Source organism: Eumetopias jubatus, unplaced genomic scaffold (genome assembly GCF_037043125.1).
Source record: "Eumetopias jubatus isolate StellerSeaLion01/CBP00866 unplaced genomic scaffold, mEumJub1_p1.0 scaffold_3, whole genome shotgun sequence".
NCBI lineage: Eukaryota > Metazoa > Chordata > Mammalia > Carnivora > Otariidae > Eumetopias > Eumetopias jubatus.
In genome coordinates, this window is record NW_028274809.1 from 61,170,905 (window position 1) to 61,436,626 (window position 265,722).

General features: G+C 38.1%; 2 protein-coding genes, 1 non-coding gene and 1 pseudogene across 4 annotated transcripts; 2 read left to right on the forward strand and 2 right to left on the reverse strand.

The window, feature by feature from the left end:
• Positions 1-8,693: 8,693 nt before the first annotated feature.
• On the forward strand, positions 8,694-160,987 carry TLK1 (tousled like kinase 1). 2 transcript variants are annotated; one of them, XM_028122433.2, is made up of 22 exons: positions 9,184-9,199; positions 48,810-48,858; positions 55,827-55,945; positions 80,398-80,469; positions 97,882-97,957; positions 101,111-101,157; positions 103,278-103,373; positions 105,062-105,151; positions 105,969-106,061; positions 110,865-110,975; positions 111,082-111,218; positions 114,435-114,623; positions 129,221-129,287; positions 140,783-140,880; positions 143,196-143,277; positions 148,202-148,293; positions 148,378-148,467; positions 148,618-148,787; positions 149,071-149,206; positions 152,178-152,289; positions 153,189-153,296; positions 159,222-160,987. In XM_028122433.2, the coding sequence occupies exons 3-22, from the start codon at positions 55,832-55,834 to the stop codon at positions 159,396-159,398; spliced, it is 2,157 nt and encodes a 718-aa protein (XP_027978234.1). In that variant the 5' UTR covers positions 9,184-9,199; positions 48,810-48,858; positions 55,827-55,831; the 3' UTR covers positions 159,399-160,987. The 2 variants fall into 2 exon arrangements, with proteins under 2 accessions (XP_027978223.1, XP_027978234.1); XM_028122422.2 differs by lacking the exon at positions 48,810-48,858 and having other exon boundaries at positions 8,694-9,199.
• LOC114223483 (small ribosomal subunit protein eS6 pseudogene) lies at positions 44,095-44,859 on the forward strand (annotated as a pseudogene).
• A 24,362-nt stretch (positions 160,988-185,349) lies between the features above and the next one.
• GORASP2 (golgi reassembly stacking protein 2) lies at positions 185,350-222,015 on the reverse strand. Its single transcript, XM_028124429.2, has 10 exons — positions 221,827-222,015; positions 201,319-201,399; positions 200,035-200,238; positions 199,249-199,335; positions 197,949-198,079; positions 194,842-194,974; positions 192,789-192,912; positions 189,252-189,338; positions 188,064-188,174; positions 185,350-186,492 (listed from the first exon to the last, which is right to left on the reverse strand). Exons 1-10 carry the CDS (start codon positions 221,887-221,889, stop codon positions 186,152-186,154), a joined length of 1,362 nt encoding a protein of 453 aa, XP_027980230.1. The 5' UTR covers positions 221,890-222,015; the 3' UTR covers positions 185,350-186,151.
• Positions 222,016-245,846: 23,831 nt separating this feature from the next.
• On the reverse strand, positions 245,847-245,953 carry LOC114226128 (U6 spliceosomal RNA). Its single transcript, XR_003612683.2, has one exon. It is a non-coding gene; the product is annotated as a U6 spliceosomal RNA (small nuclear RNA).
• Between the last annotated feature and the right edge of the window lie 19,769 nt (positions 245,954-265,722).

Below are 265,722 nucleotides of genomic sequence, written 5' to 3' on the forward strand. Positions count from 1 at the left end.
GAGCCATAAGTTTTTTTTTTAAAGATTTTATTTATTTATTTGAGAGAGAGAATGAGAGATAGAGAGCACGAGAGGGAAGAGGGTCAGAGGGAGAAGCAGACTCCCTGCTGAGCAGGGACACCCCCCGCCCCCATGCAGGACTCGACCCCGGGACTCCAGGATCATGACCTGAGCTGAAGGCAGTCGCTTAACCAACTGAGCCACAAGTTATTACATACCCTTATTATTGTACATCAGTTATTTTCAATTTTTTATTATTATAAATAATGTTGAAAAATTATCTTGTGCAGGAAGAGAAAACTCACTTTTTTTTTTTTTCTAATTTAAGATTATCTTCTTAGAGGGGCACCTGGGTGGTGCAATTGGTTAAGGGCCGGACTTTTGTTTTCAGCTCAGGTCCTGATCTCAGGGTTGTGAGATCCGGCTGCTGGTAGGGCTCCATACTCAGCACGGAGTCTACTTAAGACTCTTTTTCTACCCCTCCCCACCCTCCTCTCCCCCTGAAAATAAATGAGTAAATCTTTAAAAAAAAAAGAGATTATTTTCTTAGAATAGATTCCCAGAATGAAATTAGTGCAGGGAGCCCTAGGAGGGGCTCAATCTCACGACCGTGATATGCAGACCTGAGCCGAAATCAAGAGTCTGATGGTTGACCGATAGAGCCACCCAGGTGCCCCAGGAATAATGTTTTTAAAAAATTCTTGATCCATATTGCTGAATTGCCTCCCAAAAGAAAATTCCATCATTATAAATAAAATGTCAATATAATTATATTTTACTATAGTTCAGTTAGCATTTTAGACTTAGTACCAATTCATCTCTCATTATTAGTGTTTATATTAATTTATGTCTGTAGCTAAAGTCTGTTTTAGATATCTTCGCCAATTCTTTCCAACCCCTATCTTCCAAATCATGAGTTCTTTTTATGAATCAGTGATTCATGATTTTATGATTCATCAAATTGTGTCAATTTATGGGAGAATGTTCCTGTATGCTTTTTTGTTGATTACCAATGTAAGTAATGCTTTTGACTTAATTAGAAAGCTTCTCTTCTGCATGTTGAGTAATAGATGACTTAGTTTCACTGGGGTAAATTACTTTTGTTACTAGTGTCCCTGTTCTCTCTCAACCCATCCCAACCCATAGAGCAAAGAGAATGCTAAATTAAAAGATGCAGTTCTACAAGGGATTGGAAAGTAGGTAGAGGCCTCTAAACAAGACAACAAAAGGGAAAAAAGTGAAGATTGAACTAAAAGTTTAAGACTGTATGAAACTGATGATATAATAAAAAAAAATAGAAGAGAGCCTTAAGTTTGTCTATGGAATGGATCCAGATTCTGGGTTAAGTTTTGAATCTTGGAAAGGAAATAACAATTTAGATCACCTTTTGGTGCACTTCAAGGCCCAGCTAAAATTGCTACTCTTGGAGCTCCTGGGTGGCTCAGTCATTAGGTGTCTGCCTTCGGCTCAGGTCATGATCCCGGGGTCCTGGGATCAAGCCCCACATCAGGCTCCCTGCTCAGCGGGAAGCCTGCTTCTCCCTCTCCCACTCCCCCTGCTTGTGTTCCTTCTCTTGCTGTGTCTCTGTCAAATAAATGAATGAAGTCTTTAAAAACAAAAACAAAAACAAAACTGTTACTCTTTTAGGAAGCCTCAAATGTGATCTCTTCTGCCTCTACATTCTCCCATTTACCTATACTTTGGTAAAATGATCTGGCATGGATCATTTTTACTTTGGATGGTAGTCATTTGCCTGATTGTTCTTTGCTATCACCTCTAAGCACCATGTCTGACTCACCTCTGTACTCCCACAGCACCTGGCAAATTGCTTTATGCAGTGTAGGTGCTCAACAAGTATTTCCTGAAATGAATGTTTATCAGTCCATAACTGTTTTTACTGATGGGTATACAGGTCATCAGCCGTTGCCAAACAACTTTCTTTACCAAGTACAAGAAATGAACAATAGTGAAGTAAATATTTACTTGAGGATTTTCTCATGGTGGCGGTTCTAGAAATTTCATTGTATGTATATTGATTTTAAGATATCGTTTTCTTAACTTCTTCCCATAAGAAACCACCATTCATTTCCCCTCATATTAATAACATTTTCCTTTAAAAAAAAAAACAAACCCTCCTTTTCATTGTCTCATTAAACAAATTTATTTTCCCTTAAATGTGTGTCTATGTGTGTATGTATTTCCTTATAACTACAAATGCCAGGTTTTTTTTTTTTTTTACATTTTGTCTAACTTTTTATTGTAAGTGTACAGCTTGATGAATTTTCACAAACTGTTCAACATACATTTCTAACCAGCACCTGGTTTAAGGAACAGAATATTACTTGCATCTCAAAAAGCCTCCACTTGCTTTATGGTAGTATTTTTACTCCTTTTTTGGAGGGGGAAGAAATTCTCATCAATACTTGACATTTCTATATTGTTTCAAAGTTTCTAAATATGTATGAGGTTATAGACATCTCTACTTATTTTTGTCATGTATCTAATTAAGGAAGATTTAGCACTTTATATTTCCTGGAAAAGCATTAAGTGATTTTGAAAGTCTTTAAACTGTGTCGTTGGAAAGATACTGTGAAAAATCAAAAATGATATTAATTTTTTTAAAAAGTCACATCAATTTCTATGCCTACAAAAAATTTCATGTTGCAGAAACAGAGTTTAGTGTAAGGCTTTGGGAATCTTTCATCTTCCTTCTAATGTGATGAATTTATATTTCAATTTAATCCGTAAAACTTAGAATGAGTGAAGTGGAACACTAGACTTCTTGGTTTCATATGTTTTCTTAATCACTTTTCTAAGTAGACTGCTTTGTTAAGAGATATATTGTTGATTTTAAATCAGCTGTATGAGCACTTCGTTTGTTGTACTTTGTTTTTGTAAACATGTTGTAATACTCATGTCCTTGGAGGACAGCATCTAGTACACTCTGGGGAGGTAATATTGCACTGAAGTTGATTACAATTTTTTAACCGCAGGCAAAATGAATCAGATTTGAGAACCTGGTAATTCCAGTTTTGTTGCGTATAGATCAACCGCTCTCCCCCATTAGTTGATAAACCTGAAGGAAACCATTTCCAATGCTAGAGACAGCAGAGAAAAGTATAACCTAGCATATTATGTACAAAGCCTTGGAACTCTCTCTACGGGAATATGGACACCAAAATTTCCAAGTAGGCTTTGTGAATTGTGCAGCACAGTTAGAACAAACTCAGTGAAATGAGAATTCTTCAACATCCAATGTGATGGAGGCATTTGTCTAAGCATCTACCAAAAAGACTATTGAGGCGGGGTGTTGTGATGGTAGAACAGGCATCTTTAGAGCTCCCATCTGTGTGCATACATTTGGACAAAGAAGGAAATCAAATCTGGCGATAAGTCCAAGCAGAGGAGGACAAGGAGGTCTTCTAAGTTCAGTCTGATAAAGAAGGCACAGGTTTCTTCATGTCTTAAACATTTGTAAGATAATATTTTGTACGTTGAGTAAATCACACACACGAGTAGCTTAAAGAAAAAAGAATAAGACAAACATATCTCCATCCTCCCATCCAACTTAACAAGTAGAGCATTTACTGATGCTTTTGAAGCCCCTGTCAGTTCTCCATATCACATTCTCCCTTCTCCCTGACAGAAGTAATCACTCTGCTTTTGGCTTCTCATCCCCTTTCTTTTTCTCTCCCTAGTTTTGCCATCTCTCCATTCCTGAACAACGTATTATTTAGTTTGAATGTTTTTGAATATTTACACATGGAGTCAAACAGACAACATCCTTCTTTAATTTGTCCTTTTAAATCAGCATTATGCTTGTTAGCATTTTAATTGTTGAGTAGTATCCCATTGTGTGAATAGACAAAACTGTTTACTTATCCATTCTCTTGTCTATGCACATCTGGGTGGTTTCCAGTTTTTGGCTGCTATGAACATTCTTGTTCTTATGTCCTATAGCACATGAGCAAGAATTCCTGTAGGATATATTCTTTGGAATGGAATTTCCAGGTCATAGTATTCCACTTTACTAGGTAATAACTCATTAACTATTTTCTGCTTAGTTCAAAAGGGCCAGGGTTGGGCGCCTGGGTGGCTCAGTTGGTTAAGCGACTGCCTTCGGCTCAGGTCATGATCCTGGAGTCCTGGGATCAAGTCCTGCATCAGGCTCCCTGCTCAGCAGGGAGTCTGCTTCTCCCTCTGACCCTCCCCCCTCTTATGCTCTCTCTCTATCTCATTCTCTCTCTCAAATAAATAAATAAATAAATAAATCTTTAAAAAAACAAAAAACAAAAGGGCCAGGGTTGCCAGATTTAATAAGTAAAAATACAGGATGCTCAGCTAACTTTGAATTTCACATAAACAACCAATACTCTTTTAGTGTTAGTATGGTCCATGCAAAAATTATATTTCATCTGGCAACCCTAACAAGGTCAGTAAACTTTACCAAATCACAAACATTGGCCAACGAAGTGTGAGGGGGTGGTAGAGTATTTGGTCCTTTTTTTCTCTGCCAGAGCAGCCAACTCAGTTCTTAGCTCAGAGGGCTCAAATGCTTGCTAACCAGTATGCGGGTAATTAACTGGCTGAACCAATATGTATACGGCATCAACTTGATGCCAGGCAGGTGCTAGACGTTGGGAATACAACTATAAACATGACAGACAAGGTCCTTCTCCTCCCTAGGCAGGGAAATGGACAGCGAGGAAATGATGTATGCACTAGGCGAGCAGTGGTATGCTGGTGAGGGAGCCCTGATTTGTAGCTTTGATGACTTTGGAGTTGTAAATACTGATTTCAAGCTACCAGTGTGACATCACTGAACTGAGTTGGGGAGAGATGCACACAATCTGCTCTCTGCGCAGTAGGAACTGGCTCTAGCACCCGCTGTATGGGAGAATACTTAGAAAGGACACTTCATCCATTCTCTGGGCTAATTTCTGATTGGTTTGGGGGAAAGGAACTTAGATATTAATTATTTCCTCAAATTTAGAAGGAATCAAATGGTAAGAGGTATAAAATGCATTTATTATATCTATAGTATTGTCTGCTTTGCAAATATTTTTACTATGATGTATAAATGGAGTCTAATAAACATAGTTGTAAATTATGATCAGTGTATAGATTAGGACTCAGATATTCCCTTTTGTATATGACCTATCAGCAGACCCTTGAAGACCTTTTTTCCTGCATTGCTCCCTCACCTGTATCCCAGTTCACTGATCATCATTCATTCATTCATTTCACAAACACTGACAGAGCCCTTGGTCTGTGCCAAGCACAGTACTGAGGGCTTGAGTCTGTCCTCATGGAGCACTCAGTTCTCAGGAAGAACATTTTCCCCAGCTCATCCTGATTCTTTCTGGGCAGGTTTACTGCATTCTCCTTTTACTTGCTCAGTTCACTTCTGTGTTCTCATGCTGGCTTTCCCTCTGGGAATATTTCCCAAAGAACCTTGCCAAAACCCCCCTTTCAATGCTTTCCTTGCTTTTCTTTCAATTTCTCCTTCCCCAGAGTGGCAGGTGTTCTTGCTGTCTGAATCTGGACTCTCCTGACTATTCTGTACCTTGTGCTATTGTGCAAGTTATCACTCTAGCCATCCCATCTCTATCAAACAATTTTTGAATGTCTATGTACTAGCTGATGTGCAAGATATGGGAGCCTCTACTCACCCTTGAAGTTTTCATTTATCATAATCATTTCATAAAATTAAATGTTTGTATAATTTTAGTTTTAATTACTTAAAAATGATCCATTGTACCAAGTTTGGAAAATCATAAAGGAGGAAAGAAAAATTAATCTCAGACCCAAGGCTAGCCTATTATTAACTGTTTGGGGTACATCCTTGTAGTCATTTTTTATGTATGCTTATACAGAAATTGGGATCATACTCACCTTTTCACGTACTACAGTGTGAAAATTTTATCTATTTCAGTATTCTTTGAAAACCTGATTTTAAATGATGGCATGGTATTCCATTTTCAGGCTAAGCCATGGTGTATTTAATTAGCTCCCTACTGCCGGCAGTAGCCTCTTTACAAGTAAGTTAGTGTTGGTGATCTTTAACATAAACCACAAGAAAGCAGGAACCAATCATTCAGTTGTCCTTCCTAGGCAGCATTCATAACAACAATATATCTGAATTGAATTATGTTTATGCTGTGATCCTCTACATACCATTTAAAATAAAAGGAGCAAGCTCGCCTAAAATGTAACCTGGGTTGGTATAAAGATAACCTGAAGCTGTGGGGAAGGTCGGGAGGAAGATAACCTACCATCAGATCTCTTTGGTTGGGTTTTGTTTACTACTGGAGAGGAGCTAAGCTCTGTATGAAGTCTAGGCATTGGTAGGCACTTTAGAGATCACCTAGTGATGCTAACCTCTTTTTCACAGATGAGGAAATTGAATCAAGAGGGATTGTTACCTGCTGAGACTAATACCCAGGTGTCTTGACTTCCTCTGTCCTATGCTCATTTCACCACAGTCAGCTAAGCTTAGTCTTAAAATACAGAAAGATCATACATTTACCTATATGTCCTTTAGAGAAACTCTGCTTCCCCTTAGAGTGCATGTACTTTGGTATAAAAATCCAATAGTAAGGTCCTAGGTATGTATCCAAGAGAAAAGAACGCCTATGTCCACACAAACACTTGTTCTTCTTTTTTTTAAAGACTTTATTTATTTGACAGAGAGAGACACAGCGAGAGAGGGAACACAAGCAGGGGGAGTGGGAAAGGGAGAAGCAGGCTTCCTGTGGAGCAGGGATCCCAATGTGGGGCTCGATCCCAGGACCCTGGGATCATGACCTGAGCCAAAGGCAGACGCTTAACAACTGTGCCACCCAGGTACCCCACACACAAAACACTTTTACAGGAGGGAAAGTTCACAGTAGCACTATTTGTAATAGCCTGAATGTGGAAACAATGCAAATGTTCATCAACAGGTGAACAATACAAAGAGGGGTATATTCATACATCGGAATACTCAGCAATAAGAAATATAAACTATGAAGTGCAACAATGTAGATGAAACTCAATTATGTTGAGAAAAAGAAGCTAAACAAGTACAGACTATGATTCCATATATCTAAAATTCTGGAAAATGCAACTAAGTGACAGAAAGCAGATGTGTGGTTACTTGGGGGTGGGGTTGGAGTGCAAGAGGAACATCAACAGGGTAGAGGAAACTTTGTGGAGACTGATGGATATATTATCTTGCTTGTAGAATTGGTTTCAGGGTTGTATACACATCAAAACTTATATTGTACACTTTAAATGTGTTTATTGTATGTCAGTTATACTTCACAAAAGTTGTTTAATTTGTGAGATCTGCCTTATAAGTTTGAAAAGCACAACATGACTAAAAACTCACTGAATAATCTGAAGCATAAGAAATCTAAAATTACTTCTGGAGAAAACTGACAACCAAGGTTCTATTCTAGTATGATAGTTTATCTGAACACAACATTACTGTGAGAAATGCAAAGTCATAAAAATAAAAAATAGAAATGACATTTTTGTCCTCCTGGTAATCATACCATTTCCTCCTGTCTATATGCAGTTGCTCTATATCATAATCTGTTTAGTGTTCTATTCAATTTGGTTTTTGAGAGAGCAATAACCTTGTTGTATTTTTCCTGAACTATTAGACTGCTCTTATGAACAAGATGCCCAATCCCTGGTGTGTCTTACGTGTGTGGGTGTGTAGAAAGCTACACTGTATCTATAAATTTTAGCAAATGCTGTAATTTGCTTTGGGATTTTCTAGTCGGGACTCAGCAGTAGAATGGCAACAAATTGGAACTTTCTAGAAACCATGCCCTCTTCCACAAGATGAACATTGGATAGTTTCCCTAAATATATGAATTAATCAAAATTTTCTATTTCGATGTCCATTTACTGTTTTTAAAAAAAGAACTGCTATATCACACACACAGTGCACAACACCGGTAAAGATTCTTTCTCTTTTTAGAAAACATTCATAAAGTTTTATTTTCACCCACCCTCGCCCCCAGCTTAGTTTCTTAGCTCTTTTATTCGGTAATCACTCCCATTCTGCAGACGCGGAGACGCACGCAGGTTTTTCTGCACAGTACAGAGGGGCAAGAAAGAAGCAACTCTTAACTTTTCAGTTCCATTTTGAGAAATGATCACATAGAACTCCTGCGAACGACAGCCCAGCGAGAGCAGAAGCATTTCTCCCCAGGCTGGGTGTGGGTCGGGAGCCAGGCGCGCTTCCGCGGGAGGGAGGGGGGTGGCGGAGTCAGGTGGCATCGGAGCGGGAGCCGGAGCCCGAGCGACGCGGCGGGGGCGCGTGCGGGGTGCGCCTCCCTCCGGCCGGCGCGGGGAGATCGCCCCCGCGCACGCGAGTCCGCCGGCCCGGGGCTCCCGCGCCGCGCTGCGATCCGCGGGTGCGCCAGGGGCGCCCGGCGCCCGCGTCTCCTCCCTCCCTCGCGCGCTGGCTCCCTCTCCATCCCCCCCCGCCCCCAACCCCTGGCAGGTCCCTCCCCCATGCCCGCTCCCGCGGCCGCCGCCGCTACCGGAGGCGCAGGAGCCTCGCGATAGTGTTTGCACAGGCGGCGCGTGACGCCGCCGCCGCCTGTAACTGATGCAGAGGTTACCCCGCCGCCTCAGCCGCCACCCACCGCCCGCCGCCGCCGCCGCCACCCAAGTGACGCCGGGGGCCGACGCACTGCAGAGGTGCCGGCAGGTTCCGCTCGCGGAAGTGTCCTCGGCCGGCGCAGCCCGCGCTCCGCCTGCACTCCAGCGGGCGCCCCCTCGACGCCTCCGCCGCCGCGCTTCTTCCCTCCGCCTCTTCCCCGGCGCGCCCGCCTGCTCCCTCGCTTCTCCCCCTTTTCCTCCTCCCCGTCCCCTCTCCTCCCCTCACCTCTTCCCTCCCCACCTCCCCCCCTTCTTGGTTTCCTCCCCCATCCCCTTGACTCTCCCCTCCCTGCCCTCGCTCGCCCTCAGCGCGGCCCCCGCCATGACGGAGGCGGGTGCCGGTGCCGTTGCCGCCGCTGCCGTCGCAGGGGGGGAGTCGGGTTCCCAGAAAGTAGCTTGATGAGTGTCCAAAGTAGCAGTGGAAGTTTGGAGGGGCCGCCATCTTGGTCCCAGCTCTCCACGTCTCCAACCCCGGGCTCGGCGGCGGCGGCCAGGTCCCTGCTGAATCACACGCCGCCATCCGGGAGGCCCAGGGAAGGTAAGCGCCGTCGCACCCGCGCCCGCTCGCGGGCCTCCTCTCCCGCGCCGCAGCCCCCGCGCCCCCCGGGTCTCTTCCCCCGACCCCAGGGTGGGGGATGGTGGCGAGGTGGACGCGAGGCCGCCCGGCTCCGGGGAGGTAGTGCGCTGGCTGTGGGTGGTGGTTCGCGGGTGGCGGCGGAGACGGACGAGGGGGTGCGCGCTGGAGGGGACGGGGCGAGGCGCGCAGACTCGTATGGGGTTCCTAAGAGCCAGTACTGCTAGGGTGAGAAGCCTCCCCCCGGACGCCAACCCCTTTCTGCTCCATTTGCTAGTACACTCAGTACTCTTAACCTCCTGGCCTCCGGTCTCTGGTGGGTTTTCCCTCCCTTTCAAGCATTCATCCTTGAGCCCCCTCCCCTTCCCTCGCGCACTCCTCCCATAGAGGCGGTCCCGGCTCTGCGAGCTTTGCAGCCCGGGACCTGAAGGATGCCCTCGCTAGCAGGGTCCCTGCCCTTTGGGGAGAGTCGCTTAAATTATCAAAGCCGACTTTGATCCCCTGCCTGGCCCCTTAGAGCAATTTAAACGACAGACTGACTCGTGGGCAGGCTTTTAAAACCACCCCCTCCAGATGGCTGCAACTTTCTCTCCTTCGCCATCACCTCCTGCGTGTTTGTGCGTTATCGCTCTTCTGCAAGTAGGCTACTGTTCTCTGACAGGGTCGTGGGTTTTGTGGGAAATATCGGCGTAAAGGTTAATGGAAACACGCACCAGATCGGTTACAATTGTTTTCTAAGTTTTCTGGTTTCTTGCATGCAAGTGTGCTGCCACCAGATGTAGCAGTTACACAGCTAGTAAGATACAGGAGTGCTTTTTGACTAAAATTTCAACTTGCTGTATTTAACTTTAAGTATACGACATAAAATGAAATTTGGGAGAACGCTCATTTATGAAGGAAGAATAAATGTGCATGGAATCGCATTTAATGCTCTTTTGTCTGGGGAAACGTTTAGCGGTATTCATCAGCAATTGGTAAATGGGTTGTTCACTCCCAGTTGTGTCACACAAGGAGACTGTAGCCACATTTTCAGAAAATGTCTGGAAGTCCAAGAGTCTGGTGAATCCTTCAAAGACACCAGGAGCTATGATTTATGTAGGAAATGGTGGGGTTAATTTATTTTGAAAATATCTGTCAATATTTACTACCCAGCCTTGACAATTGTTAATCAAGTGTTTTGTGCCCTGAATCTAGTGGTTCAGGCATAGCATTCTTTGTCATTTTGTTCCTGTGAGCATGTGTGAAAGTGACAATAGGCTCAAAGATTGGCATGAATTTGCTCCAGAAAATTCATGGAAAGGTTTGATTTATGGCATCCATTAAACATGCTGAACACACTGACAGACATTTTCCCTCTTTTCCATCTCACCCCCAACACTGAGTTCTGATTATTAGAAGACAAAAGTTTATTTATTGACTAATTCAAATTTAGTGCATCTGGAGATTTTTCTTTTTGCACTTGAAAATTTGTAAATGAATGTTTCAAAATGTGTTTTGTACATAGAGCAGTTGATGCTTTTAGCATGCTTCTATTTTTGTAGTTTCATTAAGATGCTTAATGATTAATGCTAAATGCTTAATGTTATCAGTGATAGTGTAATGAGTGATGGTAAGTGATGGTCTTGGGAAAGCCTGTCTTTTTTAAAGGCTTTACCCTTTTTCCATTCTTTCATTTCTCAGATATTTATTGAGCCATTTCTGTGAGCCAGGGACTGTACTAGATACTGGGGACATAGTGTTGAATTGTTCATCTGTAACATCAGTTATCAGTGTTAGTAATTTGGGGGCTGCAAAATCTAGATTGTGAGTTTCTGAGGTTACTTTAACTGTAGTTAAAAAAAACTTCTGTACTATTCTGCACTTTTCCTGATGTTTGAAAATTTTGAGGGGTTGGAATAATTTAGCTTGAATTTCCAAATAAACAATTCTTTCTAGAAGTTTGGATTACAGTAGGCTTTTATGTAAAGTAAATTGGTGAATCTTTTGTTAATGAAATAAGACATGCTTTTGTGATCGTTATATTTCACCAAGTACCTCTATGGCCACAGTGGTATATTTCTTTTTCACCGACCAGTATGTAAGTTAAAACTGTGTTAATCTTCTCTAGGGATATATATATTTATCTTGAAGATATAGTCTCAGATATCATTAATGCTAACAGGAATTACATATATGAAACCCTAGACATAATGATGGGGACATTTTCTATTGAGTGAGATCCTAGTTTTCATTTTAACTTGCAGGTATCCACATTAGTATATTATATAAATTGATGTAAGTTGAGAGAGCTTTGGACTTACGGTGATTGTTAGTAAGAATAGTTAATATTAGTGGAACTTGAATATATGTATCAAGGTGAGAACAAACTTTCTGAAAAATTGAAGCAATTTAATGTAATATATGATAGAAAAATTTAAACTTAAAAGATACATATGTGTGTACATGTGTTTTAAAGTTATGTGATAAACTGCTTTTAAGCAAACAACTTTGAAAATGGGCTGTTTTTGAAGATGTATCATAAATATCTGTAAAAATTGGTTATTTTGAAGTTTTGATATATTTGAAACCAAAAATCTAATATTATAATCTATTTTCAGTACTGTGTATTTTGACTTTCTTCCTTTCTCACTCTGATCTCATTCTCATCTTAATATTGATTACAAATTGATTACAAATAAAATACACTTTTAAATATTAAAAGATCTAGGAATTTGTTGGAATTTAGGAATTTGTATGATATAGTATAGACAGCTTCTTTTCCTGAATCCCAAAGCTTTTCTTTTATCAATCTTGAAGTTCCCTGAGAGGTGCTCAGCAGTGTAGCTCTAGATTTCATGTTGGATCTCTTAAACGTGTGATTTCTGTCCCATTTTATCTTCTAATAATCCTGTGATTAAGGAAATGGGAAGTTAAGAAATTAAGTAAATTTTCAAATAGAAGTCAGTGTTGTTCTGAGACCTAGGAACCCAGTGTCATATTGGCTAGATGAGCAGATGGGGTTTTTTTGTCCTGGCAGTACATGGTTACTTTTAAATTAGTTATTGCTAAGAATCATATGATTATACAGAAGGCTTGCATTTTTTTTCTGTTCTATTTTACCAGATATGAATAATTTAATAATTTTATGTAAATAGTGAAAGTAGTTTGGTTAAAAAGATAATGTCACTGTAATTAAACTGTTGCTCTGTTTTCATGTTTACAGACTGCATCCTTTAGAAGAATTAAAGTATTTGACTCTGGATGATTGAGTAATACCTACCTGTAGGGAGTTGTTAAAAGTAAAGGTATAGCAAATGGCCTTTTAGTTTTTTGAAGTCACTAGCTGGAGGAGGACAGGGTTTTATGTTTAAGGATTTTAGCTTATGAATAGATCCATGGTAGATGCTTCCTTTATAGAGGCACATTTATGTGTTAGCGGAGAGAGAAAAGGAAAGAATCCCAGAATTTAGTGAGCTGTCTGGGAATCTGTCTTTGGGAAACAGGTTTTTTGGTCTCAGGAACACTTTACTCTCTTAAAAGTTACTGAGGACTCGATAGAGATTTTGTTTATGTGGGTTATGTCTATTGATACTATTTTAGAAATAATTTCAAAGATACTAACTTATCTAAAAATAATAAACTGATTACTTGTTAACAAATTTTTAAATGAATAATAATTCTAAAACAAAAACTTTAGTGAGACTAGTAGCATTGTTTTACATTTTTGCATCACTTTAATTTCTGGCCTATTAGAGATGGCTAGAGTTTGCTTCTGCTTTCCGTCTGTTGTGATTTATTTTGATTGAGATACTGTGAAGAGAATCCAGCTTCACATAGGTATGTAGTTAGAAAACTTGATGTATTTTAATCGTCCTTTTAGAAATTGTATGTATTCTTTGATATTACACCAAAATTTGACAAGTGGCAGATCTTTTTTTAAAATGTTACTTGCAATATATGAGTATATTGTATTTCAGAATTGTCTCCAAGACCCACAAGAAATCTGTGAACCATATAATTATAGCCTAAGATGAGACCACTGAAAGGGTGGAAAGTGTGATAGCTGTCTTCAGGTGTTTCAGAAACATAAATAGCTGAGAGAGTAGATCCATTCTGCTGTTTTAGAATGTAGACCAGCAGGTGAAAGTTAGAAAGGCATAGTGGAATTCAGTATAATTTGTTGACCAGGATGTAAGAAGTGTAGAGCAGCTAGTGGAAAAAAACTGCTCTTAAAGTATTTAGTGATTCCAGAAACCAGTATTGCAATATATGTTACCTAACAAAATTTAATTTAAATTAAAAAAAGTATATAGCGATAATTTTTTTTTAAGATTTTATTTATTCATTTGAGACACAGATACAGAGAGAGAGAGAGCATGAGCAGGGAGAGAGGCAGAGGGAGAAGCAGACTCCCCGCTGAGCCAGGAGCCTGATGTGGGGCTTGATCCCAGGATGCTGGGATCATGACCTGAGCCGAAGGCAGACACTCAACCTTCCGAGCCACCCAGGCTCCCCTATAGTGATAAGAATTTAAAGCAGTCTACAGGGACTTTTTTTTTTTAAGATTTTATTTATTTGACAGAGAGAGACAACAGCGAGAGAGGGAACACAAGCAGGGGGAGTGGGAGAGGGAAAAGCAGGCTTCCCGCTGAGCAGGGAGCCCCATGTGGGGCTTGATCCCAGGACCCTGGGATCATGACCTGAGCCGAAGGCAGACGCTTAACCGACTGAGCCACCCAAGCGCCCTACAGGGACATTTTTGGGTGGGGCAGAGATTGATACTTATTTTGGATGTTATTGGATTAAGTGACTTCAGGTCCCATCCAATTTAAAATGTAAACATTCTTTGGGTTTTTTGAAAATAGCTAAATACTGTAGTTAAATTATATATATATGTATGAATGATTTTGAATATTCTCTTTAGTCACTAGTATGAAACTACTGTTGACTTTATTTTGTGTTTTTATTGTGCTTTTCCTCTTAGTATTTTCTGGAATCAACACTATCAGTCTTCCTGAAATCTTGCTAAATTCCCTGTGAAATATAATAAGCTTTGAAGGCATTTTAGGGAATCAGATGCTGCTTGTGATACAGTTTAGTAGAGTTTGTAATATATTTGGGCACAGAATTTTAGAATACTGTGGGGGCTGATTTTCAGTTTTGAAAGAGTTTCACCATGTATAATTTTTATTTGTGATTGTTTATGCGATTTCAGAAGGACTATGCTTAATTTGGTCTAATGGTTTTAAAGCTAGAGAGTCTGAAAAAGGATACATGAAGGGAAAGTGTCTAAGTTGATTACTTTTGAATTAAAAAAATGCATATTAGGTATAACTAGTACATAAACTAATATGAAGAATTTTAATTCTCATCTTATTCAGAGAATTATGTGTGTAATATTTATCTTTACCTAGAACAATTCATATTTTAATTTTATAAGGAACATAATCTCTTCTGTGAGTTGGGATTGAAAGGTTAGATTTTAGGGAAGTTAAGCATAAATTCCCATAACTTTGTTGAGGTCAACTTAAGTATAGTGACACACAGCTCGAGACTTCATGTACTTGTTGCATTTGGATTTAGAGCTCATTTTCTATAGAAGAGCCATAGGAATAAGTCATTTGTTACATAAAATTCTTCATGCTTGTTAATAATTTCCAAAAATCTTAGAATAATTTAGAATAGTATTATGAAGTAGGAGAAGCAGTATGGTACAGATGAGAAAGTGCGTTGATCATAGTTGGAATCCAAGTGTAGTCCCTGCTTTGCCATTAACTAGCTGTGTAACCTTGGGCAAGTTGCTTATCTCTCTGCTTCAGTTTCATAAAATGAGAATTGTAAGTGCTGAAAGGGACTGTGGAAGCAATTGAGTCCAAACCTCTCATTTTACAGTTGAGGAAACTTAGGTATGATTGCCCAGGCTTTTACTCTGAGAGACTTGGGACCAAAATTCAGTTTTCTGACTCTCTACTTAGTGCTTTTTTCCTTATATACTTTGTGGCTTCTTTTATCTATAAAATGAGGGGTTTTGAATTCAGGGCTCTCAAAGGTCTTTACCAGCTCCAAAATATTATTTTTTTGACATTAGATCTAGTATAACTTACTGGAGGAAAATCTGGGAGCTTTTATTTACTGGTGAAAGAAATGTTTCCTGAAGAAGCAATATGACCTTTTCAAGGTTATGTTTGGGTTTATTAAGAGAAGATAGGCTTCATTATTATGAAAAAAATTTTCAAATTTATGTGCGTGGTAAGTAGTGTGCTGAGTGATCTTGGTTTTTTTTTTTAATGATCTACATTCTAAAACATTGTTATGAAGATATTAAAAACTATGTTAATTACAGAAATGACAGTGTGGTACTCTGAAATGAAGTAACTAGGTTTCTGGAGTGTTTGCCCCCTCTGAGTTAGGTGCTCTGTTTCTTAGTGTTTTACAGGATTGTCATGATTTCATAGCATGTCCATCATGCTACCTTTTATTATAGTTTTATTTATGTTGCCTACTAATGGAAAAGTCTTGAATTCAGAGACTGTGTTTTCATTTCTGTATTCTCGGTGCATACTAGGATGTCCTCTGTAGAGTTGGCACCCAACACAAAGTTTTATTGAAGGACTGTTAAGTTTGCTTAAAAACAGTGATTATATAGATTAACGTGCACATAATTTCAGACCCCAGAAAATTCTTATATTAGTAATTCTTAGGCACGTTATATTTTAGAGAGTGATATGGATAGCAGCAACAATAATAGCTATAATTTATTGTTTGCATATATATATTCATTTAATTCTTATAACTGTGAGGTCTATACAATTTTTATTCTCATTTTACAGTTGAGGAAACTGAAGCACAGAGAAGTGAAGAAACTTGCCCATGATGCAGTAGTCAGCGTTAGGGCTGAGATTTGAATAAAGTCTGCATTTTAACCACAAGGATATATTGCCTGAGATAGAGAAATTTGGTCTTGGTTAATTTCTAAGTTATTTTTCCTTCATAAATTTTAATTTACCAATCAGTTTTTTAGGCTCGTTCAGTTTATCTGTAAACTTTTGTTAATTTTTTTTGCATGAGTTTTATACATATATGAAGATAAGATTAAAAAACAATACACATAGTAAGCCCAAAATCAAACAACCCAATTTAGAAAGCTGTACCAGCTGTGCAAATCTTACATTTCATTTTTTCAGATTGTTTAATTCTTTCATGGGAAATGTTAGAGGTACACTAATGAAAAACCTTATTTTTATCTTTAATCTAAATTGGAATGCCATTTATCTTCCTCTTTTGGCCTCCTAAGCCCACCATGGCCATAACAAATAAACATTAGAATTTGAACAAAGAATTTTCCACTGTCAGTACAGGAGTTACTACTTACTGTGGAGGCTTTAAACCTTGTGCATAAGGCTCTGAACAAAATTGAGGTGCTTTAGTGGCAGATCTTTGTTATTAGTATTCAACATGGGCAGGGAAAAGAGGCTTGAAGCTCAATATGGCACATCTATAAGAAGAATTTTTTAAAGCACTTAGTTTTAATTACTTTATTGCATACAAAACAAATCTCTTGGTAACATGTATTATTTAGTAAATCTAATGAGAGACAGAATTTGAATAGGTTAATAGGAATTCAAAGCATGGTGTGGAAAGATACAAAGAGCTGATTCAGGGAGTAGTTTATGAAACTTAAATCTTCTCATGTGGCTTCATTATTAGGTCTGAAATGTTGGGAATATCAAGAAGACAAGTTATGCCAATATTTAAGCAAAAATGCTTATATTCTACAAAGATGTATTACAAAGCCAAATATGAGTGACTTTTGGGGATGACTTGTAATATTTGTTCTTCATTATGAGTACATATGTACTCATAAATGTGTGCCTTCCTTGGAAACTAATTTAGCTGGAGATAATGACAAACTTTTGTTAGATTTAAATTTTTAAGTGTTATTGTTAATAGTATCTGCTAATATTGTTAAGTGTGATACATTGTGTGATTTCATGATTCCACACTTGACACTAGGTATGTGTTTCCTATCTGATGATAAATATAGTGCCATTGGGGAAGGTCAGAGGGATTTGTTTGAAGCCAGTCAGATTCTTCCTGTCTCTAATGAGATCTGAGGCATGTTCCAATTTTTTTTTTTCTTTTTGGTAAATAGCGTGTTTGCTTCTTTAAAAATACAGTTTTTCCTTTCTCTGGGCACAAGTCTTTAAAAAATATTGTTGTAATTATATGGTTTAGTCAACTTTGTTACTTTTTTTTACTTATGTGTCTCATTTATTTATACATATACTTATTAATGGTAGGCCCTGTTCTAGGTACTTTGTAAATAGTAACTCGTTTACGTCTAACAATCATATTAAATAAGTACCGTTATATCCCTATTTTACAGATGAGGAAATTGAGGCCCAGAGAGGTTAAGTAACTTACTGAAGAACACATAGAGAACATGTAGCAGAGCCAGGATTCAGACAGCTCCTAAGTACATGCTCTTAACAGTTACACTGTTTTGTCAATGGTATTCCATCGAATAGATGTACTGTAATTTACTCAGTTAAACATTCTTTAGGTAGGTTATTAGTCATGGTTCTCTTGCTTACTGGTGATAAAAAGGAATTTATTGATTTACATAACTGGGAATTGTATGTGTGAAGGAGGATGGAATGGCTTTGAAAATAGTTTTGATCCAAGATCTCAAATAATGTCATTGAGCCTCTGTTTCCATTTCTGGGTTCTTCTAGCCCCTTCTTCTTGGAGCTTCCAGACACGCTCAGCTTTTAGCATAGCAACCACAAAGGAAAGACAACCTCTCTTTCCTGATGTCCACATGTCAGTTAGTTCTGGGTTGATGCTGATGTATTCTAATTGTCAGTTTCTTAACTAATCCCTGGGACCTGGGAGATGAAGTACTGAAAAGTCATTAGCCACTATGGTTGTGGTTAGGGTGAGTTGGGGAACCCACAGAAAGTCATGATTGACAATCCTCTTAAGATCACACAGATTAGTTGAGTGGCAGTTTTCCAGAGAAAGGGATTATGGTGAACAAATACAACTATTATAAGTAGTTATTTAGGTTATTTCTTTTTAATTTAAGTTTTATTTTTTGGCTATTATAGATAACAGTGTTCTCTTTTAGGATTTTGATGGACTCCTGTCTCACATTTAGGTCTTTCAACCATTTTGAGTCTGTTTTTGTGTGTGGTGTAAGGAAGTGGTCCAGTTTCATTCTTCTGCATGTGGCTGTCCAATTTTCCCAACACCCTTTGTTGAAGAGACTGTCTTTTTTCCGTTGGACACTCTTTCCTCCTTTGTCAAAGATTAGTTGACCATAGAGTTGAGGGTCCATTTCTGGGCTCTCTGTTGTTCCATTGATCTATGTGTCTGTTTTTGTGCCAGTACCATACTGTCTTGATGATGACAGCTTTGTAATAGAGCTTGAAGTTTGGAATTGTGATGCCACCAGCTTTTCTTTTCTTTTTCAACATTCCTCTGGCTATTTGGGGTCTTTTCTGGTTCTGTACAAATTTTAGGATTATTTGTTCCATTTCTTTGAAAAAAGTGGATGGTATTTTGATAGGAATTGCATTAAATATGTAGATTGCTCTAGGTAGCATTGACATCTTCACAATATTCTTCCAAACCATGTGCATGGAACGTTTTTCTATTTCTTTGTGTCTTCCTCAGTTTCTTTCATGAGTATTTTATAGTTTTCTGAGTATAGATCCTTTGCCTCATTTATTCCTAGGTATCTTACGGTTTTGGGTGCAATTATAAATGGGATCAACTCCTTAATTTCTCTTTTTTCTGTCTTGTGGTTTGTGTATAGGAATGCCACTGATTTCTGTGCATTGATTTTCTATCGTGCCACTTTACTGAATTCCTGCATGAGTTCTAGCAGTTTTGGGGTGGAGTCTTTAGGGTTTTCCACATAAAGTATCATATCATCTGCAAAGAGTGAGAGTTTGACGACTTCTTGCCGATTTGGATGCCTTTTATTTCTTTCTGTTGTCTGATTGCTGTGGCTAGGACTTCTAGTACTATGTTGAATAGCAGTGATGATAGTGGACATCCCTGCCGTGTTCCTGACCTTAGGGGGAAAGCTCTCAGTTTTTCCCCATTGAGAATGATATTCACTGTGGGTTTTTCATAGATGGCTTTTATGATATTGAGGTATGTAACCCTCTATCCCTATACTCTGAAGAGTTTTGATCAAGAAAGAATACTATATCCAGGTAGGCTGTCATTGAAAATAGAAGGAGAGATAAAAATCTTCCAGGACAAATAAAAACTGAAGGAATTTGCAAACACGAAACCAGCCCTACACAAAATATTGAAAAGGGTCCTCTAAGCAAAGAGAGAGCCTAAAAGTAACATAGACCAAAAAGGAACACAGACAATATACAGTAACAGTCACCTTACAGGCAGTACAATGGCACTAAATTCATATCTTTCAATAGTTACCCTGAATGTAAATGGGCTAAATGCCCCAATCAAAAGACATAGGGTATCAGATTGGATTAAAAAAACAAGACTCATCGATAACGCTGTCTGCAAGAGACTCATTTTAGACCCAAAGACACCTCCAGATTGAAAGTGAGGGGGTGGAAAACCATTTACCATGCTAATGGACACCAAAAGAATGCTGGGGTGGCAATCCTTATATCAGACAAATTAGATTTTAAACCAAAGACTATAATAAGAGATGAGGAAGGACACTATATCCTACTTAAAGAGTCTATCCAACAAGAAGATATAACAATTATAAATATCTATGCCCCTAACATGGGAGCAGCCAATTATATAAGGCAATTAATAACCAAAGGAAAGAAACACATTGACAACAATACAATAATAGTAGGGGACTTTAACACCCCCCTCACTGAAATGGACAGATCATCTAAGCAAAAGGACAACAAGGAAATAAAGACTTTAAATGACACACTGGACCAAATGGACTTCACAGATATATTCAGAACATTCCATCCCAAAGCAACGGAATACACATTCTTCTCTAGTGCCCATGGAACATTCTGCAGAATAGATCACATCCTAGGTCACAAACCAGGTCTCAACCGGTACCAAAAGACTGAGATTATTCCCTGCATATTTTCAGACCACAGTGCTTTGAAACTAGAACTCAATCACAAGAGGAAAGTCGGAAAGAACTCAAATACATGGAGGCTAAAGAGCATCCTACTAAAGAATGAATGGGTCAACCAGGAAATTAAAGAAGAATTAAAAAAATTCATGGAAACCAATGAAAATGAAAACACAACTGTTCAAAATCTTGGGATGCAGCAAAGGCAGTCCTAAGAGGAACGTATATAGTAATACAAGCCTTTCTCAAGAAACAAGAAAGGTCTCAAATACACAGCCTAACCCTACACTTAAAGGCGCTGGAGAAAGAACAGCAAATAAAGCCTAAACCCAGCAGGAGAAGAGAAATAATAAAGATCAGAGCAGAAATCAATGAAATAGAAACCAGAAGAACTGTAGAGCAGATCAACGAAACTAGGAGCTTGTTCTTTGAAAGATTAGTAATATTGATAAACCTCCTAGCCAGACTTACCAAAAAGAAAAGAGAAAGGACCCAAATAAATAAAATCATGAATGAAAGAGGAGAGAAAACAACCAGCACCAAAGAAAAACAATTATAAGAACATATTATGAGCAACCATGTGCCAGCAAATTAGATAATCTGGAAGAAATGGATGCATTCCTAGAGATGTACCAAAACTGAGCCAGGAAGAAATAGAAAACCTGAACAGACCCATAACCAGTAAGGAAATTGAAGCAGTCATTGAAAATCTCCCAACAAACAAGAGCCCAGGGCCAGATGGCTTCCCAGGGGATTTCTACCAAACATTTAAAGAACAATTAATACCTATCTTTCTGAAACTGTTCCAAAAAATAGAAATGGAAGGAAAACTTCCAAACTCGTTTTATGAGGCCACCATTACCTTGATCCCAAAACCAGACAAAGACCCCATCAAAAAGAATTATAGACCAATATCCCTGATGAACATGGATGCAAAAATTCTCACCAAAATACTAGCCAATAGGATCCAACAGTACATTAAAAGGATTATTCACCACGACCAAGTGGGATTTATCCTTGGGCTGCAAGTTTGGTTCAACATCCGCAAATCAATCAATGTGATACAGTACCTTAATAAAAGAAAGAATAAGAACCATATGATCCTCTCAATAGATGCAGAAAAAGGATTTGACGAAGTATGGGCATATATTTTTGAACGAGGTAGGGTTCAACTCATGCTAGGAAATATTGGACTTCAATATTATTAACACAGTGTCTTGCACTTAATTGAAAGGTTATAAACCTGACACTGAACATGTATCTAATGGAGTTTATTAAATGCATCCTGCAAGCTCTTGGCCCTTTTACTTCTCTTTCTTCCTAGTGTGCTACTTCTTTGACCTAGTTGACAACATTTAGTTTTTGGACTAAATGTTTTGACAACATTTAGTTTTACAACATTAAATGTTGACAACATTTAGTTTTTGGACTAGTTTTTTAAACATTTATGTTAAAAGCATTATGATTTAGAAAGTTAGTGTAGTGTAAGTAATGGTTACAAGCATGCATTTGTTAGGCCTGGGTTCCATTTGGATTTTGTCACTTAACTACATTTACTAACCTCTCATTGCCTCACCTGTAGATTTTCTTTTGTTTTCTTTTTAAATATAGTGGTTCTATTATTTTTAAAAATTTATTAATTTACTTGTTGGGGGGGTGAGGGATAGGGAGGGAGAGAGAGAACCTTAGGCAGGCTCCACGCGCAACATGAAGTGGGACTCGGGGCTCGATCTCATGACCCTGAGATCATGACCTGAGCTGAAACTTGAGAGTCAGAGGCTTAACCGAGTGAGCCACCCAGGCGCCCCTCACCTGTAGATTTTCTTGTTTGTAGGATGGGATAGTTGTAGTAGTAGTAACTACTTAAACAAAGTTGTGAGAGTTAAATGAGAAATTCGTGGCATATTAACCAGTCAGTATATGTTAAATATTACTGTTTAATGTAGATAAAATGATGCTTTCAAATTTAAATTTTTTTCTTTGTTTAAATGGTAAGAATAGAAAAGTATTATCTGGATAAAGGTCTCTTATGGCTGGAGTACTCTTGATTCTCATGGATTGTCTCCCTGGGCTTTTGAATACTAGCAGAGTTGTGTCTGACAGAGGCAGATTTCAGAGGATGTTTAAAATTGCTACTTTCATTATTTTACTTCTTGTAATTCTTTGTGGCTTGAGAATTGATCAGATTTATGAGACATGCTTACAACATTTAAGCAAGCATCAAGCACTAAATTTGGATTAGCAGTGTGTATGCTTTATCTTCTTTTCATATTGCTCTTGATATGCGGAAATATACTTCAAAGCACTGCATTAAAAATTGTAAAAGCGGCATGTATTGTGTTTTTGTATTTCTTATTTGTACCAAGGAGATTGCTTTATGTGCACTAGGTATTTAATAATGTGTGTTTATTAGTGGTATATGTGTAGGCAGTGTGGTATAAGGGTTAGGATTGTGGGCTTACTGTAGACAGACCTGGATTTATATCCTTTCTCTGTCACTTCCTGAGCTGTGTGACCTTGGTTAGGTTACTTGCTGCTGCTGTTATTATTGTTTATGTATGTGTGTTCATGCATTGGTGAATTTTTTCTTTTGAGAAAAAAGGCAGGGATAAAAAAAACTCATATTAGAGAGTCATTGAAAAGTAATGTTTAGGTTGCATTCCCTCATATGTATATGTTCTCATCTTATAGTTTTCATAATTATATCTTAAATGAATGTATACTAACTTCTTTAGTTGATATGTATACCAAAACTTAGTCATAATTGTTATATTTCTTTTTACTGTATAATGTTGTGGCATTTGTTATGCATATAATAGTTTTTCTTCCTTTAAATTGCTTCTTTTGGTATACGTTTCAAGGATCTGGCTTATTGGGCAAAAGGAGACAGATATTTTTATGTGTTCTGTATTTTATATTTCATTTTATATTGTCATTATCGTTTTCCCAATGGGATAACTAGGATTTTAGAATCTGTTATTGCTTCTCAGATATGAATCAATTGTCAGAGCTTCACTTTTATAGAAACCTTTTGCCATAGTTTATTCATTCAGCAAGTATTTTTGGATCTAGAGCCTAGCACTGGGAAAACAAAGATACATAAGATATAGTCCCTACCTCCTAGGAGCTTGGTCACAGTCTGGTGAGGAAGACTATAATTCATAATATGTAATTCGTACTTTTGAAAAACACCTTGTGGGTCAGGTAAAATAATCTGTGAGTTACCAGTTCTCAATTTCTGAAATAAACAGAAGAACTGTAATATAGTTGTAGCATATAGTATATCAAGGTGTTATATCCATTGGTCATTTCGTTGCTAGAAAAAAAAACTTAAGCAAAACAGATTTATTATTAGAAGGATATAGGGCTGGGTATATCTTAGAACCCAGTTAGGCTGCAAGGGGACTGAATGAAATAGAAACGAAATTCAGGAACCACAGTAGTACTGTTCTCTTGTGGATCCTAAAGCAACCCTTTCCAGCTGTGAAGGAAAGTTCTCTAAAAAGCAAAATAGGAAGGGAGGAAATTGTATTTCTATCATAGAGGTATGAAACAGATGCTCCCTAGAGAAAGGAATTACACAATTTTTCTTCAGTTTATCTATTAAATGGCATCTTCTTGTTTCAATTGCTATGTCTTGATTGCTAGTGAGATTGAACTTAAATATTTGTACAAAAGCCCTTTGCTAATTTTTCTTGAAATCTGTGTCAGGCATTAGAATATATATGGTAGTGATGTCAGTCCTTGTGACATTTGATGAAACCATTTTTTCCATTTTTTTCTTTTTATGTATTTGTAAATTTTTCATTGTATAAAGTTTTGTACTTTCATTAAATTCAACACAGGTTTTTCCTTGTGATATTTTTAAGTACACGTGTTTAAAAATTATTAGCCTCTAAAGTTCAAGTACTGTAGTTTTACTGTGATGCAGTTTATTTCTTTTTAAAGATTTATTTATTTATTTGAGAGAATGGGAGCGAGTGTGCTGGGGTGGGGAGGTGGAGAGGGAGAATCTCAAGCAGACTCCCTGCTGAGCTCGGAACTCCACTCAGGGCTCAATCTTAGGACCCTGAGATCATTACCTGAGCCAAAACCAAGAGTCAGATGCTTAACTGACTGAGCCATCCAGGTGCCCCATGCAGTTGATTTTAATTTTTAATTTTATATGTTGCTTTATCTGTCATTATTGAAGTGTAAAACATAGAAAATGCACACAAATAAAGTTTTGCTCAGTGAATTATAATCTGTGTAATCGTAATCTGTGTAACTACCACTCAGTCAAGAAACAGAACATTGACAGCACTTCAGAAGCCCTCTCCCTTCTCCCATCAGTCACTACCTTCTCTCTTCTCCCCAAAGAAATCAGTATTCTGACTTAGTAATGTCTATTTTTGAATGTTATATAAATTGACTCACATAGTAAAATTGTATTTCTAGCTACTTTTGCTCCACATAATGTTTCTGATACTCATCAATGTTAATTTCTGTAACTGTAGTTGGTTTTCATTGCTCTGTGTTACTTTGTATGTATATGCCACAGTTAATATAATCCGTTGATAGATGTTTAGGTTGTTTCCACTTTGTTACTAATAATAATGCTGTATGAATGCATTTATATCAATCTCTGCATGTACTATTAATATTTGTTGAGTATATACCCAAGAGTAAATTTACTGGCTTATGTGTATGAATTTGCCTTTAGTATATACTGCTGGTTTTCCAGAGTGGTTGTAACAATTTATATTCCCATGAGCACTTTATGAGAGTTCCCATTGCTCCACATCGTCACCAGTAATTGGAATTGTTAGTATATTTATTTTTGCAATCTGATGGCTGTGAGGTGGTATTTATGGTTGTAATTTTCATTTCCCTGATGAGAAAGTTGTTAACCATTTTTTTCATAAGTTTATTGGCTTTTGAATATGTGTTCACATCTTTTGGTCAGTTTTCCTTTGTGGTGTTTGTTTTATAAAAAACAGTAATGTATTTGAAGGAATTACTTTTGTATTTTGGAGAAGTACTCTTTATTTTTTTAATATCCCCCCCTTTCTGTGGCCTGTTTTTCCCTTCTCTTTATGGTATTTAAGAAGTATGTCAAGTTCATAAAAATGTTTTCCTATATTTTCTCTTTTAATGTGGGCATTTGCAGCTGTAAATTTCCCTCTAAGCACTCAGTTAGCAGTCAGTTCATCAAGTTTTGATGTGTTTTTGTTTTTATTAACCTCTGGTGTTTTCTAATTTTCCTTTTGATTTCTTCTTTTGATCTATTGCTGATTTAGGAGTGTGTTAATTTCCACATATTTGTGGATTTCCCAAATTTCTTTCTGTAATTGATTTCTAATTTAATTCATTTGTGATTGGAGAACATACTTTGTCTATTTTCAGTCCTTGTCTATTTTCCCAATTGCTCCATAGTCTGATTGCTGCATTGTTTTATGGCCTAGCATATGGGCTGTCCTTGAGAATGTTCCATGTATGCTTTCAGAGAATGTGTGTTCTCTTGTTGGATGGAGTATCCCCTACATGTCTGTTAGGTCTTGTTGGATTATAGTGTTTAAGCTTTCTGTTGCCTTGTTAATTTCTGTCTAGTTCTATTTGTTATTGAAAATGGAGTATTGAAGTCTTCCAGTTGCATGGTTGTCCGTTTCTCTTTGATTCTGTCAATTTTGCTTCATGTATCTTGAGGCTCTTTTATGGTGCCTGTGTGTTTATAATTTTTACATCTTATGGATGGATTGACCCTTTAATAGTTATAGAATGTTCCTCTTCACCTCTAAAAACATTTTAGAGGCTGTCTGATATTAGTATATCCAGTACAGTTCTGTTATGGTTGCTATTTGCGTGGTGTCTCTTCCCGTTCCTTTACTTTTATCTTGTTTGTGTCTTTGACTATAAAGTGTGACAGCATTAGTCAGATCTTGTTGTTTTTAAATCCAGTCTTACAGTCTTTGCGTCTTGATTTTACTGTTTAATCCACTCACATTTAATGATACTGATGTGGTTGGATTTATGTCTGCCATTTTGCTTTTTGTTTTCTGTATGTCTCTTTTGGTCTTCTGTGCCTCCTTTATTGCATTCTTTTGCTTTGAGTATTTTCTAGTGTAACATTTTAGTTTCCTTAATGATTCTGAAAGTATTTTTTGTTACTTTCTTAGTGATTGTTTGAGGGTGTACATTACACAATTTATAGAATCTACTTCAGATTAATAACTTTAGTGATATATAGAAACTGTATTTAGCTCTGCTCCATCCTTCCGTTTTCTTTAAATCATATTGTTTTGTTACAAATAAAAGAATACATTATTATAATTATTACTTGATATAATTGTGTCTTTTAAAGAAACTGAAAGGAAAACATAAACATAGTTTTCTTACTAACTTATTTATCATTTTGGTTCTTTTCATTTCTTTCTGTAGATTTGATTTACTATCTGATACCATTTCCTTACTAAATAAAGTTTGTTTCTACCTGCCTCCTTTGTGCTATTATTGTCAAATGTTACATTTCCAAACGTTTTAGGCCCAATGGTACAGTTACATGCATGTCGTATGTGCAATTATTTTTTCAACTAATTAAGAGAATTAAGAAGAAGAAATACGCAATTATGCTGTCTTTGCTGGCACTCATGTTCTCTCATGTAGATTCAAATTACTTTATGGTGTAGCCAGAAGAACTGATTTTGATTCTTCTGCCAGCTCCAATCTCCTGTTCAGCCCCTCTACTGGGCTTTTCATTTTAGTTATTGTACATTTGAACTCCAGAATTTTCACTTAATTATTTTATAAAATTTCTTTTTATTGGCTTCTCTATTTGATGAGACATTGTCATAATAACCTCCCTTTAAGTATTTAAACATGGTTTCTTTTAGTTCTTTGAACGTATGTATAATAGCTGCTTTGAACTCTGCTGAATCCAACATCTGGGCCCTCTCAAAGACATGTACATAGTCTCCTTGACCACCAGAGATGACTGGTTTAGGCTCTGTTCGTTTTGTCTCTTTCCCTGATTTTCCCTGTAAGCTTTTGGCTGGTCTCTTTCTATTGCTGTCACACTTAGCAGTCAGCCTCCACTAATTGCTAGCTGATTGCTTTCTTGTTTTCGTCAACATCCTGGGGCATGAATTGCTCCATAGTCTGATTGCTGCATTAAGTCAGGTTTCTGCAGAAGCTAAGGGTTACCAGTTTTTGAGACCTGTGCTTGCTCTGAGAGGTTAACTGCCTTTCTGTTTGCCTCATTCTTAGTAGTTAAACTTCTACATAGTCTGTAGGTTTGCTTGTTGCTACTTCTACCATGGAACTACAATTCTTTTATTCACCTCCCAGATCTCCATAGTTTTGGAAAATGCCCTTAGGAATGAACTTCCCCACAGTTGGCCAGATAAAGTCCATTCCCTTAGGTGGAGAATAGAGCTTTCAGTTCTTATGGCCTCTTTTCCCTCTGGGAAGAACCTCTGCTTTGCTTCAGTGAAGTTAGGGACTGAGAAAGGAGATAACTTCTTTCTTTTTTCTTTTTCTTTCTTTCTTTCTTTCTTTCTTTCTTTCTTTCTTTCTTTCTTTCTTTCTTTCTTTTCTTTCTTTCTCTCTCTCTCTTTCTCTCTCTCTCTTTCTCTTTCTCTTTCTTTCCGTCTTTCTCTCTCTCTTTCTGTCTTTCTCTGTCTTTCTCTCTCTCTCTCTTTCTTTCTTTCTGCCTGCCTGCCTGCCTTCCTTCCTTCCTTCCTTCCTCCCCTCCCTTCCTCCCCTTCCTTCCTTGTTTTGAGAGAGGGAGGGAGGGGGCCAGGGCAGTAGTAGGGTGAGGGAGAGAGAGAGAAAAACTTAAGTAGGCTACATGCCCAGCATGGAGCCTATACTCTCACAGCCCTGAGGTCATGACCTGAGCCAAAATCAGGAGTTGGGAAATCAAGAGTGGGATGCTTAACTGACTGAGCCACCCAGGAGCCCCAAAAGGAGATAACTTCTGTTGAAGTGACACCCAGCTGTAGGAGTAGGGTAGTCCTTTTTCTCAGTTTGCTCCTCCTGGTAAAGAAGTTTTGCTTATAAGTGAGCAATCATGACCCAGTATTTTTGGCCTACTGTACCTGGAATAGAGTTTCTGCCTTACAAGTGGGAGTTAGTTGGGAGGAGGGACTCCATAGTTTTCTCATCCATGCCTGCCTGACGTAGAGTTTCTGCAACATGGAGCTGGGGGAGGGTGGTGGTGGTGAGAGATGCCAGCATCCTTCTCCTCTGGGTTGAAATTACCCTCCTGGACTGGGCTAGGGGAGCTCCTGGGGTACCCATCTGGTGTAGAACTTTTGTCACATGGAGTTGTAGGGTGTGAATGGGAGTGATTTGTGTCTCAGACGTCACAGATGCTTGCTCTTCTCACCTCAGTGTAGTGTATTTTCTTGAATAAATGTTTCTCCATTTGCTGTATGCCCTTAGGACGATTTCCAAAAACATTAAATGGTTGGTGGTTCTTTAAAAAAAAAAGTTGGGGCGCCTGGGTGGCTCAGTCAGTTAAGCGGCTGCCTTCAGCTCAGGTCACGATTCCAGGGTCCTGGGATCGAGCCCCATGTTGGGGTCCCTTCTCCCTCTGCCCCTTCCCCCCCCCCCCCCGCTAGAGCACGGGCTCTCTCTCAAATAAAAAAAATAAATAAATAAAAAGTTTCACCAGTTAAATGGTTGTTTCAGATGGTCCACTGAGCTTCTCATGCCACTATTCCTGAAGTCATCCTATTCTACTATATTTTATTGTCTTTCAGAAACTTTATTATTATGCTTTTCATACTTAATCTATAGTCCTCCTGAAGTTGGTTTTTTTCCTGTGTGGTGTGAGGTAGTAGTGTCGTTTCCATATGGCTATCCTGATAACTCAGCACCATTTACCAAAAAGAAACGTTCTTTCCCACTGTTTTGCAGTGCTACCTTTTTTTGTTAATCAAGTGTCTGTACCCAGAAACAGGTTTGTTTCTAGGCTGTACATTCTCTATCATTTGTCTATTCTTGTGCCAGTACCATACTGTCTTAATTATAAGCTTGATACCTAATAAATGTAATTAGCTTGATATCCAGTAAAATAAACTTTCCTGCCTTTTGATAGGTCGAATTCTCCCAAGATTTCTTTCTTCTGAGTATTCAGTTGAATACTTAATCTTTGTAGTGCTTTGAAGGGATTTTGCAGATGTAGTTAAAGTTACAAGCAACAAACCTTAAAATGGTGAGATTGCCTTGGATTATTTGAGTGGGCCCAGTTCAGCTGCACAAGCCCCTTAAATACAAAAAAGGCAGAAAAGAGGAAGGCAGAAGAGAGGTGGGGCAGAAAAGAGGTCAGAGGGACTTGACTCAGAAACATGAAAAGGACTTGGCCTGCTGTTGGTGCCTTTAAAAGGGGGACCATGAGCCAGGGAATGTAAGTGACCCTTAGAAGCTGAGACCAAGTCTCACTTGACAGACAGGAAAGAGATGGGGGACCTTTGTCCTATAATTGCTTGGAGTTGAATTTTGCCAGCATCCTAAATGAACCTGGAAACAGATTCTCTCCTAGTGTCTAGACAGAAACACAGCCTATCTAATACCTTGATTTCATCCTCGTGAGATCCTAAGCAGAGAGAACCACTTGAGCCATGCTGTGCTGAGATTTCTGATCCACAGAAACTGGAGGTAATACATGTGTGTTTTTAAGCTGCTATGTTTGTGGTAACTTGTTAGAACAAGTAATAGAAAATTAATACACATTTCATTGATTTTCTTCAAAATTGCCTTGGCTATTTTTGGGTACATTCTACAAATGGAACAAAACTAAAACAGATCTTTTGAGGGTTTGAAATTGCATTGAATCTGTTGATCATATCTTTACAATAATGAGTGTTCCAATCCATGTAGCTTGGGTATATTCATCATTTCAGTAATGCTTTATAGTTTTCTCTGTAATGATCTTGCATAATTGTTACACTTGGTGTTTTATTTTTATTTTTTTATATTACTGTAAATAGTATTTCTTTGACTTTTATATTCTACTTACTGCTGATATGTAGAAATTCAGTTAATTTTTGCATATTGCCTTGGTAACCAGCAATTTTGCTTATAATCCTGATAATATATCTCAACTAGATTGACTTTCTATAAACATATGGCATATGAGTGATAAATTCATTTCGTCTTTACCAATCCTTATACTACTTGTTTTTCTAGCCTTATTGCAGTGATTATAACTGCCAGTACAGTGTTGAATAGATTGGTTATAGTGGGAATCCTTGTGTTGCTCCTATTTTAAAAGTAGGGGAAGAATCAATGCTTTACAATTTAGCATATAGGCATTTTGGATCTATCTTTTCTCAGGTCAAGGAAGTTCCTTTCTATTACTGGTTACTAGTTTGTTTAAATCATTAATGGATGTTGAATTTTATCAAATGCCTTTTTCTGCATTTATTCAGATAATTTTAACTTCTCAGCATTTTTTTTTTTAACGTGGTGAATTATTTTATTGCTCCTTAATTATTACACCAACCTTGTATTCCTGGACTAACCTAATTGTGAACTATTAGTTTTTTTTAATGTGAATTACTTTCCTGATTTTTCATTTAGTATTTTTACACCTACATACATGAATGAGATAGGTGTGTAACTTTCTCATAATGTCCTTGTCAGGTTTTATAGCAAGGTAACACTGGCTATAAAACTCATAAAAATGAGTTGGGAAGTGCTTTTTCTTTTACCACTATCTTAAGAATTTATGTAAGAAGGGTGTTATAGCTTCTTTAAGTGTTTGGTAGAAGTCACTGAGGAAGCTTTCTAGGCCTGGAATTTTCTCTGTGGAGAAATTTTAGATAATGATTTCAATTTCTATAATGTCACAGTACTCTTTAGAGTTTCGGTTTTCGTATCAGTTTTGGTAAGTTGTATTTCCTAGTAATTCCTACATTTTATCTAAAACTTCCAATGTGTGTGTATAAAATTGTAAATAATATTCCCTGTGATCTTTCTGTGTCTAGGATCTATAGTGATATCCTCTTTTCATTCCAGATGGTCACTATCTGTGTTTTGTCTCTTTTTTTCTTGATCCCTCTTACCAGTTTATTAGTTTTTTCATGGAACCAGCTTTTAGTGTTCATTCTTTGTTTTGTATGTTTGTTTTCTATTTGATCGATTTTTGTTCTGATTTTTATTGTTTCCTTCTTTGACTTTCTTTGGGTTTAATATGCTGTTCTTTTTCTAGACTTGTGTGACAAATGCTTATTAGTTCTTGGATTTTTAACCTTCCTCCCTATTCTTCCCCTCCCCCAATGCGTTTGAGGTTATAAAGTTACCTAAGCATGGGTTTGGCTTTCTTTCTCTGATTTTTTTTTTCCTTCCCCCACAAAATTGAGGTGAAATTCACATAAAATACAATTAACTATTTTAAAGTGTTTACTCCCTCAAGTTTTGATATATGTGTGTATGTATGTATGTGTATTTCATTCAGCTCAAAACATTCTACACTTTCCATGATTTCTCTTGATCTATGGGTTATTCAGAAGTACAGTTGACCCTTGAACTATGTGGGGGTTAGGGGTGCCAGCCCCCACACAGTTGAAAATCTGCATGTAACTTTTGGCTCCCCCAAAATTTAATTACTAATAGCCTACTGTTGGCTGGAAGCCTTACCAATAACATAAAGTTGATTAGTACATATTTTGTATAAGTATTATATACTTTAAAAGGCTTTTACTGATTTTTGACCTAGCTCCACTGTAGTAAGAACTAAATTTGTAAGATTTCAGTTCTTTAAAATATGAGACCCAACATATTGTCTTTCTTAGTAAAATATTCCTTGTATAGGCCCCCCAAAATTTTGACTATGGTGGTTAGATGTGATTCAGTATATATATTAGTTATATCAGGTTTGTTTCTTAAAATTATCATTACTTGTTTTGCTTGTTTGCTCTTACTCAGAGCAGGTTTAAAGGTTTAAAATGTCCCAGGGGTGCCTGGGTGGCTCAGTTGGTTGGACATCTGGTTTCAACTCAGGTCATAATCCTCCGGGTCCTGGGATGGAGCCCTGTGTCCAGCTCCCTGCTCAACAGGGAGTCTGCTGGTCACCACCCCCCCCACCGCTCACTAGCGCGCATGCACACTCTCCCTCTCTCTAAATCTTAAAAAAAAAAAAAGGTCCCAAAGTGGTTGTAGATTTATCTACATATATAGTATAGTTTGTCATTTTTTATATTATGTATTTATGTATTTTTTGTTGTAGGTGCTTATAAATTAAGAATTTTTGTATCTTCCTGGTAAATCAAAGCTTTTATCATCATGAAATGTTGTTCTTTATATTTTGTTATGTATCTTGCCTTACAGTGAGTGTACTTTATCTAGTGTTAAGACAGATAACGCTAGCTTTCAGTTGCTAAATGTTTTCATGGTATATCTTTTTCCAGGCTTCTACTTAAAACTTTTATTTATATTTTAGCTGTCTCTTATAAATAGCATATGTTCTTTAAAAAATAACTAGTTTGACTGTGTTTGTTTTAATTGGAACATTGAGTAAATTTATATTTAATATACTTACTGATATATTTGGGTTTAAATTAATGTTTCTCGTTTTATTTACCCTGTTTGTTTGAACTTTCTTTTACTCTCTTTTTATGCCTTGTTTTGGATTGTTACTATTTTTTATTTCAAATAATTCCCCACAGGTGGCTTAATGGTTGTATCCTGTTTGAGATTATATCCTAATTTTTTTAGTGGTTATCCCAGAAATGAAAATATACCTCTTTGACTTATTAAGCATAGTGTAAGTCAGTATTTTTTCCTCTTCCTGGTCAATGCAACAACTTTAGAAACTGTTAACTGTACAATTCCCTCTCCTGAATTATATACTACTATTACTGCATAGTTCGGTTCTTTTTTTTTTTTTTCCCCCAAGATTTTATTTATTTGAGAGAGAGAGAGTGCACAAGTAGGGGGAGGGGCAGAGGGAGAGAGAGAAGCAGAAGCAGACTCCCTGCTGAGTAGGGAGCCCGACGACGCAGGGTTCCCAGGACCCTGGGATCATGACCTGAGCTGAAGACAGATGCTTAACCAACTGAGCCACCCAGGTGCCCCTGCATAGTTTGGTTTTACATTATTTTAACCACCCATAAGATATTATTAGTATTTTATATAGTAATTCTGCATTTATATTTACTATATAGTTTTTTTTTTTTCTTTTTAAAGCTGTGTTGATTTTCTGTTTGCCTAAAGAATGCTCTTTAATGTTTTCTCTATTTGGGCCTATCTGGTGTGGAATTCTCTGTTAACTGCTTGTCTGGTAAGTCTTTCCTCCATCTTTATTCTTGAAAAGTTTTTGTTGTTTTTGTCTGGACATCAGAATCTAAGTAGGCAGTTATTTTCATTCATTCAGCTCATGTTGTGTTATTACAGTGAGACCCGATTTCCATTGTTTTGTTCTGAGTCCTCTGTCAGTCTTATTGTTGCTCCTTTGACGGTAATCTAGTTTGCTATTTCTGGTTACTTTGCAGGTTTTGGGGAGGTTATTTTTGGTTTTCAAGCAGTTTTACCCTGAGGTGTGTAAGTATGCTTTTGTTCTACTTGGTGTGTGTAGGACTTCTTAGATCTGTGACTTGTGGCTGCACTATCCAGTGCCACTAGATATATGTGACTTTATTTATTTATTTAAAAAAGATTTTTAAATTTTTATTTATTTGACAGAGGGAGAGACAGTAAGAGAGGGAACACAAGCAGGGGGAGTTGGAGAGGGAGAAGCAGGCTCCCCACTGAGCAGGTAGCCCAATGCGGGGCTTGATCCCAGGACCCTGGGATCATGACCTGAGCCACCCAGGCGCCCCTATATGTGACTATTTAAATGATCATTTAAGAAGTTAGAAATTAAGTTTCTCAAGTTCTCAATAGCCACATGTAATTATTGGCTGCCTTTATGGCAGATGGAGAGCATGTCACGTCCATCATTGCAGAAAATTTTGTTGGACAGAACTGTTGAAGGCTTTTTTAAGTTTTGGGAAATTTTCAGTCCATACCATTTCAGATAGTTCTCCTATCCTGTCATCTTCTCTGGGAATCCAGTTGTACATGTGTTAGATCTTCTTATTGTATGCTGTGTGTTTCTCATCCCCTTTTCTGTATTTTCATCCTTTTATTCCTAATGTGCCTTTTGAAAGGTATATTTTTCTGAGATAATCTTCTAGTTCATGAATTCTCTCTCTCTTTAATTAGAGGGTGGGAAGAAGGGGCAGAGGGAGAGGGAGACAGAATCTCAAGCAGCCTCCATACCCAGCACAGAGCCTAACTTGAGGCTTAATCCACAACCCTGAGATCATGACCTGAGCTGAAATCAAGAATCAAACGTTCCACCGATTGAACCATGCAGGTGCCCCTCATTAATTCTCTCTTAAGGTTTTAGTATGTGTCAAACTCATCTACTGAGTTCTTAACTTAAATCCTTTGATTTTTTTTTAGTTCTGGAAAGCAGTGTGGTAGTTTCAGGTTCTCTGTCAAAGTTCTCAGTCTTATTATTCAGCATAATTATTTGGAAGTATTTGATAACTTCATTATCTAGATCCCTTTGAGTCTTGTTCCATGTTTTATTTGCTTTTCAGTCATGTGTTACTTTCTTGGGTTTCTTTTTCATTGTTTTGTTTTTTAATTGGGTATGGCACATTTTTTATGAGAAACCATAGAGATCATTTGGGGCCTAGAATAATGGCAGTCTTCCATGATAGGATTTACATTTAATTTTGGCAGAAATATAGGGGCACTGTAAATCTCAGATTTTCTTGATCCACTTTTAAGGATTGAGATTAGAAGCTGGACCCTAATCCTATTTATTTTTGCTCTGAGATGGGAATCCCAGTGCAAAGTTTGGGGGAGGCTCTGGATTTCATTTTTTTTTTTTTTTTTCCCTGTACAGCCCAGTGATACCGCCAAAGTTTTGCTTAGCATCTCAGTTTCTAAATCACTAGTTCTGAAATCACATGCTTCTAGAGTCTGGGGAAGCCTCATTTACCACCCTCAACTCTGGAGTTTTTTTTCCTGAATTTTGGCCCCATGATTCTTCATTGACTTATAACTATAAGCAGACTTAAAAAAAAACAAAAGAATTTAGTCCAACTTTTCAAGTTTCCCAACCCAGAACATTGGTCTGATTTACCTAATCAGCATTACTAGGAGTTATTTGCTTTTTTGTTTTTTGTTTTTGTTTTATTTCAGGGGTACAGGTCTGTGATTCATCAGTCTTACACAATTCACAGCGCTCAGGATAGTACCTGCCCTCCCCAATGTTCATCACCCAGTGACGCCATCCCACCACCCCTCTCCACTCCAGCAACCCTGCTTTTGTTTTTAATACTTCCAATTCATTTGAACATTTTGGGTAAACTTGAATCTTTTTTCCCTCCTCTCAATAGTATTTTTTTTTTTTTTTTTAAGATTTTATTTATTTGTCAGAGTGCACGTGCACAAGCAGGGGAGCATCAGGCTTCCCGCTGAACAAGGGCCTGATGTGGGACTCCATCCCAGGACCCTGGGATCATGACCTAAGTCAAAGGCATTTGCTTAACCCACTGAGCCACACAGGCATCCCTCCTCCTTGCAATCATGATGAATGTATAGTTGAATAAATGTTATCTGGGACTTTTTTTTTTCTGTTATTATGAAAGGACAATGCATTGATAAAATTCTAAAATAACGTGGCACACAATCCTATCCAGTGATTTTTTTTTTTCTGATTCTGGGAGAAACTTTTCTGATGATTTACAGTCATAATGGAGTTGTGTCTTATTCAGGGATTAGGTTCTAAGAGGTCATAGTTAATATATGCACCTTTTTTTTTTTTTAACAATTTAATAGCTGGGACATATACACTTCCTTTCGGGTTGGATGTATGCTCAATTCTCTGTTCTCAGTTCTTTCCACTATAGGTAAGAATGTGATACATCTTTGTTACTTTGCTTCTTTTAAATTATTGCCCTTTGAGTAATAGTGTTTTAGCTTTAGAAACTGACTTTTAGGTTTGCTAAATATAGTATAATACTTTGTATGCATTTGAAAATTGTCATGCTTCAAATGTTGCAGTTATTGTTTCAGTTTAAGTTAGTCAAAAAGCATGAATTTCTTTCTGGATGTTGTTATATTGTAAGAGTTGTACCTATTTACAGTGCCATCAGCAACACACATGAACCAGTTTAATGGAAACATCACTGCTCTAGTGGTACTATATTTTAAAACTGGCTTGTGTGGTTGTATTCCAGGTTGTTTTACTTGTATATATTTGATTACCAAGAACATAAGCAGTTTTCCACGTTTATTACCTTTTTTGTTTGTGGTTTGTTTTAAAAATTACTCAAGTTTCTCAAAATTATTGAAAAGGATGCAGCTTTGAATTGCTTAATCATAAAATTATTTAGGTGGATTTTTTTGTGGGAGGGAGCAAAGTTAACTGAGGTCACAGTGTCGATACCATGGACCCATTACTACAGCTTATTACTACCAAAGCTTACTTTGACTACAGTATGTACTGATGACAAGGACTGTGACAGTTCTATTTGTTTGTTTGTTTGTTTGTTTGACAGAGAGAGAGATAGTGAGAGCAGGAACACAAGCAGGGGGAGTGGGAGAGGGAGAAACAGGCTTCCCGCCAAGCAGGGAGCCCGATGTGGGGCTCGATCCCAGGCCCCTGGGACCATGACCCGAGCCGAAGGCAGAGGCTCAATGATTGAGCCACTCAGGTGCCCGGACTGTGACAGTTCTTATGTTAAAACTACTTGCAGTTGTTTGTAATGTCTAATTTACTTCTCTAGATTACAGAGCAGCAGAAGAAAGAAAATGGGAATTTTAAGGGGGGTTAATGATTTCAGCTTGTTCCCCAAATACTGGCATCTGAAATTTGAAATCGAGATCAGTATACTTTCCTATGGCAGCCTCCTTGCCAGGATCAATTTATAGTAATTATTTATTCTTTACTTGCTAAAACATAGGTATATATGTTAAATGTTGTTTTAAGTATTTTGCGATTTAATAAATATTCTTCCTTAAATTTTCTATTAACAAGTTATTGACCAAAGCATAGATGCATAGTTAGTTGGAACACTGTCTAAAACTTGATGTTTAAAGCATTTTAGTTATCTTTAACAGCTAACATGATCAATTACAACCCTTACCTCTACCCCACAAAGCTTGCCTTTAATAAGAAAATGATAAAAGTGATGCAAATTTTTCAGTATCATGAGCTCTCAGCAATTTTATTTATTTATTTATTTTTTAAGATTTTATTTATTTATTTGACAGAGAGCAAGAGAAGGAACACAAGCAGGGGGAGTGGGAGAGGGAGAAACAGGCTTCCTGCTGAGCAGGAAGGGGCTCGACCCCAGGACCCTGGGATCATGACCTGAGCTGGGGGCAGACGCTCAGTGACTGAGCCACACAGGCACCCCTCAGCAACTTTATTTAGGACATCTTTTCTAAATTTGTATAAAATAAAAATGACTTTAACCCAGTTATTTGAGAAGGCAAAGCTGGGTAATTAAGTAGTTGTATAAATCCTGTATTTATTGAGTACCCAAAGAGCTTGACTACTAATGAAAGTTTATCCTAAGATTGAGGCTTAACTCCAGATACTGCAGGTATTAAAAATAACACATGTGCTCACATGCCTGTGTGCCTCTTTGTATATGCAGATGTCTTGATGGTAGAAATAAAAAGCCACATAAAAGAGTTTTCTGTTGTATTTTTAAAAGAATCATTAAATCAAAATTTAAAAAACTATTATTTACTTCATTTTATTTTTGCTTTGTACCTAATTCCTTATTTTGGAATTACGTATAGAGCATGAGTTGGCAGACTTTTTGCAAAGAGCATGTTAGTAAGTATTTTAGGCTTTTTAGGCCAAAAGGTCTCTGTTAGAATTACTCTCTGTCTGAATGGGTGTGGCTTTGTTCCAATAAAACTTTTTTTATGGACACTGAAATTTGAATTTCACGTGATTTCTACTTGTCATGAAATGCTCTTCTTTTTGATCTCCCCTTCGCAAACATTTAAAAATGTAAAAACCATTTTAGTTCATGAATAGTACAAAAACAGGTGGTGCTCCCTGTCCCTGGTATAGAGTAATTTTCTGTGAGGAAGTTGAATGCTTCAAATTAATCAGTTATTCAAGTAGATAACTCCAGATCTGTTTTATCTTGCAAAACTGAAGCTGTAATACCCATTATACAACAGCTTTCCACTCCCCTCTGCCCCCAACCCCTGAAAACCACCATTTTATACTATTAATTTGACTACTCTAAGGTATATCATATAAATGCAGTCATACATGTTTGTCTTTTTGTGACTGGCTTATTTCATTTAGCACACTGTCCTCAGTGTTCATCTGTATTGTAGCATGTGTCAGAATATCCTACCCTTTAACGGCTGAATAATATTCCATTTTATGTATATACCACATTTTGTTTATCCATTCATCCATTGATGGTTGCCTGGCTTGCTTCCATGCCTTGCCTGTTGTGAATAAGGCTGCTATAAACACGGGTGTGCACATATCTCTGAGACTCAGCTTTGAGTTCTTGTGGGTATATACCCAGAAGTGAGATTGCTTGGATCATATGGTAATTTTATTTTTTTGAGGAACTGCCATACTGTTTTGCACTGCAGCTGTACCATTTTAGTTTCATCCACAGTGCACAAGCCTTCCAATTTCTCTACATCCTTGCTAACACTTATATTCTATTTTTTAAATAGTAGCAGTCCTAAGAAGAGTGAAACAATATCTTGTGGGTTTTATATGCGTTTCCTTAATTATTAGTGGTATTGAGCATCTTTTTCTACACATGCTGACCATTTGTGCTATCTCTGGAGAAATGTTTTAAGTTCTTTGCCCATGTTAAAATCAGGTTATTTGTTAGCTGACTATATTTTTTAAGAATACATTTTTCTTCTCTTGCAGTGTGTTCTACAAGTACAGATAAGTAAATTAACATAATTTACTATTACTTATAAAGGTAATAACTTAGAAGAATGAGGAGCACAGTAGTGGAAGTTCTGATTTACCAAAAGCCAGTCTGATAGAGAAGCTAAACATGCTGTAATTGTTTTCAAAGTGCATCAACAGCAACCTGGGAAGATGAAGTGCATATAATATGACTAGGAAAGAAATAGGATTGATTTTTATGTGTCCTGTAGAATTATTCATTCACACCTTGCTGTATATTGTAATCAAATAGTATGTTAAGCAGTTTAGAGAGTTATTATGCTCTGTAGTATTTAGACATACATGGTAGGTAGTTCATAAAATTGATTCTGTTGTATCCAGCCACGATCATCTCAAGTTTTATTCTTTTTTCTTTTTAAGATTTTATTTATTTATTTGACAGAGACACAGTGAGAGAAGGAACACAAGCAAGGGGAGTGAGAGAGGGAGAAGCAGTCCTCTCGCGGAGCAGGGAGCCCAATGCAGGGCTCGATCCCAGGACCCTGGGATCATGACCTGAGTCAAAGGCAGATGCTTAACGACTGAGCCACCCAGGCGCCCCCCAAGGTTTATTCTTTTACATTATTTGTCTTTCTCCTCATTGATATTGTGAGTTCATAGTGTGAACACTATCTTGTCTTTTAGGCCCATTGACTTACAATAGAGTTGATTGTATAAGTGATCCACAGTATGTATTAATTTTTATTTTATTTTATTTTATTATTATTTTTAAAGATTTTATTTATTTATTTGACAGAGAGAGACAGTGAGAGAAGGAACACAAGCAGCAGGGGTGGGAGAGGGAGAAGCAGGCTTCCCGTTGAGCAGGGAGCCCGATGCGGGGCTCGATCCCAGGACCCTGGGATCATGACCTGAGCCGAAGGCAGATGCTTAACGACTGAGCCACCCAGGCGCCCCTGGATTAATTTTTAAATATCTAAGTGGTCAGTGAAAGCAGTTTTTCCTCATCCTTTGTACTTTTATTTTTTGTATATTGAGCTGGGCTTTCTTTGTACCTGTCCTTCCTTCCTGCTACCCTGTGCTCTTTGCTAATGATAATTGAACCATTACCCATAAAATAGGTAACTGTGAGCCTTAGTCTTCATTGTTAGATGAGTGGATAAGTGAGGTCTGCATGAAGAAACTCACTGTTGTCCATAAAACACACCAAGTTCAGTGTCTTCAAATAGGAACTCATGGTCTGTCTCCCCAAACCAGTTCCTTTTATAGTGACTGTTACTACCAGTTATCCATGTGTAAACCAGAAACATTTCCCTTTCCTTTCCTTTTCAAATTCAGTTTGCTACCAAGTCCTCTTGTTTTTTCATCTTCTAGATACCTTTCTGGTCTTATGTGGTACTAGTTCAAACTAGTGTCTTCTCTTACTGGATTGCTACAGTGGCCGCCTAACTGGTGTCCATGAATCCACCCTGGAATCTATAATCAGGCAGAAATGCAGATGCTGTAATACTTTCCAAGTAACAGTACTTAATATTCTACCTGATTGAACTAATTTTTTTTAAAGCTTTATTTATTTATTTATGCGAGAGCGAGAGAGAAAGCATGTGTGTGCCGTGGGGTAGTGGGAAGGGGCAGAGGAAGAGGGAGAGAGAAACCTAAGGAGACTGCCCGCTAAGCATGGAGCCCAGTGCAGGGCTTGATCTCACAACCCTGAGATCAGACCTGAGCTGAAACCAAGAGTCTGATGCTTTAACTGACTGCACCACCCAGGTGCCCTTAATTTTTTTATATTATGTTGATTTTCTTATTGAGCTTCCTTGGCTTTCTAAATAAGTTCTATTCATGTTATTACATGTCTGTTTTATGCCAGGAGGAGTTTACCCATATGTTGTATTCCTCTTCATGCCAGTAAATTAGGTGGCTATTTTCATTGTATGAATGAGGAAACTGAGGCTGAGAGTTACTAAAGCAGTGGAGCTGAAATACAGATTTGGTTGTCTTTTAGAACAGGTTTCTTTAGTTTGAAAATTTGGGGATGCCTGAGAATATCCATTTATTCATTCAAGAAATATTTATTGAGAGTCTTCTATGTGTGGAGCATTCTTTTAGGTGTCTTGATATTCAGTGAACAAATAGCCCCCCGCCCCCCAATTCCTGTTCTTTTGGAGTTTATAGTCTAGTGAGAAGAGATAGGCCATCTCACTGATAAAGCTGCAGACTCAGAATTACTGTGTCTGCTAGGGAGTTTTAGAATTAAAGCATTTGCCTGTCTTGGCAGGGAAATATGTGAAATTTATCTTTACTTGAGGTTCTCCATAACCTCAAATAGCAGGGTAATCTCTAGTTTTTACCTAGGGCTATGAATGTGGTGCCTCACTAGTGACCAGATGTTCTCTCAGCCTGTTTTAGAGTGGTCAGGTAGGCTGAATGAGCTTTACATACTGTGTAATGTGTCTCCAGGGCTACCCCTATGTTCAGAGATTAACTAGAAAGGCTAGTGGGCTCAGCATATAGTTGTACTCATGTTTGTTGTATATTGCAGCAACATAGTGAAGATACACAGCTGAATCTTAAGGGGAAAACATAGGCAGAGTCTGGAGGAATCCATACACAGGCTTTCTTATGCTATTTCCCTCACAAGAGGGGTACACAGAGTACATAATCTTCCCCCAATGAAAATGCAGCAACATGTGTGCAATGTGTCTGTCTGGGGAAGTTCACTAGAGATTCTACATACAAGGTTTTAATTGGGGGTACCTTATTCCTAGCATATACCAACCACATTGTTTCCACGAACAGTGTAGGCACTGTGAGCCACCCTTATCAGTTAGGGAAGGGTGGGAATTACTCTTCAGCAGGCCTTTCTAAAGATAGCATCCTCACACTTGCTATGTAAACTCATTTCTGCACAGTTACCTTTTGACTCTGGATGGAGATTGGTGAGGTGGATCTGGGAGAGATAAATAAATATGGAAAAATAACATTTTTCCTACTAGGCTTTGGGAGTCATTGTTCTAAGGAAATAATTCTAATTTCAAACAGCATTTTAGGTAGAATGATGTTTGTTGCAGCACTCTTTTTAATAGCAGGAAATTAGAAACTACTTGAATCGCCAATGGTAGGGGAATGATTAAATATATTACTGTATATCCATTTAATGGAATGTTAGGTAGTCATGAAATGTTCATGAAAACATGTCATAATGTGGAAAATTGCTTTTGTAAGAACATAAGATACAAAATAGTAATTAGTGTAGAATCTTAACAGTGATGGCTATCAGACAGCTTTCTTAGTTCTGAAATTTGCAAATGCCCTTAAGACAAATTCCCTCATGGGCGCCTGGGTGGCTCAGTCGGTTAAGCGACTGCTTTCGGCTCAGGTCATGATCCTGGAGTCCCGGGATCGAGTCCCGCATCGGGCTCCCTGCTCAGCGGGGAGTCTGCTTCTCCCTCTGACCTTCTTCCCTCTCATGCTCTCTCCCATTCTCTCTCTCTCTCTCCCTCTCAATAAATAAATAAAAATCTTTAAAAAAAAATAAAAAAGACAAATTCCCTCACAAAAATGTAGGAAAATATAAAAAGTTGTTAGCTTTTTGTTATGGGAACATTTTTTAATTTATTGAAGTAGAGTGAATATTGCAGTGAACCTTAACATACCCCTCACACAGTTTGATAGTCATCAGTTTTAATACAAAAGTTTAAGTTACTTGTAGGAAACTTAAATCAATTTTATTAAAATGTGGATACTGTGTAGAGTAGTAGCATTAATATGCAGTAAACTTACATAAATTACATTTATAATTTATCTGAAGTTTCTTTTTATGGCAAAGAACTGCCACTGGCACTTCCATCGTTAACATTGTTAATCAGGTTTATTTGGGGGAAAGATTTTTCAAAAACAAAATAGTTTTTTGGTGTGGGGTTGGGATAACTATATGACTTTCAGGCTATATGACTACCTATAAGGAAAATCAAACCCAGACTGAGAATTGAATGGGTGGAGGTTATATAAGTTTCTCGTTTTAGCAGCACTTCAGCGAATAATTAATTTTATTATGTCATCACTTTTAGGGTCTTTTGCAAATCTTTGAAATTATGAATGTGGAAACATCTTTGAATGCCAGGGGCTACTATAAAAAGTGTAAAGTTAATCAAGGGATAAAAAGTATGCAGAAAAATGGGCCGCCTGGGTGACTCAGTCAGTTAAGCGTCCGACTCTTGTTTTCTGCTCCGGTCATGATCTCAGGGTGGTGAGAACGATCTGGGAGTCAGACTCTGTGCTCAGCAGGGAGTCTGCTTGAGATTTTCTCCCTATGCCCCACCTCCCCCGATAAATAAATAGGTCTTTAAAAAAGAGTAAACAGAAAAAAGACTGGAAGAAAACTTGAGTGTGGTTGAGATTAGGTTATCTTTGTGTAGTAGGACTATGAGTGGGATTTTTAGGCTCTGATTTTTTGCATTTTTGCATTTTTCTTTATTGTTGCCAATTTGGGGTTTATGACCAGTAGTAAAAATGGGAAGAAGTGAAATTGCTTATTTCTTGTCACTATAAAGGTACATGTCCTTTTCTTCATAAGACAAATAACTTGACATTGGGAAATAAATGTTAAGTTAGAAAATTAACTATAATTGAAAGAAAACTTGGTATAAGTCAGACTTTTTAAATGTACAGATTTGCTGGAAGACTATGAGGGCCAACCTTATAAGATATAAACTTAATAAGGCTTTGCATTTATCACTCCATTTTGGCAACTTTGAAATAATACACAAATTAAAAATGTATGAGAATGATGTGACCCACAATTTCTTTGAGTTCTGTATTCTGTATTGAATTTCTGTAAAATGGCAGTCATAATCATTTGTAAAGATACTAGAGGCTCTTTTTCATGGCGCCTCGGAGGCGGTAGGCTGCTTCAGGATGAAGCTGAACATCTCTTTCCCAGCTATTGGCTGCCAGAAACTCATTGAAGTGGACGATGAACGCAAACTTCGTACCTTTATGAGAAGTGTATGGCCACAGAAGTTGCTGCTGATGCTCTGGGTGAAGAATGGAAGGGTTATGTGGTCCGAATCAGTGGTGGCAATGACAAACAAGGCTTCCCCATGAAGCAGGGTGTCTTGACCCATGGTCGTGTCCTCCTGCTGCTGAGTAAGGGGCATTCCTGCTATAGACCAAGGCGGACTGGAGAGAGAAAGCGCAAATCTCTTTGGGGTTGCATTGTGGATGCCAATCTCAGTGTTCTCAACTTGGTCATTGTAAAAAAAAAGGGGAGAAGGATATTCCTGGACTCCCTGATACTACTGTGCCTCGTCGCCTGGGGTCCAAAAGAGCCAGCAGAATCCGCAGACTCTCTCTAAAGAAGATGATCTCTGCCAGTATGTTGTGAGAAAGCCCCTAAACAAAGAAGGGAAGAAACCTAGAACCAAAGCGTCTAAGATTCAGCGTCTTGTTACTCCACGAGTCCTCCAGCTCAAACGGCGGCGTATTGCTTTGAAGAAGCAGCACACTAAGAAAAACAAGGAGGCTGCAGAATATGCTAAACTTTTGGCCAAGAGAATGAAGGAGGCCAAAGAAAAACGCCAGGAACAGGTTGCCAAGAGACAGAGGCTGTCCTCTCTGAGAGCTTCTACCTTTAAGTCTGAGTCCAGTCAAAAATGAGAGTTTCTATGAGTGACAAGTAAATACGATCAGACATCAAAAAAAAAAAAGATACTAGAGGACTGCTTATACTCTAGACCATTCTGGTCATCAAGTAAATTGTTTGAACCCTACAAACCTATTTTATATATTTAAAATGTTTGAATATAACTTCATGTGGTTCACCCTGTTAAAAATCACAATTTCTCATCCTTTGTTAAAGTTGATTTACTTACATATTTTTCTAAAGTTACAAGTCGGTTGGGCGCCTGGGTGGCTCAGTTGGTTGAGTATCTGACTCTTGATTTCAGCTCAAGTCATGATCTCAGGGTTGTGAGATCAAGCCCTGTATTGGGCTCTGCGCTGGGCCTGGAGCCTGCTTAAGATTCTCTCTCTCTGTCTCTCTTTCCCCCTCCTCTTTGTTTTTGGATCTCCCTGCCCCCCTCTAAATACATACATATTAATATTATGTATATATAAATATAAAACCATATATAAATATTTTAAAAACTAAAGTTACATGTTGGCATTTCTGTTAAGGTTGACGGTAATAGAAAATATTACTAGAATTTAAAAATTTTGTATCTTGGGTGATTTGGTCTTTGGAAATGTATCTTTCTAGAGGAATGTTATGATCTTAATGGGTTTATGCACTCATTTATGTATCTGGCGCCAAAACTTTTGGCATTCTCTGGAGTTGTACAGTAATTTAGAGTTGGTAATGATGGTTAAAGATTGTTTTTATTTTCATTGAGCAGCATAATTTATGTTGAACATGTCTGTGTGGACATTTAGAGCAGGTAGGGTTCCTAAGCAGAGTGGTTTTTTTGTTGGAAATCTTTTGGGCTTATTAATTTAAAAATTTTATTTTTTTCTTCTTTGAAGATTTAGGCTAGTGAAATTGAAAATGAGTAAACTGGAATGCTCTACTGTTTGTTAATATCCTTTTGTTGCTTTCTGTTCTCACATCACTTACTTGGCATGCAATTTTGGGGAAGTTGCTTATTTTTCTAGGACTCAGTAATAGTAAGTAAAAATTATGGAGGCTATATATTCCAGGAACCTGCTAAGGGCTTGCCAGTATCATCTCATTGAATTTGCATAAGAATCCTGTTGAGTAGTCTCTGTTATTACCAGGATTTTATGGATGAGGACAGAGCTGGGATTCTGGCAGCAGAGCCTATGCTCTTAACCCTAAAGCTATTTTGCTACAATAAGTGTCCACAGAAATCCATTTTAAGAGTCTTTTGAAGATATGATAGAGATGACGTTGGTGAAATAATGCCTGTGTTGAAATCACTGTATAAACATCTAGAATATTTTATCCTTGTTTATTATAATACATTGTTTCAGATAGTGTTTTGAAAGGTGGATAGTGCTCAACTTGGACTTCTTATGTAGAGTGCATGCAACTTCCTTGTCAGAGGTTTACTTCCCTGCTGCAGATGGACTGTACGAGGTAACTGTTCTGGAGTCCTTCTTTCACCCTGCCCTATTAGGATAGAACAGACCAAAAAGGAGTACTGCGGGGCAGTCAGTCATCACTGTCCTTTTGAAGGTATATCAAAATGGTTACCTCTGAGGAGTGGGATTTTGGGAAACAGGGGAGTATTGGGGCTTTCGTTTTTATATTTCTGTATGATTTATTTCAGCCAGCATTTATTACATTAATAATGGGGAAAAAGCATGGAACTAAAAAAGATTCTTGAGTAATTAGTACTTAGGTTAGGGATAGGATACCAGTTGACGTTGTAGTAATAAGAAGAAAGTAATAACTAGTCCAGGTTTTACCAAATTCCTATTTTGGACCTTTCTTAGAAAACATTGCTTTTTACATATATAAGCACATGCGTGTTCATTTTCTTCCTCTCTCTCTCTCTCTCTCTCTCTCTCACACACACACACAAACACACACACACACTCTTACACTCTTCTTTTGGACTGCTCTTTTGGAATAAGGGGTGCTTAGTTGAGTGGCTATCAGTTCTAACAATAGGTAATATGATTTAATCTCTCAGTATCTCAATTTCCTTAAGATGAGAACAGGATGTTAAAATAGAGAAGTAGCCTACTATAAAAATACATATATATATGTATGTATGTATACACATATGTACATGTACATGCATATATGTGTATATGTATACATGTGTGTATATGAGAAAATTGATTCTAAAAATAGCAAATTATTATAAGCTTAAAGAAGGTAGAGGTATAGGAGTTAGTTACGTTACTTTGACATTAACAAAAAAATTAGGCATTGAAGTATATGCCATTTTACCTACCAGGAAATTCTAACCACAGGGAGAAAGCTAGAAGGGAGCTTATATTATGTACATAATAAATGCCAGTCTTTATTGAGCACTTATATTGTAGCATACATATATGCTCACATTTATTGAATACTGAGTGACAGGTTTAGTTTAAAACTCTTCATATACACTTATCTTACTCTAACAACTATAAGGTACATACTTTTATTATCTGTTTTATATATAAAGAAGCTGAAACATGGCTAAGGAACTTGGCCATGCTTACACAACTTGTCTATTTGTGTATTTATTTCTGATGAAAGAAAAATTAGCTGTCAGATGTTTTTTATTTATAAGAATAAAATATGAAATTAAATTATTATTAATTCTCTAAGGTCATGACAGGGCAGAGAAGCAAAAACCAAAACTCTGTGCTTTACTCTGATGCAAGCTATTTTTTATATGAATAATTTAGTCTGAGTATGTCTGAATTCTTTGCTGTAAGGATTATAAAAAAAAGTGTTTAAAATGACTAAGTATCTTAAAGATAAGGTGAGGTATTAATCTGACATAGAGTGGTTCTAGATCAGACCTGTCTTTTCTTTACCACAGCCTTATATAACTGAATGTATATACTAGATTCAGGAATCTGGCTTTCTATGCTTACTCTTTTCAGTCATTCTCGATGAAATATTTGGGGTGTGTGTCTGAAAGAGAGTGTACTTATGTGTGTGTATATATATGTATATATACAATACATATATGTGTAGGTAGATGGATAAGATGTGTATAGCTCAAATAGTTTAGTGAAACAGAATAAAGTACAGAAACAGACCCATATTTATGTGGGAATATGATAGATGGCTAGAGAAGTATTTCAGATCAGTGGGAAAGGTTGCATTTGTGAGAAATTGTATGACATTTTCCTTTGGAAAAAAATATAGCTATATACAATTAAATTCTAAATGGATTAAATTTCCAAATGCTAATATTTAAAATCACGAGGGAAAAAATGTGGGAGATCTTTTTTTAGATTCATGGGGGGAAAAGGTTATGAAAGAAATTGGGCCACTTTTGTGATAGCTCATTTAACATGTTCATTTAAGTACCAAAAAATTAGGGTATTTGGTTTTAAATTGGCAATCAAGCTGTGGAATAAATGTTAGAATGTAATGTAGTCAACAAAAGTAATAGCTATGTTTGCTAAATATATGATACAAAATACTGTATTTGAAAATAGATATATTCTATTAACCATGTTGAAATGGATGTTTAAAGACAAGAGTCAGAAATAATTCTGGAGTGTTGAACAGTGTAGACTTCTTAAATTCTTTTTGTTTCCTATACTTTGAAATGCATTAAAAAATAAAAGGAGTGATTTCAATGGAATATTTTATCTTGTTGAAATAATTTCTAACTTTATCATGGTATTTGTGTTTTAATCAGAGTTCTTTGCCTTATCAAGTATAATGTGAAAAGTATTAATAGAAGAAAGACCTTAACTGTTCTGTATAAATAAGCTTATCAGATGAAATATAAAAAGTAACAATTAAAATCTGGAATGAGTTAAAATATTTTCAGACTTCAGGAAGTTTTAAATTTAAAAATGTAAGGCAATGGCTTAGTAGCAGTTGAATTTATTAGAAAGGTCTAAGTGAGCAAACTCATTTACTTTTTGGTAACTGGTATTAACCTTTCTGGTATTAACATGCTTTCTAGATATCGTGATTTTGTTTTGACTATCTGCCAAGGAAGATGAAGTCTTAAGGTAATTAAAAAATGATATAATGAAAGATAGATTCCTTGTCATAAAAAGGTGATAAAACTATAAAGTAATGCTGACTAACCAGAACTAATACTATGTCTAAATACATGCATCTGTTTTAGCCTGGTCACCTTGGGAGGCTAGTTTTATAATAACTAACATCTATTGAGTGAGTGAAAGAGTGTGTGTGTGTGTGTGTGTGTAAGTGTGTGTAAGAGAGGGAGAGAGAAAATGTTTATTAGAAGGGGCCATGACATACTTCTCTAATGGGTAAAACTGTGGCCTTCATTTACGTTTCCCTAAATTTTTTCTTTATAAAATAGGATGTGGGCTCAGTTGGTTAAGCATCTGCACCCTGGTCGTGGACCCAGGGTCCTGGGATCGCGCCTTGTGTTGGGCTCCTTGTTCGGCGGGAAGCCTGCTTCTCCCTCTCCCACTCCCCCTGCTTGTGTTCCCTCTCTCGCTGTCTGTCTCTGTCAAATAAATAAATAAAATCTTTATAAAAAAAAAGAATAGGATGTGATCTCTAATTTGGGTAGTGACATCTCATTATATTTTTTATGTGAAATTTTGGGTTTATTACACATTTTATGGAGCAGTTTAGTAAGAATAGTAGCATAATTAGGAGACACGGGTGGTTGTATTTAGAGATGGGTATTCTTTAAGGATGATATGGTCTTTATAGTGGCTTTTATAATTTCTTTTTCAAAAGTATATTATTGTATAATAAAGAATTTAGTGGATTATAGTGAAATTACATATTCTTCAGAAAATCTCATCTCTTGTAATTAAGGACCAAATTTCTGTTAAGTGTCAGAAATAGTTTGATTCCATAAAAAATTAAAATCTTTGAAATGTGTTTGCTACAGCAGGAGTCAGAAAAGTACCTATTTTTGCATGGTTAAAAAATTGAAAGAACAATACTTTATGATATGTGAAATTCAAATTTTAGTGCCCATAAATAAAGTTTTATTGGAACACAGCTGTTTCTGCATTATAATGGCAGAGCAGAGTAGTTGTGACGTTCTTATCACTTCATACAGCTTTTGGTGCACTACAAATTTCAGTGCTGCTGTTCTAACTTGACAGTGTTTTGAGTGCCATGTGTATTGCCAGCCTGCAATATTTGTTTTATTTTTTTATACCAGTGCATATCTATCATGTCAAAACAAGAAAAGAAAAATGGACTCTGAGTGCCATGCTTTTAAGGCACAGTGGAGTGTGTATTATTTTGTTGAATTAGAGAGCAAAACATTTTTTTATTATGCAGTGACACTGTAGCTGTTAGAGAAGAATATATGTTGACATTATTAGACTAAGCATATACCACACTATTCTCAATTCTATTTTCTTAAAGTAACAGTCAATTTAAAATGGAGTATCTTATCACAGCATAATTTCTTCATAAAAATAAAAATTGAAAATGAGGCTGCCACCAAAATAAGTTTCCAAGTGGCTCATTTGTTAGCCAAGCAAGGAAAGCCATTTACTGATGGTGAGTTAATTAAATTGTATTTGATTGCAGCAAAAAAAAAAATGTGTCCAGAAAAATAAACTTGTTTTAGACTATAAATTTTTTGGCAAGAACAGTTGATTTAAGAGTTGAGGACATTTGAAGCAACATCAGTAAATTAAAAACAAGGCAAGTAATTTATAGTGGTTTTCCTTGGCCCTTGCTGAGTTGACAGATGTTATTGATACTATTCAGTTGTTGTTTATTCAAGGTGTCAATGCCAGATTTGAAGTGGCAGAACAATTAAACTCTGTGAATAGTCTGTAGAGAACAACTACACACAAGAATATCTTCAAAGTTGAGAAAACACTAAGTACAATCTGAAGTGGAATCTGATAAGATGTGTTAAAACTGATGGTGGTAAAAGTATGTGTGGAACAGAAAAAGGCTTAGTTGGATAACTTTACGAAGCTTATAAAAATGTGAGGTGTTCTGGGCTCCTGGGTGGCTCAGTTGGTTAAGCGACTGCCTTCGGCTCAGGTCATGATCCTGGAATCCCAGGATCGAGTCCCGCATCAGGCTCCCTGCTCAGCAGGGAGTCTGCTTCTCCCTCTGCCCCTCCCCCCTCTCATGTGTGCTCTCTCTCTCTCTCTCTCATTCTCTCTCTCAAATAAATAAAATCTTTAAAAAAATGTGAGGTGTTCAAAGCTATGGTTATTTGTTGTGTTATTCATAAAGTAGGTACTTTGCAGAAAATACTTGAATTTATCATGTGTTACTGAATCAGTATTGTCGGTGGTGCTCTTCATTTGCTCTCATGGATTTAATTAGCATCAGCTGTGTGAGTTTTTGTTGGCCATAGAAGCTGGATATCTTGACTGGCTTTAGTATAGTAAAATTGTTTTACAATATTTTGAGCTTAGGACTGATATTGAAATTTTCTGAGTGAAGCAGGATGACCTTCAACCACTATTGTCAAATACTGATTGGCTTTGGAAATTAGCTTTTTCTGAAGATTTAGAAATATTTATGAATGAATCTAACATAAAATTATGAGGCAAAATAGTGCTTACATATGAACTTTAGCTGCAGTTAAGTCATTTCAGTGACAACTGATGTTTGAATCACAAGTAACATCAAGCTGCTTTATACATTTCTTCTGTCAAAGTGAGATCTTCATTCCCATATGAATTTGCGTGAATATATTTTCCACCATCAAACTACAGTTCCAGCAACATTTTTCAGACATTGATGCAAGCGCAAAGAAAGTTTCCATATCTCAAAATCCATTTTTAATTGTGCACTTGAGGAACTTCTACCTAACTTCCAATTGGAAGTGTTTATTCTGCAGTGTAGTGACATATTGAAAAGCAAATATCAAAAGAATCTAAGAGACTTCTATAGCTGCCTTCAAAGTAATGAATATACTCATTAAAATCATGTACTTGTGGGTCAATACCAGTATTTAGCAGTACCTATCTGTCAGAGAAGACATTTCAAAGATAAATACATGAAAGCTGATCAACATAATCAGTTGAATATTTGCAATAGATTTTGATGATAGGAAACTAAAATTGTTATCCCAATTCCATTTTTTCATCAGCAAACTTATATTTTATAATATAAAATATAGTTACTATATCTTGAATTTTGTCAATAGAACGTTTATAGGAAGTTTTTCTCTCTCATTATGTAAGTATCTACATGTTTTTGTCCTTGGCCTGCAAAGACTGAAATACAATTGGGCCCTTTTCAGGAAAAGTTTGAGGACCCAGATTCTATAGCAGTGCTTCTCAGACATGAATGCACATAATAATTACCTGAAGATCTTATTAAAATGCAGATTCTGATTTGCTAGGTCTAGGGGTGGGACCCAAGATTTTGCATTTCTTACAAGCATCTGAGGTGGTAACAGATGCTGCTGGTCAATGGACTGCATTTTGGGAGGCAAGGCTCTAGTATTCAAGGTTATATTTTTATTTAGACAAGTATCCTAGGACCGCCTGGGTGGCTCAGTCAGTTAAGTGTCTGCCTTCAGTTCAGTTCATGATCCCAGGGTCCTGGGATCGAGCCCCATGTTGAGTTCCCTGCTCAGTGGGGATCCTGCTTCCCTCTTCCTCTGCCTGCTGCTCCCCCGCCAGCTTGTGCTCTCTCTCTAATAGATAAATAAAATGTTTAATTAGACAAGTATGCTAATATTTGTTAAGCATCTTTTATTTGCCAAGAATTATACCAGGGGTTCTTGCATACATTGCTATTAAAAAGTTGTAAAAACTAGGTGCCTGGGTGGCTCAGTTGGTTAAGCGACTGCCTTCGGCTCAGGTCATGATCCTGGAGTCCCGGGATTGAGTCCCACATCGGGCTCCCTGCTCAGCAGGGAGTCTGCTTCTCCGTCTGACCCTCCCCCCTCTCATGCTCTATCTCATTCTCTCTCAAATAAATGAATAAAATATTTAAAAAAAAATAAGTTGTAAAAACTTGTTAGACGGTGTTAAGAACTATTAGTGAGGTTGGGACTCACTGTAGGAGTTTTGGTTAGAAACCAATTGTTTGTTTTTCCTCGAGCGTTTAGCTTCCTCTAGGACCTCATGGGGGAGGGTTGAGGTCCTAGAGGAAGCTGTATATCTAAGAAACAAAAACAGGGTTAAACAAAATACTACATTATTAGTTGGTTCAGGTCAAAGTGGGACTTAGGTCCTCATCTTCTCTGCTAAATTTCAGTGGACCATCCCATCAACCGGTTACCAAGCCAAAAAGTAGAAATAGTATATAGCACATAAATGTTTTATAAATATTTTCTCCATGTCTCTTGTTTTTCATTTTTACAACCATGTCTTTTGAACTAGCAAAGTTAAAATTTTGATGAAGTTCAATTTATTTATTTTTAAAAAATTATTTGTAAGCGTTGTGGTAAAGTGTACATAATACAGCATTTACCATTTTAACTATTTTTAGGTGTACAGTTCAGTGCCATTAAGTATATTCACATTATTGTACTATCATCACCACCATCCATCTCCAGAACTTTTGTATCTTCCCCATTGAAACTCTACCCATTAAACACTAACTTCTCATTCCGCCATGCCCCTCTGTCTCTGGCAGCCATCATCTACTTTCTGTCTCTGAATTTGACTGTTAGGAATCTCATGTAAGTGGAATTGTACAATTTTTGTCCTTTTGTGTTTGGCTTATTTCACACTTAGCGTAATGTCTTCAAAGTTCATCTGTATTGTGACCTGTGTCAAAATTTCCTTTGTTTTTAATGTTGAGTAATACTCCGTTTTATGCATAGACCACATTTTGTTAATCCATTCATTCATTGATGGACACTTAGGTTGCTTCTACCTTTTGGCTGTTGTGAATAATGCTGGTATGAACATGGTGTATAAAGATTTATTCTAGTTCTTGCTTTCATTTCTGTTGGGTATATACTCAGAAGTGGACTTTCTGGATCATATGTAATTCTGTGTTTAATTTTTTAAGGAACTGCCATGTGGTTTTCCACAATGGTTGCACCAGTTTACATTCCCACTAGCCGTGCACAAAGGTTCAAAATTTCTCCACATCCTTACTAACACTTACTATTTTCAGTTCTATTATAGTAGCCATCCTAATGGGTGTGAAGTGGTATGTCGTGGGTTTTCATTTGCATTTCCCTAATGATTGATATTGAACCTCTTTTCATGTAATTGTTGGCCAGTTACATATCTTTGGAGAAATGTCTATTCATGTCCTCTGCCCATCTTTTTTTTAAAGATTTTTTTAATTTAGTTTTATTTTAGAGAGACAGGTGGAGGGGGAGAGGGAGAGAGAGAATCTCAAGCAGACTCTGCGCTGAGTGCAGAGCCAAACATGGGGTGCAGAGCCCAATATGGGGTTCAATCCTATGACCCTGAGATCATGACTTGAGCCGAAATCAAGAGTCAGATGGACACTCAACTGACTGTGCCACCTCCTCCCATTTTTTTAAAGATATTTATTTATTTATTTATTTATTTATTTATTTATTTATTTGACAGAGCGAGAGAACACAAGTAGGGGGAGCAGCAGAGGGAGAGGGAGAAGCGGGCTCCCTGATGTGGGACTCGATCTCAGGACCCCAAAATCATGACCTGAACCAAAGGCAGACGCTTAACTGACTGAGCCACCCACGTCCCTCCCCCCTGCCCATGTTTTAAATTGGGTTGTTTGAGGTTTTTTTGTTGAATTGTAGGATTTATTTATGTATGCTGCAAGGGATCTTGCATTTTTTCTCAGTTTGATATCTAAGAAATCATTGCCAAATCCTCCAAGATCATGATGCTTTACCCTACGTTTTCTTCTAAGAGTTCTATAGTTTTAGGTCTATACATGCAAATGCAAGATCCCTTGGATGTCAAGAAGGAATGGGATCAAAAGCAAAAATTGAAGCCTTCAGTTTTTTAAAGGTAGTTACCTCTTTGAGATGGAAGAAGGAGGAGTGGGCAGAAAATATATGTTCAGGTACAGATACATGGAAGTAAACATGGCAGGATGGCCATTATCCATCCAGTCCTCTGTCCAGATAATGATGAAAGGTAATGAAAGCAATTTTAAAAGATAAAATCTATAGGAATAACTGTTAAACTTTAAGATAGAGGAATGTCAGAGTATGTGGAAGGGGTCTAGTTAGTTTAGTTTAAAAGTGTCCACATGTGATTGGGGATTGCTCCTTATTCCTTTCGAGAACCACTCATTTATGTCAGTTCTAAGGTTTTAGTTTTATCAGTAGAGAGTTGGCAGACATGAAAAAAAGAAATTTAAAATTGAACTTAGCTAGAATTTGTGGTGCTTTAGTCTGCATAGTAGCAATTACATGAGGATGCTAATTTTTCCCCTTTAATTCTCCAGTGGTTGGAGTGATTCTCCAGTGATAGCTGTTACCTCAATGATCTGTTTGATATATGTATATTTTTCATTCACCTGATAGAAACTGAAAACTGTCAAATCTTTGGGATGTGACAGTCATAAAACAATCTTTCCCAGTTTAAAATATAGTCAGATAAGGTATAAATAAACAAAATAACTACTAATGTTACTCAGTGTCAGAATTCTGCATAAGCTAAGATTATGAGAGTAGTGTTTTTCAAACTGTGGACCCATGGTCCATTTATGGCACATGAAATCAATTAAATAGCTCACAACCAGTGTTTTCCTTTTCTGATGGACAAAATAGACTAGAAAATATTGGCGTGCACTGCATGCAGTAAGAAGTATTTGTGGAATTTTTTAATACATGTGTGTATGTGTCTTTGTACTGAATTGGGTAGAAAATATATTTCTTACTGTGGATTACAGTCACAAGTGTTGGAAATTTACTGTTGGTTGTTTTTATAAATGACTGAAGGACATGACAAAAATTTTAACGTCTCAGTCTGTTTATAGAATGCAATCATTAGGTTTATATTGACATCTCAACTAGCCACATCTATATATTTTGTGTTTGTGTGTATATAAAGATATATATTTGTGTTTCATTTTCCTTTTCTGTTATTAATAGGTGCAATGGATGAGCTTCATAGTCTGGATCCAAGAAGGCAAGAATTATTGGAAGCTAGGTTTACAGGAGTTGCAAGCGGGAGCACTGGAAGCACTGGCAGTTGCAGTGTTGGAGCAAAAGTGAGTAAAATTATAATCTTTATTTGACATTCTTTCATTGTATTAAATGATCCAGAACATATTTTGTAAAAGAATCCTACATATGTGTTTAATAGCAAATTACCACTTACTGTAATTTTTGTAATATATAGGGAAAATTCAGTATTTATAAACCTGATTTTTAATATAGCATAACATACTTCAGGGGCATGATGTTCTAATACATCATAATTGGTTTCAGGAGTAAGAATTAATTGAGTGGATTGAACTGCTCTTCTCCCATTATATAATTTTTACTCTTCCTTGCCTCTGTCACCCTTGTTCCTATCTGTACAACTGCTGCATATCTTTTAGGCTTTCCAGTGATAGACCTCACGTTGTCTTCAGCTCACACTGTAGTGGATTTCATGTACTTTTTCTCTTATGGACCTCTGTGCGCATTTGTTTAGGTTACATTCTTAGGTGCAGAATTGCTGGGTTATAGGGTATATATAGAGTTAAATTGAATGAATAGTATAAGATTGCTATTCAGAACAGTTGTACAGGACTAACGCACACTTTTAACAGAATGCATGATCATTTATGTATCCCTACATCCCAGAAGCAGTTGGCATCATCTGGATTTCTCATTTTTGATAGTCTAATGTGTAAAATAGTATCTCTCTCTCTTTTTTTTTTTTCTTGTACCACCAATTATTTTGAGCATTTCTTTATGTGCTTGTTAGCTTTTTGGGAGTCTCTTCTAAATTGTTAAAATGCTTTTCCTATTTTTCTATCAGGGTTACTTTCTTTTTCAAACTGATTTTCCCATGTTCCATGTATACTTACATATCAATTCCATGTTGGTTGTATACAGTGCAAATAACTTCTCCCATTTTGTCATGTCTATCACCTTTGTTCATGATATCCATTATCATATAGGATTATTGTAGAGGACTCTTTAATTTTGTTGTAATCAAAGTCACAAATTTTTTTTAACTTATAGTCTATAACTCTGAAATTTTGAATAGCTCTTGGTGTACTTAGAAAAACAGTTGTCACTATGAACCATCTGGGTCAAATAGATCCTTTTCCTTTTTCTTTTAAAGACTTATGAGAGAGAGAGAGCACCACAGAGCAAGCAGCGGGTGGGGCAGAGGGAGAGAGAAACCCAAGCAGGCTCTGTGCTGAGCATGGAGCTTGATCTCACCACCCTGAGATCATGACCTGAGCCAAAACCAAGAGTTGGATGTTTAACCAACTGCACCACCCAGGTGCCCCATCCTTTTGCTATTTTTATATTTTAAGTTATTTTGCTACTAATTTATAGCCGTAGGAATAAAGGTATAATGAAAAACAACTTTATTAGACATTTTAATAATAATTTAAACATAAAATCCTCTTTGTATCAAGTAAATCTTGGTGCACAAGCATCTTAAAAGATAAAGGATATTGTTATGCATCCTTTGAGCATCAAGTGGTCCAGATTCATGTAGAAGAATATTATATGAAGTCCTTAAGTTGAATGACTAACTAATGAAAATACCATGTTTCCTTTTTTTCCTTAGAAATATGTTATCCAATTCATTGATTCTTGAATTTGAGAAAATTCATCTAGGATAATATTCAATGACTCTGAGATTTCACTTATATAGTCATTGCCATCAGTTTTAGAGAGTCTAGAGGTGTTGTTATCTCTTTGTATTTTCCGATTTTCTAATAATTACAAAATGTCTTCCACTGTCGTTTTCTTCTCTTGACCATCTTGGGTGGAAAATGAAAATTTCTTAATTCTCCACTGGAGTCAGTGCAATCTATTATCAATCTGCAAGGATGTCTCTAGTATTTTTTTTTTTAAGATTTATTTATTCATTTGAAAGTGACTGCACGCATGAGTGGGAGGAGGGGCAGAGGGAGAGAAACCCAGGCAGACTCCTTGCTGAGCGTGGAGCCCAACATGGGGTGCGATCTCACGGCCGTGAGATCATGACCTGATCCAAAGTCAAGAGTCCGTACTTAACTGACTGAGCCACCCCAGGCGCCCCTGCTCTAGTCTTTTATACATTCTTGAAGGATGATGCAGTACTTTGGGCAAGACAAGAAAATAACTTGAGAGAGAATCACTTATTTCACTATTGCATCACTCTTTAAGGTCATTAAATCTGCATTATTTTTCTCTTTACCATAAAAAACTACTGCAGAGTTGCTTAAAACAAGGCATTTATTTTCTTATAGTTTTGAGGGTCAGAAGTCTGACATTGGTCTCATTGGGCTAAAATCAATGTGTGTGCAGAACTTGATTTCTTTCTTGGAGGCTCCAGCGGTGGGAAGTGGGGGGCACCTTTTCCTTGCCTTTTTCCAGCTTCTAGAGGCTGACCGAATTTCTTGGCTGGTAGTCTCTTTCCTCCATCTTCAAAGCCAGCAATGATGCAACTCTCTTACTGTTCTTTGGAAGTCACATCTCCCTCTGACCACAGTCTAGAAAGATTCATCACTTTTAAGTACTTGCGATTAGATTGGCTCATGCCCATCTGGATAATTTGGTATAATTCCCCCAATTCAAAGTCCTTACCCTCTTACATGTGCAAAGTCCTGTAACATTCACAGGTTCTGGGGATTAGGATGTGAGTGTCATTGGGGGACATTATTCTGCCTATCATATCCTAATTCTTCTATTTTTTTTAGTGGTTTTTGTTTGTTTTAGCATAGTTGGGAATAATTGATGAACAATGAGTAATGATGAAGTAATTCCTAGGATGATGTAATAACAAAATATAGGAAAAATAAGATCAATAAGATCCCATAATGTAATTTAAATTTGTGAAAGGGTCTGTTGGATGTCTGGTGATTAATTATAAGAGAGAATGCATTTTAGTCCATTAAAAATAAATTTTATTTTTATTCTTTGGATGATCTCTAAGAAAGAATAAAAGTCCCCAAATACTAATCTTCTTTTAGAGAGGGAGCATGAACAGGGGGTGGGGGGTGGAGAGGGAGAATCTTAAGCTGGCTCCACGCCAAGCATGAGCCTGACTTGGGGCTTGATCTCACGACCCTGAGATCATGACTTGAGCTGAAATCAAGAGTCGGAACCTAACCGACGGAGCCACCCAGTTTCCACCCGCCCCCCTCTCTCCCCACCTCGTGACAAATACCAGTCTTACAAATAGGTAGAACTACTTGAAAAAGAAGCTCAAACATTAAAATTGGGTTCAGTGGACCCTGAGGTATTCTGAGAATTAAATACTTCTTCCTCACCCCTGGGCCACAAAGATATTCTGCAGATTCTTCTGTTAATTTTATAGTTTTACTATCATATTTGCCCTTTAGGCCCCACCTTTTATATAGTATTGATAGGGATCCAGTTTTACTTTTCTCCATCTGGTGAACCAGTTTTCTCCACAGTGCTTTTTTTTTAAAACATTTTTTAAAGGATTTATTTATTTATTTTAGAGAGAGGGGTGGGGGCAGAGGGAGAGAGAGAGAATCTCAAGCAGACTCCCTGAGTGTGGAGCCTGCCACAGGCTTGATCTCAAGACCCTGAGATCATGACCTAAGCTGAAATCAAGAGTTGGACACTTAACTGACTGAGCCACCCAGGAGCCCATCTCCACAATGCTTCTTAAATCATCCATATTTTTCCACTGATAGGTGATGCCACCTTTATCATATATTAATTTGCCAAGTATACATATGGATCTGTCTGAAATTTCTCTTACATTCCACTGGTCTGTATTCTTGTCCCAGTATCACATTTTAAAAAAATACTGTTGTATTTTTGGTATATCTTTTTTATATGGTAGAGCAAGTCTCTTCTTTAATCTTCTTTCATAAAGTTGACTCAGAAAACTGACTTAGTTTTTTTATGGTTCTTTATTCCCTCATTTAAAATTTGAGTTTCGCTTCATTTGCTTGTTACCATTTGGGGATTCTTCTGTAATAGCTTATTTGTGTCTTTTTCCTTAAAAGATTATCAAATAGAATTCCTATTTTGAATGCATTGCATTTATAGATTAATTGAGGAGTAGTTAAAACCTTTATAAGATTAGATTGTCCCATCCAAATACATGAAATGTGTCTCTATTCAGTTCTCTCTATAGAGATCTTAAGAATTTTTGGCTAGTTTTTATGAATTCTTTTGGCTAATTTCTGAATACTTTAGTTTTTGTGGCTAAATATTTTTTTTTATTTTCTAGTTGGTTATTGTGGACCTAGGAGGTATTTGATTTTTATGGTTTGGTCTTGTATGCAGCGGTCTTGCTGTTGGTCTTTTTTTTTTTTTTTTTTTTGGTTGTAACAGTTCATTGATTCTTTAGGCTTCTCTAACCAATAATTATCTTCCAAAAATAAGTTTTATTTTTTACACCTCATATGTATATTTTTTCTTTATATTGGTCATGATCTTCAGAAATGGAAATATTCTGTTTTGAGGGATAATTTACACCACATAAACAACTCAAATCTAAAAGGAAGGAAAAGCTTAATTTGTAATTTTCAGAATATTGGAAACAACTCAACTGTTCTCATCTAAGAGAAATGTATTAAAAAGAAGTGTGTACACAGTGAAATACTATTTAGCAGTAAAAAGTAAGAGACTATATTGATAACATGTAACAACATGGATGCATCTCAGATGAATGGATTACGCTAAAAGAAGTCAGACCCAAAAAACTACATGCTACAATACTTCACTTTTTTTTTTAATCTAAGCTCTACACCCAGTGTGGGGCTCAAACTCACAATTATGAAATCAACAGTTACTTGTTCCATTGACTGAGCCAGGAGGGAACCCCACCTTTATTTCCTTTTTAAGCAAGGGTTATTAATTGGGATATTTTGAGCTATTCTTTTGTTATGGATGTCTAATTTATTGCATTACATTTTGAAAATATAGTTTGTATGACATTAATTCCTGAAATGTGCCCTGTTTTATAAACATTTCATATCTAATAGCTCTTAATTTTATTTGTTCAGATCTTAAATATTTCCTTGTATTGTCAGCTTGACCTTTTTCTGAGTGGTGTATTAAAATCCTCAGCTATATAGGGAATATATATATATATATATATATATGAAATATCAGTGGTATTATAACAGCATTGTATGGTGACAGATGGCAGCTACAGTTATGACCATAGCATAACGTATAGAGTTGTCCAGTCACTATGTTGTACACCTGAAACTGATGTAACATTACATGTCAACTGTGCTTCAATTCATTTAAGAAATCATTAGCTGTGATTATTGATTTATGTATTTCAGCTTGTAGTTATCAATATTTGCTTGATAAACTTTGAGGCCATATTTTTATATACATACATCTTATCCTGTTCTTTTTAAAGCCATGTAATTATTTTTTCATTTAATACTTGTTTTTTTCAAATCTTAAGATTAGTATCATTGGCTTTCTTTTCATTCATATTTATCTTAGATATATGGGTGTATGTTTTTCTATTATTTTTACTCATTTTGTTTTAATTGTATTTCTTGTAGGCCACAATGTCTTTTTTGATAGAATATTAGTGTTTTTACCTCTTAAAAGGTGGGTCTAGTACATTACATTTTTTGTAATTATTGTTATTTTCTGACTTGCTGTGCTATCTATTGTCTAATGTCTTCTAGTTATAGTTCACTTTTATTCCCTTCTACCCCTTGCTTTCCATTGGACAAATGGAGTTTTTCCTGATGTTTTAAAGTCACATATTCTATTTTTACTACTGGATGATACTCTATACTCATTTATATATTTATATTAGTTGTATATATATATATATATATATACTCAAACTGATACTTACACATTTCTGCAGGATTTCCCACTCCTCCCCCCACTTTTTTAAAACAACTTTTTACTTTGAAAAAATATTATACCTATAGAAAATTGAAAATACTGTACAAAGAATACTTGCATACTCTTTATTTAGATTTAAGAGATGTAAACATTTTTGTGAATTTTTGTGCTCATGTATAGACACATCCCTGCCATCTCTCTTTAGTATCACTGTGGTCTCTGCAATGAATGTGAACAGATTTTTCTCCAAGGAGCCCTGCTTCATTTGAGTGGGGAATGATACTTAAGAACCAAGCTAGGTATGCTTGTTGTTATGTGGTAGTATCTTGGAAGAATGTCAGCTAATGTAGAAGGGATGTAAAATCAGGAAGTCAACATTCAGTATTGCCCAGCATAATTATTAATTAAGGCAGGGATCATCAGTGGTTGTTAAAATCACTTAATAAAATGTTTTAGAGACCAATATATTTTCAAGGTCTCAAAGTTTCACCCTGTAGATGAGTTATTTATTACAAAAGAGAAAATGGGTATTTAAAGTGGGGAGATTTGTTTTTCACTACCATAATAAGGAAGCTCAAATTTTTTATTGGCAGTGGCACAGACAGCATTGTATGGTGACAGCGCAGTGGCACAGACAGCATTGTATGGTGACATTAGGTGCATTCTGAGGTGATGCAACAAGAGGAACACAGATCACCTATGTTTTCATGGTGGAAATGTTGGTTGTTTTTTTCTCCCCCATGGTGGAAATGTTTGATTTGAATTTAGTCATGAGAAAATACTCCTGCAACATCCTACTGGACAATTGGCCTGGACTCTTTCTTCAAAGTGTTCAGTGCCATGAAGAACAAAGGGAGGCAGAGGGACTGTTCTAGATTGGTTGAGACAAAAGAGACATAGCCAAATTGAATCTGTGAATCCTGATTTGCTCCTGGATTGGGAGAAAAATGGTTATAAAGGATGTTTTTGAGATATTTCAGAAAATTTGAGTATAGACTATATGTTGGATGATGAATTAATTTTGGTTTACTGTTCTTTTTGGATAAGCTTGTATTTTTAAAATATTCATCTAAATTTAAAAATATAGATGAGCTGCAGGATGTAAGATAGTGTTGAGCAATGACTGTTATAATGATTTTATCTAATTGGTGGTGATAATGTGCCTGTGAAATGCAGTATTATTGTGTAAGCATATTTTAATAATGGTGAACCAGCAGTTTGTAATGTGGAACTTAAAGCACAAGGATTAAATTTCTGATAGTGAAGGTGCTCTGGGAGAGGAGGAATGAGAGAAAGGTAAGAAAATCATCTAGGAGTATAGAGTAAAAAGTTGATTACCTATAAGGAAGTATGTTATGTTTGCCTAAAAGTAAAGTAATAAGCACAGGCAACAGTGATACTGTAAATAGAACTTGTGAATTACTGTGACAGGGTGTAGAAGGAGGAAGAAAAGAAACTTAATCCAATAAAAGTGAGGTAGAGAGAAAGAAGAAACAATTCTAATTTTTAACTATTAATATGGAAGGAATAAAGCCAAGTATATATTATCACAACAAATGAGAATCCATCTATAGGCTGATGACAAGAAACATCTCCCCAAAATGACAAAGATTGGAAATAACTGGAAAGAAAATATTTCAGGTAATCATAGAGAAGAAGAAAGTAGAATTAAATATAAATTTGAGGTCAGTTTCTCCCTAACTCAGAACCTTCCAAAGACTTCCCATCACATTTAAAATACAATTCAATGTCTTCATTATGAAAACCTTCTTACCTAACTTTAGACTAACTACCCTGTTCAACTAACAACTGTCCCACCACACCCACATTGTTTTGTAACTTAACTTCAAACATACTTCAAATGTTTGCTCAAGTGTCACCTTTTCAAAGAGGCTTTCCCTGTCCACTCCATGTAAGAAGATAGCTATATCACTCTACTTTAACTCTTTAATTTCTTTAAAAGTACTTAATTGGTTTCTTACATAATACTAAATATTTGTTTTTTGTCTCTTTCCTTTCTTGTACAATGTAAGTTCCATGAGCCTGTGGAGTTGTCTTTTTTTTTCATTGCTATATTTCTAGCATCTGCAACGGTAGTAAGGCCCACAATAAATATTTTTGAATGCATGAATGAATATCAAATAAACCATTCTTCAGAAACAAAACCCAGAATTGTATAAAGAGATATTTTTTAAGGACTAATCAACCATAAGGAAGATATGACAATTATAAATTTTTGTAGATCAAGCAGGTCTAAAAATACATGGTGAATTTATTAAAGTGCAGTTATAATGAGGGCTTTTAGTATAATTCTTTTAAATTTTGTCTGTTTATATATAAAACAGCAGGCTATACAAGATTTACTATTTGTACAATATAATCTATAGGGTTGATTTGATAGATATACATAACACATACAATAGTCAGTCCTCTCTATTCAGGGATTCTGTAATTGCAAATTCACCTACATGCTCAAATTTATTTGTAACCTCAAAATCAATACTCAGATTGCTTTTGCAGGTCATTCAAGGGCCTGTGCATGTGCAATGCTGAAAAATTTGAGTCGTCGGAGGCTGAATAAAGCAATATTCTGCCTGTGTGTTTCAGCTCTCCTAGTTTAAACAAGTGTTCTTTTCAGTTTACTTAGTGCCATGTTCTTCACTTTTTTGTGATTTTTATTGGTGATTTTGCTCTTTAAAATGGCCCCCAAGGTTAGTAGTGCTGAGGTGCTGTCTAGTGTACTGAGCACAAGAAGGCTGTGAGGTGCCTTAGGGAGAAAATATGTGTGTTCTATAAGCTTTGTTCAGTCATGAGTTATAGTGCTTTTGGCTATGAATTCAGTGTGAATGAGTCAACAATGGATATTAAATAAGGCATCTTAAAACAAACACATTTTTATACAGAACAAGGTTATATATTAATTGGTTAACAAAAAATGTGATGCAAAGCTTGCAGGACCCTAACTGTGTATTTCCCTGAGGCGATGATTTAGCAGCATTCACTAATTCAGTGTGCACAGCTAATAACAAAACTTGGAGAGAGAGAAAACTTCTATCTATGCCACTTTTATCTTACCCCAAGCCTGCTTCACCTGTTTATTTTTTACTTGCCCCAGATCCTTGTGGCATGAGTTTGTGGCTCTGTTGTAAGATTACAGATAGAAGGTAAAGGTAAATATTATAAAAGGGTACTGATGTAAAAGTTACTGTGTAGCTGTCATGTTGGGAAAAGGAGCTAACTGTAAAGATTTATTTTCTTATTTTACATAGTGAGGAATCACACATGGTTTAAAGAATTTAAAAATTGTGTATTTTTGGTAAGGTAACTATTTGAAGAATTTAAAATAAAAAAGATAAACGTATCAGGAAGAAGGGGACACTGTGGTGCCAGTGAACTAAATTCTTCATCTTTCAGGGGGCATGGGTGTCTCCGTCAGTTAAGCATCTGCCTTTGGCTCAGGTCATGATCCCAGGGTCGTGGGATCGAGCCCCAAGTCGTGCTCCCTGCTCAGTGGGAATCCTGCTTCTCCCTCTCCTGCTCCCCCTGCTTGTGCTCTCTCTGTTTCTGTCAAATAAATAAAATCTTAATAAATAAATAAATTCTTCATCTTTCATGGCAAAGTCAATAAAGAATTTTTTGAAATATAGTACATAATAGAATACTCTGCACCTTTTTGAAAGAAAGGACTTAGCAAAGGAAAAAAGAAATGGAGAATCTATTATATGTTGATTTGGAATATTCCAGCCTGTATTAAGAGAAAAGAAAGCAATGCAGGACAGTCTGCATAATGTTATTTTTTTGAATAAGAAGGGAGGAGCCAAGTTCGTATACTTCATTTGTTAGTGTAGACAATAGCCTCTAGAAAGATAATAAACAAAGTGAGGTAGCCTATTTGTATTGCCTATTCAAAAATTTCATTAAAAACAGTTTTTTAAAAAGTGGTCGCCTCTGAATATTGGGATTGGTGTGGGAGGGAGAAATTTATATTTCTGTAATGAAATTTTTTTCCATGTGCCTGTGTTGCTTTTATATTTTAAGAAATGTCCCATGAGTGTTTGCCCCCCCCCCAAAATCTATTTTTGGAAGGCATGAGAAGTCTTGAGTGTGTGCTTGCATGTGTATATAACTGTGTATCTGAGATTATAAATGATTATGTACTAGGTTTTTAAAAAAATTTTTTATGTTTAATCACTGTACATTACATCATTAGTTTTTGATGTAGTGTTCCATGATTCATTGTTTGCGTATAACACCCAGTGCTACATGCAGTACGTGCCCTCCTTAATACCCATCACTGGGCTAACCCATCCCCCCAGCCCCTTCCCCTCTAAAACCCTCAGTTTGTTTCTCAGAGTCCATTGTCTCTCATGGTTCGTCTCCCCCTCTGATTTCCCCTCCTTCATCTTCCCCTCCTGCTATCTTCTTCTTCTTTTTTTTTTCCCTTAACATATATTGCATTATTTGTTTCAGAGGTACAGATCTGTGATTCAACAGTCTTGTACAATTCACAGCGCTCACTGTAGCACATACCCTCCCCAATGTCTGTCACCCAGCCATCCCATCCCTCCCACCCTCTACCACTCCAGCAACCCTCAGTTTGTTTGCTGAGATTAAGAATCCCTCATTATCAGTGAGGTCACATGATAATGTCTTTCTCTGATTGACTTATTTCACTCAGCATAACACCCTCCAGTTCCATCCACATTGTTGCAAATGGCAAGATCTCATTCCTTTTGATAGCTACATAATATTCGATTGTATATATATACCACATCTTCTTTATACATTCATCTGTCGATGGACATCTTGGTTCTTTCCACAGTTTAGCTATTGTGGACATTGCTGCTATAAACATCGGGGTGCACATACCCCTTCTGATCCCTACATTTGTATCTTCGGGGTAAATACCCGGTAGTGCAATTGCTGGATCATATGGTAGCTCTATTTTCAACTTTCTGAGGAACCTCCATCCTGTTTTCCAGAGCGGTTGCACCAGCTTGCATTCCCACCAACAGTGTAGGAGGGTTCCCCTTTCTCCGCATCCCCGCCAACATCTGTCGTTTCCTGACTTGTTAATTTTAGCCATTCTGACGGGTGTGAGGTGGTATCTCATTGAGGTTTTGATTTGGATTTCCCTGATGCCGAGCGACGTTGAGCACTTTTTCATGTGTCTGTTGGCCATTTGGATGTCTTCTTTGGAAAAATATCCGTTCATGTCTTCTGCCCATTTCTTCTTGATTGGATCATTTGTTCTTTGGGTGTTGAGTTTGATAAGTTCTTTATAGATTTTGGATAGTAGCCCTTTATCTGGTATGTCATTTGCAAATACCTTCTCCCATTCTGTCAGTTGTCTTTTGGTTTTGTTGACTGTTTCGTTTGCTGTGCAAAAGCTTTTTATCTTGATGAAGTCCCAATAGTTCATTTTTGCCCTTGCTTCCCTTGCCTTTGGCGATGTGTCTAGCAAGAAGTTGCTGCGGCTGAGGTCGAAGAGGTTGCTGCCTGTGTTCTCCCTTAGGATTTTGATGGACTCCTGTCTCACATTTAGGTCTTTCAACCATTTTGAGTCTATTTTTGTGTGTGGTGTAAGGAAGTGGTCCAGTTTCATTCTTCTGCATGTGGCTGTCCAATTTTCCCAACACCCTTTGTTGAAGAGACTTTTTTCCATTGGACACTCTTTCCTGCTTTGTCAAAGATTCATAGAGTTGAGGGTCCATTTCTGGGCTCTCTATTCTGTTCCATTGATCTATGTGTCTGTTTTTGTGCCAGTCCCATACTGTCTTGATGATGACACCTTGTAATAGAGCTGGAAGTCTGGAATTGTGATGCTGCCAGCTTTGCTTTTCTTTTTCAACATTCCTCTGGCTATTGTATTTTCTGGTTCTGTACAAATTTTAGGATTATTTGTTTCATTTCTTTGAAAAAAGTTGATGGTATTTTGATGGGGATTGCATTGAATGTGTAGATTGCTCTAGGTAGCATTGACATCTTCACAGTATTTGTTCTTCCAATCCATGAGCATGGAATGTTTTTCTATTTCTTTTTGTCTTCCTCAATTTCTTTCATGAGTATTTTATAGTTTTCTGAGTACAGATCCTTTGCCTCTTTGGTTAGATTTATTCCTAGGTATCTTATGGTTTTGGGTTAGTTGTAAATGGGATCGACTCCTTAATTTCTCTTTCTTCTGTCTTGTTGTTGCTGTATAGAAATGCCACTGATTTCTGTGCATTGATTTTCTATCCTGCCACTTTACCGAATTCCCATATGAGTTCTAGCAGTTTTGGGGTGGAGTCTTTTGGGTTTTCCACATACAGTATGATATCATCTGCAAAGAGTAAGAGTTTGACTTCTTCTTGCCGATTCGGATGCCTTTTATTTCTTTTTGTTGTCTGATTGCTGTGGCTAGGATTTCTAACACTATGTTGAATAGCAGTGGTGATAGTGGACATCTCTGCCGTGTTCCTGACCTCAGGGGGAGAGCTCTCAGTTTTTCCCCATTGAGAATGATATTCACTATGGGTTTTTCATAGATGGCTTTTATGATATTGAGGTATGTACCCTCTATCCCTATACTCTGAAGAGTTTTGATCAAGAAAGGATGCTGTACTTTGTCAAATGCTTTTTCTGCATCTGTTGAGAAGATCATATGGTTCTTGTTCTTTCTTTTATTAAGGTATTGTATCACATTGATTTGCGGATGTTGAACCAACCTTGCAGCCCAGGGATAAATCCCATTTGGCCATAGTGAATAATCCTTTTAATGTACTTTTGGATCCTATTGGCTAGTATTTTGGTGAGAATTTTTGCATTCATATTCATCAAGGATATTGGTCTGTAATTCTCCTTTTTGATGGGGTCTTTGTCTGGTTTTGGGGTCAAGGTAATGGTGGCCTCATAAAACGAGTTTGGAAGTTTTCCTTCCATTTCTATTTTTTGCAACAGTTTCAGAAGAATAGGTATTAATTCTTTAAATGTTTGGTAGAATTCCCCTGAGAAGCCATTTGGCCCTACGCTTTTGTTTGTTGGGAGCTTTTTGATGACTGCTTCAATTTTCTTAGTGGTTATGGGTCTGTTCAGGTTTTCTATTTCTTCCTGGTTCAGTTTTGGTAGTTCATACATCTCTAGGAATGCATCCGTTTCTTCCAGGTTATCTAATTTGCTGGCATATAGTTGCTCATAATATGTTCCTATAATTGTTTGTATTTCTTTGGTGTTGGTTGTAATCTCTCCTCTTTCATTCATGATTTTGTTGATTTGGGTCATTTCTCTTTTCTTGTTGATAAGTCTGGCCAGGGGTTTATCAGTCTTGTTAATTCTTTCAGAGAACCAGCTCCTAGTTCGGTTGATCTGTTCTACTGTTCTTTTGGTTTCTATTTCATTGATTTCTGCTCTGATCTTTATTATTTCTCTTCTCCTGCTGGGTTTGGGCTTTATTTGCTGTTCTTTCTCCAGCTCCTTTAAGTGTAGGGTTAGGCTGTGTATTTGAGACCTTTCTTGTTTCTTGAGAAAGGCTTGTATTGCTGTATACTTTCCTCTTAGGACTGCCTTTGCTGCATCCCAAAGATTTTGAAAAGTTGTGTTTTCATTTTCATTGGTTTCCATAAATTTTTTTAATTCTTCTTTAATTTCCTGGTTGACCCATTCATTCTTCAGTAGGATGCTCTTTAGCCTCCATGTATTTGAGTTCTTTCTGACTTTCCTCTTGTGATTGAGTTCTAGTTTCAAAGCATTGTAGTCTGAAAATATGCAGGGAATGATCCCAATCTTTTGGTACTGGTTGAGACCTAGGATGTGATCTATTCTGGAGAATGTTCCATGTGCACTAGAGAAGAATGTGTATTCCGTTGCTTTGGGATGGAATTTTCTGAATGTGTCTGTAAAGTCCATTTGGTCCAGTGTGTCATTTAAAGTGTTTATTTCCTTGTTGGTGTTTTGCTTTAGATGATCTGTCCATTTCAGTGAGGGGGGTGTTAAAGTCCCCCACTATTATTGTATTGTCAATGTGTTTCTTTGCTTTTGTTATTAATTGGCTTATATAATTGGCTGCTCCCATGTTAGGGGCATAGATATTTAGAATTGTTATATCTTCCTGTTGGATAGACCCTTTAAGTAGATTATAGTGTCCTTCTTCATCTCTTACACTTTTTGGTTTAAAATCTAATTTGTCTGATATAAGGACTGCCACCCCAGCTTTCTTCTGGTGTCCATTAGCATGGCAAATGGTTTTCCACCCCCTCACTTTCAATCTGGGGGTATCTTTGGGTCTAAAATGAGTCTCTTGCAGACAGCATATCAGTGGGTCTTGTTTTTTAATCCAGTCTGATAGCCTGCGTCTTTTGATTGGGGCATTTAGCTCATTTACATTCAGGGTAACTATTGAAAGATACGAATTTAATGCCTTTGTATTGCCTGTAAGGTGACTGTTACTGTATATTGTCTTATGTTCCTTTCTGGTCTGTGTTGCTTTTAGGCTCTCCCTTAGCTTAGAGGACCCTTTTCAATATTTCTTGTAGGACTGATGTAGTATTTGCAAATTCCTTTAGTTTTTGTTTGTCCTGGAAGCTTTTCATCTCTCCTATTTTCAGTGACAGCCTAGCTGGATATAGTATTCTTGGCTGCGTATTTTTCTCGTTTAGTGCTCTCAATATATCATGCCAGTCCTTTCTGGCCTGCCAGGTCTCTGTGGATAGGTCTGTTGCCAATCTAATGTTTCTACCATTGTAGGTTACATATGTCTTCTCCCGAGCTGCTTTCAGGATTTTCTCTTTGTCTCTGAGACTTGTAGGTTTTACTGTTAGATGTCGGGGTGTTGACCTCTTTTTACTGAATTTGAGAGGGGTTCTCTGTGCCTCTTGGATTTTGATGCCTGTTTCCTTCCCCAAATTAGGGAAGTTCTCTGCTATAATTTGCTCCATTATACCTTCTGCCCCCCTCTCTCTTTCTTCTTCTTCTTGGATCCCAATTATTCTAATGTTTTGTCATATGGTATTGCTTATTTCTCACATTCTGCCCTTGTGATCCAGTAGTTGTTTATCTCTCTTTTTCTCACCTTCTTTATTTTCCATCATTTGGTCTTCTATATCGCTGATTCTCTCTTCTGACTCATTTATCCTAGCAGTTAGCACCCCCATTTTTGATTGTACCTCATTAATAGCCTTTTTGATTTCGACTTGGTTAGATTTTAGTTCTTTTATTTCTCCAGAAAGGGTTTCTCTAATAACTTCCATGCTTTTTTCAAGTCCAGCTAGTATCTTTAAAATCATCATTCTGAACTCTAGGTCCTACATCGTATTAATGTCCATATTGAGTAGGTCCCTCGCAGTCGGTACCACCTCTTGTTCTTTTTGCTGAGGTGATTTTTTCCATCTTGTCATTTTGTCCAGCGGAGAATGGTGAATGAGAGAACAAAATGCTAACAGGGTAACAATGTCCCCAGAAAATATACTCTAAACCAATCAGAAAAGACCTGAAACCAGGGGAAAAGGAAAAAAGAAAAACTAAAAGATAAAAACAGAGAATATGATCAAATATGATCAGGCTGGTGCATAGATCAGTGCCACACGCTAGATTTGGGTGTATTTTGGTCTGTTAGAAGAAAGTGCCTCCCAGAATTTTAAAGAAAGAAAAACATACATGTACAAAAATAAGGGTTGATACGATGAAGGGATGGAGTATGACTGTAAAGATGAAAATTATAAAAAATTTTATAAAAAGAATTGATAAGTTGTTTGAAAAAAGAAGAGTATTTAAAAAAAAATAGGGAGAGAATGTGATCAGGCAGGAGACTAGAACAAAGCCATACACTAGAGATTTAGGGTATATTTTGATCTGTTAGAAGAAACTGTATTTCAAAATTTTAAAGAGAGAACATATGTATATATATAAATATATATATATATATGCCAAAAATAACGGTAACTACTATGAAGGGATAGAAAATGACTCTCAAAATGAAAAATAAAAATGTCTTTTAAAAAGGAATTGATAAGATGTTGGTTGAAAAAGGGAAAAAGAAAAATTAAAAAAAAAGTTAAAGAAAATTAACTTTGAAAGACTAAAGAATCATGGTAAAAAAAGCCATGAATTCTATGTGCAGTATTCCGCTAGCGCTGGAGTTTTGCCTTTCTCATTGATCGGTAAACTTGGTCTTGGCTGGCTGTTCTTGCTTATCTTCTTGGGGAGGGGCCTGTTGCTGTGGTTCCCAAATGTCTTTGCCGGAGGCGGAATTGCCCTGCCCTTGCCTAATCCGGGCTAAGTAATCTGCTCGGGTTTGCTCTCGGGAGCTTTTATTCCCTGCAAGCTTTCTGTACAGCTTTGGAGGAGGAGAGTGAAAATGGCAGCCTCCCAATCTCCCCCTACCAGGAGCCGAGAACTCGGGCCCCGCCCCGCTCCTCAGTGCGCCCCAAGGGAAAAGCAGTCACTCCCATCTCCCCGGTGTCCAGCCGCACTCCGTGCTCACTCGGCCTGTGGCCGAGCGTTTCTATCTCTTGCAGTCTACTCAGTGTGGAGTCTCCAAACCCAGCAGATCCCTGCGGTGCGCTCCTGTGCCACTCCTCCTGGGGGAGGAAGGGGAGGAAGGGGTGTCTCCCCAGATCTGCCGCTTGTTGGGTCCCTGCTGGAGGATCAGTGGCCCGACTGTGCCGCGGATCATAGTTTATGGCAACCCCAAGCTGAGATACCGTGCCTCGGCTCCATCTCTGCAGCCGGCTTCCCCGATCCGATACCTGGGACCTGTGCTGCACTCAGGCACCCCTGGTCTTTCTTTGACCCCAAGGGTCCTGAGACCACACTGTCCCGCGAGGGTGTCCCCCCCCCCCCCACCTTAGCCACTGGAGCGACGTCCCTCAGCGGAGCCGACTTCTGAAAGTTCGGATTTTGTGCCTCGAGGCTCTATCACTTGCCAGAAGTGTCCAACTACCCCGCTGTCTAGCCTCCCGAATATCAAATATCGCCTGGGATTTTCTCCGCACATCCTACTTTCCAGAAGGTTGTCGCTTTTCTGTTCAGAGTTGTTGCTATTCTTTTCTTGGATCTCCTGTTGAGTTCCTAGGTGCTCAGAATGGTTTGATCCCTATCCAGCTGAATTCTTGAGACAGAGGAAATCCAGGTCTCATACTCCTCCGCCATCTTGCTCTGCCCTATGTACTAGGTTTTATCAAGCTTTTTTACCCCCTCAGTGTTCCTTTCTCCTCAGTAATTTGAAACTTTTATAATCTTTTTGTATTGAGATATAGTTCATATGTGCCATAAAATGACCCATTTTAAAGTGTACATTTCAGGGGGTTTTAGTATATCACTAAGTTGTGCAGCTGTCACCACTAATTCCAGAATATTTTTATCACCCTGGAAAGAAACCCCTTACACATTAGCAGCAACTCCCCATTCTCCTGCTCTCCTACCCCATACTTTAGCCCTGGCAACCATTTGTCTGTTATCTGTCTCTATGGATTTGCCTCTTCTGAACACTTCATATAAATGGATTCGTATAAATATGACATTTTGTGTCTACTTTCTGTCTTTATGGACCTGCCTATTCTGAATATTTCTATAAATGGAATCATACAATACTTGCCATTTGGTATGTGGCTTTTTTCGCCTAGCATAATGATTTCACAATTCGTGAATGTTGTAGTATATATTGGTACTTTATTCCTTTTTGTGACTGAATATTCCATTGTGGTGTTGTATCATGTTTTGTTTAAATCCATTCATCAGTTGGTGGACATTTGGTTTTCTGTTTTTTTGATGTGAATAATCTTTGAATTCACACTGGTACAACTGTTTTGAACACTGGTACAGGTTTTTGTGTACACTTAGGTTTCCAGTTTTTTTAGGTATATACCAAGGAGTGGAATTAAGTCACTGTGATATTAGCACAGGAAAGGAAAAATGACCAATAGAACAGAATGGAGTCTAGCAACAGACCCATTTATGCATAGTAACTTGATACATGATAAATGTAATACTGCAGTGCAGTGGGGAAAGGGGTAGTCTTTTATAATAGATGATGGATCAGTTGAATATTTATATGGGGGAAAATGACAATTGACCCTCAACTCTTACCATAATACAAATATCAATAATAGATAACTTGCAGATCTAAATATGAAAGATAAAACAATAAAGATTTACCAAGAATAATGGCAGATTTCATAAATGGGCCACAAAAGGCAGTAAGCATAAAGCAAATGTTTAATAAATATAATTATATTCAATGACACCAGTAAATAATATGAGTGAAAAGGCAAGTCATAGAGGATTCATACCCAGAATTATGTAAAAAATTTCTACAGATCAAGAAGAAAAAGACAAAAAATCCATGGTCAGAGCTGCAAAAGCCAAATTGTTCTACTAGGCCTATAATGAAAATTAGTAGAACTATGTCTTATTCTTCCAACCTTACATTCATTCTTCACAGAAGTAATCTTTTACATCTTGTAGCTTTTTATTATATTTTATTTGTATTTCTAAGTATATACTGAAGACTCCATGGTTACATTTTCTCTTTGGTACAGCTTTCTGTTTTCTGTGGAGTTTATGGTTGAGGTATGTCTTTCGTTTTTAAGTATTCAGTGGAAGCATTCGATACTTTACAGCAGAGATGTAGAAATCTTTCATTATTTTCAGATAGAAGTTTTTCTTAATTTTTTTCTTGTTTTTTCTTTAGACATCTTCCCTGAAGTTTTGTTGTTCTGTTCTTATTTAGGATAGTTGTTCTGTCCTTCTATTGGATGCCTGTCATCTTGGAATCTGCCTTCTTGACTATCATGGGAATTCTTTTTGTGTCTGTCCTGTGTTTGAGCTCTGCTTCCTGTATGCCATCTCTTTCTCTTTTTTGGTTTATTCCGTTGCTTTGGTGGAACATATTGTCTAGTTATTTCCTGAGGAAAGGTAAATGAATAGTTACATTTTGGGGACCTTGCATATTTTCCTCTTCCCCTTGGTTGTCTGCATATAGAATTCTAGGTTGGAAATCGTTTTATTAGAATTTTGAAGGTATTGTTCCATTGCCTTCTAGCTTCCAAAGTTACTGCTGAACATTCCAATACCATTCTGATTCCTGATCCTTTGTGAGTAACCTGTTTATTCTTCCCTAAAAGCTTTTAGGATCTTCTTTTTAATCCCTGTCATTTAAAATACTTTATTGTAATGGGCCCTGGTGTGGGTCTTCTTGAACCAGTGTACTTGGTCAAAAGTATGCCCTTCACTCCTGAAACCAACATATAGTTAACTTGAATTAAAAAAAAAAAAAAAAGTATGTCCTTCAATGCAGAAACTCATGCTTTCCAGTTCTAGAAAAGTTTTCTTTAATTGTTTTTTTGATAATTTCACCTCCTGGATTTTCTTACTCTTTTTTTCTGGAACTCTCATTATTTGGAGCAGGACCTCTTGAACTGAGTCTCTAGTTTTCTTTTTTTTTTTTTTTTGGTCTCTTTCTGGCAAGGTTTCTTCACCTTTATCTTTAAATCCATACTTTTTTTTTCTTTTTCTTTTTCTTTTAGCTCTTACTTTTTTTTCCAGTTTTTTTTCCCCTTTTTTTGATCGTGGTTCTCTTAAATGTTTCATTTTTGTAGTTTGCTATTATTAGGATATTTAGTAATGGTTTTATTTTTGTTTGAAGTTTTTTTTGTGCTCCCTTGGTTGTCTTTATTTCTTATGGACTTCTTTTAATTTTTTGTTTGTATTTCTTCAGATATGTGGTGATGTTGGGCTTTGTTGATATACATGCATTAGGCACTGAACACTTATTGGAAGCTTTGTATGAGTAGGTAGGGCTTACTGACCAATAGGTTTTGCATAAGGTGACATGGCTGGGTCATTTTTCTGAGAGATTTTCTATTCCTGCTATCTGTAAGTCTTATATCTTGAGATGCTCTGTTTTCCTAGAGAGAAATTATATAGTTTTTTGTCTGTGGAGTATAAGTTTGGGTACTGTCTAGAATTAAGCATGGAAAGGGGGCTAAGGGTCTCTTCAGTTAGTGTGTAGACTTGTTTTTAATACCTTCTGTTTCCTCACTGTGCCTTACGTGCCTCAATCCATAGTTCTGTCTCACATTTCCAGAGATTAAATCTGGCTTGTAATAATTTTGATGACAAGATAGTAGTTAGTCATATCCTTTTTTGTCATTACATATACAATATGTTCTCTTTCTCTGATGGCTTTCAAGATTTTTTTATTTTTCTTTCTTTTTATGTATTTTTCTAAAAGATTTTATTTTTAAGTAATCTCTACAGCTAACATGGGGCTTGAACTCACAACCTTGAGATCAGGAATTGCACAGTCCACCAACTGAGCTGTTCGGGTGCCCCCAAATTTTTTTCTTTTTAAAAATTTTTAATGGATTAGTTTTTTATTGATGTATAATTGCCATGTAACATTATATTAATTTTGTGTGTACAACATAATTCCATATTTTTGTATATATTGCAAAATGATCACCACAGTAAGTCTAGTGAATATGTCACCACACAGTTAAAATTTTTTTCCTGTGATGAGAACTTTTAAGATTTAATCTCTTAGTTTTCATGTATGCAATATAGTATTATTAACTATAGTCACCATACTGTGACTTATTTATGTTATCCCAGCAGTTATTTATGTTATAACTGGAAGTTTGTATCTTTTGACTTCTTTTATCCATTTTACCCACCCCATCCCCCTGTTTCTGGCAACTACTAATCTATTCTCTGTAGCTGTGTGCTTGGGTTTTGTTTTTTTTGTTTGTTTTTAAGATTCCACATATAAGTGAGATCATAAACTTTTGTCTTTCTTTGACTTATTTCATCTAGTATAATGCCATCGGGGTCCATCCATGTTGTTGCAAATGGCAAGATTTCCTTCTTTTTTTATGGCTGATATTCCCTTGTATATATGTATACCACATTTTCTTTATCCAGTCCTCCACTGATGGACACTTACGTTGCTTCCGTGTCTTGGCTATTGTAAATAAATGCTGTAGTGAACATAGGCTGCAGATATCTTTTTGAATTAGTGTTTGATTTTCTTTGGATGAATACCTAGAAGTGGAATTGCTGGGTCATATGGTAATTGTGTTTTTGATATTTTTGAGGAACGTCCATACTGTTTTTTTTTTTAAGTTTATTTAAGTAATCTCTATACCCAGCATGGGGCTCCAGCTCATGCCCCCGAAATCTAGAGCCACATGCTCCACCAACTGAGCCAGCCAGGTACCCTACTCTGTGTTGTTTTCCATAGTGGCTGTACCAGTATACATTCTCGCCAACAGTGGCCAAGGGGTCCCTTTTCTCCACATCCTCGCCAACACCCTATTTTTTATCTTTTAAATAATAGCAATTCTATTAGGTGTGAGGTGTTATTGTATTATACTTAGATATGGTTTTCCTTGTACTTCTGCTTGGAGGAATCATTGAGGTGCTTCAATCTGTAAATTTATGTCTTTTACCAAATATTAGTATTTTCAGGCTATTATTTCTTCAAATATTTTTTCTGCCCATTTTTCTCTCCTGATCTCCAGCATTTTGATAACAGTTTATCTGTGCCTTCTATGTGTTCAAGAGCAATTTTACTGAATATAAAAAACTTCATTTATATTTTCTTGAGTATCTTAAATATATTACTCCATTTTCTTCTGGCATATAGTGTTGCCTTGGAAAAGTTTGATGTTGGCTTTCTGGGTTGGTATTAGGTGTATGTCATGCTTTTTCAGTCAGCAGTTTCAAAAATTTTTCAATTTTCAAGGGCATTTTCTTGTATTATAGTTTTTACTATTTTCTTATGGTAGTGCTCTTTAAAGACTTCTTTTACTCGAGTGTTGAATTTTTATTGCTTCGTTGGTTGTTTCCTTCCCTTTTATCCCTTCATTTGGACAAATGTTCAATGGATATATGTTGTATGTGTTTTTTCTCAAGTTCATTCAGGCTTAGTCTTCATTTCTGAAACTTTTTTTTCCTCCCTATTTCTGATGTTTTCCTGAGTTCTGTTAACCTAAACCTGAGTTTTTTGAAATTTGGTTTATGTTGTTCTTTCATGTCTTGAGTCATTTTTGTAATTTTTTTAGCTCATTTTAAAATGGTAGGTTACAGTTTTCTCCTATTTTGTGGGTATGTGTTCTTGGTGTGGTTTCATTATTAGGATGTTATTCCATATCTTCTTTTTCTTTTTCCTTATAATAACTTCATGGGATTGACCTAATCATATTCTGTTGTTTACATTTTTGTGGTTTTAGAATGTCTTTTCTTACAGAGCTCCTTCTGATACTGTTTTAGGGTACTCTTCAGAAGCGTGGCATTTGCTTTCTGAAATTTCTAGGCTTTGCTTCCTTTCTTCCTTTTGTCTGAATATTCTCTTTCCTTTATCTTCATTGTACCAGTTGTGCTCAATTTTGATCCCACACCGAGTAGTTTATCCTCATTGTGATACCCTTAGTCAGGGTTGTTTTACAAGTTCATCGAGGCTAGATTGCTCCAACTTCTTCAAGAGTTTACCATGGACCTCCTATACTAAATCATTATTTGAAAGGAGAAACCCTTTGAGTTAGAGCTTTTGTACTCAAATTGCTGTTTTCAGTGTCTCTATTCTCAGATCTGACACATACTCTGTTTCCTTTTGCTTCCTCTCATATGACACAGGCCCTGTGGTTATTGGTGATTTGTCTCCACCTGCTATTTGGGGGGAACTCATGGAGATTCCTTGTCAGCCAGTTTTGTTATAAATGTTGTCTGTTGGTTTGGGATTTGTATTCTTATCTCAGGATTTAGGGATGCTCAAAAACGTTGGCGTGGCCTCTGTTGTCCCTGAATCTAATTTACCACTTGTTAACTGCTGTTTATGGTTTGTTTTGTTTCAAGTTTGATAATCTTGCTCTAATTAGATTATACCTTCCTCTAGATAGTGCTTGAATCTTAATCAGTTCGAGTGCTGGTTTATGTTGAAAACAGCCTTTACAGTTGTCCAGCATAGTACTAGACATGTATTTAATGACTCAGAGTTATCAGTTTAGAAGTTAGCCTAAGGGTAATTGTAGGCCAGCTTCCAACCTTTTAATAGTAGGATTAGCACTTACTCTTACCTTTTTTCCCCCTATTCCAGAACTTTTATTTTTTTGTTTGTTTTTTAAATTTAAATTCAATTAATTAACACATAATGCATTATTAGTTTCAGAGGCAGAGATCAATGATTCATCAGTCTTATATAACACCCAGTGCTCATTATATCACGTGCCTGCCTTAATGTCCATCAGTCAGTTACCCCATCCCCCCACTCGCCTCCCCTCCAGCAACCCTTAATTTGTTTCCTAAGATTAAGAGTCTCTTATGGTTTGTTTCCCTCTCTGATTTCGTCTTGTTTTATTTTCCCTCCCTTCCCCTATGATCCTTTGTTTTGTTTCTTAAATTCCATATATGAGTGAGATTGTTTGATAATTGTCTTTCTCTGATGACTTATTTCACTTAGCATATAATATCCTCTAGTTCCATCCATGTCGTTCCAAGTGGCAAGATTTCATTTTTTTTGATGACTGAGTAGTATTCTGTTGTATATGTATATATGTATGTGTGTGTATATACACACACACACACACACATACCTTCTTTATCCGTTCATCTTTTGATGGACATCTGAGCTCTTTTCCATAGTTTGGCTATTGTGGACATTGCTACCCTAAACATTGGGGTGCAGATGCCCCTTTGGATCACTACATTTGTATCTTCGGGGTAAATACCTGATGGTAGCACCTACTCTTAGGTTGCAGGAAAACAGGGATATGAGGTGGCCTGCCTGTACACGAAGGTCATTCACGCATCGTCTTTGATGTGTATGTCATAGCCTGTCATCCTCTGATCTAAACATTACTGGGAGACATTGATTTAGTGTACTGATGGTCCAAAAAGTCTGCAAAATAATGAGCATCATAGAAACATATTGGAAACAGCTGATGTCATCCTACAAAATGATAGCTCATTTCTCTTTGTCACTGTCTAAAAATAATATAAAGGAAATGTAGAAACTCTTGGGTGAAACAATTAAAATGGTAGAGATGGCAAAAGATTTTCTTGAAAGACTAAACCAAAACAAACAAAAAACCAGGGATTGTCCAGTTTGTTAGTATAAAGAGAGGCAGAGGGGTGTGGATGGGATATGATGGAATTTGATAAGATTGTGAAGGGAATTAAGGAGCATAAATAATACTTTTGGTTAAAGAAAGCATCAATTTTTATATATTGGGTTGTAATTTTAGGGATCTTATTATCCTAGTAATAGCCCAGTTCCTTTGCTTCTCAATTTGGTATTCTAAAAAATCAGTTAAAACAACTCAGTTCCTGAAACACAGATCTTTATTGATTTGGTAAAACTTTCCAAGATATTTGAAGTGTTAAGAAGTTGATATTTCTTATTTTTAAAATTTATTTATTTATTTTAGAGCACACACAGAGGGGCAGATGGAAAGGCAGAGAGAATCTCAAGCAGACACTGGGCTGAGCACAGAGCCTGACACAGGGCTTGATCTTACGACCCTGAGATCAGGACCTGAGCCGAAACCAAGAGTTCGTCACTTAACTGACTCTGCCACCCATGCACTCTGATATTTCTTATTTTTACTTCATTTAACTTCCTTGCTTAAAGGAATCATACTTTATTTTCATTTATGAATATAGATTGTTTACCTTGTAGTATGTTTCATTTAAAATTACTCCTAATTTTTACCTTTTTAAAAATTTTTAACAGGCCTCAACAAATAATGAAAGTTCTAATCACAGTTTTGGAAGCTTGGGATCTTTAAGTGACAAAGAATCTGAGGTAAGTAACTTCATTTTTAATATGGTGCTATTAAAGTAAAAGCTGGAATCACCTTTTTGCTTTTAATAGTTTTTCCTCCTCTCCCAATCCCCCCAGCAATCTTTGTGGTAAAGGTTAATGCTAAAGTTTCTGGTAGGAACATTTTGTTCTGCCTTATGAAGCACAGTATTCAGACTGAGGACATGTGGCATTAGAAAGAAAATATAGTTTCTTTGGTGACGTAGTTGAACTTCTACATTAGTGATAATAGATTTTCTTAATGGAAGACAGTTACTAGCCATTCATAATTCTAGTAGGCGAAAGTGGTTTTTGAACTGTTTTTACAGTTTTCTATTGTTTTTTGTTATACTTCCCTCTTAGTTTGGTTCTGAGTAAGGGTTTGTTTACTTCCTGAGATATAGATGATACATTTTTTTCTTTTTGAAATTTGTTGAATTTCATGCTGTTCATTTTCATTTTTCATATTTAAGAATATCTGGAAAATCCTCTCTCCTCCCACCCACTTACCAACCCCACTAAGAACATACATGGAATTTTACAAGTAGGTATTTAGATCCATGGTGCAGTTAACCTTGAGCATGATACACTTGATGGCATCTGTTTGAAGTATGTATACAGGAAGTTCTTTGGGTTTTAGCATTCACTTGATGCTGTAACATCACTTTTTGTGGCTACAACCTTACAGTATTTCCTTTGCTCAGATTATAGACTTATGTTACTTTTCAATGCATGTGTGTGTGTGTGTGTGTGTGTGTGTGTGTGTGTGTGTGTGTGTGTGTGTGTGTTTTCCCTTCAATGTTAACTTATTTCTCTTTGATCCATTTTGGTCTTTTTTCTACTTGGGTTAGTATAGATATATCCCCTTGATAACACCAATAGGTCATTAGCATTCAGTAACTCTTAGCCATTTGGTTTTGGTGTTCAGTGGAAAGAGAATATCAAAGGTGGCATTTTTTTAAGTCCTCTGTTATTGAAAGCATCTAGGAATCTCTCTAGGTAGACAGTTTTGTGCAGTACTGTGCAGGCACCCTGACACTCCAAAGGAGTGTGGCATAGGGTTTTCACTCATCAGGCTTTCCCTTCCACAGAGACAACTGGCAGGCAGCTGAAAGGACTGTGCAAGTGACGGGACTTTATCCGCAGTAGGTTCCCTTGAGGTAAGCGTTAGTAGCCCCTGTAGTACCAGATTATCACAGTTTAGTTTTTTTTTCAAATTAGCATACTTATATTAAGTCCTTAAAAATTGTAGGTTTAGATTTAGTCAAAGTACAGCTTTTTAGAAACTATATCAAGAATGTTTTCACTTTATATCTCCTGGACTTTGGAACATTTCTTGATATTTCCAGATTTTGGTCTATTTAGTAATTTCACATGCCTTTCCTTTCATAGGCTGTTATGTTATGAAGGGCGACAAAATAATTTTAGATATTTCCCTTTTCTCTTCACCAAATCTGATATTTTTGACAGATTTTTTATAGCAAAACATAGTAAAAGATCTGTAACAGGTATTTCTGTGTTTTTTATAGTCTCCCAATATAAACTGTAGATGTAGTATTTAATTTTTTCAGAGGAATCAGTCTATAAGAAAGTACCACTTCCCTTTAAAGAATTCCAAGAATCACTTTTGACTGTATTTTTAGTTAAAAATTTTTTTTAAGACCATACTGTAATTTACAGTGAAGTACAATTCGGTTAAGCTTTGCATATACTTAGCTTAATTTGTATAGAAATTTTGACATTTGAGGCATTTATAGAAAATCTTAAAAATTTGGGGGCTTTTGCTGGTCTGTGTTCAGTATCAGGAATTTTTACAAATTGTTAAGTCAAGTGGCACAGTATTTTGAAAATGACTACAGCTTATACATTTTCTTTAAGATTTGAAGAAGCAATTTTTTTTGTCTTATCATTTAAGAAGCTACTTATCTGGAAAATGATTTTCAGGTTTTATTTCTATACTAGATACTTTAACAAATTTCCTTGGGGTGAAATTTTACACACCTCAAAATATAGGTATTTGTCAATCATTATGTGAAGTTGTTTGGCATAAAATAATTATAGGATGAAGTACTACTTTTTTTCCTGGTGCACCAGTAGTAAAGTTTATGTACTATTGTTCTCTGATGTCATTTTATTCTTTTGGTACTCCGTCCCCTGATCCATTACATTTTCTTAAATAATAGTTTTTGTTTATATGAAAAATAGTACTGAGGGTTGATTTAAAAAAAATAGCTTTTCTCTCCACCTCACTCTTGATTCTTTCAGCTCTTCTTCCTGGTATTTATTTCCACATTTTAATATAAAAATATGCATATCTTGAGCTTTTGTTTCTTCAGTTGGGCATTTTCCTCCCACCCAGTACTCTTTCAGACACCCAGAACTCCTCTGTTTTCTAGCTTTTTACTTTTAAAACTGAAAAGCATCTGATATTCACTGTTAAACTCATTTGAATCTACTTCAACTGAAATTTTTCATTTCAGTTTGTATATGAATTCTTACATGGATTTGCCTTTTATTTCTAAATGTAGAATTGTAGAACAGAAAGGTTTTTCCCTTTGTTAATGAAATTGCCTAGTTGGTAGGAAGGTGTCAGTCTTGTTTTTGCTTCATTTTACATCATTCTAGGTCTGTTCAGTATGTTCCAAAACTTTACTGTGTTTTCAGTAAGCATTTATTACATATGTGTTATTTTCTAGCCTCTGTGCCCAAGCAAAGAGAATTTAAAAAAGTGAATACAGTGCAGTCCCTACCTTCACATGAGATCATTGTCTAGTAGGACAGACAAACTGCTTCATAAACAGTGTAGACTATGGTATAATAGATGTAAGCACAAGGTACTATGGGAGCAAAGAGCAAGAAACCCCTAATTCCATCTTTGCTGGGGAGAAGCGGGGGGAGAAAAGTGAAGTCTTCCTTTAAAGGAGAGAGGATAGTTGAGTTGTTAGAAACGCTGTGAATTCATCCCAGAAGACAAGGGTAAAGTACGAGAAGAAGACAAGCAGAAAGGCTAGGATACGCTTTTGCTTTTGCATGGAAGCATGGCAGGTAGTTCTGTTCAAGACATGAGGCAGTGATTCTCAACCCTTAGTGCACTTTTAGATCACCTGAGAGGCTTAAAAAACATACCAAGCTGCCTGCTGGTTTGAAGACCTCTGGCATAGGTAGGCTATGCAAGAATGGTGAAAGATAGGTAGGAGTCAGGGTTTGAAAGCCCTTGTACTTCGTAATAAGGAATTTGGACTGTTGTCTAGATAATGGAGAGCCATTTAAACAGGAGGAACAGAAGGCAAAGTAGAGATGAATAGGCTCCCCCAGTTTGTAGTGTAGAGGATAAAATTGGAGGGAATGAAAGCTAAGTTGGGAAGATCATTTAGTTAAGGAATATTGTCTCCTTTACAAAACTCCCAACTTCCACAGTTTAATATTAGGAGGAAAAACTTGAAGTGGGCAGGGTTCTAATTAAAGTGTTCTCAAGTTTACCTTTTGGGCTCTGCCTTCTCCTTCAGATTCTCAAACTGGTTATTGGTATTACTCCCCAGGCCCATGCTTCTCAGACTTCAGTGTGCAAGTGATTTACCAACAGTTCCTTTTGTCTATAGATCTGGGATGGGAGTTTGCATTTCTAACAAGCTCTCGGATTCACCTAGATTATAAAAGTAGAATCAGTATGGTTTGATGACTGACTGAAGGTAAAGGAGGAAAGGGAAGAGCCTAGGATTATTTAAAGGTATCTAGCTTTAGGTGAATGTTAGTGCCTTTGACCAAAATAGACAACACAGAAGGAAGAAACATAGGTTTGGCATAGAAGATAATTAAATTCTGGACAACACTGAGTTTGAACATCTGTGAATTGACCAGATGAAGATGGTACTTCAGATAGGCAGTAGGAGTTAATCTGGAGCTCAGGAAAGAGGTCAGGTTAGAGATGAAGACTTAGAGGAGTTTTTGGCACGGGTGACCACTTTGAGTGGTCATAGGATTCCTGGGGATGGGTCTCTTGAGAGTCTTTCAGGGGCTTCCCAGGGTCAAAACAATCTTCATAGTAGTGCTAAGGCATTATTTGCCCCCCCTTTTTTTACAATAATGCTAAGACATATCTGGCTTTTTAACTTTCATTTTCTCTAGAGTTTACAGTGAAAATTTCCAGTCTGTAATGACACATGATGACATCATCACCCTGACTTACGAATTGTGTACTTGCATATTTTGTTTCAAAACTTCTTTAGTTTTAACATCTAGAATAGTAAATATTGATAGTTATAGCCTATGCATATAAAAGCTCTGAGGCATCCTTGACAGTTTTAAGGTTTGTAGAGGAGTCCTGGGACCTAAAAGTTTAAAAACTGCTTCTGTGGGTGAACTCATCTTGATAGTGTGTGTAATGCTGGGAAATGTTAGCAGGCGAGGTAAGTGTGCTAGAGTAAGAGTAGTAGTCTGGTAAGGAGGTAGACAGTAGAAGGAAAAAGAGGAGAAAGAGAGAATAAGGAGTAGAATTAAATGTCACAGAAGTCAATTAAGATAATGACTATAAAAAGTGACTTAAGAATTGTCACTTAGGCTTAGTTTTAGTAGACTGATGGGAGCAAGATACTAGATTGTAGCCCATTAAAGAGAGCTGGGATAGTGAGGAAATAGTGACAGCAAATATTGACTACTCTTGGCAGAATCTTGATGAGGGAGATGGTGTCTAGAGTCTAACAGGCTCAACAAACTATGTATAGGGAAGGGCTTGTAGCAGAGCTGTGACGACAGGACAAGGAATGCTGAAAAGAGAGGAGAAAATAGAACCAAGCTTAATACCTTTTTTTGGGAGGTGGTATGAAATGCCGAGATCCAGAACCTGGGTGGGCAGGGTTCATTGTGGACAGAATTAACTGGGAACATCTTTTCCCCTGATGCACAAACTTCCAGCCTAATAACCTTTCTCATACTCCACAGTGAAATAGAGTTTATCAGCTGAAGCAAAGAATCATGAGTTGGTTGTGGGTGTGAGAATGATAAAAATTTTATGGGAGGAACCAGAAAGGGAGTTTGCAGGGGATGGAGGGAGATGGCCATTCATCTTATTTTAAATGTTTTAGAATGCCTGAAGGAGTTGGAAACAGGATCTATGCGTATTGTCTGCTGGCCAAAAGTCCAGATTATTTTATGAGGATAGAGAAGGAGCCCATATTTCTTGGTTATCAGTGTTTTCCAAGTTTTAAAATCTGCCCGATTCACCTATTTGCAGTTCTTCTTCAAGGACCCATCTCTAACTAAGCAAAGACCTCTACTTTCTCTAAATTCTTTGCATTTGCCGTCTCCGCTTATCCTTACCTCAAGATGCTAAGATAAATTACTTTGTAGCTCATTTGGAATTTATAATGAACAGTTACACCATAACTCTTCTCTCTACCTCTCTTTTTGGATGTCCTAAGATGTATTTTATGTATTCTGTCTTATTTTATTTCTTACTAAGGTTGAAGTATTTGTGACTGAATATAAATGATTGAATTACATCATCTTTAATAGTGTTGGAGAAACACATTTAAGTCTATTTATACCTGTGTCCTTACATACAACATATTACATAATAATGTTGATAAAGCAAACACATGTCAAATTACTTTATTTTTGCCTCAATTTAATCTTCAGTATTCATCTTTTATAATTCTTCTGTGTAACCTGAATCACTGATGTTGAACTTTTTATTTATTTATTTTAAGATTTTATTTACTTGAGAGTGAGAGAGAGACCACAAGCAGGGCAAGCGGCAGAGGGAGAGGGAGAAGCAGACTCCCCGCTGAGCAGGGAGACCAATGTGGGGCTCAATCCCAGGAGCCTGGGATCATGACCTGAGCTGAAGGCAGACGCTTAATTCACTGAGCCACCCAGGCACCCCTGTGTTGAACATTTTAAAAAAGACTACTTCTCTTTCTAGAGCCAGTTTTTTCCCCCCCTTCCTCTTGAGTAATTAATTACCAGTTCTTTAACCCTCTGTCCACTAACATTGAATTACTGTTTATTTTTGGTCCAAGTACATTTGATTTCTGAGATATTTAGGATTAAGGATTTTAATTACAGATATATGGAAGCTAGGATAGTTGTTGGATCTAGACATTTAAACTTAGATCCATTTTCAGAATTGTAATGATTGTAATGAGAGAAAAATATGATATGGTCCCTTGATTGTCTTAATTTACCTCTAATGTTGATTAATGAAGGTCATTTTATGAAAGTTCTGATTAACTTTGTCATTTGAATTAAGTTTCTAGAAGTGGTCTTGAAACCTAAATGAGATTTTTTTTTTCCTCATTCGAGGTGAAGTGTTGGTATTAAAGATTGTTTGAATTATTAATTCTTCATTAATTCTTTTTCTTTTTTAAGAAAAATTTTCAAAGGACCACATTATGTATGGTTTCTTATTTTCATATTTTGGATGAAGTAGAAATTAAGAACACCAGGGAATTAGACCTAAAACTAGGTTGGACCTGACTTTAGGAGTGCATTATTTCCATTTCTAGGACTAGTGGTAATTGTTTAGAGTTCTTTAATAGGTTATTTTTAACCTAAAATCTCCTTTGTTGAAGTAGGTATTTAAAAATTACACATACACATGTATAAATTGATTTAAATGGGTTATCTTCTGATATTAGTAAATTGGCTGAATTAGAGTGGTAAGAGTACTTCCTGTTTTTATCTTGTTTCTACTCATACCCATCTGTACTTTTTATAATTTCTTTTTGCCCTCTTAATAGTGTTTGGCTTAAATGTTTGCTCAGTGAATACTTAGGTATCCTAGATTGATTGGAAATTATGATTCTATTTGAAAATAGAGGTAAAACTGACCTTAAATTTTAGGTTTTAGATAGATTTTTTAAAAAATTCGTTAAAGTTTTACTTGTCTATGTTATAATCCAGAGAAATCTTTTTTTTTTTTAATGTCTTAGTCTGAATACCCAGTAAGAAAGAAGAAAACTTGAAAAATGAGTTTAGTGATGTGTAGTTAAGTATCACTGAAAGTTACATTTTCATGCCTATTCCTTCCCTAGGTGAATTACCTTGTTTTTGACTTTATTATTATTAAATTATTAAACTTAATTCTGTTAATATTAAACTTTATTCTGTTTAAATCTGTTCAGCTCCTCAAGATTGTTAGAAAACTAGTTCATTGCCCTCATCAATTTTAAGAAATACTCTTTGTATCTTGCTGCCTACATTCTTCTCTAAAATGTTTTAGCCTGATAAATGATTTTTGTGGTATTCTACTTGATGGGTTCCTCCATCTTTTCTTATCTTTGTGCTGGTAGTATTTTCTCATTACTTCTTACTCTGTTAGGTAGGCCAAACCAAAAATCTTAGTAAGTATTACTATGTTAATTGTTTTACTAAGACATTGTATATAACAGTATTGCTGTATATAATATATAATGCGTAATAACGGTGTCCTCCTGAAGGAGAGTAATCTGTGTGCATCCAAAACAGTAATAAAGACATTTTCTCCTTAGAGGATTTAAGTTTGTTTTTTTCTCTCCCTTATGAGACTAATAATCATCCTTTTAAATTAAAAGATTTAAAAGTTCCTGTGAAATATCTGGAATTACTTTGTAAAATTTCCTTTTATTTAAAAAGAGAAAACTATATTTATTTAATTCTACCACTATACATTAAAGGACATGCTCTTATAGAAGCTATATTCAACTAAAAGTTAGAGTGTCTGACCCTAACATATGTTATAGGACAGAGTTCACAGCAAAGGAAGTGGGTCTGTCTTGGTTGAATATATATGTCCTTAGTGTCCTGGAAGGAAAAGTGAGCTGGAAACCAAATGTGGGTTTGATACTGGCTCTCTGCTTCTTTTTCTGTAAAGGTGGCGGACTATGTGTCAGAGTCAAATGGGAAGCTTTTTCAAAGGAGAAAGAACTTCCTGCTTGGAAATTCTGATACACTCCGAGTAGATAATCTTTCACTTTATTATAAATCATGAAATCTTGAAATAATGTTCTATAACCCATTTACTTAGCCGGGAAATAAATAGCTGTTAAATGTTTCCCTTTATACAAATGCATTTAGTGTCAGTGGTTGGTTGGTTTTTTAGAACAAGAACGTTCTAAGCTAATTGATGAAAATAAGATTGGAAGATTAAAATGCCAAGTCATTCTAAGATACTTTTAAAGTGGAACCTGGTATAGTGCTTGACCATAGTATATGCTCAGTAAATATTTGTTGGATGAATAAATCTAACATCATTTTAGTTGTAGCATACTATACAGGTAGTTTTTGTGTCAACAACTACAAATGATTCTTACATATTCATCAAAGCAAGGTTCCTTAACCTTAACCTTATTGACATTTGGGGTTAGATAATTCTTGAGGTGTGGTGGGTTGTCTTGTGAATGCAGCGTTTATCAGCATCTCTGCCAAACACATTAGAGATCTGTAGCTCACTCTCTCTCCACCCCAACCTCCCCTCCCCACTTGTGACTCCAGGTATCCAGAGTATCTCCAGGTATTGCCAAATATCCCCTGGTTGAGAACCACCCCATTAATGAAGGAGAGATAATAGTTTGAGCATGCTACCTATGGAGCTAGATTACAGCTCTTTTAAATTTCGCATCTCCTAAGTATGGAAACTGAAGCCTAGAGAGGTTAATTAATTTGCCTACAGATAGTAAGTTAACAGTCAAAATTCTAATTCCAAAGTATCTGTTTTGTTTCAAAGTGATGCTCTCAACTACTGTGTCTACGCTTTTCTCTCTCTGTATAACTGACTAAGGTAATGTGTAACTCATTAGTTAGATAAATGATCCTAGCTAGTCTTTTGAAAAAAAAAAAAAAAAAGTATTCTTTTTTGGAAATATTTAGATTTAAGATGATTTATAGTAACATCAAATTTGCCAATCCAAGATATCCCTGGACTAACAACATTTCACAAATATTTTATCTGATAAATACTGCTTTTAGTCTGGATTTTTAAGGGCAGTCAGCACAAGCTGATATTACTGAGAAATTTGGCTTCGGTATGTTATACTATAGTAGAGTTTTAAAAATATTAGATATATTTTTATGTCAGCAGAGCATAGTATGATTAATTCTCATTTTCTAAAATAACAGAGTAACCATGACAACCATTGGACTTCTTATATCCTAATGAGTTTTCTGCTGTATGCCACAATTTGGGTCTTTAATTTTTAATAGAAGATTATATTAAGAATAATTTTTTTTAAAGATTTACTTATTTGAGAGAGGGAGAGAGTGCCTGAGTGCCCCCATGTGGGTGGGGGGAGGGGCAGAGGGAGGGGGAGAATCTGAAGCAGATTCCCACTGATCTTGGAGCCCAACATGGGGCTCTTATCTCACGATCCATGAGATCATGGGTCTGAGCTGAAATCAGGAGTCAGATGCTTAAACAACTGAGCCACCTAGGTGCCCCAAGAATAATTTCTTAATTTTAGACAATTTCCATTGTGGAATAGACAGGACTTACTACAGTATATATAGATGGCCTATTGCTAATTCATTAACATCATTTTGGAGCTCTTTTTTTTTTTTTAAGATTTATTTATTTATTTGAGAGGGAAGAGAGAGTCTTAAGCAGACTCTGAGCTGAGCATGGAGCCCGGCATGGGGCTCCATGTAGACACTTAACTGACTGCACCACCCAGGTGCCCCAGAGCTCTTTAAAAAGTAAGGATTCCATTGGTCTTTCTCCAGAGATGGTTAATTTTGGAATGGGGACTTCAGCATGAGCTTTAAATAAAAGCTTTGTAAGTGATTATGATGTATAGTGACATTGAGAATCCATGCTAATATTTGAATGATAGGACGATTTCTTTTAAAAAAACAACTCCCTTTTGGGGTGCCTGGGTGGCTCAGTGGTTAAGCGTCTGCCTTCGGTTCACATCATGATCCCAGGGCCTGGGATCAAGCCCTGCATTGGGCTCCCTGCTTAGTGGGAGGACTGTTTCTCCCTCTCCCACTCCTCCTGCTTGTGTTCCCTCTCTCACTGTGTCTCTCTCTCTGTCAAATAAATAAATAAAATCTTTAAACAAACAAAACCTCACTTTTTTGGGGTTATATATGCATTGCTATAGAGAATAACAATGGGATACCACCTTTTTTTTTTTTAAACACATCAAGTAGACAGATATTTAAAGATTGGTGGGCATTCTCACAGTGAAAGTGTAGATTGGTACTGCCTTTGAAAATGCACTTTGGCAATATGTTTAAAATCTTTAGCATGCATATTCTGTGACACAACATTTACTCTTAAAAGTGTCTATCCCAAGGAAATAAATTGTTTAAGGATCTAGGGATTCATGTTCAGGGAAATGTCTATAGAGATATCATACAGGAGTATGTTTTACTCCATCATGAGTGTCACACCGGGAGAAAAGTTGTGAAATCACTGTTCTAAATTTTACTATTGTAAGTACTCTCAAAATGCCAACATTTCCAGAATAAGTTATCTTGAAAATTTGCTTTTTCCTCCCACAGCAGTTGCTCTATATGTCTGTTTTATTCTGATTGTATGATTTGAAAACTTAAAAGATCATATGAATAGGAGAGAAAGTCCAACTTTATTTTAATTTTTGGTTTATACTATTCAAAAATAAAGGCTTCAAGGGAAACAGAGAAGGGGGAAAATGCCAAGAAATAGTTACACTTTGTGAATTGTAAGAAAATGGCAAATAAAATTGCATTTCATCAATATTGAAGACTTGGTATGCTCCGTCAAACATACATGAATGCAAATTAAAATGGGTCCAGACCATAGGAGTTTGAGAAGTCAGACTGTGAGGATGGCAAGTTAAGGTAGCTTTTAAAAACTGAGAGTAAGATTGTGGTAGTATATAATTCTTTTAGGTGCTAATGTGCTTGTGGATATTGTCTATTTGTGAGGGGAGTAAAAAATCATTCGGGCTTTTAAAAATGATGTGAGCAGGCACAATTTAAGTAACCTGTAAGCACACATTTTCATTGGGTAGTTACCCAAGTTTATCTTATTGGCTCTCTACCATCTTTGATCATACATATTATTAAATAATAAAGGAAGTACAACAAAAAATATACTATACTCAAAATTGCTGATGTGTTGATTGGATTTACTTCAAACAGCAAGGAAATGCTCTTATTTAATAAGATCCCAAAATATTGCATACATAAACTTTTTATACTAAATACTGAAATCAGCAATGTAACAAAGATCTTTTAGGTGTCAAAGATTCAAGCAAACATTTCCAGATAATAATAGTTCTCCATATTAAAGTTTTGACTCTTGGGCAGAGACAGACTGTGAATTTCAGGTCCTGCCAGCTCAAAATCCTTGAATTAGGATGTACATATTTCATGATAGTTTTAGCTAAATGTAAATTGGATGCAAAGCAGCAAGGAAATTTTTACAATAGAATTTTAGTTTTCTTACAGTGCATTATTCTAACCAAATTTTTATAGCAAAAGGTTGGAAGAAACAGTATCTTGTACATTTGATATTCTTGAATAGAACATCTATTTTACATTGACTATTTTTATAAAGCTCCAGATTTTCCTTTCTAGTTCAGTGCGGTTTTGATATGTGCCATTAAAGTAACAGATTTCTCCAGCATTTTCCTGTCTTACATCTAGTTCAACAAATTTTGCTTAGAAATATGGAATAAAATTGAACATTGGCATTACCAGCTTCAGGCAAAAAAGTTTGTCATGCCATTTGTTCAGAGTACAGTGACCTTAAATTTGATACCTGAGTAACTATGAATCATTGGAATAGGGCAGTGAGTTGTATTTTTGAAACCAATCTGTACCTTAATGAATCAGTTGGAAAAAAATACATTCTGACAAGATGGAGGATTGAATATTTTGTTATGGATATTATTTAATAATAGAGTAACTTTATTTTTTTTTAAGATTTTATTTATCTGAGAGTGAGAGAGAGAGCATGAGGGGGGAGGGCCAGAGGAAGAGGGAGAAGCAGGTTCCCCCCTGAGCAAGGAGCCCGATGTGGGGCTCTATCCCAGGACCCTGGCATCATGAACTAGCCGAAGGCAGATGCTTAACCGACTGAGCCACCTAGGCGCCCCACTTTTCTTTCTCTTTTAAAGTATTTTCTCATTTAATGGGAAGAGATTAAATATATCTTTGTCTATTAACTGCAGTAATTTAATAGAGATGATGATCTCTGACTTTTCTTTTTGTTTTCCAGCCAGGGCTAATGAATTGTACTTAAGGTAGAGGTAAAGAATAAATTTTAGGGGTGCCTGGGTGGCTCAGTTGTTAAGCATCTGCCTTGGGGCTCAGGTCATGATCCCAGGGGCCAGGGATCGAGCCCCACATCGGGCTCCCTGCTTGGCTGGAAGCCTGCTTCTCCATCTCCCATGCCCCCCTGCTTGTGTTCCCTCTCTCGCTGTGTCTCTCTCTCTCAAGTAAATAAAATCTTTAAAAAAAAAAAAAAAAAGAAGAAATTTTAACATCCACTCCCTCCTCTTTTGTGATGGTATCTTTTCACATACTGTTAAAATTTCCTATACTGCATTTATGCCAATAATTTTAAGTATCTCTATTTGGAGGCTGATACCAAGGTAGTTATCTGTTAGCATGGCACAATCCATACTGATTTATCTCCCTCCTTCTGTGACAGTGTTAAGATGGTAGTTTTTTTTAATATTTTGTCTTATTTGCATTGAAGAAACACGTTTATTTTTATTTTAAAAATAGGTCAAGGAGCCAGATAAAACAAGATCCCATATTAGATTTGAAAACCTTGTTTAATAATCACTGACTTAAATTCCAAATAAAATAGAAGAATTAGTTTAATTATATCACTGTCACCTCTTGAGTCGTTTAGATTTTTCTTTTTTGAACATACTTTTCAACTGCTAGAAAATACCATGTAAATTCTTACTAATATCTTAGAACATTTAAATGCCAGAGTAGTCATTCGGATTTTGGTATGATTACAAATTAGCATTTATAAAGCTAAATTGATTTGAATAGTACCACTCTCTGCTTTCATCATTTTCTCCTAACCACTCTTCCATTGTATGGCAGAATTCTTTGACTTTTTATAATTCTGATAGTCTTTCCATCTTTACTTTAAAAGCCAAATCAGGGGCACCTGGGTGGTGCATTCAGTTGAGCATCTGACTCTTGGTCTCGGCCCAGGTCATGATCTCATAGTTGTGAGATGGAGCCCCACGTTGGGCTCCATGCTCAGCGTGGTGTCTGCTTGAGATTCTCTCTCTCTCCCTCTGGCCCTCCCCCAACTTGTGCTCACTCTCTATCTCAAATGAATAAGTCTTTAAAAATAAATAAAGCCATATCATATTATTTTGCTTTCCATATTTATTTTGCCTTCTATTTTCTGGTAAACTGTAATGCAATAGTTGATGAAAAAAAAAAGAAAGAAATGACTGCATCAGCAAGAGCAGTAATAAGCTTGAAAACATTCTGTAAAATATGCAACATGTGCAATTTTTACATCTTGTGCAAATGCCAAGCTGGCCTGGTTGATGTCCCTTGGATTTTCTAGGAAATCACTGGTCAAGATCAGTGGTTTTTCAAATCTTTTTTAAGCCATAGAACTCTCTTTCTTCATAGTAAGTCTAATATGGGACCTCAGTGTGTTAAAATGAGGGATGCTGTGTTTGCAAGCATGGAGGTAGAGGTAGGATAGGGTTGTGTCTTTGTTAGGCTAGAGCCTTAGCTCAGCCCCCTGCTCCTTCCTTCCCTTTTCCTCTTAACATCTTTTGAGGTACACCTCCTTTCCTAAGGTATCTTGGGAGTACAGTTTGAAAATCACAGATAGCATTCTGAATCTTTCTTCACTGATAAGCCATTTTGGAGATTAAATATTTGGTACATTTCTGCATATCCTAAATCCCCAAGGTTCTAAATTCCCAAATCCATGTAGAAATGAGTGACTCAGGGGAATTGTTAGCAGAACCTTCACTGAGAATTTTTGTTTTGTTTAATATAGGTATTGTTCAGATTTAAATTTAAAACAAACAAAAAACTAATGCACCTTTCCCTGAGGTTAGTGATATAATATTTAGGGCCTAGACTGCTGGTTCTGTGGCTTATAGTTGAGAAGACAGTTGAGTGGGACCTTAAACAGGAAACATCACTTATTTTGCAAGCCCTACAAGTTATTTATAAGCTGTTGGGAAGAAACTGCTAATCATTTAACATGTGATTGAAGTTTTGAAAAAGGAAAGTACACAGATATTTGGAATAATAGGATAGCCATTCAGATAAGAAAATTTACTTGGTTCTTACTGACATTTATAGAGTACACAACTGTTCCATATGGTGTACTAAGTATGTTTCTGGTGTGTTTCTTATATAATCCCCACAATCCTATACCTGTATTACCACATTTAAAATTGATGAGAATAGGGTGCCTGGCTGGCTCAGTCAGTAGAGCATGTGACTCAATCCTCGGGGTCGTGAATTCGAGCCCCATGTTGGGCGTAGAGATTACCATAAAAAAAAATGGTGAAAAATTGGAGTCTTGGGTTAAATAACATGCTGAGAGTTATGGTAAATAATGGACCCAGAGTTTGATTCTTAGTCTCAATCTGTGCTTCTTCAGAGACCCATGCTACTTGCTTTTTAGGAAATTATGGTTCTTTTGGGATGACAGAACAAGTCTAAAATAATCTGAGGTAAGAGTAAGGAATGAGGTGGTAATATTAGGACATGGGTGAAAAAAGATTAGAGTTTATAGGAAGGGACAGAATATGGTGTGTTCATAATGGAAACATTTACTTTATAGGTGAATTTATTTATATCTCAGTTTTCCTTTTTTGTTTTATATTTTGTTCAACTTTTCAGTTTTTTATTACCTATTTCCAACTTCTTTACCTGCATTAGTCATACATTATAGTCTTAAAATTAATTTTAATCTTGTCATCCTTTCTCCTTCCCCTCTCAAATTCTTCTCCGGTTTAAAGGAGGTAAACCTGTTGGCCTTTCTGTTTTTTTTTTTCAACTGTAATAATTACGCATTTGGGTTTTTCTCATTCATTGTTTTTAACAAAATGACATTTCCCTCAAAGGACTGTCCCACTTCCCCATTCCATTAAATTTAAAATTTAGGTAGGGAAATTTTGCCTCAAAGTTTTTCCTTAAGTAATCTATAGGTCTTAAAAAAAAAAAGACCTTAAATATCTTCAAATATATATTCAATAAAGTGTTTAATGAATGTTATTACAAATAAGTTTGAGAATTTCTTCATACACTGTAACTTTCCATCCCATTCCCCTTTTGGAGATAGCCAGTGAATGTTATCATTTAGAAGCTTTGTGGTAAATAAATCTAACTTTGCTCACCCCAGTTGAACCATCATGCTGTCCTCTGCATTTAAAATGTAGCCTCTCAACCAAAATGATCCACTGTTCCTTGGAATATGTTTTAGAAAATGATACAGAACCATTTAGAAAATGTTTCCAGTATAACTTTCAGAATTGTGTTATTTTGTGTGATTTTCTGTTGTTGTTTATTCAAAAGTAGCTAGTCAAGATTTAAGATGGAATTTAGATGGGATCCTGTCATGCTTAAAAATTAGTACAACATTAAACTGTTGTGAAAAACCGTATTTTCTTGATATTAAATTGCATTTTTTTTAAACAGATTAGGGAAGGATGTGAATAAATATTATTTGGGAATCCTCTTTTAAGATAGATTTTAAGGTTCTTTATAAAAATGTTAGCTTAGAATTTTTAATTTGGTGTTATTTTATTTTGAGGAAAATAAAAGATTATTTGTCTGAGTCTGATAACTAATGACCTATTTACCCTAAATTGCTGGTACATCAGTCTACCTCCTGAGTAGATCGCCAGTTAGGGTGGATTTCTTTAAGATCTCTGGTTTGTGTTGTGAAAACATGTAGGCAGTTTATTGGACATAATGAATTTTATTTACAAACTAGATAAAATTTTGAAATATTTTTGTATTGTTGATTCATTCAGTTCTTGATACAGGCCATGTAGTCTGTCATATAGAGAAAAAAAGAGCATTTAGGCCTTGGGAATGCAGAATTGAATTTGATTTAAATCTTGGTTACCTTGAATAAGTTACTTAACATTAATGTATTTATCAAGTGATAACTGTATGCTAGGCATGAGGAAATGGGAGGGTAAGATGGGGAGATGATAGAACTCCTGTTGTTAAAAGAATTCAGACACTAGAACATTCACTTCATCCTCTCTGAATCTGTTATCATGTTGACAAAATGGGGGTGAGAGAACTTAAAATCCCCATGATAGTACTAAAGAGGAATCATAGATGCTCAACACAAGTTAGGTTATGTGTTGTCATTCTTACTGTTTAATCATAGGTTACTCAGACACAACAAAATATGGATTATTTCCCTTGTTTGGGGACTGCATTGCCTTTAGAGATTTAAGTTGTATCATTCATTCAAACATTCTTTGTTCTGGCACCAGACATACTTGCCAAGCTTCTAGAATTTGAGGGCCTTGTGCCATTGCATTGTGCTTTTTGCTCTTAGTTTTAATTTTTAAGCACAACAGCTTGTCAGACTCCACAAAAATTACTTGTTAATTTTAGCCTGATGAAAACGCTAATTTGAGAATAAGCAATCACCTAGAGTTGGGAATCTGCAGACTTCTGTAAAGAGCCAGTTGTTTTAGGCTTTGTGGACCATATAGTCTCTCTGGGAACTAACTCTGCTGTCGTAGTGTGAAAGCAACCATAGTCAGTACGTTAAATGAGCGAGTGTGGCTGTGTTCCAATAAAACTTTATTTATGGACACTGAAATTTGAATTTCTTAAAATTTTCATATCACAATATTGTTTTAATTATTAAATTTTTCAGTTATTTAAAAATGTAGAAGTCATGCCTAGATAATGGGCCTTACAGAAACAGGTGGCTAGCCAGATTTGGCCATTGGGCTGTAGTTTGCTGCCCCCTGATTTAGAGCATAATCTATGAATTTGCTCTCATTGTTAGATAATAATTGTAGGGATTGTATATATATATTGGGGTTTGAGTTCTGCTCTTTTCATCCAAGTTTACTTTTATAAACTAAATATGTATGAATAATAGAAAACTAATAGGAAAAACACAGGTTTTTTTTTTTCTTTACTTGTTTTTATTGTGTTTTGCCCAATCCAGTGAAGGGTGGCTTTAAAAGGCTGCTTACTCTCAGATTTTTCATCCATCTCAAGTCATATTCTATAAATGTGAATTTCAAGTAATATTTACAAGGGATTCTATACTTTGACTATTTAAAATTTACATAGTAGGAAATTTCATCTTTTAAATAAATTGTATATAGGTAACTATACATTTACATCGCATGAGCACTAATGAACAAAATAGTCTTTGTTTTGAAATAAAAATAATTTTTATACTGACTGTAATAATGGTATATGTAAAAACTGTAACTTTAAATTCTGTTAACTTGCTTTCTGTAGACACCAGAGAAGAAACAATCGGAATCATCCAGAGGAAGAAAGAGAAAAGCAGAAAACCAGAATGAAAGTAGTCAGGGTAAGTGAAGCAGAATCCTTCAGAGCTAAATAAGTATTTACAATTAGTCTGATTGTTAATCAATTAACTAGCTTAACTATAAAAGTAATATTGTGTTTTTATCATTTCTATAGCTATTATAAATTTATGCATTAATAAGAGTTCATAAATGTACTTCCCGTAAGAAAGAATAATATGAAATTGAAATCTTTTGTACCACAGGTAGTGTATGATTACTGTTTTTAGGCTTTTTGACATTTCCCATATATTTTTTTTTTTTACTTGAGAATTAGAAAGGCAAGTGTCATGTCCAAACCTGGCAAACATTACCTTATCACCTTTCATTTTTCTTTCTTTATCTGAATTACAGTATTGAAATGGCTTCTTGTCTTTGAATAGGAACTTTAGATGTCACTTTAAAGTGCAGGTACCGAAAGCTTGCTTATTCCTTTTATTTAAAAAAGAAAAAGACTGTATAAAAATGATTGAGATGCTTATTAAAGCATCATCTTTTTCTATACCTGTTCTTCATTCTTTCTTACATACCTGCCCTTTGTGATATAGGCTAAGAAGATGATTTTCAAGTCATCTACAAAACTCTTATAATGGACAACAAAATAGTATTGTCATTTAATTTGGCCACTTAAAATTAAATACAATAAATTGGCTCTTAAGTCATATATAATGACTTTATACATATGATTACATGTTTTGGAGCCGCTCTTTAGCTTTAAGGACTGGAGCCAGGAACCCATGGCTTACTAGTACTTACATGTGGCACTGGCATCAAGGAATATATTCACAGCAACTGTCTGTGTGGAAGGAAATTTAAGTCACTCTACCATCTTTCTATAGATGTGTGGTACTTTGTATCTCCGTCTGCTCAGAGCTCAGTTTTGGTCTTAGTGCAGTTCCACGAGGTTGTGGTTAGTGGACTTGGAGCTTTATTTAGTGTAAAGTTATATTAGTTATGATAGTTTCAACTTTAGATTTAAAAACTCACTTAAAAGCAGTCCCATATTAGGACTTCTGGGCTGGTTGATTCAACCTATGTTTTTAAGAATCCATGTTTATTTCTTTGTGGTCTGCTCTCCACAAGAATTGTCTGATTTTCTTATGTATTTAGAATGGTTGTCAGTTTTGACTGGATTTACTTGAGCTTTCACACTTGTATTTGCTTTAGAGAGAGGTTGGCTTTCTGTGTTTTTTCCCCTCTTTCTTTGAAGGTAAGCTTCAAGTCCAGAGAAAACCTGTCCTGTAATCTTGTCGGCCAGAATTGGGTCAGGAGTCCATTCATTCCTTAACCAGTTATGTCTAACATACGTCCTGTTGCCCTTAGAAAAACCAGGTCCATCTCTGAAATTGAAAGTGGGTAAAGTTCCTTTTAGAAATGTGGGCATTGTGGAGAAGGGATGATCGATACCTGAACAAAATTGGATTTCTGATCAGGAGGGGAGGGGAACTAGGATGGAGGCCAGATAGGAGTTAGCTTCGCCTGATATTACATGTGGTATGTAGGGGGAGGGAATTAACAGAGCCAAGTTTGGGTCGAGTTAGGGAAAAAGAATTAGGGACATAGCTTCTGGATAGGCAACCCAAACCATCTCTGCATGTTTAAATAATAGCACCTTCTTCAGAATCTGCAGGAAAGTTGTTATAGGTGGAAGGAAAATTCCTTGGGTATACAGGCATACCTTAGAGATACTACAGGTTTGGTTCCAGACCATCACAATAAAGCAAGTATTACCATAAACGAGTCAAATGAATTTCTTGGTTTTCCAGTGTATATAAAAGTATGTTTATACTGTAGTCTGTTGTGTGCCAATAGCATTGTGTCTAAAAAACATTGTATATTAATTTTAAAAATATTACTGAAAAATGCTGTCACCTGAGCTTTTAGTGAGTTGTAATCACTGATAACAAATTGCCATAACAAATACATATAATAATGAAAAAGTTTGAAATATTGTGAGAATTACTAAAATGTGACACAGAGACATGAAGTGAACAAATGGTATCTATTGGAAAAATGATGCCTGTAGACTTGTTCAATGCAAGGTCCTTCAATTTGTGTTTAAAAAAACCCAAAAACCACAGTATCAGTGAAATTCAGTGAAACAAGGTATAGCTGTAAAACCTTTACAATCCTTTCTGACTTCTTAAGTAAACCTGTACAAAACTGTTGTTCAAAGTTTCTAGGTACCATTTATAGTCCTGGGTACTTACTTAATTTTTCTTGTTCCACAAAAGAATTTAAGGTTGTTGAACTTTTAATTGTAATCTTTGTTCATTTCAATAATGCCTGGCACATAGGTGTAATCACTCAAATATTCGTTGAATAAATAAATATGTCAGTATTGAATTGATAAATGTGTATGTTTGTATTATCCAAAGCTTTTGATTTCATGGTATTGTCAATTTTTCTTTGTAATGAAGAAATCATGTATTTTATATAGTTCCACTGAAGGGTGGGTGCCTCTCATCCAAAGAAGTATCTCTAACACTATTTCTTAGCACCGTCTTAATTCAAAATTTATAAAAGTGATGAAGAGTCCATTTTAGAGCAAAACTTTTAATTAAAGAACTGTGTGGACCCACTTTATCAATATGGTCATATAAGAGCAATATTTAAAATCTAGTCTTATTAAAAAAATCCTATTAATTTGGGAATACTTTTTAGAAAATCAAAATATTTTACAAAGTAACATTCATGTTAAAGCATGTTATTGTTAGTTTGTATGGTTTTGTGTTAAAGCTTTTTTATTATTTATGGGTATAAATTGGTTTGTCAGTTATGCAGTTGCCACTTTTCTTTTTTTATTCATTGATTTGCTTTTATGAAATTATAGCCATTAAGCAATATGAATAATGTAGTTGTAAAAACAAGATCCTTTAATGTCATTTATTTATTTGATTCTCCAGTAATTGGAACTTTAACAATTGACGTGTTACTATTGAAATGTCATTTGATTTTTGGATTTCTGAAATTGTCATCTTACCCTCTGAGGGTTCTTAATATAATTTTTTCAGTGTCCCTCATTCTTTTTATTAAACAGATGATTTTTATGTGTATTAGGGAAATTAAGTTTAACACATTCTTTTTCTGATATAGTATATGATAAGTAGTCATGACTAACTTTAAATCTGTAAAAAATTTTTACTTTTATATTTTAGGAAAAAGTATTGGGGGACGTGGCCACAAAATTAGTGACTATTTTGAAGTAAGTTTATTAACAAATATCTCCAGTTCTTAATATAATTTTACTATTTTTTATACTTATTTTTATAATTTTACTATGGGCTGAAATAATTTCTTTGAAGCACAAGGTCAACTTTTGACTATCTACTTGATTAGAGCAGTAATGTCCTGTCTTCCTAGGAACTTTAAAATTTACTTTTACATTGGAATGGCACATCATAATTTTCAGAGTACTTTTTCACATATTTGCTTATGACAGCCCAGGAGATAGGTACAGTAGGTATTAGTGTTTCTATATTACATATGAGGAAACTGAAGACCAGAGATGTAAAGTTGCCTATTTAAAGTCAAATTCTAAATGGAAGAGCAAAGAGGGACACCCGGGTGGCACAGTTGGATGAGCATCCGACTCTGAGTTCCTGCCCGACGTAGGGCTCCCCCAGTTAGCATGGAGTCGGCTTAAGATTCTCTCCTTCTCCCTCTGTCCCTCTCTTCTGCATGCACGTGTGCATGTGTGCTCCCTCATTCTCTCAAATAGATAAATCTTAAAAAAAAAAAGGAAGAGCAAAAAGAGAAGTTGAAGTCTAATAGCTTCTAGTTTTGAACTGTTTCTGCTGTCATTGCAGCCTTAATGATAGCACCACGGCAACATTTGAGCCCTATAGATGGAAATTAAATAATGATAGAAGTGTGAAATCTAAGAGCCCCTGAAAATAATAAATAGTGGTAAATTTAGATTCTTACCCTGTCTAGAATATTTTCTTACTTCTACACATAAATACTTTTGGCTATCAGTTTCACAGTATGGGACGTTAATATGATTGTTAAAACAACAAACATCATCTACTTAGTTGAAAAATATTTATATTTACTTGAGTATGAGAACAGAATTTGCCAGTCAGGGGAAGGGCTGCATTAAAAAAAATTTTTTTTTACCATCCATTGTTGTTCTTAATTGGGTTTACAGAATCTATGGTAAAACTGTTGCTGACCATGGTCTAGTGTTACTGACCTAGTGCTCTTTAGTTGAGGTCAGTCCCTCAGTGTTAGTTTCAGTTAACAATCTTAGCAAAGCTTGGATCAATTCAGATAAATAAATCTCAAGTCTCTTGAATGCTCTTCATGTGCCATGAGTTCTGCTTAGGCACTGTAGATTAAAAAAAATTAGACAAAGTCCCTAGGTTACAGGAAAATACACTAGGAGGTCCTCATCTCTTGTCTTCTCTTAATACCCTGAGAGGAAGCCAGTAGCAGTGAATTTTCTCCTCCTTTTGTTGGTAAAGAAACATGAGAAATTTGAGAGGTAGCTATAGAATACATTAGGTGGCTTCTCTTCATATGTACCTAGGTCATGCACTGTAATGCATGTTGTGCATAAAAGAAAGATTGATTTTTATAAGATTTTGTGCTGTTAAAGGGAAGGGACTTGAGCTGTGTAATTTTTTATATAGTACTTACAAACATTTGGATTTTTAACATTTTGAGAATGATGATTCTGTTTTAAGATGGTTTATTACATTCACTAATATCTACTTGTAAATATGTTAAATTAGGGGTATTAGGGATTATACTGCTTCAACATTTATTTATTTATTTAAAGATTTTATTTATTTATTTGACAGACGCAGTGAGAGAGGGAACATAAGCAGGGGAAGTGGGAGAGGGAGAAGCAGGCTTCCCGCTGAGCAGGGAGCCCAATGTGGGGCTTGATCCCAGAACCCTGGGATCATGACCTGAGCCGAAGGCAGACACTTAACGACTGAGCCACCCAGGTGCCCCTTCAACAAACATTTATAACAGAACTGTATTAAAATTTGAAGGAAAAATAATATATGTTCATTGTTTGGGGGAAATTAATTTATCTTGAGTCTGCCACAGTAACAAATTATAGTCAGAATGTTCAGGAAATAAGGGTCTTTACTAAACATAGTCTTTTCACATTCTTGTGATCAGTATTCTCTCCGAGTCTTTTAGGACTCGGCTGTAACTGACCTTAGTTTTCCTTTTTCTTGACCCGTTTAAATCACTGCCGAATTTAATTTAAAAGAAGATATATTTAAATCAATTCTTATTGTCATGTCAAAAATAACATCTAGCTAAACCTCTTCTAATAAAGAGTGATGTTTCCTTTTTTTTTCTCAGTACCAAGGTGGGAATGGCTCAAGTCCAGTAAGAGGCATACCTCCTGCGATCCGTTCTCCTCAAAATTCACATTCACATTCCACTCCTTCTTCATCTGTAAGTTTTCACATGTGTAGATAGTCTTCTGTCTGCTGAACCTATATGTATATGTATACAGATTAACTTTTCATTGAAAATTTCTACATATATTTATTTGTGTTTATCTTTTTAGAAAATCATTCTGTGAGTTAAATTCTTTTTATTTATTTATTTTTTAAAGATTTTATTTATTTATGAGAGAGGGAGAATGAGAGAGAGTGAGCACATGAGAGGGGGGAGGGTCAGAGGGAGAAGCGGACTCCCTGCCAAGCAGTCCCAAGCATCCGGGGACTCCAGGATCATGACCTGAGCCAAAGGCAGTCGCTTAACCAACTGAGCCACCCAGGTGCCCAGTTAAATTCTTTTTAATGATCTGATGCTCTTAGAACTTTATTTCTTCAAGTGAGATCCTTAAGTTAAAGATTTCCTGAATTAATTATATCCAAGAAATAAAGTTTCTATAAAAGAATGCTGTCGAGCCTATGGGACTAAAATGAATACTCTTGTATCAATCCATATTCAATTATTGATTTCTAATTTCTAACTCTCCTTAAGAGAAAGGTAGGCACCCTTTATTCCTGGATCATTTTATTTTATTTATTTATTTAAAAAAGATTTTATTTATTTGAGAGAGAGAGTGAGAGAGAGCACATGAGAGGAGGGAGGGTCAGAGGGAGAAGCAGACTCCCTGCTGAGCAGGGAGCCCGATGCGGGACTCGATCCTGGGACTCCAGGATCATGACCTGAGCCGAAGGCAGTCACTCAACCAACTGAGCCACTCAGGCGCCCTATTCCTGGATCATTTTAGTTCAACATAGGAGAAGGATCTTGGGCCTAAAAATTATCTTACAACTTTTTGGTTTGTTGCTAGTGTTTTAAGATCTAGTTCTATTTATATGCATTGTTTTGCTTATTGGATTTCCTTTTTTCTTTACTTTTATTTTATGAAAATTTAATGTCTAACCAGAAAAGCAGCATTGGCTTTCAGTAATTTAAAAATGAATTAAGGATTTTTTTAAAATCGGAGTAGCTCTTATTTTTTTCAAGTACCCTGTTTTTACTTCCAGTGTCCCCTTCTATGCCTTGCCTGTAGACACACACTTAGTTGTGTCTTACTCCTTTTGTACCTTGGCTACATCATATTGCCATATGCAAAATAAAGTGTCAGACTCAATAATTTTGAGTTATAGTGATGGCATTGATACAATGATATAGTCTGTTTTCGATGATGTGTTTTAAAACTAGTAACTAGATAAACCATGAAACTCATCAGTAAACTGATATTATATTCTATATGGATGTGCATTATTGTCCTTGGTGCTAAGAGTTCTATATTAGGGTCTTTTCAGTTTTACTTTTTGAACCATCATCATCTGTTTTTAATATTTTTGTTTTGAAATACTGTATTTCTCCTAATATACTGTATATATTTAACAGATTGAAAGCATTAAAAATTTTTTTTATGGTTCTAGAATGTAAGTTTGAGGGCAGGGAATATATGGTTGTTTTTTCCACTGTGCCTTATGTAAGGGAGGGTACTCTAAAAATGAGTGCTTCTTGAATAAAATGATTAAAAGTTGTGAAAAATCAATTATGTTTTAATTCAGTTGTTATCCTGATAAAAACTTAAGAAGTGTTAAGTAGTTATTGCTGAGCAAAAGCCTATCTTTTTCTTGCTAATGTAAAAATTTTAATCTTTTTCTAAGGTTCGACCGAATAGCCCTTCTCCTACTGCGTTAGCTTTTGGGGACCACCCTATTATACAACCAAAGCAGTTATCCTTTAAAATTACTCAGGTAAATAGTAAATAAAATTTTTTGTATAACTTGTAAGAAACAGAACAAGCATGACATGTCAGTTTTTGTTTACTGCTTCTTTTTGAACATACCATCCAAATACATATAATCAATGTTTTCCTGAAGCTATTATATTTGTCATAAGTGAACATTAAAGTAGGTCATTTGGGGTGTCTATGTATATTCATATATGCTATACACTTACAGATATCATTTGAAAATTAGACATCTTTTATGCTTATTTGATTTTATGAATTTTGAGTACTAAGTTTTTCATTTTAACTTTTTACATGTGACAGTTTTTGTATTTTACTATAGCAGACCACGGGGATTGGAAGAGTAGATCTTTTGCTTAGCCACCTTTATTACTCCAGTTTATTGCCATTAGACTTTTCTGTTAGGTCATGTCCAAGCTGTTGTACATGCATCAAAACTTCTTTCTTTGGATGATCTTTAGGCTGGGATTACAAGTACATTGCTTTCAGTCAATGAATAGCTCATGAAAGTTTTTGCCATGTTCAAAAATCAACTAGAGTTGATAGCACAAAGCAGTGGTTATATTGAATTTTAATGAAGAACATAACAATATCCTAAAACTTTTAGTAATCAGTTTTTTAAATGTTTCTTTGTAAGCTTATAGAACTTATACTTCTGAAGATGTTAAAACCTTAAAACTGTACTAAGACTTTTTTGGGATAACTTTTATATACACAGATTCAAATATTTTCTTTGTTTTTACAAGCACTAAAATCTAGTTTTATATTTGCATGCAATGATATGTATAATGGAGATAATAAAATAGCTTTCTTTCCTTTAGACTGATCTCACAATGCTGAAATTAGCAGCATTAGAAAGTAATAAAAACCAGGACCTGGAAAAGAAGGAAGGTCGTATAGATGACTTGCTCAGGGTAAGTAGTCTTGGAGAGTAATAAGGATAATAAGTCATGGAGGGGGAGAAAATTGAGTAAATTATTTGGAAATAATAAAACTTGAGGAAATACTTAGCATTGTAAAATATTCTTTAGCTGGGAAAAAATAAGCTTTTGCTGGTAGCTTTAAGTACGTGAAAATCACTATTTTAAAGCGAAAATTATTAGCTCTTTAAATGTAAATTGAGGGGGGCATCTGGGTGGCACAGTTGGTTAAGCGTCCAACTCTTGGTTTCAGCTCAGGTCTTGATCTCAGAGTCATGAGATTGAGCCCCAAGTTGGGCTCACAATGGAGTCTGCTTGAGCTTCTCTCTCTCCCTCCCTCTGCTCCTCCCACTCATGTTCTCTCTAAAATACATAAAAAAATCTTTAGTAAATAAATGTGAACTGAGAAACAGTTGGAGAAATACAGGGAAGTTTGTAAAATTTATTTTTATTTGATCAGCTATCATAAGACCAATGGCCATTTCATGTTAGTTTTAAAGGTAATTGATTTTGTTATAAACCTGACATTTGATATTATACAAGATGAAGTAACTACTGCAATCCTGTGAGATTTTTAATGGAAACTTTATAAAAGGACACATCAGAAAATACTTATAATGTGAGTAAGGTAAGAAGCAGTGGTTCTCACCCCTTGCTGCTCGGTAGAATCACCAAATGGGAAGGGTGGGAGGCACTTTATAAAGGTACCCATGCCTAAACTCCAAAAGTGAGGGGTTCTGATTAAATTGATGTGATGTGGGCTTGGGAATTGGTAGTTTTAAAGCTCCTCCAAAAAACAAAAACCAAAACAAAGCTCCTCCAGATGATTATAATTTAAGCCAGCATTGAGAACTATTGGTATAAAAACTCAATAAAACCAATGTCGTATCTGTGATCCTACCACAATTACCGATACCTTTGAAACATCCAGCTTGCCTTTTCTGATCCCATCCCAGTCACTCTCTCACATTCTTTTACCATTAACTGTTCTAAGTTCTGTATTTATTATGCCTTATTATTACGGTTTTATCACATGTATCTATACATTCTTAACATATTTGTTTGTTTATTTTTTTAAATTTTATTTATTTGAGAGAGACAGTGAGAGAGAGAGAGAGTGCACAAGCCCCAGGGGAGGGTCAGAGAAGCAGACTCCCCGCTGAGCAGGAAGCCCGACATGGCACTTGATCCCAGGACCCTGGGATCATGACCTGAGCTGAAGGCAGACGCTTAACCGACTGAGCCACCCAGGCACCCTTCAGTTTATTTTTGAACTTTACATAAAATTACGCTGTCTGTACCCTTTTGCTCTGCTTGTTTTCACTAAACGTTATATGTGGAATTGCCATGTCCTTTGTTCATTTCATGCTATATATATAGTAAGACATTATATGAATATACCATAATTTATTTTTTCTGCTCTTGGTGGACATTTTGTTTCTACTTTTTGCTAATACGAACAGTTCTGCTAAGAACATTATTGTACATGTCTTTTAGGGCAAATGTGGAAAAATTTGTCTTAACAGTATATGCTTTAAGAGATACGTGGCCAGAGTACATGGCATGTTCAGTTTTGCTTTATAATGCCAAATTTTCCCCAAAGCGGTTGGATTAATTTACACTCCTATCAGCAATGGGCAGTAAATAATGTTGTTGCTTATTATCTTTGCTAAGGCTTATTATAATCGGATATAATAAATTTCTTGGCCAATTTGGTGGATGTAACAGTGTCTTTTATCTTTCTTTTTTTTAAGATTTTATTTATTTGACAGAGAGAGACAGCGAGAGAGGGAACACAAGCAGGGGGAGTGGGAGAGGGAGAAGCAGGCTTCCAGCTGAGCAGGGAGCCTGATGGGCTCGATCCCAGGACCCTGGGATCATGACCTGAGCCGAAGGCAGACGCTTAACGACTGAGCCACCCAGGCGCCCCAGTGTCTTTTATCTTTTATTGTGTTCTCTATTTTCTAGCATCTTTTAAAATATTTATTAACTGCGTTTCTTCTGAGAAATAACCAATCATATTTTTTTACTCATTTTTCTTAATGGGTTACTGTTTGCCTGTGGGTTTTGTTTTTTTCTTTTACTTTTAAATCATTTTCTATTTAAATTCAGTTAATTAACATATAATGTATTAATTGCTTTCAAAGGTATAGGCCTGTGATTCCTCAGTCTTATATAATACCTACTGTTCATTACATCACATGCCCTCCTTAATGTCTATCATCCAGTTACCCCATCCCTCCACCCCCCTCCCCTCCAGCAACCCTCATTTGTTTCCTATGATTAAGAGTCTCTTATGGTTTGTCTCCCTCTCTGGTTTCGTCTTGTTTCATTTTTTCCTCTCTTCCCCTATGATCCTCTGCCTTGTTTCTTAAATTCCATATATCAGTGAGATCATATGATAATTCTCTTTCTCTGATTGACTTATTTCGCTTAGCATAATACCCTCTAGTTCCATCCACATCATTGCAAATGGCAAGATTTCAATTTTTTGATGGCTGCATAATATTCTATTGTATATATATAATACCACATCTTCTTTATCCATTCATCTGTTGATGGACATCTTGGCTCTTTCCAGTTTGGCTATTGTGGACATTGCTGCTATAAACATCGGGGTGCACGTACCCCTTCGGATCCCTACATTTGTACCCTTGGGGTAAATACCTAGTAGTGCAATTGCTGGGTCGTAAGGTAGCTCTATTTTCAACTTTTGGAGGAACCTCCATACTGTTTTCCAGAGTGGCTGCACCAGCTTGCATTCCCATCAACAGTGTAGGAGGGTTCCCCTTTCTCCGTATCCTTGCCAACATTTGTTATTTCCTGCCTTGTGAATGTTAGCCATTCTTTTTTTTTTTTTTTTAAAGATTTTATTCATTTATTTGAGAGAGAGAGAGAGAACGAGAGACAGAAAGCACGAGAGGGAAGAGGGTCAGAGGGAGAAGCAGACTCCCTGCTGAGCAGGGAGCCCGATGTGGGACTCGATCCCGGGACCCCAGGATCATGACCCGAGCCGAAGGCAGTCGCTCAACCAACTGAGCCACCCAGGCGCCCTGTTAGCCATTCTGACCAGTGTGAAGTAGTATTACATTGTGGTTTTGATTTGTATTTCCCTGATGCTGAGTGATGTTGAGCGTTTTTTCATGTGTCTCTTGGCCATTTGGATGTCTTCTTTGGAGAAATGTCTGTTCCTGTCTTCTGCCCATTTCTTGGTTGGATTATTCTCTGGGTTGAGTTTGATAAGTTCTTTATAGATTTTGGATACTAGCCCTTTATCTGATAAGACATTTGCACATATCTTCTCCCATTCTGTAAGTTGTCATTTGGTTTTGTTGACTGTTTCCTTTGCTGTGCAAAAGCTTTTTATCTTGATGAAGTCCCAGTAGTTCGTTTTTGCCTTTGCTTCTCTTGCCTTTGGAGATGTGTCTAGCAAGAAGTCGTTGTGGTCGAGGTGGAAGAGGTTGCTGCCTGTGTTCACCCCTAGGATTTTGATGGATTGCTGTCTCACATTTAGGTCTTTCATCCATTTTGAGTCTATTCTTGTGTATGGTGTAAGAAAATGGTCCAGTTTCATTCTTCTGCATGTGTCTGTCCAATTTTCCCAACACCATTTGTTGAGGAAGACTGTCTCACACACGGAGTTTGTTGGGATTTTGTTTGAATTGCACCTAATGAAATGGCTTCGTTCTTGCTAAATTCCATCTTTGTTCTTCTGAGAGTCTCTTTATTTTACCCTTTTCCTTGAAAAACATTTTGATTAGGTATATAATTTAAATTGGCAGATATTTTCTCCTAGCATTTGCAATATATTATGCCACTGTCTTTTGCCTTCCACCATGATTGGCCTAGACCTGTGGTTCTCAAAGTTGATTCCCAGACCAGAAGCATCCATTACTGGGGACCTACTTACAAAGAAACTCCTGGGAGTGTGTCCCAGCAATCTGTATTACAACAAGTCCTCCAGGTTATTCTTTTGTCACTGTACTAGACTAATCCAGCTCATCTCCTGAGCTTAGAGAAAGGCCCCTTCCCTGATCAATGTGGCTTCCTACAAAGTCAACAAAATTGGTATCTTGTTGCCAAGAAAGATGGTGGAAATAGTTAGCTATTAGGTAGGCATCTATAGTGCCATCCACAAGTTTAATGAAGAAAAACTATCAGTTAAAAAAGATGGAAGAGAACTCACATTTATTTTTAAGTGTTAGACACTTTATATACTATATTTTAGTTATTTTTAACTAAGTGAAGTAGCTGGTATTGCCTCTGTTCTAGAAATACAAAAAAAAAAATAAGGTAAAGTTCAGATAGCTGACTTAACTTAGCCAAGGTTACATACCTTATGGTGCTGATTTGAACCCATGGGGTATGGATACAAATTCCATGTACTTTACGCTGCACAATTATGCAGCATTTAACAGTATTACACATGGTTAGTAGATGTTTAAAAAAAATTATTTTAGGGGCACCTGGGTGGCTCAGTCATTAAGCAAGTGTCTGCTTTCGGCTCAGGTCACGATCCCAGGATCCTGGGATTGAGTTCCTCATCAGCCTCCCTGCTCCGCGGGAAGCCTGCTTCTCCCTCTCCAGCTCCCCCTGATTGTGTTCCCTCTCTCGCCTGTCTCTCTCTGTCAAATAAATAAATAAAAATTTTTAAGAAATAAAATTATTTAACATCATACTCAAATACTTAATTTATTAATCCTTTCTTTTTATGTAATTTATTCAGAATGTAAGAATATTCCAAAGTGTCCCATATACACAAATTCTACACCTTTTCTATTTTTACTTATGTTGTAGGCTAACTGTGATCTCAGACGGCAGATAGATGAACAACAAAAATTACTTGAAAAATACAAAGAACGATTAAATAAGTGCATATCAATGAGCAAGAAGCTGCTTATTGAAAAGGTAAGTTAAAAGTTCAGTGAATTTCCTTTTCATTCCACTGGCCCCTTTTCACCTTGTACAGTTTTAAATTTAAATGAATAAAATTGATGATTTTTCCTTTTTTCAGAGTACACAAGAAAAACTGTCAAGCAGAGAGAAGAGTATGCAAGACCGATTACGCCTTGGGCACTTCACAACAGTTAGACATGGTGCTTCATTTACTGAACAATGGACAGATGGTTTTGCGTTTCAGAATCTTGTGAAGTTAGTCATTCTTACATTTTAAAAAATGTAGTGTTCCTTTGAGTTTTTGTTACTTCCAAAGATTATAGATTTGGAATTATGTTCTATTTCTACTCCTTACTGCTCTTTGAAATCACAGAATTTAGTACATTTGAAAGGAACATAAAACAAAAGTATTACAATTTCAGCTTTAGCAGACTTCTTGATTAGTTAGCATTCATCCATATTATATGATGTATTATTCTAAGTATGACTTTCCAAAATATAAACTGATCTTCTAGCTATATAGATTACTTGGGAGAATATTTTAATTTTCATTGGAAGATTTATATGTGTGTGTGTGTGTGTGTGTGTGTGTGTGTATGTACATGTATATATGTATCTATGTATGTATCTTGGGATTTTTCTACTTAGTTTTTTCCACATTCCCCAGTCCTTACTTCAGTGTTAATATTCAGCCCTTGCCTGCTTTCTGTTCCTATGGAAAAGACAGGAACTTTTTCTCTTCTGCTTCAGATACAATAATGCATAAATCAGTTGAGGAATATGTAGCTCTAGTATTTCTGAGGCAAACTTTAAAACAGAAATTGAGTTCAGATGATGGTAGATAGGGATAGATTGACTATGTATTAAGGAGCCAGGACCTGTGCTGCTTTTTTGTTTTCACTGGAAAATTTTTTTAAACCTCAAAAACAGGAGTAGTACCAGCATCTATATCAGATTTCCTAGAGTTATATGGAAAATGGAGACAAAATGTATCTCCATATATAAACATGGCTGTTTCAAACACTAGTTCCCAGGACTTCGCACAGAATGGCCTTCTCTCTCTCACAGTTGATTATTCAGCTTTTGTTCAACACCAGCTGTGCTGGGTGATAGGTGTACCATAATGAAGAACATAGTTCTTGTGATGCTAGAGAGTTTGGCTTTTAATTCTATGGATAATATGGAGCTATTAAAGGTTTGTATGTAGTGTGTGTGGTCAGAACTGAGTTTTAGAAAGATAACTGGTGGTAATGTGGGCCTAATATTGGAAGGAAGATAAATTATTGACAGCTGAGGTATCCAGATGTTAAGGTGATTAGGCTTGAGCTAAAATGCTGACAGTGTAAGGTAGAGAATAGGAGATATATTTGGGATAGAAACCATGATTTTTGCATGTTAAATAAGTAAGAGCCTCTGCTACTAAACTCAGATCTACAGTTGTCCTGATAATGAATAAAATAGGCTACATAATATAACCTTAAATACAAACTAAAAATAACAAATCTAAAATATAAGCTGTGTTTGTAGTAAAAATTTCTTCATCAAGCTGTCAAGAGCAAAATTGGAGCCTCTGGGTTCGTGAAATACATGGAGGTTTGGGAGAATTGTACAATTAAAGAGAGCCTGGAAGCCCTACCCTTACCCCATACCTTGTTCTATGCATCTCTTCAATTTGGCCGTTCCTAAGTTACATCCTTTTATAATAAGTCATCTAGTTTTTAAAACGTTACTTGCATTTCTTGTATTGAGGGCCTACTATGTGTTGTTACATATGCAGATTTTAAATAAAGCTGCTTATCAGTGTAAACTAAGTAGTTTATCAGTGACATAACCCAAAGTAGTTGGTGGATGAGAAAAGAAATAAATATTAGTAATATTAAATTAATAATCTCTAAATTGTGTAGTCATTCCTAAATAAACAGATACTAGCTTTATATTTATTCCAGTAGCTCTTTACTTATTAGGATTTTAAACATTAGGATTATTGCCATTTGTTTTCATTTATAACATCTTGATTGTGCTCTAAACTAGCTTTATAAATTAACTATTTTAATAAAATGAAGTTATTTATTTCTCTTAACAAAAGAAAACTGGATTAAACTCCTGTTCTAGCTTTGCTATTCTTGAATTTTCTCCACCCTTTTACTCTTCTGCCTGGGTGGCTATTGATTCTTTCATTCTGGTCATACTCTACTACTGTCTAGCTAGAATCGTAGGAACAGGCAATGTATGTAAAGACAATTTTGGGTCAGCAGAGTAGAAGTTCCGTAGTTCTGCTTTGAGTGGGGTGGGAGCCAAGGAATTGAAACATTTGTCTTGTTTGAATCTAAGTATCATAACCATGTGAAATTTTAAAATTTTTTTCTTAGCATGTTGAGGTGACCGAAATGGGAACATGGTTACTGTGAGAACAAGTTGTGTGATGGGATAGTTTTTTTTTTTTTTTTTAAAGATTTTATTCATTTATTTGAGAGAGAGAGAAAGAGAGATAGAGAGTACGAGAGGGAAGAGGGTCAGAGGGAGAAGCAGACCCCCCGCTGAGCGGGGAGCCCGATGCGGGACTCGATCCCAGGACTCCAGGATCATGACCTGAACCGAAGGCAGTCGCTCAACCAACCGAGCCACCCAGGCGCCCAGGGATAGTTTTAAAAAGCTTCACTGTCACCTACTCTTGCTCTGGTCAAATTGCTGAAATCTCTAACCTATATTTTTATAATACACATGATATTTAGTATTTTTTAGAATTAGTAAGCTTCAGATTCCTGAATGGGAAGCAGTAATATTTTTACTTTTATTAATTGCTCATTTTTCATAGCCATGCTAATTTTTCTTGTTTCCCTTATTTTTTTTTCTTGTTTCCTTCAAATTGTCAAAATTCTTTCCTCATAAATTTCTTATATTTAGGTCAGTTTTTGTTTCATTTCAGGGTAGTGCTTGCACATTCCCAAAATCTTTCTGACAAAGACAAATTTAGAAAATAACACTTTATTAAATTAATTGTCCTTTTAAAGTTTTTCTACAAACACAAAGTGATGAGATGCACGTTTAAAATTCACTCCATGCTTATCTCTGTTCTTTAATAGCCTATTTGTTTCATTGAGCAAGTATTTAACTGAATTCCTAGTATGTGTTGATGATTATGCTGGGCACTAGGGATACGATAGGATATAAAATAGATGTGGTCTCTGTTCTCATTAGAATGATACTTACTAGGAAGAAGGAGCTGGAGATCTAGAAGGTACCATGACATTAAGTATAGCAATACATCTTTCCCTGGTTCAGGGGATTTAGGGAATTTAGAAATGAATGCTTCAGATGAGACCTGGACAGTGAGTACAAGTAGGTCCAAAAAAGTGGAACCATAATTTTTGTTTATGTTATATGCTTTTTCATGTTTATTAATATATTCACGTTTTAACTGTGAAGAGTAATGAAAAGTTAATATGGTTTTTTACATTTATTTTTATACAGGCAACAAGAATGGGTGAATCAGCAAAGGGAAGATATTGAAAGGCAAAGGAAACTTCTAGCCAAACGCAAACCTCCCACAGCTAATAATTCTCAGGCACCCTCTACCAATTCTGAACCAAAACAAAGGAAAAACAAAGCAGTCAATGGAGCAGAGAATGATCCCTTTGTTAGACCCAATTTACCACAACTGTAAGCCTCCATTTTAATTTGCCTTTTTTTTAATCCTTGCCAGTGAGCATGAATGTTAGATATTACTTATATTTACATGAATACTTAAATATTAAAAATACTTTGGGCCAGGAGGGAAGGCAGTATTAAAATTTACTTCTAAATAATCTCCAAATACCTGAATTCAGCCTTTGTAAGTGGTGACTTATTAATCCTCTTTTAAAATGAAGATTTAGCAGCTAAGAGGAAACTGGAATCCACTCTTTCTTCATGTCTGAATGATAGTCAGTTATTAGTTTTTATTATCTCAATTCTGTGTTTCCATTAATGTTCTTTTTTCTGAGAGAATATTAAATAATATAACTGAGATATATTTTCTTAACCTCTGAAAGCAGTACATTGGTAGGTTCTAGGTATTGTTTTTTCCCTTTCTGCTTTTATTTATTTTCTAAATTTTCTGCATTAATGATGAACTACTCTTTATAGTTCAATGGACAAAAAGATTTTTAAATAATTAAATGCTTATTATACCTAGAAAGTTGGGAAAGTGTGAAAGAACATAATAAAACAATATAGACCATGATCCCATCCATAGAGAAGACCATTGTTAAAATTTTGATTTACAGATGTGTCCAAACATATAATTTTTTTGTTCTGCAAGAACTTAAGTTTTTGTGAGTAGAAAATACATACAAACACGCACACACACGCACACTGTTTGATATTTTTATGTGGATATATTCTTTTTTTCCTTTGTTGAAAGGTAATGTTTCATCTGTGCTTTGATTCCCATACTGTGCTGCATGAGGGACTCTTCTATAAATACGTCCTTTATCTTCTGTCGTCAGCTTTTTGTTCTCTACTGGTTCTCCTTTTAGAAAACAAAATGAAACCAAAAACTCTGCTTCAATTATATATCCCTAATTCTGGCCTCCATTTCCTGTCATCTTTATAATCAGGTTTTCTTGAAAGACTTGTTTGTACCAGTCTCTTCTGTCTCACCTTCCATTTTCTTCTTTCTTAAATGAAATTGCCTTTTGAAGATTAACTGTCTTTTGATGTTCAGTGCCGTAGACATTTGAGTCTTTAACTTGGCAACATTGAATATTGACTTATTTTTTCCCAAAAGACTCTCTTGTCTTTAGTTTTTCAAATACCTTGATCTCCTAATTTTCATTTTAACTCCTCTGGCTCATCTTCTCAGTCTTTTCCATGGACATCATTTACACTACCAATTTGTAAAATGTAAGTATCCTTTAAAGATCTGTCTTGGTCATCTTACTTCCTACTCTACATATTCTCCATGAAAATTTGCTAGTCTCAGAGTTTGAGTTATCACATATATGCTTCTGACATCCAAGTTTCTGTCTCCAGTCCACTTTTCTCTCTTGAGTATTAAATATATCTCAATTTTGAATGTCATATCCTTTCTTGGTGGTTATCAGTACTTCTAATGTAGCCTTTTCAAAACTGTATTTACTAAAATTACAGAACAAAACAAAAATTATTTAATATTACCATTCCCATTCCAATCTGTCTCTCTGCACACACACACACACACACACACACACACTTATGCACACCCCTTGCCTTTTCCTGTGTTTTCTCTGTTAGTAAATGGTACTACCTACTCTCAGTTCCACATGCCAGATTTTTATTATCATCCTTAATGTTTTAGATCAAGATTTCATTTATATTCCTTAATCCATTTTTATTATTTTCCATTAATAAGTAGGTGGTTGTTTGCTTATTTTTCCAAATCCACCTCAAAATCTATTTCCATCTTCAAACCTTTTCTAATCTTGGTGGGCTTTTTAAATTGGAATTAATTCAGCTATTGAAATTTTAAGAAAAACTAGCAAATGGTTTACTTTTTGTAAATTAATAAATTTGTTGCTTAATAAAGGGTAGATGGATAGATGAGTGGTTATATAGAATACAGTGTGTATTAGCTTTAACTCCACTCCTACAAGACACCAATCCTTCTAGTTCTCAAGTGTATCCACTTACGTAAGACCCCAGTGACACCATTCTAACTCAAGTTACTGTCCTCTCTTAGTTGGGTTATTTTTTTTTCCTACCTCTCCTTTCAGCTTTGGTTTAGCAGTCTAGTTTATTTTCATTTTGCAATCAGAATCATTTTTGCAAAATATGATCCTTTTGTTCTCTTCCTTATCACCCTAACATAGCTGTTTTTTGAATCATAGAATCCAAAAATCCTAAGATGACTTCTTTTAAAGCACTTTTTATCTGGCATCTTGTGACCACTCTAGCCTCTTCTTTTGTCACTAACCAGTGCCTTCCCTTCACTGCCAACTTTCAAACTCCAACCCATGGTTTTTAATTCCTATTCATCTTTTAAATCCCATACTAGGTATTTCCTCCTAAAAGTTTTTCCTTGATCCCTGAAGGACAGGAGTTAATTATCACTTTAAGGTAATGTGATAATGCCCTTTGTCTCTTCAGTCACAGCATCACCATTTACTCTGTTAATGACACTATAAACATCCTAGATGTTTCGCTTTCCCTCGTTCTCTGTCTCTTTCTGTAGCATCTCGTATTTGTCCATCTTCATTGCTACTATGTTAGTATAGGACCTCATCTCTTTTTTTAACCTAGATTACTGTTTCTTATGTGTCTCTTCATGTCAGTTTCACATTTAACTTCAAGATAAAATTCACCCTCATGAAGGACTCTTTGTAGGCCTTATTCTTCTCTTTCATTTCACTCCCAGCATCTGTCCTGTATCTTATGTTAAACTCTTAGTTCTCTAAGTGGATTAGGCGTTCTTGTTTCTGTGCCTTTATACATCTTGTTCCTTGCCTTTCTTCACCTTCTCACTGCCTGTTCATCTTTTAAGACTTGGTTCAAATACCAGTTTCAGTAGGAAGCCCTCTCTAACTTTTTTTCTTCCCATTTCTCCCCCATTTCCCCTCAGGTTAGGTGCCCGTAGCCTTTTGTACGTGCCTGTTCTGTATGTAGCTTTTATCTCTATATTCCCAATATGTAGCACAGTTTTCTGACATGGAAAGTGGTCAGTAAATGCTAAATTCTGGTACATAAGCATTTGATTGAATTTTATTTTCTCCTTATTAGCTTCTCCTTCATTTTTCTAGTTTGTCACAGGTATTTTGCTTACTTATATTCCAGGATGCTTTAACAGCCCTAACTGTAGTTTAATAGTCATAGACTTGTCTTATTTCACCCCACTTTATTATATATGTTGACTGAGAACTATCCCTAAACTTAAACTGCTATACGTTCTTGGAGCGGCAAATGAAGTGATACTACATAAAAAAGTTTGACTGTATCTTTATACAAATGCAGATTTAAATAGGGAAAAAAGCCATAGAAGCACTTTTTAAAAAAAATTTATTTATTTATTAGAGGGAGCATGCATGAGAGCAGGGCAAAGGAGGGGCAGAGAGAGAGGAGAGAGAAAATCCACTGCGGGAGTCTCGATCGATGGGGGGATCGATCCCAGGACCCTGAGAACATGACCTGAGCTGAAATCAAGAGTTGGATGTTCAACCGACTGAGCCACCCAGGCACCCCAGAAGCACTTTGATTTATATGTTTTATATTTTAGTGGCTATTCTCTGCAACTGTCTTCTAAAAATTCCTTTTGAATCACTGTTTGGTGGTAACTAGAACATCTATTGTATGTGCAGAGCATCTAGTATAATTAGAATAGAAACCATAAATCTTTAATTTTTTTCTATCAAGAAATTAACATAGAAAATGAAGTTACTACTATGTAGTGGTTAGGACTTTAAGTGTTGTAGACAGACAGATGTGGAATCCATCCTTGACTGTTTCAGGTTGTTGTTTTACTTTTGAGCCTCCATTTCCTCACTTGTCAAAGTACATATATCATAGTGTTGAAAAGATGATACGAGGTAATGCATGTTAAAGTACTTGCGTGGTTCCTGGCTCTTAACTAATTTTTAACTACCAGCAAGATTCGGTCAGGTTTTTTAGGTAGTAGTTTCTAATTTTAGTCACATATACTTCTTTTATTCAGAGTAATTTGCATAGATAATATTACCTATGGATGTCTAAATGACCCTTGTGTTAATTGTAATTAATTTTAATCAAGATTTTGACCTCATGTTAAATATATTTTAGATCATGTTTTGATTTTATGTATTTCATGTTTCACAGAGGATGCTTGCAAAGTAAACAGTAATATTTTACCTTCTATTTTGTATTAAAGAAGTTTTAGAGGTCACTGTGTTTTTTCATTAAAGCTTTAATTTTAACTCAGGATTATATTTTACATACCGTAAAGTTATTTAGTGGATTACTTGTCTTGTAAATAATATAATAGACTTTTTTAATTAATAAAATTTATTTTTAGAGCCGTTTTAGTGTATAGCAAAATTGAGCAGAAAGTACAGAGAGTTCACGTACACTTCCTGTCCCCACACACAACCTCTACCACTATCAATATGCACCAGAGTGGTATATTTGTTACAATTGATGAATGTGCATTGGCACATCATTATCACCCAGAGTTTATAGTGCACATTAAAATTCACCTTTGATGTCATATACATTTTATGGATTTTGACGTTTAATTGATTTTTAAAAAAAATCATGTCTGAAAAATCTTTCATTGGAGCATTTAATCTATTTTCATTTCATGTATTTATTTATTGGGGCTTAAATCTGTTCTTTCTTTATGTTGTTGATTTATCCTGCCTCATCTCTGTCCCTTTTTCTTCTTTATTAGGTTGCTCAGTTTTTGTTTATTAGATTCTCTCTTTCTCTGTCAGACACACCCCTATGTAAAGACATCTTTATCTAGTATAGTCTGTGTTCATCTAAATGTTACTTAACGTATTTACTATTTTTTTGCTCTTCATTTATTCTTACAGCTTTGATTTTTTTTACATAGTAAGATCTTTCTGCCCAAGAAAACCCTTTAGAAATTTTTTTCTTTTTAGTGTCGGTCTATTGGTAGTGACACCTTTCAGTTTTTTCTTGGTATGAAACTAAGTTTATTTTGCCTTCATTCTCAAAATGGTTTTTACTGGTTTTAGAGTTTTAGGTTGGTGATTATTTGGAGGTATCTTACTGTCTTTTGACTTAAAATTATTACTAGACAAGTCACCTGACCATAGAAGAACCATCCTGAATGGAGCAGAAGCAATATTTGAAGATTAAATAACTGAGAATATTTTAAAGCAGATGAATAAGATCAATCTGTAGATTCACAGAGGCCAGAGAATTCCAAGTAGGATGAATAAAAAGAAATACCTAGACACATCATAATGAAATTTCAGAAAAATCAAGGCAAAGAGAAATTTTTAAAAGTAGCCAAAGGAGAAGAAAAAGGTATATTGGGAATATAAGTTAAGAAAAAAAATACTCCAGGTAAATGCCAACCAAAGAAAGCTGTATTATATGAGACACAGTAAAATTTAAGGCAAAAAAATTATAAGAAATAAAGTGTTATTTCATAACTATAAATGGCTCAAATCGCCAGGAACATATAGTAATTCTAAATTTTGTGCATGAATAATATGGCCTCAAGATAAATGAAAAATTGACAGTACTTTAAGGAGATATAGACAGATCCACAAGTCATAATAGATTTCAACACACACATTTCTTAGTAATTGAACATACAGATAAAAATAAAACATAAAAAAACAGGACACACAATATGGGTATAGAAGATTTCAGTGGGATGGACAAACTTGACACTTATAGAATACCCCTAACATCTATAGAATATGTGTTCTTTTTTAAGCATGGGCTTTTATAAAAATTTATCATGTTAGGTCATAAAGCAAGTCTCCACAAATTTCAAAAGCTTAAAAGAGTTTATATAGGACTGGCATTGTTTCTTAAATATTTGGTTGAGCTCATGGGTGAAACTTACAGGATTAGAATCATAGAATATGTTCTCTGTCCACAGTGGAATTAGACTAGAAATCACTAAAAATAAAGTAGTGAAAAAATCTCAATGGAAATGAGAAAAATATTTTTAGATGAGTAATAATGAAAGTGCCGTGTAGCAAAATTTGTGAGATAAATCTGACCAGTATCCGGGGGAAATGTATAACCTTATGTACATATATATGAAAAGAAGAAAAACTAAAACTTTATAAACTATTTCAGTATGTTAGAAGATGAGTAGAATTAACCAAGGAAGGAAGAGGGAGAAGAGCAGAAATTAATGATACAGGAAATAAACATATATAATACAGAGAATCAGCCAATCCAAAAAATGTGTTTTGTTCCAAAACAAAGCAAAACTAACTAATAAAATTGAAAAAGAGAGAAGACAACCATTATTAGGAATGAAAAAAGGTATATTACTACAAAGTCTATACATAATTTAAAGGAAAACAAAAGAACATAAATGGCTTAAACTTGAAAAAATTTTGTGAAATGGATAAATTTCTAGAAAAAAATCTAACTTAACAACTGACACTAGAAGAAACAAAAGCTTAAGGAGTTCTGTAACTATTAAATTGAATCTGTAATTAAAAAATTAAAAATCCAGGGGCCCCTGGATGGTGCAGTTGGTTGAGCATCTGACTCTTGGTTTTTTGATCTCAGGGTTGTGGGATCTAGCCCCACAGTAGGCTCCAAGCTCAGCGAGGAGTCTGCTGAAGTTTCTCTCTCCCTCTCACTCTCTCTCTAAAATAAATAAATCTTTAAAAAAATTAAAAATCTAGGTGTAGATGACCTCATTTATGAAATATAAATTTAAGGAAGAAATAGTGCCAATCTTTTTAAAAACTTTTTTTTTAAAGAATAGCTAAGTCAGAAATACTTCAGCTTATTTTATGAGACCAGCATAATCAAAGTGTCAGAATTTAACAAAGATGATACAAAGAAGGAAAGTTATAGACTAATCTCATTTTATAAACGCAAATGTAAAAATCTTAAAATATTAGCAACCAAACATATGATATATAAAAATAATTTATCAAGACCAAGTTCGGTTTATTTTAGGTATGCAGGGTTGGTTTAACATTAAAAAAATCTGTAATTTTCCATGTAAGGAGAAGGATCATATGATAATAGATGACCAAACAAAAAACATGAGGCAAAATTCAGCATTGATCTTTTTTTTTTTTTAAGATTTATTTATTTATTTTGGAGAGGGGGTGGGTGGGGACAGGGAGAGAGAGAATTTCAAGCAGCCTCCCTGCTGAGTGCAGAGCCTTATGCGGGGCTCAGTCCAACGGCCCTGATAAGATGACCTGAGCCGAAACCAGGAGTCAGACACTTAACCAGCCAAGCCACCCAGGTGCTTCTGGCATTGATCTTTGATTAAAACTCTTAGCATTAGTAAAACTTCCTTAATCTATACTGTACATTGATTTTTCTTTTTGCATTCATATCTACATGCTGTGCACTTGAGTCACCATGGCACCCTGTATGCCCTGGTTCTTCTTCCTAGCTTCCCTCTGCTGCTTCTCTTTAATCAGGCTCAGATGTTATCTCTTTTGTGTCTTTTCCTAGTTTACTTCAGATCAATTTTTTTCTTTGCTCTGTGTACTCATAGTTGTATTATCTAGGATAATCATCTTACGTTAAGGTCAGCTAGTTAGCAACCTTAATCCCACTTAATCTTTTGCTGTGTAAGGTAACATATTCATAAATTCCAAAGATTAGGATGTGGTATCTTTGGAAGCTGATATTCCGCCTACCCGTCTCTCCTCTGACCCAAGATTCACATCCTTCCCACATGTAGAATACATTCATCCTATCCCAACATCCTCAAAAGAATCAACTCAACATCCCAATTACAATTACATCCCAACCCAATTACAGCATCAACTCAACATCCAAAATCTCATCAAAATTTCATCAGCTCAAACTTTCTGCATCTCATCTAAATTAGGTATGGGTGAGAACTTGTATAATTCACCCCAAAATACAATTCCTCTTAGTCTGTGAACCTCAAGAAACAGCTTCTCTCTTCTCAAAATATGATGGTGGGGACAGGCATAGGATAACAACTAAAGACATTTTGTTGAAACAGAAAAACAAGAATGAAAGGAGTCACTGACCCAAGTAGTTTAAAAATCCATCCAGGCAAACTCCCATTTGGTTTCAAGGTCTGGTAATAATTTTCTATGGCTATGACTCTGCCTTCTAGACTCAAGGTTCTTTCCTCTGAATCTTCTTCACAAAGATTTCTTTTTCATTAAGGTTAACATGTATATGTAGCTGAGTAGCTTTGTCAGCCTGTTTCTTGTTTGTGGAATTTTGGGGGTCTGACAGCCTTTCATTTTGTACTCTCTCTGCCATTTTAAATCCCAATCTGGCAGTGTTTCTGTTTAACGTCAGAAGATCTCATGGATCTCCCGCCTCTCACACAGGCATTCACTCCATTAGATAAGAGGGTCCTCCGTGTTCTTTTCTAGGTAATCCCATTGCTGTTTCTGGCTTCTGCTAAGAAAGCTGAGGGAGGCTATGAGTTGCACACTTTATTAAAGACTATTTCGCATCTCTCTGGGGTATTAGCAAAAATGTTGTCCAGCAATGCGCTCCTTTTTTAAAAAAAACAGCAGCTTTTTGTGAATCTCAATCTTACTGTCCTTTACACTCTGGTTAGAATGAGACCTATGTTTTCTTTTTCTTTTCTTTTTTTTTTTAAATAACTTTTTATTGTTATGTTAATCACCATACATTACATCATTAGTTTTTGATGTAGTGTTCCATGATTCATTGTTTGTGCATAACACCCAGTGCTCCACGCAGAATGTGCCCTCTTTAATACCCATCACCAGGCTAACCCATCTCCCCACCCGCTCCCCTCTAGAACCCTGTTTGTTTTTCAGAGTCCATAGTCTCTCATGGTTCGTCTCCCCCTCTGATTTCGCCCCCTTCATCTTTCCCTTCCTGCTATCTTCTTTCTTTTTTTTTTTTGACATATCTTGCATTATTTGTTTCAGAGGTACAGGTCTGTGATTCATCAGTCTTGCACAATTCACAGCGCTCACCATAGCACATACCCTCCCCAGTGTCTATCACCAGCCACCCCATCCCTCCCATCTTTTTCTTTTTTTTTTTTGAGTATATACCTAGGAATAGAATTGCAAAGTTATATGGCAGTTCTGTGTTCAAATTCTTGCAGAACTGCTAAACTATTTTTCGTAGTTACAATATTTTACATCTCCGCCAGCAATAGACAGGAGTTCCTATTTCTTCACATCTTTGGCAACACTTTTTGTCTTCTGTTTTTTTTATTATAATCATCCTAGTAGCTGTAAAGTGTCATCTCGTTGTGGTTTTGATTTACACTTATGAATGGCTCATAATGTTGAATGTCTTAATGTGCTTGTTGGTCTTTGTATAGATATTGAAGTCTTTTGCTCAGTTTTTAATTGAGCTGCTTGTCTTTTTGTTGTTGAGTTATAAGAGTCCTTTATATATTCTAGATACTAAACCCTTGTCAGATATATGATATGTAGATATTTGCTCCCATTCTATAAATTGTGTTACTTTATTGATAATGTCCTTTGATTTGATTTGATTTTAATTTTTATGACATTAACTTTATTTTATTTTTTGTTCATACTTTTGGTGTCAAATCTAAGAATCCTTTACCAAATCCATGGTCAAGGACATTTACCCCTGTGCTGTGTTCTGAGAGTTTTCTAGTTTTAGTTCTTATATTTAGATTATTGATCCCTTTTTTGTTAATTTTTTATATAGAGTGAGGTAGGGGTCCAACTTCATTCTTTTGCATGTGGTTATCCATTTGTCCCAGCACTGTTTGTTGAAGAGACTATTCTTTTCCCCATTGTGAATGGTCTTGGCACCTTGTCAGAAATCAGCTGGCCATGGATATCTGTACTCCCTTCTGTTCCTTTGGCCTATATGTCTATCTTTATGGTAGTAACTGTTTTAATGACCATAAGTTTGTAGTAAGTCTTGAAATAAGTAGTGAGAGTCCTATAACTTTGTTTTTTCTTTTTCAATATTGTTTTGCAATTTTTCCCCCATTTTAGCAAAATGGGCCATTTGTATTTTGATCAGGATTATATTGACTATATGGATGACTTTGGAGAGGATTGCCCTCTTAACAACATTAAGTCTCCTAATCCATGAACTTAGAAGTCTTTTCATTTAATTAGTTTCGATTAACTTCCTTAGCACTGTTTTGTAGTTTTTAGTGTACAAGTCACTTCCTGGGTTAAATTTATTTGTAGGTATTTTATTCTTTTGGATTCTATTATAAATGGAATAGTATTCTTAATATCCTATTTAGGTTGTTCATTGCTGGTGTATAGAAACACAATTGATTTTTGTGGGTTGATTTTGTACCCTGCGCTTTGCTGATGTATTAGCTCTGGTGGTAGTTTTTTCTTCATTATTTGGGATTTTTACATCTAGGGTTATGTCATCTGCAAATAGAGATAGTTTTACTTCTTTTCTCATTCTGATGCATGATGTTATGTTTCTTTTTCTTACTTAACCCCTCTGGTAGGACTTCCAGCACAATATTGAATAGTAATGGTGAAAGCATCATTGTCTTATTAAGGGGAAAGCTTTCATTCCTTCACCTTTGAGTATGATGTCATTTGTGGGTTTTTAATAAATACCCTATATCATGTTGAGGAACTTCTATTCCTAGTTTTTTGGGGGCTTTTCAAAGGCAGACTAGTCTCATGTCCCATCCTCCCTCATGTAAAAAAATGTAATCCTCAATGCATAGCTCATAGCTTAATGTTCAGTAAAGGTCTGCTAAATTGTACAAATAAATGGGCTTGCCATTTTTTTTCTTAAGTGCCTGTAATAGTCTTATTTACCATAGATTGCATTCCTTAGCTTTGCAACTTCAGGTTAATTTCCTTCTTAAACAGAATGTCTTTAAAGGATTATCAGATTTGTTTGAAGTGAGTATTCCCTGTTTTCTGTTATTTGTACTAGTTCTGTTACAGTCATCTCACATTTCTGTCAAACTATTGTAAAACAGTTCTTTGGATTAAAAATAAAATTCTCATCCATTCAGACTCATTATGGAAGATTATCAAGAGTTAATAATAAGTCTTATGTTTGAGGTTTAAATTTCTTGGCTTTTAAAACAAAGTTTTATAGGGGTGCCTGGGTGGCTCAGTCGGTTAAGCTACTGCCTTCGGCTCAGGTCAGGATCCCAGGATTCCAGGGTCCTAGGATTGAGCCCCGCATTGGGCTCCCTGCTCAGCTGAGAGCCTGCTTCTCCCTCTCCCTCTGCTCCTCCACCTGCTTGTACTCTCTATTTCTCTCTGTCAAATAAATAAAATCTTTAAAGTTTTAGATAAACCTACTTTAGTAGCTTTAGTATGCCCTTAAATAAGCACACATATGTATATTTGAACACAATAAAATATTAATCATTCAGGCTATAATATCAGGTATGATTCATATAGGGAGGAATTAGACTTGACCTTCACATTATCTGTGACCAAAAGATTTGCTAAGTAACCTAACCAATTGAGACTTGCTTAACAGTGTGAATTTTTTTAGGGTCTTAAAAACACATCATAAAAGTAATTATGTAGCAATTGAATGCCATTAAAATTAACATTATCCTACCTTGCTCTTTTCAGTCTTTTTTTTTTTAAGATTTTATTTATTTATTTGTCAGAGAGAGAGCACGAATGCACAAGCAGGGGGAGCGCCAGGCAGGAGAGCAGGCTCCCTGCTGGGAAAGGAGCCTGCTGGTGGGACTCTATCCCAGGACCCTGGGATCATGACCTGAGCGGAAGGCAAATGCTTAACTGACTTGAGCCATCCAGGCGTCCCTCTTTTAATTTTTTTTTTTAAAGATTTTATTTATTTATTTATTTACTTGACAGAAACACAGCAAGAGAAGGAACAGAAGCAGGGGGAGTGGGAGAAAGAAGCAGGCTCCCCTGCTGAGCAGAGAGCCCGATGTGGGGCTTGATCCCAGGACCCCTGGGATCATGACCTGAGCCGAAGCAGATGCTTAACGACTGAGCCACCCAGGCGCCCCCCTCTTTTCATTTTTTAAGAGGCCTGTCCTCAGTTAATTTGATCTAAATTTATTTTTTTTTCATTTTCAAATATTTTACATTTTATGTAAAAACACTTCATTGATGGAAATAGACAATAGAGATATCTTAAAATCTCTAATAAAAAGTCAGATACTTCCTGATAGGGAAATGCAGAGACAGAAATGTCTCTTTTGCTGTGTTGAGGTTTGCATTCTATTGGTGAGACAAGAACCTGGGATAGGAATTCTTAAACGGAGAGCTGTGAACCCCCAAATTTATGTATATGTGAAATTTTCTGGGGAGTGTTTATTATAAATTCCTTTAGATTATTTTTAGGTATCCACGATCATAAAATAGTAAGAATCACTGCCCTAGAAATTGAGTAGCATAGTATTTAGTACTTCCTGCAGAATTTGCTTATTAATGCTTCAAAACCAAGCAGAAAGTGGTCAATATATATTTTTTACTATTTATTTAAAGCTTAATAGTTATAGTAGTAGTAATCAAAATGCAGGAAGTAAATAGTTAAGTTCTGCTGCTGATGAAAGTTACCATTAATCTTTAGTGAGAATTGTATGTGTTTAATATCAGGAGTAGTAGATCTATGAAATAATTCTCTATGATTAAAGTTTTGCTTTTTTGGGGGGGTTAAAGTTTTTTAAATCAGTAAAGAAGTATCACTCTACTAAGAAAATTTGGGGAGGGAGTATCTGTATGCATTTGCTTTAGCTATAGGGATGTGGATGATTTGAACCATAACATAAAACATATTAACAACTGGAACTAAGTGCTATTAAATAGCAAATATGCATTACATTATGCTATAAGATTAAGCAAACAATATTCAACAAACTAAATCATCATGAAACTAATAGATATTAATTCATTTTTAACTCACAAGAATAGTTGCTATTGAAAACTACACCAACTAAACAACAAAATATGCTTACCTCCAAATTACAGAAATTCCCAGCTATCTGCATATGTAAGGGCTTTGCAAGTTTGCATGAGAGCCAGACTTCTTAGTAGAATGCAATTTCAAAAATTTTGGGAAACTCAAATTGTACCAAATTTTCCTTGGTGGTATATATGCCTATCCAGAAGCTATTGCCAAAAATTCCTATAGCTTTTGTTTATTGGATTAGTTGAGATTTTTTCCGTTTTAGTTTCCAGACCTTTTAAGATCACCTTTCCCTTTTCCTTTCACTCCATCTGCAGTCACACTGTAACACTTCTCTAAGTTTACTTGAAGCATCTGCTGCAACTATCCACTGTTGCTATATTTAGTATAATAAAATCCAGCAGTTGTATTAACTTAAGACTGGGTAGACAGGTTTAATTTTAAATGTTTCACTCTTAAGATGTTTCTAGTGGAATACTAACTGAATTTCTTGGAGGTTTTTGTTTGTTTCCTTTCAATACCCTTTCTTTAGAATTAGTAAATTTAACTAATATCTAGCTAAAGGAGAATAACATTTATACTAAATGTTGCTGAGGGACCTGAATAAACAAATAAATCTTACCTGGTTAGGAGCTTTTCCAGATACTCCTAGAACACATGAGTAAACAAACAGCCTTGATAAAAGCAGTTCTTTCAGTATTGGGGTATGAAATGGAAGTTGTTTTATTGTGGAGTGGTTTTCTTCTTTTATTTTATCAGAAAACAATTTTTTCTCAGGAAATGTTATTGTTTATGTCTTACGGTTCTACATATATTAAGCTAGTTATATTTCAAAGTTACATATGAATATTTGAGAAAAATAAAATAACCGTAAAGTACTTTCAAGATTGAAAGTCTTATGTCTATTTATATTAAGAATTTGGTGCGTTGACTATAGTTTTAGCATTCCTTTTCCTCACTAACACATGGAAGCAGAAAAAAAAACTTCCTAGTATTTTTCCTTTTTTTTTTTTTTTTAAACCAGTACCCAACTGGATGGATTCTCTTTGCAGTACTTTTCTAGTACTCTTAGAGTAAAATGAAATTCATTCCTTGGTCTGGAAGTCCACACATAAGCTGGCCCCTGCTTGCCTGTCCTACTGCTCAGAGCCTCTCTGGCTGTTTTGATGCTGACATTTTTTTCTCTTCTTACAGTATGCCAGCCTGAGTCCTTCGTAGCATCCTTGCACTTGCTGTAGCTTGTGTCTAGAACATAACTCGCCCAGGTTCTCTTGTAGTTGTCTTTTTGATGTTTAGATCAAGACCACCTCTCTAACACTCAGTACAAATTACTGTAATACAATGTCATTATCATGCCACGCGTTTTTGTTTTCTTCATAACACTTACTGTTATTTGGGATTATTTTACTTCTTTATTAAATTGTTTCTTTTCTGCCTCCTTAGTGGGGCGTATAGAGTGTAAGTTCGAACTAAAATGAAAAGAGAAAATGTCTTTTTCATTGTACCCTGAGTATTGAAATTCTGGGACATCCACTTGATACATAGCACTCATTAAATAGTTGCTGAATTTATGAATTAGTTGTTCCATCTGTAAGTATTAGTTATATTCTGAAGAATATTGTAAAGGACTTTTGGCTTATTTTGGGATAAATGTCAACATTGTAGTATTTTATCTTCTTTTGTGGTTGTTAATAAGAAATAATAACTTAATCTTAATATCTAGAATTACATCTCATTTTTGACAGGTTGACTTTGGCAGAATATCATGAACAGGAAGAAATTTTCAAACTTAGACTAGGACATCTCAAAAAGGTATGTGAAGCATATGCTCAATTTTTAGTTTGTTACCAGAGGTTGTGGAGAGATAAGTCTCTTCTTGGAAAAGTCATCTTAAGAGAGAAAGTACCCAGAGTTTAGACCAAAAAAGATGGGTATTTTTAAGTTGAATATATTAAAATAACATTCCTTTACCTTGTGGCAGCGTACAAACATTGAGATGCTGATAATACCATGTCCCTATAGTGGAGAAGTGACTCCTGGCCAGACATTCAGGGTCTTAGGATTACTCTGTTTAAATACTGTTTTTGTAAAAATGCTTCATTTTTAAGATGAAATGTAAATTTCCATATTGTTTGTATCCATTTATAATAAACTGAAATAAGGATAAATTAATAACAAACTTGTTTCTTTGGCTTAACTTTTAAGCTATCAAATGCTTGATTAAATGTTTCAATTAATATATGTACATTGGCAAATTTAGGAGAGCCTAATCATCAGTAATAGTATGAAGTGATATAGTTTATCAGAATGTTGCTATGTGTTGTTATAGTCAATTTTTATAATGTATAGCTTTGTACTGATTTGTAAACTATGAAATTACAATCAGTTCATTGTTTTTACAGTTCATATTTTTAGTTCAAACCATTTCAAATTAATAATAATAGAGTAGATTTTCCCACTCAAAATGAAGTACCTGACAGATGTAAAATTCTTTTTCTTTGGCCCAATTTTTTATTCTGCTTTTTGTCACGTTACTTACATACTTTTTTAATAGGCTGAATAATCGCTAAAATTGAGATAGTGAACTAATCAAAGATAGCTTCAGTGAAGTTGTCTTCCTGGGGTGGGGTGGGGTAGGACAGAAAAGCCCATTCTGGTAGCAGCTGCTATCATACTGTGTACTGTTTTGTTTTTTGGAATACTATCAAGGTTCTTCAGACCCCTGCCATTCAGTTACAGGGATAAAAAAATACACACACACACACACACACGTAATTTGCATTAGTGTTTTTTAACTGTGTCATATCTGTCTATGCCCCTGCTTAGAAAAGTTTCAACCCCAAACTACTTTTAACACTAAATTCTAACATAATTTATTCTGTTCTTTTTTTTTTAAGGTGTATTTTGTTTTGTTAAAATTACCATTTTTCCTGTTCTTTGAGATACAGTAGACAACTTCAGTCTATCCTCTGTAACAGATGGGGTTGTAATGGGACTCTTGAAGGATTTTGTAGTACAGAATTACTATCGGTATTTGTGTGTCCACCTAAGCTATTTTGATAATGAACTCCTCTAGACCTATGTTTGATGTCCCCTGTAAAGATTTATAAATTATTTTCTAACCAGTGTTTCATGATAATGGGATACTTTGAGGGTTATTATTTTCACATATAATAGTTAATTTTGAATTACTCTTTTTAGTGATGAGATCTTATGTGTGTGTATCGTATTTTATGAAAACCTGTTATATAAAATCTGAAATTATAAAGCAGTTAAATTAGGAATTGGTGATTTGTATTACAAAAAATACTTCACTTTTTGAAAAGCTTCAGAGAAGGGTTTGCTTTTGGTTTTAGTTGGTTGTGCTTGGTTGATATTAAAGCTTTCCTGGTACTTTGAAAATACTGTTTCTCTGAAACACTTCTTTGTAAGTGTTCTAAAGTGAGGTATACTTAAATGTCTAGATACTATATAAACAGTTGTAAGCTGTTGTAGAACACTACGCTTTGACTTCTAACTTCCATATTAGCCTCTTTCCCTGTTTGACTTCTCCATTTTTTGTATTTACTCATTCTTTCTAATAACTGTCCCCGCCATAATCTTTTCCCTGTTTTATTTTTTCCAGCTTTTATCAAGATTTACTGAGCAGCTCTAGATTTCTAACTTTATCTTCTTAACCAGTTTACAATATTACTTTTCTTTGACCAACATCATGGAATATTTTGGGAGAGTGGATAAACTACTAATGCTGAAATATGCTGTCATGTCTTGAGTTCTCACATTTTCCTCTAAGAGGCTATTTTGGGTGAGAAGAATGAATGCATCATAAAGAAAGTTGTTGGTAGTACATGCAGGGAACAAAATTGAGTTAAGTGGTGTCATCTTAGAGCACAAATAGCAGTTGCCTGCTTACCACTGGATATTAATTTTTGAGTGGCAAAATTAATAAGCATTAAGTCACATGTTCTAAAAATACGTTATTTGGCATTCTAAAGCACACTTGGAAAATAGGCCATTAAAATAGGTCATTCTGTTTTCTAAAAAAGTAGATTGGATACTTTTAACAACATAGAGAACAAGCTTCAGTTAAGAGAAAAGCTGTTATCCCTTCTATCTTATCAGCTCCCTGTGCTCCCGGGTTTATTAAGCTGACATGAACTGTACCCAGCTTGTAACTATATAGTTCTACCATAGGCTGATTCTGAGACAGGAGTATTTGAGGTCCTTGTACCTGCACAGGAATTAACCTGTACTGTGTCAGCTTAGGGTTTAGATTTGGAGCCCAGCATACTCTTGCTCTCTCTCTCTCTCTGTCTTTAATAAACACTCTTAAAGTTCAGTAGAATTATTAGATTAAATTTGTGGGCACCAAAAGAGAAAACTTGTTTCATTGAGGAAGCCCACGCTGTTTGGGCATATGAGACTAGAAGGCCTATTTACTTTTTCTTGAAATGAATAATTTATGATGTGCTTTGTATTTTATAAAGATCATCATAATAATTGAATAGGTAAACTGAAATATGAAAAAATATATTTACCATTGAATAAATCATAAAGCTCAGTTCACATTCTGCACTATTCTGCAGGGTTAGAAATACAATAAATCCAGAGCTATTAGTGTGATAGAGTAAGGAATGAAAGTTAAGCAAAAGCCTCCAAAAGTAAGTCCGTGGCTAACATAAATAGATGTTTCTGGGGCTTAAGGGCTTATTAGTTTTCTCTTCTGAGATTAGGAAAATCACTGTGCAGCATCATTTTTTTTAATATATCAAGAATTCTTTAATATTTTCAGTTATTCTGTTTATGAACTCAATGCTTACTCATTCACTAAGTGATTGATATATTTCCATACTCTGCCTGATCACAGGCATGATTCAAATTCCCATTTCAGGAGAATTACATAATATTACATTTTATGGACTTCAAAGTTTTAACCATTCTGGAGTGAATATTAATGTTAACTTTCTGAATGCCAAGATCTCCCTATGTTTTGTCAAAACTAATAAAGCTAGTAGCCGGCAAAGCCAAACATGAACCTTTTTCCACTCCCATTTCAGTGGCATTACCTATACACTTATTCCTACAGTTCTTCTGTTGTACATAGATAGCAAGTTGATTCATTGTATTCGGAAGAATTAATTCACTTTTAGCATTCTTTGCATCTGTCTTAGAATAGTGGCGGTGTTCGCTTTTTGTTTTTTCAGAAACATGCTTCATTTTCATTGCAGATAAAGGAGAGCAGTTAAGTTTGTCTCTTTCCCTCACGTATTATTTTCCTTGAGTATTGTTAGTGACTATTATATCAGCTAGAATATTTCTTATTAGCGGGTATATTGTTTTTCACTCTAAATTTATTTTTAAAGGTCAACAGAAGAAAACATTTTTAATAAAAACTATACTCTCTAACATAATCTTGCCTTTTATGTAGCTTAAGGATTTAAAAGAATAGAACAGAGAAGAGCTATATAATAAAATATCTGGAGACTATGCAAACTATTCCCAAAACAGTTTTTAAAAAATAACTTTGGTAGTAATTATGTACAAACTTACCCAGTTACCCCTTATTAAAAACTTGTAGTTGCAGCGAGAATAAATTTCTGTCTTTAAAAAGTTGGTTCTTTGAGGCAAGGCTACTAACTATCCCATTTTCTGTACCTGTGCCACATGTGGAATCTGTGGATTTAAGGAAACTAACAAATTCTTTGCCTTTTAGCTCTTATGGATGATCATGTTTTGATATACCAGTCTTTGATACATTCTAGATGGGAATTTATCTTTTTGATGTGAGGAGTTCTGCTAGGTTGCTGTTTGTATAGTTCAGATCATTATTCTGGAATTGAAGGAAACTACATGGATATGCTTTTCTAGGATTATTACTAAATTAACACAAATAACTTTTTTTAAAAAAATCCCTGAAAAACCATCATCCTTGTAATAGATTCTCTCTGTAGCTAGTATTTAAATGATACAAGTTACCCATCATAGTATCCCAAAATGATGAGGAAATAAGAATTTTGGAAGTTATTAGGACTAATAACTGTGTCTTGCCACTGCTATTACTCAAGTGTGTGATGTGAACAGCATGCAGATGTGTGTTGCCCTTTATTTAGTCTTCAAGTTTTGTCATCTTCTAGACTTAAAATATTTGATTAGCAGTATGGAATATTAAATAGTGTTAGTAGGGATTGGCCTTAATGTTTGTGTTTTGAGTTGTGTGTGTGCATGAGAGGGAGGGAGGGAGAGAGAGAGAGAGAGATTTATAAGTCCTGAATATAAGTGCTGGAAGTTTTTTTGGAAAAACATAACCAATTTGTAACTGAAACAGTATTAGTCAAGAATCATCAGCACCAACACAAATGTATCTTTGCAGACCAAAGGAATCAGCTAAACAATTTGCAGTCATCTCAATCTCTACTAAAACAAAAATCACATCCAACATGCCACCTGACACCATTTCTTTCTCTCTCTCTCCTTTGCTCCTTGCGATGTGGCATTCATCTCTCCTTGTGCCTCCGTTCTGAAGAGATAACAGTATAGCAACAACTCTGCCACTGAAATCCTGTTCTCTGACCGATATTGGCACCTGCAAAGAGAAACAACCAGTAACAGGCAGCAGCAGCATCAGTATTAATCTTCCATGATGAAATCTTTACAGGTCAAGAACAAGCACACAGCTCTTTTCTCACTCCTTCACAGTGGACCATGCAACTAGTTGAAATGGAAGACAATGGATTGTCTACAAGCCTTTTGAACAGTGGAGAATACAGGGCATTGGTTTTAGGTGAAATGACCCCCAAATAACTCTTGAAGTTTGATATCTCCTTTGGTCTTTCTTTCTAGAATACCATTATCATCTGATTTATCAGATCCTTAGTATAACCACAAAGAATAAGTTTGCATATGTGACATTTATTGTCACTTGTTTGAATGAAAATATGAAAATAATGAACAGTATTATTCTAGAGGACTTAATCTCTAAATCTGTGTGTTCACCTTTATATTCATGGCCATGACTAGAAGAAATCTCTTGGGAATTCTTCGCTCAATTAAAGCCAACCACATTGTACGTTATATTTCTCTAGAACATAAAAGATGCTACTTGTATAAGGCAGTAGTTTTCAGTTAGAAGTCTGGTGAAAATACATTGTAGTAGAAAAGGCCATGATTAAGCCCACAAAGAATGTTACAATGTTTGGGCAAGAAAAGTGCCAAGAAGAGTGTTAGAATTCTAAACTTGACATTCTGTCCTTACTACTGTTTCCCTTTTAAAAATGAGTAGTAGTCTATAAAGACGACTTTGCTGAGAGAACATGGGACTGGCTGTAGATAGGAAAACTCCCAGTGTTCATATTTTACCTCCTCTTATTATGAATCCATAAACATTACTACTCTGTGTTTCCCCAGTTGCAGTGATACATCTTAACTTGGTGTAGTAGATTTTCAATTACCAAAATGAAAATTTAGAAGTAAAATGTGTTTTGCTTCTGTAATGTTTAATATTAATCCAGTTTTATAGGGAATGGAATTTTAATTTTGGAAAGAATTTTAGAAGTCATGTTAGCCATTGGTTAGAGCAGAGTTCAATTCATGTTTGTAAATTCAGTCTAGAGATCACTGTTTTACAAAAAAAGAAAACAATTGCTTGGCCACTGGCCCTTCCCAGTCAGAACTATAACTGCATGCCCTTTACAGTTGACCCTTGTACAAAGCAGGGGTTAGGAGAACCAACCCTCCTCCACCCCCATGTGCACAAAACTCTGCATATAACTTTTGTCTTCCCCAAAACTTAACTACTAATAGCCTACTGTTAACCAGAAGACTTAACCAATAACATAAGCAGTCAGTTAACACAAATTTTCTATATTATATGTATTATATACTGTATTTTTACAGTAAGCTAGAGGAAAATGTTATTAAGAAAATTATGAGGAAAATACATTTACAGTACTTTGTTGAAAAAAATTTGCCTATTAGTGGACCTGTGCAGCTTAAACCCATGTTGTTCAAGGGTCACCTGTATATTCATGTGCGTCAAGAGAGTCTAGAAGACTAGGGTCTTTCCATCATTGTGTAGAAAGTTAAATGTCTTCATACATAAATAAAAAAATCTTCGAATCCAGCCAAATCCTGAAAAAGGTTCAGAAGAACCCAGGCAGTGCGGAGGACAATACGCTGTAAGGCATGATGCCTATATGTGCTGTGGAGTGCTGTCAGCACCTTTCTTCGTGTTTAACATCAAAGCATTTCTAATACAGCAGCTGTAATTTCTTTTTCAAGAAGTGTACTAAATATTTAAATTTTGCCAGTCAGTTGAATTGTTACATTTATTTGCTGCTGGGAAGGGTTTTCTTTTGTCTTGTTTAAAGAGAATGGAGGAAATGACAGAATCAAAACTTGCCTATTTTAACAGTTATTCCCAGGGGTTTTAATGTAGTTATTTATGCATTTGAAGAGAGAATAAAATACCACCCCCACCTCCACACCGCACACCCTCCTCCTAAAAAAGGAAGAAATGAAGTGTAGAGAAAGCATTAAGGTTCTAAAATAATTATCTAAGCCAGTGAAATACATCTGAGGGAGATACAGTATGCTCCCATCAGTAATAACCAGCTCAGTGATTGGGGAGGGGAGTGGAGGGAGCATTTATGTAGTTAGGAATAAACCCCCTTCCCCCCACCCCAGGAATTTCATAATTTTTGTCCTCTCTCCTCCTCCTACCCAGTTTTCAATCTACATAATCATACTCAAGCAAAAACAGGGTTATGGGCAATAGTTTCAAAACTGATCTCCAGAAGTTCAGACTTGCTTTATCTATGTGGTTTTTTTGGTTTGTTGGTTGGTTCATATTTCCAGTGGTTCATATCTCTCATATCCATATTTAAAGTATTTGAAAGCATATAATAGAAATAATCTGGGGGCATACAGCAGGGTTAAAGGTGAAGTAAATTGTTAATGATTTTCTTCTTAATTCTTTTTTTCTGCACTGCCCTTCCTTTCCATTAGCTTTTAATAGTGCCTTCATTAATTTCACCTTTCACTTTCCTGGTGATAAACTTTTAGAATGACATTATAGTTTATGAAATTAAAAAATTTGAGGACCTGCGGATACCAGCTTTTGAGGGATTAATATTGTTCATATTACTAAAATGAATTTGGAGTTAAACTTTTTGAAACCTCATTCTGAACTAGTTTTCCTAGACCAAGTAATGTTATAGTGCTATTCAATAGGCTGTTCAAAGTGATACGCTTTTCTCTTCTTCTTCCATCTTCAATATACAAAATTTCTTTTTTTACCAACTCTCATTGGTTATAGGCAAGCTGAGAATGATATATCAAAATACTTTCTATCTTATCTTGGCTTTATAGAAAAGCAGCTCTTCAAAATTGAGGGTTTTTTGTGACTATAACATGTAACATACTCAAGATTTATTGAAGAAATTTAAACTAGTATGTTTAATTTTTTCAGGATATGTATCATTTTTACATGTGAAAGTGCATTTTATAACTCTTTAAGCTTTATAGCTTTAATGCCTACACACCCACCTTTCTTTTAGTAATTGCTGTGTTTTAAAAATCGCCATTATGGGAAATGCACAAAAATCGACCTAGCAGTTTCTACCTGGCATTTTAGAGATTCTGTATTACTGTTACTGACTTTTGGCTTAGAAAGTCGAGCCAAGGGGATACTAGGTTGCCAGAAAAACTTTGCTTACAAACAGAAAGCATTTCTATGTCAAACTTCTGCTGAAGGACAAATTGTTTTGGTTAAGTTGCTGTGGAATTTGCCTTCCATATAAATTTTTTAAAGTTAAAAGTTTTGGAAGGTGGTATGTTTTGCAGGTTTAACAGTGAGGCAGTATTGAGATCTGTTGTTGTATACTTGTATGACTTGGTTTTTAATTCAGAATATTAAGAGCTTATTATAAAATACTGTTAAAATAGCTGTAGTATATACTGTTAAATTGTCCATTGCTGTACCTTTCTGTTTGAACATAAAAGAACTGTGTCCTTTTACTGTGTGTGATCACCAAACCTATCTCTCTCTCTCAAAGTCTATTCTTAACTCGTTTCTTCTAGACCTCTGCTTTAACTGCTCAGCTGGTGGATGACTCAAGGATTGAAAGTTGTTATTATTCTAGTTGGATTATCTCTTGTATTTTAGTAATCTGGCCTAGTTTTGCCATGGGTTTGAGGATTCCATTCTATAATGACCTGACTCAGGTCAGTTGTGAGCCTGGGTCATACTTGCTTCTCCTGAGCCCTCTGAAAATGATTAATTCTGAGGACAGCCCAGAGATTAATGTTTATCTCAAGCCAAGGAGAGGATAGTCTACCGGATAGATCTTTGGAAATGACTGCACTAAATATAAATCAGTTGATGAAACTACTGTGTTCTAGGCTGTACCCTGGGGCCATACCAAAACTGGGCTTTGCCCCTTTCTATAAAGAAAGGGTACTAGGCTGTATCGTCCTAACATTTGCCTGAAAGTATGTTATTAATCTGCTTGGGCTGCCATAACAAAGTACCATAGACTAGGTGTCTTTAACAGCAATGAATTTTCTCACCGTCTAGAAGGTGGAAATCTAAGATCAGGGTCCATCCAGCAGGGTTCAGTTTCTTGTGAGGATCTGTTTCTTCCTGGTTTCAGATGGCTGCCTTCCCACATGCCCTACTCTCTGTGCCCCCACAAAGAGGGGACAGAGTGGGCAAGACGCTGTCTCTCTCCCTCCATATAAAGCCACTGATCCCATCATGAGGGCCCCACCGTCATGACCTAATCTAATTCCCAAAGGCCCCATCTTCAAATACCATCACATTGAGGTTTAGGGCTTAAATTTGGGGGGAACACAAACCTTCAGTCCGTAAGAGTATGTGTACTTCCCCCCAGTGGGATTTAAGAGTTGCAGAATTATCTTTCCCCCAGAAGTGTGTCACTTTGATTTAAAGTCCAAGATGTGTGAAATAAATAATAAATTACAACATGGAGGATGTAAATATGTTTCACTGACTACGAAGGAGTTATATCTATCGGTATATAAGACTTGGTTATTAAAAAAAGAGACTTGGTTATAGTTCCTTTACTTGACATTTCCTCTTAAATACAGAGGATCCAATTTTTTCTTTTTTTTCTTAGTGCTTCTGACTTTTGTTTTTTCCTTTAAACTTTATAATTCAAACCAAATGCAGCTTGCCTATGCTTTTAGATTGTAAGATTTTATGGGACATATCTGCCATGTTTTATAGAGGGCAAAAAAAGTTTGCTTAACTGACACAGATCTACATTTTACTTTCTTTAATAAGTATTTATTTTGCAATATTGGTTACTGCCATTGTATAGACCTCTGAAGATAAGCAAATGTAACTGTATCAACAATCTAGTTGAATCTCATAAAATTATTTACTCAGTAAAATTTAATTTCTGTAAATACTCTTTTGAAATAGTATCCCCATACTACAATTTCAAATAAAAGTTAAAACAGTTATTTCAGTAGGTATCCTAATAGACATTTCGCAGTTTTATTGGATATTTAAAATTTCACCAGCCTACCAAGTGTTTAGTAGCTTCCTACAAGTATAAGAAGCACAAGTTTTAAGACCACAAATGTTAGTAATATGGAAAGAAGAGGTTACCATTTTCTATGTTCTGTGGTATAAATGAATTTGAATTTTTTTCATACTCATGGACATACCTATATAGCCAGTTTCTTATTCTACTTTGTATGTTTTTATAAATTAAGACAACTGAGCTGTAATTTGAGTCTCATTTCAAAAGGTTTTTAATCTATTTACTGTCCTTATAATGAATCTTCAATTATTTAATCCCCTAGAGTATTTATTACCTTTACTTTTTTCATTAAAATAAATATTCATGACTGAAGCTGTATAAAGAAATTTCAGTTAAATTAAGACAGTTTGTTTAGTCTATGTATTTAAAAAAAAAAAAAACTCCCCCAAATTCTAGAAAGGTTTATCTTCATTTAAATTTACTGTGAAAGTTTCTATTTATCATCTAATACCTACTCCATATTAACTATCTCTGCAACAAGTAGTGGTTGAGTTTCATTTTAAAATAATAAAAATAACCTTAAGGGTCAAGTGGAATGCAAACAACATACTTAGATTTAGTTTTTTTTTATTATGTGAACATTTGTTTTTCTTCATCATACTTAGAATATTCCTTTCAGTTTAAGCCTTAGATAAAGGTGTTATACCCTTTATACCTCTTATTATCTGCTTTGGAATGAAATGTTATTTATATCTTCAAAGTAAACTTCAGAATTATTTTTTAGATAAAGGATTTTTTAAATCAAAGATAAATCATTAAGATAAAAGGAGCTAATATAATACAGATATGTTTAAGTGTAGTATTCAAAAACAACCTCTATTCCATTTAATATAGATTTATAATGGTAGTAGCTACACATTTAGGCCAAGGCAATTTGTATTTGTTATTTACTCAACAAATATTCAGAAATATAACATTGGGCATTTCTAGAATTTTTCACCGAAACTTGATATATCCTTATCTGTCCCTTATGTAGTATTCAAATTTATATTGACAAATCAAAGAGATGTATAAGATGGGTGGTTGTTTATTTGGGATCTGATTCTAAAATGTTCTCAAAATTGTGTATTTTGAGACCTGAAAAATATTTATCAAAATTTTTATATAAAATGTTAAATTTCTTTAGGATTTGCCTAGAGCTGCTCTGATAACTGAGGATCTACCACAGCTATCCATATAATTTTTGTTTTAGAGTCTCTAAAACAGTGGGATTTATCCTAAGTGAGTGGTCAGATTGTATGTGTGTGTGTTTGTGTATTTCAGACATTGTAAGGTCTAGAAATAATCAGTGGTTCTGTCTTCTTCCTTTCTTCCTTTTTTGAATATTGTAAAATACCTTCATTTGTTTTGTATTATTAAATTATTCCCTCTTAAATTAAAATTGGGATGTACCAGAAATAAAACTTTCATCTCATTTTGTATTATAAGTCAGCCTCAACTACCTTGCAGTCATTTTCAGTTTAAATATTATAAAAATAGATTTCTTGTAGTACAGAATAAAACTCAGCATCTCATTAGGTATAGATTTTTATGTGGAGGATGGTTTCTTGAAATAGGCTTTTGCCTTATCTCTTTCCATCTTTCAGGCATTGAAAAGTGCACTTTGGTCTTTTAACTCAGTGGTACTTTATAACATACTATTCTTCCCGTCACTGTAAAAAATTGATGCATGGGTAAAAATATCTCTTTTTATATTGCAAATAAATTGAGCTTGTTATAGTCCCCTCTCTTCATTTTCAGGAAGAGGCAGAAATCCAGGCAGAACTTGAACGTTTGGAAAGAGTCAGAAATCTTCACATTCGAGAGCTCAAAAGAATAAATAATGAAGATAATTCACAGTAAGTCATTATTCATATTTTACAGTTTTACGTGATAAAAAGTTTTTTATCTCCTGTGGAGAGCATAAACACGATATTTCCGTGTTGGGGGGCTTCTCAGAACACTTAGAAAAAGATCCAAAGTCCTTCCCATATTTTCAGAAGGCCTTGTATGATCTGGTCCTTGGCCACCTCACCACCCCCATCTCTGTCATCCTCTCCTCATTTATATCTTGTGCACAAGCCGGCCTCCTCCAGCATGTTTATTTAGCACATTCCCATCTCTGGACTTTTGTGCTGGCCATTTCCTCTGCCTGAAGTGTTCTTCCTCTAAATATCTGCGTGGCTTATTCCTTATTTCACTCCAAATAATCATTAGAGAGGCTGTCCTTAGGCCACCCTGTATAAGATAGAAGTCTTTGCCTCACTCCATCCCTTCTCTCAGTATCCTTGCCTTGCTTTATTTTTTCATAGCATTTATCACTACCTGGAATTACAGATTTATTTTTCAGTTATTATTGTCTGTCTCCTCACATTAAAATGTAAGCTACACGAGAGCACAGACTTAGTTTTATTTTTGCTATATCCCCAGAGCCTAGACCAGCGCCTGGCACATGCTGGGCCCAAAATAAATACTTGTTGACTGAATACCAAAGTTACTATTACAATAGTGAAGGAGAAATTATTTCAGCTGGCAGTAGTTCAGTAAGCCACAGTTGAAATTATTTCAGCTAACAAGATTTATGCGAAAACTGTAGAAGAAATAGAAGTTTAAGTTACAGCCTCTGTCCTTATCCATGCTTATCCAATGAATGCTATAGATCCTAAATGCTAAAGGAACTCGAAAGAGGAGAAAATAACTGAGGACTGGTGGGAGCTTTATGAAGAAGACAGAAATTAGGCAAGGCACTACTTGGATTTAATTGATGTAAAGGAGAGGAAGAGTGTCTTTTTATATTTTATAAGACTTGTGTCATTTAAAGCTTCATGACCTAATATGAATGTCGCAATTGGAAATGGCTGGTTTCTCTTATGAACTATAAATATCTTGCTTAAAAGAGGGCCTATTCATGATCATTTGTGTATGTATAATTCATAAATATACAGATCCTTCCTGTGCGTAAGGTGAATAAAATAATATATTTATGGAATAACCCAAAATGTACCAGATGAAAATTCTAATTAAGCGGATAGGACAAAACTAATTTACAGTTGTCTCTTCTGAAAATTATGTTCAAACTTATTTGTGGATATGACTTAGTCCACTAGATGAAAATTAAGTGAATTGTTATAGCTTTACATTTCACTTTAAAAGTAAACAGAGGAGCGCCTGGCTGGCTCAGTCAGTAGAGCTTGCGACTCTTGATCTTGGGTTGTAAGTTCTAACCTCACATTGGGGGTAGACTTTACTTTAAAAAAAAGCAAAAACAAAAACTTAGTAGATACCTCTTTTATTAACAAGTTCTTCAAGAAAAGAAATTGTCAAAGCTATATCCGATTGATTTTGAATAAAATAATAAAATATATTTATACCTGGAATTAATAAAGCTATCATCGTTTTTATTTTTGTTTTTGTTTTATTTCAAGAGTGCACATTTTGTAATCACGTTTTTTCCGCTAAGCCCTGTCATGTATTAACTGTTGACCTGAGCAAGTTACTTAACTTTTCTGTGCAGTGGTGCCCTCATCTGTAAAATAAGAGATAGTAGCAAGGCCTCCTTCATATGGTTTGCTGAGAAATAAATGAGTTAATACCTATGAATGCTTAATATATAGCAGGAGCAATAAATGTTCCATAGTAATGAGTATTATCTGTGAGAGATTTTCTAAGTTTCTTTTTAAAGCTTTCGTTTTTTAATTGGGAATTGAAATTTTATTTATAGAAGTTCAAAGAGTAAAATTTAATCATGTATGAAGGCCAATTTATACATATAATTATTTTTAATCACATGTCAGTACTACTGTAAAATCTTGATTAACCGTACTCCCAATATAAAAGTATATTTTTCCATGGGAAATAATTCCTACTGAGTAGTTGTGGGATTTCATAAAGCTCTTAGAAATACAGTAGTTGGTAAGTCTTTATCAGAGTGCTATTGGTTATTGAACCTGAATGTTCAGCTAAATGTTAAGTTTAGTGAACACCAGAGAGTTCAGATTGAAAATAGTCATGCAGGTGGAGAACAAAAAGCAGTATAAGATGGAACTCAAAATTAGCAGAATAGTAACTGAGAAAGAAATAGCTCGAAGTAGAAGACAGAGTGGAACTTTATTGTGGAAGGACCCTTTTTGTATGTTTTTTTATGTGCCTAAGTGTCTTTTTCTCCCACCTTAAGGTTCAAAGATCACCCAACGTTAAATGAAAGATATTTGTTACTTCATCTGCTTGGTAGAGGTGGCTTTAGTGAAGTGTATAAGGTAATACAGACTTTTTTTCTGTTCTTAACACTAAAATAGCAAAGATATAGGAGTACATGGTTAAGAAGTACTTGTGTTTTATTGATTCATTTTATGATTTTTTTTGACTGATTTTTATGTCCCTACTCTCATTACAAAAGAGCCTGATGGCTTATGTTGTCTTATCTCGAGTGGAGAATATCCTTGCATCACACTGATATCTGGTACCTCGTTACTAGCAGCCAGTCCGATACAAATAACTGTCATTACAATCAAGAGAGGCAAGTAGCCATTTAATATAGTACATCTATGGAAAGATTGTACCCCTTAATTTAAACATGTGTCACAAGCCTTACATGTCTTGAATTTACCCAAATCTCTACCTATTTTAAGGTCAGTGTTTCTTAAATGCACCTGTATAAATGTAGAAAAATTTTTAGTCACCATGTTCAGTGTTTTGTACCTTCTCTTTTTTCACTTTACCTTGTATCTTTCTGCCCAGCCTTTAAATTGTGTAGTTCCTGGGGCGCCTGAGTGGCTTAGTCCGTTAAGTGTTGGACTCTTGATTTCTGCTCAAGGTCATAATCTCAGGGTCATGGGCTAAGGGTTAATGCTCAGCGGGGAGTCTGCTTGTCCCTCTCCCTCTGCTCCTCCCCCCCCAGCTCACGCACTCTCTCTCAAGTGAATAAATAAATCTTAAAAAAAAATTGTAGTTCCTAAGGTCTTTTATCATTCTATATTCTCCTTTTCAAATACAGGTTTCCCCAGCTATCCATAAGTAGAGCATTCCAGTGAGACCTTTTGTAAGCCAAAATGGCATAAAGGGAAGTGTATCCCCTGCTTTACAAAGTTTGTGTGAGGCCTCTTCACTTTTTTACGAAAGACCTACATTAGTGCCTGTTTTTCCTAACTGAAAGAAATCCAAAGAGGGTTTTCACTCTTTAAAAAAAGCCATTATTGTGGCAGTGTGCATAATATCCATCCTACACTTTCCTTCTGAGCTCCATACATGACTTAGTCTTTTTACCTCACATGGATGCTTCATATGCGTACAAACTCAGGTCTGACACAGAAGTTGTCTTCTTCTCCAAAACTTTTTATTCTAACACTGCTGCTTCCCACAGCTATTGCTGTGGAATAGCTGTGGGAAGCAGCCCATTCCCTCAAGTGAAAAACCTAAGGCCATCCTTTGCTCCACCTTTTCCGTAACTTCCTTTCCTCAACATAAAACCAGTCCCTGGTGCCCACTGCTAACTTATATCATTAAACTCTCTTAAGTCCAGCAATGACCCTTCCCCTCTCTCTCTTAGCTTAAGGCCTCCTTGCCTCTTATTTGCATTGCTCCCTGAGCCTCCTAGCTAATCACCTTCTTTAGGGCTCATTGAGTTTTCTCCAGTTTATTGATGTATGCTGCAGCTGGAGTGGCCTTTTTATAAAATGCAGTCTGATAATCTCACTCTCCTGCTTATGAGCCCCAGGGGCTTCCCATTTGCTCTTAGTTAGGATGAAGTCTTATTAAAGGTTGTACCCTCACCTTAAATTTTTTTTCTTTAAAATTTTTTATTGTTATGTTAATCACCATACATTACATCATTAGTTTGATGTAGTGTTCCATGATTCATTGTTTGTGCATAACACCCAGTGCTCCACGCAGAATGTCCCCTCTTTAATACCCATCACCAGGCTAACGCATCCCCCCACCCCCCTCCCCTCTAGAACCCTCAGTTTGTTTTTCAGAGTCTGTCCTCTCTCATGGTTCATCTCCCCCTCCGATTTCCCCCCCTTCATTCTTCCCCTCCTGCTATCTTTTTTTTTTTCCTTAACATATATTGCATTACTTGTTTCAGAGGTACAGATCTGTGATTCAACAGTCTTGCACAATTCACAGTGCTCACCATAGCACATACCCTCCCCAGTGTCTATCACCCAGCCACCCCATCCCTCCCACCCCACCCCCACTCCAGCAACCCTCAGTTTGTTTCCTGAGATTAAGAATTCCTCATATCAGTGAGGTCATATGATACATGTCCTTCCCTGATTGACTTATTTCAGTCAGCATAACACCCTCCAGTTCCATCCACGTCGTTGCAAATGGCAAGATCTCATTCCTTTTCATGGCTGCATAATATTCCATTGTGTATATATACCACATCTTCTTTATCCATTCATCTGTTGATGGACATCTTGGCTCTTTCCACAGTTTGGCTATTGTGGACATTGCTGCTATAAACATCGGGGTGCACGTACCCCTTCGGATCCCTACATTTGTATCCTTGGGGTAAATACCCAGCAGTGCAATTGCTGGATCGTATGGTAGCTCTATTTTCAACTTTTTGAGGAACCTCCATACTGTTTTCCAGAGCCCTCACCTTAAATTTAATTCCTGTAGAAGACTTCCCTGTTGGTCTCCCTTTTATAGCTCCTTGTTGACACTTTGTGTTTTGTTTTGTTATGTATTAGTATAGTTAGTGGTTACGAGCTTGGGTTCTAAAGCCAGATAGGCTAGGTTTGAATACTAACTAGTACTGACTACTGTTTACTAACTGTATATACTCGGGCTTATGACTTACCATCCTCTGCCTCAGTCTTCCATCTGAAAATAATAACAGTGCCTACATCATAGGATTGTTGTAATTTTTTTTTTTAAGATTTATTTACTTATTTTTGAGAGAGGGAGAGAGAGCAGTGGGGAGGGACAGAGGGAGAGAGAAACTCCATGCTGAGCACAGAGCCCTTCGCAGGGAGGGCTCAATCCCAGGACCCTGAGATCTCGACCTGAGCTGAATCCAAGAGTCAGACACTCAACCAACTGAGCCACCCAGGTGCCCCGGGTTGATGTAATGATTAGATGAGCTGTATCACAGGAACATTGGTGCTTAGCAAATGTAAGCTCATCAGACTATTCTTAGAAATCCTCTCTGTTCAATGAGGCAAGGACTGTGCCTTCTTAGTTTACTGAAGACAAACCTGGATTCTAATTCTGACTCTGGGAAAAAATAATGGGATTTGTATTCAGAAAACTTCAGTTCTGATCTTTGTTCAACTGTGAACCATTTTGTTTTTGTTTTGTTAAGTTGGACAGGCATTAAACAGCATGGGTCTAACCTTCCTCACCCATTAGGAGTGATCTGTGAGCTCTCTTCCAATTCCTGGGTCTCTGATTCGACTACTAGTTCCTTTTCAAGCACTTAATGGTTCAGGGAGGCTTACTCAGGCCACAAACTAGAAAAGATCATAATGGCATGGCTCAATTCTTACATGGATCTAAAAATCACCAAAAGTAGTTAGCACTCACTCAGCCTTAAAGTTAGTTGCCCAGCTTCTGAGCTTTTTGTCATGACCTTTCATGACAGCCTTCTGCCACTGCCCTATAGTATTTGCACTGTTTCTAATATCACAGATAGCTGCTAAGAGGGCCTTTTCTTTTTGAAGAAAGGGCTTATATAGGAAATAGAAAATGCAGAGTGGAGCCTAATAACTTTGTTCAGTACTGACCTAAATACTAAAGACCACTTTCTCCAACTCCTTCAAAGCCTTTTCATGGTTGCCAGGTCCACTGGGAAACAAAACAGGTTGTGAGTCAAAAAAATACAGACTTTTATCTACACCAAGGTGGAAAATATTGAATCAATTGCTCAGTAATTGACCATATTAGCCTTATGGGAAGGGTATACTTTACTCACCTAATCTTGGGAGAAAGATGTGTCATATATATGTCAATATATATTGATAATTTTAATTAGTGCACTTAAAATTTTATTTTCTATTATCCTTTATGCTTTTTTGCATTCTCACATGAACTTTTTAATCTTTTCTCTTTAAGCTTTTAATAATGTAATTAGCTAATGTTTAACACTTTATGTGTTTTACCCCATTTAATCCTCTCAGCAACCCAAACTTTATAAATGAGACTGAGGCTAAGAGAGGGTATTAGCACAGAGTTCTGTAGCTAATAAGTTTATCTGACTCCAAAATGAATATTCTTAACTACTGCATCCTGTATTATTTCTGATCTTAGGCTTTTATAATTTTGTGACAGTTTACCTTTCTTGTTTATATTTAGGTTACCAGTTGATGGGGGGGGGAGTAGAGACTGGGGACCTTCTTTCTAATATGTAAATTTTCAGTGTTGTTGTTTTTTGTTTTCTTTTTTAAAGGGGCACCTTTGTCTGTAAATCACAGCAGAACCCAAATTACTAGATCTTTCTTAAATGACATTCAAGTGTTTTTTTTTTAATTTGTAAATTACCTGACACCTTAAAAGGAATACTGATCATTCTTAATTTTTTTATGTAAGAAATAGGCTGATGATTCAGACAAACCAGTATAAAGCCTCTTGGAGACAACCAGTAAAAATTGAAGACAAGTTGGATATTTAAAGAGATTTTAAGGAATTATTATTGATGTAGTTAGGTGTGATAATGACGTATGGTTATGTTTGAACAGTTTCATAATCAAAGTTTACAGTTTAGAATTTTTTAAACAGTTGGAAATCATTACGAACTTGTTTAAAGAAGTGGGGAGTCGCTAGGAAAGGTAGAGGAAAAAGTTTTGCTTTATCCAGCCCATAAAAAACACACTAGAGCCATCTCTTTGTTGGCTGCTTACTGCTTTTGCCACTGTAGAGGAGCCAGGTCCATATTAAAAAAAAACAAATAACAGCTTTATTGTTTTATCTTGGTTCAGTATATTGGCATTTATGAAACCTGAATGTGAAAATTCACATTAAAGTTTTCTCTGATGTATACGATGGAATTTATATCTTGTTCCCAATAATAAATGTGTTGTTAAATTATATATAATCATAGCAGAGATGATCACCAAAAACTGTAGTGTATATTCTAATTTCATACTGCTATAAAAATTATCACCAAATTAGTTTTTTAAATCTCTTTAGCTATTCAGTTGGTCTTTGGTCCTAACTCTTCTGTGCCTTGAATCCTAGGCTTTTGACCTCTATGAACAAAGATACGCTGCTGTGAAGATCCACCAGCTTAATAAAAGCTGGAGGGATGAGAAGAAGGAAAACTACCACAAGTAAATAGTAATACTTTCTGGTTTTTATCAAGTGAAAATACATTTAATAGTCATGGAGAATAAATATACTCTCTCTTCCTGTAGACATGCCTGCAGAGAGTATAGAATACACAAAGAACTGGATCACCCTAGGATAGTTAAACTCTATGATTATTTCTCCTTGGATACAGATACGTAAGTGAATATAAGGATTTATATTTAAGAAAAAATATGTTTGCTTTTGCTTTCCTTATTCTGTAATGATGATATACTCTTCATTTCATCACTGTGATAGGGATTATTGGATAATGTTTTAGGTCTAATTTTTTCTCTTCTTCATTGTAGGTTTTGTACAGTATTAGAGTACTGTGAAGGCAATGACTTGGATTTCTATCTGAAGCAACATAAATTAATGTCAGAGAAGGAAGCTAGGTCTATTGTAATGCAAATTGTAAATGCACTAAGATATCTCAATGAAATCAAACCCCCTATTATACATTACGATCTTAAGCCAGGTAATTAATAAAATTTGTCTAAATTTTTTTAAGCTCTAAAGACTGTAGTTTTTAAAAGTCATATTAAGTTATCTGAAAACCTGCTTTTTGGTGTAGTTTATTAAAGTCAGTGGAATACTAGAAGAATGTAAAATGCCCATTGAATCACCACATTTTAAAATTATATTTTAAATTTACATTTTTTAAATATATATCTATTCCCCCAGTGTCAGCTAAAGTAGTAAATATAATGCTTTTCATCCATGTATCATTAAAAAAAAAAAACTTTATATTTTGTTCTTAGGAAACATCCTTCTGGTAGATGGCACAGCATGTGGAGAAATCAAAATCACTGATTTTGGTCTGTCCAAGATCATGGATGATGATAGCTATGGTGTAGATGGAATGGATCTAACTTCTCAGGGGGCAGGCACTTACTGGTAAATGTATAATTTAAAATATTGAAATTGTCTAGATGACTTTTTATGAGTTTAGTTTTTATTTTCATGTATCTTTGAGATTACGGTGGTGAGGGTACTAATATGAAGTTTGAGTCAAGAGGGAGATTACTGTTGTCAGTCTTCTTTTCTCGTCAGATCTTAACTGTAAATGTCAGCAAAGTGAAGGGAGAAGAACTTGGCATTGGCAAGTGACTTGAGTGTCTATTAGCCAGGAACTCCTTACATGGAGAATCATGGATTTTCTTCTGTATGTTCAAGTGATGTTTATCATCAGTAAAAATACTTGTATGAAGATAACATCCTGACTATTACAAGCAGTAGCCATAAGCATGACGTCCTCTCTGTAGAGGTTCTGTGGTGGCAGTTTATATTGGAGATGGAGGTTTTGTTGATCATGCATGGGAAAGAAGTTTGGAATATTCCTAGTCTTTGGACTTGGCTCTCAGAAATCCCTTTTCATAACTTCATACATATAGACTCTAGATAGAACTGTAGATTCACAGGTCTAAGTCTGAATGAATGTCATTCCCTTCAGAGTACCTAGGTGTTGACAAAAATCACTTCAGTGTGAATTTTCAAACTTACTGTCAAATTCACTTGAAGGAAAGAATATAGACTATAAAATTTCAAAACAAACTTAGTTTAGCAAAAGGAGTGAGATTGTAATTGGTGAGATAACTGTACTCAACTGTATTGAACAAGATGGAGACTACAAACATAAATGTGACATTAGGGTTTCTGGAACAGTCTTCACACAGTCTAGGCACATAATAACCAGTTCCACAAGATGCCCTTGGTCTGTATGAACTTAACTTTTTTTTTTTTAAAGATTTTATTTATTTATTTGAGAGAGAGAGAATGAGAGACAGAGAGCATGAGAGGGAGGAGAGTCAGTGGGAGAAGCAGACTCCCTGCCGAGCAGGGAGCCCGACGCGGGACTCGATCCTGGGACTCCAGGATCATGACCTGAGCCGAAGGCAGTCGCTTAACCAACTGAGCCACCCAGGCGCCCTGAACTTAACTTTTCATGAACAGGGATTAGTCATGTTCATGTGTTCTTTTAAAGCCATTTTACTTTCAAATTCTGCTTGTAGCATTTTCTAGGAATATGAGTAAGATAATCATGGATTTTTCAGCCTATATTTAAAGAAAATTGTCATTCAAACTAGTAACCCCCTAAAAGTTGGTATCTTCAATCAGTAGTCTTCTGACTTTTAGAAACAAGTCTCCTTCACAGAGCTCTGGATTCCATGGAAGATAGCTTAAAATAATAGATTTAGACAGTTCTAAATAATAGATCGTCCTTCCTCTGCAGAGACTCCCACTATATTGTTTCCCTCGCACTCAGGTTTTGCTTTTGGAGGGCTGGGCAAGGAGATTTACCTCTGACAGGTGGGCTAGAGCATTTCCATGTAGTAACCTGGAATGTATTTCCCACAGAAACATGTTTTGGAAAAATGGTTAGTTTCCTATAGTCATAGTAGCTTTTTTAGCTTTATATTTGGTAAACTGGGATGTCCTGTACGGTCTTTCGGGAATACATGTAAACTGTTTGTCAGTATCACTTAGAAGAAAATCAGTTTTGTCCCTCATTCCCTCTCAGGTCTCAAATGCAGTCATTCACTAAATCCTGGTGGTCATTTCTTCCCAAATAGCTTTGGTGTCTTTCCTACAATTCCTCTCCTTGCTTACAGCTTTTTGTCTCAAGAGACAGTGTAGCATAGTGTTCAAGAGCCATTCTTGTTTCATAAATCTACACAAAATATATACTTTTATTCATAAAACAAATCTGGCTTTTTACTTGATTTGGGGGGTAGGAAAGGATTTACATTACAAATGAGTTATTGGTCATCTTTGGTGGTTCTATTTCAAGAAGTTTGTTTTTTTTTTTTCTTTTAAGAAATCTGTGCATATCTTGCTGAAATTTAAAAATGATTTAAGCATAGTATAAAATTAAAGGAAAAGAATTAGATTCCCATTTAGCTGTATTATTCCTTTCCAGGATTTTTTAGTTTATCTAAATTTTAGAGGTGGGAGATGCTTGCATCCCTGCTGGATCTTTTTATTTAAAACCTAAGGTGTGACAAATTTATTTTTACCTATCCTTTATATAAAATTATGAACTTACAAATAGCACTTAAAAAGAGAAAATGGTATTTTTGAATACTTTATATATTTCAGATGTTGCTAGGGTTCAAAAACTGCACAGTGAATGGTAAGAGCTCCTTGCACTGCTCATAGTTTAGAGTGATTTTAGTTTAATGCCGTAATAGAGGTACCATAATATCTGCTGGTTACATGGGGAAGAAGCAAAACTCAGCCTAGAGGGAACAGAGGTCCATTCGGTCTTAAGAAAAAAGGTACTCACCAAATGAATTGGAGTGGTTAAGGAAGGCATTAGAGATGATCATATTAAGAAGCATGCGGGGGCAGGGAGGTAGTGTGGGGAGCCAAGTGAATGGTCTTTGCTGAGCCAGTTGCTTCTAGATTAGAATGGGTCTGTGTTACAAACGAGCTATGACGGCTTACCTTGGCAGTGCATGATGTTGCAGTTTTCTAAACAGAAGAACCAGCTGGTCAGATATGTGTTTTAGGAAGAGAATTGCTTACAGTTTGAACACAGGTGAAGGGGCATGGGAGATCATTTATAATTGCTTACTTAAATTAGAACATTATAATTTCTACTGAAAATATATTAACTACAGAAATGAAAAATGTTAGTATATATAATACACGTACATAATACGTATGTGTTGCATACTTTATCACGAAGTTGTATGTTTTGGCTCTAGAGTCAGATGATAAAAGGATGTAAATGCTGCAAAAGTTTGATTTTCATTCATGAAAGTCTTAAGGTTTTGTGTATGAGTGTTCTAAAGGTATGTTTAGAAGGCTTAACTTACAGATTGTTAATAGTATCCTTTCCTCTTTTCTCCCCAAAAAACTGTAGGTATTTACCTCCTGAGTGTTTTGTAGTTGGAAAGGAACCACCAAAGATTTCCAACAAGGTTGATGTGTGGTCAGTCGGCGTCATTTTCTTTCAGTGTCTTTATGGTAGAAAGGTAAGTTAAAGTATGCAAGATTCTGCTCTGTGGAGAGAAGTTGAATTTTCCCTCGTAAATGTAGTTTAACTTGAAGTCAGTGTAGATCCTTCTAAGGAAAGCCAGGCCTTTGTTCCTTGCTAAAATTTTCATGGATCAGATTATTTTAATGTCACAGCAGCTTTCTTGATCTGCTTTTTGGACCCCCCCCCCCAATAAAAGAAGAAACTATCAATTGTGCTAACATTTTCTGCTCTTAGGGATACTCAAGCCAAAACACTCCATTCTCTCTACTTGCTCACATTACTTCCCCCATTCCTAACACCCCCCCCCCCACGCCGCATACTCAGTTTGGCCTGGGCATAGGGTCCCCTTGTGCTTCCTCAGGGAAATTCCATCAAACTTAGTCTTAATTCTTCCCAAACCTCTTCCCACACCTCTTTATTTTGAAGTCAGAGCTACAAGCTGCCATAGATACATCAGTGTGGAGAGAGGGGTTAAGGGACTTCTCAAGGGAAGTAACCTCAAGTTAGGAACAAACCCAGAGCTGTCAGTGAAGGATGTACCGTGTTCAAAGTATTTTATCCTTTGGAATTTTCACAGACGTTTCCACTGCTTCTTCTTTAATCATATTTCCATTTTTTAAACAGTCATAATAAATTTTTAGATTTTTTTCGTATTTTTATTTTATCTTAAATATGTTGCAGCGGCATTATTTTCTGTGCTATTCACCATGTTTAAGCTATGTTGATGATTGGTTAGATGGGTTTACTCAGCCTTCTATCAGTTATAACCTTGTTCCCATGACAATGCATCCCAAGTTACCAATAACTAAGAAGATTTTTTAGAACACAGATCATTTATATTTTGGATTCACTGATAATTACTCTGTTTTCTAAACTTTTTTTTTTTTTTTTAAGCCATTTGGTCACAATCAATCACAACAAGACATTCTTCAAGAAAATACAATATTAAAAGCCACCGAAGTCCAGTTCCCTGTAAAACCAGTTGTAAGCAGTGAAGCAAAGGTATTACATATATGTAAATAGGTTTTGTGAAGTAAATTTCGTAAATTGTGCTTAAAGTAAGTACAGTTGACTTTTGAACCACATGGGTTTGAACTGTACAGGTCCATTATTGTGAATTTTTTTTTAACAGTACAATACTATAAATGTATTTTCTCAAGATTTTCTTAACATTTTCCTTTCTCTAGTTTATTGAAAGAATACAGCATATAATATGTATAACATACAAAATATGTATTACTCGACTGTTTATGTTATCGGTAAGTCTTCCAGTCAACACTAGGCCATTTGTAGTTAAGTAAGTTTTTGGGCAGCCAAAAGTTGTATTTGGATTTTCAACTGCGCCTCTAACCCCCCACATTGTTCAAGGGTCAGCTGTACTTACTGGTAAGTAAAATACAAGGGATTGCTGCCACAGTAAAATCTGCCCATTAGGCCTTTGGTTTTCATCTTTTAAAGACCCAAACACACATCAGTTTGCTTTGAAAATTAGGGAAAAATCACAAGACCTTTATGTTTTATATATCAGCTTATGTTAATACTGGGATATTTAAGTATACAAGAAGTAGTAATAATAACTACCATTTAGTGATTATGTGCCAAGCATTGTGTTGATACTTTATCTTTTAACAACCTTATGAGGTATAGATCAGTATCTTCATTATTCCCATTTTATAAGGAAGCCAGTTAAGCCATAGCAGAATCATATGAGCTAGTAAATAGCAGAGCTGTGGCCCACAGTTTTCACTCTGGTAGACTCCAGAGTTCACGGTTGACCTTATGCTGCCCTACAGTAGCTCTTGAGAAAGCATGACCTCTTCATCCCCTCTGCTTCCATGTAGCAGTCTATGACTCAGTGACGAATGGCTTCCTGTAGTTCTAATCCATCTGTCTAGTAACATGGAATAGCATTTGTAATTAACAGCAAAATGTTTATGGTACTTAATATCTTTCCATTTTCATCCTCTTGGCCTTTCACATTTGTATTTTCACTCCTGCTTTGTTACACTCATCACAAAGCTCATTTCTCTGTGATCCCTGTTGGGATCTTTTTAAACCCTATGAAATTCCTAAGAAAAACACATGAAGTTCCCATTTTTGTCTGGTATGAATAGTCTAGGCCATAAAGGTAATTTATAAGCAGGCATTACATAGTTTCTGTATTTTTAGAATGTAGATAGGCACTGCAAGATATTGCCACTGATTGAGGTCATAGTGACCTTCAGAATTGAAAATGTACTGGTTTTTGTGAATCGCAAATGGTCTGGTATTTCATTTTGTCTGTTACATCTTAATTGGCTTTAGCAAGTTATTTGGATGACTTTTAGAAGATAATTCATTATGCTTCAGAATAAGAATATCACACTTTTTTGTAAGGTAAATATGGCTGCTTAAAAAGAACTTGACAATGCTACCATCTAAATTTTGTCTTCCTTTTCTATCTGCAGCATCAGTGGTAACAAAAACTAAGTAAATTAACTGACAAATGACCAGGAATGAGTATATAGTGCCAAAAAGAAGTCCCATTTAGGCCTCTCTGGCTCTAGCCTTAAACTCTTCATAGGCACCACAGTCACAGATCTGGGAGGCAGAGGGGCACATTGTTTTTTGTGGGGTTTTGTATGTGTCTGTTTTTTTTTTTTTCCTTTCAAACCTCGTCCTTACAGAATACACCTTTACCAAGTACCTCCACTGACCTGGTGGTCTGGGCATCTTAAGTACATTTGCTCCTTGTAGGCTTCCTCATCTCGCTGTCAGCAGCTTTTCATCTTCTCAAACTCTGCCTTTAACAAATCAGTCACCCCTCCATCTTAAATTTCAAAGACCACTCTGAAAATGATTAAGACCTAAGGATTCAGAAAGATTTTTGATAAATATTAGTAAGCTAACCAAGGTATAAGGATAAGAAGAGCTAGGTTTGTTTTTAGAGAAAAAATTACTTAAAATGAATTTCAAACGAAGGTGCAAAATACTTTTTAATGTGATTAAGCTTTGATTTTAAAGTTGTGTATCTTAGTTGTAGTTTTCCTGCAATGCTTTTAATTGATGAATATATGTGGAAGTTAGGAATTTCAAGACAAGCTAAAGTTATTTCTACTGTAAATAAAGGAAATGATCAGTTAGCCCTTGTAAAAACTCGATATTATATTATTTACATATAGAGAGAGAGTGAAAGAAGCCAGGCAAAAGAGAACATAAGCTGTAATTCCACTTAAGTTCAGAGCAACCAAAACTAAACTCCAGTGGATGTTCAGGATAGGGAGGATCTGACTAGGTCAGGGGCAGAGCCAAAGCCTAGACGACGGGGGCAGGACATGAAAAGATTTAGGAGATTCTCATTCTGGTTGCCAGCTACATAGAGTCGCTTTGTGTGCTGTTAAGTACACTTACGATTTGTGTACCATCTTGTTAGATTTTTTTTTTTAATACAGAGTCTGAAGGACAATATATAAGAACCAGTTTGAGAAGGAAAAAAGATACTGATTATATGCCATTATTTAGTTTTTCTAGTACTTACACACAATATCAACCTAGGAAACAAACCTCAGTAGAAGTATCACTTCAGTGTTCCCTTCATCTTAAGAAATTCATTATGCTAAAAAGGAAAAAAAATATGGCAAAAAAATGGCATCATACCCTCTAGCCAAAGTACACAGTAAAATGGAATGAGGGTGGGAGGGTTGTTTTAGCAGAAGAAAAATTCTAGAAGTCTGGAATTATATAAGGAGAACTGCAGCTTTCTGTATTCAACATAGTATTTGCAAGTTCTTGCCGGAGCAGTTAGGCAAGAAACAGAAATAAAAGGCATCCAAGTTGGAAAGGTAGAAGTAAAAAGGTCACTACTTGCAAATGACATTATATATAGAAAACCCTAAAGACTGCACCCAAAACTGATAGAACTAGTCAACAAATTGAGTAAAGTTGCAGGATACAAAAATCTGTTGCATTTCTGTACACTAATAAACTATCAGAAATTAAAATATCAGTCCTATTTACAGGTGTTTCAAAAAAAATAAAATACCTAGGAATAAATTGAACCAAGGAGGTGAAAGATGTGTACTCTGAAAACTAAAACATTATAAAAGGTATTGAAGACAGTGCATATAAATGGAAAGATACTCCTTGCTCATGAATTAGAAGAATATTAAAAAGTCTGTACTACCCAAAGCAATCTAAAAATTCAATGTACTCCCTATCAAAATTCCAATGGCATTTTTCACAAAAGTGGGTCACCCAATCCTAAAATCTGTATGAGACCACAAAAGACTGAATAGCAAAAGCAGTCTTGAGAAAGAACAACAAAGCTGGAAGCATCAAACTCCTTGATTTTGAACTGTATTTCAAAGCTGTAGCAATCAAAACAGTATGATATTGGCATAAAAACAGACAAATCAGTAGAACAGAAGAGAGAGCCCAGAAACAAACCCATGCATACATAGATGGTTGATTACAACAAAAGAGCCAAGATTATAGAGTGGAAAAAGGACAGTCTCTTCAGTAAATGATGTTGGGAAAACTGGACCGCTGTCTTAAACCATACACGAAAATAAACTAAAAATGGATGAAAGTCTTGAATGTAAGACCTGAAGCCAATAAACTGGAAGAAGATACAGCCATTAAGCTCCTTGACATCAGTCTTGGTGAGGATTTGTGGATCTGACACCAAAAGCAAAAATAGACAAGTGGGACTACATCAAATGAAAAACTACCTGCCCAGCAAAAGAAACCATCAAAAAAATGGAATCGCAACCTACCAAATGGGAGAAAATATTTGCAAATCATAGCTGACTGATAAGGGGTTAATATTTAAAATATATGAAGAGCTTATACGACTCCATAGCAGAAAAACAGTCAACGGGCACCTGGATGGCTCATTTGGTTAAGTTTCTGGCTCTTGATCTCAGCTCAGGTCCTCATCCTCAGGGTCATTAGTTCAAGCCTCATGTTGGGTTCCATACTGGGCATGGAGCCTACTTTAAAAAAGAAAGAAAAGAAAAGAAAAATCTGATTTAAAAATGAGCAGAGTATCTGAATAGACGCTTCTCCAAAGACAATATATGGCCAACAGGTACATGAAAAGGTGCTTATCGTCACTAATTAGGGAAATGCAAATCAAAATCATAGTGAGGGGCACCTGGCTGCCTCAGTTGGTAGAGCACATAACTCTAAATCTCAGGGCTGTGAGTTTAAGCCCTATGTTAGGTGTGGAGCCTACTTTAAAAAAATAAAAACCACAGTGAGATATCACCTCATACCTGTTAGAATGACTATTTAAAATAATAAAGATAAGAAATAAGTGTTGGCAAGGATGTGGAGAACAGGGAACCCTTGTGCACTGTTGGTAGGAATGTAAATTGGTATGGCCACTGTGGAAAATAATAAAGAGGTTCCTCAAAAAATCAAAAATTTAACTACACTATGATCCAGTATTCTGCTTCTGTGTATTTATCCAAGAAAAGGAAAACACTAATTGGAAAACATACCTGTACCACCATGTTCATTGCAGCATTATTTACAGTACCCAAGTCTATGGCCATACCACCCTGAACACGCCCGATCTCGTCTGATCTTGGAAGCTAAGCAGCGTCGGGCCTGGTTAGTACTTGGATGGGAGGCAATAGCCAAGACATGGCAACAACCAAGTGTCCATCAGTGGGTGAATGGCTCAAGAAAATGTGTATATATACAATGGAATACTGTTCAGCCATGAGAAAGAAGGATATCTTGCCAGTTGCAACAACATGGATAGACCTTGAGCACATTACGCTAAGTGAGATAAGTCAGAGAAAGATACCGTATGATCTCACTTACATGTAGAATCTTATTAAAAAACAAAGCAACCCAAGTTCGTGAGTACAGAGAACAGACTAGTGGGAGGCAGAGGGTGGGAAATGAGCGAAATCGACAAAGAGGGTAAAAGGTACAAGCTTCCAGTTACAAATCCCAGGGATGTAATGTACAGTATGGTGACCAGAATTGGTAATACTATATATTTGAAAGTTGCTATGAATAGATCTTAATTTATCAAAAGAAAAAAATTTTTGTAACTGGTGATATTAACTAGTCTTATTGTACTCATCACTTTGCAATATACAAATATCAAATTAAGTTGTACACCTAAAACTAACAATGTTATATGTCAGTTATACTTCAATTTTTTAAAAATAATTACCATGTCATCCAGGAAGTCCAGGGATCAAACAGGTATTTATATGCCATTGCTCACAGCAGCATTATTCATAGTAGCCAAAAGGTAGAAACAATGCAAATGTCCATCAACAGATAATTGGATAAACAAAATGTGGTATATACATGAAATGGAGTATTATTCAGCCTTAAAAAGAGACTAAATTCTGATACATGTGACTACATGGATGACTCAAACATTATGCTGAGTGAAATAAGCTATACACAAAAGGACAAATATTGTATGATTCCACTTACAGAATAGTGGTTACCAAGTGCTGGTTGAAGGACGAGTGAGGAGTTGTTTAATGGGTACAGAATTTCAACTTTTGTTTTGGATATTGGATAAGTTTTGGATGATGAAAATGATGTGGAGATGGATAATCTTGATGTTTCACAACAAGGTGAATGTACTTAAAATGTCACTGAATTGTACACTCAAAAAGAAGTAAAATGCTAATTTTTATTCTTGGAATAAAATTTTTAAAAAATGAGATGCACCTTCCCTTAATGCACCTTAAATGGTAGCAGTAATCATTTAGACTATAAAGTGAACAACTAAGGGCTGTGAGTTGAGTTGAATTTGGAGTAAGAACTTTATTGCTATGGAATTTTAAGATTTGAATGCTAATGAGATGAAATATACTTATTATCTTAAATGTGTTCATCCTTCTGTGGGAATCAGCTGACTGATGTTTAGAAGGGGCAAAAATTTTAATTTCTGAACTTTTCCTTTTTAAGGCCTTTATAAGACGCTGTCTGGCCTACCGAAAAGAAGATCGGTTTGATGTGCACCAACTGGCAAATGACCCATACCTTCTCCCGCATATGAGAAGATCAAATTCTTCAGGAAACTTACACATGGCTGGGCTTACAGCATCCCCTACACCCCCTTCTTCAAGCATAATTACTTACTGATTTTCCTCCAAAATTGGCATGATATCTTTGAATTGCTTCCAGATACACACTTGAGTTTGAGAGCATTTGATTGTCTTCTGTTGTTTCCTTTTTCACACAGGACAAGGTTGAAAACTATTTGTGAACTGAAGTTCTTCATAGCATCATTTGTATGAGAGTGGATCATGGACCATGAATAAAATGTACACTTTTGACTATGACCTTGAACAGTGAAGGATGACTGTTGCACAGAAACAGGAATACCATGTTAAGAAAAATTGGGGGAACACTGTAAATAACGTTTATAATACTTAAATACAGTTGGTTGTTTAACTAGAGAGTTCTAATATGAAGGGTAGTTTTTCATTATTTAAAAACACATGGAAAAAATATTTCTAACACAAGAACTATAGTGCCTGGATACATTCTTCAGCATTCAGCAGTTAATCTGCTGAAACCAAAGTAAGAACTGAATGACATTTGTGTTTTATAGAATGAGAGAGAATCTTTGGACTTTGGACAAAGTTAGATTTTGTCACTTGCCTATTCTGGCTCTTACCAAGTTGTACCTCAAAACCGCGTGTCCATTTTTGTTTTTGTTTTTTTTCCCCACTAGTCATATTAACAGGAGAGCTGTTATTTCTAGATACTTTACACCTTTGACAAATGAGCTGCTTGTTTTAAAAATCAGTTGAATTCACCAAATATCTCTGGTGTTTTCAACATGTTTGAATTAATTAAGATATTTTCCCTTTGTTACCAGGCCTTGTTCATAAACAAGTGACAGTATGTAACCAAATGCAGATCAGACCAGTTCTATGCAGGATAATGATAAATTCCCTTCTAGCTCTATTGTAAATTGTTGTACAGATGTTGTATTACAGTTACCAAGTTTCAGCAGCTTATTCTTGTACAAATGTTTAAAAATATGGCTTTTCTAATTGGATATTGTATTTTTTTTAAGTCTTCTTGAAGGCGCTTTAATTGCTGCTAAATGATGTTGCTTCTATGCTAAAAAATCTAATGACCTCCTTAAAGGTGCAAGTTGACTGTACATATGTCATAGAGAGATATTAAAGGCTGGCATTCATTAACAATCAAGGCATGTAAAAATGATCCATCTTGGACATACAGGGTTCACTAAATCAGATTCTTGGGTTCTAGGGCTGGGGAGCACATAGATAACTAGATTTATAAATTGTTCATGTTTATCCTACGTTTCTAGAAGGTTCTTATCAGAAAGGTGAGATGATGGTCCCCATAAATAAGTTTCTTGTGGTTTGTACAGATTTGTTAAAATGTGAACATTTTCTAACTGCCTTGTATGGTAGAAACCATTATTTTTCAGGATGTTATATTTTACTCCTGTAAGAATTATTTGTCACATTCATAATGCTGATACTTACATGTAAGTTGTCCATGTTGCCGAAAAAGGAGGTGATAACCACAGATTCTCCTTAATATTGTACAGTTAAACTGTGGCTCTTATTTCTCATGTTGCAAGCCATTTTGTTTCATTGTACATATAGACACATTGTCTCTTTAAGATGCTGCTGAAATTGTAGAGAATGTAGCCAAAACAGTAATAAACAATGACAATTAAAATTTAAGGACTATGAAAATTACATTTCAAGGGAGCTTTGAAGATTTAGGATATTGATCGACTAGGCTCCTTAAGAATCAACTCCATGAATTCTTTAAGTATACTTCAAGACAGGTATCAAGTGCTTCAAGCTGTTAAAGTAAACCTAATAATCATTATCACTGGGTAAGTAACACATAGCACTGTGAGGAGTGGCCTCGGGGGTATACCTGCTCTTCTGTAGATTAAGATAGAAATCCTATTTTTCAAAAATACTGATACGGTAATGAAATGTTAGCATTAATTGAGTGCTTTAGGTGCTGCCTACAAGTTTTTCAGTTTTGTTGTTTGAGTTTTCATCTTTCCAAATCATTAAGTACTGTGTTCATATAGTAATTGTCATTTAAAGTCCTGCATTAAAAGAAAATGCTCGGTTTTTAAAAATTTCAGTGAGATACTCAGTGGACATGTACATCTAATACTAGGTGGAATAAGTGGTGTTGACTAAGTCACTGCATTACCATACTCTTTTCAAATGATTGAAAATGACTGCTAGCGTGGAAATGCAAGAAAACAAGCCACAGCAGGAAACTGCTTCCCTGGTTTCCAAAGATGTATACGAGGTAGATCAACTTAGACACCTACATTTTCCCCAAAAATGCTATAGATTTTGGGTCGTAGGCCACTAACCCAACAGGTACAAGATGACTAAAGGAGCCAAACTGAATCATTTACTCTTCCCTTCACATGGGAAATGGGGGTCTATCGCTGAATAATTTCAGTCACTGTCTATCTTTGGCTCTAATATCTTCTGAAGCTTACATTGGTTTTGGTCTCCTGAATTCTGTCCTCAGAATTAAAGCATGTCTTCTTTCCCTAAGACATGAGCCAAGGGTCTCCCTTTAGGAATCAGCACTGATGCAAGGTAAAATATACAGTTTTTGCATATAATTTAAACATCTTTCTTTGATGTGAATTAGCTGTAGTGTATGCATGTTGAGAGGAAGTGTAGAAACCACCGTAATTTATAAGTCGGGAGTTGAGTAGATTTTTGGTTTTTGTTTTTCAAAAGTAGAGTCAGGTTTATTTTCTGTCATCCTCTTCTGCTAACAAAACTCTTTCAGTTTAAATGGTACATAAAATGTGAACACATATTCTATAAATACCTTATTACACGAAGCCAAAATGATGGAGAGTTTCAGCGAAACATTTAAAGACTATATTGTTCGTTTTGCTGTTCATTAACTTATTAAATACAATGTTGATTGACATGTGATTAGCTATGTTTTAGTGCTATTGTAGACAGCAGTCCTTTTAGCTTAAGAAATTAATTACGTGGCTGTTTGAAATGTGAAAAATTTAGCCTTATACCTTGATACCGACAGGTCTTTCTCCAACCCCACTTTAAATGTTGACATGTTATCTGATCATTAAGTACAACTAAACTTAACAACTGAAGGCTTAATCTAATTCAAAAAGTGCTTTAGCAGCTAATTTTTAAGATTCATCTGGGAAGATGGTGTTACACAAAGATCCTGAATTCATCCCCTCCCATGAGCATTCCAAGTCTACTGCTACCTATGGACCATTTCCCTCTGAAAAAGGTCTGAAAACTAGATGAACTGCTCTCTACAACAAAAGATACAAAGGACTACATTGTGATGGGTAGGAGAGGCAGAGACAGTCTCAAAACAAAAAAACACAAAAACCCAGTGTGGCAACACATTAGGGAGAGAACGCACGAGAGTGGTGCTTCCTCAGGAGGAGCAGAGGCTTGGTGTCCTACATTGGGCACTCCAGACCCTGGGGTCTGCATCTGAGAGAGAAGCCACCAGAACATTTGGCCCGGAAAACCAACAGGGCTGACCTGTAGGAGGTGCCAAAGTGCTACAGGAAACAGTCACTGCTTAGAGGGCTTGCATGTGATTTGGCTCACCCTGAAACCCAGCGAAAAAAGAGCAGCTTCAAAAGCACTTAGCAGTAACCCACAAGCAGAAAAGGATATCACAGGTGCAGAGGTCTTCCCTGAGGAACAAGTGGTTCAAGCCCATTGGGCATGCCCTCCCTGTCCTTGGACTCTGCACCAGGAAGATAATCCCCCATAACATCTGGCTTTGCAAATCAGCTGGATTTAACTGGGAGAGGTGTAGGAAACCAAGTCCCTGCTTTAAAGGGCCAGTGTGCTGTAACAGTCCAAGACCCAGCACAGCAGCAGCATATTGAAAGCGCCTGGGTTAAGAGGGGTTCTGTGGTATAATGGCTAGTAGTCTGGACTCTGAAAAGCCACCTAGGTTATACGTGAAGGAGATTTATTGACTAATTTTAAGGCAAGTGACGGACACAGATCCGTAGGAACTTTCTCCGGAAAGGGCAGTACTGAGGGCACAATTTTTCTTGCCCAATCGTGGCATATTCCCCTGTATATCTGACCCACCCAGCCCACCTCTCAGTAGGCGCCCCTCCAAAGTAGCTATCGCCTCACCACAGCTGGTAGTAAGCCTTGGTCAGGACTGGCTCCCTTTTAAAGTACCTCTGGCCCCAGAGATGGAGGCAGCCCTGCCTATCAGCACATCTACAAAAATCACCACAGGGCCTTGCAACCACCCTCACTGGGAGTTAGCCTCACCCCTCAGCATGCCCACGGAAGTCAGTGTAGTCACACCTGAAGGGTACATGCAGCCCGTCCCACAGGGGAGACCCCTAAAGCCCCTCATTCTGGTAACCATGGGGGAATTGTGTTTCCGGACCTGACAGGACACCAACATATGGATACCTCCCAAACCGGAACATGGAGCAGACCTATATAGCATATAGAAACAAACACAGCCAGACCAAAGGAGACCAAGAGATACGGTCCAAATGTAAGAACAAGACAAAAATCAAAAAATTAAAATGGAGGTAAGCAATCTACCTGATAAAGTAATGGTCATAAAGGCACTCACAGAACTTGGAAGAGTAGATGAACTCAGAACTTCAACAGAGGGGTAAAAAATAAAAGAATGAGCTGAGGAGTACAATAACCAAAATGAAAAACACTAGGGGCAATCAACAATAACAATAACCTGGCAAGGTTATCATTCAGAATTGAGGTGAATTTGAGTTTTCCAGACAAACAAGACTCAAAAGAGTTTAACACCACTAAATTGGCCTTCAAAGAAACGCTAAATGGAAAGAAAATGCTGTAAGAAGAAAATTATGAAAAAAAATTTCACTAGTAAAAGCAAACTCCTAGTAAAGGTAGTAGATCACTTATAAACCTAGGATAAAGCTTAAAAGATAAAAGTAGTAAAATCAACTATATCTAAAACAGTTAAGAGACAAAGAATGTAAAATGTCAAATTATGGGGGTGAGGGAGTAAAAAATACACTTTTAAATGTGTCCAATCTTGAACATCCATCAATCTTGAACATCCATCAACTTTAAGTAGACTGCTATATACATAGGGTGCGAAAGAGGAACCCCATGGTCCAAAACCAAAATCTATGATAGATTAAAAAAAAAAAAAAAATCCAAGCATAAGAAAAACTCAGAAGAGGAGAAAGGAACAGAACTACGAAAGCAATTAGCAAAAACGGTAATAAGTAATAACTACCAGTAATTAAATGTAAATGGACTAAATGCTCCAAAAGACATGAGACTGCATGGATTAAATAAAGAAAAAAAACCACCCATTTATATGCTGCCTACAAGAAACCTGCTTCAAATCCTAAAGGGAGAAACCAAAATAAAGGGGTGGAGAAAGATATTTCATGCAAATGAAAGCAAAAAAAAAAAAAAAAAAAAAGCCAGGATAGCAAAACTTATATCACATGAAGTAGACTTTAGAGACTAATAACAGGCAAGGGCATTACATGATGATAAAGGAGTCAATCCAACAAGATGACATAAACAAGTATACGTATCTGCACCCAACATTGGAGCACCTAAATATATAGAAGACAAATATTAAAAGATATAAAAGGAGAAACTGATAGTAATATGATAATAGTAAGGGACTCTGACACCCCCCCTCACATCAATGGATAGATCAGACAGAAAAATCAATAAGGAAAGAATAAATGATAAATTAGTTCAGATGGACTTTACAGATACTTAGAGAACATTCAATTTGAAAACAGCAGACTACATTCTTTTCAAGTCCATATGAAACATTCCCCAGGATAGATCACATGTTAGATCACAAAACAAGTCTCAATAAATATAAGAAGTTGAAATCATATCAAGCATCTTCTCCAACCATAATGGTATGAAAATAGAAATCAATTAAAAGAAAAACGGGGGGGGGAACCCTCATGGAGGCTAAAAAAATGCTACTAAACAACTAATGGGTCAATGAAGATACCAAGGAGTAAATTTAAAAAAATTGTGGAGACAAAATACAAATTCCAAAATATTTGGGACACAATAAACGCAGTTCTAGGAGGGAAGTTTATAGTGATACCTACCTCAAGAAACAAGATTCTCAAATGATCTAACCTTATCCCTAAAGGAACAGAAAACCAAACAAGCCTATAGTTGAAGGCAGGAAATAATAAAAACCAGAAAAAGTTTGAGAATCTGCCTCTGCTCCCAGAACGTGCCTGAGATTGACACTCAGATCAATCAGGGTTTCCGTCTCCTGCTTGGCACCGTAGCTTAACCTGCGGTCTCTTCAGAATGCCCAAAGCCTTGTTTCCCATCACCTTAGACTGCAGACCAGTCTAGAAAAGCCTATGGGAGAGTAGCATTTAAATAAAAGGGGGGGGGGAGTATTTCTTTGTTTCAATGTTGGAAGATTTTTGTTGTTATTCTCCCTTGTTCCTGAATCCTATTCTGATCCTCAACCACATTTATAGCAATATAATTAGTGTTAAAATAAGGTGTTACCCATTAAAAAATTGCCAGTCTTTATAGTTGAATAAATAACTGTATAATGTTAAAAAAAATAAAAATAAAAATGTGGAAATAAGTGAAATGGAGAAGAAAAGGACAATATAAAAGATGAAACTAAGTTCTTAAAAAAATAAACAAGACTGATAAATGTTTAGGCAGATTTATCAAGAAAATGGACTCAAAATCAGATGAAAGAGTGGTTAGAACCAACTCCACAGAAAGGATTATAAGAGACTACTATAAACAATTATAGGCCAACAATTTTGCAATCTAGAAGAAATGGATAAATTCCTAGAAACATACCATCTTCCAAGACTGAAATCAGGAAGACAAAATGAGAACAGGCTAATTACTGGATATTGAATCAGCGGTCAAAAACCTCCCAACAAACAGAAGTCCAGGACCAGACAGCTTCAGAGGTGAATTCTACCAAACATTTGAGAAAGAGTTAATACCTATCCTCCTCAAACTATTCCAAAAACTAGAAGAGGAAGAAAACGTTCAGATAGATTCTATGAGCCCAGCATTACCATGATATCAAAAGAAGACAAACTACAAAAAAGAAAATTATAGACCAGTATTCCTGATAAACACAATTGCAGAATTCTCAACAAAATACTAGTAAATTTGACTCAACAATAAATTAAAAGGATCATTCACCAAGATCAAGTGGGATTTATTCCATGGATGCAAGGATGATTCAATGTCTGCCAATCAATGTGATACACCACATTAACAAAGTGAAGGATAAAAATCATTTGTCTCAATAGATGCAGGAAAAGCATTTGACAAATTCAACATCCATTTGTGATAAAACCTCTCAGCAAAGTGGGTATAGATGGAACATATCTTAATATAATAAAGGCCATATATATAAAAACCCATAGCTAACATCATACACAATAGTGAAAAGTGGAAAGAGCAGGAAGAAGACAAGGAAGCCCACTCTCACCACATTCATTCAACATAGTATTGGAAGTCCTAGTCAATCAGACAAGAAAAATAAAAGACATCCAAATTGGTAAGGAAGAAGTTAAACTGTCACTATTTGCTGATGACATGATAGTATATATACAAAACTCTAAATACTCCACCAAAAGTTAGAATAAATGAATTCAGTAAAGTTGCAGGATACAAAATTAATACACAGAAATTGCTTGTATTTCTATACACTAATAACTAGCAAAAAGAAATTAAGAAAACAATTTCACTTACAATTGCATTAAAAAGAATAAAATGCATAGGAATAAATTTAACCAAGGAAGTGAAAGGCACGTACTCTGAAAACTAATACACACTGATAAATACACACTGATAACCCAAATAGGAAAATAGTCCTTGCCCACGGATTGGAAGATTTAATATTGTTAAAATGTCCACACTACACAAAGCAACCCACAGATTCAATGCAATCCCTATCAAAATACCAATAGCTTTTTTAACAGGACTAGAATAAAAAATCCTAAAATTTGTGCAGAACCACAAAAGATCCCAAATAACCAAAGCAATCTTGAGGGGGTAAAAAAGGAAAAAAGCTGAAGATATCACATTCCCAGATTTCAAACTATACTACAAAGCAATTCTAATCAAAACAGTGTGGTACTGGCCCCCAAATAGCACATAGATCAGGGGGACAGAGTAGAGAGCCCAGAAATAAAGCCACACCTAAATGTTTGATTAATCGACAACAGAAGAGGCAAGAATATAAAATGGGGAAAAGATACTCTCCCCAATGAATGGTATTGGGAAAACTGGCTAGCTACACGCAAAAGAATGAAACTCTACCACTTTCTCACACCATATGTAAAAATAATCTTGGGACGCCTGGGTGGCTCAGTCGTTAAGTGTCTGCCTTCAGCTCAGGTCATGATCCCGGGTCCTGGGATCGAGCCCGACATCAGGCTCCCTGCTCCCCGCGGAGCCTGTTTCTCCCTCTGCCTGTTGCCCACCCCCACTTGTGCTCTCTCTCTCTGAAAAATAATCTTTAAAAAAATCTCAAGATGGATTAAAGACCTGGAATTATGATCCAAGAAGGCAATGTAGGAAGACTCTGAACTTACCTCCTCCATGGACACACCAAATCTGTAGGTACTTACAAGTAGTTTCTCCTGGATCAGAACTGAGGGCTGACTGAGCCACAGCTGCACAACAAGAGAGAGACAGCAGGAGAGATGGAGACTTGGTAGCAAAGGGAACGCCCACACCCAGCGCTGCCAGCTCTAGTGGGCAGGGACGGTACTGAGGGACTAAGCAGATGCACCTCAGGGCACAAAAAAAAAAAAAAAAAAAAAAATTTAAAAGAGCAACTAGTATATAAAAGATCCAGCCCAAAACTCCACAAAATAGGGCAAGAGCCACTGGAACTCTGTCCAGGCCAGAGAGACTGGCAAGTGCCACAGTTTACATCCCCCCTCCACTTGCTAGCACAGAGGGGAGCAGGGTCCACACCATAGCAGGGCTCCTAGCTCACACAGCGCCAGATGTCCTTGGGGCTCAGAAAAAACCCATGGCTTAAAAGAGTAAATAGGGTAGATAGGAACTAACCCTAGGACACTGCCAAATGGCAGGGGATCTGCCGGAGCACTCTCTGGGTCTCAGGTGCTGGTGAACACCACTGTTTACACTGTCACCTTGATAACATGGACAAGAGCAGTTTCCTGGTGCCCAACCATCCTAATGCTTCAGTGAGCCCTGGGCCCCGAGCCCACACCAGTACTAGCCATCACACCAAGGCAGCCCAGCGCAGCACACAGCAGGCCACCCCTGGTCAGTGCTCACCATGCTCCGACCCACCGTGCCGAGGTGACGCAGGAGCGAGGCACTCTGAAATACTCCTAGGTTGCACCACGTTGGCACCAGAGGCCTTGCTAGGCACCCCCTATTCAGAGCCCTAGGGGAACTCCTGACTCACAGCTGCTTTGGCTCGAGCTGCCCTGCCAGGACACCCTCTGTGCACAGCATCCTGGAACCCTCCTGACCCATGCCCACCTCAGGTATGGCTGTCCTACTAGGCACCCTCTGTGCAGAGAGCCCAGGACTCCCCTGGCCCACAGCCATGTCAGCTCCAGCCATCTCATCAGGGCAACCCCAGTGTAGAGCACCCCAGGACCCCGACCCATGCCAGCCATAGCTCCAACCAGCCAGCCTAAAATGTCACCAAGCACACAGCTTACACAGGGGACAACCACACGCAAGACCATTCCTTCAAGTTTAGGAGAAGTAGCTGTTCTACATGATTCAAGGAGACAAACACAGAAAGTGAAGCAAGACCGGGAGACAGAGGAATGAGCTCCAAATGAAAAAAGACAAAACTAAAGAAAATAACAATGAAATTAAGATAAGCAATAGGTCTGATAGCAAATTTAAAGAAATGATCATAAAGGGGGCACCTGGGTGGCTCAGTCGTTAAGCGTCTGCCTTCGGCCCAGGTCATGGTCCCAGGGTCCTGGAATCGAGCCCCACATCGGGCTCCCTGCTCCGCGGGAAGCCTGCTTCTCCCTCTCCCACTCCCCCTGCTTGTGTTCCCTCTCTCGCTCTCTGTCAAATAAAATCTTTAAAAAAAAGAAATGATCATAAAGATGCTCAGTGGACTGGAGAGAATGGAAAAACTCAGTGAGAACTTCAACAAAAAGAAAATATAAAAAGAACCAATCAGAATTAAAGAATACAATAACTGAAAGGAACACACTATAAGGAATCAACAGATTAGTGGATGCAGAAGAACCATCAGTGATCTGGAAAACGGAGTAATGGAAAGCCTCCAAGCTGAAGAATAAAAAGAAGAAATAATTTTTATTTTTAAAATTTTTTTAGAAGATTTTATTTGAGAGAGGGTGTGAGCAGAGGGAGGGGCAGAGAGAAGGGGAAAGGGAGAGAATCTCAAGCAGACTGTGCTGACTGCGGAGGTGATGAATGTTAATAACATGACAGTAATCATTTCACAAAATATATGTACATCAAATCACCACACTGTACACTTGAAATATATACAATTTTGTCAGTTATACCTCAATAAAGCTGGAGAGGGGCACCTGGGTGGCTCAGTGAGTTAAGTGTCTGCCTTCGGCTCAGGTCATGATCCCGGGGTCCTGAGATCGAGCCCCATGTCGGGCTCCCTGCTCAGCGGGGAGTCTGCTTCTCCCTCTCCGCCCCCCCACCCCTGCTCATGCTCTCTCCCACTAGCTCTCTCTCTCTTAAATAAATAAAACTGGAAAAAAAAATTATCCTTCTCTTACAATTTTGTGTTCAAGAGACTTTAAAATCCCCAGCACACTATTCACTAACCTTTCAAGTGACAAAAGTAATAGCAAGGCAAAGTCTTCAATTAATTTACAGTGGAATAGCTAAGAAAAATTACATTTGACTTCCACAGGTTTTGCTATAACCTTTTCAGATTTATAAAGTTATTTAGTGAGATACTTAATTACCATAACAGAAAAGCAATTGTATTATATTGGGGTATTTGAAAGGTTTTGCTTTACCATTAGGGATCCATGACCCACTTGAGTAAAAATACAGGTAGTGCTCTCTGGTTCTGAATGGAGGCTGTTAAATGCCATTGGAAATCCCTATTTCTTTATTGTGTATCAAATTCCACTTTAAAACAACATTGTTCTGGGGCCGCTGGCTGGCTCAGTTGTTAGAGCACGGGACTCTCGATCTTGGGGTCCTGAGTTCAAGCCCCACAGTGGGTGTTACTACTTATTTGAATGAATGAAGGAATTAATGAATGAATAAATATTTAAAAACAAAAAAACCCAATACAACATTGTTCTTCCTTTCAGGACCTGGCAGCATGTCTCCTCCAAAGGAGGGTGGCAAGAAGAAGGGCCAGTCTGCCATCAACGAGGTAGTAACCAGAGAACACGCCATCAGCGGTGACAAGCGCATCCATGGGGTGGATTTCAAAAAGCATGCCCCTCGGGCACTCAAAGAAATCAGAAAATTTGCCATGAAAGAGCTGGGAACTCCACACGTGTGCACGGACACCCGGATCAACAATGCTTTCTGGGCCAAAGGAATAAGGAACGTACCATACTGTACCCATGTGCAGTTGTCCAGAAAACGTAACCAGAGCCCCTCCCTCCAGTGGCCAGGGTCCCACAGGACGGTAACCAGTGGAGAAAGAGCTCTTAAATGGCTGCCACCCTGAGGGTACAGAGCAAGAGGCAAGAGTCCAGGGATCCCAGTCTTGCTGTGAACGGGCCATTAGTTCAGGGACCCCACTGCAGGCTGTGGGACAGGCTTCTAGTTCAGCAGACATCTAAGGGCTGCAGTCCCTTCTAGAGTCCTGGGAGGGGGAGTACCAGGATGCTCGCCCTCTGCCACACTCTAGAGCGTCACTGTCTCCTGGGGAGGAGTTCATACTTGTCTGTGACCCAATTTTTGTGGCTGCTACTCAGGGGAGAACACTTGATCCCCTGGCTTCGGGGGCCAGGAGCACTGTGTTCCTAGGCCCCACGGGACTCTAACATTTGGAGAGACCGTTCTTGGCAGGCTACCACCGTCAGGGCACTGCACAGATAGCCAATTGGAACACACTCCAAGGCCTCCTGTGAAAAAGGTCTGTCTGCTCTTCCAAGAGCTTCAGTCGGAGGGTGGGCCTGAGGTCTGGCACACACGGGGAGGCCTGTGGAGATGCTCTCGGGGAACAGAGGCCAGTGCATGTAATCCCTGTGCTCTCCCTCTGCCCTGCTCCAGCTTCCTGGTAGCTCCCTAAAAGGAGCTTATACCCTTCTCCGGCACCCCAATTGTTGCAGCGGCTGCTAGGGGACCCCTCAAAACCACCCGGCCCTGGTGGCCAGTGGGGCTTGCATTTGTTGGTCCCACAGAGAAAGGGTTCTTAAGTGGGCACTCCTGCCAGGGCACAACGAGAGGCGATAGATCCAGGAGCCCAATCTTTTTGTGAAAGAGACTGATTACTCTATGATCCCAGCTGTAGTCTGAGGGGAGGGCTTCTCATTAAACACACATCGAAGGGCTGACCATAATCCTTTCCAGAAACCTCCCAAAAAGGAGCCCACATTTGGGTGACTGGTGCCAGTGGGTACCCCTAGATCACCTGACACTGGTGACCAGTGGGATCTCTGCCTGTGGTCCTACAGGACTGTATATATCTGCATAATTTAATGGCTCCTGCCTCAGATTGTGGCTTCCAATCAGCCTGAATCTGGGTGCTGAGATCCTCCCCTTTTGGGACACTGACTGGTCCTGGCACACCCTCACCTGCTCCAAGCCATTAAAAATAAAATAGGCTGCTTGGATAATCAGAAGGGTTTGAGAGACAACCACAAGCGAGGGCAGAGTAGAATGCGGCTCATCAACTACACGAAGCTACTCCAAAACTGGGAGAGGTGGCTGTTTTATCCAATGCATAGAAACCGACCCAGCAGTGGGGCATCTGCATGGCTCAGTTGGTTAAGCATCTGACTCCTGATTTTGGCTCAGGTCATGATCTCAGGGGCCTGAGATAGAACCCCATGTCAGGCTCCATACTCAGCACCGAGTCTGCCTGAGATTCTACCTCCCCACTCTGCTCCTCCCCCTGCCTGGGCTCGTTCTCTCTTTCTCAAATAAATATAAATAAAATCTAAAAAGAAAAGAAAAGAAAACCTGACACAGCATGTCAAGAAAAGTGAAGAAACTGAAGACTACACAAGATAAAACCTCAGAAAAAAAAATCTTAATGAAAAGGAGATAAGTGATTTACCTGACAAAGAGTTCAAAATCAGAGTATAAAGAAGCTCACTGAACTTGGGAGAAGAATAGACGAACACAGTGAAAACCTCAACAAAGAGAGAGAAAACAAGAAAGTACCAAACAGAAGTTTTATCTAGAGCAATGAGGCAAGAAAAATAAAAAGCATCTATATCAGAAAGGAAGAAGTAAAACTGTCACTATTTGCAGATGACATGATATTATATGTTAAAACTCTAAAGACTTCACTAATTATTAGTGAAGTCAGAACTAATCAACAAATTCAATAAAGTTGCTAGATTCAAAATCAATATACAAAAAAACCTGTTGCATTTCTATTCAGTAATAATGAACTATCAGAAAGAGAAGAAAATCCCATTTATAATTACATCAAAAAGAATAAAATATCTAGAAATAAATTTAGTCAAGGAAGTAAAAGTCTTGTCCACTGAGAACTAGAAGACTTTGATGTAAGAAATTGATGAAGACACGAATAATAGCATATTCTGTGCTCACAGATTGGAAGAATATCATCAAATTGCCCGTACCACCCAAAGTAGTATACAGATTCAGTGCAATCCTTATCAAAATTCCAATGGCATTTTTCACAAAAATAGACCACACAATCCTAAAATTTGTATGGAACTGCAGAAGACTCTGAATTGCCAAAACAATCTTGGGTAAAAAAGCAAAGCTGGTGGCATCACGCTTTCTGATTTCAAACTCCATTACCAACTATAGAAATCAACACACTATGGTATTGGCATAAATACAGACACACAGGTCAGTAGAACAGAATAGAGAGCCCAGAAATAGACTCATACATAGATGGTCAGTTCATTTACGACAAAGAGCCATATATACAATAGGGAAAGGACAGTCTCTTCAATAAATGGTGCTGGGAAAACTAGACAGCCACATGCCAAAGAATGAAACTGGACCACTGTTACACCATATAGAAAAATAAACTGGACAAAAGTCTTGAACATAAGACCTAATACCAGAAAACTCCTAGTAGGAAACATAGCTGGTAATCCCCGACACAGGTCTAGAAGAGGATTTTTGTGGATCTGACACCAAAAACAAAGGCAATAAAAGCAAACATATATGGGGCACCTGGGTGGCTCAGTCGGTTAAGCGACTGCCTCCAGCTCAGGTCATGATCCCAGGGTTCTGGGATCGAGCCCTGCATCGGGCTCCCTACTTAGCGGAAAGCCTGCTTCTCTCGCTCCCTCTGCTGCTCCCCCTGCTTGTGCTCTGTCAAATAAATAAAATCTTAAAAAAAAATACAGACAAGTGGGACTACCTCAAATGAAAAACCTTTTGCACAGCAAAGGAAGCAATCAGCAAAATTCAAAGGCATCCTATCAACTAGGAGAAAATACTTGCAAATCATATCTGATGAGGGGTTAATATCCAAAACATACCAAGAACTCATACAACTCGATAGCAAAAAAAAAAAAAAACAAAAAAAAACAAATGATCTAATTTTAAAGTGCGCAGAGGATCTGAATAGACATTTTTCCAAGGAAGACATTCAGATGGCTAACAGATCCACAAAAAGGTGGTCAACATCACTCATCAGGGAAATGAAAATCAAAACCACAATGAGATATCGCCTCATACCTGTTAGAATGGCTACTAACAAAATGACAAGAAATAGCAAGTGTTGCTGAGGGTGTAGAACAAAGGGACCCCTCATGCATTGTTGGTGGGAATGTAAATTGGTGCAGCCACTATGGAAAACAGTATGGCGGTTTCTCAAAAAAGTTAAAAATACAACTACCATATGATCCACGAATTTCAGTTCTGGGTACTTAAGCCAAGGAAAACGAAAACATTAATTTGAGAAGATACCTGCACCCCCATGTTCACTGCAGCATTATTTATAACAGCCAAGACATGGAAGCAACCTAAGTGTCTATCAATGAATGAATGGATAAAGAAAAGGTACACACACCAGGGAATGTTATTCAGCCATAAAAAAGAAGGAAATCTTGTCAGTTGCAACAACATGGATGAACCTTGAGGACATTATGGTAAGTGAATAAGTCAAAGACAAAACCATATGATCTCACTTGTATGTGGAATCTAAACAAAACAACACAAAACCCCAAAAACAAAAAGGCAGAAACAAAAAACCACCAAAACCCAAGCTTTATCTCTGGATACTGAGAACAGAGTGGTGATTGCCAGAGGCGGGAGTAAGTCAAGTGGATGAATGGGACCAAAGGTACAAACTTCCCAGTTGTAAAATAAATCACAAGGGTGTAATGTACAGGATGGTGACTATAGTTAATACTGTATTATATGCAAAGTTGAATGTTGAAAGTTGCTAGGAAATAGATCTTAAAAGTTCTCATCACAAGGAAAAAGTCTGTAACTCTGTATGGTGACAGATTTTAAGTAGACCTTTTGGTTATCATTGTATATTATATATAAATATGAATTCATTACACCTGAAACTAATGTGATTGTCGATTATAGCTCAATAAAAAATTACTTCATCCTGGTTTCTTCATCTGCAAATAAAGGCAAAAGTGTCTAATACATGTTATTTTCTTCAAGGGAAAAAGTTGAGAAAATTAGACAAGAGGTCAACATATCTAAGTGGTTTTAGCTATGAATACATTTAAGTAAATGAAAGAAAGATTTTCAAAATGAGAAAAGGTATCATCTAAAAGCTATAAGTTGCTAAATGACAATTCCACCCATTACAATATTTTTTTTTAAACAATGCTTTCTGAGCATTTAAAAAATAATGCACTCAGGGATGCTTTAGAACGAGTACTGATATAGCCATGCCTGAAAACCTCTCCTAGGTCCTTTCATTCATGCAACAAGAATTACGGAGCATATATTCTACACAAGACTCTTCGAGGCTCTGGGGATACAGAAAGAAGCAGAAAAGTGTCCTTGTGGAACACAGAGCCCAATAGTGAAGACAGGCATCAATTCAGAGAATCACACAAATAAATGTGAAATTACATTGTGGTAAGACCATAACCTGCTAAGTGCTACTAAAAAACTAAAAATAAACAGAGGTCCATAGAAAAAGCCAAAGGTGTATGCGACTCTAGCATAAAATAACTAAGACCATTTCACTATAAAAACTCTTCACTTTGGAGATGAAATAATAGGACTAGTCAACTTTTCAGAAGCACAAAAGTACATCCTCTGCTGCAGACTGAGAACATCTGCACTGGAAGCTGGCAACACTCCAGATATTTCGGGCATTCTCAACTGATGAAGCTGATAGAGACACTTTAATCCTGTCCATTCTCCTTGACTCTTCAAAAGAGAGACTTCTGGACAAAATGTTAGCCTTGAAAAATAGGAAATCACTTAAGCTAAAAATCTTTCTTTGGTAATTCTGTAACAAGGTTCTCAAATAATCTGTGTCATTTTTATTACACATATGAACTTCTTAAATTTCTAGATGATTATTGATAGTACCAGAGTATTCTTTTAACACTTTTGTCAATATTTTATCAAATGCAGTGCTCTCCAGACCCTGCTCTGTTCGAAGATAAAGCAAAGAGTTGCTAGTTTCTGATATGCTCAGATATTACAAGTATTTTATTTTTCCCCCTCAGTGTTGAGAATTTTTATATTTCTCCAAACTTGTAAGTAAAAAAAAAAAAACTCTGAAAATGAAAGTGAATATCCCGTCAAAGGATTCTTCAATACCTGCCCATAACTTACTGTTTACTCTTGAGCAGGACAGCTGAGCCCCAATCCTAAAACAAACAAAATCCCATTTTTTCTATCCCCCCACCGCCTTAGACAGGATGTAGCGAGCCTAGAGCCTCCGTTAGAAGCAGAGTGGCGGGTGTGAAGAGTCCACGCCTTTGGTCACCCTGGCTCCCACGCCCAGCACACCTCCTGCTGGGCAGATAGCTCTCCCCTTGGGTGGGAGGATGTGCTCACCCCTCTGGGTAATCCCCCTAGGAAGGCATGCTCCCCCCTCCTCACTGTTGAGAGTCTCTGGCCCAGCACTGGACACGGTGGTGGGGGCAGGGAGCTGTGCATTTACCACACAGACTCACTCTCATCTCGGTCCCACCGCTAGACTCCGAGCTGGGTGAGGACAGATCCTGATGGTCACGCATTCAGTAGACATGAAGTGCTTGCTGGGCCAGGGATGCTCCAGATGCCAGTTAAACCAGACATGGTCCCTGCTACCAAGGTAAGACAAATGGGTGTAACCCCAGGGGCCTCCCCTCGAGGGTTGCAGGGTAGCACATTCTCACCTTCATCGTCTCTTCATTCACTTCCCTGCCAGTTTGTGGGGACAGAAAGCCACCAGGACCCAAAGAGAGCTGCAGCCCAGGCACATGGCTCCCCTCCAAATGCAGAGATTCCCCCAGGAGCCTGCCTTTGAATGGCCCCTGTGTGACTAGGCTGGTTTGGGTTCTTCTCACAACTAAGCATCCCCATGACTGCACTGTCTTATTGTTGAAAAAAAGGAAAATCACTGGCATTTTAAATTCTGGTAAAGAAGGAGGGTAGTTAGCTCTGGTTTACCTTAAGAACTTCCCCTATGTCTCCTCTCCTATTCCCCCTACTTGTGTTCCCTCTCTCGCTGTGGCTCTGTCAAATAAAATCTTTAAAAAAAAAGAAAAAAGAAAAAGAACATGAGCGTGCACAGGACCCCACACTGAGCTCCCCAACCCCGTCCCTCCAGCTGCTGTGTCATGTGTGTGTCTCCACCAGGCTGGGAGCTGCCCCCCATTCTCCAGTGGCCCAAGTTGTGGCCACGCTGAAAGAACAAATGAGTGGTTCCTATTTCCCCCTGGACGCCAGGGCCGGAGCGGGGAGCCTGAGGGAGAGTCACTCAACCTCTCTGGATTTCACCGTCTTCAGCTATAAAATGAGGAATTGAGGGAGAAGACCTCCAAGGTCCCCCAAGCTGCTTTACCTGACCTAGAGGCAGCAGGTTTTTTTGTTTGTTTTTGTTTTTTAAAGCAACCAGAGTTGAGAAGCATTGGAGGGTGAGTTGCTTTTCTCAGTCCAGGCAGAAAGGACGGCCTTGGGTGGAGAAGAGCAGGAGGGCTCAGCCCATGGGCTTCTGGCTCTTTCCAGACCTCTCCAAGACCAGGAGAAGCTGAAGGTGCTGTGCTCCCCAGCCACAGCTAAAAGCAGGGTACTAGGGGTACGAAATGGAGTGGATTGGCAGGGGCATCACTGCACTTTCTCTGGGCTTAAGTTCCTTTGGGGATAAGATCCTAAAGTTTCCCTGGCGCATCCCCTGTTCTGGGGTGACTGTGGCCGCCTTCCCCAGGGGTGCCATGCCTCTTCCTCCTGCTCAGAGGTAGCCGGCAGCTACACCTTGATCTGGCTTTTAAGTCTATGTTCCATAGGATATCTCATTTTCAAAAGGCTATCTGCTTGCTAAAAACGATTTTCAAAACCACTGATCTTTATAAAGGGCAAGCTCTTTACTTCCCTGCCAAAACCGAAATAAAACAAAAGACCCTTTATCAACTCGCCATCACGGTACGCTCTAAGCTCCTTGGCATGGCATCCAAGGCCGTTCATGATCTGGCCCTGAACCCCCCCACCCCCACCCCACCCCACCCCACCAGCTGCAGCTGCTGCCACTGCTGCCCCCTGCACATTCCAGCCGCCCGCAGCAATCCATAGGTTCCAGAACACGCCGGGCGCTACGTACCTCCTGTGGCTGCGGATGCCGGCGCCCCCGCCCGCAGTGCCGCTCCGGGCAGCTCCAGCCGTCTCTCAGCCTCCCCAGATGGAAGGTTCCTGCTTCCGCGCTCTCCGTCCCTTATACGCTTCACACTCGATACTAAATTGCTAACTTACAAGCGGTGTGGTGGAATGTCTTCGGCCCTGCAGACACCTGGGTCCAAACCCAGCTGCCCCACTTAGGTGCGCCGGGGCCTGCCTGTGAAGCGGGAATATTGGCCTCCCGCAGCTGTGGGGGTATCAGGCAGAGGTGGAAGCACCCAGCCCGGGGCGAGGCCTCGAGCCCGGCTTGCCCACCGAGGCGCAGGTGGGCCTGCCGCAGCCAGGCTCTATCAACCTCGGCTTGGGGAGCTAAGAGGAGGGGGTGGGTGTAGGGAGAGAGGAGGTAGGAATGGTGGGAAGCAAGACCCCCCCGCACCCTCCTCCCGCACCAGGTACTCAGACTCCCGATGTTTCTTGAAGTATCTGAGGGGTTCACAAACATCTGAAGGGCTTTTCATTTTTGTCCTAACAATCCTGAGGTTGACATTTTTTACTTTAAAATTGTTTTGAAGGCTCCTTTTGGAGAATGCACCCAGGCTTTTCTGCATCTCCATCCAGATAAACGTCTGCGCTGGAAGGGAAGCGGGGGACTATGTCCCAGAACCCTTTTCCAACGAGCAACAAGCGCCCCCACCCTTGGGGCCGCTCCGCCATGCCCCAGCCCCGCCCAGGAGCCCTGCGAGGCCGGCCCGGAGACCCCGCGGCCTCCGACGCTACGCGGCTCTCCCAGGCTCGCGGCGCCACCTGGTGGCCGCAGCGCGCACTGCGGGCCGGGCTCCGTCTCCACGTGGGTGGTGAAGCGAACACGAGTCCCAGGGCCAAAGTCAATGCTGGGCACCGCGGTCTCCTGCCGTGTGGGGACAAAACAGGCTTGGGACCGGACAGACCTACCGGGAGTCAGCGCCTACACCATAGCCTTCCTGCTGTGCGAACTGGAGAAGGTTTCTGAACTGTTAAGTGGAGGTATCAGTGCCACTTGCTGGGATGCCCTGGGAGAATAAGAAAACTCGCCCAACGTGGCTCCTGGCACCTGCTGTCAAGTTAATACTTCTCTTTAAGTTGATTCCTTTTTCTCACTAAAATTTATTTGTAAAGGAAGCTACTTAAGCCTTATCCAAAACAACTCTATTTTTTCAATATATGTTAGATATATAGGTATTAAAATTAGAAAATAAAAATTTCCTCATGTGTCACACTCTGCAACACGGGTCCATGTGATCAAGTCCAGAATCTGTGCTTGCCCAAGGCCCCCTCCTCTTTTCCCTCTCTTCTGCCAGTTTCCATGTTCCAAGTACAATCAACCCTCACTTATCCTCTCCTGGAACAAAGCAACATCAGGGTGTCAAAGACCCCTGTGGGTTGTGTTTTTCCCCTTAGATTATATATACTATTTGCCTAGTAGAGATCTCAATTTGGAAAAATGAATTTCATTGCCTATTGAGTTTTCATGTCCTTATTTCTGGTCATCCCAGGAAAACAAAAACAAAAACTTAGCAGAGATCAAGGTGGGTAAATGCCTTGTTTACTAAATGAACTCTGAGCCCCTGGACTCATGCAACAGAAGCCTGTTTCAGCTCCCTAACAAAACAGAGCATGTTCTCACATTTATGTTCTCCACTGCCCACAGGCACACAGGTTGTTCAGCTGCTGATCTCAAATGAAACAATGTTAGAAGGGTGTATGCTTCATGTATCTGACAGCTAACATTATTTCCAGAGATCTAAATGCCAAAACAACGTGGACTCTTGCCGAGTCTTTGGGACTCTCTGCTCAACACAGCTGTCTGAACATTTAGAATATAGGAACATTTCTGGCCAAACTGATTTACACACACAACATTGTAGATCAGTCACAGTGCAAGTCTATTAAGGCCAATGTAGCTGATAATTCTAACCTAGGACCAATGTTAAGAGATTTCTTAATAGAGAGCCCCTTATGTATATGACTGGCCATAGAGTCCTTTTAAATGCTGCTGGAGATCACCAGCCCCTCACCCTCCAGACTAGGCAGCCCGGGTTCCATAAGTCTTCCATTTCTCCCCTACCTGGAAATGATCCTATTGTTTTTGTTGACTAAAAAGTAATTCAAATGTGGTTTTAAAGATTCTGGCAATACTCACGTGTAAGAGAAGAAATGAAAAGTTCCCATAACCCCACCACCAGACCCTCTAATTCAAATGCTTCTCCAAGATGCTTCCCCCACAACCTCAGGCAGACTTACTAGTTTCAGTCTCAAGCCAGGCCAGCCTGGTCAGAGCTGGGCAGATGTGAGCCACTTTCCTCGCACCAGGATTTGAGGCCATAGAGAGTAGAGGGCAAGCAAGCCATTCAGAAACTCAGGACTTCTTAGAACCCACTCTTTGGTACCTAAGAAAGAGAACTGAGGGGTGCCTAGGTGGCTCAGTTGAGCATCTGCCTTCCACTTGGGTCATGACCCCAGGGTCCCGGGATCGAGCCCTGTGTCAGGCTCCCAGCTCAGTGGAGAGCCTGCTTCTCCCTCTCCCTCTGCCACTCCCCACCGCTTGTGCTCTCTCGCTCACGCGCTTGCTCACTCTCGCTCTATCTCAAATAAATAAAAACTTTTGTTTTTTAAGAGAACCGACCATGAATTCCAAGAGTTGGTTGTTAAGGTTAAATAATAGGCTTGGGGTTCCAAAATTAGCTTCAGGAAGAAGCTGGTGAAACCCAAATCCCTGTCACTGTCCCAGTCACTGTCCAGGCCCATTTCTCCCTCAAGTTTATTATAGTTTACAGGACTGCTTCAAATTTCCTAAACCTTAGTGTCCATTCCACCAGGACTCATGGACCCAAAATAATCAAGTCCATGAAGAATCTTTTTTTTTGACAGTGAGGGAGAGAGAGAGGGGAGGAAGGGGCAGAGGAAGAGAATCTCAAGCAGATTCCACGCCAGCGTGAGCCTGACATGGGACTCAATCTCACAAACCTGAGATCATGACCTGAGCCAAAATCAAGAGTCAGAGGCTCAACGAACTAAGCCACCCAGGTGCCCCAGAAGCATCTTGTTTTCTGATCCTGGATCCCCTGGGCTCTGGACCATCTAACTTCTTGAAGCTTCCAGTTTCTTACCCATCCCTTCCAAGATAATACTTGAGACACTGCAAAATTCAGACGCCTGTGGGTCAGGCAGGTGGCAGAGACCAGTGGGCTAGGTGAGGACCATGGCCAACTGAAGGGTTTAGCCTCACGGGGGCCCGTTTCCTTGTGGGACTGAGGATTTACTCAGTGTTCCCAGATCTTGGGACTTGAGAAACCAGAAATCTGGATTTATGTGAAATGTTATTTTTAATGTTGGCAATTAATTCACATTTTAAAATATATATAGGCCGGTTCAAAGGAACCATGTCTGGGAGGGAAACCAGTTTGCTACCTCTTATTCACCTAACAGATTGTCCTGGCTGGCTCAGCAACTTGCTCCTTTTTTTTATTTTAATTTTTAAAAATATTTTATTAGACACAGAGAGAAAGCACAAGCAGGGGGAGTGGCAGAGGGAGAGGCAGAGGGAGAGGGAGAGGGAGAAGCAGGCTCCCCGCTGAGCAGGGGGCCCGATGTGGGGCTCAATCCCAGGACCCTGGGATCATGACCTGAGCTGAAGGCAGACGCCCCACAGAGCCACCCAGGCGCCCCATTTGTTTTTTTCAAGAAAACCAAGCGTTATTTTTGTAAGTAATCTCTACACCCGATGTGGAATTCGATCTGAAGACCCCAAGATCAAGAGTTGCATACTCCGCCGATTGAGCCAGCCAAGCACCCATCTTTGCTTCTTTATTCACCCCACCAGCAGTGAGCACATACTGTTATCTTGAGTCCCAGTGGCCTTTGTGGAACAGGGGCCTGTTTTTATCTATTGCCAGAAAATATTGTGCAACCTCAACTCAGAACACTTAAAGTCCTTGGGGGCCCACCTCCACCAGTGGATGGTTTCCAGTGCCCAGGATGCTACCAGCCTGAGAGCGGGCCCACCTGCTCTTCCACTGGCCTGTGGTTCTGCTGCTTGAGTAACTGGCCTTGGCGTTAATCCCCCATCCTTCTATTTAATCAAACTGGCTCATATGCAAGAAGGCTATAAAGGAACACATTGGTGAGCAATATGGGAAGCTGTCCTTCCTAGATCTCATGCAAAAAGTATCAGCAATAAAATAAATAAAAGCAATAAATAGTCTCTTAACACATACTCTTTGCTAAGTGGTAAAATGTCTTAGTAGACAATGACCTTTGTGTTGTCTTACCTCCCCAAGTTCTGGAATAGCCTGATTCAATGACCACCTAGGAGGAGGTATGGGTAGGTGCTAATGGGAGCCAAGGAGGGGACAGGTTCAGTGTGGAAGAGAAATGTCAGTGTTCAGTGGTTCCCATCCCCTGGGAAGCTTCTTAAAACTCCAAGGTCCCAGGAATCATATTCTAATTGAGGTGACTGCAACTGCAGTGGGAGTGAGTGGTTAGATAATTAAAGGGAAGGCCTCCACCTTCAGGCCAAGGCAGAGCCCGTCCCTGAACATTAGCTGGTGTCTCACAAAGAAGGAAGGCCTTTTTCATTTCCTTTCTTTTTCAATTGTCAGGAAATAAGCTAAACCTCGCTGTTCTTGGTAAGTGTGCTTAATAATGGACTAAGAATAAAACAGGAACAAAAACCAAAGGGGAAGGGTGAATCATCATTGCACTCCGTCTTAGCTGCCGAAGGGGACTCTGGATGGGGTGCCTGGGTGGCTCAGGCAGTTAAGTGTTAAGGCTCTTGGTTTCAGCTCAGGTCATGATCTCAGGGTCATGAGATGGAGCCCCACGCTGGGCTCCGGGCTGAGCGCAGAGCCTGCTTAAGATCCTCTCTCTCTCTCCTCCTCTATTCCCTTCAACCCCTTGGCTCTTTCTCTCTCAAATCAAGCTTTAAAAAGATCCTTAAAAAAGAGTGACCTCTGGATGACAGCTGCAAGTCTATTTCTTCTGTCTGCCCTGAAGCTCTTCCTTTCTTTTCGCTCATTTCTGGGTTGGTGGCCCCCGGAGGGACTGTGCAGCCCCTTCCAGTCTCCCCGCTGCGAGACAGGCTTTCTCACAGGCAGATCTGAGCCTGTCCCCCACAAGAGTTCCTTCAGTGACTCCTGTTTTTAAGACAAAGCCCCCACTCCCCGGCCTGGCCCTCAGGGCCCTGTGCATTCTATTCCTTGCCATTCCTAACCTAGAAGGTCTCTGCCCCCTCTCCCCCTTTGCCTAAGTAATTCTTCATGTCAAATGTAGTCTCTCTGAAACCTTCCCATCCAACTCTCCGGCACCCTCACCACACTGCCTCTTCTGGCTCCACCAAATCTTGGTGCAAACGGTGTTGCCGCGCGTGGGCCGCGCCGAGGGCTCAGTCCCACTGCACGGCGTGCGGCAGGGCTGCTCACTGGGCCTCACTGGTTGCTCTCCCTCCTCAGTGATGGCGGAGCACGCGGCCGGATGAAGACTTCACTTCTCTACCTCGGTCTAGCTAGAAGTGGCCACGTAGCTCCGCACTGGCCAGAAGGATGTAAGCCACGGTACTGGGTGTGACACGAAACTGCTCTGAACTGTCCCCAAAGGGAAGGGGAATGTACCTTTCTCTTCGTCTGGCTGGAACCAGATGGCCTGGCTGGGACTGCAGCTGCCACCCTGGTCCATGGGATGACCATGGAAATGGAAAGTGGACCCTGTAGAACTCCAGACGGGAGCTGGTCTCAAGACGCCGCCACGGACCAGTCCTGCCTCTGCCCGACTACCTCCAACGGGCTGTCTGAACACGGGAGAAATAGACTCTATTTAAGTCACCATTATTTTTGCAATATTTGTGATAATGGAGTTTATTCCAAACTAATGTCCTCCCCTATCACTGCCTCATGTCTCCCATGTGTGCACTTAGGGACAGAGTGACAGAGGGGGTTCAAAGGTCACTCTGACTGCGTGTGATCCTCCCTGCATGGGCTGGCCAGAAAGCCCTTGCTGTGGTTAGAGCACTTACTCTGGAGGGCCCCGAGAACTGATCGCCCCAGGCTCCCTCCCTGACACGGCCACAGTTAAGTGGCCTCCTGGCAGGGACACTATGTTTTACATCTGTGTTTCTGGCCCCAGTGCAGGATCTACTCCTGTCTATATAACACTGAGACTGGTTTTTCTGAAGGAAGCAGAGAATATCTAAAATAAGTGTTTTGCGCCTCAGGAAGATCCAGTGAGCCAACACAGGCCATGTGTGTGCCCATCTTCCAAACGAGTGCTAAGAATCCCTCCCTCCCCCGAGCTTAGTGTTTTAGATATGCTTATGGACATTTTCCTGGGAAGATGGCCCAGGACTGTCATCATTCTCAAATGAGAACTCTGACCTCATAAGAGTTAAATAATCACTGCACTGGAATAACTGTTTTTGTTTTCCTTTTTAAATCATTTTTAAAGTTTAAAACGTATTTACTTGCTTTCCACTAAGGTATTTCCTTGACATTTTTTAAAAACATGAGCATCTTTTAGAATGCAATAACAACTTGCTCAACCCCCTATCCTGGAAAGTAAAAAATTGTAACATGTAAATATGCTTGTGAATATTCTCCCTACCTGTTACAAGCTCTTTTTCAAAAAACGGGATTGTTAGCTGAGAAAAATATTCTAGAAATGTTTACAATGCAAACAGAAGAAGCAAGGCTCAGAGCTAGAGCCTTCTTTTACCATTTAGCTTTAAGTACAAACCTGGCTCCAGAAATGGATAGGACCTGAACGTCAGCTGGTGCGGGGCCCTCTATTAGATGCACTAGGTCAGTGCTGCTAAGTCTAGTTTCTGGCTGAGGAGGTGAAGCTCAAGCACATGTGCTGCTCCCTTAGCAACAGTCATGCTACTACCAGGCCAAGAATCAATGAACCTCTTTTGTCTTATTTAAAAAACAGATATAATATGCATTTAATTTCATTCAATAAATCAATTCCACTTAACTTACCATCTCTCTTCGAAAACTTAGGGAAAAGCAAACATAAGACATGAGGAATCACATTACAGGTGTGCAACGCACGGGGAGGTACGAGGGCACACGTGGTGGTTACTCGCATTAAACGCGCCACAAGAAGAGCAGTAAAATTACCGTGGTTTATTGCTGAGTCTGTGCTTCCCGGCGGGGCTATAGTAAGTAGCCACAAAGTGCCACCTTCAGGCTTAACACTGTGCAACACCTCCTTCCCCTCTTTCTAAATGCCACTTCGTGGTGGGTGTATAAAGCAACGGCAGCAGCCACAAAACGCTGTCTCATTAATGCTGAGCGCTCTGAACAAAGATCTGGGTACAGGCTGAGTAAAAAGATGTTCAATTAGTAGCACACACTGTGTAACTCTACCAAACATCTTTAGTTGGAATTTTCGTGTAAACCTTTTGAGAGCTGTGACTCACAGACACCAAAAGTAAAACAGCTTTTCCTTTCACGATTTAGTGAGGTGGTCTGCATTCTCAAAAACGATTTACAAAATACAAGAAATGTTGCGTGTGAGTACCAGGCATAAAATATTTCATTTACTTACAGAAGGAGCAGCAGGGGGACAGGGAGCCTAGTGGATGCCCCGTCACCACCTTTCCCGAAGATGTATACCCCCCAAGAATGGCAGTGGAAACCTGGCAGCAAGCCCCTCTTAGAATTCTTTTTGGTTGCTTTAAAATACAAGCACTCTCCGACATTTCCCTCCCCAGCCTGTGAGCCCCACCCCGACTTGGCAGGATACAAGCCCACGCCCTCTTCCTTAGTTTTCCCCTTAGAATTATTTACAGGATGCCTACAGATACAGTACAAACTAGTATGAAATTAATGATAGTTTGCATTTCCAGACACGCTTCCGTGGGTAAATAAGCCCACCACGCCGACTCCGAAGACAGGTTCAAAGCTAGGGTGACTCGGAGGCACTCGCATCCGTAACCGCAGAGACAGGCTTCTCGTTGGCCGGGGTGGGTTCGCAGACTCTGTCCTCAACAGTGGTGGGGGCCTTGGGAGTGAGGGGCGTCACATCCACAGCGGGTGCGGAGGCAGCGTCTGCCCTTGCAGTGGTCGTGACAGGGTCGGAGGGTGGGCTGCCGGCGGGTGGGAGAGAGGAGAGCAGCTCCCCCGGGCTTGCTGCAGAAGACACCTCGGGAACCAAAGGGAATGACGGGAGGAACTCGGATGGCATGGGGAGAGATGCAAGGCCAGGTACGTTTCGGGGAGGCAAAGAAGGAAGAGGTGGCAAACCTAGGACAAAAATGGCAGAGGTCACACATCCTCCCAGCACTAAAAACGCAGCAGTCATCCTCACATGGACGTATTTGCATTTCACTAGGACAGTGAAGCTGAGGAAGGGCAACACACAGCACAAGCCCCACTGATGGTCAGGTGGAAGCAGGATGGAGGTAAGTACCCATGGCCAGACCAGCTGGCCAGGAGGAAAGGTTCCGGGCTTCTAGACTCCAAAACCTCCGTGTGACTCAGCCAGTTCAGAGAAGAAAGGCTTCTCCCGCTCAGGACACGCAGCTACACTAGCGTTGGAGGGGGAAGGGGGAGGGGCTCCCATTCCCCCAGCAAGCTGCAAGCCCGAGTCAGAGCCGCCCTCCGGACAGACAACAGGGAGAGAAGAGGGGGTCAGCCCTCCGGTGAAGGCCGAGGAAGGGAGGGGCTTGTCGTAGAGCCCCTGCCCCGCATTAGCCTCACCTTAAGTCCCTAGCCTCTGTTCAAGCCCTGCGACTGGTAACCATTACACTTGGTGTGTTTACTGTGATGATTTCAAAATGCAGAATGAAGAGAGTATTACTTCTTTAAGAAACAAGGGAAGGGAGAATGTACAACACGTTCAGAGCAACCACTGGGCTGGTGAAACCTTCAATGCTCTTAGAGTCTGTTAATTTGGGAAAAGGGCGGAAGAAGCCAAGAATACAGGGCCTAAAAGAAAAAACAACGGAAGTGCTAAGATAGGTAAAGCGTTAGAGTTTACAGTCTTCCTTTGTTTTCAAACCGCTGCGCTGGAAAGCGAATGGGTTAATGCAGACAGGTGATGAATACACCCAGAGGGGGTACAGCCGGCCATTATGACCTAGACAGAAACATGGCAGCGCACACTCATAAGCCTCAGTACGGAAATCAGAAATTAATAGCCCTGACCTGTGGCTATCTCAGAGTTAAAGGCGATGTGGGTAATCATTAACTAGAAGACCAGGTTTGTGGGACACTCTGCTGCTTCATTCCCATCAGCGCATAAAATTGGAGCGGAAGTGCTTTGAATATCGGCTAGCTTAACTATTTGTAGCTAAAATCCCAACAGTTCTTATTATAAAAACATCTGTTAGTAACAGAGAATATTTATCAAATAACAAACGCAGCCGGCTGAGCAAGGATGAGGGTTTCACAGCCCAAGGTCCTGGGCCTGGCTACTCAAAACAAGCACCACTGGTGGCAGTCGCCCGCACCAGAAGAATGGCGGGGAGTTCATTCACCTCCACTGGGGAGGTGAACTCCATCCAAGTCAGTTATGGCAGCGCCGTGACACCGTTCTCTATTTCTGCAACTGGCCCTTATGGTACTCGGGCTGTCGGTGTGCAAGGAGAGGAAAATGGAGGAGAGGCAGCCAAGCAGAGGAGAATCACAAAAATCTTCTTCTTCCTCTTCTTTTTTAAACTTTTTAAGTAAAAAAGATTAATATTTATTAGAAGCAGCTGGAATCTGTTCAACCGATCTGCCCTTTCTGGAAAAAACTGCAACAGAGGATCTGCTTTCCTGGATAAAAGCTTTTTATTAGCCAGAGTCCTAGGAAGGCAGGATGGGCAACATACCCGGGTTCACGAGTTCCGGTAAGCTGACGCCTGGCATGACGTGCGGTGTGGGGAGGTTGAGGTTGGGGAGGGCAGGCAGGTTAGGTAGTCCCGCTGGTAAAGGCATCAGACCTAGAGAGAAGGCAGAGAACAAAAGGTAAACCACTTGCTCTGGGGAAAACATTCCATCTTTGTGTTCTGAAACAACTACTACCAGCTTCAAAGCGAGAACACCAGAAGTCCACGTACTGGGCGGCAGCTTTGTGTCCTAACATTAACAACAAGAGTGAAACAGCTTACTTCAGCGAACCGTCTTTCTGTACCTACGCGATTAGGTGGCGGAGTAGGTAAGGGTTAAAACCCATCTGAGTACTTCCAGACCTGAGAGCCAGAATGACAACGGCCTGAGTGCTGTGGAGAAAGGGCTAATGTGGCTCAGCAAGTGCAGGAGTAAATGAAACTCAACTTCTCTTTGATGGCGGAGGTTTATAGTCCCTCCCGCTTTTGAATTTTTTTTTCCTGAAATAACTTCAGACTTACAGTTGCAAAAGTAGTTTATATAAAGAAACCTCATATATCCCTTTCACTCAAATTCCCCACGTCAACATTTTACCACACTTCTTCACCATTGTGTGTGTGTGTGTATACAAATTTGGTTAATGGCTTAATATTTCTGTGTATGACCTCTTTAGTCATACAATTAAAGGTTCTCACAATGCAAGTACATTTGATCCCTGAAATAATATTTGATTGTTATCTGATGGATAAAGACATTTGGTCTTCACTAGGAACACTAAGAGAAATAAACAAACATCTAACTTAATGTTAGAGCTTCTGCAGAACCTGATATGGAATGCTCTCTTTCAGGACACAATGTCTGTTCACAGAAACCACTGCTAGAAAGCCCTAAGGAAGCCCCGAAGGACAGAACTTTTACACACTGCTTCTTCCTACCTCACGCTGCATTGCAGGGGTGGCTGGCTGAGGACAAGGAGCCTGAGGCTCAGCAGCTAACAGCTGGTAACTGACAGCTCGTTGACATTTGCTCTCATTTATCACAAAGTTATAGCAAAGATAAAAGGAGATTAAAAGACATAAAAAGTCACCACAAAGGTGTAAGATTTTTTTCTTTTTCTTTTTTTTAAGATGCACAACATTGGTCATGCTATTATTACTAACTCCACACATCTCTCGTCCCCTGCTGCTTACCTGGTAATGTAGTAGCTGGGTTCATTGGTGGCACAGAAGTGAGGGACTGGTTTACTTGTGGTGGCAGTAATGGTACTGTTGGGACACCTGAAACAAAACACGATCTTTAAAAAAACTTCTACCAAATTCTTGACAAAGAATGGACAGACTTTATTAGGACAGTCTTTAGCCCCCTTCCCCCACCCACCATGGTAAGGCCTTCATTCCGTGGGACTTCATTCAGTCCTGGTTTCTGGCTGCCTCACCGCCTTAGCTGATCTACATACTCTGCCTGTGGCTTTTAATGAAGACTGTTAGCAGAGTCTGGCCTAACAGGGTACGAGGCTCTGCAAACCCACCCCAGCTAAGTTCTCTGGACAAGAGTTTTACATCTGACGTAAGCAGGGCTAGATTAGAAAACTGTTTTAGAAATTCAGAAATGGGACTTAAGGATTCCAGTCAATCTCTACTGGGCTCCTGAACTAGACGCCACATAAACCTAGAACTGCTGGGGGCAGTGGGGGCAGATGCCCTGTGAAACCATGAATGCTGGGGTCTGCGAGAGGGGAGAGGGCCTGAAAGAGACAAGAGTATGTGGGCCTCCAGAGATGGAGAGAATGACGTGGCTTCCTGAATTTCCATTTCCTTTTGATAGGAAATGGATAGGTTCTGTGACTCTCCTCTGAAGTGTTTTTACTGATGTTAGCTTGAGGAGGTTATGTACTTCAAATACAAGTAACTCTTAGGATACTCCATAATAAAGGTTATCTCTTAATGTTTACCATCTACTCATGCGAGAGGTTTTGCTGTCCAAACAGGAGTAACAATGTACATGAATTCCAGATTGTCTTACAGAAATCTGCTTAAATATGGTAGCAGGAATGAATTGTGCCTAAAAAGCATGAAACAACGCTTTTCAGATAGTTACTTATTTTTTTCATGTATTTACTTTTCTGCAGAAATTAGAGACATGTAAAAGTAGAAGAGGGGCCATCGCTTTCATCAGATTCTCAAAAAAGTTGGGTAACTGATATGTTCATTCACTCAAGGTTTTCGGGGGGCACCTACTATATGCTGGACACTATTCTAGGCACTGATGCACTCTACAGCATAAAGAAATGACAAGTCACTCCCTGTCACTCCCTATCCTCTAATGAGGGGCAGCAAAAGGGAGACTGATACTGAACAAATAAAATACACAGCCTGTAAAATGGCATCAGTTCTCTGCAGAAAAATCAAGCAGTGACGAGGACAGGAAACATAAGGGAGTGTAATGAAAAGGTCATACTGATTAATGTCATTTCCAAAGGATATATTCATTTTCTACAATTTTATAATCCCCAAATTTTCAAATCCATAACATATATACATTTTTAAGACACTTTTAACGTTTCTACAGTTACCAATTGGGCTACTTTGCAGCAACTTAATTAAAAATAAAAGATAGGTAAATAACAAAAAAAAAAGTGGGTTCTCACATGTCATGTTGCTAGAATATTCAATTTTTAAACTGATTTTCTAAAAGTGATAATGTTGATTTCACTCTCTTCTGAGCATTTGTCTTTTAATATTCAAGAAGCCATTTCTCTACTGTATAACAAGGCCAGCGATCTCACTTCATGTGCTTCTAAGGCAAGTGTAACTATAATGTAATGAGGGAAGATTTAAAATGTCAAAAAGAAACTGAGATTTGAAGAGAGCGGTCAGAAGAGCTCTGACACGGCACTGGAACACTTACTCTAAAAGATGAGAGTTACTCAGACACTGAGCGGTCTGCTGCCACGGGTGTTACACCAGCCCACCTATACTAAGTCTAGTCAGGAATAAACTAGAAGACCATCTGATGGAATCTAACAAAAAAAAATCACAATATAAAAAAGGATTCCAACACCGCTCAAATGAAATAAACTTTAAATGCCCTCCCAACTGTATCTATGACTTAATACTGCTGATATTAAGTATTTCATTTCATCTAGGAAAAACCTGGATTGTGGCAATGACCGCAAAACTCCATAAATTCACTAGAAATCACGGAGTTATATACACAGTGACTAAATTTTATGGTACGCAAACTGTATTTTTAAAAAGCCCGGAAAAAAAACCCAGCAAAGAGTAGAGGGTAGAGAAGCAGGTCACCATAGTGCAAACTGGTGGGGCTGGGTGTGTGTGGGCAGGGGTTCATAATACCATGCTGTCTACTTTAGGCTATGTTTGAAATTTTTAATTCTAAAAAATTGAAGTTTTAAATTTTATCTAGAAAACCACATCTTTGGGAATGAAAATGAAGACTCTGAAAAGGGCTGGGATTTGAACTGAGGAGACCAAGTGCAAAAATCATACTGTTGACCTTAACTGCATCTTGGTGAATCCATCTATTTTAAGTCCATTCCAGGACAAAGTGAAATGTGAACAAATTGTGAACACAAATATTAAAAGGAGCTCAAGAATAAAAGGTTTTAATGAAATTAAACTATGTGAGTATTTCTTTCACTTACTCAACATTTACTGAGTAATAATATACTCTTGGTATTATGAAGAAACAAAATCAGAGAAAAGGTGGTTTTTAAAAAGGCAATGGAAAAATAAACGCTACCAACATACCAAGATCTATATCATGTGACCAAGCAATCCCAGGCCTAGGAATGTAACCAAAAAAATGAAGACACAGGTTCATGCAAAAACTTGTACACAAACGTTCATAGCAGCATTATTCCTAACAGCCAAAAAGTAGACACAACCTAAATGTCCCACAACTGATAAATGGATAAATAAAATGTGGCATGTCCATATGATGGAACATTACTTAGTCATAGAAAGGAAGTATTACTATATGCTACCACATGAATGAAACCTTGACAACATTATTCTAAGTGAAAGAAGTCAGTCACAGAAACCATGCGTATTGCATGAAATGTCTAGATTAGGCAAATCCACAGAAAGAGAAAGAAGATTAGGAATGATCTACGCCTGAGAGGTTGGGGAAAAAACAGTGAGTGACTGATAGGGCATAGGGTTTCTTTTGGGGTAATGAAATGTTCTGAAATTGACTGATGTGATGGTTGCACAACTCTGCAAATACACGGAAAAAAATCCCACTGAATTATCTATTTTAAATGGGTGACTCGCATGGTATGTGAATTATATATCAATAAAGCTGTTGGAAAAAAACAAACAAAAAAGGACTGTACTGGGTAGAACAAGAAATAAGAAAAGGAAGACATGCACGTGTCCCCTGAGCAAGACTGAACCCCCAGAAAGAGAACGGTGTCTTGCTCACTTTTGTATCTCCAGTGTTTACTACCTACGGGATACTGCAAACATTCGTTGAGTAAATAGAGCAACTGAGCAGAATTTAAAGGTACAGTCCTGACTCTACAACTTGTCCACGGTAAGAGAAGCCCAGACTCTAAAATACACCAAGAAGAGGTTTAAATGCAGAGCATATTTATAGTTTTCAAAGTACACCGGCATTACTTTTTAAAATTCTATAGCTTGAAACAGAAAAGAGTATCATGTAAAACAAAGTAGGTTGAAAAGAGAATAGATTTTTCTGCACACCTGTACTGAGAACATTACTGACAGCTGGTGGAGTTGAGCTGATAGAAAGTCCAGACAGACCCTGTTCAATTTCTGTAGTTCCTGGTGGTGACAAAGATGGGGGATTAACTGAGGAGAGCTGGACCTGCCAAAAAAAGAAGGAAAGAAAAAATTACTCAAGTTTACTTGAAAGAACATACAGATATTGTCTCTCACTGGTCCTACAGATACTTTTTAAAAAATGTTTTTATTTAAATTCTAGTTAACATACAGTGTGATAAAAGTTTTAGGTTTACAGTGTAGTAATTCAACACCTCCATACGACACCTGGTGCTCATCACAAGTGCCCTCCTTAATCCCCATCACCTATTTCACCCATCCCCCCACTCACCTCCCCTCTGGTGACCAGCAGTTTGTTCTCTATAGTTAAGAGTCTGTTTCTTGGATTGCCTCTTTCCCTCTCTTTTTTTTTTTTGTTTGCTCATTTGTTTTCTTAACAGATACCTTTTTTGATCATACTAGCTGTTGGAAGTTTTCACCCGGCACTCCTGCCTTCAGACACTCCTTCCTATTTTTGTTATATGTCAAGGACCAAACACTAAACATCCCCCCATCCCATCACTTCCAGACTCTTGACACGTGGCATCTTCCCCATTACACACACTGTTCTAGGAGGAGATTCTACTCTTTCCTCCTTCGTAGCTGTCCCCAAATCATTTTACTCCACCCTCCACCTTTCCTCTTCTCTGAGTTCTCAGCCAGTTTCTAACTTTCATTGTTCATGGAAGAAATCAGCTCGAAGTCTTAATACCATGATGGAGTCTTGGAAGCTTCTCAAGATGTCTAACCTCGTGAGTCCATCTTATCTTTTCTCATCAATGACTGAACGTAGCAGCCAGACCTCTACCTTCCGGGGTAGGAGAGGGATAAGTAAGTCAACATGGATCCTATGGGTGGTTTCACCTCTGGATACTCCACAACTTCTGCCAGCTCCAGTGCCCTCTGGCACATTCCAACACAACTTGCATTCTGGCCCTTTTCCTTAGCTGCCATTTCACCCCCTGGTCTTCTCAGACTGCCCACAGAGGCTTAACTGGAGCAGACACCACCGATGAGGAGCAGCAGACACGGCGGAAGGACTCTAAACATGGAACGATATGGGCTCTGGCCATCGGCCAATGGCAGCGGTGGGCAGTGAGGAAAGGCTCCACTTCTCTAGCTCCTCTTCACTTTCTCTAGAATTGGGGATGGCCAAACTGTGTACCATAAAATGATAGTGGTGGCAGATCTTTCTTTACAATGGTAGCATTTTTCTTTTGGATGTTTGGTTTTTACTTATTCATGCAGACAAGAGTTAACTGTCCTGTGAGCCTTGCAGAGAAAACATTTTAAAACTCTATAAGCCTGTGCAAATATCTTATTCTTTAAAAAGCCTCACTGTGATCCTATAAGAGTCCCACACAGCATCTTGCTCTGCTTTCCCAGTCTAAGTTTCTTGAAATAGTTAAGCACCAGCTCTCATCGTCACCTTAATCACCAACTGTTTGCCCTCTGTCCCCGGTGATCTGATATGTGCACCCCGCCAGTCTCTGAAAGGCTCTTGTCCAGGACATGTGTTTTTCACTCCGCTCACCTGACTTCTCTCAATACCTCACAGAGTTGACATGCCTTTTTTTTCTTGAAACTCTGTCCTCCCTTAGGACTTCTTCCAAGCTCCCTTTGCTGGATCCCCTTTCTGCCCATCCATTTAAATATTAGGAATGTTCAAGATTCCAGCCTCATTCCTCTGACCCACCCAGGCCCAATCCCTTGACAATTTTTATCACCATTCATTGGGTTGAATTACCCTCCCTTTGCTGATGATTCCCAAATCTGTGTCTCTAGCCTTGTCCTTGTTCCTGAAATCCAGACCCATAGGCTACCCATCTGGATATCCTAGAGGAACTTCAAATTCAACATGGTGAGCACTTAACTCCTCACCTGCCCCATCCCCATGAGTGCTACCACCACACACACGGACATGTGATTTGTTTTACTGGAAACTGTGTGATGTCATCGGTAGTAGTTATCTTACCTCTGTAAACCCATCTTTAAGAGGAGTAATAGGTGTACCAGTCATCTGTCCTGGAAGAGAAATTTTCTTCCCTTCTTCAAACGGGCGTGTTGGTATTCGATGCAAATAACCATATCCAATGCCACATCCTAGGCTATGAAAATATTTTTTTTCTTAAAGTTAGTTATCAATCACAGCTTGCATTTCTCTGAGTTTTTGAAATACAAAACCAATTTCCATTCTTTTAAATAATGTCATCCTATCAGAGGTCTCTTCTGACCACCCTTTAAAAAAAGTGTCCGTCTCTCCACCACAGACACTACCCTTACTCTCCTTTATTTTTCTTCAAGCATTTATCGTCATCTAACACACTGCACATTATTTTCTGTCTCCCCCAATAAAATGTTAAGGTCCTTGAGGGCAGAGACCTCATTTTGTTTACTGCCATAACAGTTCCTTGCACATGGCAGACACTTAATAATTATTTGCTGAACGAATGACAGCCTTTTCACTGAAGAGCTCTAAGTACTTCTGTACGATGATGTCATTTACACAGCCCCTAGTTCTATTTCAGAACCTGACACAAATCAATCCAAATTAATCCAGATTCCTTCTACTTCATCCTCCCACTGCCACCAGAGGCATGTTTTTAATAAGACATAATCACACTGCTTCTTTTCATAGAAGTCTGCTGGCCTCCCAATATTCCTTTGCCCTTCTTCCCTCTGGAAAATTACTTCCCTATGTTGTGTGCAGTGCTGGTGGGACTGTCCACTGGGGGGGCCTTGTCCAAACCAAGAAATGAATGGTTCATAACCCATAGAGGCCAATCCACCTCTCTTGCCCACGGCTGCAAATCTTGGGAGTGACAGAAAAAACAAATGGCTTGATCCCTTCAGTAGAATCCTAATGAAAACTGCTAATTTCCTTCCTAACTCCCTAGCAGTGTTGAGTCCTGTCCCTTCCCATGTCTGATTCTTTAGCTGTTCCTCTGATTATAGGAGCAACGCCACAGCGATAAATTCATGTTTGCTTATGACAGCAACAGTTGGTTTCTACTGTTTGGAACCAACGACCCCCCCCAACCACCACCACGGGTACAGTGTTTCACAGTCTCACTGCCCAAGGTGTTTCCAAATTTCCGACCATGGTAAGGCCCTTCACAATCAGATTCCACTTTAGTTTTACATCATGATTGCTTTTATCTCCCGAACTACCTGATACTTTCTGAGAAGACCACACACAGTTATCTCTATGCCTCTCTCCTGCCAAGGTATCTGTTATTTCTGTGGCTACTACCACCACCAAAAGCTGGGAGAGCAAGCAGTGGCCAACTCCAGCTCTTCCTAATCCAAATCTGATTTTACACTGATGCTTCATATTACAAAATTACTTATTCCTTGGCTCACTTTTCGTCCCTTCTACCATCAAATCTGCAATCCTCACTGAACTAGATCTCAGGTGGAGAGGAAGAAAGATTAAATAATTTAAATTGATCAATGACAGCCTTTCAGAGGGAGGCATTTTAAAACAATGCTTTTATTAGAATTAGTGATGTTCTTTGCAGTTGGACTTCACCATCAGCAGAATCTCTTCCTTGCACTTTGATTCTGTGTTTACCAAGTACTCTTGTGATACTAATCTGACCTGAGTATTTTCTAACTGGAGAGGGGAAATGTTTCTATTATAAACTAAAAATCTGCCATTCTAATAAATACAGTAGTTTCTCTACAAATTTAGTTTATATGAGGCAATCCCTCGGAAGTGAGTCAATTCTGAATGCCTTGAGAAGATCATATTTCTGTGTGTTTACAAACCTGGACAATGGACAATAACTTGATCAAGAATTGCCCCAGACAGTCCAGATTCTTGTTTTTTTAATTATTTTATGTTAATCACCATACATAACATTAGTTTTTGATGTGGTGATCCACGATCCATTGTCTTCGTGTAACACCCAGTGCTCCATGCAGTACGTGCCCTCCTTAATACCCATCACCAGGCCAACCCCTCCCCCCACCCCCCTCCCCTCTAGACAGTCCAGATTCTTAAGATGATACCTCTATCTGTTTTCTCAAATTGCAACAAGCTAGCATTCTGGTTGCAACATATAGTCAGCTGCAGACTCTCAGGTAGTGTGGGGAAAGGTATTAGGAACAAACAGGGTCCTTCCCGGCCTGCCTCAACTAAGTCATCCTCTTCCCAACAAATGCTGGAACTTTTACAAAATATTTAGAAAAGTGTCCAAACCCTAGGCTTTCCTATAATTATGGCTTATGCTCAAGAATTCCTCAATTAAATAAGGCTTTCAAAATAATGAAAAACTTGTACAATTTAACCAAAAGCTGAAAGACCTTTTAAAGAAGCAATGTTAAGTCTGCATGCTTTGCTTTGGCTTTTTGAAATTAGGGAACTGACTTGATGAACGGTCCTGGAAAACTGATTTTCTACAGTTTGCTTCTCTGCTTGGCTTGATAATCCTTCTAAGTTGTTTTTTTTTTTTTAGATTTTACTTATTTGTCAGAGAGAGAGAGAGAGAGAGCACAAGCAGGGGGAGTGGCAGGCAGAGGGAGAAGCAGGCTCCCCACTGAGCAAGGAGCCTGATGCGGGACTAGATCCCAGGACCCCAGGACCATGACCTGAGCCGAAAGCAAACGCTTAACCGACTGATCCACCTAGGCATCCCTCTAAGTTGCTTTTTATTGTTGTTGCAATTTGTCTAATTTTTGGTTGAAATCAATCTGTCCATTTTTGAAAGCCAACAGTTTTCACAAAATGCTAAGAAATTTCCCCAACAGCTAGAGAAAGTTACACTTGTATTGTCCCACTGTTGCGGAAGGGAACTGGGAAAATAAAACAAACTATTTTATTAAAATAACAAAATAAAGCAAGGCTGTTCGCTCTTAGATCAGTAAAGAAAAGGACCGTAGTATATATACATACCACACTACCTAAATATGTGCTTTAAAAAAATGGATTACTGGTTTCAGTATTCTAGGCTAGCTCTTTCCTTTTCTCAACAGAAGTCTTATAATAAACTAATAACTTGTTTCAAAATAAAAGCAATGATGTTTACACTATTTACTAGTAAGCTTAAGCAATCATAACAGTCTGAAAAATGACCTTACCTGCCTTCTCCACCCCACGCAGAATTTGGTGTAATAATCACTTCTCGACAGTTATCAGTGTCTGTATTGTACACATAAAGTTTCAGTGGTTTTGCTTCATGTGTTTCAATAAGGCTGAACAGATCTTCAGACTGCAAAAACATCACAGGAGAAAAGCATTTTTATGTTACTGAACTTTAGAACAGTGGGTCTCAAACCTGGCTATTATCAGAATCACCTGGAAAACTTTTTATAAAAAGTACAGATTGCAGGCCCTGCTGCTAGACATAAAATTCATTCCTTAAAACGAGTACTCCAAACAAGATTTCAAATATTTTACCTAGCTCCTATGTGCAATGCCTTATCTCCAGTTCCCTAAGACCTAGTCAGCAATTTTAATAAAACTCTTCTACACCCGAATTCTATATATTCTGCTTTTACTCTTTATCATCTTCTTTTAAACATTTATTTCTTCAGTTGAGAAAGAGCACGAGCCAGCGTGCACATGGGGTGGGAGGGGCAGAGGGAGGGAGAGGGAGAGAATCTCAAGCAGACTCCCCATGCAGACTGATACAGGGCTCCATCTCATGACCTTGAGTTCATGACCTGAACCAAAATCAAGACTTGGATCTTCAACTGACTGAGCCACCCAGGTGCCCCTACTCTTCATTATTAAGACCTGGTTATCTGGGCCTCTTATTTTTCTCTCATTTTCAATTTAGCAATGTATACTTCCACTAGCTAACAGACAAGGAAAAGGATCTAATATAACTAAGCCAATTTTGTTCCCTTAAAAAGGGGTAGAGAAAATGAAATCAATAACCAAAATGAGCACCTGCTTTAGTCTTGAGGTATGTTAAGAGACTGGTTTATTTTTAAAGATTTATTTATTTGAGAGAGTGTATACACAAGAGTGGGAGGAGCCAGGAGAGGGAGAGAATCTTCAAGCAGACTCCCCACTGAGCACAGAGCCCCACTCGGGGCTCCATCCCACGATTCCAAGATCACGACCTGAGCCAAAATCCAAAATCAAGAGCTGGATGCTGGACTAACTGGGCCACCCAGGTGCTCCTGTTAAGAGATTTCTGTATATCATACACAAAATCTGTGCAATTGCCACACGGTACGTATTTTTCCTTACAGCTATACCTTATAAGACACCTCCTCCCATATGTTCTGTTTACACCCTGATGTGTAAGGTATCTTGATTAGCAAAGACCTAAATTTCAACTCTAAATGTGAAATGTAAATATACTTCTGAACCTATACATTAATGAGAAAATGTTATAGAACTTTCATTATTTACAAACACACCAATTACCTCATTCATGACTGTATCTGCTCCAATGATATAATCACTGTGAGGTCTAAGACCTGCCAGTGCCGCAGGAGAATTTGATTCTACTTCCTAGAATAACACAAAAACACACCCCAAAATTAATGTATATAAAATAATCTTCCAAACTTACAGTTCATAGTCCTTAATTTTAGTGATTTAAAAAAACCCTTGTATTTCTTTTTCTTTTTAAAAGATTTTCTTTTGTTCATTTGAGAGAGCACAAGCAGGGTAAGGAGCAAAGGGAGCAGCAGACTTGAGCAGTGAGGGGCAGAGGCAGAGGGAAAAGCAGACTCTCCGCTGAGCAGGGAGCCCGACGCAGGGCTCGATCCCAGGACTCCAGGATCATGACCTGAGCCGAAGGCAGACGCTTAACTGACTGAGCCACCCAGGCGCCCCATAAAACCCTTGTATTTCTATCTTGTTAGACATGTCAGATATCAAAAACTATGGAAAATATATATCTAAATCACAAGCATAAAAATCACATACTTGATAAAAATTTAAAATATTATTTTAGCTATCTGTAGCTATCTGCCTTGACATTTCTCCTTCTAATGGACGAATCACTAGAAAAATAGTTTAGGCATCTATATTTGCTTCTTTTCCTAAATTTTTAAAATCTGTTAACCCACAGCAATGAATTCTAATTTTCAGAAACCAAAAATAGCCTAATAATAATAATACCTCTACAATCCAACTTAGATGAAGACAAGCACCCTTCTACATCGTTTCGTAAACTATAAGTAACAGCTCACAGTTAATACCTACCAGTACATGCCAAACATTTTCATTTGCCCCATCAAAGCTGCAGAAACGAATGCTCACTCCCAGCAAGCCCTGGCCACCCCACATGTTGCTGGGTGTGACAGACGTCTCTCGCAGCTCCAGTGTTTTACTACTGTAGATCAGCATTTTTACAGGCTTTTCAACATTTGCTTTCAGTAGATCCTTAAGAGTGTCATTGTCTTTGTTCTGTGAACACATAGAAATAATTTTTCTTAATAAATAAAAAAAATAATGTTAATTAGCTTTAAGCATCCTATGGCCCTATGGGAGTAATACTAATAATCAACATAAATAAAACATCCAACAGGTAAAGCTGCCATTAACATTCAAATGTTCCTTGAAGAATGTCAAAAACTAGGAACAACTCCTATGTTACCAACTTCAGACTTTTTCTAATAGCTGACTATGGATTATGGATTTTGCAACCCAACATTATTTGAAGTGATCTAGGGCTTTAGTGCTAAAAAACCAAAACACTCCACAAGAAGTCATATTACTAAGAGAGCTGGTATGACTTTGATTTTAAAATCTAAAACATCTGCTGAGGTTGTGGTTTAATTTTGGACAGCACTCCTAAATATACACCTTGTTTATTTATTAGGAACTGGCAGGAAAGAAAAATGGAAGCAGCACGTTAAATATTTCATTACATAAATGAGTAAAGGCCATTATGCAGGAGATGCTGATAAATAACGAAGACTTAAAACTGCTGTAAAAAAACAAAACAAAAACCAAGTAGCCACTGTCATAAGAATTTCCTTTGCTGAAATTATAATTCTTTTCCTTCAAGACTTTACTACAAGTAAACTGAAGCAACTTATAAAAGGTGGTTTTAAGTCTGTACTTTTGGAACATACCTCTCTATTTGGTTCTAAAAACACTATTTATATATCATGAAATTAAGCTCCAAGCAAACTGATACGTTATTTGAGGAGTCTTTACTAATCCAAGCATACAAAGGTCTGAAATCATTGAAAAGGCAAACTTTTTCATCTTATTTCTACTAAAAATAATTAAATATTCAACATATAAAAGTCTCCTAATAAAAATATTAGGAGCTATTTTATTCTAAAATAATCACTGAAGGATGAGGTATAGGATTCTATATTTGACATTTTCATGTTTCCTTACATAATTTTTATAAACTGGTATCATATTCCATATAATGTTTATAACTAATAAATACCCACCCCAGATAATCTGAAAAATTCCATTTTTAAAAGATTACAAAGTATTATAGTCGAAACTACAAAAAGCTTAACTTACTAATCTCGAACCATTAATAGAAACAATAAAATCAAAGAATGGCTCCAGTCCAGCTCTATGTCCTGGGGAATTTTCTTGTACCTGTAAAAACAAAAATGCCAAAAATGTAAAATACAAAGCTTAATTAAAAATTGTAAGCTAAATTTTAATACCTGTTTTCAGCAAAAACAGACTAATTTCACTGATAAGGAAATATAGGTAAAACATTTCTCTTCATCTCTCCCAGATAATGCCCTCCACCTCCCTAAATTCTACCCATTCTTTAAATTCATCCCATGTAGGAGGTCCTCTATGGTTCTATCTCACACCACCTACTTTTGGGGGGCAGGGGCAACCTTCCCAGGATATAGCACATGACATAACAGACAATCATCACAACTGAGTGAAAAATTCAAATTAATTTAGCAAGCATTTATTCCACTACTACTACTAGTAAGGCACCATTCAATTACAAAACTAATAGGAACATAGCTGCTGACGTCAAGATATTCATAAGCTATTAAGGAAAAGATAAGAAGAGGAAGGGAAGACAGAGGACACACAGCCCTCTAATAAACTGTAATACAAGACCAACGAGTTTAAGGGCTATAATGGAGGTACAGAGTTCTAAGGAGAAAATTAATTCTGATTGAAGCAGCTTCACAGAAAAAAAAAAGACATCTGAACTGTGTTTTAAGTCGAGGGTTTTAAAGGTGAGGATGGATAAGGGGATAAGAAAGGACATCTGAAAATTGAAATAATGAGTAAAAATCCAAGAGTCTGAAAACATGAGGTTAACACAGTATAGCTAGACAAGAGGATGGTGTGGGATAGAAATACAGAATTAAAGATTTTGAAAATCAGAAAACCTACAATCCAGGGGATCTTTAAACTGAAGTCTGTGTGGATGGCTTCAGGGGAACACTGCAGCTCCTGAAATTATATGCAACATTTTGCATGAATCAGCAGTTTTCTGGGTATAAATATTGACAGCTTTCATTAGATTCTCAAAGGGTTTCTCCAAATAAAGTGCTAAAACCACAGATTTTGTGCAGTTCTTTTATTTACAGGTGAAGAAACCATCCCATGACTTGCCTGTGGTCCTGCTGGCTCATGATAGAGGTTAAACTCAGAAGTGTATCTTACAGGGGCGCCTGGGTGGCTCAGTTGGTTGGGTGACTGCCTTCGGCTCAGGTCATGATCCTGGAGTCCCGGGATCGAGTCCCACATCGGGCTCCCTGCTCAGCGGGGAGTCTGCTTCTCCCTCTGACCCTCTTCCCTCTCATGCTCTCTGTCTCTCATTCTCTCTCTCTCAAATAAATAAATAAAATCTTAAAAAAAAAAAAAAAGAAGTGTATCTTACATCTGCTGGAAAGAAAGCATGGAGCCAGACTTAGAGGGGACTTTAAATGGAAGACTAAGATTACTTAGATTCTCAACAACTCAAATGTTTAGCATCCCAAATTTGAAATGGACTAAAATTAACTATTAAATTTTCTAAATTTACAGTAATAAAAATATTAGGACCTATTAATAGTAATATGACAGAACAGCAAAAAGTTTATACAATACACTTTGCATTTTCTCTAAAATATTTTCATGTTTTAAGGACTTTTTGTTCTCACATTATTTTATACTGTCAAAACTATCCTATGAAAACCAGGTTTGCCTTGATATTTGTTTGCAGGCTGATGATCTATAACAGTCCTAATAGTTCTAATAGTTCTGAAGTTACGTAAATGATACACACATTCATCCATACATAAATCTGTAGCTATCCACACAGTAACAAATCATTTTAATGCTTTCAAAATGAAACCCATATTGTTTCCAGAATCTGTCCTTCTAATACCAAACTTCTTGGACTAATGATACTTAAGCTTGGATTAACAATACATTATTTCTTGGACTAAGGCTACCTTTTATTTATTTAAAACCAAATTACACTATCATTACTTCTGAAGAAGCAAAACTAGATCTTCATTTGTTACAGTAAGAAAGAGCTGTCCATCATAAAGATGGTTCAATGCTTAACTTACTAAAACTGTTTAATCTTGCTTTACATAAATTTTCCTGCAAATTTGGGACTACATCACTTTTGTAAATTAAATTAAATTTTGTAAATTAAACAAGTTAAATATCAAAGGGATTTATTATTTAGCTCTAATGAAAATAATCAGCACATGCTTGTTTAGTTTCTTTATACTGTTTTCTTAAATGGGGGATATTTTATATTCCACATATTACCAAGCAAAACGTCTAGAACTCAAAGTGGCAGGCAGATTTCTCCTCAAAAGGCAACTCTGAAAGGGAAACGGTGGCTGGCTGGAGCTATTATGAGAAGAAAAGTGAGGTCAAGTCACTGCTAGCTGGGGTGTGAAATGCCTGTTAGGTGCCTAGCAATTAGGTGTGAAATGCCTTGGGTATGAAAAGAGGATAATTACCATAGATCCATGGAGGCCCCCACCATGGAGTTTCTCATTTAGTAAGGTCCTTATCTAATCATCTAACTCTGAATATTTCCAAATGACCATTTTTTCTAGAAACCAACCAGTCCATTTGATCAGTTTCAGAATTTTCCAGTGAGGCTGCCAAAAGTTTATCTTTTAGTTAAAAAGGGCCAAAGACAGTACTTTTGTAATGTTACCACCAACTGAGAAAGTTGATCCCACACACTGATGCTTATCATGACAGCCACCCTCCGAGTATAAAGTTTTACCACTATTTGTTTTTAAAATGGAAAGTTTCCAATACCATTAGAAGTATTCTTCCCCGTAACTCAAAAGAGATTCAACAGCCAAATATGAATTCTAAAAATAATAAGCTTAAATAATCCTTTCTCTAACTTTATTTTTCTATTTGCATTTGCTACAAACATGGATCTCCTCTAATGGACCTTGAAATTAATTTCCTTCCTAAATTATTTACATCATTTGTACCAGCATTATTCTGGCAACTATGAATCTTAATTACCAATAGAAAGCCAGCAGAGGGAGCCCTAGAAAATGTTCTCTTTGACTCTAATATACTTAAAGGAAACTTCCTACATTTCACAGCATGGAAAATAGTATCTACAACACAGCAAATTAAACATCCACACAGGTAAGTTTCTCTGGCAATATTATCCACTGACAAGAATCTCTTAGGCATCCAATCTTTCAAGCATATTATTACTTCAATTCTTTCTGTCCACTCTAATATCTAGTATCTTTCAATTGTTGATTCACTGCCAGCTTCCTTCAAACCACCTTAAATTAAAAAAAAAAACAAAACAAACTCATGTATCTACCTACCTACCTACCTGGTCATTCAGCATTTATTACTGGGCCAAATGTTACAGCAATTTAAGATGAACAGGTTAAATTGGAAAGTTTAATAGTTAAGATTTTACAAGATTTTGAAAAAATGCACAATGAAAAGATAATAGAATTCTAGAGCCAGACTGATTTGGTTTTGAGGCATGATTTTACCTACTTATTAGCTGTGTGAGCGTGGGAAAGTGTATTTATCTTTCTGGGCCTCAGATTTTTCATTTTCAAGTAAAGGGTAATGTCATCTACTTTACAAGAATACCATAGAGATTGAATGAGATCATGAAACGCTGAGCTGACATTATAAAACGCCGAGCTAATAAGACTCTGACATATGATAGGAGTGTTAGAAATCTTTTTTTTTTTTTTTTATGGTGTACCTGGCATGTTTGATGCTTGGAAGAAATCTTTTTTTTTTTTAAGTTTATTTATTTAAGTAATCTCTACACCAACATGGGGCTGGAACTCAGGATCCCAAGATCAAGAGTCGCCTGCTCTTTTGACCGAACCAGCCAGGCGCCCCAGGAGTCCTACAAATCTTAAACTCCTCTTCCTAACTCCGTCATCACCACCTGAGGGCAAATCTTTATAACCAACAAAAAGGAAAGAAAAAGACATAAAATATTAACTAGCAAGAGGAGAGAAACCATCTTTTAAAATGTGTCTCTTAAAAATCAATTCCAGATGAAGAGATTTGAAGATCAAACAATAAAACAAAAAATAAAACCATAAAGGTAAAATGACAGAGCCTTTAGAGAAATACATAAGAGAATATCTTTGAGATTTTCAAATATGAAAAGACTTCTTAAACTGGATACAAAAAGCACTAACCATAAGCTAAAAAAATTTATAAACTAAACAATACTAAAATTACAAACTTCTCATCAAAAGACACAATTAAGACACTGAAAAGATATAATACACATCCAACAAAGGAACTGTATTCAGAACAGATTTAGAACTACTGCAAATCATTAAGAAAGAGACAGTAAAACCACAATGAGATAGGACTTCACATCCACAAGGTTGGCTAAAATAAAGACAACAACAAGGGTTGGAAACAAACCCTCATATATTAATGGTGGGAATGTAAAATGGTGCAGTCACTGTGGAAACAGTTTGGCAGATCCTCAAATGTTAACAAGTTATCGTATGACCCAACAATTCTATTCCTAGATATATAAACAAGAGAAATGAAAGCATGTCCATATAAAAACCTGTACACAAATTTCATAGTTGCGTGATTCACAGGAGCCAGAAAGTAGAAACGACCCAAATGTCCCTTAACTGATGAATGAACAAAATGTGGTACACTCATAAAATGAAATATTATTTGGCAATAAAAAGGAATGAAGTATTCATGTTACAACATGAATGAACCTTGAAAACATTATGCTAAATCATGAAGACCACAGATTGTATGATTCCATTTATATGAAACGTCCAGAAAAGGCAAATCCACAGAAACAGAAAGTAGATCAGTGGTTGCCAGGGGCTAGGGGTAGGAGGAATGGGAAATAGCTGCTGATGGGTACAGTGTTTCTTTCTGGGGGTAATAAAAAGCTTCTGGAATTAGCTACTGATGATGATTGCATAATTGTGAATATACTAAAAAAACAGTGAACTATATTTAAAAGGTTGAATTTAATGATAGGTAAATTTTATCTCAATGAAGCTACTAAAAAAAAAAAACAAAAAACCAACACATAATCTAATGGGGAAATGGGGAAAGATTTTAGTTGATCCTAAGAAAAAAGGATACTGATGTGGCCAATAAATATGAAAACATGCTCAACTTCAATAGTCATCAAAAAAATGCAAATTAAAACTACAATGTGATACCACTACACACCTACCAAAATGGCCAAAATGAAAAAGATGGAAAATACTAAGTGTTAGTGACAATAAAGAACAATCAGAAACCTCAATTACTGCTGGTGAGAATATAATGAGCAAACTATTTGGCAGTATCTGTTAATATTGAAATATCTGACCGAATATTGCACTCTTCAGTATACCCAAGAAAAATACATGGGTACATATATGTCCTCCAACACAGTTAACGTTCACAGCAGCACTACCTGTACTAGCCCTGAACTAAAAACTACACAATGCCCACAAACAGCACAATACATAAATAAATCCTGGTATATTCTCTCAATGGCATAAAATATATTAATAAAATGAGAGACCTACAATACACAACATTTCATAAGCAGTATTTGAGCAAAAGAGGCCAGACACATATGAGTACATTGATTCCATTTATATAAAGCTAAGAACAGGTCAAATTAATCTATGCTGTTAGAAATCAGGACAGTATACACTCTGGAGGGTTGGTGGGTAGTCTGTGTGCCTAGAAAGGGATGGATGTTGGTTACAAGAGAATGTTGTTTGTGAAAATTCATCAGGCTGTACACTTACATGCACTTAAAAAGCTTTAACATATATTCCCTCTATCCAAAAAGCAGAAATGAAATTATTACAACCTAAGAACATACCCAGTATTTCACCTTACAAAGAACAGAGTTTGAAAGCCAGCAACTGAATCTAAAAGAATTCTGAGTAGTTAGTGCAAAGGCCACAAAGTAACTTACTCTAATGCTCATTCTTCTTCAGAGTATTTCAGGATCACTTTTTTTTTTTTAACTCAATTAACATATAATGTATTATTAGTTTCACATATAAAGTCCAGTGATTCATCAGTCTTATAGAATATCCAATGCTCATTACATCACATGCCCTCCTTACAGTCCATCACCGTTACCCCATCCCCCCTTCCCCTCCAGCAGCCCTGTTTGTTTCCTATGCTTAAGTCTTTTTTTATATATATATTTTATTATATTATGTTAATCACCATACATTACATCATTAGTTTTTTTTTATTTATTTGATAGAGAGAAAGACAGCCAGAGAGGGAACACAAGCAGGGGGAGTGGGAGAGGGAGAAGCAGGCTTCCCGCGGAGCAGGGAGCCTGATGTGGGGCTCAATACCAGGACACTGGGATCATGATCTGAGCCAAAGGCAGAAGCTTAACGAATGAGCCACCCAGGCGCCCCACATCATTAGTTTTTGATGTAGTGTTCCATGATTCATTGTTTGCATATAACACCCAGTGCTCCATGCAGAACGTGATACCCATCACCAGGCTAACCCCTCTTCCCACCCCCCTCCCCTCTAGAACCCTCGGTTTGTTTTTCAGTCCATAGTCTCTCATGGTTCACCTCCCCCTCCGACTCCCCCCTTCATTCTTCCCCTCCTGCTATCTTTTTTTTTTTTAAACATATAATGTATTATTTGCTTCAGAGGTACAGATCTGTGATTCAACAGTCTTGCATGCTTCACAGTGCTCACCATAGCACATACCCTCCCCAATGTCTCTTAATGATTTGTCTCCCTCTCTGGTTTTGTCTTGTTTTATTTTTTCTTCCCCTATGATCCTCTGTTTTGTTTCTTAGACTCCATGTATCAGTGAGATTATATGATAATTCTTTCTCTGACTGACTTATTTTGCTTAGCATCATACCCTCTAGTTCCATCCACAGTGCTGAATGGCAAGATTTCATTTTTTTTCTTGATGGCTGAGTAATATTCCATCTTCTTTATCCATTCATCTGTCTATGGACATTGCTACCATAAACACTGGGGTGCAGGTTCCCCCTCAGATCACTACATTTCTTTCTTTGGGGCAGATACCCAGTAGTGTAATTGCTGGGTCGTAGGGTAGCTCTATTTTCAACTTTTGGAGGCACCTCCATACTGTTTTCCAGAGTGGCTGCACCAGCTTGCATTCATACCAACAGTGTTCCCTTGAAATTTCCTGACTTGTTAATTTTAGTCATTCTGACGGTATGAGGTGGTATCTCATTGTTTTTTTTTTCCAGAGAGAGAGACACAGCAAGAGGGAACACAAGCTGGGGGAGTGGGAGAGGGAGAACAGGCTTCCCATGGAGTGGGGGGAGCCCGATGCGGGGCTCGATCCCAGGACCCTGGGATCATGACTGAGCCGAAGGCAGATGCTTAACCACTGAGCCATCCAGGCGCCCCTCTCATTGTGGTTTTGATTTGCATTTCCCTGATGAGTGATGTTGAGCACTTTTTCATGTGTCTGTCAGCCATTTGGATGTCTTCTTTGGAGAAATGTCTCTTCATGGCTTCTGCCCATTTCCTGACTGGATTATTTGTTCTCTGGGTGTTGAGTTTGATAAGCTCTTTATAGATATTGGATACTAGCCCTTTATCTGCAAAGACATTTGCAAATATCTTCTTCCATTCTGTCGGTTGCCTTTTGGTTTGTTGACTGTTTCCTATGCTGTGCAAAAGCTTTTTATCTTGATGAAGTCCCAATAGTTCATTTTTGCCTTTGCTACCCTTGCCTTTTGAAGACCTGTCTAGCAATATGTTGTTGCAGCCAAGGTCGAAGAGGTTGCTGCCTCTGTTATCCTCTAGGATTTTGATGGATTCCTGTCTCACATTTTAAGTCTATTTTTGTGTATGGTTTAAGAAAATGGTCGTTTCATTCTTCTGCATGTGTCTGTCCAATTTTCCCAACACCATTTGTTGAAGAGGCTGTCTTTTTTCCATTGGATATTCTTTCCTGCTTTGTCAAAGATCAGTTGACCATAGAATTGAGGGTCCATTTCTGGGCTGTCTATTCTGTTCCATTGATCTATGTGTCTGTTTTTGTGCCAGTACCATACTGTCTTGATGATCACAGCTTTGTAATAGAGCTTGGAAGTCCTGAATTGTGATGCCACCAGTTTTGGTTTTCTTTTTCAACATTCCTTTGGCTATTTGGGTCTTTTCTGGTTCCATACAAATTTTAGGATTATTTTTTCCAGCTGAAAAAAGCTGATGGTATTTTGATAGGGATTGCACTGAATGTGTAGATTGCTCTAGGTAACACAGACATTTTAACAATCCATGAGCATGGAACACTTTTCCATTTCTTTGTGTCTTCCTCAATTTCTTTCATGAGTGTTCTATAGTTTTCTAAGTACAGATCCTCTGCCTCTTGGGTTAGGTTTATTCCTAGGTATCGCATGGTTTCGGGTGCAATTGTAAATGGGATCGACTCAATTTATCTTTCTTCTGTCTCATTGTTACTGTATAGAAATGCAACTGATTTCTGTGCATTGATTTTTATGTCCTCCACTTGCTGAATTCGTGTATGAGTTCTAGCAATTTTGGGGTGGAGTCTTTGGGTTTTCCACAGAGTATCATGTCATCTGCAAAGAGAGTTTGACTTCTTCTTTGCTGATTTGGAAGCCTTTTATTTCTTTTTGTTGTCTGATTGCTGAGGCTAGGACTTCCTAGTACTATGTTGAACAGCAGTGCTGAGAGTGGACATCCCTGCCTTGTTCCTGACCTTAGGGGAAAAGTTCTGTTTTTCCCCACTGAAAATGATATTCATGTGGCCTTTTCATACATGGCTTTTATGATATTTAGGTATGTTCTCTCTATCCCTACACTGTGAAGAGTTTTAGTCAAAAAAGGATGCTGTCCTTTGTCAAATGCTTTTTTTGCATCACTTTTATGTAGTGTATCACATTGATTTGCAGATGTTGAACCACCCTTGCAACCCAGGAATAAATCCCACTTGGTTGTGGTGAATAATCATTTTAATGTACTGTTGGATCCTATTGGCTAGTATCTTTTTTTTTTTTTAAGATTTTATTTATTTATTTGGCAGAGAGAGACACAGCGAGAGAGGGAACACAAGCAGGGAGAGTGGGAGAGGGAGAAGCAGGCTTCCCGCAGAGCAGGAGCCCAATGCGGGGCTCAATCCCAGGACCCTGGGATCATGACCTGAGCCGAAGGCAAACACTTAACGACTGAGCCACCCAGGTGCCCCTATTGACTAGTATCTTGATGAGAATTTTTGCATCCATGTTCACCAGGGATATTGGTCTGTAATTCTCCTTTTTGGGGGGGTCTTTGTCTGGTTTTGGGATCAAGGTAATGCTGGCCTCATAGGAAGAGTGTGGAAGTTTTCCTTCCCTGTTTTTTTAAACAGCTTCAGAAGAATAGGTATTAGTTCTGCTTTAAATGTTTAGTAGAACTCCCCTGGGAAGCCATCTGGTCCTGTGCTCTTGTTTGTTGTGAGATTTTTGATTACTGCTTTAATTTCCTTGCTGGTTATGGGTCTGTTCAGGTTTTCTATTTCTTCCTGGTTCAGTTTTGGTAGTTGATACGTCTCTAGGAATGCATCCATTTCTTCCAGGTTGCCTAATTTGTTGGCATATAGTTTCTCATAATATGCTCTTATAATTGTATTTCTTTGGTGTTGGTTGTGATCTCTCCTCTTTCATTCACGATTTTTATTTATTTGGGTCCTTTCTCTTTTCTTTTTGCTAAGTCTGGCCAGGGGTTTATCAATCTTACTCTTTCAAAGAACCAGCTCCTAGTTTCATTGATCTGTTCTACTGTTCTTTTGGTTTTTATTTCCTTGATTTCTGCTCTAGTATTTATCAATATCTTCTCCTGTTGGGTTTAGGCTTTATTTGTTGTTCTTTCTCCAGCTCCTTTAGGTAGAAGGTTAGGTTGTGTATTTGAGACCTTTCTTGTTTCTTGAGAACAGCTTTTATTGCTCTATACTTCCCTCTTAGGACTGTCTTTGCTGCATCCCAAAGGTTTTGAACAGTTGTGTTTTCATTTTCATTTGTTTCCATGAATTTTTAAAATTCTTTAATTTCCTGGGTGATCCATTCATTCTTTAGTAGGATGCTCTTAGTTTCAGGACCACTCTTATAATCTATTTACATTTACATGGTTTGGCTACTTGATTTCCAAGCCACCAACAGACTGAGAATAGCCAAAAGAACTGAAAGAGACGCTACTGCCACTTGATTTTAGCAAAAAATGACAGCTGACAGAAAATGAGAAAATTTCAAAAATCAAAAATCAAAAGGAAGAAAAAGCACCAGTGTTAAGCCACTTACCAAATTCTACATAGTGAGCATGTACTATGCACTTATGAAAAAGGTTTAATTGTGCGGTGCCTGGGTGGCTCAATCGGTTAAGGTTTGGCTCTTGATTTCAGCTCAGTTCATAATCTCAGGGTTGTGAATTGAGCCCTGTGTCGGGCTCCATGCCCCGTGTGGAATCTGCTTGAGATTCTCTTTCTCTCCCCATCCCATCCCATGGGCACACTCTCTTTCTCATAAATAAATCTTAAAAAAAAAAAGTTGTGACTGTGTCTTGTTGTAGGGAATGCAGATTAAAAAAAAGTTCTCTGCCTTTAAGCCGTTTTTAGAAGTTTTTGCAATTACAGAAATCTGTATGTGTGCTGTCCAAATACAGTAGCCACTAGCCACACATGAAATGTGGCTTTGTGACTGTGGAACTGAATTTTTAACTTCATTTAACTTAAATAATTTACATCTAAGTTTAAACAGCCATATGTGGCTAGAGGCTACCGTACTGGACACCAAAAGTCTAGGTGCTAAGGACATGATTTGTATTCCAATACAAATATAAAACAGCATATGGATGTCATCACAATTAAGATATGAAAAGGCTAAAATATATTTAGCATCTGTCAATGATGGGAAGCATGAAATACATTTTAAAAGTAGACTCGCATATAACATTCTTGATACTAAAAGCAGTAAATAATCCATTTTAAGTAAGAAACTGACTCTACATAAATCCATTCCCTGAGAGTTCTAACAAGCATGCTGAAGTTCTACTTTTTCCAATTCTTCTCAGGCCTCAGGGTTTACTTTGAACAATTAAAGAAATATAATGCAGCAGGTAAAAATACTAAAGAGTAGTTATGCTTACAAATGAATAACAAAAATAAATGTTACCAAAACATGGACAGGTAGAATAAATTATGAACACAATTACTGGCACTTACAGGAGTTGAACTTTAAATTTGGAGGTTATCTTATCAAAATAAAAATCACAACATGAAAGAAATACTTCCTTCATAAACACTCTAGAAAAAACAGGTACAATAAGCAAGACAAAACCTTTTACTCAAGAAGCAAAAAAATGAGAACCTATGACAGAAACTGCAGTGAAGGGGTATCCATCCCCATTACATAAAAAGAAATTAGCATCCATGATTAGATGCTGGACTTAGAATCACCAACTATATACAAATTCTTCTTAAAGTGGTGTCATTAAACTACTACAGGGAGTTTCAGTAGGCTCTGAAGTTAATTTAGCAGGTCATTATAGGAGAAACATCAAAATAAGAAAACATGAGAATAGATAAAATATAAAAAACTCATGACTTAAGTCATTATTTTTCATGAAATGTAGTAGGACACACCAGTTGCAATGAAAATAAGTTTCTTACTTTGATCTGTAATAAAGTTTGAAAAACAGCCCTAAGAGATACCATTAAATGTTTTGTCCAAACAACCTCCAGGTAATATATGCAATTAAACTTTTGGCTTTTCTCTCACCTTCTGATCCTGGATCATTAGGAAGTTTTGCCAGATTTAGCATGGATTTTTCTTTGTGTACAGACCTAATTGTTCTATACTGGTTGCTTTCCAACGAAGCATCCATCTCTTCTTCTGGGATTAAAAGCGCAACAGTACTTTATACTAGGTTTGGGTCATTTCACATGAACTGCTCTCTTTTAAATCTTAGCTTGGGGGCAGAGGGACAGCACAGTGGAAGGGAAGAAGCGTGTGGGGGGAGTCAGGGGAAGACGTTCTCTCAACTCCATCGGTCATTTATATACTTCCAACTGAGTACAGAACTGCCACCTTAATGTAACACAGAAAAGAAACTGCGAAGCTACTTTCAGAACACAGGATACCATCAAAGTAGGCATTTTATAAGGTGATATACAAAAATACACTTACATTTCTGGCTAGTATGTGAATTATTTCTCTTAAGTTTTCTAACCATGGAGATGTTTCCATAAAATGGGCTCAGTGGAATATGTAACTGTCTCATTACTGCACCACCAATTCCTTCACACATAAAAGGTAGTTACGTTCCTCTGAATGATTTTTTGTCTACACCATCATCTCCTCTAACTCTCAATTTAATGTTAACACTCTCACTTTTGTACTATTTTTAAAAACAGCAGGGATGTTAAGGCTAAAAATTAAGTTCAATCCAAGTATCAATGATGACTCATTCCAACTATACACACAAAGCCTCATGTTATACGTACATGCCTGGGTCATCAAAATGATGGGAAAAAGACTTGGAAATGTGATATGATAAAAATAAACCCTAAATCCTTCAGTTATAAAAAAGGCACTTTTGGAGTGGGGCAGGGGAGCTCTTCTATGTCTGAAAAGGGCCAGTTTTCCTATTTGGGACTTGACATAAATATGTGGAAATTATTTTGACTAGAAGAGTTCAAAGTTTTACTTGCTAAAACATTCTCACATGTTCTACCAAAATAACTCAAAGAGCATGTTTTTCTGACTGACCCTGATGTAATTTATAACATATGAAGCAATTTGAAATAAAATTCTAATGGTAACTAAAAGGAAATTAAAACCTATCAGCATACAGTACCTTCTTAGAAAAGGTCTATCAGGAAAATGATGTTGAAAGAAACTGAAGTCTACTCCAAAAGAAGCAAAAATTCTGACAACCTGTCACCAAATTTTATAATCTTCAAATACCAACTTACGTATTTGTTTCTTAGGGAAAGAAAACTTGCTGCGTGACCTTAGGCAATAATCCTTCTGTGCTCCTTTTCTTTAACTGTAAAGTGAGGAGGTTGACAAGACAGTTTCTAAAACTGAATGACTCACCATGAAATAAGTCTAACTGCCGCTAAGCTATCTATAGCTTCTACAGTGTAGATCAAACCCAACAACAGTATTTAAATTACATAGACTCTTTTAGAATTTTTAATTAATGTGTTTAGTATCACTGTGATGCTAAGCAATGAAAAGGACACTGGTACCCACCTCATTTTTAAAAAAGACAAAATTTCCTTAAAAATGAGGATCCTTAAAAATTAGCAGGCACATAAATAAAATTAATGGGTCAGATCTGATCCCAAACTTATGCTTTAGGTTTTTTTTTTGATTTAAGTAATCCCTACACCCCATGTGGGGCTTGAATTCACGACCCCAAGATCAAGAGTCACATGCTCTTCCAACTGAGCCAGGCAGGTGCCCCAAAACTTAAGCAGGAAAGTATAGGGTTAAGTACATAGACAAAAAGTAGCTACTGAATTATCAAGTAAATGTAAATGCTACTTAATATGCTTAGAGGTCTATTTTAACTAGTATTGCCACTACAATAGTGGTTCTCAATGGGTGATACAATAATGCAAGCATCTGCTACCATTTATTGAGTCTTTATCATATTCCAGACCCTATGCTAAGCTAAATGCTTTATTATGGAATATCTCATTTAATCCTTGGGATAACCAATGAGGTAGACAGCACTGTTTTATTTTTTTCATGTTTCCCATTTTTATTTTAACTTTTAAATTATTTTTATTTTTTTACTTTATTTTTTTAATTAACATATAATGTATCATTGGTTTCAGAGGTACAGGTCTGTGATTCATCAGTCTTATAAAATACCCAGTGACAACACTGTTTTAATAAAGTTTAAGGGCAAGGCCTTCTGTAAGGTGGCAGAGGCCAGAAAAAAAAATTAATGTGCTCAATTCTTTACAAAATATTTCATATACAATATTTAATATGGTTTTTAGTACAAAAGGTGGAGGAGACACTACTATTATCCTCACTTTTCAGATAAAAATAATAGAGCTCAAAGAAGTTCAAAGGTTTGCCCAAGAAAACACAACGATGGAGCTGACACTAGGATCCAGTGATTCCTGAGAGTGGTCTCTGGTGGTCTACTCTGAAGTCTCTCAATATATTCACATCTACCAGATGACAAAGTTCCTTATTGCTGATTATGTGCTGGAATGTTCTCTCATCGGTGCTTAAAACAAAAACAATCCTTAGCATCATTCTCTTCATGCTGCAGTAAATTTATTTGCAATGCCAAGAGGGACAATGTACAGTCTCTCAGAGTAACTATTTTGGTTCTGCATGCTATTTGGAGGAAAAAAAAAAAGCCATCTTACTTAATCACACCTCTGAAGGCAATCTACAGTTATATACTGAAGTATGTATCAAACCTTTACAGATAAATATTTTCTAGTTCAGATTAGTATTAATGAATCAATCAAAATAACTTAATCCTTTTAGCAAAGTATTAAAGCCAGCAAAATAAATGTACTGAAATTAATGGTTATTCTAAGGCCAATTATTTTTTTTTCCCTAAGTTCTATTCTTATGAAAATTTCAGCGGTATTATTTAAAAAAGCCCTGTCAGTATCTGACCCAGAAAACACTACAGCCAGTACTGTGCACTCTACTACTTACTGACCAGAACAGAAACTGTAATTATAAACCAACAGTAGGTTTCCCCAAAAAAGGATCCTGAGGATGACAGTCCATACACCGAAACACTCTTCATCACAAAATATGAAAGTGTACATAAACAGTGTAACACTGATTTGTTCAAGGTTTATTAATATCAGGAAAAGTTTATGTTCAATGATAATTACAATTCCTGAAAATGTGTAAGGTTCACATACATTCACTATTCTATGGCATTTATGAACTGAAATAATCTGATTCCTACACTTGAAAGGAATTTCAAACAATGTTTATTAAACAACTTAATAGTCTTTAAGACTTTATCTTTAATCTCTACACCCAATGTGAAGCTCAAACCCACAACCCAGAATCAAGAGTTACATGCTCTACCAACTGAGCCAGCCAGGTGCCCCAAATGCCCAACATGGGGCTCGAACTCACAACCCTAACATCGAGAGTCACATGCTGTAGACTGAGCCAGCCAAGCACCCGTATTCATAGTCTTTTAGTAGGAGAGATCAATTTTGGGAGATTATAATCTTTAGGTGGGTGTTTATAAAGCTTTTCAATTATAACTTTATATTTGAAAAACATCAAATAACCCAAATGTTTTCCTTTTATACCCACTGTTTTCAGAGTGAGGAGAGAAGACAGTAGTAGTGAGATTTTTGTTTTTCAAATGGGGGCTTGAATTTAAAAAGTTCAAGAAACACTGTGTTAGTGGAAAAAATTATGACTATCAAATATTAGGAATTCCCTTTCTCAAAATAAGTACCAAGTTGAAATCCTGCAGGATTTCATGTAGGTTAATGAGGCACCATTAAAAAAAGGACAGATCCATGTAATAGTAGCTATGTCTAGGTATTCCATTTTTTTTTAAGATTTTATTTATTTGAGAGCGAGAGCATGAACAGGGGGAGGGGCAGACGGAGAGAGGGAAGCAAAATCCCTGCTGAGCAGGGATCCCAACATGGAAGTCACCCCAGGACGCTGGAATCATGACCTGAGCCCAAGGCAAATGCCCAACCAACTGAGCTACCCAGGCACCCTCCATTTTCTATGGAAATAATTGTCACTTTCTCTTCTAAGAAGAGTATTTAATGCTGCCCAGTCTGTAGCAAACAGCTCTGTAGATAAAGGCCTATTATTATACTGGAGACACACTTCATCTCAATGGCCTTTCCTTCAAAACATCCATCATCTCAGAATCTCTCTTGAAGGAAATGACAAGGAATAGTGAACATCACATTTTCCATGTCCCCAAAGTGGTGTCAACACTGGTTCAAGAATGTCCTCAGATAACCCACATCTCAAAGAATATTAAGTGTAGAATGCAATCTGAATATTCAAATTTAGAAACAAATCTTATAATGGGCATCAAAGAGGCAACTCCAAAAATATAATTTTGAAAATGGCCTTATATGGTTTACTGGTCATTAAAAAGAGAATCTAGGCAAGAATTCTGTATTCAACATACTTCAACTTTAGTAACTTCTAACAAAACTAAGAAGCCCTGGCTAACATTTTTCCTGCCTGATGTTAAGATTGGAGAGTGGGAATAAAAGCAGTACTCATGATGAACACGGAATTGGACTTACTGCATAAGGGAATCTGAACTATAATGCTATTTTTAAAAGAAGGCTTCTGGGCACCTGGGTGGGTCAGTTGGTTAAGCAACTGCCTTCAGCTCAGGTCATGATCCTGGAGTCCCCGGATCGAGTCCCACATCAGGCTCCCTGCTCGGGGGGGGGGTCTGCTTCTCCCTCTGACCCTCTTCCCTCTAGTACTATCTCTCATTCTCTCTCTCTCTAATAAATAAATAAAATCTTTGAAAAAAAAGAAAAAATAAATAAAATAAGGCTTCTGAGGGCACCTGGGTGGCTCAGTCGTTAAGCGTCTGCCTTTGGCTCAGGTCATGATCTCAGGGTCCTGGGATGGAGCCCCGCACAGGATTCCCTGCTCAGTGCGGAGTCTGCTTTTCCCTCTCCCTCTGCTGATTCCCCCTGTTCATGCTCTTTCTCTCTCAAATAAACACATAAATTAAAACAAATAAAAGAAGGCTTCTGAACAAATTTAAAAATTTCCAATAGGAGTCCACCTTTTATAAATATCTAATTATTTTTTGTGAATATACAAATATTTCATGACCACTGTGGAAATTTTAGAAAATATACTGAAGTTTAGAAGGAATATAAAAATGTCACCATTCACCAATAATCCTTTTTAATATTCTGGCTTATTACCTTTCCCCTTTATTTTCCGGGGCACTCGACTGTACAGGCACCTACAGAGAGACGCACACCTACAGCCACAGAGTGTTGTGAAATACCATTTTCATGAATGTATGGCATTTCAATCTGCGGTTAGGGCCTGATTTATTTACCAGTTCCTCAGCTATTGGACAATTAGGTAGTAACCAACATCTTACGATAATTTCAGACCACACTGTACTCGAATGTATCCTATCATTCAAAATCTTTGTGAAAGATGGCTAAGTGGCACAGTTAAGCACAGGAAAATACTTCAGCAGTATTTACCTTTAGATGACAGAATTACAGATAATTTAGATTCTTTGTTCTACTTTAACTTGTCTAAAAGATCTGTAATGAACAGTGTTATCAGAAAACAATGTAGTAATCTACTAAAATGAAGACCAACGTTTGTATAAACAAACATTAAGATTCAATAATTTGGGAAAATGTACATTTTAAGTGAAAACGAAGGTAGGATTTAAGGTGAACATAACATGTACTGGAGATAGCAAAGACTAGAAAAACTAAATGTCCATCACCAGGAGGTGCAGTTTAAACTGTGGTACAACAAACTACTGCGGAGCTAAGGGAAACCAAAAGGCAGATCTCTATGTGCTGCTATGGAAAGACCGCCAAGATGATTATCAAGTAAGACCCAAGGGGAGCGACAGTATGTATCTTATGATTCCAAAAGGAAACAGAAAGAGTGAAGGGGGCAGAGAGGCATAAGTTATGCCTTTTACAGGCATAAAACATTTTTGAAAAGATACTTAAACTACAGTAGTTACTACTAGGGTAGGAATGGGGAATTGGATATACAGTATGATCACAACCTGAAAATGTTCATTAATACATAAATGCATAATACATAAGGAAAGTACACCGCTCACAGCAGAGAATCTGAAACTATTTCAAGGTTGTCCCCTAAAAAACTGTAAAAGCAGAATCTACCAATGGATATGGAAAATAGAAAAATTGTAAATTTCAATCTATGTGAATTGTAAGGACTTGGAAATAACAATAATAAAACAGGGGTGCCTCGGTGGCTCAGTCGTTAAGCATCTGCCTTCAGCTCAGGTCATGCCCCCAGGGTCCTGGGATCAAGCCCCACACTGGGCTCCCTGCTCCGTGGGAAGCCTGCTTCTCCCTCTCTCACGCTCTCTGCTTGTATTCCCTCTCTTGCTGTATCTCTCTCTGTCAAATAAATAAATAAAATCATTAAAAAAAAAACAAACAGCAGTGAATATGGGTGTCACTATAATTATTTCAAAACCCAAACAAATTTTTATTACCCCAGAATCGATTATTAAAGAAAACAAACTTCTAATAAAATCATTCTAGAACTTGTTAACATTAGTGATTTTATTCCAAGGTTATTTTACCATATTTATTCTAGTTTACAAGCTCAGTAATCCAGCGGTGGAATATATCACTATATATTTAGGCCACAATAAATGAAAGTAAGATTTTTCCATTATGTTCAGATTTAACATAGTACTTTCCCCTCTAAAAACAAAGATAGCTGGAAACCAAACCAATCCTGATTCTGGAAACAGAATCACGGACAGTGTGGGTTAGGAACTCAAAAACATTTAAAAAATTCTAAGTCAGATGGTCATTGCTATTTTAAAGCGCCCTCTAATAAAACCTGAGTAAGATTTCATCTTTTGCAACATTTATGCTCAAGATGCAGACTGGAAACTAAGGTTGTCCCTAGTGCTTCTGAAAATCAGATTTATAGATTAATAACACATCTGCACTACCGAATATATAGGAGTGCTGATTTACTAAGGCGCACCTATGTAAAGAAAACATACTTCAACTTATTTTACATGGAACATAGTCATTAATAGAAGTCATTCAATTGCAATCCTTTTGATGTGTACATCTAACAGACTTTTAAAAACTTAAGTATGCTGTTTTACTGAGTGCATGTATCATTAAAATATTGTGAATCCCCAAAGATTCATGGCCACAATCAGCCACTGTGAGAATCAGCTGGTAAAACCAGATATCACGCCCCAGGGTAGAATACTCAAAATCAAAGCAGGTAATAGAAAAGTACTGCCACTAAACTTTCACTTTACATTTGGATCTGACCTTTCTCCTTCAAATTTCTCCCATCGGTGTGGCTCTTGGGGTTGGCTTAGCTGAAGGAAATATGCTTTGCTTATTTTCTAGGAAAACCATCCTTTCCACGAACGGTGTGGCTTCAAGAGAGATTTTTAGTAGAGTGGAGAGGCAACAAGACATGATAATCCTGAAGATCAGAAAGGTCATCAATCACAGTGCTATCACACCCATATTTGGGTAATTCACTTTAAGAATGTTGTCTCACGGGGCACCTGGGTGGCTCAGTTGTTAAGCGTCTGCCTTTGGCTCAGGTCATGATCCCGGGGTCCTGGAATCAAGCCCCGCGTTGGGCTCCCTGCTCGGCGGGAAGCCTGCTTCTCCCTCTCCCCCTGCTTGTATTCCCTCTCTCGCTGTGTCTCTGTCAAATAAAATCTTAAAAAAAAAAAAAAAATGTTGTCTCACCTAAAACATGGGATCTAAGGCAGAAAATGGCTGTAAACACCAGAAAGTACAGTTTCTCACTTTCAATGAAAATGTTCTTGCCTTTGAGCAGCTAACATTTAGTGACACTGTATTAAGTCCTGAAATGGTGCTACAGATTGGGGCCACTTTGCTGACAATCCATCATGTTAACTACTCACGCAGGTGTCACAGCACATAACCGTCAATGCTACTTTTAAAGACTTCCAGTTCTATAAGAACCACATGCTTTGCAACAACTTAGGTTGCTCATAAGCAAGGGCTTACCTAATGTTTTTTGAGATACTATGCTTCTCCATCCTGGTGACTGAGACTGCTTTCCTCTGTTTACCTAGGTTTTTTTTTTTTTTTTTTTTTTAACGTTCCTCTCCCATTACCTTTCACCTTAAACCTTAATCTCCACCACACCCTTAGAACAGAACGGAAGATACCCCCCACCAGGAAATGTGGAAAAGAAGGGTTGGAAAGGTCAGGAGCGACCCGGGAGAGGAAAAACTCCTGCAAAATCAAGTAAATTTAAGTCCGTCAAACCTACTTCTGGGCCATTTCATTTTCTGTTTGCCTAATTGGCTTTTCCCGACATCCAGAAAGCGCCGAGGTGAATTAACACCTGCCGTCGTATCCCCCGCCTCTAGCTTACGAGCTCCAGGCTTCATTTTCTCAGAAAACTCAAATGCTACCTTCACCATCACCTTTTCTGCATACTTTGCCCCCAAACCTTTCCTAACTTTGTAAGCTAAGAATTAAGAGAGAAGGGACAGAGAAGGTCGTAAGGAGAAAAAGATTGTCCCTCCGTCCCCCACCCCCCGGCTGGGCCGCCTCCCGATTAAGTGGCCGGCTGCCGCCCAGGCTCCACCCGGTCCTCCCAGTGCGGCGGACCCCGGGCCCGGAGCGCTCTGGGGAGGCGGGATGCGAGCGGCCTCCTGAACCGGCCTCGGCTAAAGCAGCACCCGCGGTCGCCGCTCTTCTTCGGGGTCGGGCCTGGCTGTCCCGGGAAGGGGCCCGTCGGGGCCTCTGCCTCCCCGCGGCCAGGCCCCGCCTCCAGCCCGCCTTTCCCGAGCCGTCGTCGGAACCCTTACCCGAAGGACGTGGTAGCCTTCCGTGCCCCCGCCAGGGATCTCAACGCTCTGCGAGGACCCCATGACGGCGGGCGATTAGTGTGGATCCGCGCTGCTCCCCGCCCCCCGCGCACCGCCCGCTCCGCTCCTCCGCGTAGCACTTGGGACGTGGCACTCGCTGCCGCCGGAGAGCCGGGCCGCACTGCCCGCCGGGAGAGCGTCGCCGCAGCACCCACGGCCGCTGTGACGCCGCAGACAGCGCCACCTGCCGCAAATCACCGGAAGGGGCCTGAACACGCGCGGGCGGGGAGGGGCTTACTGGTGCTCGCGAGACAGCAGAAATATAATTTTTCCAGTCGCGGCATCTTGCTACGGATCCTTAGGTTGGACAAGCTTTATCCAGACGCGTTCCCACTCGCCCGAAGGAACGATTGCTTTGTCGTAGCTCCCCCTGGTGGCCAGAGGCAGGTAAAGGGCTGCTACTGAAAACGGTGGGTGCCAACAGCGAGCTCTCTGTTCTCCACGTTTATAGGTCTTGTCCCAGATTGTAGAGAGGTTGATGGTGCCTCTCTGTGGGCTGAATCCCGCATCCGCTCAGCTCATCTCAGTTTTATAAAGGAAAACGTTCTGTTTCTGTTTTTGCCTTCCTAATTATGAGAACAAGATCAGAGGATTGGTCACAATTTGAGCTATGTCAGAGTGGGAAGCACAGTTGGATGTCTTCGGTGTCCTACCTCCTGCTGCTGGGTTTCCTACTTCCTTTAGGTAGCCAAGTTGTATTCACACTTTTCCTATTCCGTTTCTCCTTTTGCCCTTTCCCTTTAAAATCTCCAGTTATGGCCATTACCCAAGGATCAATTTGATCATCACTAATGGTGGGTCAACCAGGTTTTCAGACAATGCATATTCTGATGTGAAGGAACGTAAAGTATGTATTACCACCCGTGAAGTATTCTAGCCCAAAATGTTTAACTTGCTTCTACCACAGTTAGATCTTCCAGTTGTATACAGAGGATAGAGGAAAATGTCAGTAAAATGACATCACCAGGAAACAACCAGGCAAATAAAAGAGGTGGACTGTCCTTCAGAACAGCTGGCCAGTTCTTTTCATCAAATCAGAATTACAAGAAACGGACTATACTGGATTAAAAGAGACAGGAAGGATGTAATCAGGAGATGCGATGTAAGGTCTTGAGAGGAAGGCTGATTTGGAGAAATTAGCTGTAAAGGACATTTTTGGCTGAAATGGGAAAATTTGAATATGTACTGAGTATTCAAAGCATTTACTGACATGGAAAAGTGGAAATTATTAAGCAGGTTACAAGACACAGTTTGTCTGTAAACAATATGAAAACATTTTTGTGAGCAAAATACATATGTATAAGAAGACATGAGAAGATATGAACCAAGGGTTACAGTGATGATTTCTGGGTGTGCCAGAAATGTTTTACTTTTTGATTTTGCTGGTTCTATATCTTCTAATGCTCATGGACTGCTTCTGTAACAATAAAAGTATTTAAAATAAAAAGTCATTTATCTTTCTTTGCTGTCAATAAACCAATACCAGGTTTTTAGGAGGCCTAATCAACACATGAATACACAAATGAAATCTCCAGTTATTAGGTTCCTCAAGGGCAGGGACTGCAGTGGAGTCAGCTCTATGTTCCTAATACTTAGCAGAGTGCCTGGCAGCTAAGTCATTAATGAATTTAATGTAAAGGAATACATATAAGAACTAGATTTGATGATGTTCTTGTTCTGCTTGACAATTATAACCTTCATGGTGGTGTCATAAGCTGTTGCTATGTTCAATTTTTGTTGAAATTGTCAGATTTTTGTTTCCCAGACGTTTGGCACTAGCCATGGTTTGCAGAACCCAGGATGTGGACCTTTGGTAGTCCATCAGCAGCTCTGGCCCCTCCTTAGAGCTGTATTTTATTTCAGTCATATGAGTGACTATCTGCTATTTCCCATACAGGCCATTTATTTTCTTCCCTTCTTTACTTTATTCATGCTGATCCATACATCTGGAGTGCTCCTTTTTACCTTTATACGTAGAAAAATTCTAACTATCCTGTTAGGTCCATCTCAAATTTTACTTATAGATCCCTAAATTCAGAGGAATGCCTCTCCTCACTCTTAGTTCCTAGAATAGTTAGTTCCTTCATTTCTGGAAACATCATCTTTGTCATAGGCTTGTCTTCCACTATTTATGGTCCATTCATTCAGGGTGACAGTCAGGTTTTTTCATTTTCAGATCCCCAGTTCCTGGTTGAGTCTTGGGAACACGGTAGTAAAGTTTGTTAATTTGAACTCAATGTGTGAAATAGCCTCAAAGCCTTTTCTTTTTCAGGATCAGTTAATAAGTTACCCCTGCTGCTCCTATTTGTGCCTCATCAAAATCTGTTATTTTTTTTAAAAGATTCTGTTTATTTATTTGACAGAGAGAGAGAGAGAGATGCAGGCAGAGGGAGAGAGAGAAGGAGACTCCCTGCTGAGCAGGGAGCGCGATGCAGGGCTCTATTCCAGGACCCTGGGATCATGACCTGAGCCGAAGGCAGATGCTTAACCGATTGAGCCACCCGGATGCCCCAAAATCTGTGTTATTTTTTAGTGGCAATTGGTAGTGGGTGAGGTGCAAGGCTCACCTAATTTGGGACCAAAAATACGTGCTAAGCATTGCTACAGTTTTCCCAGTGCCAGTTCTTTCCCTCTTGTAGTTAGGGAATATGCTCAGAAGGTGACGAATAAAATCCTAAGGATGTGGGCAAAGCTAATATAAATAAATAAATATAACGTGATGGAGGAGAATACATGGGAGATTATTGCCCAAGACAGTCTCAACTGAAGAAGGAATCTGCGGCAGGCAAGTTGGTATTTTGAAACATCACAAGCAGCAGAAAAGTGAAAGCCCATAAAGAAACAGTTCATGATGGAAGGATTGCTGTGTCATATTGACTAGTGCAGCCTAATATTTTTGCCTCCAGACTACCCTGGGAAAGTTTGGCCCCTGCTGCATTTGGGTAACAACCACGCTTCATAGTCAGATACCAGGGCCTCCCTAACCCGTGGCCCCTTCCTGACCTAGTTAGTTTTGCTGAAGGAGTAACCTCAGGAGGGGTCATGTTTTGGGCCATGGAACCCCAGCCATAGCTGACTGGAGTAGAGGGGAACCCCCAACTTACTGGAAACCAGCACCTACACTAACTAAAAACCTATAAAGTAGCCTGTTAAGAAAAGCTCTGTGGCCCCTCCCCGCAAAAAAAACAAAAAACAGATGGTAATGATTAGCTTGGTCAATCAGATTTTCTCTGTGGGGACTTGGAATGGGGAAATACAAGAGACTCAGTGTAGGTTTATCTGTGTATTAGAATGTAAACTCCATGAGGTCTTTGCCTGTGTGTCTACCACTGTATACTTAATACTAAGAATGGGCTGGCATAGAATAGTTGCTCAATAAATAGTTATTGAATGAATGAATGGCCCTGTTAGTAGAAAAGTGCTAGAGGAGTGGTTCTCAGGCTTGGATATGTATCAGAATCAGGGAACTCCGTGAAGATACAGTGGCCCAGTGCTAATTTATTTCAATGAACCTGGGTCCCAGTAGTCTTTATTAATTTCCAGGATTCTGGTACACACAAAATCTGAGAACGACCACGCTAGAATAATGCTCAATGCATGTTGTTTTATGGGCATATAATCAATGAGAATCTCTAGAGCTGAGAGGGATCCTTCCAGCAATCAATCACAGCCCCAAGGCCCAATTTATACTGATGTACCTGTGTTTCTTTAACATTCCCATCACCTTTATTGCCAAACTTCTACTTTATTTTTACACAAAATTTTGTTTTGGAATTTTTGGAATAATTTTAGATTTACAGAAAAGTTGCAGATAGTGCAGAGTTCCCATATGCCTCTACCCAGTTTCTCCTACTGTTAGCATCTCACATAACCATGGTACATTTGTCAAAACCAAGAAACCAACATTTGAACCTTAGCGTTAACTAAACTCTAAACTTTATTTAAACTTCTCAGGTTTTTCTACTAATATTTTTTCTGTTCCAGGATGCAATTCAGGATCCTATATCGCAGTAAATTGTCCTATCTCCTTAATCTCCTTAGTCTTCTTTGGTTTGTGCAGTGTCTCCGACTTTCCTGATTTTCAGGACCTTGACAGTTTCAAAGAGCACTTGGTCAGGTATTTTGCAGAATATACCTGCATTTGGGTGTGTCTCATGTTTTTCTCTTGATTAGACTGGGCTTATAGGTTTGGGGAGGAAGACCATAGAGGTGAAGTGCTCTTTTCATTACATTATATCAGGAGTGCATGCCAGTAACATGACTCATTACTGGTGATGTTAACCTTGATCACTTTGTTAAGGTACTGTCTGTCTTAATAGTAAAATTACTGTTTGTCCCCTTCCCCTGGGAGCAAGTCACTAAGTCTAGCTCACCCTCAAGCTCCATCTCCTGGAGGAGAGTATCCAAAGATATAATTTGGAATTCTTCCATAAGAAATTTTGCCTCTTCTCTCCTATTTATTTATTTAATCATTATATTTATATTAGTATGGACTCATATATACTTATTTTGTACTTTGGTTATAATCCAATACCACATTAGTCAATACTGATAGGAATGCAAAATGATATATTTTGTTGTTCAAATTGTTCCATTGAGACCACTCTCAGTTTAGCTTCTGTGTGTCCTTTTGGCAGGCTCTCATCTTTTTTGTATGTGGTAAAATACATAAAACATAAAGCCTACTATCTTAACCATTTCTAAGTGTACTGCTCAGTGATACTAAGTATATTCACACTGTTGTGCAACCATTCTTTTGTTGAGTATTTCTATACTTTCTGGCACTACAAAATGCTCCAGGCTCATCTTCCATTTTTTCTGTTCCAGCCTTAGAATCAGGCATTCCTCCAAGAAGCCCAGTTTCCTTTAAGTGGAGAATGACATTCAGAAACCAAGATCTGGGCTCTGGGTGTGCTCATTGCTAATGAAATGTTACTGCTTTTAGACATTCTCAGCAGACAAAGCTAGGAAACATTAATATAAATTGATCTATGTATATACACATATCTATAATTATTTCTATATCTATCTGTGTAGATATTAAACTAAATAGGAGTCCATACCACCTTGATTCTAACTGAGCCCCATGGGATTCATTTAAGCACTTTCCTTTTGCTTATTTGTGACTTCTTTCTGACAGTGAGAAACTTAGCTCTCTTTACCTACTATTAAATACTTATTTTTTCAAATAAGTATGCTATATACATAAAATACTTTCAAAACTGTTAATATGTATTCCGGTAAGAAGGAAATTTATCAACTAGAGTACCATATTTGTATAGTTTTCTGTCTTTAGCTTTATTTTTTTTGAGAGAGAGTGTATGAGTGCATGCAAGTGGAGGGAGGGGCAGAAGGAGAGAATCTTCAAGCTGACTCCACACGCATGGAGCCCTACAGGGGGCTAGAGCCCGTGACCCATGAGATCATGACCTGAGCCGAAACCAAGAGTCAGACACTTACCCAGCTGAGCCACCCAGGCACCCCTCTATCTTTAGCTTTATGGTTTCCAGTCAAAACACCATTTTCCAAAGTCACTTAGGTCAACTCCATTTTTCCCCCTACCCTCTTCAGTGTGATATATGAAGATATACATATATATGTCAGATATATACAATCTTCACTGGTACAATACGGTTGGATTCACTAGTTCCAGTCCATATTCCATCCCCGGGATCCCGGACATTTCTGGTTGATTTCCTTTCTTTTTCTTCTTTTTCTTTTTCTTTTTCTTTTTCTTTTTCTTTTTCTTTTTCTTTCTTTTCTTTTTCTTTTTCTTTCTTTCTTTCTTTCTTTCTTTCTCTTTCTTTCTTTCTTTCTTCTTTCTTTCTCTTTTTCTTTCTTTCTTTCTTTCTTTCTTTCTTTTTCTTTCTTTCTTTCTTTCTTTCTTTCTCTTTCTTTTTTTTTTAAGATTTTATTTATTTATTTGAGAGAGAGAGAGAGACAGAGATAGCGAGAGAGAGCGTGAGTGGGGAAGGGAGGAAGAAACAATCTCCCCACTGAGCAGGGAGCCCGATGTGGGACTTGACCCCAGGACCCTGAGATCATGACCTGAGCCGAAGGCAGACGCTTAACCGACTGAGCCACCCAGGAGCCCCTGGTTGATTTTCCTTTAATTTGCACACATTATAATTCACTCTTTGTGATGTACAGTTCCATGGGTTTTTACAAATGCACCCATCTACCACCCTACTACCATACAGAACATTTCCATCACCCTAAAAATTTCCTTGTGTGTCCCCTTTGTGATGAACCACTTCCCCTTCTTTTAATCCCTGGCAACCACTAATGTGTTTTCCAACCTTATAGTTTTGCCTTTCCCAGAATGTCATATGAACAGAATTACATAATATGTAGATCTTTTTGTCTGGCTTTTTTCACTTAGCAAAATGCCTTTAAGATTCATTTATACTGTGTGTGTGTCTGTAACTCATTCCTTTTTATTACTGAATAGTATTCCATTGTATAGATGTACCATGATTTGTTTTCCAGTTATTTGTTAAAGGACATCTTGGTTGCTTCCAGTTTTTGACAAGTATCAGTAAAGGTGCTATAAACATTCACATACAGATTTTGTGTGAACATAAATTTTTAATTCACTTGGGTAAATACCTAGGAGTGGATTTTGGGTTGCATGGTAGGTTTATGTTTAACTTTATAAGAATCTGCTAAACTGTCTTCCAAAGTGTCTGCACTATTTTGAATTCCCACCAGCAATGAACATGCATTCCTATTGCTCTGCATTCTCATCAGCATCTGGTATTGTCAGTTTTGGGGTTTTAAACATTCTATTAGTTATGTAGTAGTATTTAATTTGCATTTCCCTAATGACAAATGCTTTTGAATATCTGTTCATATACTTATATACCATCCATATATCTTCCTTGGCAAAGTGTCTGTTCATATATTTTGCCCATTTTAAAACTGGATTATTTATTTTCATACTGTAGAGTTTTAAGCGTTCTATGTTCGGATATGAATCCTTGTCAAATATGTGACTTACACTTACGTTTTGACTTGTCTTTTCATTCTCTTAACACTATCAATCACAAACATCTATAATTTTTATATAGTCCAATTTGTCAATTTTTTAATGTATTGCACTTTTGGTATTATATCTAAAAACTTATCACCAAACCCAAGGTCACACAGATTTTCTGCTGTGTTTTCTTCTAGAAGTGTTATAGTTTTACACTTTACATCTAGGTCTATGATCCAGTTTGAGTTACATGAAGTGTGTGTTGAGGCTTTTTGTGGGTGTATGCACATCCAAATGTCCCAGCACCTTATGTTGAAACGACTATCCTTTCTCCACTGAATTGTCTCTGCATCTTTGTCAAAGAGAATCTCTAGAGCTGGGTATGATCTTCCCAGCAAACAAACTCAGTAATAAGGCCCAAAATGTACTAACGCTCTTACGTTTCTTTGAGATTTCCATACCTGTATTACCACATGTATTTTTAACTAAAACCTGTAGTTTTCAAGGTAGCCTGTTTTTTGGTGGGGTTGATTTGTTTGTTCAGACAAAAGAATCTGCTTAAATAGCATTCCCAAGTCTACTTCTTTCAACTGTCTCCTAGCAGCTGAGTCTTTCCTGCAACTTTGTGAGTCTCTTTAGGGAATGAATGCTTAGGTTAATCATTACCTGTTGACCCTCTGAAAATAAAAGGTGCTGGTAGGACCAGTTAGCAGCGCAATTAGAACAATATTGACTTCCTGATACCTGCTTTCCTTGCCTGTTGGGTTTTTTTCCCCCTTGATTTATGGAGAGATGGAAATTCATGAGTTGCTCCAAATTATTCCCTCAGAATGTGGAAGAGGTTGGTGGAGTTCTGCCTGGTCCTAAGTGTTAGAGGGAAACCAGTCTTGTCATCCTAGGTAATTTATTTCTCCTTGCGCCTGCTCTGGATCACGGAACAATGTAAATCATGTCATTAAAGCAAAATGTGTACAGTGATGTTAGGGGCGATTGTTGACAGTCTCTCTGTAAAGATCACAATGTGCCAGCAAAATGTGTACAGATGTTAGGGGTGATTGTTGACAGTCTCTGTGCAAAGATCACAGTGTGCTTTCGGGACTTACAAAGGGCTTGAGAACACATTATTTCTCATTCCCCCTGGAAATTACCCCAAGGGGATAGCTGTTTCATGTGAAGACAAATTCTTTCCCCCCCATGACACTTAAATAACATGTAGGTGAGATAGTCATCCTTAGTCAAATTACATTCTAGCTGTGGACCTGTGAAATCAAACTGTCATATGCTTCCAAAATATAATCAAGGATCAGCAAACTTTTCTGTAAAAGACCAGATAGCAAATACTTTAGGCTTTGCAGCCTAAATTGCCATGGAGATCCATGGCAATTACTTAACTCTGTCATTGTATATAGTGAGAGCACCAATTAACAATATGAGGAATTCTTAATCTCAGGAAACAAACTGAGGGTTGCTGGAGTGGTGGGGGGTGGGAGGGATGGGGTGGCTGGGTGGTGGACATTGGGGAGGGTATGTGCTATGGTGAGCGCTGTGAATTGTGTAAGACTGATGAGTCACAGACCTGTACCTCTGAAACAAACAATACATTATATGTTAAAAAAAAAAAAAAAGAAGATAGCAGGAAGGGAAAAATGAAGGGGGGAAATCAGAGGGGGAGACAAACCATGAGAGACTATGGACTCTGAGAAACAAACTGAGGGTTCTAGAGGGGAGGGGGGTGGGGGGATGGGTTAGCCTGGTGATGGGTATTAAAGAGGGCACGTACTGCGTGGAGCACTGGGTGTTATACACAAACAATGAATCATGGAACACTACATCAAAAACTAATGATGTAATGTATGGTGATTAACATAATAAAATTAAAAAAAAAAACAATAAGTAATTGAGGGGCACCTGGGTGGCTCAGTGGTTAAGCGTCTGCTTCGGCTTGGGTCACCCTGGGATCAAGCCCCGCATCAGGCTCCCTGCTCCATGAGCCTGCTTCTCCCTCTTCCTCTGCTGCCTCCCCACCCCGTGCTGTGTGCACTCTCTCTCTCTGTCAAATAAATAGTCTTTTAAAAAAACAATACGTAATTGAGTGGGTGTGGCTGTGTCCTAATAAAACTTTAGTTACAAAAATAGGATGCACCGGACTTGGCCCATAGGCCATAGTTTGCTGACCGCTGAACTAAACAAATCAATTTGCCTAGTTAAAAAAAAAGTCTTAGTGTTTTTATTGGGATCTTGTTAAACCTATTATTTAGAAAGAACTGATGACTTTATGATGTTGAGTCTTTCAATCTTAGAATAGGAAATGATTCTCCATTTGGTTAATGCTTATGTGGTATCTGTCCTTAGTAGTTAATTTTTCTTCTATTTAGCCAAGTATATGTTCAGATTCAATATTTTAGTTCTCATTATTAGGGATACTAAATGTCTGTATGTTTAGATATTCCTTGGCTATTTTCTTTCTCTAGAATTTTCTCTCTAATCCTCTTTATCTCTGTTCATCTGTTTCATTTCTCTTGCTTTTCTTAATCTTGTCCTCCTTGTCTCCTATTGTGTTTTTAACAAAGTCTGTTCATTGTGTTGCCTTCAATGTGGGCTGTAATAGAATGCTTTCAGTGGCAAGTAACATAAACCAACTAAAAGTGGCTTATAAACTGAGGCAATTTTATTATTTCACATAACAAGAAGTTTGGAAACAGTGAAATTCCAGAATTGGTTAACTCATGGTCTCAATGATGTCTGGGTACAGGGAGGGTGAGCTTCTCTTTGCTTCTCTTAGCTTTTCACACATGAAAACAAGATGACTATTAGGAGCTCCACACATTACATTGTCATGTGACAGTATATGAGAAGAGAATACATTTTTGGCTTTGTATCTTTTTTAAGACCAATGAACACTTCCTTAGAAGCCATCCAGAACACTTATGCTTTATCCACCAAGGTTGTATCATATGTTCATGCCTAAATCAGACTCTGACAAAGTGAATAGAATTACTAGGCTTGACTTAGGCTAACTGATATTTGACCTTGGGACTAGGGAGGGGCCCATGAGGCACTTACTATATAGCTTTAGTAATCAAGTCATGCTGATATTGGCTACAGTAAGGGTCTCCCTCTGACTACAAGTGCCCCCTTCTGCAACGAATCAAGTAGGCTTTGAGGGCTAGAATTGTCCAAGCAGGGACAGGAGGGTCCACGCCCCCAGGGAGTTTGTGTCCCCAGCCAATACCTCCCATCATGAGCCAAGGATGTCATGATGCTTAGGACACTCCCACCATTGCCCTAGACCCTGTCTTTGGGGATGTGTCTCTGTCAGTCGGCCAGAGGAGTGCTTCCCCAGCTCTATTTTGGAGGAAAATTTCTTTCAATAAGAAAGTTCAGTTCACTTAGAGAAAATCGATGAGTTCTCAAGCTGGTATATTCTTTGAAGAGAATGCTCTTCCTTTTATAACCAAGGACATGTATTCTTTCCAAATAGACCTGATTCTTCTAATGGAAGAGTGTGGTCTTCCATCTGTGCTGTGTTTGAGTATACAGTTAGTATATCCTAGGAGTTTGGGCTTAGAGAAAGGAATGGGTTAGCTTAAGCTGTGAGTTCCTTCTTTGCCTTCTAAAAGGTGACAAGGGGTATGGAGAAAGATTGACAGTGGTATTGCACACCCATCCCCATCCTGGGGCCTTCATCTACACCTGCTCAGATGTCTTATTTGAAAAATACTTTGTGTTGGGGCACCTGGGCGGCTCAGTCGGTTAAGTGTCCAACTCTTGATTTCGGCTCAGGTCATGAACTCAGGGTTGTGAGATCCAGCCCTGTGTCAGGGTCTGTGCTGGGCTTGGAGCCTGCTTAAGATTCTCTCTCTCCTGGGATGCCTGGGTGGCTCAGTCAGTTAAGCGACTGCCTTCAGCTCAGGTCATGATATCAGGGTCCTGGGATTGAGTCCCACATTGGGCTCCTTGCTCAGCGGGAAGCCTGCTTCTCCCTCTCCCACTCCCCCTGCTTGTGCTCTCTCTCTGTGTATCAAATAAATAAATAAAAATCTTAAAAAAAAAAAGACTCTCTCTCTCCCTCTGCCCCTCCCTCCCTCAGTTGGCACACACCCTATCTCTAAAAAAAAAAAAAAAAATTATAAAAAATACTTTGTGTTTTCATAATACATTTACAAAAATATACCAAAGCAAAGCAAGACCAAAACAAAACTACTATAAAAGCATTCGAGGGCTTCTCAAAATGAGAAAAAAACAATTAAGAGTCTACCCTAGTACCTGGCTCTTTGACAGGTACGGATGGGAACATTTTCCTAAAGCCAGTGGTACTTGCCTTTAAAGAAGAATTGCTAGTGTTCAGTGGAGTCAGAGCAGGTAGATATTGGGCAAAGAGTGTATCTGAGAGAGGACTTCAACTACCTCCATTGTTTCCTCAGTCTGTACTTTCTACGTGATTAAGTTCTTCTTTCCAGCTCTTAACTCAGCCTAGTGACCCTGTGGGCAAAGCATCCCAGGTGGGACTGAAACTACCCCCTCAACCAATAACGCCTGACCTGGTATCAGCAAGACCCCATGTGATTGACCCCAAGACAATGATCAACTGACCTTTACTGCCCACCTGCACTACCCTCTGACCTTTGTCCCACGTTTTCCTTATATAAACCTAGAAGTTTTTTCAGCACTTTGGAGACAGTCTTTGAGACATTAGTCTGCTGTCTTCCCGGTGTTGGCCTCACTGAGATAAATTCCTTTCTTGTTTCACCACCACTCATCTGTCTTTGGATTTTGTCAGGGGTAAGTGGTCAAACCCCGTCTGTTTGGGACCCCTAAAGCCCAGTGCTCTTGCACCCCTGCACCCCAGTTACATATCTATGGAGGTACTGATGTGGTGGACCCTGGGTTAGGCCAGAGCAGGGTCACAGAATAGGGTAAGAGCTGCTGAAGGATCTATTGTGTCTTTGCTGTGAATGTGTCTGGGAACTGAACTTTGAATTCCAGAATGAGGTCTCCCCACCAGGTGTGTATCTTGAGGAGGGGAAGCCCCTCCCCAAGGAGGCTCTTCCTTGTACATGGCTTGATGCCATGACTGTAGAGCAAAGGGACTGCTCGACCACTTATGGTGGAAATGTTCATGGTGCAGCCAAACAGCATCTGGGTGAAAGTGAGGGAGAAGCTGGGGATAGAGTGAGGGGTAAAGGAAGAAAAATAATAAATGCAAGAAAGGAGAGAATGATCTAGCTGTTGGGAAAGAATGGAAATGCTCCCATCATCTCTAATCGTGAACACCCCCTTACGCACACACATACACACAGCTTGGCTCAGCCCTTCCCTCCTGGAGACTGATCGGGAAGCTGCAGTCTCAATAGAAGTGCTTAGGGCTTCTCTTTGATCATGAAGAGAATGTTTGATCATAAAGGAATGTTGTCAGGCCATCAACTTCTTTGGGGAGGGTACCTTTAGTGCCTTCCTTCCAGCTATGACACTAAAGGAGAGGAGAATTTGCTGAATTTGGTCACTGCTCTTTTGTTAGGACCAAACATCCCACATGTAAACCCATAAATGTCAGAGTCTGGTGATGATGGAGATGACTCACATGCACCATCTTTGCTCTTGCTGTCCCCTGCGGAGAAGAGCCCTCTTTACTGATTCTTTCTTCAGTGAACACTGTTCATCTTTCAAACTGAGCTCAAGCATCACTACAGAAAGGCTTCCTTAACCATCTGATTAAAAATTAAAAATTCTGTTTAAGATGATAAAAGGGACTGATTTTAAAATAATACAAAGATATATAATTAAAACAATAAAAAGTCCACTAACTCTTAACTCTCTAGCTCTACTCTGAGATAACCAATGTTGAGTTTGATATGTATAGTTCCATTCTTTCCCTCACCAAATACAAACTGATACACACCTAGGTACAAACACGTTGCCTGTTCTTCCCCTCCCCACCACAAGGTCTCATACCCAGGTCTCTGCAATTTGCTTTCCCTTCTCATTTTGTTTAATAATATATCATGGACAGGGATGCCTGGGTGGCTCAGTTGTTTGAGTGTCTGACTCTTGGTTTCCGCTTAGGTCATGATCTCAGGGTCCTCGGGGTCCTGGGATCGAGCCCTGTGTTGGGCTCCGTACTCAGTGGGGAGTTTGCTTGAGGATTTTCTCCCTTTTTCTCTGCCCTTCCCCCTCACATGCGTGCACGTGCATGCGCTCTCTCTCAAATAAATAAATCATATATTTCTATTTTAATAGCAATATCATAATTCACAATTTGATACTTGTTACAATGCCTAATATTATTATTTTTTTAAATGTGCTGTATTATCTAAGGCTTCTAAAACAAGATGATTGCTAGTGGTATCTTACTCCTGCTTTACATGGAAATGTAGTAAATAATTTATTTAATATGACGTTTGTTTTTAGTTTTTGCTAACTAATCGTTATTATGTTGAGATGGAATCCTGCTAATCTTATTTCAACTTTTTATTAGGAGAAGCTGCAGAATTTTTTCAAATGAGTCTTTGACATATTTCCATTTAATCCATGATTTTTCTCACTTATAAGTTTTTTTAAAATGTTGAGGCTGTTTGCATTCTTTTGGTCATGGTATCATTTCTTCACTATACGGCTGAATTTCATTTATAATACAGTATTTTACTTATTTAGAAATTTTAAATCTATATAGCTGAAATTGCTCTGTAGTTTTTCTATTTATCAAGCTCTGTGCCTCTATAGCACCATAGTCATAACCCTATCATAGTACTTATTACCTTGATGAAAATCGTGTATCTAATTGTCTATGCATCAGCAACTTCTCAATGTCATATTCAATTTTCTGCTTTGTGTCAAGCACAATGCCTAGGACATGGTAGAAGCTCAATGCATCTGTGCTGAATGAAGGAATGAAAAGTTTTTAGAAATGTTTTCCTTTAATCTAACTTTACCTGCTCTTTATAATTTGCCATATATTATCTTTATATCTCTTTTATTCTGATGCCAGTAACTTCCATGTTTCTATCTTTACTAGTTCCCTTACAGAAATACCATTACTGAATACAACATTGCAGTTAAAATGAATTAACTACGGCCACATGTATCAACATGGACAGATCTCAAAAGGATAAGCTTAAACGAAAAAGGAAGGATACGTATAGCATGACACTGCCTATACAGTTTTAAAAATGCAAACAATACTGTGCCCTCGTGCGGGTTATGTGCTGTTGGCTCTCAGCCCCACTCCAGCCTTTCTGTGCGCTCTTCTGTGATGCAAGAGGTTGGCAACCTGTGAACTCCATGTCACAGACTCTGGTTAGATGTTGCCAGTGCAAAGCACTGGCAGGAGATTAGGAAACGGAAGAAAGGGAGAAGCCATTTTCCTCTCTGTTCCGGTTGTGCTTCCAGCAATGGCAGCAGCAGCAAGAGGAAGAGGTGACTGGAAATGAGCATTTCCACAGTATCCGTGGCTATTTGAGCAGCCGCAGGGCCAATGTGCTAGCAACCCAACAAGAAGGAAGCCAAGGGAATAGCTCCTCTGATCCCATTCTCCTCTTCCCCTCAACTTCTTGCCGGTAGTTCCTACGGGCCAAAACCAACCAGAAGTCAGAAGTCGAGAGAGTACCATGAGGCAGTCTGTACGGCTTAGTTTCCTGGGCCCAAAGAAGGATAGAGAATTGATCTGGGAGGCAAATGGATGAAACTAAACATTATCCCATTTGCTTCTCCAGCCCTTTCTCTACTTCTGTAATTCTCAGTATTAAATCTCCCTTTGTGTGTAATACATAGAGTGATTCCTACTTTCCTGATTGGACGGTAACTGATTCAGTCTAGTTTATGGATACCAACATATGTAGCCAAGGAACAATAATTTGCATAAGTAATAATAAACTCCATATTCAAGATAATGGTTACTTCTCAATGGAAGAAAACAGAATGGCCCTGGGGATAAGTACACAGGCAGCATCCTCTGTGTCAGACATATTTAATTTCTTAAGTTGGAAGCTGAAAATATGGATATTTTTAATGTTATTCTCTATGCTTGTTATATTATTCTCTATTTTGCATATGCCAGAACTATTTAGCTATCCTAAAGATAATAGTATATGCCTTACAGACTATTGTGATGATTAAGTGGAATAACATATGTAAAAAGGGGGGCGCCTGGGTGGCTCAGTCAGTTAAGCATCTGCCTTCAGCTCAGGTCATGATCGGGGGTCCTGGGATTGAGCCCCGCGAGCCCCGTGGACTCTCTGCTCAGTGGGGAGTCTGTTTTCTCCTTTTGCCTCTGCCCCTCCCCCTGTTCGTGCGTGCTCTCTTTCAAAAAAAAATATATATATATATGTAAAAAGGTCCTAGCACAGTGCTTAATATGTGACAAGCCCTTAGCAAATCATAGTTTCCTTTTCCTGAACTTTCAGGAAGAATAAGGCCTTGATTTTGATAAACTTTTAATTTCAACAATTATGCTATGTCTCAAGGAGGTGCTTTCTTTCTTGTTTTTTAAAGGCTTTCATGTTCCCTCTCTGATTATAAGAGTGGTGGTGGTTCAATGTAGAAAATTTGAAAAATACAGAAACATATAGGGATGAAAATAAAAAGTACACTGTAATTCTGCCCCCCATAAACTGCTATAATTATATAAAAATATTAAAATTAGAATAACACTATATAGTTCTGGGACATGGCTCTTCAACTTCACAATAGAAGATAAACATTTTTCAGTATCAAATATTCTATGGAGTCACTTCTCCTGGCTGTATATTATTCAAGCGGTTGGGATGTTTAGGTTTTTCTAATATTTCACTACTATAATCAATGGTGCAATGAACTTTCCTGTTGAGAAGTCTTTGCCCACGTTTCTTACTATTTCCTTGAACAAAACAGTTGTGGAAATTTTGGTCAAAGAGCATGTGCATTTGATGACACCTTATGGCTATGGCTATTTTGCTTTCCAGAAAGATAAGAAAGACAAGAAAGACAGAGGACTAGGAAAGATGGCAGAGGAGTAGGGGACCCTATTTCAACTGGTGCCCGGGATTGAGCTGGATATCTACCAGACCACTCTGAGCACCCACGAAACCAGCCTGAGATGTACGAAGATCTGGATCTCTACAAACAGAATATCACAGGCGGTTGGTTTCGAGGTACGAAGCAGGGAGCCGTGATTCCGTGGGCAGATATCGGAGGATAAACAGCAGCGGGAGGGTGCCTGGCCGTGGGGATCCTACACCGCCGGTGAGTGACAGCCTCGCTCCCTGGGGACGGGGCACAGACTTGCAGACCGGTAGCGGCAGGGAAAGGACTTTAGGGCAGCCCCTGGGGTGGAAACCCGGAGCGGCGGGGTCCTGCATGTGGACTGGGGGCGGCTGGCGGTTTTAGAAGCACAGAGGGCAGAGACATGCTCCGACCTGGAGGCAGGACTGGGGGTGCTGCAGAGGGGCGCACAACCCAGGCCGCTGCAGTTTATAGCAGCACGGACAGAAACAGAGACGGTGTGGCCTGGAGAGCACACTGAAGAACAGACTGCGGGCTCTCTGCTCTGAGGCAGAGGGCTGGAAACGGTCTCTTCTTGCTCTGACTCGCGGAAGAGACGCGGAAAGTTGCCAGGGAAAGCCGCCAGAGAAAAGACCCCAAAACTGATTCCCGCGGAGCCCATCCCCCACCACAGGGGGGCAGGGCAACTCTGCCCAAACAGGGTTGCCTGAGTAACAGCGCGGCAGGCCCCTCCCCCAGAAGACAGGCTGGGAAAACAAGAGGCCAGGTCCCAAGAAAACAGGTTGATCTTGCTTGGGTTCTGGTCAATAATTTGGACTCTATACATTCCCTTAAACACCCATCAACAGAATGACTAGGAGGAGGAGCCCCCAAAATAGAAAAGACTCAGAGATTATGACTTATACTGCAGATTTACAAATGGATGCAGATATAACCAAGATGTCGGAGATGGAATTCAGGCTAGCAATTGTGAAGACGATGGCTAGAATGGAGAAATCAATTAATGGCAACATAGAGTCTCTAAGGGCAGAAATGAAAGCTGAATTGGCAGAACTTAAAAATACTATCCATGCGGTCCAATCCAATCTAGATAATCTAACAGCTAGGGTAACTGAGGCAGAAGAACGAATAAGCGACCTGGAAGACAATATAATAGATAAAAAGGGAAAAGAGGAGGCCAGGGAAAAACAACTCAGAATCTGTGAAAATAGAATCAGAGAAATAAGTGACACCATGAAGCGTTCCAATGTCAGAATAATTGGAATCCCGGAGGGAGTGGAGAGAGAGAGAGGACTAGAAGATGTATTTGAGCAAATCATAGCTGAGAACTTCCCTAATCTGGGGAATGAAACAAACATTCGCGTCCTAGAGGCAGAGAGGACCCCTCCCAAGATCAAGGAAAACATGCCAACACCCTGGCATGTAATAGTAAAACTTCCAAATCTTAGAACCAAGGAAACCATCTTAAGGGCAGTTACGGTGAAGAGATTCCTTACGTACAGAGGGAGGAAGATCAGAATAACGTCAGACCTATCCACAGAGACCTGGCAAGCCAGAAAGGCCTGGCAAGACATATTCAGGGTACTAAATGAGAAGAACATGCAGCCAAGAATACTTTATCCGGCAAGGCTTTCATTTAGAATGGATGGAGAGAGGCAGAGCTTCCATGACTGGCAGAAACTGAAAGAATATGTGACCACTAAGCCGGCCCTGCAAGAAATATTAAGGGGGGGTTCTATAAAAGGAGAAAGACCCCAAGAGTGATATACAACAGAAATTTACAGGGACAATCTATAAAAACAACATCTGCACAGGCAACATGATGACAACTAATTCATATCTTTCAATAATCACTCTCAACGTGAATGGCCTAAATGCTCCCATAAAATGGCACCGGGTTGCAGGTTGGATAAAATGACAGGACCCATCCATAGGCTGCCTACAAGAGACTCATTTTGAACCTAAAGATACAGCCAGACTGAAAGTGAAGGGATGGAGATCCATCTTCCATGCCAGCGGAAGCTGGGGTAGCAATTCTTGTATCAGACAAATTAGATTTTAAACTAAAGTCTGTAATTAGAGACACAGAAGGGCACTATAACATTCTTAAAGGGTCTATCCAACAAGAAGATCTTAACAATTGTAAATATCTCTGCCCCCAACATGGGAGTAGCCATCTACATAAGCGAACTGTTAACCAAAATAAAGAGTCATATTGATAACAATACGTTAATTGTAGGAGACCTCAATACTCCACTCTCAGCAATGGACAGATCATCTAAACAGAAAATCAACAAGGAAACAAGAGCTTTGAATGATACACTGGACCAGATGGACCTCATAGATATTTACAGAACATTCCACCCTAAAACAACAGAATATTCATTCTTCTCGAGCGCACATGGAACTTTCTCCAGAATAGACCACATACTGGGTCACAAATCAGGTCTCAACCGATACCAAAAGATTGAGATTATTCCCTGCATACTCTCAGACCACAATGCTTTAAAACTGGAACTCAATCACAAGAAAAAATTTGGCAGAAATTCAAACATTTGGAAGCTAAAGACCACTCTGCTCAAGAAAGTTTAGGTCAACCAGGAAATCAAAGAACTTAAACAATCCATGGAAATCAATGAGAACGAAAACACATCGGTCCAAAACCTATGGGATACTGCAAAGGCGGTCCTAAGGGGGATATACATAGCCATCCAAGCCTCACTCAAAAAAATAGAAAAATCCCGAATTCACCAACTAACTCTACACCTTAAAGAACTAGAGAAAAATCAACAAACGATGCCTAAGCCACGCATTAGAAGAGAAATAATTAAAATTAAAGCAGAGATCAATGAATTAGAAACCAGAAACACAGTAGACCAGATCAATGAAACTAGAAGTTGGTTCTTTGAAAGAACTAATAAGATTGATAAACCACTGGCCAGACTTATCCAAAAGAAAAGAGAAAGGACGCAAATTAATAAAATTATGAATGAAAGGGGAGAGATCATGACTAACACCAACGAAATAGAAACAATTATTAGAAATTATTATCAACAACTATATGCCAAGAAACTGAGCAATCTGGATGAAATGGAGGCCTTCCTGGAAACCTATAAGCTGCCAAGACTGAAACAAGAAGAAATTGACAACCTGAATAGGCCAATAACCAGTAACGAGATTGAAGCAGTGATCAAAAACCTCCCAAAAAACAAGAGGCCAGGGCCTGATGGATTCCCTGGGGAATTCTACCAAACATTCAAAGAAGAAATAATACCTATTCTACTGAAGCTGTTTCAAAAAATAGAAACAGAAGGAAAACTTCCAAACTCATTCTATGAGGCCAGCATTACCTTAATCCCCAAACCAGGCAAAGACTCCAACAAAAAGGAGAATTTCAGACCAATATCCCTGATGAATATGGATTCCAAAATCCTCAACAAAATCCTAGCTAATAGGATCCAATAATACATTAAAAGGATCATCCACCACGACCAAGTGGGATTTATCCCTGGGATGCAAGGGTGGTTCAACATTCGCAAATCAATCAATGTGATAGAACACATTAATAAGAGGAGGGAGAAGAACCATATGGTCCTCTCAATTGATGCAGAAAAAGCATTTGACAAAATACAACATCCTTTCCTGATTAAAACTCTTCAGAGTATAGGGATAGAGGGAACATTTCTCAAGTTCATAAAATCCATCTATGAAAAACCCACAGCGAATATCATCCTCAACGGGGAAAAGCTGAGAGCCTTTCCCTTAAGATCAGGAACACGTCAAGGATGCCCAACTCTCGCCACTATTGTTCAACATAGTACTAGAAGTCCTAGCAACAGCAATCAGACAACAAAAAGAAATAAAAGATACTCAAATTGGCAAAGAAGAAGTCAAACTCTCTCTTTTTGCAGACGACATGATACTTTATGTGGAAAACCCAAAAGACTCCACCCCCAAATTACTAGAACTCATACAGCAATTCAGTAATGTGGCAGGATACAAAATCAATGCACAGAAATCAGTTGCTTCCTTATACACTAACAACACAATTGTAGAAAGAGAAATTAGAGAAACGATTCCATTTACAATAGCACCAAAAACCATAAGATACCTCGGAATAAACCTATCCAAAGAGGTAAAGGATCTATACTCTAGGAACTACAGAGTATTCATGAAAGAAATTGAAGAAGACACAAAAAGATGGAAAAATATTCCATGCTCATGGATTGGAAGAATAAACATTGTTAAAATGTCTATGCTACCCAGAGCAATCTATACCTTTAATGCCATCCCGATCAAAATTCCAATGACATTTTCCAAAGTGCTGGAACAAACAATCCTAAAATTTGTATGGAATCAGAAAAGACCCTGAATCGCCAAGGAAATGTTGAAAAAGAAAAAGCTGGGGGCATCACGTTGCCTGATTTCAAGCTATATTACAAAGCTGTGATCACCAAGATGGCATGGTACTGGCACAAAAACAGACATATAGACCAATGGAACAGAATAGAGAACCCAGATATGGACCCTCAACTCTATGGTCAAATAATCTTTGACAAAGCAAGAAAAAACATGCAATGGAAAAAAGACAGTCTCTTCAATAAATGGTGCTGGGAAAATTGGACAGCCACATGCAGAAGAATGAAACTCGACCATTCTCTAACACCATTCACAAAGATAAACTCAAAGTGGATGAAAGACCTCAATGTGAGACAGGAATCCATCAAAATCCTAGAGGAGAATATAGGCAGTAATCTCTTTGACATTGCCCACAGCAACTTCTTTCAAGATACATCTCCAAAAGCTAGTGAAACATAAGCAAAAATGAACTTTTGGGACTTCATCAAGATAAAAAGCTTCTGCACAGCAAAGGAAATGGTCAACAAAACAAAGAGGCAACCCACAGAATGGGAAAAGATATTTGCAAATGACACTACAGATAAAGGGCTGGTATCCAAGATCTATAAAGAACTTCTCAAACTCAACACCCAAAAAACAAATAATCAAGTCAAAAAGTGGGCAGAAGATGTGAACAGACACTTCTCTGAAGAAGACATACAAATGGCTAACAGACACATGAAAAAATGTTCATCATCATTAGCCATCAGGGAAATTCAAATCAAAACCACATTGAGATACCACCTTACACCAGTTAGAATGGCAAAAATGGACAGGGAGAGAAACAACAAATGTTGGAGAGGTTGTGGAGAAAGGGGAACCGTCTTACACTGTTGGTGGGAATGCAAATTGGTACAGCCACTTTGGAAAACAGTGTGGAGTTTCCTCAAAAATTTAAAAATAGAGCTACCCTATGACCCGGCAATTGCACTACTGGGTATTTACCCCAAAGACACAGATGTAGTGAAAAGAAGGGCCATATGCACCCCAATGTTCATAGCAACAATGTCCTCAATAACCAAACTGTGGAAAGAGCTGAGATGCCCTTCAACAGACGAATGGATAAAGAAGATGTGGTCCATATATACAACGGAATATTACTCAGCCATCAGAAAGGATGAATACCCAACTTTTACCTCAACATGGATGGGACTGGAGGAGAGTATGCTCAGTGAAATAAGTCAAGCAGGGAAAGTCAATTACCATATGGTTTCACTTATTCGTGGCACATAAGGAATAGCACAGAGGACATTAGGAGAAGGAAGGGAAACATGAAGGGGGGGAATCGGAGGGGGAGACGAACCATGAGAGACGATGGACTCTGAGAAACAAACTGAGGGTTCTAGAGGGGAGGGGGGTGGGGGAATGGGTTAGCCCGGTGATGGGTATTAAGGAGGACATATACTGCATGGAGCGCTGGGTGTTATATGAAAACAATGGATCGTGGATCACCACATCAAAAACTAATGATGTACTGTATGGTGACTAACATAATAAAATTAAAAAAAAAAAAAGACAGACAGAAAGATTGTACCAATTTATACTGCCTCTAGCAATGCTAGAGAGCACTACTCTTCCACATCAGGAGGGTACTTTTTACAAGAGAAACTGGAACAGATATGGACTTAATAGTGGAATATACAGCAACAGATTCTAACTGGTTTGATGTTTAAAGACTACCAGCAAAGTGCCATACCTTCACAGAGCAGAGGACTTCTGTGGGCCACTGAAATCGAATTTTAACAGGTTGCCATGCAGAGGGGTTCCAGTCAAGCTTCTAAGTGTCAACTTCCATCTGGAATCAAATAAACATAGACACCAGTTGGACATGATTTGGGAACCAACTGATCTGTGGGTTTTTTAAATCCAGATCCGATAGTGATATAGCTGGAATATAATGCAAAACAAGCCAAGCACTCTGCTCCTGGCCAGGGCCTGCGACTTCAGTTTTTTATGTCTTGAACATTCAGCTCTAACCTTTCTCCTGCCTCCAGTCTGAAGGGTCGGAGACCCACTCTGAAGTGGTTAAATGAAAAAAAAAAGGAAGATAGCAAAAAGCATCGGCCAATAAGAGCTTCCACTCTTTGTTAATTAATTTCCGCGACTCTAACCCTCTGGCATCTGCCAGCCTCACTCTGTATTGGAGCCAATGAATTTCAAAAATAATTAAAATTAATGAACTGCTCTTTGTGATAGGACCCTGAAAACTTAACAGCAATAATTAGTAGGAAGTGAAAAGTGGGGAAAGTGTCACCTGCTGATAAACAGAATTTCCTCATCTTGTTGATACAAGAGTCCTGTCCATCCGTGAAAGTGATGCTCTATTGAGTCAAAGAAGACATATGACTGGGTTTATAAACTGAAAGTAAATGAAGGACAAGTACCAATCTTGAAAATGATCTCCCTAGACTAAAATCAAACCCCTCTCTGAAAGTTCCACAATCATTGCTATCAAAACGTTGGTAAGAACTCATGACAAAGTGTCCAGCAACCTTAGAGAATCAGGCATCATGGTTGAAAGAGGGCATCGAACTTTACAGCCCTGAGTAACAAAAACAAACATGGGAATTAATGGGTGCTGAGAAGTCAAACACATAAATTGATGGTAGCTCTCTGATTTCAGTTTGGGAAGGATTTTTCAGTGCAAATTTCTTTCTTGAAAGCGAGTACAAATAAAGAGTCTGGAAATGGTGGAAATGGCTTAGTGGCTGGAAGGAAGTGACCGATCTGAGCAGGGGGATCTCACCTAAATGTGGGGTTTCCCCACAGGATTCTGCATATGCCTGCATTCTATTTATGTATTTATTTTTAAAGATTTTATTTTTAAGTAATCTTCACACCCAACTTGTGGCTTGAACTCACAACCCTGAGATCAAGAGTTGCATGCTTCACTGACTGAGCCAGCCAGGTGCCCCAGTAAGATGATTTTAGATGGTAAATGGTCAAACATGTTTTTTTCAGCTTAATAGTTATGGATTAATTATAATTCATATTTAAACCACTCAACTAGCACAGTAAAACCTTCGTTTCACAGGAGTATACTTTTTCTTTCAAAAGAAATGTATTTAAGTTTAAAAAATGAGAGGAGTTTAAAAATTAAATATGAATGTAGGTAGAACTTGGTTCTGCCAAAAATTGAAAATTTGGAATGTTGGGCGCCTGGGTGGCTCAGTTGGTTAAGCGACTGCCTTTGGCTCAGGTCATGATCCTGGAGTCCCGGGATCGAGTCCCACATCCGGCTCCCTGCTCAGCAGGGAGTCTGCTTCTCCCTCTGACCCTCTTCCCTCTCGTGCTCTCTATCTCTCATTCTCTCTCTCTCAAATAAATAAATAAAATCTTAAAAAAAAAAAAGAAAAAAAAGAAAATTTGGAATGTTGTGGAAAATTTCAAGGTAGCTATTTTATAATCTTCCTTCTTGAGGTTTCGGATGTACATTTCATCAAATCTAAGAAAATTTTAATTATAAAATGAAGCATTATTTTATGTACCACGAAGAAACAAAATGCTGCCAACTGAACTATGGCCCATGCTTTCTTAGCACTTAGAATTTTATTTTATGTTTAATGAAAGTGCTCTTTTAGACTTACTGGTCATAATTTTTTTTTTTTTTTTTAATATGGAACGCTTCACAAATTTGCCTGTCATCCTTGCTCTGGGGCCATGCTAATCTTCTCCATATCGTTCCAATTTTAGTACAAAGTGAGCACAGTCATCATTTTTTTTAATCACATATTACAGTGCTCTGTTTCTGTGCCTTCCTGCACGTATAATAAGTTTGCATCTCAATTCATAGCACAGTGGAATAATTTTGAAGATATTTCAACAACAATAAATCTCAAGTCCTGTGGTACTGACATTGCGCATAACTCAAATGAAGTGGCAGCCGAGCACCTATGACCACATTTTCGCATGTAGAGGCAAGAGCACCCACAATACTTTTTTGCTGCCTCTGATTTCAGAAGAATAAAAAGGTGGGAAAAAATGTGCATCTTAGAATCAGTAACATACAATACCACCACCTTCAAGGGTCTTAAAGGTCACCGGAAATTGTTTCCTTTCTTGTGTCCTGGACTTCTTCCAGGAGCAGAGGTCACCAACAAAGGTGAGGTCACTTTGAAAGCCTTAGAGGAAAGAAGGCGTTGGATATCAGAATGCTGTGAGACTTCACACTATCCTGTGCTGTACAGGGTCCTAACTCAGTCACTAGCCAGGCTGGTCCAACGAGGCGACTTCTTCATGCAGCAAATCATCACACAGTTGTGATCTATGTGCAACATTCCCAACCAAGTCAAGAGTAGAGTTTGTGTAGGATTCCCCTCCGTGGCTTCATTACCCATCATGCCTTGCACAAACCAGGTTATAGATGAAAGACAGTTGACAGGACAGCGAATTGTAGATAATTTATAATCTCATTCCTCAGTGAAATAATAACTGATCTCTCAGTAGTGATATCCACTAATAAATGCTGCTTATGAGTGGCATTATGAGGACTTGCTATCAGCCCAAGCACTGTTCTAACTGCTTTACTTCTCTTAATTAATTTACTACTTAACAAGCCCAAAAGTAGATAGTGTTATTATCCTGATCTTACATATGAGGATGCTGAGGCATGGCGTCATCACTTAACTTGCCCAGGATCACACAGTTGTGAGATGTCAGAGCCAGATTTGAACTCAGGCAATTTGGCTTAGCATTCATGCACTTAACCATTATACTTTATTGTCTCTACCATATAACACTGAAACGTTGTCATAAAAGAATAAAAACAAATATGATTATCTAAATCTGCAGGTATGTAGTAAATGTATAAATAAACCATGCTGTCTAGGCTTTCAATAAACATTTGTTTATTGATTGTTCAAAGAATGAGGCAGAAAGAAGTACTCCATGGTATGTTAAAATTAACAGTAGCAAAACCCACACAATCAGCAAATGCTCTGAAGAGGGGGAGGGAAGACTGATCTTAAGCAGTGACCGTGAAGTTGAGGCAAAATGTCAAACCAAAGCAAGAAGTTTCAGGCTCTCCAAAGAGCCCCTACAGCAGATACATTAACTCAGCGTGTAAAAGTCCTCACGTGTGCCGGTCAAGGGTTAAATCCAGGCCTTATTTTGACCACACAAGCCCTGAGACAACATTTGGAATTAAGTGAGCTACAACAATAAATTACCTTGAACTGAAATCAAGTATCACGAAGTCTTGTCATTGTCTGGTCTGGATCCCGGCAGGCTGTGGTGAGTGCTGCGTTAGGAAAGCTAATTAAACCAAGGAATTAAATTTTTCTTTTTTTAAAGAAATGGCCATTGGGTGTTAATCAACTGTAAAGAAGAAAGCAGAAAGCCAAGGGGATCCATAAAAGAGCTTTGCCCTGTAAGCACAGTTGCTCACCTCTGACCTCCATAACTGGGAAAGAATTTGGCTCTGGCGATATTCTCTGTGAAGTTAGCAGCTTGAATCACTGCCACGAGCAAATGAGTTTTCGCTCCTCAAAATGAACTCTCCTGAACCGCTGAAACAAAGGTCTATGTTCCTGAATGGCTATTGTTTGGAAAATTGCTAGAGATACTGCAAAATCTGCCCCTTACTCCAATCCCCTTGCCTGGAAGCTGTGAGTTGTGGTATTTAGCCCCAGGGCCTTTGGAACAAAACTCACAGAAAGGAAAAACTGGCTGGGCAAGTAGGTGATATGCCCAAGGTGAAAAGTGAAGACACGCATAATATTGAGGAGGAGGGACTTATTTATTGTGCTACCTCTTACCTTTGAGATAACCCACATGACTGAATTACTGATTTTTGATGGCACCAGAAAGTGGTATTTGGGCACAGGCAAGGTCGAGCAGCTGGATTCTACTGAGTCTGAAGTCTCCTCTGAGTCAGCTGTAGTGAATGACTGACCAGCTGCCACAGGGTCATCATATTCAGAAATTTCCACTTCTCTCGTGTCAATAGTCTGGAGATTTTCACATAAAAATGCTTTAATATGCATTACTGTAAAAACTGATAGATGTTCCACTACCATTGCTGCTTCTTACTACTTCTATCACTACTCAAAACAATCACTTGATAGCTTGCCTTTTGTGAAAACACATTCCCATGAGGTAAGTTGGCTGGCCATGGCGTTACATCACTCTCTCCAGCGCCAAGGAAACCATTTAAGGCATTGTTGCAAATCCTCTTGTCAACGCCAGGGCCTGCTTAGTCACGTGGCTCTATAAAGACAACATATCACTTGGAGAGTATTCTAACTCATCCATTCAGATCCTATCCCATTCAGTGTTCTGACTATACATGCTATTTCAAATGAAATACCCCCTGGTCTGCTGAATGCTGAAAAATGGAGTCTTCAAAAGGAAGAAACAAAAACCAAATCATGATAGAAGTAACAATATTATTGTAGTATATTTATTTATTTTGGCAAGTGCAATTCCTGGCTCATAGTAAATACTCAATAGATATTTATCAGATAACTGAAGCATAAATATGTGGTGGATATTGAATGCAGCTGGACATCTTGTATACCTCCCCCACCTCATGCTATCGCTCACTGTCTTCCGGTCACTTTTTCTATGTCTTGGCTCCTGGACTGTTCTAGATCTCCCCATGTCCTGACCCTACTGTGACAATCAAGGTGCAAGTAGTCATCTGAGGGCTGCTTCAGGTCCCCCCACATTCTTAGGGGCACATGATCTAGATCTCCCTCTTCTCCGTGTCTGCTGCATATTACCTAGGCGCTGGGGGTGCAGGGTGGGCATGTGGGAGCTCGTGGGCTTGCCTGCCAGCTCCAGGGACTCCTAGAGGCCTTCCTAGGGGACTCCGTCTCTCTTCGCCCTTTCACCTGCCGTGTCTCACAACCCGTTACACTAAGGTGGCAGCAGTTATGCCTATTACAAGAGAGCCCAGAGACCGTCCCAACAGAGAAAATGGACATGGGACATAGACAGACAGTTTTCTAGGGAAAATACACAAAGCTCCAAGAAAAAGAGACAAAAAGAACAAATCCCACTTGTTGCCAAAGAATACAAAACAAAAAGGATTAGGGTATACCTATCAGAACGACAAAAAGTAAAAGGAATTGGAGAGAGGATGGGGAAAGGCATACTTACTGTTTGGAGAAAATAAATCCATACAACTTACTGGAGGACAATTCGGAATACGTATAAAATCCTTAAAAGAAGGATAGTGTCAAATTCAGGAATTTCACTTCTAGGAATTTTTCCAAAGGAAAAAGAAATTAGATAAGATGTATAGTTGACCCTTGAATAACACAGGGTTGAAATGCGTGGATCCACTTACATGTGTTTTTGTTTTGTTTTGTTTTGTTTTGATAAATACAGTACAGTGCTATAAATGTACTTTCTCTTCCTAATGGTTTTCCTAATAACATTTTCTTTCCTCTAGCTTACTTTATTATAAGAATACAGTGTCTAATACATATAATATAAATGTGTTAACTGACTGTTTACATTATCAATAAGGTTTCCAGTCAGCAGGAGACTATTAGTAATTAAGTTTTTGGGGAACCAGAAACTATATATGTGGATTTTTGACTGAGCAAGGAGTTGGTGCCCCTAACCCCTGCATTGGTCAGGATCAACTGTATATACAGGGACGTCCAATATAGCAATATTTATAATAGCAGAAGCAGGAGTTTGGTAAAATAAACTGTACTCCATTCTTAGAATTCTGTGTGATCATTAACATGGTGTGTGTGTTTGTGTGTATGGGTGTGTATATATATATATATAGACACAGATATTTGACACAGGAATTTTTGAATATTGTGTTCAGTGAAAAAGCAGACCACAAGACAGGTGATTGGATGTGAGATTTTTGCAAAAAGATTTCTAGCATGCTTACGCTTAAAGTCTGTAGGGATATATACAAAATAGTAACAGTGGTAAGAATATGGACGATCTACATTTTAATCTTTCTTCCAATATACATTTGTGCTTTTTGGCAAAGTGTGGTATTTCAGCAATAAAAAATAATTGCTCATGTGCAGTAAGAAAACATTTTTCTATTCCCAATAAGAAAACCCACAAAAATTGTAACATTTTAAGTTGAAAGTGTTCTTAAAGACTACTTTAACCCTTTATTTACAAATAAGTGGACTGAAGCCCTGGGAGATTAACTGACTTGCCCGAAGATGTCACCCCAGGCCACTTCAGAGTGAGGCACAGAGTCAGAATCTGACCCCAGAACGGCAGTTCATTGTGCTTTTTCAAGCAACACGGTCCTTCTGAAGGGGGCTCAAGCACAGAAGTGTTACCAGGAGGGCTGAATGTCAGCCCAGTCTGTGGGCACAGCCAGTCGCTGGCTCTCAGTAGGTCTTGAAAATGGCCCAGAGCATGGCCGGCTGAACAGCTGAAAGAAAACTTTCAGAGCATGAAAAATGTTCCACCAGTCTGCCTGACAAGCTGTATCTTCCCATTTGGTGGGTGAAATCCTCTCCAGAAAATGCTACACTATAAAGAGCGCCTTTCTCTGAGGTGTGAGTGACATCTTTCATGAGGAAGGCTCTGAGGTGATCAACTGGATGCCAGGAATAATGAAGCAAGCCCCACAGCCAGGAGAGGACTAATGCAGAGCCTCCATTCAGTGTAGGTTGTACCAGATGAGTAGATCAGCTGAGATCAATTAAAAAAAAGTAATTAGAGATTCTTACTCATGTGTGCTGCCCTTGCCACAAGGTTTGTTCTTGAGGTGACATTGAGAGGCCTCACTTCTTCAGTTTTGGGATCTGGGTAACACTCTGGATTGATTCCTGCATCTTTACATCTATGTAGGAGGCAGTTAGCCCTCGTGCAACGGAGCTCTTCAACAGTGCTCGCTCCCCTGGTCCCTTCACCCAGCTTCCCTTGGACTTGGACCAAAATCCAGTAAGATTTAAAATCATTTTCTTCTGGTCAGGCCAAGGGCCATATTACCATCTCTGAGCTGGTTAGCAGAGTATTTTCAGTTCGGTGACACCCTCAGCTACTAAGTTGATCTGGCAGCTATATACTTTTCCTGAACTCTTTTTCTTGAATTGATCTTTTCATCGTGCTTTCCAGGGGGTCCTGGGCTAGGATGGCTCAAGAGCTTAGCAAAATGTGAACTCTACTTCCATTAGCATGGATTAGGTTGGGCTGTATATCACAGAAGAATGCATAACATCTGGCTAACATGGAGAACAGTTTCTGGTCTGGAAATAGACCCCCTAGGTGTGGTGTTATAGCAGCTTTGTGTCCTCAGAGACTCAGCCTGCTATTTTTTTTTTTTTTTTTGCTATATTGATCAAAGTGGCTTCTATTCCCAATGCCATCTCATGATCCAATATAACTGAGAGTTCCAGCCATTTCGACCCATTCCAGTCAGCAGAAAGGATGAAGAGCCGAAATTACATGAAAACAAGTTCTAATGGAGCCTTGTTAGCCTGGGAAGCATTGTCTTCTTAGGTGACTTTGATCCTACGTGCTCTGATCCAGAATGTATTTCTCTGGCATTTTAACTTTTAAGAGGCAGGCATTTCCCTCACTTCCCATTTCTAACACCTTACTGTAGTCCTAAACTATTATAACCAGGATTATCTTAGAGTAAATGATCTCCTTTTACCTCTCTCTAGGTTCCAGGCCAGGATTCCTCCAACTTGTCCTAATGCATCTCAAACAGCCCAGATCTGCCAGTGCAAAATAAACTATCCCTAAAGAAGTAGCCTGTCATTCCTCCTCTCTTCACTTTTAAGTCCTGATTTTACTAATCAAGTCTCTTAGAGACTTTTCCCCATACTTAACATTATAAAGGACTTCCTTATATTTAATCTAAGCACTTCAAATATAACTGGAACCCATTTTATGTTTTACCTTCTTTGGAAATGGAGACCAATTAGCTCTCTTAGACCTAAATCTAAGACTATACTTTCAGTGGTTTGTATTATATCTAAATCTTAGAAATAAGATAAGACTTTAGTTAACAGGTGAGATATGGTGGATTTATTTAGATTTCTTTTTGGGGGGAGAGGATTGCAGGGAATTGTAGTATTTTTTTTTTAAAGATTTTATTTATTTGAGAGAGAGCGCACAGAGGGAGAGCGAGAGGGAGAAGCGGACTTCCCGCTGAGCAGGGAGCCTGATGCTGGACTTGATCCCAGGACCCTAAGATCATGACCTGAGCCAAAGACAGACACTGAACCAACTGAGCCACCCGGGTGCCCCAGGAATTGTAGCATTTTTAAAATATTATTTAACGAGCTAGAAAATACGTTGGAAATATAGTGTCTATAAGCACTGTACTTCCATGGCTCAAAAACTCATGCAAACATTTGAAGATATCAAGGTCCAATCTTGTGGCTATGACTTGTAGAAAGGGATAGACTGCCTGCTTCAAGGTCATGCTAATAGAACTCATCTAGGAATCAGTGACAGATATTCCATGCCTGGTCTTGTTTATCTGTGATAAGAATTTAGTATACCGGAAAATTTCTCAATACCTGCATTAACCCTTTGTAAATCTAAGATTTTAATTAAAAATAAAATTCTGAGGAGCAAAAAAAACTTGAGAAGAACCATGCCATATTGAAAAAGAGTATGATCTATAGAGCCAAAGAGACCTGGATTCAAATCCTTGTTCTGGCACTTAATGGCTATATGGTTCTGAAGTCATTTAGTTTTTCTCAGCCTTGGTTTTTTCATCTGCCTAATGGTATCAATCATACCCATCCTGCAGGTCGGGGGCAAAAGTTTGGGAGGTGTATTGCACTAAGCTGGTAGACTATAAATTGTTTACTCCATAAACATTTCTAGATTTGAAAACTAGGGACATGGTAGGCTTCATGAGGATTGGACAGTGTTTTGTTTTTTTTTAGAGACAAGCTGGTCAAATCAAGATTTCAGTCATTGGGCACCTGGGTGGCTCAGTTGGTTGAGCTTCCGACTCTTGGTTTCAGCTCAGGTCATGATCTCATGGGTCATGAGATGGAGCCCTACATCGAGCCTCAGCACGGCACCAGTAGGGCTCAGTGCTCCGAGCTCGGCGGGGAGTCGACTTGAGATTCCTTCCTTCTGCCCCTCCCCCCACTGGCGTAAGGTGTGCGTGCGTGCTCTTTCCTTCTCAACAACAACAACAAGATTTCAAACTGTACTGAGGGGGAAAGAAAGAAAAGCCAAGATAAAACTGTAAAACAAATTCTATGAAAGGCATCAGGAACTTCTATTTTCGTTTTGAATTTGTCAGGGTGAATTCCCTTCAGACAGGAAAAAGAAGGGTGGGACAAGTTCTGACACGAGGAATAGGGGAGAAGAGCTTATAGGCTCATCCAGCTCCGTGGTTCTCTGTCCCGGCTGCACCTGAGTATCATCTGAGGGGCTTACAATATTGATGCTTGAGCCTCCCCAACCACAGAGCTTCTGATTCTGTGGGCACTGGGAATTAGATTTTAAAAAACCTCCACCCTCTCTTCAATGGCTCTTAACGCTGCTGGCACACTAGAATCACCTTGGGGCAATACCCTGCTGGCGCTCCACCCCAGAGATGCTGATTCCATTGGCCTGTGAAGGGACCCAAACACTAGTAGTTTTAAGGCTGTGCTTCTAATGACTCAGGTGATTCTAATGTGCAGCCAGGGTTGAAATCCAGTGACCTAGATGCTCTAAATTAGCTTGAGTGACCTAACCTGGATAAGTTTCAGAGTATTGAAAACACTTGCAAATGAAATCGCCGAACCCCTTTGATCATCTTTAAGGAACTGTGAAGAATGTGTTGGAAGAATATTTGGGGTGGCTTTGGAAAGACTCGAGATGGGCAAATATGATCCCAATTTTCAAAAAAGTCCAAAAAAAAAAAGTACTCTAATCTGTAGTTCTTGCAACTTGGCATTAAGCCCAGGCGATACTTCTTTTTATTACAATACGAGCTTGCACAGGTTCAACAAGAGACACATCAAACTAACTGTATTCCTTATTTCTACAAAAGTACCTGACTTCTGGATAAGGGGCATGTAATGTATAAATTCACTAAAGGTACAGTAGTCCCCCTTATCCACAGGGCAATGTTCCAAGGCCCCCAGGGGATGCCCAAAACTGTGGGTGGTACTGAACCCTATATAGGCTATGTTTTTTCCCCATACATACACACCTATGATAAAAAGCAATTTATAAATTAGGTACGATAGAAGGTTAACATATCTAATAATAAAATAGAATTATAACAATACATTGTAATAAAAGTTATGTGCGTGTGGTCCCTCTCCCTCTCAAAATATCTTCTTGTACTGCACTTACCCTTGTGATGATGTGAGCTGATAAAATGCCCATGTGATGAGATGAAGTGAAGTGAATGATGTAGGCATTGCGATGCAGTCTTAGGTTGCTATTGACCTGAAAATATGTCAGAAGGAGGGTCATCTGCTTCTGGACCATAGTTGACTGCCAGTAACTGAAACTACAAAAAGCAAATCTTCAGGTAAGTGGGGACTACTGTATGTGGCAAAATTGTGTGTGTGTGCGTGTGTGTGTGTGTGTGTGTGTGTGTGTGTGTGTGTGTGTTAAGGTAAGGAACCAAGATCCATGCTTCTCAAACTTTATTGTACAGTGCATCCCCTGAGCATCTTGTTAAAATGCAGATTCTGATTCTGTAGGTCTAGAGTGGGGCCTGAGAATCTGCCTTTTAATGAGCTCCACAGTGTGGCACTAGCCCACATGCCACACTTTGAGTAGCAAGAGTGCAGATTACATGACAGTAGTTAGGTGGATTAGTAAGCAACTGAATAGCTATATCAAAAGAAAATTGGGGCACCTGGGTGGCTCAGTTGGTTGAGCGTCCAACTCTTGGTTTCAGCTCAGGTCATGGTCTCAGGGTTGTGGGATCGAGCCCCGGTATCGGGCTTCACACCCAGTGATGAATCCGCTTGTGTTTCTCTCCCTCTGCTCCTCCCCCCACCTGTGCACTCTCAAGCTCTCGCTCTCTCTCTCTCTCTCTCTCTTAAATAAATAAATAAATAAAAAGAAGATTGGTCAATGGGTGACTGTCATTCTGGAGGAAGGTTTCTGCAGTTGGGATATAGTTTTAAGAATATTAATAGTGGCTTAGACATTTCCTGGCTGCTTATCCAATTTTCAAATGACATAAGGAGAGCTGGTTGACATGAAACTGGAAGAGCTGATGACAGAATCAGCATCCAAATAGCTCTCAACAGGGCCTTTTTCTCTGACCCAGCAAGAAGAGATGGTTCATGTCACATTCTTTTAAAGCCTGCTTTCCAACTGACCACATTACTAACTAGATGAGTGGACTCATCTGTAAAACAAATGGGATTCTTAGCTCAAATTCTGTTTGTGGCAGGTGACAGGAAACTCACTCAAATTAGTTTAAGGGAAAAAAAAAAAAGACATGCATTGGCTTCTTTGGGCACAGTTAAAGCCAGTAGGTCAAACTATATTATCAAGGTACTCTCTCACTCTCTTTCTCCCTCTCTCTGTTCTGCAGGACCTCCTGTTCTTCAGGCCACCTGCAGGCCTTGTCATGCAATGGGAAGAAGGCTTGCTAGTTTAAAAACATCTAGCTACCATAGAAAAGACTCCAGAGAGTACTCTGGGGGTCACATATCCACTTCTGCACCAACCACTGAGGCCGGCGGGACGGTGTGCTAGAACTGATCCAGCTGTCAGTGGCCTAACTCTGTGGAGAAGGGTGAGGAAGGAAGTTTCCTGAGAGAAGGACAGCTGGGCAGTACCCTTGTGTGTCTACTTGAACCCTTCTATCCATCTTATTGGTCTGTCATTTCATCCATACAGCCCATAGAGTTTCTACAGGTAGTATTTCCATCACATGGAGTCCTCTAGAAATACATGAGACTTTGGCCACAGGAATTTTGAAAGTCTAGTAGGTCTTGCTATACTGGCCCCAAGAAAGGACTCGTGAAGCATTTTATGGGGTGCTTTTGGAGACCATTAAATCAAATGGTTTTGTCATAAAGCAGTTGGGAGTTTATCAGTTGAATAAAAATATAAGAGGGCTATTTCCATGAGCCGGCTGGTAGAAGTCTTATTTAAAATGAGCAATAGGAGCCAATACTAGCAGTGAGACAAAATATGAACAGATCTTAATAGACTTCCATAAGGTGGTTCCCAGGGCAGCCTACCAGTGAAAGGCAGGAGCTGTTACTTTGGACGAGCTGATGCACAAAATGAATGTGTCAAAGGCGGTCTTGAAGCTGTCATTGTGCCTGTTTTCGAGCAGGGACTTCCATTCGTCCAGCAGGGAAGTCGGGGCAGTGTGCACTTTCTCTGGCTATCCCCACAGCTGCGGGAGGGTAACTTGACAAGGTGCAGCCCACGACATCAGATTTCAGAAGCCCCTGGGCCTTTGCCCTGACTGAGGTATTTAGGATGGGGAGAAAACCTTTCATTCACTCCCTAAAGGTAACTTTACAGAGCAATTATCACTGGGAACGGTAACGCAGGGATGGCACAAGATCCTATCCTAAAAATAAGCTGTGCTCAGACATGCTCTGAACGTCTAAAGGTGAGGGGCGGAGAGAGGGAGAGGGATGTTCACGGGACTGAAAGCAAACTTTGAATCCCTGACACTTTTGCCTGGGGTCATTTCTTAGGAGAAGTGCTTCCCTTCATAAAAAATGTCTGGGAAAAGCTTACTATGGCCTAGTTTAAAAGGGAAAAAAGTAGAGGAAAAATACTGCTTTCAAGTACTTACATGTAAGAAATCTTTTAATGGGCTTCATCTATAGAAAATAAAGATTTTCTGAGAAATGGGCCACAGTAATACATTCTAGTCCAGGGTCTAGTTTCAGGTTACTGAAAGGAGATGTTGGGATGGTCAGAGCACCATATTCAAGGAAGACTTTGAAGGGCAGATGGAGCTAGGTTTGTTGTGGGTGAGGCTAGGGGGGCTGCCTTCTTTTGAGTCATCTTTGTGGCCTATTGTACTTTCACATAATAAATGAAATCTCAGAAATCTTCCCTTTAATTTCACTTATTCTTCTTCTAATGCCATTCACGGGGCAAGGCAATCCATCTAATTAAGTATATTTGTATATGCAGGTGTTCCCATTAGAGAAATAAAAATCAATGGCAGATTGTGCTAATTTTCACAGCCAACAATATTGGCCCACACATTATTGGACTGTTATTATAGTTAGTTTGCTGTCTGTTTATCTGTTGCTAACTTTTTTTTTTTTAATGATAGCATCAAGTGTAATTATCAAGTAATCTTCAGGGCATAAAAAGGAGTTTCATTCAACTCCTCAGTAATAACAGTCATTACTGTACTCTCTAAAAACAATTGGCTAGTTACTTGTAGCTTCCAAAGAGCTCCCCAATTCGGAAAACTGCAAATTACATAGTAATGATTATTGAGGTTCTGTGGTAACTCCAGTCATAATTTCAATGTAATTGGTAGAGCACAAATAACTATGAATTATGTCATGTATACAACCTATTTACAGGGAACTCACACAGTTATTTGTGGTATGCATAATAAAGCAAAACTTAAATTGAATGTTAATTTTAATAAAAATCACTTTTATACCTCATTTTCATTTGAATGGATACCATCTGTTTTCAGGTGCTAGCAGGGAGCAAAGAAAAAAAAAAGAACTTTGAAAATACAATTATTTGTTGTTTCCACCTTTTCAAATTTAATGCTGAAAGCCTATGAGTGAAACAAGAGACTTTGATACAGATTATTCTCCACTGCAAGGGGTTATCAAAGACATTAATAGACATTAATTAAGAATATTTTCCTAAGCATACTAAGAAAGCTCTTGGATTTCAGTTTGGTGTCAGATTTGAGGTCATTGTCTAAGTTGAGGATCATCAAGCAGCAAATCCTCAGGCTAGGGCTTGATCACAAGTAGTTTACTTGGGAGCTAACCCCCAGAAACACCAATGAGGGAGTGGGGAGGTGAGGTCAGAAGGGTAAGGAAGCCAATAAGGCATGCATTACCACTGTGGGCAACAACTGGTGGTCAGTGCTGCTGGGGAATCTGGAGATGCCATGAGGGACACAGAATTGTCCCAACCAGGGGCTGAGGAAGTTGTATTTACCCACCCACATGTCATCATCTGGAAATGGTTGAGGGACGCTTTAGGGGCATTTACTCTTCAGGCTTGCTTTGAGAGTGGGCAGAGTGGATAAGCGGCCAAGCGTGCTTCCTCAGACAGAGTCACATTCTCCAAAGTGCCCCTAACGCTTGTGGCAGACTATTAACTGAAGATTCGGGGTAACAGAGGGGATTTACATCTAAGTGAAAAAATTCATTCTAAATGAACTTTTAAACTGAATAGTAAACATTGCTATTTGTAGAGGTCCCTGCTATCCCTCCCCTCACCATTTGTTATGGGTTGAACTGTGTCCCCCTCCAAAAGATATGTTGGAATCCTAATTCCCAGTACCTCAGAATGTAATCTAATTTAAAGATAATGTCTACACAGAAGAAATCAAGTTAAATGAGGTCACCAGGATAAGCCCTAATCTAATGGGACAAGATCCTTACAAAAAAGGGGACATTTGGACACAGACAGACGTGTGTGGAGGGAAGATGATAAGAAGAGACACAGGCAGAAGACAGCCATCTGCAAGCCAGAGAGATAGGTCTGGAACAGATCCTTCCCTCAGAGCCCTGGGGAGGAACCAACCCTGCCTACACCTTGATCTTGGACTTTTAGCCTCTAGAACTGTGAGACAACACGTTTTTGTTCTTCAAGCCACTCAGTTTGTTGTACTTTGTTACAGCAGTCCTAGGACACCAATACTCCATTGTACCCAGATCCCCATGCCACCAAGACCTTTCTCTTTCTCTCCTGTATTCCCACTAGTATGCTCTTTTGCATAAAGGGAGAGATTCAAATTTTCTGTGATTTTATTGTGAAAAGCAACTGAACGCTCTTTAACTCTTTCTCATCGAGGTTAATCTTCAAGGAGCCTAGCTATTCATGACCAATCCCATTCATTAGGCTTTCTTAAAAAAAGAGAGAGAGAGAGAGAGAGAGATTGAGAGAGAGCACACACGCAGTTCTTTCCCTACCAGTTAACTTGTTAACTGTCTGGCCTACCAGAATAAAGACCACATTTTCCAGCTCTCTTGCATCTAGATTTGGCCATATGACTAAGTTCTGGCCAGTGGAATATAAACATAAGTATCATAGGGTGATTTCCAGGAACCTTTCAAGGAAAATGACAGGAGGTACGAACACTTTACCCTCTTCTTTGTCCTGTCTTGTTGGTTATAGACAGATAGCTGGACATGGAATCATCACTGGGGCTTAGGAAGAAGGCATTCCTTGGGAACGGAGGCCATGCTATCTAAAATAAGATAGAAGGAGCCTGGATCCCTGAGATCTTTATGGAGCAAGCCACAGTACTAGCCCTGGGATGCTCATTTTTGGACCTTTACATAAAAAAACAAAAACAAAACAAAACAAAAACTTCTTTTTAAAGCTGCTACCCCCTCCCCCATTCACAACTCAACCCAATTCTAACATACATTCCTTTAGCTCTTACAGCTCCATCACAAATTGGAAAATTCCTTTAGTGTTTGCTAGCCGAGATCTTCCAAGAGAAAGATCTTTCTAGCCTCATTTTTTAAATGCTTACAGCAGAGATGGCTGGCTTCCACCAGAGATTTTGTTCCCTTTCAACTGTGTAGAGTCATGCTTGGGAAGTAGTTGTACAGTCTAGGAATACAGTCAACCTCGCATGTAGGTGAAACTGTGTCTCACTTATGAACCAAAGCGCTTAAGAAGCACCTGTTCTCACTTCTCCATCCTCTTTCCCCGTTAGCCAGCTGGAAGAGAGCTCTAAGGCCATAAAGGGTAGTGGAGTAATTATATGGAAGGAGACTGGGATCCTGAATTACCATGTAGAAAGCCACCTGCCAAATATCATGTTGAATTATAAGGTGAAAAAGAAATAAGCATTCTTTGTGTAAACACCTGAAATTGAGAGATTTCTCTGTTTCAGGAATTAGCATTATCCTAATACAAGGCAAATCTGTATGTCAGGGTCCCCCTTCTGACTGTGGATTGGCTGCCTGTGGTAGATGTTGAACTGCTCAACAATTATATCTGGTTCCCCTCCTTGAGGAAGGATTATACTTCCCTGTCATTTTGATCCCAGGCTTGGCCATTGACTTGCTTTAGCCAGTGGAATATGAGTAGAAGTGATATGCTTAATTTCCACATAGAAGCCTTTAAAAGCCAAAGGATGATTCATCACTGGAAAAGAAGAGGTTAGCAACTGGCCAGCAACCAGTTCTCCTTCTTTTTGGGATGCCAACAGGTAGTAAGGTGGGATTAAAAGAAAGGAATTATTCTTTGTAAATGTGCTAAGTACACCTCCTGGTGACAGATAATAGGGAATCATCACCTAGGAAATGCTTTCAGCAGGACGCTTATCGATGTGGCTTAAGGTAAACAAATTTGAAATTCATGCATTTATGGGGCATGGCCCACTGGAAAACTGTCAGTCGGCTATGTAATGATTAGAGTATAAATTAGATATTTCATAACTGAAAGTCTCCCTTTTTTCTAAGTGAAGCCTTCCTTAAAATTTTAAATCTGAACAAGAATGTGTTCTAATGCAGAAAGGGAGACCCACACTGGTGGTCCCAAGTTTCTCCATGTTTCATTTATATCTTGGGATTGCCTGTATCTTTTGAATTATTAATACATTTTAGTACTGGGTAAGATCTGTGATCCCTGTGAGTCTGGTTTGACAATTCAACCTTTTGTATTATCTTGGCCATTTTGTTCCTCTGCTGTGTGACCAGCAATGCCCCAGTAGGCAGTTGCCCCTTCAACCTATCGGGAATTGAAGACAGTTTGGAGAGGAACCCGACCTGGCATATCATGGACATGGAGTATGATCATCACCCCTCTCCCCATCATATTCTTTTAAGCCATTAATACTGTGGGTGTTACTTGTTAAGGCAACATAACCTAACCTATCTTGACTATCCGGGGGTCAAGCATCTGCTCTTGGCCAAGTTTTAGGTTGGAATAACATGCTTAGATCCATACCTTCATCAGGATATTTTAGGCAGGACAGTCCCTTAGAAGGGGCTATGGGCAGGTAGGTAGAGTGATCATGTTTACTGCCTTACTGCCACTTTATTTCTGACCACTGGCACTCTCCATAGTCCTTTGCAATAGGATTGAGCAACTGTATTATTTAGGATTCTTTTGATTGTAAATGTCAAACTCAATTCAAATAACACTGGCCCACTCTTACACCAAACACAAAAATTAACTCAAAAAGAATTGAAGGTTTGAATGTGAAACCTGAAATCATAAAACTCCTAGAAAAAAATATAGGCAGTAAGCTCTTTGACATAAGTCTTGGCAGAGAGTTTTTAGATTTGACATCAAAAGCAAAGGTGACAAAAGCAAAAACAAAGCGAGACTGTATCAAACTAAAAAGCTTCTGCTCCGCAAAGGAAACCATCAACAAAAAGGCAACCTACAAATATTTGCAAATATTTGCAAATCATATATTTGATAAAGGGTTAATATACAAAATGTATAAATAACTCATACAACACAATAGCAAAAAAAACGCAATCGGATTTAAAACTATGCAGAAGAAGGGCACCTGGGTGGCTCAGTCAGTTAAGCGTCTGACTCTGTTGATTTCAGCTCAGGTCATGATCTCGAGCCCTGCATTGGGCTCCCCACTCAGTGGGGAGTCTGCTTCTCACCCTCTCTCTCTCTCCCTCTCCCTCTGCCCCTCCCCACCGCTCACGTGCACGCTCTTAAAGAAATAAATCTAAAAAAATAATAAAAAATAAAATTAAAATAAGCAGAAGACCTGAAGAGATGTTTTCCCAAAGAAGACATACAGGTGGCCAACAGGTATATGAAAAGATGCTCAACATCGCTCATCATGAGGGAAATGCAAACCAAAACCACAGTGAGAGATCACTTCACACCTATCAGCATGGCTATTATCAAAAAGACAAGAAATAACAAGTATTGGCAAGGAAATGAGAAAAGGGAAACCTAGTGCACTGTTGGTGGAAACGTAAATTGGTGCAGCCACCAAGAAAACTGTATGGAGCTTCCTCAAAAAAAAATTTTTTTGAATGGATAAAGAAAATGTAGTGTATATACACAATGGAATTTTATTCAGCCATAAAAAAGAGGTAATCTTGCCATTTGCAATGACATCGATGGACCTTGAGGTCATTATGCTAAGTGAAATAAGTCAGAGAAAGATACTGTATGAACTCACTTATATGTGGACTCAAGACAAAAACAAGATCCAAGTTCATAAATACAGAGAACAGATTGGTGGCTGTCAGTGGCAGGGGGTCCAGGGGGTGGGGAAAATGGGTAAAGGTGATCATAAGGTATGAGCTTCCAGTTATAAAATAAATCAGTCTTGGAATGTAAGGTACAGTATGGTGACTAGAGTTAATAATACAGTATTCCATATTTGAAGATTGCTAAGAGAATAAATCTTAAAAGTTCTCATCACAAGAAAAAAATTCTAACTATGTAAGATAACAGATGTTAACTAGACTTACTGTGGTGGTTGTTTGTAATATATACAAATACCAAATCATGTGCTACATCTGAAACTAATATGCTATATGTCAATTATACCTCAACTTAAGAAAAAATTCAGACTGAAATATTCCTTATACCCACACTCCTGTGGTCCCCCCAAATCTTCTCCAGGCCCAGAATGCACCCACAGTGTAATAAAAAACAGAATGATCAGAGGACAGATGGTCCCTGCCTAGAATGAATCTCACCACTGTATTTCTGCCAGCCGGTGCCACTGTCTTGAATAATGACCTTCTAAATGTCAGACTTCGGTCTTAAGGACCAAAGAGTTCCAACCTGCCTTATCAGATGCCCCCGGTTCCAGACCCTCTGCTTCTTGCTAACCGCCGATCGCTGTAGGCCACCCCCTAGTCTTCTGCCTCTTTGGTTCCAGACTCCTAAGGCCCGGCAACTGCTGAGTTCCCCCGTCTATCTCGGCTCTCAGGGGTCCCTGGCACTCCTGGCCACTTTCCACTAGCATAAATCAGCTGCCTCTGCCCCGATGTGACGGCTTCCTTTGAGGGACTAAAGCACCATTCACACCCCTGCATTTGGCAGGTGAAGCGAAGTCAAGTATGAAATGTCAAACTTGGGCTGGCCACAACTGCGGCTCAGGGGAGCCGACTGTTTGCCCACTAGGTGGCGCCTACCGAGCCTGAAGAGAGAATGCTTTCCTGTTAAAAGCACAAAGGAAGGGTTCTTTTGCTTCTCTTTTTCCTTTCTATTTATTCCACTCACCACCATCACCACCCCCACTACCTCCAACCCTAAAAGTAACATTAAAACAAGGCACCTTTCTACTTCTTCCTCCCTGGAGGATTCCGGCTTCTCTCAGACTCCCCTGACCTGAGGAAGGCAAGAAGGCGGTGCTTTTACCTTAAGTCCGCCATGATTGCAAAACTAGTTTTGCCAATGAGTCGTAATTGGAGCCCCTGAGTGCCAGTAACCTTACCTCATCCCATTCCTTCCTTTCAGCTGATTTGCTCCAAAGCCCACAACCAGTCTTAGCCCGGGGCTTCATTTTCTTCTCTTTTCTTCTTTCCCCCTTTCTCTCTCTTTTACCTTTGTTCCGTTTTAAATTTACTTTGGAAGGCAGTGCAGCGGCAGAAGAAAATGTCTATCAATTCAGCAGGACTTAACTACAGGGACTTTGGGGGACATGAGTATCGGCGCAGTCACACGTACACTAGGGTTCAGCCTGTGAATTTTCTCCCACAAAGTAAAAACTGAAGCTATGCTGATAAAAGACATTGCTATCTCGAGGTCGGAGTTGTGCCTCTGAGTTCTTTATAGCAGCTGATTGTCTATAACCCATTTTCCCAGGCCACATATACATGGAAGTAAAAATAAGGTCATAGCATTAGGAGCAAACCCTCGTATCTTTGGGGCTACCCCCATCTGCTATCAGAGGGAACTCCAGGCCTGCCCAAATTCTCCCTAGCTAGTTCAGAAAGCCCCAGGAGTGCAGGTGGGGGTGCTGTCCTTCAGGTACCAGACGGAGCTCACCATTTCCTCCAGCCAAGCTGGGATGCCCTCTCCACTGCCTCCTTCCTGCTGCAGCTCTTGCTGGGACGCACCAAAGGCCCAGGCAGGGGCCGCCCTGGCAAGCGGGGGGTAGGATATGCTCTCCTACATCTGCAGGCCATCCCCACTTCACTAAATCACCCAGGCACATGGGGCCATTTCCTTGATTGGGCCCCATGGAGATTCCTTTTTTTCCTTCCTTCCAATGTGTAAATACTTAAGAAATCTACTGAAGTTCTCTGACTTCATCTGCTCACAAATTGGTTGAGCCAGCCTCATGCCCTTTCCTTTGTTTTGGTTCTCCAAAGTCATTTGGGGAAAAAGTCATCTCTCCAGGTGGTTTCTCTCTTCTAGGAAAGGGTAGAGCAGCTTGCCTCCTATTAGCAGAACATAAGATCTTTGGTGCCTAATCTGTTATTACTATAAATTCATTGTAAGCATTTTTGAACAATCCTAATTCTGTGGAGTAAAACATTAAACTGTTTTGTCTTCCAGTCTCTGGTCTCAATTGTTGAACCTCTTTTTCTCACTATGCAGTGAACCCTTTAGGGGCAGCTTACATTCCGTAACAGTCCAGCTTGCTTGCTTGCTTGCTTGCTTGATTTATTTGTTTAAAGATTTTATTTACTTATTTGACAGAGAGACAGCTAGAGAGGGAACAGAAGCTGGGGAATGTGAGAGGGAGAAGCAGGCTTCCCGCTGAGCAGGGCGCCCGATGGTGCTGGGCTCAATCCCAGGACCCTGGGATCATGACCTGAACTGAAGGCAGACGCTTAAAGACTGAGCCACTCAGGCGCCCCTATTTATTTATTTTTTAAGCACTAAAAAGGTCACTTTTAAATGTCATCTAAAAATAACCATTGTTTACAAGTTGGCATATTTTTTCTCAGAGAATTTATTTTACAAGGTCGTGTATTTTCAACTAGGGTTCACCACTGAGACGCAAGGTCCGTTTTAAAACCCTTATTTAATCCGCAGCAGGCGTCACGACCTCAGCAACCTCCCCACCTTCCCTACACACCACACACTCACACCGACATCCAGAGTTGCTCCCGAGAGCGAGACGCCGCCGGGACGCGTGTGTCCTGACGCCAGGTTTGGCCCGCACTACGTGCAATAGCGCCGTCCTGCCATCCGCGCACACTCTGTGGCGGCTTCCAGAACCTTCCATGAGGCCTTGCTGCGGGCGCCCTTCAGGTGACTGCACAACATTGGCCCTCCTGTGTCCCCAGCCCCCGAGGCCAGGCCTGGGGTGGTCAGGGAAACCTGGTGCCCTCACACTCATGCCCGGATTCCCTCACCTCCCAGGCTTGGGACGCACGCCCCGAGCTGCCCAGGTCCAGCTCTCCAGTCCGTTTCTCCATCTCGCCAGTAGCTGTGCCTCCAGGGACCTGAGGCGGGAGGGGCGGGCCGTGAACTGGGGC

Coding starts and splice junctions, on each gene's coding strand:
- TLK1 (XM_028122422.2), top strand. CDS start 9,061: ATGAGTGTCCAAAGTAGCAGTGGAAGTTTGGAGGGGCCGCCATCTTGG. Junction 110,976..111,081: donor AGAAGCTGCTTATTGAAAAG/GTAAGTTAAAAG, acceptor TCCTTTTTTCAG/AGTACACAAGAAAAACTGTC. Junction 140,881..143,195: donor AATAATGAAGATAATTCACA/GTAAGTCATTAT, acceptor TCCCACCTTAAG/GTTCAAAGATCACCCAACGT.
- GORASP2 (XM_028124429.2), bottom strand. CDS start 221,889: ATGGGGTCCTCGCAGAGCGTTGAGATCCCTGGCGGGGGCACGGAAGGC. Junction 198,080..199,248: donor CAGATACAGTCATGAATGAG/GTAATTGGTGTG, acceptor ATGTTTTTGCAG/TCTGAAGATCTGTTCAGCCT. Junction 186,493..188,063: donor ACCGGAACTCGTGAACCCGG/GTATGTTGCCCA, acceptor TTTTTGTCCTAG/GTTTGCCACCTCTTCCTTCT.